The 254767-nt window shown below is 47.0% G+C and overlaps 3 protein-coding genes across 4 annotated transcripts; 1 reads left to right on the top strand and 2 right to left on the bottom strand.

Moving 5' to 3' along the window:
• Window positions 1-621: 621 nt before the first annotated feature.
• RpS23 (ribosomal protein S23) lies at window positions 622-13161 on the bottom strand. Its single transcript, XM_037425039.2, has 4 exons — window positions 13062-13161; window positions 12316-12475; window positions 9539-9659; window positions 622-798 (listed from the first exon to the last, which is right to left on the bottom strand). Exons 1-4 carry the CDS (start codon window positions 13063-13065, stop codon window positions 652-654), a joined length of 432 nt encoding a protein of 143 aa, XP_037280936.1. The 5' UTR covers window positions 13066-13161; the 3' UTR covers window positions 622-651.
• A 106-nt stretch (window positions 13162-13267) lies between these two features.
• mRpL17 (mitochondrial ribosomal protein L17) lies at window positions 13268-28558 on the top strand. Its single transcript, XM_037425038.2, has 4 exons — window positions 13268-13489; window positions 15957-16028; window positions 22538-22706; window positions 28301-28558. The coding sequence occupies exons 1-4, from the start codon at window positions 13298-13300 to the stop codon at window positions 28513-28515; spliced, it is 648 nt and encodes a 215-aa protein (XP_037280935.2). The 5' UTR covers window positions 13268-13297; the 3' UTR covers window positions 28516-28558.
• Window positions 28559-49942: 21384 nt separating this feature from the next.
• Window positions 49943-200589, bottom strand: shn (zinc finger protein schnurri). Of its 2 annotated transcripts, none has more exons than XM_075895991.1 (10): window positions 199643-200589; window positions 84813-85126; window positions 80216-82151; window positions 71521-71673; window positions 69585-69632; window positions 68938-69441; window positions 68200-68384; window positions 66541-67699; window positions 63766-64134; window positions 49943-58743 (listed from the first exon to the last, which is right to left on the bottom strand). In XM_075895991.1, exons 2-10 carry the CDS (start codon window positions 85049-85051, stop codon window positions 58567-58569), a joined length of 4770 nt encoding a protein of 1589 aa, XP_075752106.1. In that variant the 5' UTR covers window positions 85052-85126; window positions 199643-200589; the 3' UTR covers window positions 49943-58566. The 2 variants fall into 2 exon arrangements, with proteins under 2 accessions (XP_075752106.1, XP_037280934.2); XM_037425037.2 differs by lacking the exon at window positions 199643-200589 and adding an exon at window positions 98735-99380.
• Between the last annotated feature and the right edge of the window lie 54178 nt (window positions 200590-254767).

The raw sequence follows: 254767 nt of genomic DNA on the forward strand, positions 1-254767 counted from the left end.
AGTCTTTACTAGTCTGTTCGGGAACCGGTCCCCACCCCCTTTCTTCTGAGCCCCCTTACCATCCAATATTTTCTGAATGCTACCATTAAGTAATTAACAATTCATAGTTTCAATGCAAGACAAGCAACATATGCGATAGCAACAAAATAATTGTTATATGAAGTAAGACTAGCAGCTAACTTTTTTAGATCTGACATCACTCAACTCTACAAAACCCTGCAGCAACAGCATATGGCCACACAAAGAAGAGATGCTCTTTTCTCAAAGCAACTATGTTTTACAAGCGCAGCGCGTATAAGGGTTCATGAACCATCGGCACAAATGCCTCCCGAGATAGCCCATGAGCCAGCGATCGCGCCCACAGGAAAGTTCACAGCTGCTGCTCGTGCGATCACAGCCTTTAGGAAACTAAAACTATAAGTAAGACTGTTTCGATGAAACTTGAAATATGGAGATTCAGCAACGTTTACGGGCACGGGGCTTGATAGCTGTCACACCTGCAGCCAGTTCAGATGCTGCGGCGCAGTATGGCGACGCTGATAAACCAGTTTGTTGCAACGGGGTGGTTCGGCGCAAGATGGCACAGCTGTTTCACTCCTGAAAGTATAGAAAGAACTGGCCTTGCGAGCTGTATGAAATGTTTATTGTGCCCTATGAGCGTGGTCGCTCTTTCTTCTCCTTGTACAGGGCGAGCAGGGACACGTTGGCGACTTTGACCACCTTGAAACGGACACCGGGGATGTCACCCACGGCATGACCCTTACGACCGAAACCTGCCACCAAGACCTCGTCGTTCTCCTGCACACAATATGAAAAACAAAACATTCAGAAATGCAATGTCATGAAACTTGCGCTTGTCTACTGCAGATTACCTATAATGGGCTATGTAAAGCCCTGACTATGGTGGGTACCAATCACAGTGGCATTTGGAGATGTTTTACCAACAACAATACCTCTGCAAAAGCTAATGGGCGCCAGTATTATTGTACAAACAAAACAATACAAGCGTTGCAATTTAAAGAAGCCTTGCACGACCGAAAAATACAGCCAATCGGTAGTTGATGTTTCCAAGAACACTGGAGCCAAACATTATAGGACAGCACACAGCCTGGACTTTACCATTACTTATCAATCTCGCCTAGAAATCTCTTCCTCGTCTTTTAAGGGGAGACATGGGTCTTACGTTTTTTATGTCTGTTTTTTTAAGTCTGTCCAAATTGAATGAAACTTAATAGACTGATTACGTTTCTTCTGAAGATTCCAAATTGCTAAGTAGATTTTCAATAGCTGTATCAGAACAGAAGATATTACATTTTTATAATACGCAAAAAACACATTTCTCACACGGCTTTTTGGCGATTTCACTGTCAAACACAAAAACAAAATATATAACCGGATTGCCAGAAAGCTGGTCTAGCCGATGATGCTAATTTTACTGTAAGCAACTAAGTTTAAATGTGATATAAATGGCTACAATCATCATAAATTACAATTTGGTTAACAACATATAGAAGAAAGTTAATAGCATCATCCGTCAGGTCTATTCAATATGAACACATTGGTATGAAACTTGTTATTGTGAGTCAATAAAAACTTAGCACTGAGAAAAAAAGCATTTGAAGTTGTAGCTTTCCATAAATTGATATGGCGTTGCAACATAGCTGTATAAATGGCATCATTATGCAGCTTTGCCGTTAATGAACAAGATAATGTCATATGTTACAACAATGTCACAGAAACTATGAAAAATTTGTTGTATAAGTATGCATAGTCCTTGTAAATAGTGCGAGAAAGCAGCTACCAAACACTTACTTCACTGTTATATTTCAGCTTGTATGGGTACACTGTGCATAAAAATGGCATGCTATGTGGTCTGTGCCGTCGCTATTTGTACCTAGGTCCGGGTCACAAAAATAAACAAGGGGAAAAATAACATTATTTGGATTCTTGCAATGACAAGGGCTTGAATATACACTTTACAGCTCACCAGGGCTGTAGGCAGTGTCCACTCTGGGTTTGTGCCTATCCACGAGCTTGTTTTTTGCGGCCTTTTCGGCTGCATCGTCTTTGTTGCATATATAAATGACATTACTGATGAATCTCCAGTCGCTCTGGAGAAAGGATGCAACGCAAAGGATTTTCTCTTCGGCGGCGCACATCCATCTGTCAAAAGTTGCCGGAGGAGTTCGAAGACAAGCTCATAATCTTTCAGCGCTTCGTGAACCGGCTTCGGGAGCAGAACGAGTACATGATGGGGCACCAGATTGGCAATGCCCATGAGACCCCCGTGTGGTTTCACATGCCTTCGTCCACCACGATCACCCAGCGCGGCGCCAAGGATGTGAAGCTGTTGTCCACTGGCAATGAGCACTCGCGCTTCACCGTCATGCTGGCATGCACGACAGATGGTAGAAAGCTATCGCTTTTCGTCATTTTCAAACGCAAGACAATGCCGAAGGAAGTGTTCCCGCCCGGTGTTGTCGTTCGCGTCAACAAAAAGGGATACATGAACGAATGGACATGATGCTCGAATGGATACGAGTTGTGTGGAACCGTCAGCCAGGTGAACTGCTGCATATTCTCAGCATGCTGGTGTTGGATGTGTTTCGTGGCCACTTAACCGACGCAGTGAAACGCGCTCTCGGCGACGGGAAAACGGACCTCGCCGTGATACCAGGTGGTATGACGTCCGCCCTCCAGCCGCTCGAAGTTGTGCTAAACAAGCGGTTCAAGGACCAAGTGCGGCTGGAATACCAAGAGTGGATGTCCGGCGACAACCCCCAGACACCAACGGGCCGCCAAAAGAGGCCTCCGCATGCGACTGTTTGTGGCTGGGTGCTTCCCACCAGGCGCTCCTTGCCGGATTCCATGGTGAAAAATGCTTTCAAGAAATGTTGCGTCAGCAACTCGCTGGATGGAACTGAAGACGACACACTGTGGGAGGCGGCCAGCGACAAACTCTCGTCTTTAGAAGACAGTGGTGCTTCGTCGGACGAAAGGAGCAGTTGCGATGGTGGTTGAGGGGAGCTCCGACGATTGGGGTGTGGTGCGCCCAATTCGCAAATAAATGTGGTTCAGCAGTTTTAGGTTGTTTTCCTTTTTTTTTTTTTCGTAACCTGAACTTGGGGGGTCGACCTATATTCCCTTTTACACGATAGGTTCCCTGCACGCGCATGGTGTGCCCCCTCCCCACCCCCTCCCGAGGACATTCAGCTTACCGTATTTACTCGATTCTACCGCTCCCTTAATTGCAACGCGCTCCCGGTTTCAACGACGGAAAAAAAAAAACGACATCGATTGCAACCATTTTTTTTCGTTGGCCCGCACGATCACACCCCTCGAAAAAACGACTCCTTTCGGGAGCATCTTCCATTTAAATACGAGGTACGGGGGAAGCTTGTGCCCATCTGACGCGTAACAGAGCATTGCCGTCACTGCAGCTTTACCGTGGACCGATGTCGGCACGCGAACTTGCTTCGCCCCCTTCTCGACGGTTGTGATGCTAGGCATGTCCAAGAGGCGTCTGATCGGCATTCCCGATTTGTCCAAGCAGATAGCCGTTGTTGTGCCACAAGTTTAGGACAAACCTCTGAAAACTGTGAAGCTTTTCATCGTACTCCTCTCAAAACTTTTCGCATATGCCCGTTCGCCTTCGGAGGGAAAAGCTTTTCCTCTTCATAAAATTAGTTAGCCAGCACCTGCTCGCTTTAAACTGGCTCCGCATTAGCCCTTTTTCTATTCTAGAGCTAACTGCATAGCCCGCACTTGGAGCAGTTCTGTCGTCACCGGCAGCTCACTGCTCAAGCACATACTCGCCGAGCAGCTCTTCAATTTGCGGAAACCGACCCTGCTGTGGTCCACTGAAGCCTTTGCGTGAAGCTTTGCTGTCGACAATCTTCTGCTTTTGTTTTCGCCAGTCCCGCATGCACGTTTAGGGAACTCCGAACAACCGCGATGCGGCCCTTTTCCGTCCGTTTCTACACAAGCGATGACTTCTTTTAAAAGCGGCATCGTGGTGCACTCGAGTTTTTGGAGTCGGTCTTTCCATACCGTCGACGCTAATGCACTACAAGATGACGAACTCCTCAGCACACGTACGAAGTGCCGCACATGGGAAACCTATTGGCAGAAATGGCCGACGCGCCATGCCGACGCACGTAGGGGGCAGCCATTTTGAATATGCCGATGGCAATAGATTGACCGTATTCAGTTTTTTTTTTTTCGTACTCGATTCTAACGCACATGCAATTTATGAACTCGCTTAACCGGAAAAAAGGAGCGTGTTAGATTCGAGTAATTACGGTAGTTTTTTTTTTTATTGCAATACAGTGAAACCTCAATAAACCGCAGTTGGCCGGAGCTCGGAAAAAGTATGTACAAAACAGTAGTACTGCTTAACCGAAATAGCATCAGGTCGCTCACTTACCTGTCAAAAAAAAGAAACCTTCGGGAGTGTGATGAAAGAACCGAAAACGTGCAGTAATTTATTAACTTCGCGTAACAAAGTCTGTAATCTTCATTTGACGACGCGGCGGCCTAGCAGCAGCGGCTTCAAAACCACTTATATTGTGAGCCAGCTTTTCCGCCAGCCCCCTCTTCTCAACAAATACCCGCATGACGCTGCCGCAATGCGCAGCTTCGGCCACTGTCGGACCTGGATCACCCGTGTTGTCACTTTTCATGTCGTAGCTATCACTATCATTTGGCGACACTTCGACAACCGAGGCAACAATGGTTTCATCGGACATGTGCGAAGATGTCTGCACATCGCTGTCTGTATCTCTAAAGTCGGGGAACGAAATGCCTTCCGTAACGCCCTACCGCACCAGCACTTCAGCTAGCAGAGTTTTGCAAGCTTCGTCTACGACGTCCTGAGTCTGGTCGATGGTGTCACTGGCGTCATCTGTGTCACCCGCACACACACTGTATATGTATGAGTATCTATATATATGAAAACTAAAAAAAAAAAAACGTCGCCCACGCTCGGTGCCCAGCTTGTCACGATGCGTGGGCGCGCGCTTATCACCCACGCGAACTTTGCCTGTACTTTGCCCGGCGGGGGGGGGGGGGGGGGGTTGATGTTTGTGTTCAGCGGCGCGCCTTCGACCTTGGCCGGAACGATTGCGTTTAGTTGCAAGGCACAAAAAGCTCATTTTATTCGATAGAGAGGGGCCGTTTGGGAAAAGAGTGTGCGTTTCAAGCACAGCGAAGTAACAACTGGGGTATTCGTTAGTTCGCACTTTTATCTGTACCTGTGATTATGTTTCGTGCATCATTTTTTTTGTTTCTCCTTGAGCAGCGCATTCCATGCTTCGATCTGCTTGCCGTTCTCAGGTTACATTCCAAGTTGTCATTGCTTCGCCCTTGCGACGAAACTGTGACTTTACTTAATTTCAGAAAACCGTGTCGTTACCACCGAGGGGTTGCCAGATTAGGCACTGACGGAAACTCGCCGAGACCACGGTGATGACGGATCTTCAGAGGTCGACTCGTCACGCGCTTCTGTCTTTCACCGCGAGTTTCACAGGCTGGTAGCTTTCGCGATTAGATCTGGCAACACGGTGGCGCTTTGAATGCAATGAACGTGATAGCAAAAAAATATATATATTGTTATAAGAAGTAATACTGGCAGCCAACTCTTTTGGATTTGATATCGCGGAACTCCTACTAAACACTGGCGTGAGCAAATACCGCCGCTCCATCGTGAAGTGCTCTTTTCACACCAACCTTTCCCACAGAAACCGCACTGATACTCGCCGAGATAGCAAGCGCACCAGGGATCGCGACCACCCTTAAAATCCAAGTTCATTATTGCTACTCGAACGAGCCCCCCCCCCCCCCCATTTCACGCTTGTTCAAGTTCGGTGGTTTACTTTGAGCATTCGAGGGCAGTTTTAACACACGGGAGATGTTATCTTATGCACTTTCCAGGCAATAGGGATAGGCCGACTCATTTGTTCTCTGCAAGCGCACTTGCGCTTTTACCCTTTCGTGAAAGTTGCGATGCGCGGGGCGATGTTATCAATCTGGACTTCTTAAGGAACATGGCGGTGACGGCAAAAACCCGCCGAGAGTATCCATATAATTGCTATCACAATATTAACACAATTCCTTTTAGTGCAAAGTAAATGTTTTGGGTTAGCTTTGCCTTCAGTCCCCCTTTTGTTTCATTTGCACGTATACGTTTCGAATTTTCGTACCGAACCTACATATAACAAAATCCTTTTTATAATGAATTTTTCTGGGAGTTTACCAATTTCATTATATCCAGGTTTAGCTGTACGACATTTACTTGCCCAATTCTTGCACTTTTTTTTTTTTGCAGAAAAACTGATAAAAAGCTTGGGGGCACTACAATTAAGTGGGGAAAATTTTCCGAGAAAACGTACAGAGCTAAACAACAAAGTGGCCACAAATCGGGGCTCTCACGCCACCAACTAACTACAGTAAAAGCTCATTAATTCGGATCTCACGGGACCGGAAAAACTGTCCGAATTAACGAATGAACAGGGAAAACAACATTTCAAATCAAGCTGCAGAAGCATACCTTTATTTGTTGAAGTATTTTGTAAGTGTCGTCTCCGTTTTCGCGCAGATTCCGGCTGACATCACAATTCCAACTGTTCCAAATGGCCAACAGCACGCAAGCTGTCGGGAGTGTTCAGGCAAGCAACCTCTAATATTAACAGCGCTTCCGAGACTTCCCGTCAGGTGCGATGAGGTCGCGGCTGTATCTCCTCGCATGATTCTTCGTCGGAATCGTGGTCTTCATGGGCGCCCGTGACATCATTAATAATCTCTTGATCGGTCAGGAGACCACTCGTGGCGACACCATGATCAATCGCGATGTAGACCTGAAAGGTCACATCTGTGGGAAGGACAGCATCGAAAGTAGGGCAGTCATCGTCGGTGGACTCTGCTGACACCTCCTCGATGCCATCGTCAGCTACTGCTGCATGCTCGGGCCTCACAAAACCGCTGTGCCGAAAACAGTTGGCGATGACTTGCGGCGGAGTGTTTTTCCACACGTGGGCGATGATGTGCACTGCGCCGAGTAAGTCCACTTGATACAACTTTCAAGCTTCTGAGCATAGGATCATTCGCTCTAGCAGGTGCTTGCGGTACTTCGACTTCACGTAGTGAATGATACCCTGGTCCATCGGCTGAAGAGCAGACGTAGTGTTGGGCGGCAAAAAAACTACTTTGATAGTTTGATGCTCTTCAGTTCGACTGTATAGTTATGGGCACTGCAGTTGTCAACAACCATAAGTATCTTGCAGTCCTTCGACGTGAAGTGCCGGTCGAACTGCTGCAGCCAGCCGCGAAAAATGTTTGATGTCATCCATGCCTTCCTGTTCGCTGTGTACTCGACAGGAAGGCTTTTGACGTTCTTAAAACAATGTGGCTTAAGCGCCTTCCCAACGACAAGTAGTGGCAAGCGCTCCGTGCCAGTCATATTGGCGGCAAGAAGCACAGTCATCTTTTGCTTGCACTTCTTGCCACCAATGCACGCGTCCCCTTTGAAAGTCACCGTCTTGTCGGGCAGAGCTCTGAAAAATAGAGCAGTTTTATCTGCATTGAACACGTCACGTAATTCACATGCGGTGATGTGCTCCAGCAGCTTCACATTTCTCCACTTGGTGGTCACGCTTTCGTCAAAACTGGCCTTTTCGCCGCACACACTCTTGAAGACAAGTTCGTGTCTCTCTCGAAACCTTGCAAACCACCCTTCTGACGCTTTGAACGATTTAATGTTCATCATTGCAGCATACTTCTCACCTTGCGCCATGATGAGAGGTCCGCTCAAAGGCAGATGCGCGTTGCGACAGTCAGTAATCCACCGGAGCAAAGCTTCTTCGAGCTGAGGATGAGCTGCGGTTCGCAACCGCTTTCTAGAGGCATGAAACTTCTCGCTTTCGAAGGCTTGTCGTATCTGTTGTTCATTTTTCACGTACGTTCCCAACGTGCTCCGCTTCACGTTGCACTAGGTCATAACCTGCTGTCGCGATTCATCGTTCTTCAGTGCTTCCAAAATTTCCACTTTAGTCGCCAAGTTCTTCGCGTCGTAGTTTTGCCGCTTTTTCGGCGTTGCCATCACTGTAGCGCACGATGGTGGTGGCATGCAAATACGGTCACAATGGAAGAAAAAGAGAACTCCGCAAGAAGAGATGGTTCCGACACGACTACACAAGGGAAAATGGCGTCGGAGGGGCTGAGTCGAGAAGAAAGAAGCCGCCGACGTTCGGTGATGCTGCGATCGCCCCCACTAGTTGATGATGGCGATGCCACTCAGGTTTCGGTTTCACTCCAGTGGTGCCAGCGCTGCTTTGTCACACTTTTGTGTAGCAGCAGCCATCAGCATTTGTCCTAATTAAGCGGTGCGGAGCCGAATTCCGACGAAATAACGAAGGTTTTGTCCCATAGATTAACATGCGCTTTGGCCGGGACCAATAGAGCCGTCCGAATTATCCGAATTAACGAGCTTTCACTGTATCAGCTTTGAGAAGTATTGATAGACTTACCTTAACAATAAAACTACAGGTTTATCACAAGGCAACATTTATTTGAGACACAAAAGCCGCAAGCAAACAGTAGAGAAATACTCCACGCAAGGCTTGCGAGCGTAGCGTTAGTGTTCGCCACTGACGGGAGCTTCTCAAAGTTCAGCGTACGACATCAACCTTGAGCTGACAGCCATCCGGCACAAAAACGTCTGCAATTGCCTTCTGATGAAATAAAGTTCTACGATCCCTCCAAGTTTTAGGCACACGAAAGGCCCAACACAGTTAGGTGGCTTTGAGCTGCTTGTGCTGCGTGCGGTCTCCAGTAATGAACATATATAACTCGTCGACTGCAAAGAGGTACCGGCAGCCCTGTTGCTGTAGTTTAGTGCATGATCAATCACTTCCGTCTTGAAAACAGCTGTATAACTACCATATTGCCTCATAGTGTAACGACAGAACAGACAACATACACTAGCACGCCACAATGCGCACTTGCCACTTTCGATTGGCTTAGGGTTCGTCAGTTGATACTATGCATGATAATTATGAAAGTGCCAGGCTGTCGTGCACTATCATCATCACTGGCTAAAAGGAGCAGACAGCATTTCTGCTGCAATATTAGGGGATGTAATAATTACTCGCAAAAAAAAAAAGCATTTTTGCTGTGCAATACAGGAAGCGCCACAATTATGCTGGTGCGAGAATCACGCGAGTAAGTACGGTATGCGGTATATCGCAAGGCCCACATGGAAACATATTCTTCACTTGTCCAGTAGCTTGAGCCGAACTGGCGCCCGCTGGATTATGCACAGAAACTAACCTTTCCTATCACTGGTTTTGAAGAAGCATTGCTGACGTGCTGGAAACAAGAAGTATCCTCGATTCTCTCCATCATGGATGCCAAATTCGCACACCATGTACTGTCATTCTCACTACAACTGAAGGCAAATTGAGCACTTTCGAGATTATTGCTCCACAAGCACACTGCAATCCTTGGTCCTGTGAATGATGTCGATCGGACCGGCAGCCCTCACCTCAATGTAGTTCAGGCAACCGTCCCGGGGCACGAATGCGGTGATCTTCTTGCCGTTTTTAATGAGCTGCACTCGGACACACTTCCGGATGGCAGAGTTGGGCTGCTTGGCTTCAACACCACTGCGAGGATGAGAACACAATAATTAACATTAAACACACGTGCTTCGACTATGCCATATAGCTGGGGCAGATTCAAGAATTGTGAGCAAACCCAGGCAAGATAAATATGGAAGAGAGTTCCTGTGAGCCCCAAGTGCAAAGTATACTTCGGGAGTCAGCCTAAGTGAGCTCCACCTTTCATTGCTAACTTGTAGTATTAACTGCTTGCTTGAGCATACCTATCAGCATTATAATGCAAGTTTGTACTCAAGTCTTCATTCGATTAACATGTGGGGTTTAACGTCCCAAAACCACCATATTATGAGAGATGCTGAAGTGGACAGCTTCAGGAATTTCGAGCACCTGGGGTTCTTATACGTGCACTCAATTGTGGGCACATGGGCCTAAAGCATTTCCACCTTCATCGAAAATGCAGCCGCCACAGCCGGGATTCAATCCCACGGCCTGCAGGTGGGTGGTCAGCAGCCGAGTACCTTAGCCACTAGACCCCCGCGGCAGGGCTATTCTTTTCACAGCTATCTAAACGATGCACTACCTCATATTAGTTGATCCAAGGCATGAGTTGGTGGGAGGGCCTTAACCTACCCCGGCGAAATCCTTTAAGGGACATTTTTGATTAAAATATCTCGTGAGAGCTGCATATTGCATAAGAATGTCTGTACTAGACAAACCACTGATAACTGCTATTTGCAGGTACAAGATATAAAGGCACATTACGGAGCACCGATTACATGAGGTACTTGTGTTAAAGAGCATCGACACAAAGATTACAAAAGCTGACAGACTCGTGAGTCGACTGACTTGGGCACAAGCTGCGAGTCTGAGTGTGTCCCGCTGAGTAAGAGTCCAAGTGAGTTAGGTTGAGAAAAAGCGAATGTGAGAAAGTTCACTTGAAGAAAACTTTGATGAGCCTGATGCAAGGGTCAAAACAGAATATAAATAGAATATATTTATATTCTGTTTCAACCTTCAACCTCACATAAATCGTGCCGAGTGACAATGAACACAGCTATTTCAATAATAGTAGTATTTTGAACCAACCCCACTGAGCAAAGACGATGCCACATTACATTTGCCCCACCTGATAAATTCTTTGGGAGACCCTGCCAAGTCTCTACTAAGCTGGCAAACTTTAAATTCGGGAGAACTGTAAAATCGAGAAGTAGAGACGGCAAAAAAAGAAAAACTAGTGCAGAATTCTTTCTTTCCCTTACAGCAGCAGAAATGTCATTTACTGTTTCAAATGATTGCAAATAACTTTTTTTAAAAACTCAGTGATCATACTAGTGCTTTCAATTAAGCGGTGCAGACATGCACAGAGGTGTGGCAAGTGGACTTCAGTGCTTTGGAGCAGCTCAGGGAGCGGTTTTGGTGCCATAAAAGGAGAGTTTGTGAGCAGGTTCAGAGCACCAAGAGGCGCGTTTTGGAGCAACGAGAGTTAGTTTTGGAGGAACTTTATGGGGATCACCATCATCACTCAAAATTATTTCTGGTAAAAAATTGCAATGGTTTTCACTAAACTGTCAGTACTTGTGAACTCACCATACTTACCACCTACAAATTTATATGTGCATGCGTGCTACAAGACATGCCCCTTTCACACTCAGCCCAAAACAAATAAAAAAAAAAAACATTCTGGGTGATAAAAATATGGAAGTATTTCTTTACAGGAACCTATCTACTGCAAGGAGGCGCGTTAGCTAGCCTCCACAGTGTTGCACCTGATGTGTGAGTACAGACACTCGCAACGTACTTTGCCTGGTGGAAACTTGTTATGAACACGCTAATTAAACGCACTACTTTGCTCATCTGTGCTCGGTCTGGAGTGAAGTGGCGTCGAACAAGTCACGTGTGCCTTGTGACCTTGAGCACTCTTCCGTGTTTTTTTTTTTTTTTCCTTTGAATATGCAACTTTTTTCGGTGTGATTGCGTGCGTGGACAAGTCGCGACGATCCCTGTAACGACCGAGCGTGCCATGTTCACAACAGCCAATCGCTGATAAATGGCCTTTTACACCAGACTTTTTAACATGTCATTTCTCAAGAGAAGAGAAACCAATCTTTTTGACTTTGATAATTTATTGTGAATTCCGGGCCACATACTGCGCTATACTTGGCTCACGTTTTCTCGGGAGCCACTACTACTGGTTGTCAGTGTTTTCTGTCCATGCCCAAGAAAGCGTTGCGGGGCCCCTAAGAGCCTCCTATTTCTTTTTCTCCACTTTGTGTCCACACTCTTCCTACACAAATACCTGAAGACCTTCCCAGCCCATCTACACTCCATTTTCCTCTGAGCTTCCCTTAATTCAAAGCCGGTCCATCCCATATCCCCCCTTACAGCCTCATTCGCCTTACCGTGAGCCCGCAACGCAAGGCGTCCCACAGTCCAAACAACCCTACCACACCACCTACCAAGGGCCCCTCTGGTTTCCCGTGAAGATAGCGTTTGCTAATAGAGCACATTCGGTAGCTTGGCCGGCGAGTGTGCTACCTCACTCATGTACGTCTGGTTCCTTTCAATAGTAATAGTTTGGGTTTAACGCCCTAGACGATAGACGCCGTATTGCAAGGGCTCCGCAAATTTCAACCCTCTCTCTAGGGGAGATTCTTTAACATGGTATGGTTGCTCTTTCCGGCTTGAAGATATGTGCACTTACACTTTTTCGAGCACAATGCCCTTTGCGTGTGAGGCGCCTCCGAAGGGGTTAGCCTTCCAACGGGTACCCAGATGGGCCTTCTTGTAGTCCTTGTCATGCCACCGCTGGTCACGGCGATGGCTGCGGTGCTTGCGCGCCGTCCGCAATCCACGAGGCTTGCCTGCACATGCAACGGTGAACTCACAACTGCACGCAAATCATCTCGACGCCGTAATCAAGACGGCCCGAGCCCGCGACACGTTCGAAACAACGCAATGCGTCGCTTCAGTTTCTTAGACACCGCAACGAGTACGATCTTTTAGCATAACGCAAACAACAAAAATTAACATTTAACAGCGCTCCCAAAAACGAAGCACGAATCGATTGCCGCCGGCCTCATAGGACTAAACAGAACCAATACTTCAGCCGCGGTGGCTTGTTGATAGCCCAACGACGCGCTATATTTCATTCGTAACAACCAGGTAGCTTGACTTAATTGCGCGAATCAAAAAAGAATGCGAACATCGCTGACAGGATATGAATCGCAGCAGCTTTCAAAACGCTGCACGTGTAAACGTGTTCCGCCATGTCCGCTGGCCACATGACGGCATACAGTTAGCCATCTCTACCGGCTATAGTACGCAAAAGTCGATCCCGCTTGTCGTGAAATAAGGAACATCGAGCTTCATTTTTTCTCCCCAAATGCAGTGCGCCAGACTTCGGTAACTATTAAAGCACGAAAGACTAAAAATACCGCGAGCGCTTACCCATGTCTGTGCGAGGCTTACGGGACGAATAACGAAAGGATGCACCGCGGTAAAAAATGCACGAACGTCACATAAAAACAGAAACAAACAGTTTAATAAAACTGTTTCATCATTTTGTCAAAATAAAATATTTTAAAGTTTATAGTGCTAAATTTTATTTATTTTTTGTGAAAAAAGTGCTTTTAAGTTTTTCTGCGGAGCCTCAATGGCAGCCGCCTGCGCGTTGAAGGGCGAGCATGGCGGACGCTACCCGGCTGATTCCGGCGCTAAGGCACGTCGTTAAGCACAGACATCGCAAGCTTACCACACCTAAAGGTTCACTCGGCCGCGTAGAGAAGATAAGGGCAACGCTTACGGCCCTTTTCAAGCACGAACGGATCGAACTCAATCACCCACGGGCGGACGAAGTGCGGGGATATGCCGAGCGGGTGAGGATGCTCCAAGTTCATTTGAGAGGCCAGTTTTGGAAAAAGAAACCACTACACCGATAAGCGTGTGCCGCCTGTTCACATTTGCCGGCGAGAGGGTGTTCTTACAATATGAATCTTCCTGCTGTGTCAACGGCAAGCGCCGTGATCATGATCGCTGACTGAAAGACTATTCGTTTTCTCTGAAAACGAGCCTGATACTTGAATGTTCGCGCAAGTAAACACTTGTCTGGTTGTATATAGCCAGCATTCATGTCGAAGCAGAGCATCGTCAGTGCCTGACTGTGGAAATCTGACGTTGGAATGGATGTTGCTTGCTGGCTCGCTTGCTCTTTATCCAAGGTATTAGCCGCTACGAGGGATTGGCCAAATAAATTGAATTTTCATATACTTCATGTGGGGGAATCACCAATCTGGTGGATAAGGAAGAATGAACCCAGAAGTTTGGTTTGACATGCACATTAGAGAGCTGCAGTGTATGGATCAGTGCGACACAATTGAAGGTTACTACCAAGGTTTGGCTAGTGAATTGCATTAACTCGATAATGCATCCCAGGAAAGTGGCGCAAACATATCTCTATGGTTGTGCCCTCGATTCGAAGTGAAAGTGTACGAGGAACTGTAAGGCCAAAGCCAATTCTACGATAAATGCTTCCCAAGATTGTTCTAAAAAAGTAGCACATTGTCATGACAGACAGAAGTGTTTGGTGTTTACCGAAGGTGCAGAAAAGGGTAATGCCTAAGTAAGCGTTTGGACAAATAATCTGATTGTGGTATACTCTAGGGATATGTCAATCCTGCTTGTGTTACAGCATGGGTGTAATCGCCATCTGTACACACCCAAAGTGTTAGCATGTTAGACTTCTTAATGCAACGACAGTGCATTAGTAGGCTAAGGTGCTGTAGTAATGGCAGTACTGTTAGGAGATGCATTTGCTAGACTGTCAAGTGCATCTGTTTCGGATGGGCAGGAACTTAACAATGTAATAGCTACTGCAGAATGCAAGAATAAATGGCCACAGGCTTTTTGAGGCAATTTACCGGAGGTGAAAATTACTGTTGTAATGCTGCAGCTAAGTTTTTTTTTTCCTAGAATATTATCTATAATTGCATTCAAGTGAAAAGACGTAATGTGTGTTTATTGCTCTCAATTTTTTCTTGTACAAAGTTTGTACAATGTTTCATAGAGCCAGCACAACACAGCCTTCACTGTTCACTTCAGGTATGCCTTCAGCTTTTTGTTTTCCAGGTTTCACTTGTCATGCATGGCTTTTCATGCTTATAACACCGGTATGTGATAAGCAAAACAAACTGCCTCAGGCATTAGTACTTCTGTGACCTGAATACAGTGAAAACATCAAGAGAGATTTATTATGGCAGAAAAGCCCAAGTCAGTGTTGTGACCTACATCTCCAACGACAAAAAGCTTGATCAGAAAGCTAGCAGGCTTGACACCTTCCACTTTATGTAATCGCAACTGAAAACAAAGAAGTTTCTTGTACATGTATCAAATTTTCACTCTGCTGTGAACATTTTTTACACAGGTGTAGATTCGAGACTTACCAAGTGATTAATCTGGTGTGCAAGAATTGAAAAAGTTACGGAAGTTCATCTTTTCTGACCTCTGTGTGGCGAGGTGTACGGCAAAAAAAATTGGTGATCATTTACTTGGACCTCACACTGACTTTTAGACAGACCACTGGGCACCCTTCCTGTCTGTGTCATGGAAGCACTTGCTAAACACTTTTGTGTTCAACTGATAGTAAAGAAGCAGAGCACAACACCCTATGCTTCACAACATGCAAGGAAGTAATAGTTAAGAAATACTAGCATTTGTACGTACTTGCTGAAAATTTTGGTCTTGCCCTCTCTGCTCTTCAAATATGAACTTTATTCTTAACATTTAGCAAGCACGCCAGGTGCATGCAGAAACATTATGCGAGAGAAAAAGTTGTGGACAAGTACTGACTTGCGCTACAAGTTTCTTTTTCTCGAGCAATACAGAATATTTATATATACGTGAAAGACTCGTTACATGTGTCGCATTGCAATTGCATCAAGGGGCGTAAATTTAACAAGAACGACTATATCGTCGAAGGAAAACTATTAAAGTGGAAACATAGATTCTGCTTATGGCTTTGTGTGTATAAGTTGCATCATATCATAAATAATCCTTTATTTAGTAGGAATTTAGCACCCGTCCGTTGTATCAATTTTTTCTGCTATTTCCTCTCTGTGCTATGATGTAACGTCATAACTAACATTGAAACAATTGGCTCAATCTCGAGCATTTTTATGCCACGTACATTCTGGTTTAAAACTCATTGCCCCTGTCACAATCCAACTTTAGGGTGCTGTTAACACAGTATCATGTTATACTACGCAGTAAAGCAACCCGTGATGTTAGAACCTGTGATATAGAATATTCGTTGCACTTCTACCACGATTGGTGCTGCCCTTTATCCAGCTGATTTCAGAAGCGATTCGATATGGCGACTGCCACGTCCGGACCATGGAGCTCGCGGACTACTGGATAAACGTATGTGGCATTGCTTTTTCTTTTCACACCTATCTTAGCAACAGGTGCCATTAGGGAATGATTTAGTGAGCAACTTGTTTCAGTAAAAGTGGCTTCATTAAAAGAACCGTAACCAGCTTTAGAAATTAACTAGAAAGATGCATAAGTATTTGGTACGGTGTGTATTGTCATCCCTAGTGTCTGCTTAGAGATTCTTTTTTGTGTGCACGAGATAGGTACACCCAGAAACGGTGCATTGAATGGAATAACTTCAGATACAGCTGTCTATACCAGCCGGGTGACATCTAGACCGCACTGAACGAAATAACTTAAGATATAGTGAACCAATGTGCAGAGATCTAGCAAGAATCTTAAGAACACATTAAGTAGAATAATTTAGGTCATTGTTGACTGTACCTAAAGCTTTGAGATCCACAATAAACGTGCGGAGACTTCTGTGGGTTCCCTGATAGTCTTGAGTTATGTGCTGTATCGAGATTGCCGAGGCTGGCGAAACATGCGTAGGTAACGTTGCAAAGGCGATAAGATAAAGCAAGAGAGCTCATTAACAAGTTTTGACTGAAACATTACGAGTGACATGCTGCCTTGCTTAGAGGAATGGCTCCTCAAATGAATGCATGTGCATCCCATGATCAGCTGCCGTGAGAAATCCTATTCGTGTTGCAAATAGCAGGATAAATTTATTACATATGCTTCACTAATGTTGAAATTTTAAATGAAAATTTTATATGTTGGTCATAAAAAGGAAACTTGAATGATCGCAGAATGTGCGCAAAATTTTATCTGCGACTCGAAGTTTATCTGTGGCCCCAGTATAGTCCCTTTGAATGCTTAAGGGTCCTGCTGCCCTTTTCCAAGTAACCATCGAAAGGCTTCATGCTGTTGCAAGAAATTTTTAGAATATCTTAAGTACAAGCAGCGTTGAAAATTTTAGTTTTGCGCTGTAATTGCTTTCTCTCTTCGCGATGAGTGCACTGGAAGCTAAGCAGGGAGCGATGGCATGGGTGAAGGAAGTTGCGCCAGGAAAGCGTCATGACCTTGAGTATGCTTCTTTTTTTTTTCTATGCATGAACACACAAGTACATGGTGGCTATTTGCGGCAGTTGTGGTAACTTTGCAGCTCATGATGCTTAAATCAGCCAGTGGCTGTGAATTTGGATATATGGCATCATTTGTAGAAAGGAGATGTAACAATTTCTAGCTGACTTTGAGAATTAACGGTTAATTCCAAGCTGCATGCTGCACATTGTTTGGCTCGTGTGTTCTCAGGGGCTTTTACTACCAACAGCAGTATTTTCTGACCATGCTAAAAAAGTGTTGCAGACTCCCTTTAAACACGTGTTACACATAAAGACCCATGGGTAAAACCAAACTTACGAATTACACAAATGGTTCAAGTGCTGTGCAATGTTGTTTGTACTTTCCGAAGTCCTTTGCTTTCATGTGGGACTCACCAGTAAACTTTGACAGTTAAGTTTTACTTGTGTCCTCATTGATGGCATGTTCATACGGTAAATGTCATTATTCACCTCCAAGGAGACACTTACGACCTATGCAGGTGTTGTCTGGTATGTCTCTCATAATCATAATGGTGGGTTTGGGACGTTAAACCCCACAAATCAATCAAGTGATGTCTCGTAACAACCAAACAGCCAGCTACTCTTCAAGGCAGTGATGGGGAAGGAATCAAAATCCAAGCTTATGTTCTGGGTAATAGACTCACCACTGTTTTCAAGGACTGTTGACACAGCCGCAAATTGATTGAGCATCCTCTGCTGTCATGGCAACTATGGGAAGAGGCAGGGTCACATAGTGAGAAAGCGATCTTATTTATTAGATGCTTCAAGAGTATGCTAGTAGTGCCCTTTGATCTCTGTTCGAACTACTGGAAAGGACTGTCAGAGTGTAGCGATAGTGCCCCCATGCCATCGACCACTTGAAAGTGTAACAAACACAAGGAGTTTCACAAAACGTCTATTGCGATAAAGTCATTGTATTAGCGCACAAAAGCACTCATGCCAACTTGCACATGCACACTAACTTGAGCATGTACAAGCACATACTCATGAAAAGTACTCGTGGATTTATCAGGACAATTTAGGGTTGAGTTGCCTTCATCAAACTTTTTATTTAAAACTAGATGAATGACCCCTTGCTATTCCGATGTTTTGTTCCTCTTGGGGTGATCTCATCGGTGATTGTTATTCGGAAAATATTTCACATTAGAGCTATGCACTACTCTCACACCTGAATGAAATGAAAATGGATATACTGAAATATTGGTCATAGTATTGCATCCAACAAAGAAAATGAGCCTCTAAACTTCCACTTCTTTCCTGGTTATAACAAAGTAATTGTAAAACAGTCTTGCAATAAAAACAGTGTTATAAATTCATGTTTACAACAAACTTATTTTTGTTTAAGATGTAACTTTGTTATAGTGAGGTCTGAGTGCATTTAATCCGAGTATCCATTGAATACACAGAATGCTTCATGATTCCTTGTTTTTATTTTTAAAATATTTGCACGTCCTTAGAACCTTATCTAGTGAGGCAAGTCTAGCTGTACTATTCGAGGAGCTAGAGGACATCAAATGGTATGTAATAGGGCTCAGTGATGTTAGGAGCATATATGAGGCCTATACAGAGCGGGCACGTCTTTGCTGTCGGGGTTTGGCGGACAGAAAAGAACTGGAGTAGAGTTCTTTATCCACTGAAACATAGAGGAATACTATAGCATTAATGAGAGGGTGGTAGGTATCGTAATTAAACTCAATAAGAGATACAAGATGAAGGTGGTACAGGCTTATGCGTTTACGTCCAGCCATGATGACGCGTTAGTTCAAAGCTGCTATGAATACGTGGAATCGGCAATGAGTAAGGTAAAAACACAGTATATTGTACTGATGGAAGACTTCAATGCAAAAGTAGGGAAGAAACAGGCTGAAAACCAGGCAGTAGGAGATTATGGTGTCGGTACTAGAAATGCCAGAGGGGTGCTACAAGTAGAATTCCCAGAACGCAATAATTTACGGATCTTGAATACCTTCTACCGAAAGCGAGAGAACCGTAAGTGGACATGGAGGAGCCCTATTGGCGAAAATAAGAACGAAATAGACTTTATAATGAGTGCACATCTAGGCATCGTGCAGGATGTGTAAGTGCTTGGCAAGGCATGGCAGTGACCATAGAATGGTACGGTCCCAAATTCACCTAGACTTGAAGAAGGAACAACAGAAACTGATACGCAAGAAGCCAATCAATGAGCTAGCACTGAGAGGAAAAGTACAGGAATTCAGTCTCGCTTCAAAACAGGTACTCAGCTCTTATCGAGAAAAACAGCCTTAACGTAGACGCAATGAATGATCATCTGACGAGCATCATTACGGAGTGTGCAGTGGAAGCTCGAGGTATGGTAGTTAGGCAGGACACTGGCAAGCTGTCTCAGGAAATTGAATCTCATTAAGAAGCGTCGAAGTATGAAAGCCTCAAGTACAACAGACAAAATAGACTTGTTAGAGCTTTCCAAGTTGATTAAAAAACATAAGGTGTGCGATGTAAGAAGGTATAACATGGGGAAAGGTTAACACGCTCTGAAGAATGGAGGAAGCGTCAAAGCAGTGAAGAGGAAACTTGGGATAGGCAAAAACCAGATTTATGCACTAAGGGACAAGGAAGGCAAAGTAACTACCAATATAGATAGGATAGTAAAATTAGGGGAGGAGTTTTACAGAGATCTGCACAGTAGCCAACACAACCACGACCTTAATATAAGAACTAGCAGTAACCAAGATGACACCCCACCAGTAATGATAGAAGAAGTCGGAAAAGCCTTGGAGAGCATGCAAAGAGGCAAAGCTGTTGGTGAGGATCAGGTAACATCAGATATGCTGAAAGATGGAGGACAGATTGTGTTAAAGAAACTAGGGACCCTGTTTAGGAGCTGTCTCCTGACAGGAAGAGTACCAGAATCTTGGAAGAATGCTAACATCATCCCAATACATAAGAAAGGAGATGACAAGGACTTGAAGAATTACAGGCCGATCAGCTTGCTCTCCGTAGTATACAAGCTATTTACAAAGGTAATTGCTAGCAGAATTAAGATATTAGAATTCTACCAACCAAAGGAACAAGCAGGATTTCGAACAGGCTGCTCAGCAATCGACTACATTCATACTATCAATCGGGTAATAGAGAAATGCTCAGAATATAGCCAATCACTATACATAGCCTTCATAGATTATGAGAAGGCGTTTGATTCAGTAGAAATATCAGCCGTCATGCAGACACTGCAGTATCAGGGTGTCGATGAAGTATATATAAACATCCTGGAAGAAATCTACAGGGGATCAACTGCTACCATAGTGCTTCATAAAGAGAGCAACAGAATACCAATCAAGAAGGTTGTAAGGCAGGGGGACACAATCTCCCCTATGCTATTTACCGCTTTCTTACAGGACGTTTTCAGAAGCCTAGAATGGGAACAGTGAGGGATAAGAGTTAATGAAGAGTACCTTAGTAACCTGCACTTCCCCAATGACATTGCATTGCTGAGTAACTCAGGGGACGAATTGCAACTCATAATTACGGAGTTAGATAAGGAGAGCAGAAAAGTAGGTCTTAAAGTTAATCTGCAGAAAACGAAAGTAATGTACAGTAACCTGGAAAGGGAGCAGCGCTTTGATATAGGTAATAGTCTACTTGAAGTTGTAAAAGACTATGTCTACTTAGGGCAGGTAAGAACCGCGGAGCCGAACCACAAGATTGAAGTAACTAGAAGAATAAGAATGGGGTGGAGCACATTTGGCAAGCACTCTAAAATTATGACAAGTAGATTGCCACTATCCCTCAGGAGGAAGGTATATAACAGCTGTATCCTGCCGGTACTTAGCTGCAGAGCAGAAGCATGGAGACTTTTGAAGAGGGTTCAGCTTAAATTGAGGACGGCGCAGCGAGCAACGGAAAGAAATATGGTAGGTGTAACCTTAAGAGACAAGAAGAGAGTAGAGTGTATTAGGGAACAAACGGGGGTTAAGGATATCATAGTTGAAATCAAGAAGAAGAAATGGAGATGGGTTGGGCATGTAGTGCACAGACATGACAATCGCTGGTCATTAAGAATAACTAACTGGATTCCCAGAGAAGGCAAGAGGCTTAGGGGGAGACAGAAGGTTAGGTGGGCCGATGAGATTAAGAAGTTTGCTGGTATAGATTGGCAGTAAGAAGCATAGGACCGAGTTGACTGGCGGAACATGGGAGAGGCCTTTGACCTGCAGTAGACGTAGTCAGGCTGATGATGAGAAAGAACCATGCTATAGCGGCATTTGCTTCGGGGTGTCGTGGCATATCTGGAAAGCTGTGCTTTTGCGGGTTGCACGCATTGCAATTTGTCACAGAGCTGGCAATGTGGCCGCCATATTTTAGGCACCATTTATGGACTATCGTGGAGTGACCCGGCAAGTTTTTTTCGCCAGGCACTGCGTTTCATCTCTTGCTCTCATGAGCGAAGCGTAGCGCTCTTTGAATGGGCTACGGAGACATGTAGTTCAATATAGCCGCAAGTCCACTTATTTTGGTAGTACAGTAAAAGCTTATTAATTCGAATGTGAAGGGGACTATGAAATTTTTCGAGTTAGTTGGCAGGCACTAGAATGAGCAGACATCGCACCACACTGCGTGGGCAGAACCCACAAAAGCCACCTCTGGACTCGTCGCAAAGTAGGTGCTATGGCACGCTTGTGGCAGGTGATTTCATAAATTAAGTTCATGGAGCTCTGAACGGCAAACAGAATTAAGTTATCAATTGGTGATATACCACGAACAAGCACCGACACACGAGGAGTGAGTGCTAATGTCAAAGTATGCAACGCTATTTCTGTCCCACTACTCCTATATTTACATGGTATTTAACACAATGATAATTTAAAATAATCAGTAAAATGAATTTACTTGTCTTTTATTTGTTGCAGCTGAGCATCATTTGCAGCTTATCAAAAAGCTCCAGCGAAGCGTCCAAGTTCACATCTGCTGAGAAATGCTGCTGTTTCCTTGTATTGCATCTCTAGTTAATTAGGTTTGGTTTAGTTTTGTAATGCATTGCGATCAGTCTGGGCCAATTCTGGGATGAGTTATGAAAAGCAGGGGCTCTCAGTTCATAGCGATAGTTATAGGGCGAGAACAGAAGGATGACAAAGAGAGCAGAACAACGACAAAGTTCTCGCGCTATATTTATCATCATGTCATTCCAATTAGCCCAAACAATCACACCTTTCAATTCACTTTGATTGTTGCGGAGATGAACACGTTCGAATTATCTGTAGTTTTCTCCCATAGAAATATGTGGGGCTGTGGCAGGACCAGCGCGTCAGTTCGAATTAACAGGCTTTTACTGTACATGAAGCAGGTATTCCTGCGAGCTAGACTCGTAGTCTGTCTGGAAGCATTTTTAAATAGAAAAACGTCCAGCACATCATTTCATTCGTTCACATTCTTCGCATTTTTTGTGCACAGGAGAAGCAGTTGGTGCACAAGCTGTTCAAGGTGTTGGCACCACGCTTTGCTACCTACGAGGGCTCGTACACGCGCGTCCACATACTGCCCACGCCTTTCAACTACAACTTCAACTGCCCTGGGCCAGGACCCCACTATAAATACAACTGGGTTGCCCTGGAGCTCAAAGGTAAAGGGAACAGTTGTGTGGGCCACGTCCACAGGGAATCGGGAAGGGGGGGAGGGGGCAGCGTTTGAAAGCAACGCATCATTTCATGAGCCAGTAGGCACGTTCACTGTATCTGTCGGTCTCACTTCCTATGCCGATATCTCAATGTAGCAAGGGCGTGCGAATAGGGAATTTCGGAAGCGAATGGAATGTGAATGAACTTATGATGAGACTGGATCAAATACGAATAGTAGTCGAATGATGTTTCAATAGTAAGTAGACAACTTTCAAAACAGTCTTAGAACAGCACAACATTTTATTTTAAAGTAACATTCACTGACTTTCTCCTAAGATAGTTTTAATTGACTCGAAGTTCCAGTTATGAAAATTAAAAAGAGCTCATACACAGCAGGAGCTAGAGCCTTCGTAACGTTTTGTAACTGTAGGTTCAAATACAGCATTCACCAACGTTATTTATGTGAGACTTTGTTGTCTGATTTTAAATAAAATTAGGACTCAGAAACTAAACGATTTTCAATCAAACACCGCGGATACAGCTAAAGATATAACGAAGCAGATCGATCTGTCGTCACAACACCACCTACGTACCGAAAGCATGTAACAATCGGCGTTTAAATCTACATCTGCAAGAACAATTTATGTAAAGCAACACTTGCGACTGTAATGAAGCGGAAAGCAGTTCTAGTCCTCATCTTCAGTCATTACAAGATAAAGGGTACAACTTCAGCATAGTAAAAAGTGAGTAGGAGTGAATGTTTTAGAAGAAAGATGTTCGTTGATCTCGCTATCAATATAGTGTCAGTAGTCTTGTAAAAGCTTGGGCTACATGCAGATCACATTAGGGGTTAAGAGAAAAAAATGACATTTAGCCGTTCCAAACTTTTGTTGTTTTAAAATTCTCTTGTTATTCGAAAACTATTTGAAAAATATTCAGTATTTTGAATATTTTTGAATATGTGTAACAGGATTCATCATTCAAAATTGTCCAATGTTCGCACACTTGTACAATATATGTATTGGACTCGCAGATTGGAGCAGGACAATTTAGGGCTAAGTAATGGTCGTACTACTTTCACTTCCGCCGTCTTCGGTTTGAGACATATCGGCACGATTTCAACTGATCGGAGCCAGCATTATCTGTAGCGACCACGCCACAATGTTATCTTGAGCTATTGTGCATACCAGTTGTTACATTAAAAGAAATGTAATGTAATGTGTTTGAATCCGTGAGCACTGTACAATATGCTCTACAACATTTCTTGTCAGTACAGTGGGAGCTATAGCAATGAAACAACCACTTGCATGCTGCTGTGGCAAAAAGTAGTATACTTCAGTTTACTGATAATTTTCTCATATCCCTAGCTGAAATAAATGCTGCCATATTGATTAGGTGACTCAAACAGTTGTAGGAAAAATAGTTATTGTTCGCTTTTGGGAATTCTTTTCTTTTCTGTCGATTTCTTAGACAGCACCACCTTTTCATCTTGCCCATTTTACAAGGTAAAAGGGCATCTGTGACGTGATTAGGTCCGTGTGTAACAACAAATACGCTGGGCAAGTTCGTACGATACCACTAAAGGCAGCGCAAAAACATGGACACCATAAAAGGAGCACGCATACACAGGGCTAACTATCAATACAGATTAGTTGAAGAAAACACAGGCATATATATTTGTGAAAATAAACACATGATCCTAAACAACAATTTAATTTAGAGTCCTATCAAGTTATTTCCTCATTGCCAATCTGTATATTTCTTCTTGTTGTTTTTGATCATGCGTTTATTTTTATGAATGTATATGCATGTGTGTTCTTCAGTAAATCAGTCACGAGGTGTTCTGTTCATGTGTTATATACATTACCTGTTTTTCAATAAAAATTCATTTGAAAGTCAGTGGTGCACTGTGTACACTTCTAGTCTGTGTTTGTGTATTTAGCACTGTTAGCCACGATGTATCTGCTCCAACTCGCCCGGTTTTCCATCTTACCTAATAAATCCGAGTTGATAGTTAGCGCTGTGTACATGTGCACTTTTTTTGTATCCGTGTTTTTCGTGTGGCCCTATAACCCATTGAGGGTCGATTTTTTTTTTTTTTTGAAAATGCACTTTCAAATTGTGCATTTTTTCATTGCTGGAAATAAAATTGTTCAAGCGATTCTATTAAAGAAAAAAATGTCTAAAATACTTATAAGTCACCGTAAAGGGACAAAAGAATATTGCTACATACACAGGGTTTCTTCTTGAGTAAAATCAAGTGACACCCTTAAAAAAACGCTGATACTATTTTTCGTGTATAAAAATTGTGCACTGTGAAAGCACTGGTGGGGAATAGCCTAGCCACCTGTGACCCAGTCCGCATGCTTGCATGCATGCTTTCATGTCGCTCAATCATCATCGTCATCATCAAAGTCTGAACACGTAAGTGAATCAAATTCTGATTCGGCATCTGGAGAACAGTCCACATCGGAAGAATTGCCGCTCAACTCTCTAACAGCAATGTGACCAGTGTGCACTTCCATAGTGTAAGCGAACTGCATGAGTAAGTGCAGGGAAAAAAACTCTGTGGTTGTGTACCCGTTTAGTAAGCAAAGTGAGTGAAAAAACTATAATAATCCTTTGTCTTATCACCAGCAGGACGGAGTTAGCTCCCCATAATGGGAAACGCAACTACGGCAGCATCTATTGTTATGTTATGTCTTTAGTGCAATAGCGTTAGAGAGATCGTTTCACAGAAGTGTGGGTGTCTGCGACGTTGCCTGTGAGCGAAAAATCGAAAAAGATGGAAATACATTCAAACCTCATTATAACAGGGTCACATCTGCCAGGAAAATGCTTTATTACATCTGAAAATTCATTATAAGTGATTATAAGTAATACTATATCTATGGCAAAGCTATTGGTCACTTACTTCATTATTGACTTCTTTATAACCAATGATTCGTTATATCCCAATTTGTTATATAGAGGTCTGAGTGTAAAATAAATAATGAAAAGATCGAACGCAGGTCATTAACGTGGCAAGCAGGTGTTCTACCGCATAGCCATGCATCTGCTTTAAAATACAGACAAGATAACTTCCTCTGCATGGAAGTGCAGTGAAATTAACTTTGATGCTTTACAAACACCCGTTTCGTGTATACAGGCTTTACGATACATCTAATATTGCAGTAATAATGTGTGGTACAAGTGTAAGTAACCATCGGGCGTCGGAACATGGGATATAACGACTTCTTGGTTAAAAGCCAGCCACCCACTTAAAAGGCACACACGTTACTGTGCGTGTCCCCTCAAGAACACGTAGTGTGCGCTTACCAAGTTTGAAAATATCTCAGGCGCATAATTGGCCACGGTTGAGAGCATGGTACCCATTACACAGAATGCAGCCATTTGTAAAAGCTTCACTGACACAAGCCAATTTCAAGTATTTGAAGTAGGCACCAAAGACACGGTATCGCTATCACGCTCGTCTCTTAAAGATGAAGTTTAAGGGTCCCTCAACTTTTTTGCATACCGATTAAAAGACGAAGAGTTAGGAGAGGAAGAACTGCACAGACACACAACAACGTAACAATGAACGGTTACCAACTTGCCCAAGCAAGTACCCTTGGAAGTTATATTTCCGGTACAGTGTGCTCTCCACGGCAGCATCATCTGTGTAACTTAGCTCCGCATGGAAACATCTGTAATCACGCCCTTTAGGAGCAATAACTGAGAGAGTAACAAGCGGTCAACCAGATAGGCATCAGCATTGTGGACCCAAAAAGTGATGACCACCTGAAAGAGAATACTGAAACCAGCCGCGCGTGTGCGCTTGAATGCCAAGCAAAAGTCGGCCTGCTGCTCTGGAAAAATAACAAAAAAAAGACAATGGAGAAATATTTGCGCATGAAAAAAGTTTCTTGTATTCCTGAAGTGTGGCAGCATATGCCAATTAAGAGACATGATCGAAAAAGGTGCACATTTCAAACATGCAAGCAATGATGTACATGTATGACATAAACCCTTTAATGCCTGTTAGGTGATGTAAACTCTCAAAGTGTTAATGATGACACTGACTTGTGATTCCTCCGCAATGCTGGCGATCGTCCATACACTGCATGCTTCAGGAACCGCACACTGCAAGCAATGGATTCACACAAGTGAAATTCCAGATGTGCAGAAGCCTATTTTATTATTACTTTTGTTTAGAATATGGAAAGAAGGCATGTCATTCGCACGACAAAATGGCCTTCAACCAACACACTGCTTGAAAGGCTGAGCTTAGCAGTTCGTGTAGCCCACAGCCGTCAAGAAGCAATTTTTGCTGCGCACATCAAAGCACCTGCTGCGTGTTTATTTACAAAACTGAGTTAACAGTGTCAAATCGGTATGAAAATTGTGTCCCATGAATGCCGATGTTCATGGATCACAAATAAAGTGCCAAAGTAACCATTCATTTCGTTGGACCTGGTTTGTAGAAGTTACAAATCGATTTCAGTGCACTTATTACGAACTGCACCATTGAGCATGAATTCGCAGGGCTCCTCGCGCTCTTTTTGCAAATTCTGCATGCTTCGAGGCGTACACTGGATGACTGGTCTTTAATGCTGCTACCACGCGATTCTTTTGTTACCTGCAGACTCTTAATGTGTGATTATGGCATGACATGGCTTTATGAAATGCAAAGTAAACAATTTAGGTGCTAATTGTAATAAAACATGAGAAGGTTGCATCGTTCTGAATAAGGCATGAAATTCCTGGGTTCCAAGGAACCTTGTTTGATAAGCTATGTTCTATACCCTTTGATGCCTTAGAGAGGGTTTCACCGCTTTGCCGATCAAACGAGTGCCCCTCCCCCTGCGTCCCCTCTGCTTCGGCATAATTTTTCGCCTTAGCCGAGAAAACGTAGTTACAGTTCAAGCAGATACTAGCTGGCGCAACTGAGTTGCACAGGGGAAGTGCAAGTGCAGGGTTGTTTTGGGAGCAGAGCCTATGTTTTTGCCCGGATTGCGACCCTCGTGCTCTCCTCTTCTAGCGGCTCCCAAGTGGCAGAAGAGAGAACTATGTAGGGCACAAGGCACTCTGAGAATGTTAACTCTTTTGTTACTTTTGCCGAGTATAGTCGGGATATTTTGGAGCAAAGTAGCTGATGATGACTTTACTCGTCATCAACAAAAATTGGTTCCACACGGCACCAGTGGCAACTATACCAGTCAGACTTGTGTGTCTTGACACCAGATGCCTATACTTGCTTGCTTATGTTGCTGCATTACCTTTCATTGCATTGCCATTTTTCATTCTGTTGCCATGCGCTGAAGCCACCTACAAGTTCTCTTTTTTTTTAAACAATTAGTGAAACAAAGTGGCCTCATCATATTAAAGCAATAGTACGATTTCATTCATTCCGAACAAAAACTCTACAGGTTGAGGGAAAGAAATTTTCGGTTAGTTTTGGCACATTTTGCTTTTTTTCTCTCTCTAGCGAAAAGGTTAAAAGAGAACTTCATTCCTTGTTCCGGGTACCTTTCAAAATATCACTCAAGTACTTAAGACGTTCACGTGTGCAGAAATGTTGCATGGCAACCACTCCCCAATGTGCCCTCGACTCTTGCAGGCAACCCGTATCCTCCGATGCCTGGAGCAGTGCCTCGCAACCCGAACTTCCTCCCAAACGTGTTGTTGTCCGAAGCACGCAAGGACGTACACCGGATGCAGTTCCCGGAGAAGGTTGCTCCCGCCCCACCACCTGAACCGGGGACTTCTCTCGTGACCAAAAGGTCGTCTGTTAGAGCGATGATTCCACCTGGAGGCACTCCTTCGGCCAATTAGATGGCATAATGATGTAAATAAACTTTGATAGTGCTTATTACAATAGCTTTGTCTTTCTTTTTGACCAAGTGCAATGAGGCAAGTATCTGATGCCATGTGCACCATGACGTCTTGGATTTTGACAGTGTCTGAGGCCTTCTTAGCTCTTAATTGGTAAATATTAATTAGATTCACCTTTTAATGGGTCATACTGTTAACATATCCAAGTTTCAGGAAATTTCGTTAAGCCAATGTCGCCTAAATACGAGGAATACATCTTGAACTTTGTGACATCGCGGGCCAAGATTTCGGCTCGAAATTGAAAAGTGATGCTCGGACCTTGATTTTCTTATATAATAATTAACTTATGGTGGTGAAATTAATGGCATTAGGGTTCTCAGAGAACACTTTATCAATCTAAACTGATTTATTGTTGAGTCACTGTACTTTAGTGTCCCTTTAAGTTGACTATATCTCTGTAAAGTATAGAAAAAAATCGCCAGGCTTGTGCGGAAGGTGCAGCGCAGTCACAGCGAAAGCTAGAAGAGCGTCCTTTCAAAGCCTTTTCTAAGCACTCATTGGGTAACTCATGCAAGCACACTTGCTGGGTACCCACTACGGCCTTAAAGGGCCACTCGCCAGGCTCCATACCGAATTTTAGTTAGACAGTGGAAGTTGTTGGGTGTTTGATGAGGAACGTTTTGCCACAAAATTTTTTTGAATCGGTTCATTACGAGCAGAGAAAACAGGTTTTTTGAAGCGGCGCGAAACGAGGGTGAGAGGAGACGAGTTCGAAACCCTTGCCGCTCCTCCGCGTAGCCTTCGCAAGCCAAACCTTTTCCCCACCCTCTCCGGCATCCAACCAAGAGGTGATGTTCGCATGACGTGCCCGAACAAGCCCAGCCCCCGTGCACGCGAGCGGTGTTGCTTTGTTGACCAGCGTTATTTTGTGGTCTTCTGCCTGTTTCTGTGGGATTGTTTGGAAACGCTGGCTTAGACGCGATAGAGTAGATGAGCACAATGAGTGCGCGAACGCGTAGGAGCGTTCCACGACAATCGTCTGCTCAATGCGCTGACTGCGGGAACCTGAACGCATGTGAAACGCTGGCACATTAGCCCCGCATCTCGTAGCATTTCACGGGAAAAAAATGTAAGAAAACCGTGCACAATTTTTTATTGCGTCTCATTATTTATTTCAAGTTTTACTCATCTCTTAAAGCAACAAATACATAAACTACGCATGTTGTGGTAAATAATTTTTGCCATGTCACGTGGTATACTGTTGACGTCAGAGCAGAGTCGTCTACGTAGAGGACCAACATGACCGCAGTGCTGTGTACGTAGGGCCATTCCTACGCCCACGTCATGCCCTCATTCTCTATGCGTGCGCAGGTAGAGAAGAGGGGGAGCAGCTTTCATCTTGAAATTTTACCCGTTTGCGCGGCGTGTAGCGTTGCAAATTTTGGCAGACGTGATCATGAACGCCTCGTCTACACATTGCGCTTGTCAGCCAAAAATTGTCAAACTTGGTGAGTGGCCTTTTAAGTAATTTTTCGGTACAAGGCTGGCGTTGGCTGTGCTATCCTTAGTCAGTCTTCTGAGAAACGTGGTTTCGATAGACACTTGCAAGGAATTTTGTGCCAGTCGTTCATGCAGTGGCTGACTATGGGGAATCATGCCTGAAGTGGTTATGCACCACAGTTAATAGGTGAACAAGAAAAGGCTTTTGTAATTGGTTGGAGCATTGGATGACCAACTCGTCACGCTATTTGCATTGTGCGACAACTGCTTGTTCTTTTGCTGTTTTCGAACTCTTTATAAGCCGTATTAACGCGATTGCTTTCCAGACGTCAAGCCTGCCTAAGGCAAGTTTGCGAATAAGCCCCAGGCAAAAAGATTTACCTCTTACTCCATATGAAATTCGTTTTTTGCCTTGTGATGGTTCTGTGCAAAATTTGGATGTTATATATTTACTTGGTCTTCATTCGGTTTGGCGTAGTATGCCATCGTACAGACACTGTGATGTAAGAGTTTTATCCGTTAATGAGTGTTTCGTGGAAGCTGTTATAAAAGTGCGAGATGTGTATAAAACTACCGATTGTGTTGAAGCTGTAATATCTTTGTTTGATGCGTTATCACACATGAAACACGTGTGATGGTGTTTGTCACATTAGCTTGACCTGTAGTCAATAAAACAGTAAAGAGAAAAAGAAAACAGCGTGGCTCAGTGGTAGAATACTGAGGTGGCATGTAGCATGTAGGTGACCCGTGTTCTGATCCCATAACAGCTTTCACTGTAACAAATACAGCGACCTTCGGTGCCTCCATGGACATGTGTGCATGCTATAACACAATATCTTGGTAATTTTTTGTTATCATTCAAAAATACAGAAAACGTTTGCATTATAAAAAACGTAAAGTGTGCCTCTGTGTGGAGCGTGCCTTCCACTTTCAATCTCAAGCCAAATTCAGCTTTCAGAGAGAGTCTATATTGACTGTTATCATCAATAAAACAGCAAGTCCTGTAATTATAAGTTTAACTGTGTGCACCATGGTGGTCCAGTAGTTAAAATTCTTAACTGCTGACCCGAAGGTCACAGGATACTATCCTGGCCTTGGCATCTGCATATTGGTGTACGCCAAGTGATAGATATTTTGGTGCTCACTATAAAAACGCTGGTGGTCAAAATTTGATTGCAGTGGCGAGTTGGGGTTTTTGTTACTACATACTTGTGGCATACCACAGCGCAAAAATACATTCTAAACATTCGTATACATACGTATACGTGCAATATTCCAATAAATGTTGTTGAAATTATGGTTCTCGCCTTTGTCGTTTGTGTTCCTTTTGTCCGTTGTGTATTTTTGCAAAAGTATTCCTTAAGTACAGTCAACTCTCGCTAATTCAAACTCAAAGGGGCTTCTGAATTTTGTTTAATTATCAAGGAGTTTCAATTGTCAGAAATTGTAATATATATGACTGTGGGTGACACCACACATTAGTATTAAGGATTGATCTTATTACATTTAAAAATTATTTAAGCACTTTAAAACCCAAACTGCACACAATGAACAGAAAGCAGAGGTGTAAGGCCCACAGGTTTATTGGCCATTTACTGCTCATTAGACCTCTTAAAATAATCATGAATTCGCCAACTGCTTCTTTGCTATGGGTATGTGCCTTCAGCACAAAGCTCTCTACACCAGTTGAAAAGCACCATGATTTGCCATGCGTGCGCTTCATTTCAGACATTTGTGTACTTGTAAAGCCTTTTAGGGGCGAAGCTCTTTATGGCGTGGCTTGTGTGTCTCTCGTAGTATGTAACCACCAGTGGCACATACCCGAAATAGCGGTTCTTACAATGTCTGCTGGATGGGGGCACTTGTATATGATGAATATATGATGAAAAGATGTGAGATAGCTGTGCTTGGAGTTTTCTCTATAGACATATGGACAGACTGACACACGCACGGACAGACAGACAGAGGGGCGCACGGATGGATGGACAGACAGAGGGATGGCCGCAAAAAGAGATGGACGGACAGACAGACGAATGAACAAACGGACGGATGCACCAAGGATCACACAGATAGACGACGCAAGAACGAATGGACAGACAGACTGACGAACGCTGCGCCCCACCAATAATCATTCACTTCGTGGGTATGCTGTGATTTTTTCTTGAAGGCCTGATAAACTTACTTTTCATTTTTAGGATGCTAAAATTATATAAGCACACAAATTTTAAATAGTAGTGGGAAAGCAGCAGATATTTTCTGGTATGAAACCACAAAAAGTACAAATTAACCAAATGATGGAGTTTGAATTAAAAGGCTTTTAAATACATTAAAAAAAAGGAGGGACTACCAAAAAATTGAATTTTGTTTGAATTAAGCAAACGTGTGAATTATCATGAGTCTACTGTATGGTCGAAATTTCCGGAGCCCTCTACTGTGGCATCTTTAACAATAATATTGTGGTTTTGGAAGGTACAGTAATGTATCAAATAATTGTGTGTGTGATTGGGAAGCTTTATATTTAGTAAGAAAAACTTTGCACAGTGTTAAGGAATAGCTGCATATCTGAAATCAGCACATAAAAATGCATACATGAAGTTCGCATGCATAAATTGTGAGCTCCATGAAAATCCACTCAAAATAAAAAAAAACATGTTTCTTGAGAAGAATCTATCCGGAAAGTAACAAGCTTCGTTAAGCCCAATGCTGTGAAGCCATGCTTGCCTTACCTATTGAAACCTTGCTGTCATGAAGAATTCATACTATATTTATAGCTCTAAAGCAAGCTTTTTATGGAAAATGCAAACAGTGTCTTTAGAAAGCAGTCAAGCTACATTATGTGAAACAAGGCGGATTTCGCAAAGAAATTCGTATCTGACTACTGAAGCAAAAAAAAAAACATTTGCTTTGTACAGATTTTACGGTTTCAATAAATCATTTAATCAATATAAGTATTGTTGACAAATCCAAAACATGATTACCAGCTACCATGAGTCTGCATTCGCTGGTGCTCAGTTTATATCGGAGTAAGTTAAATTGGTTAGCAGAGAATTCATACTTACGCACGGATATACGTACATATATGTGTCTGTGGCCTATCACTGTAAAATTAACTCGTAGTGCTGGTCAAGTTTGCTATTTGCTAGCATGCTGATAGTGCTGTACTGGTCCACAGAAAGGCAAATTTATCTCTCCGAAAAAGTGCCGAACATTTCGTTTTTTGAGCAACTGCCTCTGGTTAGAATTAGTATTTGGGGTATTTTTTCACTATTCTGGATGAGGCAGTGATGTTGTAATTATTTCTGGCAAGTCTTAAAAAGGTTGCTTTCAAATTAATAAAAAAGTGTCGAATAGCAGCAGTATACTATAACGCTCAAGTAGATGGTAGGAGTTTCCTTGTGTGTCCTAATTTCTCTGCAAGCAGGTAATTTGGTATGTTGGAAAATGCATTCAGGATATGAACGGGTCAATAACAATTTTGCAAACCGATTTGCTTTGCGTAGGTTTCAAAACGTAAATTTTAGCGTTCGGGCACATTTAACTATAGTGCTGGAATAGAAAGAACCAGAGCAAGACGCACGTGGGCTGAAACAGAGGTAGAGCGTTGGACTTTCTGAGTGAAATCTAATGCTTCATGGGGGATAGTTAGGTGGAAGAGCTCTCTTTTTATTTATTTTATTTATTTATTTGTTTCACAATACATGATTGCCGTGTTGCAGGAGAGGATAGGCGACATTATGAGTAGCCTGACTAGGCCTCTAGCACCACACCGTACATTCTTCACACAGAGCGACTGTGTTGGCAAAAAAAAAAAAGAAGCATAAAAACACAATCACATTGCAAAGAACTAGGAGAGAGCTTATACAAAATAAAAATTACAATAAGGCTTCGAAAAATTGGTTAGATTACATTAACATATCATTGTAAAGCGAATAAACAGAAGAGATGAAGAGAAAAATAGTGGTGTGGACAGTGTTTCATATGGGAGCATAAGTACATGAATAATTAGAAAAGTGGGTACATATATAACACTTCATGCATACAAATACAAGAAAACGGCGTGACTAAGTGCACACACACTATATGTAATCTAAGAAGTACATCTCCGACTTCTTTTATGAAAGAGAACATGGAAGAAGCGCGTAATATAAGAATTATTATTTGGGGATGACTGTTTAGTAAATTAGGGATTCGCAATTTTAAAAGTTGCTGACCATAGGTTGTTCTAGTTCTTGGTTTAAAAAAAGTGGGATGTCTAAAGTTGTAGTTTCGAGCATTGGTACTATGTATCGAAAAATCGCTCAGAGTAATTTCTGGGCTCTAAAAATATGAGCTCGGAGAGACGCTGGTTATATATCTCATGAATCAAAGAATGTGTTCTAATGAAAAATACGAAGATATGTGTTCGTCGTATAATAAGATCCGACTGAATCAAAGATATTTTTTGCATAAAGTACCAGCTGTTCAGATTAGACCGCGATGTGACTCCCCAAATAAGAACACAATAGTGCAAGCGAGAATGAACTTTGATTGATTGATTTGTGGGGTTTAACGTCCCAAAACCACCATTTGATTATGAGAGACGCTCTAGTGGAGGGCTCCGGAAATAGCGAGAATGAATTTTAAAAAAAAAAAGCATTATTGGCGTTTTAAAGATTTTAGTAACAAGGTACAGTATCTGTTTAGAACACCTACTGATTTGGCTATGTTGCTTAAGAGAAATTCTACCTGTGGTGCCCAACGTAAGTTTTCGTGGAATTGTACACCAGGAAATTTGTATTGAGAAACTCGTTCTAGTACCTGCATCTTAAATAATAGCAGTGAGGATAAAGGAACTGGTTCATTATTGTCACGGGCTGCCATTTTTGCGACCCGGCGTCACGGCAGTTAACGGGCGCTGTACTACCCCGCTGACCGGCGAGAACTGCGGGCGCATGAAAGAAGCCGAGAAGTGCAGAAGGGGGTGTTCTTCTTCGAACGTCGCCGCCGACGTTTGATCCTTTGTACCTACGGCGGTGTCTGCAGGGTCGTGGAAGGCCGCGATGTATCCCGAACAAGGTTTAGACTACGGGACGCACCGGCTGAGAGCCAAACAGTCTGACCGTTCTCACGGGAAAACTTCTGGTGGCCAAGCCGTATGACAACACCCCAACAGGTTGTCACTCTCGCTAGTTGAGGGCCCTCTCCTAATTAAAAAGGGGTGGGGTCAATATATTTTTTGAGGCGTAGTTTCCAACAATGAAACGCACATGATTGGACCCGTGTAGAGGTGTCTTGTCCCCAAGGAAGAGGGCGAGGGGACACGAGGGGGATTTAAGGGCAGGATTTTGCCTGCTAGGCAGTCTAGTCGCTGACCAACATGGTTTAGAAACAGATCAACGAGTATCTCTTCTAGAGGTTTTTAGTGTGGTTCTGTATCGGCTGTCCACCTAAACTTAGCCGTTCGTCTAGTTGTGACGCGATATTAACGTCTGCAACGTAGACCTCGGGACTTCGCCTCGAGTTAGCTAACCTGTCCGAGGTCACCTGTAAGCACTAGCCTCCCGGAGCCACCAGCATGGCAACACCGCCGACATCGCAGTCGTGCCAGAACTCTCTTCGACTTCTCGCATCCGATCGTCGGAAACGCAACGTTGCCGGTCATCACACGTATGCCTTCACCTGTTTATATCTTCGAACTTTCTCCTCCGTAGTTCTATTGTTGTTAGTTTGTGTAGTTTGTAATAGTTCTCTCTCATAAGCTGATTTATTGTTTTTATATGTATTTTTGTTGTATCAAGTGTTGATGTATTTTGTTAGTTGTATTGAAGTGTTGTACTAGATCCCGTGTGCTGCAATATCACTAAAGTAAAGTTTGTTTTGTTTTCTCACGTCTCTGATCTCTTCACTGTCTCTGCTTGCGTACGGAACGAACTAACCTGCTGTCATTCCCGTCGCCGACTTCGCGCTGGCGACGCTAGAGTGGCAGCTTTTAACAAAACTGGCGTCCGCGACGAGGATGTTCCGTACAAAAGTAAGACAGTGGTGAACGAGAACCGTGCGGACAGCGTGGTGATAGAGCCACACAGTTGAAGCGGTTGCATCCTGCATATGATTTCGCTGTTTTTATAGTGGCATTATAGTGACAGTTTGCAGTATGGAGCGTATGGATTTTGATAAGTGGATCGCGCATGGTAAACAGTTAGGCCTCGAGGGCGCCGTACTGAGACAATGGGTTAAGGAGCAGCAGGAACAGGCGCAGGCGTTAGCCAGAGAAGAGCGGGCACTTGCCCGGGAGGAAAAGCAAAAAGAAAGGGAGATAGAGCGCGAAGAAAAGGAGAGAGAACACGAAGAAAGGAAGAAAGAACGAGAAGCGGCAAGGGAAGCCGGAGAACGGGAAGTGCAGTTACTGCAATTAAAGATTCGCCTCAGTGAGAGTAGCAGTGTGAGCCGATCCAGCAGTGAGCACGGCGATGCCGGGGAGGAGCCGAGTTTGAGAATACACACAGGTAGACTGCTCGTCACCTTTGACAAAGGAAGAAAAGACTTAGACGCGTTAATACGCCGGTTTGAGAGCATCGCCAGAGGGCAAAAGTGGCCTGAAAGCCAATGGGCGACGGCGCTTTCGAGATGTCTTACAGGAGAGGCGCTAAGTGTTTATGGCTGTTTATGGCAGGCTACCACCTACAGATGCAGCGGACTACACCAAGGTTAAAACCGCCCTCCTGAAGCGCTTTCGCTTCACGGCGGATGGGTTCCCAGACAAGTTTAATAAGGAGAGGCCAGTAGGGGGTGAAACAGCAACACAGTACGCGGCTCGCTTAAGACATTAATTCGATAGATGGGTTGAGCTGTCCAATACTGAGACAGAATTCGAATCCCTCCGCGCATTGTTGATAAGAGAGAGGTTTTTGCATGGATGTGGTTCGAACCTGGCATTATATTTGAAAGAAAGGAGGGCGGAATCCCTGGGAGACATGCTTGAGCTGGCAGACCAGTTTATGGAAGCTCAGGGTGGAGCAAGCCTAGTGAAAACAAACAAAGATGGTCCCATAACGAACGAGAAGGGGAAATACGAGAAAGGAAGCAACAGCCACGCACCACTACCACGGTGCTATAATTGCAATTGTGGGAATTACCCGCCGCACCTGTGTCGCAACAGACCTGCCACTAATGTAGCCATCGTCTGCTTCAAGTGTGGGAAAAAAGGACATAAGGCAAACGACTGCCGGTCAGGAGCAAATAACTCACTCCAGGCGTCCTGCCTCTACGCACCAAGGGAAACGCGTGAGGATCCCATATGCGACGGGTATATCGAGCTTAGGAACGGCGAAAAAGTCCCCGTCGTCAACGCCGTAAGGGTGACACCGCCGAAAAATCTGGCCGAGAACATACCAGTGGCCACAGGGACCCTCCGAGGCACAGACATATCAGTGTTGAGGGATATGGGGTGCAACACAGTAATCGTGCGGAGGAAGTTGGTGAAGGAAGACGAGCTGACAGGTACAATCAGACTCGTCTACTTGGTTGACGGAACAGCGAGGATGCTGCCCGAAGCACGGATTGAGGTTGACACCCCCTACTTTACTGGCAATCTGACAGCACTATGCCTGCAAGATCCACTGTATGACCTCATTCTGGGCAATATCGATGGCATAAGACTTCCTAATGATCCCAAAAAGGAGACTGAAATACCTGTCTCGACAAAGGAATAAAGGGAAGAGCCTGTAGCAGCAGCTATCACCCGTTCCCAAGCACATCCACAGCCGGAAAAATTTGCCAAGCTTCGTACGCCTGGGACCACGGCGGGATTGCCGGGAGATAACTATGGCTGCGAGCAGAGCGGAGATGCGACACTCAAACAGTGTTTTGAGAAGATCGGCAGGAAGCAAACATGCCGAAATGAGAAGGGAAGCGTCGAGTATAAACAAGAACAGGGACTGGTGTACCGACAGTACACAGAGGCCAACGGACGGCTTGTACGCCAATTAGTCGTTCCGCACTGCCACCGAGAAGCTGTGCTTAAAACAGCACACGATGGTATAATGGCAGGACACTTGGGCACGCCGAAAACCAAGTACCGGATCTCGGAGGAGTTCTTTTGGCCAGGCATCACAGCTGACGTAAAAAGGTTCGTCGCCTCATGTGACATTTGTCAGCGCACCGTTCCAAAGGGCCGTGTACCACATGTTCTACTGGGGAGGGCACCCGTAATCTACACTCCGCTCAAGCGAGTGGCGATCGATATAGTAGGACCGATTCACCCACCCTCAAAGCATGGGAACCGATACATATTGACTTTGATGAATTATGCCACCCGGTATCCAGACGCAGTGGTGCTCCCGAGTATCGAAACTGAGCGAGTGGCCGAAGCCCTGGTCGAGATGTTCTCCCGATTTGGGGTCCCCCGCGATGTACTGAGCGACCGTGGCACGAACTTCACATCGGACCTGATGAAGGAAGTAGCGCGGCTCCTTTCCGTGCGCCAGCTCCACACCGCCCCGTATCAACCCTTGGCGAATGGCTTGGTGGAAAAATTCAACGGCACCTTAAAATTAATGTTGAAGCGCATGTGCGCCGAAAAACCGAGAGATTGGGACCGCTACCTGGCACCTCTCCTCTTTGCCTATAGAGAGGTTCCGCAGGCCAGTATGGGGTTTTCACCCTTCGAGCTTCTCTACGGCCACCATGTGAGGGGACCCTTGGCGATACTGAAGGAGCTGTGGACGAACGTCGACTTGACTGAAGAAGCTAAGACGACGTACCAGCATGTATTCGACCTTCGGAACCGTTTGGAGGAAACGTGCCGCCTGGCAAATGAGGAGTTGGAAAAAGCCGGAGCACGGTACACGAAGCTGTACAATCGAAAGGCGAAGGAGCGGAGTTTCAACCCCGGAGACAAGGTACTGATTTTACTTCCCACCGACACGAACAAGCTGCTTCTGCAATGGAAGGGCCCTTTTGAAGTCCGGGAAAAGAAAGGTGAAGCTGACTACGTCGTAGACACGGCTGGCGGCAGAAAAATCTTCCACGCCAACTTATTGAAAAGGTACGAGGTGAGGGACAGCCCCTCCACCAAGGTGTGCAACGTGACATTTGGTGTTGTGGAATCGAGCTAGGACGAGAATTAATATTCCAACCCCTGACTGGCTGAAAGTGGAAAGGGAAGAAGACGTGAAGCTCTCCGACAAACTGGACGCTCAGCAGATCGGACAGCTGCAAAGAATTGTCAGGGAACACGCTTGCATTTTCTCGGATGTCCCGGGCAAAACTGACTGGGTCCACTGCAACCTCGAACTCACCACGAGTAACCCCGTCCACGTGAAACAATACCCTCTTCCCTTCGCAATGCGGGAAGGTGTAGAGAAAGAGGTGCGGGAGATGGAGAAGCTCGGCATCATTGAGAAATCAGAGTCACCTTATAATTGGCCAGTCATTTTGGTAAAGAAACCCGACAGTACAAATCGACTGTGTATCGATTTTCGACGCCTGAACAACGTTCTGGTGGCCGACTCCGAACCTATGACAAGAACTGACGCGGTGTTTGCTATAGTGGGAAAGAAGAAGTATTTCTCGAAGCTCGACTTCGTGAAGGGCTATTGGCAGGACGATAGTTATAGCGCGAGAACAAAACGACGATACAGAGACAAGAAGGACTTGGTTCTCGCGCTATAACTATCGTCATGCCATACCAACTAGCCCAAGCTGCCACACTTCTGAGCTATTGGCAGATCCAGCTGACCGAAGAGTCCAAAGCGAAGACGGCCTTCTCGACGACATCGGGGTTATATCAGTTCCGCTTCATGTCATTCGGCATCAAGACAGCGCCTGCTGTATTTGCTAAGTTGATGCGGAAGGTATACCCGGTGTGGAACATTACTACGATGATGTACTGGCAGCCACCGAGACATGGGAAGAGCACCTGAGGTCTCTGGGACTGCTTTTTGAGCGTATACAGAGGGCCAGGCTTACAGTGCGCTCCAGTAAATGCGAACTTGGTGTGGAAGAAATCAACTTCTTGGGACACCGAGTTGGCAGAGGCAGATTGCAACCACTGGGGAAAATACTCGACAAGATCGAAGCTGCACCACGTCCTTCAACCAAGCGACAAGTGCGCGCCTTCCTCGGTTTGACCGGGTACTATCGGGAATTTATCCCGAATTACGCAGAAGTCAGCGCTCCCCTTACAGATTTAACCCGGAAGGGCGAAGCTAACTCGGTGAAATGGACAGCAGCCCACGAGGAGGCTTTTCGAAGTCTCAAACAACATGTCTCTACGGAGCCGATACTACGGCTACCAAATTTGCACCAACCATTCAAACTTCGAACGGACGCATCGGACACAAGTCTCAGAGCCGTGCTCATGCAGGCCCACGAAGGCAAGCTCCACCCCACAGCTTATACCAGCCGAAAGCTGCTTCCACGGGAGGCTTCCTATAGTACCATCGAACGCGAATGTCTCGCGTTAATATGGGGAATTCAGAAATTCTCCATGTACTTATATGGAGTACATTTTTGTGTACAGACAGACCACCAGCCTCTGGGTTATATCCAACAGGCAAAACAGCTGAACGCTCGAGTACTTTGATGGAGTTTACTACTCCAAGAGTACCAGTTCACCATTACGCATATTAAGGGTAGCGAAAACGTGGGAGCCGATTACTTGAGCGGGATATAGTTCTTGAGGTCTGGGGAGCATGTTATTTTTTTTATTCCTTTCGTCCTTTGTTTTCTGTTTGTATGTGTGTATTTCATTGTATAAGAAGTTTATTTTGAGTTATTTTCTTTTTGCTTGGTGCATTGGTTGTTTTTACATGTTGTAATGCACATTGAAGGATTTCACTACAGTGGAGGAGTGCACCTGTTCCGTTTTGTTTCGTAGTATACATTCGTGCAGTGTATTCTGTATTGATGGCTGCCGTGCATGGCTATTTCTTTTTCTTGTTTGTATGGGGCATTGATATTGTTGCGTGTAACTGAAGCTGGTACTCTAACAATTGTTTTTTTCCCTTTTGTTGTTACTTTGATGCACTCTGCCTATTTATGTTGTGTATGAGAAGGACAGTCCTCATGTCTCCCTTGTTGGTGGTGTTTTGTTCCTTGTTGTCGAAAAATTCCCCTCCGTGTGAGCAAATGTTATGAATAACATTCTGAAAGTGGGGGGCAATGTCACGGACTGCCATTTTTGCGACCCGGCGTCACGGTAGTTAACGGGCGCCGTACTACCCCGCTGACCGGTGGGAACTGCGGGCGCATGAAAGAGAGCCGGGAAGTGCAGAATGGGGTGTTCTTATTCGAACGTCGCCGCCGAAGTTTGATCCTTTGTACCTACGACGGCGTCTGCAAGGTCGTGGAAGGCCGCGATGTACCCCGAACAAGGTTTAGACTATGGGATGCACCGGCTGAGAGCCAAACAGTCTGACCGTTCCCACGGGAAAACTTCTGGTGGCCAAGCCGTATGACAACACCCCAACAGTTTGTCACTCTCGCTAGTTGAGGGCCCTCTCCTAATTAAAAAGGGGTGGGGTCAATATATTTTTGATGCGCAGTTTCCAACAATGAAACGCACATGATTGGACCCATGTAGAGGTCTCTTGTCCCCAAGGAAGAGAGCGAGGGGACACGAGGGGGATTTAAGCGCAGGATTTTGCCCTGCTAGGCAGTCTAGTCGCTGACCAACATGGTTTAGAAACAGATCAACGAGTATCTCTTCTAGAAGTTTTTAGTGTGGCTCTGTATCGGCTGTCCACCTAAACTTAGCCGTTCGTCTAGTTGTGACGCGATATTAACGTCTGCAACGTAGACATCGGGACTTCGCCTCGAGTTAGCTAACCTGTCCGAGGTCACCTGTAAGCACTAGCCTCCCGGAGCCACCAGCATGGCAACACCGCCGACATCGCAGTCGTGCCAGAACTCTCTTCGACTTCTCGCATCCGATCGTCGGAAACGCAACGTTGCCGGTCATCACACGTATGCCTTCACCTGTTTATATCTTCGAACTTTCTCCTCCGTAGTTCTATTGTTGTTAGTTTGTGTAGTTTGTAATAGTTCTCTCTCGTAAGCTGATTAATTGTTTTTTATAAGTATTTTTTAGTTGTATCAAGTGTTGATGTATTTTGTTAGTTGTATTGAAGTGTTGTACTAGAGCCCGTGTGGTGCAATATCACTAGAGTAAAGTTTGTTTTGTTTTCTCACGTCTCTGAACTATTCACTGTCTCTGCTTGCGTACGGAACGAACTAACCTGCTGTCATTCCCATCGCCGACTTCGCGCTGGCGACGCTAGAGTGACGGCTTGTAACAATTATTGGCATGGAATACAATGAATTTTGTTTTGCTGACATTTAAGTTTAGCTGATTAGCACTTATCCAGTCTGTTAAATATTAGAGCCATATATTCAGTCCACAAGGCGAGGTGAACTAGAAGAAGAAAAGAAAACACTCGTATCATCTGCATAGAGAACTATTTCACGGGTGTGAGGAACAAAAACAATGTCATTATTGTATATAAGGAAAATAAAAGCCAGAAATAAATTATTTAACAAGTTCATAACTTCATGTGAATAATCCCTACTAAAAGAATACAAATTACTCTGGAAGATACTTTAGTGAAATAAAACAATCTCGTATTCGATACTACTCGACCAAATTCTCCTACATATCTTACGGTGCGAGTAAGACATGGCGCACCGTAAAGGATTTATTACGCAAAACAACCACTACCTTGCCAATAGAAATAAAAATTGGGGATCACACGTTCAAAGGTAAAGGTCTTGCAAATGAATTTAATTGTCATTTATTAACCTTCAGGGCTTACAACGAAAATGCCAACAACGAAGTCGAAAGGTACATGCCTCCGAGTCTGCAGCAAACAATGTTTCTTTGCCCTACAACTCCTATGGAAATCAGCGATTTGTTACATGAACTTAATAATAATTGTGCTTGTGGTTTGGATGGTATCAAAGCAGCAACTATTAAGGCAATCTCTAATTTAATTTTTTATGTGCTCTCTCATTTATGTAACTTAATCTTGGAAACTGGTACGTTTCCAGACAAAATGAAATTGCCAAAGTTAGTGCCTCATACAAGGCGCAGTTAGCAATATTTCTAATTACAGGCCAATATCTATCCCGCTGCTTTTTTCAAAGATCGCTGAAAAAGTAATGAACACCTGAATAACTATTTACCTAAAAAATATCAACTGTTATCTCCAAAACAATATGGGTTTCAAAAGGGGAAATCGACTGAATCGGCTTTAGTTACCATTAAAAAAATTGTTTCCAACATAGAAAACCACCTCTATACAATTGGTATTTCTGTTGATTTTAAAAAGCTTTTGATTCAATCAAGCATCATATTCTTTTGAGAAAGCTCCCATATTTAGGAATACATGGCACGGTGTACAAGCTACTGCAGAGTTATCTCTCAAATAGGGTACAGTTTGTTGTATATAATAACGTATTATCAGATGCTGGATACCTCGCTTTTGGTGTCCCACAAGAGTCTATATTAGGACCAGTACTATTTCTTTTTTATATAAATGATATTGTCAACATTCCTGAGACTCCTGAAATTGTGTTATACACTGATGACACAAATGTGTTTTTCTCTTCAAAAGATCTAACAGTCATAGTACGTCATGCTAATATTTACCTCCAAAATATATTGCTGTGGTTAAGTGCAAATCAGCTACTTTTAAATACACAAAAACTAAGTATATTATTTTTCCTGCTATAAATAAACCGGTACAACATCAAAATGCCATATCCTTCGAATCAGAAGTGTTACAACAAGTTTCAGAATGTAAGTTTTTTGGTGTCTATTTCCACGAATCTTTTTGATGGACGTATCATGTAAATTATGTAAAATGTATTGTAGCCCAAACACTTGGCGCCCTAAACAAACTTCGTATGTTGTTACCCGAGAACATAAAATGACAACTTTACCATTGTGCTGTTCACACAAGGCAACATTATTGTATACTAGTTTGGGGCGCTACGTCGAAAACAAACAATCATGTTTTTTATCTAATGCAAAAACGTGGTTTACGATTCATTCACAACTTATGAAGTCGACAACGTATTTCTTCCTATTTTAAATATAGCTACATATTGACTATTGAGCAAATATATAATCAACGCTTAGCCCAAACAGCCTTCCTGAACTTGAAATCAGACCCAGAAATATTTTTATCATTATACACTTATGCTGACCCGCATTACAGTCTCAGACACACTGCATTTAAAGAAGTTCAGACTTTGACAGGATACGACATACAACTGCTCCAATGGCAGATACCAACTCTTTTAAATATGTTCCTTTCTCTACTTGATGTGATGCACAGCTGCTCTCCTTTGCTAGCCTTTTGGAAAAAAGTTAAGCAGCTTATACTCGAGCAATAATGTCATGTTCTTCTGTTTCCTCTTTTGTAGCTCTATTATCGTGTGCGAGTGCATTTTTGTGTTTTTTGTAAAAATGGTTTTGTGTTGAATCGCTCTAAAATAAGCTTTTTTTTTTGGTGTGTAACAAGAGTTATTTTATTACACATATTTATGCTTACAAATTTTGACTACAGGTTCCACAAAATGAGTACAAACTGTGTATGGTTTGCCTGATATTGTTGTACAGTTGAACATATAATTGTATAAGGTTTTGAATTACAGTTTCTAAGCTATCTGCATTTTGTATTAAACTTCTGCTTGTGTGATTTTGCTGCCTGGGGATAGGGGCCTAGTCAGGCGACTTTAAATGTTGCCTTTTGCCATAGCCCCAGGACAACCTCTTTTGCTGCCGAAAAAATAAATTAAAAAAACAAGCCCTAATATTGAATCTTGTGGCACGCCATGCATAATGGTTTGCAAGTTGGACTTGATATTAATAAATAAAACAAACTGGCTTTGGTCACATAAATAGCTTTGTATAATATTTAATGTCACACCTTTGATTCCATAACCTGGTAACTTAGCAAAGAGAATTTCATGCTTAATCGAATCAAATGCATTCTTAAAGTCCAAAAAGTTACCAACAGTGTACAATTGGTTTTCTACATTAGCTACTACTTTTTCTCTAATATTGAGTAAGGCACTCTCTGTAGATTTGCCTTTCTGGCAACCATATTGATGTTCAGATAACAAGTTGTACCTATTCAAGTATTTCACTAGTCTATTGTTAATCGCTTTTTCCACAATCTTCAAAAAACATGGAAGGATCAATATTGGTCTATAATTGTTGATATTATTAATGGAGCTCCCCTTATGTGAAACAGTAATTCCAGCAATTTTCATTTTGTCAGGAAATATTCCTGTAGACAATATAGAATTAGTTACGTCACAGAATACTTCAGAAATCAGATCGGCAACTTGTTTGGTTGGTAAGGCCTTAATATTGTTACGGGAAGGAGACTGACTCAGAGGGGTAGTCACCGATGTATTTACAGCCGGTTAGGCGAGCAGCGCCAGCCACACAGATTAGCTCGTGCCAGTCTATCTGCTTTCTCTTCTTCAGCTCCATGCACTGGCACGTAGCAATATTATCAAAACCTGCAGAGCAGTTATATTAAAGCTCAAGAATGATGGTGACGATCTCTAAAGGAGAGGTTGGATCGAGGAACAGAGTGTTGGTCATATTAAAATCCATGAAATGATTGATAATACTGGAATCAACAGGGCAATCGAACTGTTCCGCAGTCACGAAATATCGGTTGAATTCATTAGCTAGATCTTCTCCTGTTACAGTCTTCTCACCTGAACTAATTTGAGTAAGTGTGTTACAACTTTTTCACTGACGCAGATCCTTGGCGGTACACCATGTTTTTCATGGGTCAAAATAAATTGGGGCAAATTTGTTTAAATAGAACTGCTTTCTGGCGTTTTTAATGTCCGCAGTTAAACAGTCTCTGAATTTTTTGTATTCTTTCTAAACTTCGGGATCTCTGCTATGTAAAAACTCATTGAAAAGTTCATTGCGCTCAGAAACACGTCTTAAGAGAGAACGGGTCATCAAAGGCTTCTTGGCTTTTATGCACTTCCGTTGTACTGTTACTGGAAGTGCACAATCATAAAGTTCAATTATTTTGCTTAAAAAGACGTCATATTGCGAATTAGGTTCAAACAGTGCCTCTTGTACCAGAACAGCTTTGTAGTTATTCGATAACCTGTAACGAGATGCTCCAATAGCCTTTGCACGTATGAAAAAGACAGGTATTTTACCTCGGTCCTGTGTTTAGCATTATTTCTTCAATGTAAAACAGCATGTCAACTTCTTTAATCCAACATGTGTGTTGAATGTGCATAAACTCTCCGTTCGTGAGAGTTTGTGAAAATGCCGTGACTGAGGCTATTTTATGCCTTGGGCCGGGTTTTAAGAAAAACGCAGAAATGACCAAACTAATAAATTTCTTCGGAGCTAATTTTTTCAGCCTTAATGTGGATCATGTTTCAATATTTTGTAGAAGGCTGCACAGTTGCTCAAACTGGCAATTTATAGTGTAAGGAGCTTTTGACGCGGATTAAGCAAAGACAAGCAAGCTCGCACTATTCCTTCATGCATTCACCTTGAACGGCTTGAAGGTGGAAACCACCTATTTCTTGCCATTTCATTGCAATCTTTCTCCTCCCCTAACGTTTGCTGCATCTGCATTGACTCCGATTTTGTCTCCCCCTTGTTTAAACGCCAATGTCATGAGATGACTTCATCATGAAGTCACAAATTTTGGTGATCTTTGACACCGTCTGCGAGTCCACTTAACCTTCTGTACCGTTTATATTGTCCCCAACAGCCACTTTCCTGATTCCTGAGGCATCTAGGGCATTTGCTTCAGTATGGCACATGGAGCACCGACTACTACAAACATTCTATTTTCATATGAACATGAACCCACTAAATTTGGCAGGCAGATGAGAATACGCAATGGTGGCTAGTATTTCGATTTCAGACGCCTAATGACATGTTAGAAATTTGAAACTCGCCGGAGCCACTCTTCTTAGGCACGTGTGAATTTTTTCTAGTGCTGTCTTGCCAAATGAGGGTTCAATACTCTGCGTTCACATCATATTAACAGCTGTTTAACTGGAATAATACAATGACTGATAGTAACAATGTACTTCTAATTGACAGGCATTATTCTCTTCTGAATAAGACTGTTTTTTGTAAGGCAACAATAGTGAATAAGGCTGGTTTCTTCTTCTTTTTCAACCTTGACCTTTAGCATAGGCGACTTGCATGTGGCAATTTATTTGACTTTCAGGCAGGGCTATTCTGCAAGTGTCCATTATGTGAAGTGTCAGTACAAGCTTGTGTCGATTGTACAAAAGCCAGTCAAACTGACAGCAGTCTTCACTTCGGCTTTTGGGTTCTGTCGAATCGTTGTGCCTTCATCAGGAGCAGCAAGCTATTTTACATCCTCTGCGGAACAAGAGCCCCTCCTAACAATCTCCTGTTTATTCTCTCCTGCACGAGCAGATTCTTTTTATGACTACAAATTTTTTTTTTATTCCCTTCCTCACCTAAGTCGCTGCTGTCGTTGTATGCATTTCCCATCCCATGGACTCCATTATGTCATTCTCAATGACTATTGCTTATCTAGACTACACGTTGTGTGACCCATTCAGGCACACTTTTCGTTCCATTAAGATAATGGATATTTCCATTTGTTCAGTGATCTGCTCAGAGTTCTTCCCATTACTTCTGTTACGTCACATGTCACGTGGTCCTTAAAACAACTCCATGACACCTAATTTTCAATCACAATCTGCATTACGTGGGTTCACGTTACCGTTAAAAGCCTTTATATGAGATATGCACAGGGGAACAACTCTCATCTTTCATGGAAGATGTCTCTTATAAGCAGTACACTATGCATGCATTTTCTTATCATCCCCCATTTCAGTGTAGGCAGACAGGTGTCCCTTATACTCAACTGTCCGGTACATCAGTGTCTCTGGTGAAGAGGTTCGATCGTACGTGCATTCACAAACAAGCTGGCAAAATCTTAGCGTATTTGTCCAAGCACTTAACTTGTAAATAAATTTTTTTTGAAACACATGAGCAGCCCGAGAGGCAGGCAGCACTGACGCACTCCCAAGCTGCGACGTAACAAGCTGCATGCATTATGAGCATCTAGATTCCAGTAAATAATTTTGTTTTGTGCTCAAAAGCACATGCAATCAAGCTATTTCAGCTTTGTTTGGCATGGTGTTGAAATTGAACAGTTAGCAGTGACTGAAACATAGGCAGAAGGCGACGACTCCACTGTGTGCAGCATATGTCACACATGCTAATGCAAAATGGCAGTCACTGGCAGTGGGTGAGGCCATTATAGCTGGAGACTTGTACGGCTCATTTCGCACTTAAATGTTCATTTGCAGCCTATTTTTCACACATGTAAGCCGGCAATAGAGCCTCCAATTCTGTTCTTCCCTGAAAACCACAAATTGTTGGATGGCCATGTCATAGCCCCTTCAATTCTGGTCATTTTTCGAGTTTCTGCCCAATGTGACCGTGCTTGCAGAAAGAAGTATATACAATTTTCTCTCTCAGGGGCTTTGGTAAAATATCTGCCGCATGCTGTCCAACCTATTCTTCATTCTTTGGTGAATTTCCCCTACAGAAGATGAGTCCCCTGTTAGTAAATGACCATTGTACACATTGTTATGACCGGCGCCAGAGCTGACTGGGGAGTGGCACTCTATTAATCCTCAAACAAGTAGCTGATCGGCCGGCTGCCTGTGCCCGCCAGGTATTGTCCCTGCTAGCCGGAGGGTGAGACGTCGTGTCGCCACGACGCCGTAAGCCATTCGAGAGAGGACTCTATTAATCCTCAAACAAGTAGCTGATCGGCCGGCTGCCTGTGCCCGCCAGGTATTGTCCCTGCTAGCCGGAGGGTGAGACGTCGTGTCGCCACGACGCCGTAAGCCATTCGAGAGAGGACAGCAAATACAGCAACTTGCTCAGAAGAGACCGCGGCGGCCGCCGCAAATCGCCCCGCAAATCGCCCCGCTAATCGAGCGAACAGATCGGCGGACCCTTTGATGTATGCAGTCAGGAGCTTGGGACCCCTTGACCAGCGGCACACACACGACGAGGAAGAACCCCGCTGGCGCCACCTTGCAGTGGAGTGATCACGACTCAATATTGGACGTTCACGTGGGCTGTGCATGCTCGTACCTCTCGCCTCTTGTGTGTGTGTGATTGGTGTTCCACTCAAGGAGGAGGAGCCCGACAGGGCTTAAACCGACGCCGCAGAGTGCTGGACGTAGCTCTGAACCATGTAACGGTTCAACCGCCACGCTTGTAGTCTGTGAACTCCTAACCTCATGCTGTAAATATTTGTAAATAGTGCCATAAACCTGTTTGTTTTTCGTATCCTCATCTTGTCGGCGTTCGTTTCCTCCACCCGAAGTTACACCACGCTACCACAAAAGACCGGGTAGACCCCGGTCCGCAACAAATGGTGATCAGCGCTGGGATTTGGAGCAACTACTGGTGAACAGCGCTGAGAGCCGCAACAACATACACACTTTCGTACCGGTTCTAGGGTCTGGCTCCCAATCATGACCTTTTGTTGTCCCGCTGGGCCATCAAACAGCATATTTTTATTTTCTCGGTCGAGGTCTTCAATCGGTTGTTTTGTAGATCATCGCTATCATTGCCAAAAATAGGTATTCATTATTCATTCGTATTTCTTCCTAATGTAGTCATTGGAGTACTTCTTTTAATTATCCTGTGGATGGTGTTGCTGAGATTGTATTCCTCCATCGCTGGTTTTCGAGCCACCAGGGCTTATATGTCAGAAAGGGTTCGGCAGCAGCCAGGCTTTCGCATGGTGACTAGCACACGCATGTTAACGTGTGTATACCCCCTTTCACACACACACACTGGTGTGCACACAGATAATACGCGTTTTGCATGATCTGAGAAAGAATGAACTGAGAAAGAACGGGACAAGAACACAGATTTCCAAAGGCAGAAACAGGTCTTTATTGGTGGTCCTAGTACTCTAACAGCCTATATAACATTACAGCGAAAAATAAAATAAAAAATAAAAGTACCCAGTTCCCCACAAACAAGCACACACCCCGGACCGACACGTATGAATCCCTGCTGAATGCATTTTGGGCCGAGTAACAGAGCTGATAGAAAAACGCCAGAAGGGAAAGGATCAACGATGTGTGGTGGCCCTTTATGTACAAGACTTTCAGCATGGAACATGGCGGGCCAAGGAAAAAAAAAATACATGGCTTCGGGGTGAGTGAGTAGAAGGTGGTGCTGGAACCCTTTACAATAGTAATTTTTTTTATTTCTGTACAATGAAACGCGACATCTCTGTCCGTGACGGCGCTTTCCCGAAAGCATACGTTTTGAGCTCGTGGGAGGGGTAGCCAAACAGACATGGTATACACAACACCAAACAGCTTCATTCCCGACTCGAGAACCTTTTCGCGGAAGCAGTCCCGCCTTGGCTACATATGCCAAAACACGAGCAGCCACGATTCACTTTTTTTTTTAACACAACAAATAAAAATGCAGCATCAAAGCGATCTCGACAACACTTTCACCGGTTTCAGTGGGGCACCTAGCCAAGTGCACACGCAAACCCACTTTCAAGAAATAATAAAATAAAATATTGTGGCACTCGGTTCAGTCGGCGTAGACGCGACAAATTCAATGTGTAGAAACATTCTCAGTGCAATCTGTGCTTTAAAAGCATCCCTCCTCGTGGCAGCAAAGGTAAACGTGCTCGAGCATGTCAAAAAGTAACTAACAATAACCAACAAATAACAAATTAAAATAGTCATAACAGCTCGTGACAATGAGGGGAGAAAAAAAAGCTGTGCTCTCTTACCAACCTGCTCGAGAAAAAGGGGTGGGGTATTGAGGGATGACGTGTTATAACCAGGTAAAAACGTGTTACATTTGATTGAAATGGCATAAAAGAGCTGGCACGATGAATGTATGACATTGTGCAAGCAAGATGCGACGAAGTCGAAACATCACAAGAATGTTTCACCGAAAATGTTTGCATTCTGGTTCGGTTACCATTGCAGGTTCAGCTTTCACGAATAACACTTAACCTGATATCTGGAATAGTGCACGCATTACACCTGTGGGGCTCCAATGTGCACGGCATTTTTTACTTGCTCACGAAAAAAAACGTCAGCGTCACTTCTTTGGGGGGGAACTGTATGAGACGGCGTTCCGCCATGATGGGCTGAAAACAGCCACAGTCTTGCAGTTGTCAGTGGATGTGGCCGAATGTGTGAGCAACATTTTCTTTAACACCATTCAACAAACACCGCAACGATTAATTCCACAATATCTGGCCAATCTTCCTAATCCCATTTCTCAGTAGTATAGCACAAATTAAATCAACTACAATCTCTAGGAGCTTTCATTCTTCTATGGCGAGACGTCGAAAACAACTAAATTCGTGTTCAGATATGCACAGTTGCACGCACGCAGCCGCTTAGTCATTACCATCAATTACCCAATTCTAATTTTAGTCACAGTATGTGTAATGTGGCAGGAAATTCCGACATCTTTTGCAACGGACTCTTCACGCTAGGTCTGCTGTGAGTTCTTGTGTTCGACACTTCTCAGAGACAATTAATGTGTGAACTATATGTGCATACAACTATATGTGCGTAAATGCGGCCGATGAAAAAGCACCAAGCGCAAAACAATGACCAAATTAAATGCGCAAGAAAACTTAAGTTTGACAACAGGTAGCGTCATATGGCGAAGCTACATTTCATGCTGAAAATGCCTGTCGCCTTTCAGGGAAGGGAGCCCCAGGGGTAGCCTGTTTAACTGCCTGATTGTTCCCCACACCACTTACGCCGTAGCCATCAGTAGCATTAACAGTGAATTCAGCCTATTTAGGCTTTCAGCAGGTGTACCACACACACTCAAACAAGGTTGTCAGTGGCAGGTAACAGACAGGCTATTGCAACGTGCCCGTTTCGTGGTTCACCACACCCACATTTGGCTTCTTCAAAAAAGCAATCGCACCACAACCAACTATACATCAAGGATTTAGGGAATTCCCATTCTATACCCTGTCTGAACAACAGCCAAAACTGTCGCCGCATTCACTCCTAGCGTAATAAGCCAAACCACAAATCTTCACGCAACACACACGTACACACAGACTGAAAGATGCAACAGCAACACAACCACAATTAGCTGGTGACGAACCCACCAGGCTGAATTTCCTTTTTGGTGAGGCCAACCACAACAGCCAACCAACCCATGGTGCTTACACAAACTGCAGCTGGTATTGTCTGGTGAAAACTCGGCCTGACATGGAAAGTTAATGGTTGCAGGATAAAAAGAAAACTGCGTACAGACCACAGTTGCCTCTGACGAGGGTGTCAGAAAGGTCAACATCTTCTTCTGGAATTTTCAAGGGGGGCTATCTCCTCCCCCCCCCTTCTTTAAAGAGTTGGGTCCGAACTGGGCAACAACCCCTTGGCAGACTGAAAACTTGGTGCCTGTAGGGCAGAGTGGGCTTAGAAACTGACAAGGGATCAACCCTGTGTGTTCAGAACCCCTGACTTTAGTGCCATGACAACAGTGCACACACTCTTGCAGTCGACAGCTAGAATCTCAACAATCGCAGCGAGCGTAAGCTCTATAACTAAACTGTCTGCGGGCCGCAAACACTTTGAAAACTTCTATGAAATATGACAGCTAGACAGTTGTCTTAGTTAAAACTAACATGCGTGAACTGCAGCTGCGTAGTGCTCAGGACACAGACCTGCAAACTGTCCGCGAGCCGCAAACACTTTGGAAACTTCTATGAAATATGACAGCTAGACAGTAGTCTCAGTTAAAACTAACATGCGTGAACTGCAGCTGCGTAGTGCTCAGGCCACAGACCTGCAAACTGTCCGCGAGCCGCAAACACTTTGGAAACTTCTATGAAATATGACAGCTAGACAGTTGTCTTAGTTAAAACTAACATGCGTGAACTGCAGCTGCGTAGTGCTCAGGCCACAGACCTGCAGAGCAAACCACGGCTATATTTTTCTCAGACTCATCAAGCACGCTTTTAATCATGGCTAAAAATTCCCCATCAGTAACTAGCCCAAATCGACTATTAAACAGGATTTAATTTCAAGGGGTCACTGCCAGAGGGAAGCAAACTAGTTCAGTAATCTTCGCATTGCTAGCACTACAGCCACACTTTGACTAAGCTATGTGAGATGCAACACATCTGCATGCAATAATGAAGATCGATAATTTCTGCAACGTACCATTCCAAGTGCTCACGGAAGGAACTCTGACTTCTTATTACTATGAGCTCTGAAAACGATGCTGCACAGCTCAAAATGATATAGAGTAGCTTCTCATATAATAACTCGCAAGTTCCTGACAGGCATTGATTATATAATCCCTGATTATTGTACTTATTTTATGGCACATGTTTCAAACAAGCACTGAGGTATCTCTGTACTCTATTCTAAAAAAAAAAAAAATTAAACCTACATTCAGACCTGGTAATACAGAAAACACTGCCTTACCAGTAAAGAAATTGTGCACAATTAGACATAACTGCATACATGTTGTGCTGATTGACTGCGCCATCTCAGTAGAAGATTGCTGAAGTGAAAACCAGAATGGCGACATACAAAAAAGAATGTGAATGGTGGTGTCCTTCTTCAAGGATTTGTAACTTTATCCAAAAAAGATAATGTTTGTGGTTTAAAAGAGCTAATAAAATCTTGAAAAGAAAAGAAACTGTGTAACAGTGTTTCAACATGTAAAACGGTGGCATGACCCAAGCCCATCTCAAAAAGTTGAAATGTACGACCAGCAATGACCATGTGGCATTTGTAACAGAAAACAAGCCTGCCTCGAATGTTGTGCACAATCTGTTTTGGCAACTCTAAATGCATTGAACGCGCCTGGATCCTTCACAGGAAGCAAACTGGCAGCACAATAATTGTGCAGTCTCTCTCTTCACGCATCAGCCTATGCACATGCCTCGCATCAAGACAATACCAAGGTTCGTAGGAGACCACAGAAACGCATAGCACATCTCCACATCTGTACCAGCATCACAAGCTCCAACACATGACGAATCGGTCTGTCAAAAGCCCCACTTCACACAACATTGGTTCACGCTCAACACGTGTTCACGGCTTTCACGCTACGCACTCACAAAACGTTGGCAGCAGGCAACACACGCATCTTTATCCACGACGAGAGTTGAGCGACTCTCATGCGAGACTCATCAGATGTACTAGAGTTGATCTAACTTACAGGAGTTCTTATCACCAGAAATCGCTATTTTCAATTCAACCGATTTTCATGGACAAACTGCGAGCAAATAGCTTTCCTAGAATGATAAACTGTGCGAAATATCAGGGAAATGTTTTGGAGAGGTTCATGGAGTGCTTGCTGCATAAAACATGTTAACTGACTTGTAAGCCTTGCTGACATATATGTTCACCCCACTTCGCAGTCAAGTGCACTAGGTGTTACATCAACCACTTTTCTTGTCACACGCACACTTGAGCACATACCAATGTGTACAGCAACATAAATCGAACGTCCTCACAGATGTCATTCAAGTACTAACCATACCACAGCAAACCTAAGAACTTTCCAAACACAACACTGGCCTACACATGACACGCACGAGCGAAACATGCGAGTTACAGCAAGTACGGCAGTGACCTTGGGTCTTTAGTGGCAGCAAACCTTCGAGATGCTTAAATTTGCCACACGACCCACAAAAGACGCGTTTGAACACATCTGGTCGGGTATCGCAAACAAGTGATACACATTTTGATTGCAGTTAGGATAGGACTACCACTAAGCTCCAAAAGCAACGAACAATGGGGTGTAGAGAAAGGCCACTGAGAAATGGAGGAGGAGATGAGCCCACCAATGAACGCGTTTCTTTTTGTTGCCTGTGGCAGCACCATTTCTACTTTCTCGACGGTCACCAACTAAAAAAATTCTTTCTCTAACTTCACTGGGCAAACAAAGCGCACGCATGCAAAGCAACATCAAAAAGGGCAATGGGTCATTCGTTAAACACGTGCTTCAGTTAGCAGTGTCTGTAAACATAATTATAAATTAATAACAATCTTCACTATGACGAGGTGTAGTGCTGCACGTGGTGTCGTAGCAGTCACCTCAGACGTAATTTGACCCATGGCAACTGAGACTCGGTGAATTCCTTCTATGTGTAATGACAAAACTAGCACCAAATGATTGGAACAGTGTTGTGTGTTTGGAGTACCGTAATAGCCCCAGCAGCTGCCCATATTCATGCAAGTGGCCCCCTCCCTTTTTCAGTAGAATTTAAACATGCTCCAATGACCAAGCAAGTACCCCTCCCACCAATTTCACTGTTTCATTCTATATTTTATGTTCCCGAAGATGGTACATAAAAACAGCAAATGCCTGCGAATTTAGCAAATCATTTATTTACGTGCACGAGCGTGCATTCTTTCTTCCTAGTCCAAGTTCTTCCGCCACGGTGGTCTAGTGGCTAAGGCACTCAACTGCTTACCCGCAGGTAGCGGGATGGCATCCCGGCCGCAGTGGCTTCATTTTCAATTGAGCCGTGTGCTAAGATTTAGGGGTACGTTAAAGAACCCCTGGTGGTCGAAATTTCCGGAGCCCTCCACTATGGGGTCTCTCATAATCGTATGGTGGTTTTGGAACGTTAAACCCCAACAATTATTATTACGATTTTTTATGGACAACCGAGCACAAGCCCCGCCCCCCCCCCCCCCCTTTCGAAATCTCTTGATTTTCTTTCGCCGTGACTCGAGATTTTACGGTAAGTGCACCTGCTCTATGCGGAAGTGCAGTTGCACTCTAGTAGAATAGAATACTTTCTAGCAAGATTCTGAGGCAAAGCCACACACCACAATCACACGAGTCTGGCTCGACACAACTGAACCATCGCTCTCGACCTGCGCTTCTACTTTAACAGTTGAGGTACACTTAACTATACAAGCTTGCAGTGCCAACGGGGGCAGTTGCTCGATCTCTTCCAAACCAATGGAAAATATAATTGCTTGTTCCAAGGCATAACGTAGCGTTACCCATTCTGCAGTTTGTTGACGCTACTTACCTAATGGCCGACTGACAACCCTGAACCAAATAGCTGACTGACAACCCTGAACCAATTTAAAATATGGAACGAAAAGGTGTCTAACATGCACTTTTTTCGAGATGCGGAAAAGAAAAACAAAAGATACTTTCTGAGAGCAGCTATTTGAACATTGGGTTCGAAATAAGCGCCGAGCTGGAAAGACAAGGGAGCGCTCAACTCCCTAATCTCTCCAGCTTGGCGCTTCCTTCCATTTTTGTTCATCCGTGCTTTAGCGGCAGTGTCTTTTGCTTTATTGCTTTTTACAACCCCGTGATCACGTGTGACAAATGGCGCTACTAGCAACAAGTAAAAAATGGTTCCGCAGCTCTGCTTTCTCAAAGGAAGCCACACGTGGCCACTCTAAACACTTGCAAGCGAAGGCTGCTCTCCAATCAGTGAGCCAGACAATCTTTCGCCTGATTGCACGGAGCACGGATAGTAACAGCAAATGCACAAAGTGCGAGCGATAAAGTAGGTGCTTAGATCAATCACAAACGCAGCGTTGGTGCAAAAACAATAAGTGCTGCGACTCGTCGTCTCATTGCACAACATCTGGATCCTTCCTTGAGCCCATGAATCGCAACAATGCGCAATGTATTACATGAGGACAACACACAATAGCAAATACTCGTACTCGGTCACCATAGCAACAATGTCCCAAGAAGGCCTAAGCAAGATAATGAATGAAGCCAGTGTGGTCGCACACAGAAAAGGCCAGAAAGATCAGTAACGTTTTCAAGTACAGCACGTAACCATAAAGAATGCCAACACATGGCCATAAAGATGCAAAAAATTGGAAAACAGGTTGATTTACGAAAAATAGAAGAAAGGCATTTGTGGTCCACTAAACGTAGGACGCATGGGGACGAAAATTGCAGGAGGTGCACCAACACAGACTCCATTGTCGAAATGTAAAGCACACTTTTCCACGAGAAACGAGCAAAACAACACTGTAACACTCTGTACACAGCAATGGGGCATGCCATTGGACCCCAAGACGGCCTTAAAAACTTAAAACAAGGCTCTGGGGGGCAGATGCGTGCCACATTTGGGGACTAGTGTAAAACTGTAAGTCCAAATGCAAGGCATCTGCATGTTGCACTGACAGAAAAAAAAAAAGACAACAAACACTGTACAGGGGTGGCAACACTGAAAAAAAATAAAAAGTGGTGTGCCTGGACCTCCAAATGGCACGCCAGGAAACACAGTCTGTCATGAACCGCAGCAGTCCTGTGTTGATGCAACACATTTAGGCACCGGGCAAATCTCCCACATGAGAAACAAAGCATACAGACACAGTGGGCAGTATTTTTTTTTACATAACACATCGTCCACACTTCAGATGGCGACTACCTGCTGCTTGGCAAACACAACCCCAGTTCCGTGCCAAGGGCACCAAAGGCTCGTTCTTCCCTGCCCTCAGAAATGGTGTGCACGGAAACGTGAGAAAGACGCTACACGCAATTTGCGGTGCAAAAAAATGCATGGACAATCTTGTGATTCGTTCAGCCTTAAATCGAAAGTGGACATGCCACAATACGCTTCGAGTACAGGGAACTCGAACCCTGCAAATATCACAGTGGCACTCGTCTGCCACTGTCACACCGGGATACTCTCTGCACTTCAGAGAAGTGCAGGCACTTTCTCTCTTGAAGTGCCCATCAATAATGGCCCGGTTGAACACCAAACAAACCACCGTGTCTGCGAGCCTCCCCTAAGTAGCGCTGGCAGCGCGATGGTCCTTCACTTACTAAGTGTTACATTTGGCCTATTGCTGGTTGATTAAGCAGGGCAATGCACAGCATCATGGTGCAAGATGTTTTGACGACGAAAAGTGATGGTGCACAAGACCCCCCCGATGAGCCAGCCAATATGTGCCAAGGAATAACGACAGGTATGCGAGACATGCATAGGCGCATGACCATTTGTTGAAATGGTGCACTGCCAAGAAAATTGACGCTCGCAAATGAAAAAGCAGGCCATGTAAACACCAGTGATAGATATACTGTCGATGTGCCTGCGTCACTGAGCACGCTGTCCATCGTAGCATGACGTGACACACTGAAGAAGCGCCGAAATACAAGTTGGGATCTTCGGGGGGACACATACACAATCGTCCAATCGTGGGGTGAACATGGCTAAGCGTAGCTGCTTTCCACTTATCGCTAGTGCATTTGGCATGGCCACACTTCGCTTCAATGTGCTGTAGCACCGAGCCACGTTCGCCCTACGAGTGAACAATTCTGTTTGCGCAATCAACACACAGAGGAAAATGGTGATGTTGCTTTACATCCACCACTGCACAGTCTGTATTTCGAGTTGGACCAGGCAACACAACAGACGGCGCTGGGAAACGAAACCAGTTGCAGATGAATCGCCCACTTTGATCTTGAGCTTGTGTCGTCGTCTCTTTATTTTGCGCCTCGAGGTGGTAAATGTCTGTGCTAACACGAGGCGGTGCTCATACGGTGGACAAGACGGGGCTCTGGACGAGGGGCACTCGAGGTGGAAGGACGTTGCTGTCAGCTGCCATGGGGTGGCTGTTTGCAACGTGATTGGTCAGCAGCAGAGCTGAAGTGAAGCCTGTGTCACACTGGTCACACACATATGGCCTTGGTTGTGTGTGCGACACAAAGTGCTGCAAGAAAGAATAGAAAAAAAGCACATATGACCATTCAATTGGTAATTTTCTTTTTGAAGTGACTATCATACTACCTTGTGTTTTTAAATATGCATTAGGTTGACTTCAATGAAATATTTTACTGCATAAAACTTAGTAACAGGTGGTGTAGTTGAGCCAGAAAATTGTTTAGTTCTAAGGTTGTTGAGCTAGACAGTTTACCCTAGTTTACCCAGTATGCTGCCTCTGAGACACAAAAACCTGCACAAAGAAAGGCCCCCATGCTATGTCTGAGGTTCCAAACTTAAATGGAAATGAGAGCTCACAAAGATAGTTGTTTTCATTACTCAAACTGAAAAAGGGTGCTGCAGTCAGTGCCCGCAACAAATGACACATGACACTACTGTAGTGAACAGTATGAGATGACAAAGAAGCAGCCAAACAAGCAAGCCACAGAATTGGTGGTAGCCACAATCCAAGCTTGCGCTTGCTCACATTTCAGACTCTTTATGTCCCTATATCTTTGTTCCAGTACAATTATATTTGATTAAATCACATGAAAGTCTCAAAGTACAACATACAGAATAGAACTGGCAGAGCTTTTGAAGTTGATTAATAGGCATAAATTATGCGATGCAAGAAGGTATAACTTGGAGAGAATTGAACACGCTCTGAAAAACGAAGGATGCGTCAAAGCAGTGAAGAGGAAACTTGAGATAGGCGAAAATCGGATGTATGCACTCAGGGACAAAGAAGGCAAAATAGCTACCAATATGGATAGGATAGTTCAAATAGCAGAGGAGTTTTACAGAGATCTGTACAGTAGCCGAGACAACCACGACCTTAATACTATAAGAACTAGCAGTAACCCACATGACACCCCACCAGTAATGATAGAAGAAGTCAGAAAAGCTTTGGAGAGCATGCAAAGAGGCAAAGCTGCTGGTTAGGATCAGGTAACATCCTATGTGCTGAAAGATGGAGGACAGATTGTGTTAGAAAAACTAGCCACCCTGTTTACGAGGTGTCTCCTGACGGGAAGAGTACCAGAGTCTTGGAAGAATGCTAACATCATCTTAATACATAAGAAAGGAGATGACAAGGACTTGAAGAACTACAGGCCGATTAGCTTGCTCTCTGTAGTATACAAGCTATTTACAAAGGTAATTGCTAACAGAGCAAAGAAAACATTAGAATTCAATCAACCAAATGAACAAGCAGGATTTCGAACAAGCTACACAACAATCGACCACATTCATACTATCAATCAGGTAATAGAGAAATGCTCAGAATATAACCAACCATTATACATAGCCTTCATAGATTACGAGAAGGCGTTTGATTCAGTAGAAATATCAGCCGTCATGCAGACACTGCGGTATCAGGGCGTCGATGAAGTATATATAAACATCCTGGAAGAAATCTACAGGGGATCAACTGCTACCATAGTGCTTCATAAAGAGAGCAACAGAATACCAATCAAGAAGGGTGTAAGGCAGGGGGACAAAATCTCCCCAATGCTATTTACCACGAGCTTACAGGAGGTTTTCAGAAGCCTAGAATGGGAACAGTTAGGGATAAGAGTTAATGGAGAGTACCTTAGTAACCTGCGCTTCGCCGATGACATTACATTGCTGACTAACTCGGGGGACGAATTGCAACTCATGATTACCAAGTTAGACAAGGACAGCAGAAAGGTGGGTCTTAAAATTAATCTGCAGAAAACGAAAGTAATATACAACAACCCCGGAAGAGAGCAGCGCTTCGAGATTGGTAATAGTGCACTTCAAATTGTAAAAGGCTATGCCTACTTAGGGCAGATAATAACCGCGGAGCCGAACCACGAGATTGAAGTAACTAGAAGAATAAGAATGGGGTGGAGCACATTTGGCAAGCACTCTCAAATTATGACAGGTAGATTGCCACTATCCCTCAGGAAGAAGGTATATAACAGTTGTATCCTGCCGGTACTTAGCTATGGAGCAGAAACCTGGAGACTTACAAAGAGGGTTCAGCTTAAATTGAGGACGACACAGCGAGCAACGGAAAGAAATATGGTAGGTGTAACCTTAAGAGACAAGAAGAGAGCAGAGTGGATTAAGGAACAAACGGGGGTTAAGGATATCATAGTTGAAATCAAGAAGAAATAGAGATGGGCCGGGCATGTAGCACGTACACTACAGGAGAACCGCTGCTCATTAAGGGTAACTAAGTGGATTCCCAGAGAAGACAAGCGGGTTAGGGGGAGACAGAAGGTTAGGTGGGCAGATGAGATTAAGATGTTTGCGCGTATAAATTGGCAGCAGCAATCACAGGACCGGGTTAACTGGCGGAACATGGGAGAGGCCTTTGTCCTGCAGTGGACGTAGTCAGGCTGATGATGATGATGATGATGATGATGGTAAAATCACATGACATTTGGTAGACGTTTGCAGGTTCCCCATAGAAAACCGGAACTTTGCTCTCATAAGCTCCCCTTTGTTCGTGACACCAACATGGCCAACGAGGCTCCCTTAAAAGTAGGACCTTTGGCCGTCCACGTCACTTGTGTCGTCCTCAATGACATGTTTTCTTTTTTGTTTTTCTGGCTCAGGTGAATTGAATGTGGAGGATGGTTGTCGCGATACAAAAGAGTCGATGCCAGTAACAAATTGGATGATCAAATTAAGCTTGGCTGCGTGATGTTTTATCCTGCGGACATCATGCAACTGTGGTCTCATAATCACAAGGTGAGATTCCTTCATGGTCTGTTTTCAAGGCTCCTATTGCGGACCTCTTTGGGCAACCTGCAGTTCGCAAGCTTCAGGCCGAGTAGCGTTTGCGTCAATGTGAGCAGCAAGCAGGTGAGAATTACATAGGTTACATCGAGGATGTGCTGAATCTCAGCAACAATGTAAACTCTGACATGCCTAAGGAGGAGAAAATCAAGCGCATTTTGAAAAGCACCGAGACAGCACCTTTCAGATGCTGCTCGCGAGACATCCTACCATGATCGCTGCACTCCTCTCACTCTGCCAGGGCTTCGACAACTTGCGTAGGCAGTGCGTGATTGCCCGTTAAACCCTCATGATGCCCAAACACTCTCAAGCTTGTAGATAGGTGCCCGTCCTGCTGATCAGTTACTTTCCACGATAAAGGACTTCATCCACAAAGAGGTAGCACGCTAGCCGTCACTACTTTCACTCACACATGAGCCTGTGCATGCTTTCGCTACGGACCTTCAACACGCCATTCGAACACAGCTTGCCAAGGCACCGGTGCCTCAACCACCTGTGTAGCTTTACTCAAGTACGCTGCCGTCCTTGCTCGGCCCACGCAGCAGTCGATGCCTTATGCTCCACCTATCATGTCACCCTAGACTCTGCCCAAGACCGCGAGGCTACATAGCGTCCTTTTGCAAGATCTTCGACTCCATTTCACCGTCGCCCAGACACGTGGAGGACCCCAGACCAAGGGCCCATCTGTATTTCCTGTGGTATCATTGGACACGTTGCCAACCATTGCTGCATAGGTCCTTCTCCATTTGACACCGTGGGCAAGCCTGTTGCGTTGTTGTCAAGGGTGCTACCAATGTACACTACTGACGATCAACGACTCTACACCAACCGCCGGCCACCATCTCCCCGAGGACGCTCCCTGTCACCCATGCATGCATCCCAAACTGACTGCGGAAGAGGCAAACTGATTACTGAAGTCCAAGGGGCAAGAGCTGCATCCTAGTAAAGCTGCCCAATACCTCCATTTTTTCCACCGCTTTCTCACTATTCAAGTCTCGCTCGTTCTGTGCAGCATTGTTCATTGCATGAAAGCCGCATATAATCCACAGACTGATGGCCTCACTGAACAATTTAATCACACTCTTGGTGCTTTGTTGACAATATATACCACATCCTCATAAACCAATTAGGACACCGTCCTACATGTACAACCCCGCTACGCACGCAACCACAGGTTTTGCACCTTTCTTTCTTTGTACAGACACGAAATGTCATGCACGCTAAACACTATGCTACCCAAGAGACCACACTCATCTGAATACACTGCAATTTATGATGTAGCCAGGTACTCCAAAGACTACAGCCAGCCTGTTCGCTGACAACCAAGGAACAAGGCCACCAGAAGCTAATGCACGACACAGATTGCCCTCTCCCTACTTTAATGACCAATGCCCTCTTTTGCCTTCCATGAAGTACTCATGGCCTTTCGTTGTAATGACTGGCCCGATATCAAGGGCCCGTAGGTCACCAATCAATTATGAGATTCACCCTTTGATACCATCCAAAAACTTACGCCATCGTGGTAGGTAAATCGTCCATGTGACTCACTTCAAGCCCTATCATGACCCCGCTATACTGACTATACACTTTTAAGTCGCCAGCATGGCTTCGGTATTCACTATGGCAACAGTACGAAACGACGACAAAGCATCCACAGTGTTAGTGGTAGCCACGTGACCGAAGATTGCACGTGTTTGCTTAGGTTTTGGCCTCTTGACGTCCCTCGTCGTTCTAGTATGTTTAGATGTGAATGAGTCATGTGATACTACTTATACACTTCAAATAATGTTCTCCAAGATCTCCACTCCATGAAAACATCTAAGGATCCAGGGCATATGTCATAGCAACAAACACAAGGTCAATGCAGCACGGTGCATGCTTATGTACTGCAGCTGCCAAAATAAAGCCTACTGCCCCAAATTACCATACCTGTGGCATTGCCAAAGTTGCTTCAGTGGTATGCAATGCAAGAAACTTGGACAAACTGAATATCTACAGCAGTGAGCTTTGAAAATAAGGTCTGAAATCAAAATACATCAGAAAATAAAGATCACCCACATTGAGATCATGTACACGGGGGGCTGGAGAAAAAGAAAATTGCAATCATGTCTATCTAAAAATTCTGGCACATTGCATGCATAGTGGGAATTAATTTTATGGAAAGCAGTCAGCGAATAGCTTATGTTGCACTTTGAGCAAAGTCTTACGAGGTATTGACGGGTGGCCTACTTGTTACTTTTCGACGTGCGGCAAAATTACCAACCTGTTGAAGCAGTGCTTGCGATGGGAATGCCTTCTGGCAGATGGAGCAGAGCCAGGGAGTGGCCAGGGGAGGAGAGTGGACCTGGGTGATGGTGGAGGCCACCTCGTCGTCCTGCTCTTGGAGCTCCGCACCCGACGGGTGGTCGCAGTGCAGGTGCACCTGAAGCGACTTGGCGCTTTTGAGGAGGCGGCCGCACAGGTGGCAGGGCCGCAGCGCCCCACTCTCCCAGGAGGAGGGAGGGGGCGGGGCCTCGATGACGGGCAGTGGGCTGCTGGCCCCGCCCACCCTCATCGGGCTGATAGGGTCCGCAACGCCCACTGGCGACGCCAAGGAAGGTTCGCCATGCTGGTACAGCTTTTGTGCCATCACCTGCATCCACAGATGCACAAGTTGTGCCAACAAGGTGAGCATGGCATCCTCCCTTCGGCCTTTCTTTCTTTCTTCTCACATCTCTATTCTCAGAAAGGACATTCAAAATTAAAAAACTATGGGATAAACCTGCACTGCACATCAAAGAGCTTGACCAGAAGTCAATGTTTAGAATATTGCGACCAGGGGCGTGCAAATATTTGAAGTTTTGAATATCTTTCAAATAGTGTTTCCTATTCCATTTGATTCACACTAGAACATTTAATATTCAAACTTCCCAACAAATGCAGTCAACGTTCAATTTAATGTGACCGCTTTGGACTTTTATTATGCTTCACCTTATCACAATCTAGTACTGCGGCAAAGCTGCGTTTCAAGCTCTGCTACGGTCAAACTTTTCAAAAACACAGTCGTTCACTTAAAAGTGACCTTTTCAGATTTTGATTATGCTTCACTTCATGACATGTTCTTATTGCAGCAAAGCTGTTTTTCAGTCACAAATGTGTTGACTTGAGAAAACACTGGTTTCGACATGGATATGATAGATGTGGCACATGTGAGGACTGAATTAATGCTGCTTTAGACCTGAAATTTAGGCAGTAAGTCTGAAAAATCGGACACGAATGTTTTTTAGCGTCCAAAACTTCAGATGTTCTATTGGCGTTTACAAGGCAGATTTGAAAGTGCAGCCTCGATGGAAGCACAGCCTCATCCATCACATCAGTTGGGCTTCCTCAGAAGTTGGAAGAGAAGGAGATGCTGAGGTAATAGCACCTTTGCCATTCACACGTATAGTGTTGTTGGCAACTCCTTGGTTGCACCAAATTATGTACTAATATGATTCGACCTCTACGTTGCCTCATTCTTGATAAGACAACTATGACACATCAGCTTGCGAGAGTTTAATCAACCTAGCGAAAAAAAACTTTCATGGTGCTACATCTCGTACAAATATGCTTAGGAATCTTCTCCAACTTTTTTTCCTGCAATCGAGCTTCAAACTGTTTGAAGAAGATTCCAGAAATATTTTAGAAATATTTGATTCAATCTGCACTCACACTTCAATATTCAAATTCACTTCGCATCAAGATTTTGCATTTTGCACAGCTCTAATTGCAACACTTCATTCAGGCACAGGTTTGGTCCCTGCTGGCAGCAAGCTCTTTTCGTCTACTTTACGTTCTTCCCATCCAAGCTACTATTAATACAATACACCTAAAACAGTACAAATAATATTCCCTGCATGTTCCTTGCCTACATTATCTGCCGAGTTTCATTACGGTAGTATTACACAAGAAAAATGAGCCCTCGAAGTTTTTTTTCCTTTCTCATTAATTTAAAGCGAGATTCCCCTCCTGGCCATGTAGATGCCTTCAAGTAGTATGCAAGGGCATACTAGCTCTGCACTCAGTCAAAGGTGATGCTGTTAGGTGATGCCATCTGGCAAAGAAAAGTTTCTTCCGCACTCCTTGCTATGGCTACAAACGGCGCTGACTAACGCTCTCAGGTTTGCATGCACATAAGGGTGTCCAATAAGTAGACAACCACTGCCATAGCTCAATAGGAAAGACCGCTGAGTGTGTAATCTAAAGGTTAAAGGCTCGGCCTTTTCGTCTACATTACATTCTTCACATCTACACCACTGTACTAAAATTAACGTCCCCTGTACAATCCTCAGCTTTATTATTTGTGGGTTTTTCTTAAAAGGGCCCTGAAACACATCTTCAAGTTACCATAGAATGCATTCACTAAAAGAGCCTGTGGTCTTACGAATTCACCGCCGCAAACATTTTAAGAATCCGTCTAGTACGAGTGGAGTTACAAAGATTTGTCGCATGCTGCAGTCGCATTCTCTCTTGAAATCGTACGAGCTGAAATCGCATGATTTGTACCAGTGCTATAGCCATCACACATAGCACTAACTTCTGTAACCACAAATGAATTTCCTTTTAGGTAAGGCATACTTCCAATGAAAAGCTAAGTGGTCTTTTATGACCCACCCAAAGTAGAGCTCTGGCTGTGAGGTGTGGCACATTAAGAGGTTGTGCATTATAATTTTGGCAAGCTGTGGTTCTCCGATGTGCACACAAATCCAGGCATGCTAAGATATTTTTGTCTGTGTTTAACTTTAACTGCAATGCCATTCCTATTACGGGTAGATTCAACTTCTGCTTATCATGTAATAAAGCTTACAACTAGTCATTGAAAGAAGTGCCGCAAATAGTGAAGGCGAGGCGACCTTAGTTTGGTGGTCCTTATAGAGACAAGCTGAGGCCAAAACACATGAGAATGGTAAAAAGAAAATACAGAGTCTGAAGCTGCTGTCCACATGTCTTCGCTATCATGCTTGCATCTGTGTTCCGGGACCTACCACTTTCAAATTACGAGCCAGGCCAATATTCTCACCTGCAGGCTCTCGAGTGAGTTGTCACAATCAGAGGTGTCGATCTCGTTAAGGTTGACGCCCGAGCGCTCCATCTCGGCGTACATGCCAAAAGGCAGTTTGCCCAGGCACTCCAGTTTGAGGATGTGCATCTTGGAGCGCAGGTGCTTGGCCAAGTGGCCATGAATGCGGAATGCAATTTGGCAGTCCGCACACTTGAACGGCCGCGGGTTGTCCGCCGACGGGGCACCAAATGCTAGGTTCATGTTGAGCCGGTTGTAGTGGCCCACCGATCGTCGGTGCTTCTGCAAGTGCCCCCGAGTCCGGAACGACACGGCACAAGCCTCGCACCGGAATGGCCGCTCGAAGTAGTGGATGTTGACGTGCATCCGCAGTTGACTGGCCTTGGTGAAGCTCTTGTGGCAGATCCCACAGCGGCCTTCCTCGCCGCCGCTTGTGGCAGACACGAGGGCTTCGCTGCTCGGTGCCACCATTGGCACCCCCTGAGGATGGGGTGGGACGCCGGCTGATCCGGGGCCTCCAAGTTCCAGGCACGCTCCCAGAAGGCCACCTTCGCGGGCATACGAGCGCACGTTGTGGCCCGAGACGTAGCCACCCGGAAGGATCTCCAGGCGCCGCTGCCTGGCCGTGCTCAGGTCCATGGGACCCTCGTCAGGGTGCCGGCCAAGCGACGACATGGAGTAGCGCCGGGTCGGTTCCGCCTCGGCAATGCCGGCGGCTCTCTCGTGCATCTCCATGGAGAAAGAGCGAGGCCTGTGCCCCGCGGGAGGGCTGCCTAACCACGGAAGGCCGCCCTGCGGCCACGAGCCAGCTTCCGGCACGGTGAGCTCGGCGGAGGCTCCCACGTTGCCGGAGGACACGGCTCTGCCGACAAACGTGGATGGTCCGACCATTGGACCACTGCTGGCCCCAATAGAGATCGGAGAAGATCTCGAAGCAGGAGGCATCGCCGGTCCCCCATCGCCTGGCCACGTGGCACCACCATCAGGAACGTGAGAGGATAGGTGCAGGAGGCTACGTGCGGCTTCTTGCTCTTCGGAGACTTGGCAGGTGGTCGTGATGACTGCGATCGGTTGAGGCGCCAGTGACGAGCCGCTGTCCGGTGGTCCAGTCAGCGTGATCACTGGGATGTTGCAGGCAATGTTTGTTGGAGGAGGGCCACTGAAAAATGTTATCAATATTAGAAAGCAGGGCAGGTGGAAACTACGTCAAAATCGCATGCAAGAGAGAGGGAAACTGGCAAGTAACTGAAATTGTTAATGTACTCGTGAAGCGATTTTTTTAACATCATATAAAGAGACATGATGAGAATTAGCAGTTTCCTTGGATGCAGTTTCTTACCACTTTTTTTTTCACTCTTACTGGGCACGTGCTTTCTTTCCTGCTACTGTGAACATTTTGCACAATATACAAACCACAACCATATGAACCACTTAGTTTGTAAAAAAAGCGTACTTTCTGGCAAATTATGTTCTTGGAATATACTTGGGACTTCTGCATGCAGCATAACTTAGGGATCACAAATCATCTCTCTTTGTGTGAGCAATAAATGCACATCACTGAAAGTGTTAGTGGCAATACTATATCCCCAGATGTTATCAAAAGAGGGCATTGACAACACGAGGCCAAGAGATCTTTGAATGCAGGGCAATCAATCTCACCTGGGTAGAGGCTGTGGCAGTGCCGACGGTGCTGCCATGGCCAACAGGCCAACGGGCGTTCCTTCGTCATCCTCTTCCTCCTCTTCGTCTTCCTCCTCTTCCTCATCATCTTCTTCCTCTTCTTCCTCCTCCTCTTCCTCCTCTTCGTCGTCCTCTGAAGTGGGCCGTTCCCGCTGCTGCTGCTCCTGTAATGCAGCACCCACGTGTTGTGTGTCAGCACAAATGTGGACAGGGAAAGATTCAAGGTGCGCTCAATGTACAGCCGCAACATCTGAGCTATACTAAATACCGACCTTGAATGGGAATGTACACACAAAGGTACAATCTGAAGTGTAGCTATTAATGTGACTTTTCTCTAGAAAACAGGACTTATTTGGAAACGATCAGTATACATTATTTGCACAATATCTGACTTAGTGGCGACGTTACCTACCTTGGTAGGTCAGCGGCTAAAGCATTGCTCTGGTGAACTCGGTCACACGTGCTCAACCTTTCTTCTCCGCACTCAAGGAATCTGCTTATTTGATCCCAATGCTTCACTTGTGCTTTTGATGCTAAATAGCGCTAAGACATGAATATACTGTCACTTATTATTAGTATAAGGCTGCTCAACATTTACAAACTAGTCAAGAACTATGCTATATATGTACATACAATTCAATTTGTTTCTTTCACGATTTGGTGTGGTTGCAAAAACCACTGTTCATGCACCCTACGAATAAGAATTCTTGTGCATACTTGTCGCGCGAGGGTGTCTGGGTCCACTTGGGTTGAGTCGTCCACCGTGGTGGGCACCGGGAGAATGCCCAGCTCGGTGCACTTCTTGTGGTGAGCTTTGGACTTCATGTGCTTAGTCAGGTTGCCCTTGGTCTTGAAGGCAAAGCAGCAGTGGTGGCAGGAGAAAGGTCGCAAGTCCGTGTGCGTCCTGATGTGCTTCTTGAGCATCGACGGCTTCTTGCAGCGAATGCCACACTCTTCGCAGACGTACTTGCCACGCCCACGACCGCGCACGTATGTGTACGCCTCGTTGGACTTGAAGCCCCCTTCAAAGATACGGACTCGTTTTGGGCTACCACTGGTTCCGTTTCCATCGGGCGCAGCAGCCACAACATCTTCCTTCGACACCGCCAGCTGATCCGTTTGCATCGGACTGTCCGGACCCTCGGATGGTGCTGCCATTGGCACTGTTGCAGCAGGAGGCACTGGTAGAGGGGGTAGTGTGGGTGGCAGCAGTGGCGCCACCTAGTGGACGTCAAAAGGAAAGGTGCACATTGTAATATGGCGCATGTCACAAATCACAGGCATCCAAGTACCACTGACCTCCAGGGAAGCTTTCTGTCAGTGTAATAATACAAGAGCACTATAGCTGGTGCAATGGCCATTACCTGAGGCATGGCTGGTGCTGGTACTGAAGGCACAACTGGTTGCACCACCTGCAAGCAGACAATTATGATGGTTAGCATGAGGTGAATACACACAGCAGACAACAAAGGGCAATGAAATTCCATCACAACAATTCTTACTAGCGAGATTACACCGGCTTTGTGAACCTTACACGTCACAATCTCACGCTTTTTCACCCGTTGGGCGCCATTGCCTTTCTTTCAAAGCAACACCATCAGGATGCACATGAATGCATACATCCAGCTTTATAAAGTCACGAACTGCAGATTGCTGCTGCAGCAGATGAAGGACAAACACATCATCATTGCATTTAACAAGTACTGACTTATGGGGCAAACACTTGGAGGTTAGAGAGACGACTTGAGGACACTCTTGACAATGGCACAATGAATGACAGAATGCAAAATTCAAGGAGAGTCAACACGTTTCTGTGAGCTGTAATTTCAAAAGCGTCAATGCCCAGTTGAACACCCAAGCCTGCAAGCCGCCACAAAGCCTGGCCAGTGTGGAGAGCGGCTAAGCCACGTGGCGATGAGCAAGAGAGATGTGGACTATGAACAGTTATCTCTTGGACAGCAACGCTGTGCACTCTGCATTAGCATGCTACACTGCTTAAACTTTAAGCTTAAAATTTCATTGCCATGCCTCATGTAACGAAAGTGACCACATCAGATTTTAAGTTCAAGTTGCACAGTGTTGAGCGCAAAGATTTTATTTCCTACGTAAACAGTGTTCGTTCAGCCCATAAGGTAAGACATGCTGCTTCCAAAAGCTCGTCCACACCCACGAGTAGAACTGGCCAACCAAGTTAGTTGCTAAGTGAATGGTCACCAATGGCTGCTTCGCTCACAGAACAATTACCTTGGCTTGATAGTCCACTGCTTGATTCACAGTCGCAAGTCTCGGAAATCGCTGAGACGTCCAGCAACAGGATGCCAGTTTATTTTGCGGGACAACGATAATGAGTGATGCTAACAGGTGTAAATTCGATGCGGTGACCAGTATGGGTTGCGTGCAAATGCAAACATTGGTTGCCTTGAGTAACTTTTCGGTCACCAGTAGCAACAGGTTCTGTGACCAGTGCTTGTCACAGGTGCGACTGAGCATTCAGCATGGTGCCGCAGCTTCGAAACTACCATCTCAAACTTTATCAGTCAAATCTCTTCCATTTTCTATGCATTCATTTTCCTAATAGCAACTGAAGCGGCTACTATCATATACCAGGTGCTAGGGCCAACACAGTTATCATCTAATTAATGAGCAGTCTAACTCACTGAACTGAGCAATCGATCTGTTAAAGATAAAAGAAACATGGCGACCAAACAAGAACTGTAATATGAAAGATGTTTCGGCTCCTGTATATGGGCTATGTTCGTGATCGTGCAATGGAAGAAGGGGGTAATTTTCCACTGCATCATCGACAAGTCGCATAAATACCAGAAATGCTGTAAAAAGCCCCCAAATGGTCAAGCGACATTGGTCTGAACCACAACTGTGCATGAAAACAAATGAAAAAAAAAAAAAAACACTCATGAACTGCGGCACTTGTGTGAGTGAAAATAAGTATGAACGTGAGATGTTTAAATTTGATATGAACACCTTGTATAATAAAGGCAGTATCCATGTCCGGCCAAATGCCTGGTACTGCTTATTTCCAATCGTGCATGTTGGCTGCTTCCTGAACATGTGTACAGATGGTGCTGCAGTGTATTCTTTCTTTGCAACTTGTCAATTGTGAATAAGGCCCTTGTATGGGAGCCGAAATGTCCTTCGTGTTAAAGGCATTTTCATAATTGGTTGAATTATTCCTTTTATCTTTGACCCAACCAAATGACTTTTCGTCAAATCTTTGCCTTCATTAAAGAATCCATTATTCACTACAGATTCTCCATACATGGTTTTGACAAGTACACTCACCTGAGGAGGCTCTACAGCCGCCACACAGGCATCTAGATTGGCCTGCATCATCGGCTCTTCTGCCACCGGTGCCTCCGATGACATGGGTTCGTCGTCCAAGGCAGCGCCCGCTTGTGGAGATGCAGCACTTGTCTCAGACTCCATAGCCGTAGCCTGCGCAAAATTTGAGCTACAGTGCTTACAATCTAAGCAACAGGTCCCACTTCAAGGCTACGCCTTCGTTGGCTTCCGCTACTACGCGTTCTGTCACAATTGTGTAACATTGACAGAAGATATGGGTTAATATTCAAAACTTTGCTTCGGCCAAACAGAGCATCTCACTGAGCCGGGTAATTTCAACTTCTATGTTTACTTGCATCTTAGCGGAAAGCCAAGAGACAAAGTTAGCTGGGTAACAAACAGGATTTCGAACAGGCTACTCAACAATCGACCACATTCATACTAACAATCAGGTAATAGAGAAATGCTCAGAGTATAACCAACCACTTGACATAGCCTTCATAGATTACGAGAAGGCGTTTGATACAGTAGAAATATCAGCCGTCATGCGGACACTGCGTAATCAGGACGTCAATGAAGCATATTTAAACATCCTGGAAGAAGTCTACAGGGGATCAACTGCTACCATAGTGCTTCATAAAGAGAGCAACAGAATACCAATAAAGAAGGGTATAAGGCAGGGGGATACAATCTCCCTAATGCCATTCAACGCGTGCTTACAGGAGGTTTTCAGAGGCCTAGAATGGGAACAGTTAGGCATAGGAGTTAATAGAGAGTACCTTAGTAACCTGCGCTTCGCCGATGACATTGAATTGCTGAGTAACTCAGGGGACGAATTGCAACTCATGATTACGGAGTTAGACAAGGGGAGCAGAAAGGTGGGTCTTAAAGTTAATCTGCAGAAAACGAAAGTAATGTACAACAACCTCGGAAGAAAGCAGCGCTTCGAGATAGGTAATAGTGCACTTCAAATTGTAAAAAACCATGTCTACTTAGGGAAGTAATAACCACGGAGCCGAACCACGAGATTGAAGTAACTAGAAAAATAAGAATGGGGTGGAGCACATTTGGCAAGCACTCTCAAATTATGACAGGTAGATTGCCACTATCTCTCAAGAGGAAGGTATATAACAGCTGTATCTTGCCGGTACTTAGCTACGAAGCAGAAACCTGGAGACTTACAAAGAGGGTTCAGCTTAAATTAAGGATGGCGTAGCGAGCAATGGAAAGAAAAATGGTAGACAAGAAGAGAGCAGAGTGGATTAGGGAAAAAACGGGGGTTAAGGATATCATAGTTGAAATCAAGAAGAGGAAATGGACATGGGCCAGGCATACAGCGCGTAGACAGGATAACCTCTGGTCATTAAGGGTAACTAACTGAATTCCCAGGGAAGGCAAGCGGGTTAGGGGGAGACAGAAGGTTAGGTGGGCAGATGAGATTAAGAAGTTTGCGGGTGTAAATTGGCAGCAGAAAGTGCAGGACCTGGTAAATTGGCAAAACATGGGAGAGGGCCTTTCCCTGCAGTGGGTGTAGTCAGGCTCGTGATGATGATTTACTTGCGTACTATGAGCAGTTGTCAGCAGTGGTTAGGATTACCGAGCGCTGCCCGAAAGATGATTATGTCAGCCAGTCACAGTGGCTACCTGATGATGTAACACCAGTGCTGTCGTCATTCAATCTCGATCCACTGACTGAGCTGTTTTTGAAGCCAGCAAAAATGTCACAGCATGGCTGAAGTAGAGCCTGACCACCACTACCAACAGTTGTGTTTCCCTCATATAATTTTTTTTTTTTTCAAATAACTCGCCTTTGCTGCCCACCGCTATGAATCTGTAACTACCACCTTACTCTTCCACTTCGCTGACCATTTCTATACCTCTTTTTTTTTTTTCTAAGACAGTTTGATATGATAACAATTCATGGCACCAGCACATGTTTCTAATATTTTCGAAAAAATAGTTGTGAAATTCTACATTGTGTGTTGTTTATTTTTATTTTTCTGCTCTTCATAAATGTACGGTGGAAACATGTGCGACAGACAATGAGCCATGCGTTGCAAGTGCACTGTTGGATGTTCATTGTTCTTTTTCTCCCTTCAATATTCTTTTTTCTCCTCACAAATCTTTTTCCTACACGCTCCCTTTTCTAATTAAGCATTCTGCCATTTTTTTTTTCTGCCAGCAAAAGACTACAGTCTGTTTCTTTTTTCCTCATGTTCTCAAATAGCATACAATATGGTTCAGTGCGTTTTCCTGCCATGACAGCTCTACTATAGACCTTCGAAAATACCACCTATTTTCATCTTCCCTTTGCTCAATGAATGACAGGAATGAGAAGGTGGAAGCTTGCGATGAAAAAATCTGTAGACAGGGGTTGTGCGCTCAAGTCCATGTTTAGACAAGTAGGCCCGTCTTCTTCAAGGCCAGCACATTTCTAGCCTTTAAAAGACAAATCCAGTGCGCTTGAGCACACAAAGCCTGTTTACAGACTTGGCTCAATGAGCCATTCAGTAATGCCATAACAAGACGTTGGAAGAAGTAAAAAAAAAAGCACGATTTTCAATCTGGCTGTCTCACAAACCAGAGCATGTTTATCTAGCATACTGTCAGACATAGTGCATTGGACACGGCACAAGCAGTGACTCAAAAGGGAAGGTCACACAAGACAGGGCAAATATCTCAAGGCAATTTTACATTCCAACGTGACAAGTTTTGTATATGTTTTGACTGCTTTGTAAAAATAACATCCACAGCCATGTAGTCAAAGATATGCCAGCTCATTACTTACACCCTTTTATTTTTTAAGATTTTACATTACATTGCCTCTTTATTCTTTTCTAACCTTACACTACGAAATAAGGCAGTTACGATATCTTCATTTTGTTTTTTCATTACATTTTGAACACAAGTACCACAACTTCTAAAGTGGGCACACGCAAGGCAAGTGAAAGTACTTTCGAAACTGAGCATGTAAAAGTTAGCATTTTCCTTCGAAATTGACTTTTAGAACAGCAGAACAGATCAAGACAAACACCAATGACCTAAACACTGACAGAGAACGATAGTGACTATGAATAACTGCTTCCTCTCTATGTTTAGAGCCCCTCAGTACCCCGGTCTAGAAAGATCAAGAATACGACTACGCCAGCAAAGGGAGTGGACGAAGTTGGGGACTTGTCGGACAGGGATGCCACTGCCTCTACAATAGCAGTCACTCGCCTGACATGCTAGACTGGAGCCTGACTGATAAACTAAACACAGGTAGTAGGAAATGTGACTGCTCCTGCCCCCCCCCCCCCTTCCTCCACGTTGAAAACATCTGGCATAAATGACTCGAGATGTCTCTCGAAACCTTGAGTGACTGAACAACTGAGCAATGATAGCCGGCCTTGAGGTCATTGCAGTCCTCTTCAAACTTGGCATGTGAGGCAAGGATTGCCTATCGCTTGGTTATCATTTCTTCTTAGGCAACTTGCTCCCCTGATATATGTCGTCGGGCCACTCCTATCCTGTATGAAGGTTCACCACTGTATAAATTTATAGATTTATGTGTAGGCTACAAGCCAAGCACCCAAACAAAGCATTCTCATTGGAGAAATACCTTGATGATGCAAATACTTTTCCTTTTCGAAAAAAGGTCTCCCACCTCTTTTGATGCCACACAGCATCTCATCACTAGCTCGTTTTGCATATACCAATTGCATATCACCAATGCACCGTTCTTTTCTGAACGGTATGAAGATATTAAAACATACACTCGGAAATTCAGCAAACTTGCAAAGGTCGAACACCAGTGAAGCTGTTTAATACACAACACAGAAGTGACACACTCTGCAAATAAATTCAAAATACCCGCTCGAGGAATAGCTTTTCAATTTAATTTACCATATTTACTCAATCGTAATTGCGAGCACAACTGTAACGCGAGGTGTGACTTTCCTTGTAGGCGGGGAGAAAAAAAAACAGGCAACAAAAATAAAAGAATAATTGTGCGCATAACAGCACTTTTCGACAACCTAAACTTTGGGATTCAACAGTAACAAGAGGTTTGACTTCAGGTAACAAAAATCTGGTAAAAAACTCATTCTACATCTAAGTGAACACGCCATGCTCCTCTGAAGGTGTCCATCTGACCAGCGTGTGTTTTTATGCCTCATTCTTCGTTTCATGGCATGCGTGGTCTTGTATGGCTTGTTATGTGCTCTGGGCATTTCAAGCACGATCTTAATTGGCATTTTTCGCTCAAGTCTTACCTTTATTTTAAGCAGGGCAGTTGTGAGTGAGTGCTGTGGTTTGCCGAATTTCCGTGTTGCATGTGTTTTTGGTGACAGATAGGAAACATACTACACAAAACCCCCGCAGTGTACAGCTCCGCTATATTTGTAATAAGGTAAAGCAAATTCGGCAGTCATATCCAGAACTAACCTCTTCCCGACACATGTGGATGTCATAAAGTTCCGCACAAGAAGACTCAGAAGCACCTAGCTACGAGCTTGCAAGCTGAGTCACCTTTTGAACTGATAACAGCTGAGATAAGCTCAGCTGGGGCAGGTCCTAATCTCCACAAGAGCACTCAGATAGCAGCGGAGTGCCTTGCCAACTCATAGACCCACTTTGCCCTTAGAGCTGATTATTAAGCTAGAATCTGTCACCGTTTCCCAAGTGAAGTCAGCTCATTTTGCTGCAACGGTGGTGTACACTACACCTAAAATGAAACATTTCTTTTTCTGAATTCCATTAGTACACTATAAACATCTCCCTCGAGCAAGATACTGTTCGTTATATGCGCAGATACGTAAATTATTAACCACAACTGCACTTATACTTTAGTCATGCGGCTACACGAAAGCCCCTTTAAGTAAGCAGTCTTTTACAATGTTGAAGCAGGCACTGCCTCGCAGGCACATGGTGCCAAAAATCTGTTTTGGCCCTTTTCTTTTAAACGTTCTGCTGAAAGCATGGAGCAAGTTTTCAAAATGAACCAGCCAAAATAAGATTATGCATCTCGAAATACAAAGCGTAAGTGTCCTTCTCCAACCATTAACAACGTTGCTTATAGCTTGCATACAGGGCTCTTCAGCCACCAATGTTGACGCATTTCTTGTGTTCCTGTGTGCTGCACTCTAACACCCCTGTGATGCACCTGGCACGACGCCTGTCCAAACCCTCCAACCTGCTTATGAGAGTACACAAGGAAGATTTAATGGCTTTACCATACCTTGTACAAGATATAAATTTCTTTAATTATGAGTCAAGCTGACTGCAAAAAAACATCTGCTCATATTGCGAAAATCAGTTTAGGCAGCAGAATCTTGTTAATCCAGTTCTGCATAACGGTACATTTTTCAGTTCATTCACGGTCAACATACCTTGCAAATAATTCATTTATTACGATCAAATTTTTGCCAAAAATTACATAGTATGATTGCAAAAGCGGACCTTGACTGATATATCTAAGCATCTACATTTATTGTTCACTAAAATAGTTTGAACCGCACTCTGACAAGCCATAGTTGGGATATTGCAGAGCTGTTGAGGCCACCGCAGCATAGATTTTGCAGCAAAGCGATCACTACCTGGCGCCGCTGCTCTATCCAATCATTAAAACGACACAGCAAGAAAGTGCAGCACAAATGGTCCTGCTGTTTTAATATTGCTCAATAAAAGTGAGTTGCTGATGAAGCATACAAATGTTCTGTTTCTTTTTTTCAACACGAAAGTGTTTTATGCCGGGGTCCATCACAGCTCCGCTAGTATACTTCCATCGGGACGTTGAAAAATATATGTTTATAGTAAAAGATTGCAAAGGAAAAAAAATAATGCAAGCATTCATTGTGTGGAATCGAACCAGTGACCTCTCGATTTTGAGTGCGCGGCACTAACCACTACGCCACAAAGCGCACGAGTGCTAACGGCAGGCCATTTATATACACCATGCATTGTTTGGCAGTCCTCAGAGCTTCGAAACTTAAGTGCGTTTTCAGTATCAGTGACGAGATGGCGCAACAGGCTCGCATTCAGCGCACTCTAAAGGTCGTTGCCTCTACAAAGTGCTGCCTCCAAGAAGCGTCGTCTAATTGGTATAACATTTTCATGTTATACTGATTCCTATATAGGGAAATCAGCCGCGCTTATTTTTAACCTCTTTGGTTAATACAATTTTGGCATAATACACATTATTTACCAGTTACCATGAAAAGCCAATCAACAAGATTACACTATATCTGCTGGCACCCGCTAATTTTGTGGCTACTCGCTAACGGCAGTAAAAGACATATACGAACTCTGTTTCCAGAAAAAGCCACTCCTAAATAGGAGATTGCTCTCTTTGATGCATCTGAAAGCGATACTTCTTTTTTTTCTCACGATTTCTTCTACCTCAAAAGCCTTTCAAGTGCCCATGTAACAAAGGTAGTAGATCAACGTAGGCACTGTGCTAATGCAGGGGGTACCAATATGATTGATCTGGATTAAATGTTTTTGCAAGTTCCATTTCCATATCAGCTTTCAGTAATTATATGTACCAAAAGTTTTATAGAAATAACAGAATGAGAAGAAAGCTGGGTAAGAATCACTGATTCCGTACTTCCCTCCATGTATCGAGAAATTACTTGGGTCTACTATTCTAACTCTGAATATACCTTAAAATGCCGAGCAAGCGCCCCTGCACAAGAAAGGAGGAGAAAGGGCGGTGTCGGGATTTCAATGTGTTCCTCAAAGTAATACACATTCGATCGGCACGAATGTTCCACGGGGTGATTTTATGGGCACTTGTTTTATGCTGTGCCTTGTCTGGCGATATGAAAACATGGAAGTATGAGAGGTCTCACAAAAAAAGAACTGAAGCAGTGAAGACACCAAAATCTCCAATGATGGTCTCAAAAACTCCCGCCAAGACCTTCGCCTGACGACATAAATTAGCTTCATCTTGAAACATTACCACGTTTAGCACCAGGGTGCTCACATATAGCACACCAACATGCTGCCCGCTAGATTTCACTCGTGCGACCTCCACTTCACTGCGCTAGTTCTACCAAAACGTGCAGCTGCGTCTCCTGACAGCGAGACCCTGTTGTCATGGCTACAGGCACCGGGGGAAGCGGACCACAAGCATCCGCCTGGACGTGAGCGAGTGAAGGTGTAAAGCCATTCCGTTTTCAATCTCTCCTCAATAGACAATGAAATTTCCTTCACACTGCACGTGATTACAGTCATCTTATTCGCTGTACAAATCTCTAATGTCAGGCACTTTGCAGGTTTCTTTTGACATTTTCACTAGTTACTGCAAGAAGTGTGGAAGCCCCTATAGGCTTCAAAATTTTAATTAATTAGTTTTACGTCATCTCTTCTCTGTCGAAATTGGTCACAACATTCTTTGCGAATTTCAATTTGTAAGCCTCTACAGGCTTCAAAACTGATAACCATCTGATTTTCGGCATCTACATGCTTCAACATCCACTTTAGCAATCAGTACTTGACTATGCCTGTGGCACTATACCTAATGGTCAGCTTTTATATTTAAACAAACAAAACAGGCTTACAAAAGAGACAGCAACAGCCGTAAGCATGAATCTAAAAAAAGTGCATGGGTTACCAGCGTATACACAATTTCAACAATAGTAGATACACCATCAGTGACAAACCACAGTCCATTCAGACACCATGCCCACTGATTAGCCACAATATTGCCATAGGTAAAAATGATTGAAAAATTGTTTGCAGCTCCATCGTATCGTACAGCTTTAACCTCTGCAAGATATCCAGGTGTTCTTGACAACATAATGACAAACACAGCAGGCTATTCAGGTGCCATGTCCACTAAACTAAAACCACAATATTGCAACGGTTAAAGATGATTTAAATGTTGCTTTCTACTCTCCCATATCATATAGGTCTAACTGATGGGCCTCTACAAGCTTTGCAGGTGTTCCCGACAATAGCCTGCCCAGCCATGCACATGCTAGCCAATGCACGTGCGTGACTTGCGACCTTTTCACGAAATACTTGTCCCGCTTGACAGCTCGTCACATGTTGGATCTTCTATGGACATATTGTAAAAGCTGTCGCTCTGCACGACAGAAAAAATGTTGTCGTAATCGTGACCCATGTGTGGCTGTTCATTGCTTTTATCGAATAAATTACAGAACTATACTTAACTGTTATAACAGCAAAACAACCCCAGTCTTAGTTTGGCCGGCAACTTGACTGTCTTGCGGGACTTCAAACACGTAGCTGAGTGCTGCAGAGCTAGTATGTACTAGACCACAGCATGGGTCGAATTTTATGGTCCAGGCCTGCTCTAAGAAGCTCGAGCCAAGCCCGGGTCAATAATACTAAGCCCAGGCGCAACTGAGGCCCAGTAAAGCGATGAACAAGTTCGGTAACACTTGGGGCTTAGTCTTTAAGAATCTAGTGCTAGTACAGTTGCAAACTTGTGAGTACAGTATCAAACTACCCCATTAAACCATGTTTCATCATTTTGAGAATTAGTGAACTACTGGCAAGCATCTGTAAAGCGTAATATGTGCACCTAAAAAGCAGCTCACATTGCTCTCTGGCTAATGATAAATTATGCCCGAGAATTTCTTTAACGGATGGGCCCTCAAACTACCTTTAGAACAAGTTGGAAGGCCTTTAAACTACAATACATTAATGATTAAGTCACACCCCATATGGCAAACTCTGGACCACTCACCTCGCTCGGTGATTCCTTAGACGGTGCGCGGCTGCGGTAGAGCCAGTAACTGGAGTGGGTCACCAAGGGTGCTGTCGCCCCACAGGGACTCATAGTGGCGCGACTGGCACCCGTGTGAAGCCACTGGCGCGAGTCGTAGCGCGTCAGCAGATGCACGTGCGTCACGCCAGGCACAGGGTCGGGGACGGGCACCACGCGCCAATCAGAGTACATGGAGAGCCCCGGGGGCGCCGCCTCCTGCGCCACATACATGGGCTGCGGCCGGTAGATGCAGCAGTAGGTGGAGCGCGTGGAACACTTGAGTCCCAGGTAGGTGTACGCGTGGCCATTAATGTACAACTGCTGACACGTCTTCTTGGGCCGAGGTGTCTCGGGGCTGACGAGAGTGGAGCCGACCAGGGTAGACGCCCCACCACCTAGGGCGAGCGACGTGGGCCTGTTGGCTCGGAGGGGCGGTGCCAGAAGGCTGCTGGTCACCTGAATAGCCGCCGAGCTTGTCACCACGGGCACAGACGTCTGGACCGGAGGCGACAACGCAGGCGGAGAGGATGCCACTAGGGGCGGGAGAGGTGGAAACGCCTGTGCCGAGAGTGGCACCGACGTGACGGTTTGCGGTGGTCCCGGCAGCGATGGCGGTGCCTTGTTGTCGAAGCTCGACGGACCAGGCAGAAATGAGGCGACACTGTTGCTCCTGCAGCTTCCGCCAGCGACAGCGGAACTGCCAGCGACCCGCCCGGTTATCATGTCGTCGGCGGCCCGCGTCGACACAGAGGGAAACGTGAAGCGCGACGCCGCAGCCGAGTAGTGTGACGAAAGCACGGGTTCCGATATCTTGCGCTTCTTGGGCGGCGGGTTGGGCGCCTTGCAGTAGTGCTCGAGGTGCACCTCCAGGGTGGCCGCGCTACGGAACCAAATTCCGCACTTTGGGCACGCGGCACCCTCGGCGGCACCGCCGCCTTCACCCCGGTGGCGCAGCAGCAAGTCGCGGATGATGCTGCCATCGGGGGTGTCCGGGGGCGACGACACCGATGCAGTGACAACAGATGCCACCGAAGTGACGGCCGGAGACGCAGGAGACGCTGCGAGTACCGCCGACGAAGATGAAGACGTCGTCGCACGCACCAGGGCGCTCTCGGAGACCCTGCGGGGATTCGAGCGACCGCGCATCCCTATCGAGGAAGGGTCAAGGCTCCACTTTCGCGAACTACTGCCTGTGCTGCTGCCGATGCTTCCGCTTCGTGACGAGTCGCTACTGCCGAAGCCGCTGCTCGTGGAAGAACCGTTACTGCTCGTAGTGCTGTTGTGGCGCATGTAGCGCTTGGTCCACAGCGGATCTAGTGTCTCCACGATGGCAGCATTCTCGGAGATGATCTTGCTGATGTGCTGCTCGAGGATCTGCGGACTGGTCACCTGCGGCCTTGTCGTCGCGGACGGCAGTCCCGGACCGCGAACCAGCACGCTCTCGCGCGGCGGCGCCAGCCTCAGGCCAGCCAGCGTGTCCTCCAGCTTGCGGCCTGGACTGGAGCCGTACACCGTGCTAGGCATGCTCACGTCGCCGATGCAACCGGTAACCGCCACGGGCGGGGTCACTGGAGTAACGACGGGAGTCACTGTGGATGACAAGGAGCAGGCACTCATGATGCCGCTATTGCCATTACCGGACAACGACGTCGAGCCCTTGGGACGGACCGAGTCGCCGCCGCTACGGGAGAGCCTCGACGAGGGAGAAGAGTTCACGACGTCTCTGGTGAGGTCCCTCGTAGGAAAAGAGAATTCACTGGGGGACGATGCAAGATTACAGTCTCTGGAGGTTGCGCCCACATCTATCTTGAGCGGGAGGTCTTGGGAATCCCTCGATGATCGGTGCTCCCTGGAAGGCCGGTGAAACTCGTGCGGCGACGTAACTCGGCACGCTCCACCGGGAAGTAAAAGGTCTCTGGAAGTAATGAAGTCAATCTGGGTCAACGACGTAAGTTTAGTGACACAAGATCAATTTTGTTGCGAGTCTTAAGCGATATGATTATACCTCTATACTCATGTCCGTGGACGCTTCTTCGTCGAGCAATTATAAAATGGTTAGAAGAAATCAAACTTTACTAATTGAGAGATTTGCAATCAAACTTGCCTTGATTCGATTAAGAGTCTCTCTACAGCAGAACAGATATCCCGGTGACAATTACCTAATGAGGAGGCTCCCAAGAAGAGAATATTCAAAATAATGAAATCCAATCGAATTCCATTAAAAGTTATTTTAAAGTGACTTGAAGCAACTACAAAATAAAAATAATGCTCAATCGTGTCATCCTTGTTACAGAATGAGCAAAAAGGGGAAGGAGCCAGACCATCTCTATGCATGTAGTAATTTAGTTATGGAACTCTACAGCATAATTTCGTAAAAATAACTTCTTCGCGTGTTGATCAGAACTTCCTACGCCAAGGGAACGAGAGGTGTCGATATTCGTTTTGGTGAAGGATTAATGTTTTACTAGAGTCTTCAAGTCGAAATACGTCACGTATTATGAGTGCTGCTGTGGGAATAATTGAAAGTACCGGATCACTGAGAGCAGCTTTCAATAGCGTCCACCATTTGATTCCTTTTTATTCCCTTGTATCCCGGAACCCAGATAAATCTGATTAAATTTATATGAGTTGGGAACAGAAAATAAAACGTGCGTGATAAATACAAATCACTATTGGAGGCGAGCGCCGAACACAAAGATATTGAATCGGTAACTAAGGCCACACTTGAGGCTGGTGGGATGAGCTTTCTTAGTGCCTTATTTCGTAAATGAATTCTTTTTCCTCTATTCCAAATATCCAGTCATTTTTAAAAACGATAGTGTTTTTGGAGACCTTCGACGCAAAAATTGTGGCCTTCCTGTCTGTATGTCTGCACATTTGTCTGTTTGTTTGCCCTTAACGGTACCCTGAACGGCACCAAAGTGCACAAACGATAATCTAAACGGCAGACCCCATTCGCAGCGCCCACCAATATTGCTCAAGATTCAGCATTCAATCTTGTGCAATTGTCACTTAAAAAGCAATTATTGTGCATATCTGAGGTGCCATAACAACACGTCAATATTATGTGTGTGTGTGTCTCTTACTAGAAAAGGCATACATAATTAATTCTAAGGACCGTAGCGTTTATCACGTTGCGCTGACCATGCAACGCTTGCACGAAAAGGCAAGCGTTTTCCAGCGCTTTGCTAAGACAACACGGCGGTGGCACCTACCCGTCGCCTTGCATTCTACACCTTATCACCTCCGAGATGGGCGCGCAGGGTGCGCGCGCTTCGTTTTCCAAGATAACTGCCAGGCAGCGCTCATGTTTCACGTGTGACGTGACTTGATGCACTTGTTCGCCTCCGCTGCACGCTCGAGGCACTTTAACGCAGCTCCGCCAAAGTACCATTCACCGGTTTTCTTGAGCAGAACATCAAATAAACATTTTATTCACTCTCTCCAGATGCAAGACTCGTCTTTCGGCGACATTAGCAGATACAGGGCCAATTTTTTTCTACAAATGGCCAACAAATGCAGTAAGTGTAGCTGCGAGAAAACGATCACCTCTCTATAGGTGGGTGCACCATTTTAGAGCACCCTAGGAAAAACTTTCAGTTGGGTTGGCAGACAATCGGCCTTGATGAGATGAGGAAGGAACCCTCGGAGTGTGGCCGAGACCGTCCTGAGCACAGAAGGGTTACAAAAGCATTAAAATTCTTACGGAAAAACTGGTCTTAAGAGACATGTCGTGTCTTATTTCGTTTTTGTCTTTCCTTTTCTACAATTTGCTAAATCTCACTTCCCATTCTCTAATCCTCTTACCTTTTTTGCTCATGACAAGGGTAGCCAGGCGGTAAATGAGAACTGGCTAACTTCCCCGTCTTCCATATCTACTTTCGATCCCCCTTCCCTTATCCCTTTTACTACCTGTGCTCCTTTCAGTAGCGCAGGGTGGCCTGACAGCACTGCCAATTAACAGCCCCGTTTCCCCCCTTCATTTCCCTTTTTTAGCGTGCCCTATTCTCCGACAACTTCTTTTGGCCAGATGAATTGATCTATATAGCGTTATCGTACATGTATATACGCAGCAAAAAGGAATGCTACAGTGGGGCGCCCTCTACAGTGGCATCTAGTAGGTCTGTCTCTACCGTGCATTGCTTGTAGACGCGCTCGCGCTCGACGACCGAGAATCAGGCCGCTGGTCGAGCTACCCGTCGACTATTATGTTAGCGTTCGATAAACACCTCGTAACGATATTCATTTGATGGCACTCGGCGACAATGCACAATGTTAACAGTCAGGGCCGAGCACGGACTCCCAGTACAAGCAGCGCGTGCTCTCATAAAGGAGCCGAAAAGGACGACCCACTGGAAGGCACTGGAGAGGACGGTCGTGACAGAATTCCGTATGACAGTTGTATCACAGTAACTGTCCGACAACGTTAAAAAACAACATGGACAAGAAACCATTGCCTTTTTGGCGTTCTCGCGCTGTTACTACGATACAATTACGATGAACCAACCCGCTCAAATTAAGGTCTCGCTGCAGAGCTCTGTGTTTTGTTACAGCCTCTACACCACTAAAGACTCACCTTGACGTCACCGCTGGGTCCCTGGCGGGCGAGGCCAGGTCTCCAGCGACCAGCAGTCCGCCCTGGAGCATCTCGGCGCATGGCCTGAGCTCCTGTCCGGGCGACGCGTTTCGCGGCACCAGGGGGCCGTGCACGACGGCCATCTTGCGCTTGGGCACGCTGTGTCGCGGGGGCGCCCAGGGCAGCTGGCCCCCCGAGGCGACGGGGGCGGCAGGGCCGCCCCCTTCGGGGCCGTTCATGACGCGGCCGCCTGCCAGCCCCTCTTCACGGGTCAGGAGGGCAGCAATCACCTCCGGCGATCGACGATTCACCGCCTGCATGTGGTGAACGGAAGGAGGAGGTGATCGTACTGCCTAATGAAACGACAATAGCGCATTGTTGAGATTCGCTGTAGGCGCATATCACCAAGTCAGAAAAGCCTAGAGATAGGCAGAAGGTTATGTTATTGATATCATCAGATTTGTAAGTCTGGATTAGGCAAGCCCATAGCCAGGATTTTTTTTTTTTTCTGAGAGGCGGAGGGAACAGGGGGGGGGGGGGGGGGGGCATGGCTATGGGCCTGATTCCATGTATGGTGGCCAGAGAGGGACGTGTCAGCAACGGCGCGCCGGCGAGGCAATGTTTTTTGTTTGTTTGACCGTTTGTTTGTTTTATTCATGGCCATCGGGCGGCGCGAATGGCATATCGGAGCCGACAGCAGCGCCACTGCATTGCCGCTAATATGTGGACCCTTTAAGTATACAACGCTGCAGTCTCTTCAATGGGTAGCGAAACAGCTATTTTAGATGTTGCTGATCTATGGGGCGATGCTCATATTTACTTCAAGTCTGCCAGACTCTTCTGTGGACCCACGAGGTGCAAGGTCCACGCGCATGCACGAGACTAGAGAGAACGAACGCTTCTTTTGTGATGGATGCCTGTTGGCTCTTTGCAACACGGCGGTCACCACAGGTAACCAAATTTTCTTCGTTTGTTTTTTCCCCTTTTCACACACATGAGTCCCGCGTGTCGAATTTTAATAGACGCATATTTTAAATCATCTGGCAATCTGACAGACATGTTCAATGTGACATGTTACGCTTGCTGTCTTTTGGCTGTCGTCGTCCTCAAAGCGCGCTAAAGGAGAGACCCAAGATATTTTTCACAGATATATAAGTATGCGCTGTTCTTACTATGTTGACAGTGCGTGAAAGCATGTTGTATGAGTAGCTAATGCTACGGACTATAAGAATGAATACCTGTACTATCACCGGAAGTGACCAGTAGGTCTTTACTGCAGGATTGTCACCTCAGGTGACCACCTCATATCTTCTGAACTGAAATTGCCGATTTTTTTTTTTCTTGCGAAGAAATCTTTTTTCTGCTAAATATTTCACCTTTTTTTTTTAATGAAATTCCGTTTCCCACCAGAAATGAAGTTCTGTGCATGAAAGAGATAAATACTTCTCTGTCAACGTCTTGTTGTTTATGCCGTATTTCGGTGTAGCCTAAACCCGGAAACAGTATTCAACTTTCAGAGATTCAACGACGTTATACGAAGTGATACATAAACAGCTTTATGTAGTGTTGTTACGCATCTGGATGGGTTATTTGGACGCGACGCAACGGTTGACTCGAAGGTTGTGAACGACCCCTTCTCCAATCCAACATCTGTGCGCCCCGATACGCAAATGCACATAGCCAACTAGCATATATATATATATATATATATATATATATATATATATATATATATATATATATATATATATATATATATATATATATATATATATATATATATATATATATATATATATATAACGTACTAGCACCCACACAAATGAACCAACCAATGTCAAGGCGCAAAAGCACGTCAGGACGTACCATTATAAACAAGATAAATCATCTCAAACAGGGGAAGAACACAAAGCCTTTTCAAGTTGAAGAGGAGTGTGAAAGTCACGGCATCCGTTAGCAGGATACGGATGATTGGATTGGATAAACTTTTATTTTTTTTGATAAACTTTTATTTTTTTTTTGATAAACTTTTATTTTTTTGGATAAACTTTTATTTATGCTTCGGGACAATCACCCACGACGGCTGTAAACTGAAACGAACGCTCGCAGCAAAAGAAGGGTTCACAATGGAAGAACCTTGTTTTTCGCGCGTGCCACCATCGTCTATGTATAACGGGTCACCCGCATATGAGATCGAATGCTGTAGTTGTGCACAATGTCCCTAGCGGCCCAAACGTAACAGTTGTTTTGGTGCTGCAGCCGCGACACGAGAGAGAGGTGGGGGACAGGACCTTCAGGGCGACAAGCATGTGTGCGCCGTGCACACGTGTCGCGCAGCCACATTTCGGCGCGGCAGCTGCGCGCGCTCGTCGGAGAGACGCCCCGCCGACGACAACAGGCCGGCCACGGAGAAGCGCACAAACACGCGAGCCAGGCGCCCAAGTGTTGGTCGGAGGATGTCAGGTGGCGGCGACGGTGCGAGTTCGCGAAAAACAACTCGATTAAAAATAGCGCTATAAAGATACCAAATAACGAGGCACTATGGACAGCGGAGACAAACGTAGAAGCTGTTTCTCTCGGCTTTGACCTAGTTCAACGTGTGACGGCTATGGATGCGTAGGCTTGCGCACACCGGGGGGGTGATGCAGGCTTCAATGTTGCGACGGGTGATATATTGCTATTCTGCTATCCTCTGTAGAAAGCGCACTGAACGCACTGTCTTCCGGTTCCTCTACCGCCACCTTTCGTTACGGTCTAAGCGACGTCGATCTGTAGTCGTACTGGTAGCAGCCGGGCAAGTACTGTAGTCGAGTGCTCTGAGAGCACTCGACTACAGTACTTGCCCGGCTGCTACCAGTTCTGGCTAACATTTCCTAGCTGTTGGCTAATGTAAGCTATAATGAATTTCCAATACGACAGAGGTGCTATTTTGAGCATGCACAGTCAGATTCCGCCATTTCGTCGCGTTCCATAACGGCGGCAGGATTTCGAACTGGACAACACGGTGGCATACGGCAGTGTTCCAGAAGAGGAGGTACGAATCGCAGCTCGGCTGTCTAGCCGCTTCTTAGCAGCTAGAGGTCACGTGACTTGACGGAAACGTGAAGTTCTACGTCATACAACTACCACCGAATTTGAATTAAAGGCAAGCTTCGGCGTTATGTTGCACGAATATTGCCATTTTGCCGCTGTAAGTGCTTCACCTGAGTTCCGTATTCCTAGGAAGGGGGGGGGGGGGTAATCTACGCTTTGCCACTTCGTGGTTCTCGCCAGGATAACCCACTCCGAGGCGCTTCGCGATACTCGTCAGGGTATACAGCGACGCGATGTCACAAGTGATCACGTTATTAAGAGGTACAACTAAACTGTCCCTTCCAGAATTGCACCCCACCACCTACGGAAAATGCTAGCTAGCATCAGCAAATGTTGGTTATTTCTGTAATAAGCCAATATTGCCGTCATTCAATCTCACTTCAAGAGTTTAGTCGTATACCGCTTTTTTTCTTTCCTGCTGAATATTCGCTCTGTTTGGCAGCCAGTTGAGAGCCGACGTAGTGCGCGGAGCTTTTCCCACAACAATGAATGCAATTATTCACGTGAGCTACAATGCCAGGCGGTATTTTTCCTTTAAAACAAAAAAAACCTTTAAAAGCACGTGTATTAGAAGTTGACCTTCGTGTTATCTCGGGAAACAGATCTTTGTGCAGGTGCGTCTTTTGTGCCTCGTTTGTCATTGAGAAAGCGCAGTGTCGTTTTTATTTAATTTTAAACCGTCCCTCTCGTTATATATTCCTGAAACTTTATCACTTCGTAAATATGTGCAGTACTATCAACTTTTTGTTGGAGATATAAATTAGGCAAATTCATTTTACCGGTAACGAATGCTACACGTAAAACAGCGTTATCATAGGCGGCGTCACCTGTCACAAAAAAAAAACAGAGAAAAGTGGTGATAAATCATAATAAAAAAGGCTGCTCCTTTTAGACAAGGTTGGTGAAAAGCCGCGGATAAACTGCCGGCACAGTCGATATTCATGAGTATGCATATTCAGTCGAGTCATATTCACACTGGTCGCAGTCACGGCTCGTACAAGCAAGTCAGCGAAAAAGAACGAGTGACTAAGGAAGTGTGAACACAACACGGGCGCTCATGTTGTGGCCACCATTTCTTAAGGCCTGACCACACGTACCCGTCGCAGCGCGTCGACGCGTGTCTTTTTGACGCGGCGTCTAGCTCTCTCTCAGAGAAAGAGAGAGAGCGGCTTCATATAGCTACAGGGAGAAGGCGCGGTGTCAGAAGGCCTCGCGCTGCGACGGATACGTGGGGTCAGACCCTTAGTCCCTCGTTCTCTTTGCACTACGCTCGGAGGCAGTTTCGCAGCTGCTGCGCCAGTTGTCACGTGATCACTTAAGGCGGTGGCGAGCTTTGTGCTGGGCGGAGCCTACACGCCGCGACGGCGCTTACCACTGTTCACAAACACGAAATAGGTCTACTCCCGGCTACGAATGCTTACCGTAAAACTTGCTCATTTCTCAATCCCATTCCAGCCACGGTGGTCTAGTGGTTATAGTGATAGACTGCTGATCCACCGGTTGCGGGATGGAATTCCGGCCACCGCACTTGCCATGGAGGCTAAGTGGATTGAGCCCCGTGTACTTAGATTAAGGAGCACATTAATAAGGAACTTTACGTGGTCGAAATTTCTGGAACCCTCCACTACGGCGTCTCTTATAATTATATCGTGGTTTTGGGACGTTAAACCCCAACAAGTAATTAATCTATTCTGCTCAGTCGCATCAAAAGTGTACGCTACAAAAGAGGGAGCTTGAACTGCAGTAAGTACCACGGCTGCTCAGGATAGCAAAGCACAACGAATGCATGTCGCCTTCGTCACTGTAAATATTGGTACAATGTTTAAATGGTGCCAGCGTTGTGAGCGCCTCAGCGAAACCAATGCGATGGTCTACACGTCGAATACGATTAAAACAGAGGGGAACCACGAAGCACAAAGAAATAAAACGACAGGACAGGCTGGCACTTGCAAATGATCAAAAGCATGTTTGAAAGACTAACTTACAACCTTAAGCAAGCACCGTGCGCCTTGGCGACCACCTTGTGCCTCAGCGAATGCAGGTGCGATCTTTCGCCTCCTACAGTAAACTACATAGTATATATATGCTCCGTTTCGTCAACCATTTTCTTCTATGGACATGGGGATATTTTCCGTAACAAGCTGCGTATTTGGATATTCCAGTCATTATGTCACGCTAACAGTGTTGTGTACGTTATTAGGCAGTCTACTTTAATCTTGGGTAGCTATTAGTTTACGATAGGCTAACGAAATCATTGCCTTAGCGTTTGTCGACAGTGCGAATACGTCATGTATATGCTTAGCTAACCTTTTGGGTGCGCGCTTGTGTGTTCCGAAAATAGCGAAAGTATTGTAAGCAACGCCCACCCTACAAACTCCTCTCTAAATCTGTCTATTGTCCTATGGTATTCTACTGCCACTGCGCTCTCGATGTTCGTGGCGTCTTAAGTCGGAATAGCCTTTTTTTTTCTAAACATTTTATTTTTTTCTTCTCCGAGATATGTTATATTAACCCATATATGCCCAGTGTATGTAGGACGCTGAAACTTTTCCGTGTAAGTAGGATGTTTTCTTTATTATGTAAAAAACCTAGCGCTACCTAAGGTGTGTCTGTGATGCCCTGTCCTCATCACATGCAAGTCTAGGTGATCGCTGTGCTACAAATAGCCACGTGCTTGCAGTCGCAAAATAGGTATTTCGCGGGCGTGTAGCTGAGGGCCATATACCGGGAAAAAAATTAATATAGAGTCAAATTGTTATCGATGCTCAAGATATTTTTGTCAATTGTTTGTCAGTTATAATGCGTGCAGTAACTTTCGTATGACAGTGATAGGCGCTGATGTTTCCTTCGCGGTGAGTCAAACATCGGTGTCCCACATATAGGACGGCTCCAAAACCAATGTTCGAAAGAGTTCTTTTTTTTTTTTTAAAAAGCCTTATTCTGTGTTATGAGTTCGTAGAAGCAATGATTTCAGGGAAATAAATGAGTTTTGTCAATGTGGGTTAACGCAAGTGAACGTCTGCTGCGGTGGCGCAGTGGCTGCGGTGCTCCGCTTCTGCATATAGCCTCAGAAATTAGCCGGCGGCGCGCTTTCAGCTAATCTCGGAGGCTTTGGTGTGTGGCTCTTACGCATGCTCCACATTGCCGGGAATGCTGAGTGACGTCACAAGGAGGTCGAAGAGCACGTGCGCACAAAACGTTTAGGGACAGCCTGATGACATAGCCACTGCACTCTGGAGACTCTTATACAGCATTGAAATGAAGACCATCCCTTGTGAGCTATGTTGAGGTGTCGCTCCCTGAAGCAGACAGTTACGGGGCTCACTTTTCTCTTCCTTTCTCTCTTACAACCACTTAGAAGACGCAGTTCCGGAGACCGAAACTACGTTGAACGTGGTGCGTGTGCTGTACAATTAGTTACCGTGTCGCCACAGCGCTTTGAGACAATATGGAAATGCTCGCAGGCGCTACGCAATGCGCAATTTCGCTCACAGTATAAATGGAACCGCTGAAACGTACATAATCGGGCGCCGTGTTGCTGTTCAAAAGAGGTTGCGAAACTCGCGCACAGCTGCCGCGTCGACTTCGAACAGGTGCACCCGCTGGCAGCGGAGTAAAAAAAAATGTGGACAATAAGGAAAAAGAAAGAGAGAAGGAAAAAGTCGTGATGAGGTGAGGAGATTGTGCCGGCTAGAAGACATTGCGAATTTTCCGATAATTCACCGCAAGTTGCTTTGCTAAGAAGAAACGCACCACACGTGGTGCCCTCTCGTCTGCTTTGACGCTCAAGTGCACGGTGGCCGAGAAATGTTGACGTCACCAGTAACTGCCTAGTCTGCCCTCAGTTGGGAATATAGTATATATATATATAGAGAGAGTGACCTTCGAATTTACCTTAGGCATCTGTCCCCGCGATACCTGACGCAGCTTTGATATACAGGGCTAGCACAATGCACTATTCATTCTTATTGAAAAGGCTGTACTTTCACAAGTATCACACGTACATACATACGTTCATTAAAGAGAACTCTCATTAATGTTGCTTCTAACAAAAAAAAAACGAGCCTTTAACATTCCCACTCGTTTCCTTTTACAGGAAAGACAGAGGAAAATAATTCCAATTTGACCAATTGTATACATTGCCTACAAAGTTCCATGTGCCCCTTTGGAGATGCCAGACCATAATCGAGCTCATTCCACAAATTCCGTAACATAGTCCTGTGAATCGTCTGCACAAAAGCACTGGTGCGTTCTTTGGGCTCTGCTAGCCATTGCAGTCGCGGGGGTACGCAAACAAGCTTCTCAACGTAACCACACAGGAAGTATAGTCGCAGCGCGTTAGATCAGGTGATCTGTAAGGCCAGGGTTACGAAGGTATACAGGGCACCGATGCGCCTAACCGAACAATAAGTAAGTTCGTCATTTATGTACTGACGAAGCAGGATGCGGGTGTGCGATAAGGTATGTGCGAGCTTGGCGAGTTAGTGCTCCTTTTTGACAGTTTTGAAATACACAGCATATTCAAAACGAACGAATCATTTATGCTAGTCCGCATAAGTGAATCCAACTAGCGTTTACATGATCACAGTCAGTCAGATTGGCCACCCATCGCTGCAGATACACCAGCGCCTGCGATGCAGCGCTTTTAGACTTGAAATTGATCGCCGGTTCCGAAGCATGACAAACATGTGTTTACATTGAAAGAGGCTGGCGATTCGGAGCAGATGCAGCAGTTTCTACGAGGTATTGTTTACGTTGCAGCTCGTCGGGGCCGAACATCAATCAAGGTTACGACTATCTATGGCGCAACAGCATTGTCTCCAGGACTCGTATTACAGAATCGTCAAACTATCGCGACATTTATTCGTTGTCACATTTTACGAATCACGTAACACAGTGGCGAATGATTAGTATTTCTGTAAGCGAATGTATGCAGGAATATTCGGCCTTCCTGCGCGGCTCTTTGAGCCATGTCCGGGGCTGACATATTCAGACTGATCTGTCCCATTATCAACTGGAGGCTCTCCTCTGCCTTCTTCGTGCGTGTAACAGGCCGTCGTTCGAGATCCATTATAGTGTCTGTGACATCAATCACTTTTCGAAGGCGAAAATCAATTCAGAGAAGGTAATTAGACAAGCACACTACTAGTATATATCTCTGTCATAGGCAAATATGAGCACATTTTCGAAAGGCAGTAAGTATACACTGTAATGCCGCTTTGAGTGATTTCACTGCGATTACTCACCGTACACGTATGTTCTAGTAGTGCGGTTAAATTGTATATAGACAATTTACATGTCCTAGAGCAGAATCATTTTTTTTTCCTCCCTGCATCTCTCCCTCGGGAGGGAGTGACGGCACCATGTTGATAGTTGGGGCCAGACAGGAAGTGATATTCGAGTGTCATTTTGTGCTTTGTAGGCCGAGTCAAAGAATAATTATATAAAATTAAATAACAACATATCCACAAAGTGAATGATGACGAGCGGGGTGAAGCGTTTGTCCATCTGTCTGTTTGTCTGTTCATCCGTCCGTCCGCTCCTATAAAACTAGAGCGCGAATCAAACGGGCGGACGGACGGGTGGACGCTGCGCCCACTCTTCATCATTCACCCCGTGGATATGCTGTGAATTTCTTATTATACGAAAACCCCTACCGCCATCTAGTGATATTATTTCCAAGGACATTTACACGCAACGCCATCTAGCGACGAATTCTTAAAACTATCTAGAAGTGGCTACTACTACTACTACTACAAGTAGAAGTGGCCACTACGAGGGAACGAGCCACACCTATAAGGCTTCAAACCACACCTATAACGGCCCACAGGTATAAGTCTATAAAGCCCCCTCTAGGGGGGGGGGGGGAAGGGGCACGGGACGGCGTGCCATCCCCGGGCTACGCCACTGCACCATGTCATTGTTTAACGTGTACGCTCACCTCGCCCCTATCGAAATTACCACGTGTTAAAAACCAGCGGGAAAGGGGGGAGGGTGGCTTATATACAAGAGCTTTGTAATCTACAGTGTCAGGGGGTTATCGTCCGACGACAGGCCGTGTGGCGTCTCTCCACCTTTTTTATTCCCCGAACAATCCAACCGGATTGCGTCAGCGCAGAGATTCGCGCGCCGCGGTTCTTACGAAGTGAAGCGCCGCTGTCGACGCTGCGGCCGGATCTTGCGACATATGCACGGTCAAGCGAGATGGACAGGCGACGGAAGCCGCAGCGCTCTGCGCGTACTGCCGTGGCGACGACGGCCTATCGCACGCTGCGACAAGAAACAAAAAGTTAACGAGGGAGACGCGTACACAAACGGAACGACGCCACGGGGAGAGACGTGCGGATGACTCGACCTCTTCTGGGACGGCGACAATGCCGCGGCATGGAGATGCATCTAAGATGTAGCGGTGCCCACGCGCCTTGCGACCTACAGCGGTCGTGACGCGCGCGGAAATTAACGGGCACCCGACGCCGGGAAGAGAAGAGAAAGCGTAGGCTCGCACAGTGAAAACAATACGCGAACTTTGGAATGAGAAACGAAAAATTTCCGAAAGGCGAAACAGTGACGCACTGTGCATCCTTTAAAAATTAATAGTTTAGCCTCATTGGCTTGCCTTGTTTCTGAACGCCATTATATTGCAAGCACCCGTGCTGTGGTGTATATGTATACTTAGGTGTCCCGATTATATCACACTGCACGATTTAAAGAAAATAGTAACGACGTTACGCGAATGAAACCTATATGTAGTTCATATTGTTCCCGGTATAGTGTAGTATCCACTACAATTTTTTTTTCGTTAAGGAGAATTATTTAGTCATCATTATAATTCAAACTAAAAATATTTGCCTTTTTATCCAAATGCCAATGAGGCAGGTCTGCGCATATTAAAACAGCATCTGTTCGTGCATTTTTCAGCAACGTAATAATTGCGTGGCCCGGTAGCAATGTGAAGAGAAAAAAAAACAACTACGAACCCCCTCCCTTCCCCCACCCTTCCCGAAATTTGTATGGAGATGTGTGTGCTACCGAGGACATGAATAAAGAAAAACGTTTTTCGAGGCCTTTGACAGGTGACCCCCCTCCCCCCGTAAAACATTCATGGCTAAGGGCTTGGTACAGACGGCCTTTGTCGTTTTTGGACGTAAGACAGAAAAAAAAGGGAGGGGGGGGTGCATACGTTGTAGTGTTATTAAGGCGAAAGCCTTATTGATACCTCATCAATACGGCAAATCTGACCCTCGGCGTCGTCGAGGACAAATGATGCAAAAAAAAAAAAAGTCATAGCGTGACGACGTCACAGATCCCGCAATTTGTGACGTGATCATGACGTCGAAAGGTTTCGTCAGCCGGGCAGGTGAGCCGCCCGTTCCGGGGAGGTCCGCGAGAAATGGGCTGGTGTCCTTTCACGACATAACGAATCATTATAAACTAGAGCGGAGGTTTTAACGACCCCCGCATAAGCGGTTGACTAAGAAGCAGGAACCAGTGCGTCTGGAGAAAACTGCAGACGCGACGTTTTCCCAACCCTTACGTGTTGAACGAAATGTACCCGCAGGAGATAAAGCCGCAAGGCAAATGGTGCCAGGCTGTGGCAACATATGATCACATACTTTTGGAATGTAGCATAGTGCCGCCGCCGGTGGATATTATGCGTGATCCCTTTCTTGAGCACAGGAAGGCCGTGTTGACCAGATCTGACCCAGTCGTCCAGTTAAGGCTCGTGGAGTGGGCAACACAACACGGAATCACCCGCAGCTGGTTTATGACGAAATAAAGTTTTACTATCCATCCACCATGACGTCGCAGATTCTGGTGTGACGTACCACTCCACGATGCCGTTGTAGCGCCCTCCTTTGGGCGACGAGCAAAACAGGAGAGAGTGCGACCTCGTGAGAAGGAAATGAAGACGGCGCTTGGCAGTGCGGCACGTGTTACCAGCTTCCTTATACATCTACTCATAGGAAATAAGAAATGGCTTTCACATTTGGAGTCATCTTATGTGAATACACAAGGAACCCAGTGAGTTTTTTTTCCCCTTTTCACTCCAGCTGCGGCGATCAAGAGCACAAAAGAGAGTGAGAAAACGTTTATAACCTTCGAATTTGACCAAAAACCAAACTACATTTTGGTGTTCCCTGGCGTCATATAAAACCGAAAAATGTGGAGAAAGCTTACAGCAAGATCGTATATACGAGCTCCTGGCGCAGCCTTCCCCCACCTGGCGGAGACCAAAGAATAGCGCGAAAGACGGAGCTCGAGCAAAAAAAAAAAAAAAAAAAAACGCAAATAGCAGCTCTATTTGTTCCCTTCCTTTCTCTCCCGGCATCAGTATTCCGAGAAGGACGACATTTTATTCAGAAACGACAAACTTTTATTTGCAAATGTACGGACTGTATTTACACGAGGAGAAAAGAAAGCACTTGCGCCACGGAAATATGATGACCAGCTGCTACGACTTAAGTGGCGAAGAACAGGCTACACTCGCGGTCAAGCGGGTGGTGCTTGTATTTTATTGAGTTGTCACCGAGTAGAGACGACATACAATCAATTTTCTGCCATAGGTCTCGAATAACACTGATACGGACAGCGAAAGGCGCAGCTGTAACCCAACCAACTTTAAAGGCGCTCCTGGACTGCGTAATTGTACGTAATGAAAAAAAAAAGGATAAAGCAACCAGCCTACCCCTTCTGCTTAACGTTAGCCTTTCCGTGTATGTGCTAAGGCAAACAAAAGGCGCTTTCTATTGAACTAACTGGACGGATGGCTCTATTGTTCACACGCGCTGCTACGGGCAAACATTATACGAGCACGCATGAAGGAGCCCTTAAAAATAAATCCTGATGTTGAAACTCTCGCAACTTCTCGGCTGCAAATGCGTAGCCAGCATTTGCGTCCGCTAATATATAAAGTGCTTTGGTTCTCCTATAACGTAAATGACAGAATAATAATAAAAATAGAACATTGGTGTTTACTACGAAGGTAATGGATCCGGATGGACATTGGCAACATGCTCTCTAATAAAATCTACCATTATTTAAACGCTTCTTTAAAGAAAAAACACAGTAACACAAACACACAACGCCACTGTGGATCAGTACGGCTCTCGGCTGCTGGACCGAAGGTCGTGGGTTCGATATCGGCCGCGGCGGGAGCGTTTCGGCGGAGGCGAAATGGTAGAAGCCCGTGTACCTTGTGATGTTGCTGCACGTTGAAGGACACCAGATGATCGAAATTTTCGGAGCCTCCCCCCCCCCCCCATTCCTCACGATGGCACCTGTTATAGTCATATCGTGATATTGGTCCGTGAAACCACACCTATTATTATTATTAACACAAAGAGACACGTTGAGTCATACCTGTCCGAAACAATCAGCTGTCTTAAATTCATACAGAGTCTAAGGAAATCACTACCTTTTCTTCATTTTTTTTTATTGTGTCCATGGTAAGGTGGCCGAGGACTAGTTTAATTTTCGTAGCATAATTACAGCTCAGCATTTTTTTAATTCTTGTGTACACATGCGTCATGTCATGAGAAGCAAACAGCTGCTTACTTCAGCGTTTCTTCACTGCATACTTTGTGTACACAAGTGTCACAATAAAAAGTGAATAGCTGTTCAGGTTCGAGTTATTACCGCATGTAACGATAACAGCACCAATTCCGACAGTTACAACTTTAACGAAGTACGTTAACAGCTATTAGTAACAGTACTTACTGCGGTTCTACGAGCCGTTACCACAATATGATGGGGCACCTCATAGCGGAAGATGCCAGATTGATTTCGACCCCCTTAAAGCTTACTAAAGGGCACCAAAACAAGTCAACACGGGCACTCTTTGCGTCTCACGCATACCGAAATGCCGCGGCGGGACGCGGATCTGGCTTACATGGCGCAACAACTTACGCGCTAAGCTGTATCACGGCCCGTTTTTTTTTTTTTTTTGTTTGAAAGCGATTGTGTCAGAAGACATATTTCGGGTATAAGCAGTGAAATCTGTCCCAATCGAACGGCCACATTCCAACTGACGTTTCTTTCCACCGGCTCATCTTGTTGACTGCAATGAGGCGTCGTGTATGAGGAAAAAAAAAAGTGCTGCTCGTTATGCCCAACCGGATGCGATGTAGCATGCATTTCGCGAGTGCTCGGCGGAGCAGAGGTAGAAAGAGCCATTCGTAATGAACGTTACCAACACGAGACGGCATTCAATACCAAGCATAGCAACACTGAACCGTAACCTGCACCTTGTTGACACGTCGCTAATCGTGAGTAACCTCGGCAAGTGAACTACTGTATACTGAGGCAGATGTTCAAACACGAGGAAAAGATGGCGCTTCAAGCGTTCGAAACAAACGGCTCAGATTTCAGCGTTCGACATATATGCGAGAGAGTTCTGCGCCACAATTAAGGTGTCACTCCGAAGCTTCAACTCCCTCGTACCTTCTCCAAGGAACGTATGCATGCGCGCGCTACCTACTGATCCCTTCGAACGCTCCTAATCCTCAACAAATCGGCGTTCGACGGCAAACGCACACGTTATTTTGTTTATCACGTGAACTCCACGCACTGCCACCACCGTAAGCACCACATAAACGCACACGCCACCGGACCTTCGCTGTTGCAATCGCACAGGCTCAACGTACGCAGTATTCAGGCGTTCAATACATCGCAATCTTACTCAAGCTGCAAACAGAAATAGCGTTCATTGAGCTTCAGGAACGTCGCAAACGTCCTGCCACTAGATTCCATATGTCCACGCGTTTCCGTCAAGTGTTACCCAAGGCGTAGCATATGGACGTTCGTATCGGGGTAAGCGTTAGCATACTCACTCCCATCTGGCATTGCCTGCAGTGGTAGTATCCACCGCAGCCTCCATTAGTCATCCAAACGGAGGAGGCCGCCGCTGGCCCAATCACGTGATCGACGTTATCCACCAGCTGAACGGGTTTGGCGCGAGACGACCCCCAAGGTCGGCTCGCCACCACCTCGCCCTCGCGAAAGGGCATGGCTTGGTCGGTGGCGCGAGAGGCGAGGAAGTAAGCCGCGGCCTCGGCCCGCATTTTCTGCGTTCACCACGGCAGCGTCCTCCTCGAACGTCGGCGTTGCGTCGCAGACGCGGGCACAGCTTTCACCACAGAGAAGGAAACGAGAATATATCGGCGCCCGCACTCGCGGAGTCCGCCCGCACGACTGACCGATCGCAGCATTTGCGAACAGCTGTTTGTGTTCGCGGAGCGAGCGGTACGGGGGAGAAGGGAAGGAAATAAATAAAGCGAGCATCACGCATTTCTCGCAGGTTTTCTCGTCCGCCCGAAAGAAAGACGCCAAAGACTGCGCGCGCACACGGACGTACGACGTAGGCGCTACGTCGTTGGCGAGCTCTCGACACGCTCTTCCGCCTGCGCCTATGGCTACAGCAGCAGGGCGATACCGTCCGGCTCGTGTGCTCCCCGGGCGCAACCGACCGATCCAGCTCTCGCGTCAGAGGACTGCCATGTCGCAACCCTCTCGCTACGTCCTTTTCTTTCTTTTTCTCGCAGCACCCTCTTGGGGCGTCCCCGCGCGCTCTTCCCTTTCCCGCCTCCAACGGAACGCAAGCATCAGCCGCACGTGGAAAGGTCGTCGCGTGTTGCGCAACACACCTCGCGGTGATCAAGAGAAAAGAGAGAGGGAAAAAAGCGAAAAAAGAAAACTGCACGCGCTCCCTGGAGATATTTCCACTCCTGACCACGCACGCGGTCGCCTTCGTCGATGACCGAGAGGACAACACGCGCCTGTTTCTGCACCCCTCCTCTCCCGTCCCTTTCCCATTGTTAATAAAGGGCCAACGGCTGGCAACAGAAGGTGACATAACTATGGCAAAAGAGCGTCATAGCGACAGAATAGAGCACGCAAGGCCTTTAGAATTCGCGTTTGGTGCCGACACACATGCGTCATACGCTGACCTCGTAGGTACACGCGCGTTTCGAAAACATATCGGACGTACACAAGCCACGCAAACATTGCGAGCCCCATTCTAATGCTCTCTTTCGTACATTTTCAATGGTGGATCAAATGAAACGATTGATTAGATATGTGGGGATTAACGCCCCAAAGCCATCATATGATTATGAGAGACGGCGTAGTGAAGGACTCCGGAAATTTCGACGACCTGGGGTTCTTTAACGTGCACCCAAATCTGAGCAAACGGACCTACAGCATTTCCGCCTCCATCGGAAAAGCAGCCGCCACAACCAGGATTCGATCCCCCGACCTGCGGGTGAGCAGCCGAGTACCTTAGCCACTAGACCACCACGGCGGGGCAAAGTGAAACGACTACAGGCTTAGGTCGAAAACTCAAAAAAGCAATAAATCCTTCACAAAGTACGACCATTAAATGCGCTGTAGATCCATCTGCTCAGATTAGGGTGCACGTGAAAGAACTCCAAGTGGTCGAAGTTTCCGGAGCCCTCCACTACGGCGTCTCTCATAATCACATGGTGGTTTTGGGACGTTAAAGCACACATGTCGATCGAATCAAATACGTTATAGATACTGCATTGATGTGTGTTGAGAATAAGAGATATGTTAGATGTGATAATTTAAGGGGACAATGGGTATTGGATAGCGAAAGGGTAGTCCAACACCTTAACCTGGTAAGGGCCCGTGGTTATTGCTATCTGTATCGTTCATTACTGTTCAGACATGTTTATTCATGCAGAAGAGGAACATTACTGATATCGATCTCGCATCCGAGGTTTTAGGAATTGATATCGAGGCGTCGACGTCCTAATGCTTCCTATTGCGGTGTCCCTTTAAAGTTCGGTCATGCTGCTTCTGAAAGAGCGAACCCCGCGCAGTCTTTAATCGTCACCCTATAACACTGCCCACCGACGTAATTTCTTGAATAACACTCTAAGTACTGCGCATAACATTCAAGACAATGAAACTACGTACTAAAAGACAGTTTTAGTTTAACACGCGCTACACCTAACGAACTCAACGCGCGGCGCGTTGGGTACGCTAACGGCTGAGGCTGTCGCACACAGCGTTAGTTTGCCGTACGCAACAGACGAAACGTGCGCTTCGGCGTACAAAGACTTGAATTTGAGGGCTGCTCTGCGCCATCTATAGGCGAATAAACGAACTGCAGTAGCCGATGGACGCGTCATTTTTTTTTTTTTTTTTTTTTTGCAGCAGCCATGCCTTCGACGCTCGCAGACCTCGAGATCTCGCGACACAGTCGCCAGTAAGGTACGCAACAGCCGTAGGTGGCGCATAGTCGGCGCCGATATCTAGCATGCGCATCTCTTGCGCGCGTAAACGCATGCGTCTCTCTTAGGTTCAGCGCATGCGCAGTCTTGCTCTCTCTCGCCCTTTGTGGGTGCAAGGCCGTTGCGCGCGCTTAACTAATGGCTCCAGGCGTGTTAAGTCGCTCGAAGGAAACTTTTTGTTGTCTATTGAACGAACATACGGCGTCATGGGTCCCTAACTTACAAGCGAAACGGTTTTGCCTGGCTTGGGCTAGTTGCGTTGGGTGACGAATCGCACGTTTTGTTCTAAATACTAGCAGTAGCACTTCGTCCTGAAATGAGACACCGGGACCGTCAAGTCTTCATTTTTTCTTTCTCCTTGGGCCACCTCCTGCAGCTGTTTTCATCGAACATGCACGCAGTCAATGACAACTGGTAATTGTATACTTAATCTTGCTTTATCTATTCCATGCTTGTACTGCTGTGTTACACTTGTCTTTCATTTATTTGTTTTTCAATTTCAATTTATTTCCATAAGAAAAAGAGGTAGGCTTGAACAGAAAGAGGCGATTCCCACTTGACAAAGATTCAGGCTCCTTTTACAAGGCATACATGAAAGAGATACAATACACAGATATACGTATATACCATATTCCATATCACAGGAAGTGCAGACAATTGGCAAAACAATGCTGCCACAATCGCTACATACATCAAGAAAAAAAAGTAAATACAAATGTAGCTTCGAAACATGACAATACAATTCGTGAGATTTCGCCCCACATCGTTTAAAGTCGTCCCTCTCTGTTACACCAGTAACACAAACAGATAAAAACAGCGACATGGAATGAAGCATTTGACGCTATTATTTCGCTGCAGACCAATTGCGTAGATTCTTTTTTGTTATATTACTAATATCGATTCCTTGTTCAAAGAACATATTTAACTACACCATATTTGTTTTTTGAAAATGGTGCTTGCCAGAGCTCTTTGTTACGCGCAGCATGCTTAACAGGGGTGTTCTGATTTTTAACTATGCTAGGGCTAGCAATACTTGTTTACTATTCGTTGAACACTGTATCTCATAGACCGGGTGCACGAGTAAACATTCGGCATGGAGATAAAATTGAACTTTATGAACAATTCCTTCGTATGTGCATAGTATAGTACCCCGGTTATTTGTCGAGTAGCCTTTTCTGAAGTGTATACTGGTGTTTCAAATTGGATGATGTGGTTGCTGCCCAGACTAGGAAGCAGTAGTTTAAGTTAGGCATAAATAATCCATTTTAATTTTTAATTTTTAAGTATGACGGTGGAAGCGTACAGACTTTGGCCATGATGCCAACGCACTTCGACAGTGATTTGGTTACATAATTAACTTGCGTGTCCCACAGAATATATTTAAAGAGGATACACGCAATGTTTTTATGCAGTCTACAGTGTTAATAGCTGACTGGCCAAGAATGATTTCGTGTGTCATTTCACGTCGAGATTGTTTTGGTGAAAAAAGCACTGCTTTTGTTTTAGCGACATTAATATGTTAACAATTACGACCACACCATGTGCTTAAACTTTCAGGACATTTATTAGCACCTGACTGAAGAGTTTCGAGCTCTGTTAGTAAACAAAATGGTTACATCATCTGCATATATGACGTACTTTGGTTGAGTACTAATTTTAACAATGTCGCTTACGTATAGAATAAACAGCAGTGGTCCTAGAATACAGCCCTGAGGTACTCATGTGCTCGTAGTTTTTAGAGACGATATGCTGTCACCAGAGTACTTCAGTACTTTTCCATCACCTGTCCGCAACCCACTATCGGTGGTGTTGCAGGTGGGAAGTCAATAGCGAGAGTGGTGTATTCAACAACGATGAAGTTTTTCTAGTAGTGCGTCATGGTTTAGCCGATCCAATGCTTTCGAAAAATCTGTGTATACACCAATGAGAAACTGCTTCTTTTCAAACGTCTGTAGAATTATCCCGCGTGCTCAGATTTGGGTGCACGTTAAAGTATCCCAGGTGGTCAAACTTTCCGCAGCGTTCGATAGCTGTGCACGCTGTTGGACATAAGGTATTGGGACTTATAATATACAGGAGCCGCAAAGCTCAGCACCACCCTCCCTACTTTTCCTCTTACCTATGGAACGACATCACACCATCTGAGCTATACTTTGATCACGAAACGAGGTTTTATCAAGTTATGAGAGAGTTAAATCGACATTTCGAACATTTACCGAGAGAGACAAACTTCACAATGCGGTGCAGACATAAGATGAAGCATATCGAAACACGCGGAAAGTAAGGTTTTGTTTTTAGTAAAGCGCATTGTTCAGGCATACACCTCACACGGGGCTAGCGCTGCAGATGAAGAATGCTCTCTGCTGTGGGGGTGCTGACACCCCCCCCCCCCCCTGTAAAGTTGTCTGCGCCGCGTGGCGCACGTGTCTCGCCCCAAGGCTTTATTGCGGTGGTGACCACCGCCGGGCGATAGATGGCGTTGTGTTTGCTTTCAGTACCACTGTTGGTAGAGTGGTAGCGCCGGCGGTGGCCCCTGGCGGAAGGCGGGCCTTGGCGGTGGGCGAGCGTTGAGCGGGGCTCTTCTGCGCGTGGCGGCTGCCGCGAACGGTTGTCTGTAGCGCGGGTCCCCGGTGCTCGGCACCGCGGGCTTCGCGCCGGGGTCCCACGTGGAAAGTCAGGCGTTGGCGACGCCGTTTTGGGTATGTGCTAGTGTTTTGAGTGTGTTAGTGTGTGTTTATTATGTTATTGTGTGTTTAGTGCGTCCCTGCGTTATGTTGTTTGTATGGTAGCGTGTTAGTTGAAATTGGGGTATCATTAGGCGGACGATATCGTCGTCTAAATTAGTTAAGAAATGTATGTATGTGGGTTCGTTGTACCGATCGTGTCAACTGTGTCCGTTCACTCCGAGAGCGTGGCGTGGCGATGCGCTCGTTCTTCTTCGCCGAGACCCCACACTGCAAACGCCTCAACCACGTGAGCGCCATGTGGTCCGTTTCAATCACAAACGCAACTCCGTCTATGTAAAAGTCAAACTTACGGAGAGCAAAAACTATCGCCAGACACTCTTTCTCGGTTACTGAGTAGTTCCTCTCCGCCGGTGTCAACGTACGGCTCGCGAACGCAATCGGTCGGAGGGAACCTCCATGCTCCTGAAGCAAAATTGCTCCTAAGCCCAGGTCGCTTGCATCGGTGTGAATAACAAACTCCCTGTTCAAATCGGGTAGCTGCAGCTGAGCCGTGTTGGCCAGCAACTTCGTGAGGCGACGCAGTGCGGCCTCTTGCTCTTGGCTCCAAGCCCAACGCTCACCATTCCTCAAGAGCTTCGTTAAAGGCGCCTGCACTGCCGCGCAATCTGGAATGAATTGGCGATAAAAATTCACCATCCCCAAAAAGCGCCTCAGCTCACCGACATTGTTCGGCGATGGATAGCTCACTATCGCTTCAAGCTTACCCTTATCCGGCAAAATGCGACCCTCGTCAAGCGTAAATCCCAATAATGTTATTCGGGTCGCCGCTATCTGAGCTTTGTTTGGGTTCAAAGTGATGCCCGCAGACCTCAGCCGTTCTAGAACGTCTCTCAAGTGGCGCACGTGCTCTTCGAACGTTTTCGAGTAAACCACTATGTCGTCTAGATATGCGAGTGCGTGCTGCCACTTTGCATCTCCCAAAACACGGTCCATTAGCCTCTGATACGTAGCGGGAGCGCCCCAGGTAGAGGGGGAACGAGCGCAGCTGTCGTCGCTGTTGTACGAATATGACGCGATGTTTACTGACTGTCCCGGCCGCACTACGCTGGTTAAGCATAGAATTGACACGGGTGATGCACGCCCTTGGAAATGCAATCCCCGACCAATCAGCTTAGCTAAGCGGAAAGCACTAGACGCCGCCTTGGACGAACTCATCGAAACAGGCGTAGTTGAGAGGTCAAACAGCCCATGGGGTTTCCCGGTAGTTCTAGTTCCAAAGAAAGATGATACGTATCGCCTTTGTGTAGACTACCGCAGGCTGAATGAAATTACGAAGAAGGACGCGTATCCTCTTCCCTCCATTTCATCGTTAGTATCCAATCTAGGCGGGGCGAAGTACTTCACAACGCTCGATGCTAGCCGCGGATATTTTCAGGTTGAGATGGACGAGCGGGATAAAGAGAAGTCAGCTTTCACGTGCCACAGAGGACTTTTCCAATTCAGGAGAATGTCGTTTGGCTTGGTGGGCGCTCCCGCTACGTATCAGAGGCTAATGGACCGTGTTTTGGGAGATGCAAAGTGGCAGCACGCACTCGCATATCTAGACGACATAGTGGTTTACTCGAAAACGTTCGAAGAGCACGTGCGCCACTTGAGAGACGTTCTAGAACGGCTGAGGTCTGCGGGCATCACTTTGAACCCAAACAAAGCTCAGATAGCGGCGACCCGAATAACATTATTGGGATTTACGCTTGACGAGGGTCGCATTTTGCCGGATAAGGGTAAGCTTGAAGCGATAGTGAGCTATCCATCGCCGAACAATGTCGGTGAGCTGAGGCGCTTTTTGGGGATGGTGAATTTTTATCGCCAATTCATTCCAGATTGCGCGGCAGTGCAGGCGCCTTTAACGAAGCTCTTGAGGAATGGTGAGCGTTGGGCTTGGAGCCAAGAGCAAGAGGCCGCACTGCGTCGCCTCACGAAGTTGCTGGCCAACACGGCTCAGCTGCAGCTACCCGATTTGAACAGGGAGTTTGTTATTCACACCGATGCAAGCGACCTGGGCTTAGGAGCAATTTTGCTTCAGGAGCATGGAGGTTCCCTCCGACCGATTGCGTTCGCGAGCCGTACGTTGACACCGGCGGAGAGGAACTACTCAGTAACCGAGAAAGAGTGTCTGGCGATAGTTTTTGCTCTCCGTAAGTTTGACTTTTACATAGACGGAGTTGCGTTTGTGATTGAAACGGACCACATGGCGCTCACGTGGTTGAGGCGTTTGCAGTGTGGGGTCTCGGCGAAGAAGAACGAGCGCATCGCCACGCCACGCTCTCGGAGTGAACGGACACAGTTGACACGATCGGTACAACGAACCCACATACATACATTTCTTAACTAATTTAGACGACGATATCGTCCGCCTAATGATACCCCAATTTCAACTAACACGCTACCATACAAACAACATAACGCAGGGACGCACTAAACACACAATAACATAATAAACACACACTAACACACTCAAAACACTAGCACATACCCAAAACGGCGTCGCCAACGCCTGACTTTCCACGTGGGACCCCGGCGCGAAGCCCGCGGTGCCGAGCACCGGGGACCCGCGCTACAGACAACCGTTCGCGGCAGCCGCCACGCGCAGAAGAGCCCCGCTCAACGCTCGCCCACCGCCAAGGCCCGCCTTCCGCCAGGGGCCACCGCCGGCGCTACCACTCTACCAACAGTGGTACTGAAAGCAAACACAACGCCATCTATCGCCCGGCGGTGGTCACCACCGCAATAAAGCCTTGGGGCGAGACACGTGCGCCACGCGGCGCAGACAACTTTACAGGGGGGGGGGGGTGTCAGCACCCCCACATTCCCCCAACCTTAAATCAAACCATATCCCAAAATCGAAAATTAGCTACACAAGCTTTAACAAAAAAATGATATCGCACGACCATAATGTCCTTGCACCACGACACCGCCACTGGTCGACACTGCTGCACTGTCCGGCTAGGCTTCACCTCAGTACCGGCCCCGCAACAGCAACGTTGCCGTCGGCGCGACGATCCTTCGCTAGCGCCGACACGTCTTCCAGTTGCGACCAGCACTCCCGAGGGCGCCGGACTGCAGGCAGTTGCGCAGGTCCCAGGCATCTCCATCGCCCGACCTCACGACCGCATTCCTGGCCAACGACGCTACCGATGTACAGGACAGCCGGCCGTGGATGACATCCCTTCCGCTGAATACATCAATAAAAAACAAAACTCGAAAGAAACAAAGGAGCGCGGCCCAGGGGAGGGAGCTTCAGGCTTTTCGGCCACGTGGTACGGTGGTCAGTACTGCTAGCTAATCGGTGGCAGCCGAGACGACCATCAAAATAAAACAGAAATCACTTTTCCTGACTCGTGCCCACAAGAAAAAAAAAAGTGAGGGAAGCGGAGCGCAACACCTCAACGCCACGATCCACCTAGCTGTGCCACGTGCGACAGGCGGCTGCGTAGAGCCTTAGGCCTAATGAGTCGCACGGCAACAACCGGCATCCACCCAGCACCCAGCCTAGGCGCAGAAGAGGCAGCCGCGAGGAGACGTCCACTCGGTGAGGTGGCCCTATCGCTCGCCGCACACAGCAGCTTACCGAGCGATCGGCGTCCACCGCCCCGGGCGGTGTCACGACGCCTCGGCGTCGAGCCGCAATACAAGTCAGCAACGACGCCCGGCTCCCTGAGCCAAAAGAGATAGAAGAAGCTATTCACAGAAAATCGGACCACCCACGAGGCTTCCGTACTCACTCGCTTCGGGCCTGGCCTACAAACCACGTGCTCTAGGCCTTGCTCACCCCAGGATGCGGACCGCATGGCTCTCGTCCTAATTCAACAACGTTTTTGAAAACTAACAACAAAAAATAACAACACTTGCGAGCAAAAAAAAATAAATAGAAAGTCAACCTGCCGACAAATTGAAACACGTTACAAAACCAATCTCCTCGCTTCTCAACAAAGCACACCACCGACGCTAGCAAAGAAGTCCCCCCTAGGCCTACTCTACTCAGGCTCTAACAAAATCCCTGTACTGAACCGCAAAAACTGTCGTCCGATTCTCCAAGAGCTCCACGTTGGGCAGCCAGTGTGGGGTCTCGGCGAAGAAGAACGAGCGCATCGCCACGCCACGCTCTCGGAGTGAACGGACACAGTTGACACGATCGGTACAACGAACCCACATACATACATTTCTTAACTAATTTAGACGACGATATCGTCCGCCTAATGATACCCCAATTTCAACTAACACGCTACCATACAAACAACATAACGCAGGGACGCACTAAACACACAATAACATAATAAACACACACTAACACACTCAAAACACTAGCACATACCCAAAACGGCGTCGCCAACGCCTGACTTTCCACGTGGGACCCCGGCGCGAAGCCCGCGGTGCCGAGCACCGGGGACCCGCGCTACAGACAACCGTTCGCGGCAGCCGCCACGCCAGTGGTGGTAACTTTTGGGGGGCCTAAGTCGCCAGAACGCTTCCTAAAAGTCGTCAATTTCAGCCAAAAGTCGCTAAGTGATGATGATGATGACGTTTTTCCTGAGTTTTTAGTTTTCGACTGGATAAAGCACGTTAAGGGATTATTTTTAAACAATGATTTAAATAAATTTCTGCTGTGGTGAATAAAGTGAACAGTCAAAATAAAATAATCATTTCTAGTGTCGGACTGCGCTGTTCAGTTTTGGTCTGGACAAGCAACTCTGGGTCTGCCGGGAGACGTGGATTGCGCGGAATAAACTTCTAGGTCTGAACCACAGATCGGAACATGGAGGAAGGAAAGACAGGAGGGAGCGTTGCGCAACTCGATTGAAGCCCACCAAGTCGGCCCAACAAGTGACCAAAACGTCAGCGCTCGCGGTAGGTTTTAGTTCTCTCGGCGCTGTTCCGTCTTTGAAACACCTCCGTGAGCCGGCCAGTCTGCGCCGAACCAGTTCATTTCGATTAAAAGCTACCGGGCGCCGTATTTCGAGGTATCGGCAAGTCTCGTTTATTGCGTGATCTCACGGCAAAAGGGCCGACTTTGTTGGCTTCAAAACGGGTTGGCTTGCCAAGGCTGGGTGCGTGACGTCATGCTCCCTCCTGTTATTTCCTTCCCCCATGATCTAGCCACCATACCCATGGGTCGGAACCCAGCGCAGCACTCTGCCGGAAATTAAGTTTTCTCTCTCTCTCTCTCCGCGAAGCAGGGGAACGCGTGGTGTGCATAAATTTTGTGCATGCACGCCACGCACGCTTTTTCTGCCTCATGAAGGTACTGCAATTCCACCAAAGAGCCCATACTTCGTCAATTAGCTTTCAACAATAACCTACTGCGTGCACAGCTGCTATCTAACGTTTGATGTAATATGTTACTACAATGCTAGGAACGAGTGAAACCTAAAATTATTTTATTGGACACATTGCACTCAAGAAGATCGTTTGACCAAGTATCGTCTCGTAGGGAAGAAGCATGAAGAACAAGCAAATTGAAACAGTGCCGGCCAAGATGACAAGATTTAAAACATCTGAAATGTTTTAAATATTTTCATTTTGGCCGGCGCTCTTTCATTTCGATCGTTCTTCACATTTCACTCAAGTCACTAAAGTCTATATGTCAAGCAATAGTTCCACCTCACCAGTCCACACCTCCTCGTCTGCAGACTCTCCACTGCTTTGCGCACGTGCACTACTTCTTGGCGCGAACGCTGAGGAGTACGCTTGCATGGTTCCAACTTTTCTTGTCACTGTGTCAGGCAGGTCATAGGTGTGGCAGCACTTTCCAAGACGGCGAAGTCCGCTACGAACACTTAAGACCGCATTTGTGCTGGCAGTGCTGAGAGAATTTCTGAGTTTTGTCTTAACCACGCTTAGTTGGCTAAAAACTCTTTCCACTTCTGCGTTTGAGTGCGGCAAGGAGAGCACATCAACTGCGAGCTGCGCGACCTCGTGAAACGGGTTCGAGCCAGCTGCATCACGGTACGCAGTGGCCTCGGACCAAAATGCAATGGTGTCGGTGGTGTTGGCCCAGCCCACCAGGGTCAGCTTCTTCCACTGCGCGTTCACGAGATCTATCTCGTTTGGTTGAACACCGAAATGTTCCGCCAGCTCCGTGATAGGCTCCTTGAGTACTCGCAAGCATGCTCCCACAGACAGCCGTGCCATGCCCTGCAATATCTTGAAGTTCGATGGCAGACGTTGCCGGAGCTCATTTGACAGCTTTACTGTGAAATTAACGCATCGCTGGCGCACAAAGTCAACTTCAGGACCAGCTGGTAGCGTGCTCGCCAGTTTCTCGAACTCGTATCCCAGGTATGGCTTGGGGTCCAGGTGACCATCGATAGGCTGGCGCAGCGGATCTATCTTCGCCGTTGGAATGAGCACTTTGCTGCAAACCATCTTAATTAGGAGCGTGAGGTCTTCAAGAAGCTTTGCGGGATCCGCGTCGTTCCTCTCGTAGGCCTTGTTTGTACGCTGAACTTCTCGTAGCATTGGTCGAAGGTAGAGTAGATAAAGCTTATTCAGCGGATCAGAGTACATCTGATACAGGAGCTCTGCGGTGTAGCATCCTTCCGTTGATCTGGCTTGTTCGAAATGTTTCAGCAACATGTCCCATTGATCGAGGACTCTGACGACCGCTGGCTCCAACGATATCCATCTGGTATCGCACACCCTTGGAATTGATAGTGGTTCTTCCCCATCGCAGAGGCTACGGTAAAGTTGACTGTACGCGGCTTTACGCTTTGAAGAATGGGAAAACCACATGTGGGTTTCGCGCACCAAGAAGTCCACATTCCTGGGAAGCGTTCCCTGAACAGCGTGGGAAAGTGCGAGTTGCAAAGAATGGCAAATACACCTTACCATTATCAAGTTCGGGAGTTGCCACTCACGCTTAATTGTCTCGAAAATACCGTTGTTGACACCCGTATTCACCGAGGCGTTGTCAACTCCAATGCCGAGGAGACGCTTCTTGTCAAGTCCCATACGCGTGAGGAGGTTTTCCAATGCCCTGACGATTGTCACAGCTGTGCCATCGTCCAATTCGATAAGCGCAAGAAACGTCGTCACAATGCTCTTCCGAGCAGCACTGAAGTATCGCACCACCACACCCAGTAACTTAGTGATCGAAATATCTGTACCCTCGTCGATTATCAGGCTGTATTTTGAGTCACCGATGTCAGCCACCAAGAGATCCACGAAATGCGGAGATAACACATTCACTATGATCTTCGTGCATTTGCGCCGGTGCATGCGCATGCCTGCTGCACTTTTGCTGTCCATGAACTGTTTCTTGCAGAGTTCTGTCAGGTGGTCAGCGGTGAGGAATGCAGTGTGCTCGCATATAAACAGACAAAGAGCTGCTTCACTTCTGCCGCAGGAAGACTCAGTTGCGGCTGAATACTGCAGTTTCTTCTGCCGAGAAGAACTGGAGTATGGTTCAGATGACTTCTTGTGCTTGGTGGTGGCGGCATGCTTCTTGATATCGCACAGCTTCGCGTAGAATTCGCTCATGCAGTAGGCGCATGATGCTTTTGTTCTTTCGCTCTCCACAGGACGTAGCCAGCCTTTAAACTCGGGCAGTGATTCCCAACTTTTTCGATAATGCTGCTCATACTTTGGAGGCATGATTAAGCTAGAGCGAGCGAGTCGGCACGCTACACCTAGTCCTTGAGTGTACTGGAAATAGAGATGTGTCGCTCAGGAGTGAACGAAATCTTTTGAGCGGCTGTTTTTTCTACAGAACGAGTGATCTGCGGCTCAGTGAGCCATGGTGAAGCAACGCTACCACGTGTTGTAGGTTGAACCGGTTGAACCACTTCGTTTGAGTTCGTGTTCTCTGAAGGGGTACGCTGGGTAGACCCCCGCAGAATCGGCCATGAACATGCCCGGATTTCAGAACCCGAGGAGCGAGAGGGATGGTGTGAGAGATAGGCTTGCCGATGCTCGCGGAAGCACGTGGCGCACAAGTGCGCATTCAGAACTTTTAGCATGGGTATGGTGGCTAGCCACCATAGCATGGGTGTGCATTAGCGAGGGGGGGGGGGGGAGACATCCAGGCTCCAGCAGTGACGAGCGCAGGCATCGTTTCTTTCGAGCTGCCTGCATAGACAAGGTATTCGAAATTCCAGGAGGAAGGGGCAAAGGCCAGCTTTCCTGTAGCTTCCTCTCCATCCTTGTATTTTCAACGAAGCGAAAAAAAGCGCTTGGTCCGTCTCTTTCACTGTCCGGTGTTCCGCGCAGTTTTTTTTTTTCGCTTCGTCGATCATGTACCAACCAGCCCAAAACAGCCAGGTGGCCACATTGCACGCACGCTAAAGATCGCAGCGGCTCAAGAAGCTCGATCCTGTGTGCCCTGGCCTCATTTTTGAAGCTCGTTCCGAGCATTCCCCAGTTCTCATTAGTTTCCTAATATTCTATGTCTGTTTTAAAGGACCCCTGACACAAAATTTGGAAGCTTGGTGTGCTTGCGACGTTTGAGACTCTTGCATGCACTTCTTAACGATTATTAGGGGTGAGTGCTGCCTGTAAAATATTTCAACTTGGTTTTAAAGCGAAGGTGTGTGCTCATCCGAGTATTCCGGTAAAATCGACATTTTTTGTGGTTTTACGTAGACAAAGGCTCCCCTTGCGTGGTTGCAGAGGTCAAGCAAGTATTGTGGGCATCGGAGATTCCGAGAACGTTTTCGGGGTGAGTACAATTCGCCGACTGGCTCCCGGCGAGGACTATTGTTCGTCACCCCTCTCGCTCTGTTGTCGGGCTGCTCTAAGGTGGTTTTCGCTGCTTACGCCAGGAATGCTCTTCTTTTTCCTGAGGGGAACACGCTCAACGCACCCACATCGTTCTATTCTTCCCCACTCTCGGGTCACCCTATTTGGAAACCGCACGTTCAGCGTCACCGAAGCTTGAGCGCATGTAGTCTCAGGCACTGCCCCGCTGTGCGGCGCTAGTTTCTTATGGTATCTAGGCGGGCGTTTTGAACTGAAACAAAATCGTCCTCAATTAACGATGCTAGCATCAATTATACGATGCGTTAGAACATTTACGATTGAATTTTGGCATTACTAGACGCAAAGCTACGGATTACTGTAAAAAAATGTCGAAAACAAAACTTTTCCTGTCAGTAGTCCTTTAAACATTCAATTTCAACTTTTCAAAGTCTCCAAAAAAGTCGCTAAGACTCCAAAGTGATAAAATTGTCGCTAGCACGACTGAAAAGGCGCTAAATTTAGCGACTTTCTCGCTAAGTTACCACCACTGCGCCACGCGCAGAAGAGCCCCGCTCAACGCTCGCCCACCGCCAAGGCCCGCCTTCCGCCAGGGGCCACCGCCGGCGCTACCACTCTACCAACAGTGGTACTGAAAGCAAACACAACGCCATCTATCGCCCGGCGGTGGTCACCACCGCAATAAAGCCTTGGGGCGAGACACGTGCGCCACGCGGCGCAGACAACTTTACAGGGGGGGGGGGGTGTCAGCACCCCCACACTGCTCGTCCTATATATAGCTATTTTAGAGCCACCGTTATGTTTTTGTTCGTCCTCAAGGTATTATGTGCGTTGGCTCGAAGAATAATAATAATATACTTCTTCCTATGGTTACCGGGACGAGCAGTCTTAACGAGCGTAGAAAGATGGGCAATGCGCAGAGACCAACAAAAGGCCTTCTTATATATCATTCGTAAGTATAGGCTGTCGGTTACCTACAACACGAAAAAAAGATTTCATCCTCACTTTTCATGTTAAAGTTATTATGCCGGAACATACCTGACTATTATTGTTATCGCGGCCAGATGTGACCATTTAAAGCGCCGCAAGCGCTTTAAAGTAAAGAAAGTTCCGGCATTCAAATATGAGCAAATGAAAACCACGGTATTATTTATTGTCTTGCCGATTTTCTTCGTGACAGTTCAGTTAGGGCTACCGGTTGATAGTTACAAACTTCTGTTCAAACTATTTCAATTCAATAATGTCAATACATAAATAAATGCATGAAACACTCACTAAGGTGCTCGGGAAAACTTAGATCTTACGCCCTGACACAAGTAAAACAATGCACAATGTACAAAAATATCGGTAAATCAATATGATCTACGGAACCAAACATTGCGAAAGAAAGCGCTGACGCTGTGGTATAAGCGCACAAATAATAATAATAATAATAATAATAATAATAATAATAATAATAATAATAATAATAATAATAATAATAATAATACCCGCCGTGGTGGTCTAGTGGTTATGACTGCTGACCCACAGGTCACGGGATCGAATCCCGGTCGCGGCGGCTTCATTCTCGATGGAGGCGAAATTGAATGCTCGAGGCCTGGGTACTTACAGATTTGGGTGCACGTTAAAGAACCCCAGGTGGTCGAAATTTCCGGAGCACTCCACTATACGGCGTCTCTCAGAATAATATGGTGGTTTTGGGATTATCCACTGAATAATAATAATAATAATAATAATAATAATAATCATAATAATAATAGCCAGCTTTCAGGCTAGTAAACAGTGGCATACGCTGACGCAGTTCAAAGTTATTAACGTACGGTAAACAACGAACGCTCCACGCAGCGCCGCTAGCGAGGCGCACAAGACGATCGTCTGCATCGACAGCAACAAAAGGAAATAGCAAAAAATAAAAATAAACACCAGCAGCAGCAGCAGCAACCGTCTAGACAGCGAGCAATTCCAATTTTTTTCTAAAGCGTGGATTCCCAATCAGCGCTATACGGCAATGACGACATTGAGAACGCAGTCAATACGTCACAAGCGTCATGCGTACACGTCACCAAGACTTACGCATGTTCGAATAGCAGCAAAGTTCGAATAGCAGCAGTGTTCGAATAGCAGAAAAAAAAGCAACTATAATACTATTGAAGGCGATCCAGCGCCGTTATTTAATCGCGTAAACAACATGCGCGCACGCGTTCAGAAAGAAACGTCATTCGTTTTCGATTGCCTCGCGTGTTTGGGCAGCTGCTCTTTTTGTTTGTTTTTCCAACAGCAGTTCTTGCGAGCGCGCGAATTTAGTTTGTTTGTTTTTGTCTAGTCTGTCAAACTTAGTAAAACGTGTCTTCCACAAAATCAGAGAGTAGCAGTACAGCGCCATCTAGAATATCATCACTCATCTGAATTCTGTATGTACTTTTATAAAACACCGCCGTCTATTATGTTGTTCGAGAAATCCTGTCTTCTTTGTTTTTTTTTTGCTTTTCTTCTTCTGCCGGTTACGCGACGCAGACAAGGTTTAAACTAAAAGGATCTTCGCCCATAAAAAAAAAGTGTAGACAAGCGCGATTAATGTGTTTTGAAAATGGTTAGTCCAAGGCTTGCGCGTATCAACGAGCATACGAAGAGTGGCGTCAACGGAGACGCAATAGTGCTACCATTGAAGGACCATGGTGCTACCGTAGCCAGAGCTTGCGTCGTGCGAAAGAAAATCAAATCATTTCATTACCATCATCACTATCATCGTATCTATAGGTACCGGAGTGTAGCAATTACCAACGTATATTCATCAAGAGACTGAAATGGCCGATATCGCAGAGTGCGACGTCTGCACTGCCGAGACGACAGTTCAAGTACTATACAATACCTGTCTTTTGCGAATGAAAGCTTTCATGCGCCTCCGTGTATACAACTGAACGTCACTCATGAATGGAAATGCCTCCCCCCGGCGATAACATCTTCGGAATCATCCATGGGACCGCGCGTAACAGTCGCGAAAAGCAACAATAGCGCTGCCGAAATTTCTGAAGGCGCTCGATGCAGGCGAAATGGTAGACGCACGTGTACTATGCGATGCCAGTGCACGTTAAAGAACACCCGATAGTCGACATTTCCGGATCTCTCCACTAAGGCGTAGACTCTTTAGAATGTATCGCAAGTCCACACCTTGCGAAACAACTCCGGGCGGTCCAGGGAGCCTGTGAAGCAATAGGGAACCTCTGGTCCCCGTCGCGGGTGCAGCCCTCCGTGGCTTCTTAGGAACCTTCTTCCCAGGACGCTAATAAAGTTTATCTATCTATCTATCTATCTATCTATCTATCTATCTATCTATCTATCTATCTATCTATCTATCTATCTATCTATCCGTCTGTCCGTTCATCTGTCCGTCCGTCTGTCTGTCTGTCCGTCCACTACGGCATCTCGCATGCACTCTTCCCTTTATAGTATTTTGCTTTTCAGACAGCGATACTCAATAGGGACACGCGCCACCACCATGATATGACGTCACTACTAACCCCTTGAAAACTAACACGCCAAGGATGACACGGCGTCTTTGAAAAGGATAGGGCCTCCTATCGAAACGTCGGCCAGCCAGTCTGAGGCACTTCACCTGATCATCTTATGATTATCCCACTACGTTGTTTCCATCTGTCGGCTCCCATCAAGATTTTGGATTTCTTGTACAATGTACTTCCCCTGTGTATTTCTGGACCCACTCCCTGAAATGGTCCGTGAAAGGCTGACAATATTTGACAAATAAATAGGATAAAATAAATGACGCTCCTTCCTGCAATCCTAATGCGGGAGTACGGGTGAGGCGCTGGAAGCAGCAGCCTTCGCGGCAACACACGCACTTCGAAGAAAAAAGAAAGAGTTGGTCCCAATCACGTGCAAGCCGTGTTTGCTGCGGGCGATAACCCCTATTTAGTTGCGCCAACTCGCCCAGATAAAGAGGGACGCCACAGCGCGTGAGATTAACACTGCGTCACGCACACAAGAGATGCACGCACCACGCAGGTGGCAGAAAAGGGGACGGGCGAGTGCACTGGCCAACGCGCGTCGTTTCTCGAAGAACGCGACGTCAACAGCGCAGGAGCGGATGTGCACGCGACGCCGATGGGAGTTGGGTGCTACCGTTACTGCTACTAAGCTTTCGTCACGGCCGCGAAAAGTTGCGGCGACGCTTCAGCATAAGACTCCATCTCACCCCCACCACTCCCTCTCTCCCTCTTTCTCTCGAGTCCACGCGCCCAGTGTCGCACAGCCTAACAAAGCACTTTCGACACTTGCTGATGAATGAAAATTGAGTTGTTATGAAGTCTGCCGAGACATATGCCCCCTCCGGCGCGACAAAAATAAATTGCAACGCAAGACCTTACGCGGCAGATGGCGTCAAGGGACCCCGCGCGCTTGAAATCAATCCAAAGCCCGTCCACTAGGGCATGCCTCACAATCAGATCGCGATTCTCGCTCGAAGTGGCCCCGACAATCGCTAGTCAATAAACAGATGTGAACATCGACATGCGCGAACCGCCGAAAACGGCTAGTAAAAACGTTCGGTGTTAGATTAGCATCGGTATCACGATACACACATCCATTCTTTATACAAGGCAATTCGACGGGGTGAAAAAGCTGCCGTCTGTTCACGGATCCCATAAACCGGATTTTTGAAAACGACAGCTAGCCACATGCAATACTGAAAACAACAAACCCACTCGCCTGAAAGTGTCCTTGTGGCGCCAACTAACGTGGCTATCTATAACCACACCGAAAACACCACCGCCGCGCTATATTGAGACTCGCGGGCGGCGTACAGCGCTCACCAAGTGACACTGAACTAGTTTGCAGCGAGCAAGCGGAGCCGTCACACACGCAGGAACGCTTCGCCGCCATAGTCGATCCTCGTCGGGTGCGTAAAAGAAATGCTGCACCGTCGACGCCCGTCTCACGCCATTTCCTTTGGTGCGGCATGCACGCATGCTGAGTAGCTGGCGGAACCGGCACCTCGTTATGTAACACGCCACAGTTGCTGGCAAGCGGCACTGCACGGCAGCGAAACGCGCACACGACGTGACGAGCATGCTTGTCCTGCAAAAGCCGCCGCGGACTCTATATCGACTGGCACAGAAAGGTGCCGCAGTTATCGCATGCGGATATTACGTATATACCGAATAATGCTACGCAGAAACAAACTGTTACGTATTGTTACGGGGTGAAGTGAAGGACACGGGCCGAGAACGGTAGCAGGAGAGAGAACGAGGAAAACGAAGCGCTTGGAACGGCAAGGTTGGCGGCAACGGCCGTTAGCAGTGCTACGTGCATATTTCTTGTGGGTCTTTATTGGCCACTATATTGATTCGCGGCCACATTTTAAGCGTCCACATGTTGAGCCAAGCCACCTTCGACAGGAGGGTCGAATGCTATACGGACGACCACAATACAACGTCGGGCCTGCTGCCAGTGCTTGATATAGTGGCCTCCGCGATCGGCAACAGCAGCACGCCGCGACGTCGCCAGAGCTAATCACGGAGGCCATGGTTGGTTCGCCATCAGCGTCACCGGCAGGGGCGCTGCCTGTATCCACGCTCACTGCGCGTTCGTGCCGACAGCGCCCGCACCAGCGTCTGCTTGTTTATTGTCTGGCAAGCAACGCATTAGCTCCCTTGTCGCGGAGTTATGTAGACGAAGCGAGCAGATCATCGTATTTGTCTAAACCAAGACACGCGATGAAGTTAAATCTCTGCAAACGAATGCCCTCGTCCTTTCACGAAGCAAGCAAAGCCAACATATCGCGCAGCCGACAAACGCGGTTTAACGGAGCTCGATCATAGCAAACATTTAGTTTAGCGTACCGACCATAAAGCGACAGCGAAAGTGGGACGCATGATGTTTGCTCTCGGATGCTACTTCACCTCTGATGCAGTCGAAACATTACCTTGCATTTCCCATATTTCTTTATTTCCCTTCCACTTCCGTGCTAAGACGTATACTGGATGCAAACAGACGGACAAGCATGTTTAATCGAAATTCCAAAGCAGGCAACAAGGGTTATAAATGCGCTGAATACACGCACGCCTTCCCATTACATTGTGTATTAATAGAGGAAATGCGACATACAGCACATAGTAGTCGCTTTTAGGCCTAGTTCACGATTCACTAAAAAAAAAAAAAAAAGGCAAGCGTAACTGATCCGTCATAGTGCCAGGCACCAGTAATTATCTATTTTTTCGGTTGCTTTCCTCGCATTATCGCTGCACGCCCGGTACTTCCCGGTCACGAACGGCGCGCGGACATCATCGTGACAAGACCCTCTCCACAGGAAAGGGGCGAGGGCAGTTTATCGAGGGGAAAAAATGCGAGTAATTCATAGACGATTAACCTTGTGCGGCCGAAAAACGCCCCAAGTACCCCCGTTTGCCTTAGACTGTATAGAGTGATAAGAAGTGATAAAATCGCAAATTCTTCACCCCGCGTCCCCGATGCCTTACGTCGATCCTCGTAAGCTCGCTATGCCGGCATGACGCAACGCAGGACGCGGGCGGGTATCAAGTGCGCTGCTTTTGTGTTTATGTATGACGTGCGGCACGATGCGCGTGGCGCGCAAGGACGTTCGAGGCACGCTCCTCCAATTGGCCCGTCAACACACGCGCACACGACCTCGTAGGAATACGCGACCCCAGGAAGGGACCTACAGAGGGCGCAGGCGCGCGTATGTGTGCACAACTGGCGCCAATACATGCGCATATGCCGGTTGCCCTGCAGGGGCGAGTGTGAAAGCACTGAAGAAAAAAAACAGCTAATAACAAATCGGATTTGATTGCGAGGCTGCTAAGTGGAGCAGGTCGATGCACCCCCATGAGTGGCGCAGAAGTTAGGTGCTCGACTGCTGCACCTGAAGGTCGCGGTAATAAAGTGGAAAGTTAGGCGGGTTGGTTGCGAGTTGTTTGTCTCCTAGCCTTCCGTTCTCTCGTCCACGCCGAATGTTACCAAGAATGAAGGTCACGGGTTCGATCCCGGCGGTGTCGCTTTGATGGAGATGCAATGCTAGACGCCCATGTACTGGGCCATATAAGTGCGCGTTAAAGCACGCCAGGTGGACGACATTCCTCTCATGATCATATCACGGTTTTGGCACGTCGTGCGTGTGATACTATCAGTACGTACACTTTGAATGGGAAGCGCGAAAGCGTGTCTTCAGTCTTGTTTCGCATTTGCGGAAGGTCACTCCATTAGTATCGCGCAAGAAAGCCGCTGGACGATCTTAGGCAAGGTTATGAAAGATCGGAAAGCGATGACAGCTGAGGCCTCCTGGAACCGGAAAAAAACCACGGCACGCATCACAATCACTGATGCATACGAATCGATAACGATTTCCCTTATCTCGGCGCAGGAATTCGCACAAAGTGCATTTTTACGGCCAAGATTATTCGAAGTACTCGTGAAAGCATTATCGCTTCCGTAAGGAGGGCAACGCGCCAAGCGTATAAAGATATAGAGCAGCGAATACCACAGACAGCAAGCGTTCTATACACCATATTAACTGCTCGGTTACAGGTCGTCACCAGCGAAGAGATGCCATTCTGGATCGACTGGCATTGCTTGACTATACGAGATTTTGCGCAATACATATGGATGTCGCCATCCTGGGCAATTGAACGAATGTTTTTTTTTTTTTTAATTTTGTATCTCCAAGCCAAAAACATCATTTGAACTGGGCAGAAGCGCTCAAGTTCACGACGGCAAGACGACTCAAAAAGAAAATGGCATAACATTCCCAGCCCTGGCTTGGTCCTTTTCTTCCTTGGCTTCTCTAAGCAGTATTCTTCACTCACACATTTATTATATATGTTTCAAAGTATTCAAGCGCGTTATTGACGAAGTCAGCCTGCTGTGATCACTAAAGGAAACGAGAGCAATATACGACAAATCGAAACGACTTTCACAAGCGATAACCAAAGAACACCATATCGCTTCGATCGGTAAGTAAGCATGTTGTTGCGAAACATTGTTCAGCACCTATTTCGTGAGAGTGCACAGCCGAATCACGTCAAGCTTACCGGCAAACAACGAAACGAAAGAACGTAGCCTGAACAACCCTAGAGCTCGTTCGCACTTCAACCGCCGACGACTGCTTATAAAAGTGGAGGGCGAAGGACCCATGCGTGAGATGTCATTCTGGCGATTACCAAAGCTGTCAACGCACACACAACACATCAACGACAAGTTATACAGCATGTGTATACAGCGGTGATCGCAAGGACATGTCATCGACCTACATATGGCGAGCGGAAGGCAACACTGCTCCACGACAAAAAAAGACCTCGACAGCTAACGGCGCGTCATAAAAAAACAAGTTCGGTAAAGCGGCGCCACAAGTGCGCGGGTTCTCGCTCATGCATGCACTAATCTATTCACTTCCTGTTCCTCCATCGATACAGATACCAACAATTGAGCCGCTAGAAACCAGTTTTTACTAGTGCACGCAGATGCTCCACCACTCTCATTTACCATTCGTATCATTTATTTATTGCCTAGTTCATTTTTTTTTCGAGATATGAATGGCTCAGTGTTCTCGTCTTATTTTCTACATGATCGGTTTCTCTTCCCTCGGCATGTACGGTGCTGCATTTCAGCTCCTCGAAGACTCCGTCAGCTCTTGCTTTTATCATATCTAGTAGACCGCCGGCGAGAAGTGGGATGTTGCTCAGTTTTCGTGGCGCATAAACCTGTCTTCATGGTGGACCGCCAGTATGCATGACACACCGTAACGGCAGGAGACGACAACAAACCGAGACTCTATATAGATGCATCGCACCTAAACGTAACGTTTTCAGAGGGAGGCGGCGGGACAGGAAGGATACACAAACATAAAAAAAAACGTCCACCATGCCCATCAAAGTGAACCCTGCAGTGCGGGGATGCGAAGCGGCACTGGTGTTCAGGTGTGTTTACATCTGTTGTTTCCGTTTGTATGTTTGCATGTATGTTTCACTTGTGTATGGAGTTTTACAAACGCCGTCTCTGACTCACCCTCACATACAGCGTGCCTGATAACAAGATTGTGCAGTTCTGGCATGCAAAAAAAAAAAAGCAATTGAGTTAATTTCTGGTAAGTGCATCGCGATTCAAATCTTTAAAGGTGAAACTGTAGAATAACACAATGAAAGCAATACATATATTGGCCATTTTCTCAATTAACTGTCACGTGACTCGATTTACAGCCAAAAGTTTTCGGTCTCGTACTGACGGATAATATTCTCATAGACCTCAACTGCGGTTTCGATCCGCCTTGCACACAAGGTGTTACAGCGTGCGTAACGTACTGAACTCCCGTTTTCGCCTTCGGTTTAACAGGTGATCCACTCACCAAACTGCGTCGTTTTGTGCCCAGCAATAGGTGTATAGACATGTTTTCAGCGGTAAAGATAGATCCGACTGTATTTTAAATCAGCCAACGAGTGAACGAACCATGTTTCAAAGCTTACGATAAGTCCAAAATGGCCCGAAGGCCTTAAACTATTTTTTTTTAAGTGAACTTTATGTAAGTGACTTCACACTGACGTCACAACGCTAGGCCTTCAGCGGGAAACTGCTTGAAATTTAACTAAAGCGATATTTTATCCTAACGACGAATACCCCGTTATCGCAACTGCAACGAAAATGAACGCAGATAACTGTAGTAACTGATTTCCTTAAACGAATTTACAGCTCGTTGATAGCATTGTCGAAGTACGGTGACCTCTCAGTTCCAGTAACGGCACATGCAGTGCGGCTCAGTGTTTATAAATCTCCCACTAGCAGGATTTGGGGACATTTGAGATACTGTATATGCAACCTATAGGGTCCCGTAGTGGAGCACATACAGTAACTCTAGGTTGCTCGTCGCGACATTTCTCGCCGGTGGCAGCCGGCCGTAACTCAAGGGGCAATAGGCGAAAAACAAAACAATGTCTCACGAAAACAGCTAGCTGCCGAAAAGTACTGCAGGTTCTATACAACGAAAGACCCGTACTGAAACACTTTGGTAAAATAGCAGTGTCACGCTAAGACTCCGCGGCATCCCACTAGATTGCCCGATATTTCACAATGATACCCATCTGTTTCCAATGGGCTGTGTTCAAATGTTCTGTGAAGACACACAGTTCGTAGTGCGATACCGCAATTTCGCCCTAAACACCAAAACATTCTAGGGTGTCTCTTCATTGTAGAACTTGGAGAAAATTTGGGTAACCGGCTTTTTTTGTTCCGCATAATTTTTTTTCTCACCTATTTTTCCATTCAGTTACGAGAGGAAGTCATTGCTGTCGCCAGGAGATGGCGTCACATACAGATGTTCCTAAAACCTGGGAATGTTAAGGTTTGACCACACGCGCGCGCTATAGCGCGTCAACGCGTGGCCTTCAGACGTGGCGCCGCGGCATGGCCCTACGGAGAGGGAAGGCGCACGTCTATAGGAATCTATACGCGCCCTCTTTCTCCATAGGGTGCAGCGCCGCGTCGTAAAACCACGCGCTGACGCGCTACAGCGCGCACGTGTGGTCGGGTGTTTATACAGTTGGGCGCGCCACGTTATAGCGGGTTTGCGAGCCCATGGCGTCAACGCGGCGAACCGCCTTACCATGCACGCAGCCACAAGGACGTTCGAGACGACCACGTACGCGACACAGCACAAAGTGTAACTGTTAGTTGCCGGGTTGCAAAAGCAGGTCCCCACATGACTACAGTGGGCAACAAGTCGCTCCGTTTCCACCTGCTGCCGCACGTGTAACCCCGCTGCAGAGTGACGCCTGCACGAGAAATTTTCTAACACTTTACTCGGCCACCCTCCTGGCGTTACGCACACCACATCGACCATGCACCTCCTCAGCCTTGGAATTCACAATACAATAGATGAACTTATCGAGGCTCACCGAACTGCACAAATTGAACGATTGCGTGGTAGTAAAACCGGAAGATGGATACTTCAACGAATCGGAATTCCCTCGTCACCAAGCGGACAAGACTTGATCTCGCTACCGCCTCTCCTCAGACAGCGCTTCATTGTGCAGCCGCTGCCGAAAAACATGCTGGCCGGCATTCATGACGGTAGACGATCAGCCCGCGCCAGAAACCTTCACAATACCTATGGTACGAACACAAAAGTGGCTCACGTCGACGCGGCAAGCTACCCAACCCCCAAACAAGCCTTTGCAATCAACGTCTCGTCGAAACGTACCCCAGTCGATATAGAGCCTACCACGAGGTGCGCCGGCTCCATACGCACACAAGACCCAACCGAGGCCGAAGAAGCTGCCATAGCACTCGCCGCAATGGCCGGTTTTGAAATAATTATCAGTGACTCCAAATCTGCTATCATCCGATTTGCCCGGGGCACTGTTTCCCCAACCACGGCGCGCATCCTCCGTCCTCTGCCCCGAGCGGCACGCAACGCCTCAGGCGACACTACTGCCAGCAGCACCGACGATGACGATCCTCGTTTAATCCAACTCATCTGGGTCCCAGCGCACGCAGGAAACCCGGGCAACGAAGCCGCCCACAGACAAGCTCGAGGACTCGTATGCCGAGCGGTGGGCCAGACTTCGGACCACGATATCGAAGCAACTGAAGCACTCATCACCTTTCACGACATCACACAGTACTACAAGCTATCAAGGCAAACCAGACCACCCCCGCACCCGGAACTAAACAAAGCTCAACAAATCACTTGGCGGCGGCTTCAAACGAACTCATTCCCTTCCCCGTACATATACAGGCACATATACCCTGCCTTATTCACATCTACGTGCACCCTTTGCAAGACCCAGACCGCAACCTTGGATCACATCATCTGGGGATGCAGCAAGGACCCTCCCCCACCAAACCTCCTAGGACAGTCACCTTCAAGTGAGGCCTGGGAGAGAATCCTCACGACCACAAGCCTGGACACCCAGCTCCGGGCCATCAAACGCGCTGACGAGGTGGCGACCAGGCATGGCCTGACAGCCCTCGCCACTTAGGAAACCATCAGCTGCCTTAATAAAGTTGTTTACTACTACTACTACTGGCGTTACGCACCACCCAGCAGCAACGTGCCGTGTTTTCGGGGTGACGCCACCCCGAAATCAAGACACCTCAAATGTAGCAAGATTGACACGAGGGTAACGTTATTGCACGATCGAAGCTGCGCGAGCCCATCAGCAGTCATGCACCCGGTGGACTTAAAGAACGAGTTTATTCGGCATTAGTCGTAGCCCTGGCCCGTCTACCCCCCAAAATGTTTTTGCCTGCACATAGTGAAAAATGACCATTTCGCTCTTTAGATTAAGGTGCCCCCCCCCCCCAACCCTCCGAAAAGAATATACTGCATACAACCCAGGTAGCTATATACTTCCCCACGATCTCATAGCGATGTGCGAATTAGTCCGAATCACGGTATGCACAAGCGAGGTGGAGGGGGTCATCTTTTCTCTTCTGTGATTCTTAAAGAAAAAAGACAAAAGTGAGCCCCGTAACTGTCTGCAAGAGAGTGCGACACCTCAACAGTAGCTCACAAGGGATGGGGGTAAGGAGGGATTAAAAGGATAGGATTAATGGTAGAGAGAGAGAGAGAGATGCGCAGGGACAGCGAGTGAAGACATAAGAGACAGAGAGAGGGAAGATGAAACACGGTCATCTTTTCTCGCTTGTACGCATGCGTGTCTCTGTCGGTATATGGCGAACGTGCGTGCACGTTTCGAGCAATGCACAGGCAAATATGAGTGGTTTAGAACGCAGATAGTCGGTGTGTCCTACCTACTCCATTCGGCTCGAACACGAGGCATGTCATGACGTCCATTCCACCGAGTCGCTCAGCACTAACTCACGGGTTCAACTCCCAGCCGCAGAGCCAGCGCACTCCGACAGAAATGCGTGAACGCAGGCGACATATGCAATGACGCTCGTGCGTCGAGAAAGGCATCAATAAATGTCCGGGGTCCTCCACTTAGTCCTGGTGTACCTATAGTATAAGCCAGCGCGCAAAATTTAAACGCGGTGTACGTACTACAATGCGTGTAGTGAACACGCGAGCACGGACAGAACTCATCCAACGCCTGTCGCAGCATTTGTTTCTTTGAACATTTTTTTTTCTTCTTTTTTACCCGCCAAGTTGTCAAATGCGAGCAAACGACACCTTCGCTGAAGATTTTCCCCTATGTCGAAACTTTGCGATGTAAGCGTCGTCTCGTGACCATTGAAGAAAATATTTCACCGAGAGAAATGAGGAAGGACCGATAGAGGTCATGGCTTCGGCCAGCTGCTTTTCGGTGCGAAATCGAGAGAGAGAGAGAGAACGAAGCAGGGGACCATGTTACTGCGTAATTAATCGTCGCGTACAAGTTATTCTATGAGCGGACGTGCAGTAACCGCAGAACCTTTGGCATGAGTAGCGAGAACATGTACACATCCGTCTCAATATAACCTGTTCAACAAGAAGATTAATCTGGATTGGTTAAATCGCCCCCATACGCCAGAAGTGTATTGTTAGATGCAAAACGACGATGATTCGGGAGACGGGAGGGAAAAGAATGGCAATGAAACGACGTTTATTTTAACAAAACGACATTTATTGAGGGTAAAGAAAACTGCTGGAGAGACAAGAATACGACGTCTCTCCAGTTGCACGGCTATTCCTCTTCTGTCTACTCTCGGCACCAACGCACAGTCGCGCACCAGCGACCACCACAGGGGGTCCACTTCGGCCACTGTACTTCGGTGTCACGTTACAGCTCCGGCCGGCTCGACCCACGCGGTGGTCGTGGCCTGGCGCCATCCTTCGAGTTCCGTCTCGCACAAGAAGAGCGCGTGAGTCCGATCAATTTACCAGGCATTAAAGGGGCCCTGAAACACTTTTTCAAGTAACCATGGAATGAATTCGCTGAAAGAGCTTATTGCCTCACGAATTCAACGCCACGAAAATTTTAAGAATCCGTCCAGTGGGAGTGGAGTTACAAAGGTTTGTCGCATGCTGCAATTGCATTCTCTCTTCTCTCGTCCCAACGAATGCGCTGGAAGCTAAACAGGGAGGGATGGCAGGGCCACAGAAAAACGACACGCGGGTTTCATGTCCTTGATCACCTTTTCTTGCTTTTTTTTTTTTGAATGAGCGGCTGTTTCACTGTGATCACGCGTGGACAAGTAGCGGCCTCCCACGGCGATATCTGTAACGAGCGAGCACGCCATGTTCAAATCAGCCAATGACTGAATACTGATAGATGGGTTCGCTACGTGTGAATTTTGGGTATATGTCGTAATTTGTCGAGAGAAGAGAAAGCAATTTTCAGCTGACTTTAATAATTTATTGTGAATTCCACGTTGTGTGCTGTGCTATATTATTTGGCTCGCGTGTTCTCTGGAGCCTCTACTACCGATCGGCACCGTTTTCTGACCATGCTCAAAAGTGTTGCAGGGCCCCATTAAGGTGTATATTTCTCAGGCACTTTTTGGAGGGCATGCCCGGATGATTTCATATACGGTGTGTGGAAACGTGTGCCATTTCTTCGAAGTTCTCGAAATGCTAACGAATCCCGCACATTATATAATGAGACGTAGCTGCTTGGGAATGCACATGGCCAAGCTCTTCGATACCTCGGCCTTAGGTAGTAGAAAAACTTCGGCGAGTTGGCACTAAATCATGTACCGACAAGCTGAACCACTGAACAGATAAGGCTATTAGGAAAGTGAGGATCACAAAGCTGTCCTGTCGCGATCCACTCTTGCCCTTGTTTCTCTGTTTGCGTTTGAGTTTATCGATTATGAAGAAGCGTTCGACGCAGCTGTTTAGGGCTACTCGACGCTCAAACGCCGAGCGCCGCCGGTAGCTACGACGTGGCATGCAACGGATACAAAAGAGCCAAAGGTATACACATGACTTCATCCATATACCTCGCTGGAAGACGACGTTTCGACAAAGGGGCTCGGCCTCGCTAAAGCCTTCGCGAAGATTCTTGTCGAAACGTCGGCCACAGACGATAGTTAGAGCGCGAGAACAAAACGACGACACAGAGACAAGAAGGGCACGAAGGATACGAGCGCGAAAATATATAGAGCAGACAGTAACCATGTGACAAAAACCATATGGCACAAAGAGCAAAACATGAGTAAGAGAAAAACAAAAAGAGAAAAACAACAGGTGTCTTGCATTAGCAAGCCCTCCGTGTCTCTGTCTGAGAAGGAACTAAGGTTCCTCGAAGGTTTCGGTGCGCGCAAGTAGTTATATTATCTTTACTTTTCTGTTTCGTTTCCTTATAGGCTTTTCTGTGTTTTTCTGTGCTTTTGTTTTTTTGTTTTTCTCTTACTCGTGTTTTGCTCTTTGTGCCATATGCTTTTTGTCACATGGTTACTGTCTCCTCTATATATTTTCGCGCTCTGAGCAATAAACTCAGTTGGAAGTTAGCGCTCGTGTCCTTCGTGTCTCTGTGTCGTCGTTTTGTTCGCGCGCTATAACTATCGTAATGACATACCAACTAGCCCAAGCTGCTACTTTCTATGTCGGCCACAGCTTGCGATATCCATTTCTCACTCGCTCGAGCGGTAACCCTCCACGGCGGATGCCCCGGTCAAACACGGCAAAAGCCGAAAGCAGGGGTGCTACCGAAAGCGAAGAATGCACTGCAGATCTCACGTCGTGTCCCTAAGATACTACTGATACGGATCCTCACTGCACGGCAATCGACTCCGGATCTTAGATGCCCGCAACACTGCAGCCGCGCGAAGCGGTGAGATTAAGACCCCACCAGCGACTTGACAAGCTGCTTGGCACTGTTCGTCGAGTACGCACGACGCTCCGCCGTCCCACCTCGCAACATCACGGGGAGCTGGAGGGATTCGGAGGGGGAGGGGGGGGGTTGCGAAGAAAAATTGTGCACGTTCCAAGTCCCGCACACCGTTACGGTACTGACGCACGACTCTTCCAACGAGCTGTGGCAGAACTGAGAACAACCCCCCACCTCTTACCACCCTCTCACACCCCCATCTCCACACCTCTCACACCCCCACTCCGTTCATTTTTTGTTTCTTTTTTTACTTACACGAACCTTCAACAAAAAGAAAAGCATAACGGTGCGGCCGAAGAACAGCAGCACACGCATCGCAGAACTGGAAAAGAGAGAGAGGAAGGGGCGATTGCAGCAGCAATATTCCGAGCGAGAGCCGCAGACTCGAGGAGGCAAGGCGCGTGACGCTTACTCATAGGCCGTGCGGGAAAGCACCCATCGTACAGTGCTTACGACGACGGTGCGCTGTCGCTCTCTTACCTCGCCGTCAGGAAGAGAGAAATAAAAACATAGAAAAGAAAGCTGCGGGAGCCACGCGCACAGCCTCTTCTTTTACGTGTGTGCGTTTTCTTTTTCAACACGGCGGCGCCCAACTGTTTCCCGAGTGCCGACTCTCAGCGGCGTGTGCGTCACACGCGGGTCCCGTGAGCGGAGAATTCCTCGTTCATCGCCGCGCGGCCTGCTGCTGCTGCGGCAGGTTCTCCCTCGCTCTCTCTCTCTCTCTCTCTCGCCGGCTCTACGCGACCGACGATCCCCGTTGTTGCGTGCACCGCGTGCCCAAGCCCAGAGTGCGACAGGCGGGCTGTACTGGTCGTTGCGCTAAGATACACTCGAGATCTAAGTGCCCCAAACAACTCGAGCGCCAGATCGGGTTACCTCTCTGCCATTTGAAAAAAAAAAAAAAAAAGTCTGCAAGTTTCTGGTAGCACTGCGCATTGGCGCCCCAGTACATCCCGTACCGGAGGCGGACGCTCTATCACATGTCTGCGGTGAAACATCCCTCCTTTCTCTGAAACACGTTTCTCCAATCGCACGTTACATTTAACGCTTCGCACGTTACATTTTATACTGAGAAACGAAGTCTGCGGCACAATATGTAAGAACACCACGCACACAATGAAGCCATGCAGCTCGGTAATTACAGCAACGATGAAAAGCGACTTCCTTCGCAGGTACTATATAAAAAATAAAGGACGCTGCTAGTGCTATATTGTATTGAGGAGATGTCTGAGTCGAAGCAGCGGATAGCGATCATTAGGAACGACTAAGTCAACAATGGCACGCATTAACCGGAGCAAGTGATGTCGCCAGTTGAAGTTATGCGAGGTTCGCTGTTAGAGAGCTTAGCCTCAAAGATCGGCGAACATTCTTAGTCAGAAATCGGATACCGCACCTCGTCAGAGAATGCGGTTGGAAGAGGCCAACGAGGACTGTCTTCAATGAAAGAGGGAGAGCGACTGAAGCAGTGTGGCAGTGTTCCAAAAAGGAGCCGAGCGCGTCTAAACAAACAACGCCCTGGCAAGCAGCGATTGACGAGCTACCCCGCACATCGGTTTCAAGCCGCGCTATGTTTTTTTTTTTACTTTCTTTTTTTTTTCGTGCGGCCTCACGGGCAACCGAACTTGGCGACCACGGCCACCCGACTGGTCAGCAGCCAGCCCAAGGTCACAAAGTTTTGAATCCAGCCACATTCCAAATTCCAACTGCAGGCTGGAGCACACGACAGCAAGAAACGCTATCGTGCTCACAGCGTCAGGAAAGAAAAAATATATATATCCCCTATGTCAGTCAGTCAGTCAGTCAGTCAGTCAAGAACTTTATTAAAACGTCCTGAGGAGTTTAAACCACGAGGGTGTCCACGAGGGATATCCCTAGTCGGGGCGGCCATGTGGTTGCATTCCGCCAGTTCTTGAGCCCTCTGGTCTGCCTTTAGTTGGTGTATACGAGCTTGAGGCTCCCGAGTGCCACGTACCAGTCGGACTCACTGGTGAGAGGTCATGTAACGCAGGACATGGTTCACGCATGTGAGTGAGTGTATAGTACCCTTCCGTGCAGTCTGGACATTGTAGATTAATGATCGAGTTGCAACGGCTGAATCGGCCCCTTGATCTCGTTCGTAGCATGCGATAGGCTACCTCTTGCCCGCGTTCGAGCTTTGCACGTGATAAAAGGCATCTGTCGTTTCGGTAGTGAGAGCCCATTTCATGGAAGGTGAGTAAAGGGTCATTAAACTGTATTTCTGGGCCCAGCTCTTCGGTGGCTGATTGATCGTCGCGGCGGGTCAGTTCTTGCGCTTGATCATGAGCCATTTCGTTGAGGTTGGGTTGCTGTGAGTGGACATCTTATGAAAGCGTTAGATTTTTTTAAGGAGTACTGACACAAAGTGTTGAAGGCAAGACAACTTGTGAGATAGATTCTTCACCTATAAACGGCTAACGTATAGCTAAGAACATATTTGAAATTAACGATTCTAAATGTCCCCAAGAAGGTCAAAAGCCTTATTCCCGACAAGCGTGTATTAGAGGCTATCAGACAAATCTTATGAATTAAACTGCGCTAGGGACACGACGCCAGAATAGAAGCAGACAGGACGAGTTCGCCCTGTCTACAGTTCACATAACATGCAGGTTATTCCATACCACCAAACAGAAGGAAGCGGGATTACTGGTGAAGTGATGCATCTTCAGTCGAGACTCACCCAGGTATCTGTTCTTCAAAAGTACAGCGGTTCGCTGCAATAATCGGGATAGTTAACTACAACAGACAGGTGACAAACGAGTGCTATAGAAAAGCGCGCAAAGCGGGGCGATGGGTCGGACACATCACATTTTAATGCGAAAAAAATAAAAATCCCTGGACATAAAATGTCGCTTCTCTCCACCAGGGGAGCAATTACTTCTCTAAGTAACATGTATGCATTGCTCACTCTCCTAACCACAAGAGTGTGGAAAAAGACACCAACCTGAAGAATTGCGTAGCGCAAGCCCCCAGCGATTCCCGCTCCTATAGAGTTCACACTGCTCCTTTTACCAAGGCGTCGATGACGCCAATGTTTGTGGCCCGTATACGTAAGGTTTCCCCGACACGAGTAGAATCTCGTTAGACAGATTCACAAACTTTATTCGCGATCATGGGCGCTACTTTTTGAGGCACGTTATTCACTTCCTGCTTGTTATGGCAGTTGACGTACGTGTCGCCTGCAGCCAGTTCTGTGAGCTTGTTTCCCCGTGACCATGCGCCCGAAACGCCAGCGCTAAAGAGCAATCGTGCCCTTGGCGAGGCAGCGGTGGCGCCATCTCTTGCGAGGCACTGGAGTCAAACGCAGGTTTCCGCAGTGCTTTCACAGATTTCAGTCCAAACTATTTCGACTGTTCCTTGGTTGTTTTTGTCAATTATATTACTTCAGACCTTGTCCGGGTTCATTTTAACCCGGTTCTCAGCATTACTGGTCTTGCAATGGCCTGTATTGAGCGATTTACTGTGAGCGTGGGTACGTCCCATGAGGTGCATAGATGAACAATAAACCACGAGCCTGAAGTGCTTGGTAGGAAGTTTCTACGGAGATAGACAAATTAGCACGCTCTTAATTTTTGACGCCCCGTCCCCATGCTTTCGCTCGTTTAGTGCGCGTTTTTTCTCTTCCCCTCTCCACTTTTCAGCTAGGAGGCGAAGCACACACAAACCACGTTGCTCGGGATGTCAGAGGGATTTCGCTCGCAGGATTTCAAGCTGGACGGTTGTGCCCTCGCGATCTCCGACTTCAGCGTAGCTCCCGCCGACTGGTTCGCCCTCCGCGGTCTCCTGAAGCCGTGCAGCTCTCGCATTGTGGCACCCCGCCCTTGGACTGCTTCGACCGGATCCCCACTTTCCTATCTCCTTCTTTTTCTCTCTCGTTGGCTGGCTGGCTTCTTCTCCGTCTATTTTCCTTCTATTCTTTTTATCCCTCCTTCCTTCTCCCTATATCTTTTATTCCCCATATCCCATTCCTCTGCTGACCTGTTGAGGTGTCCTCGTAAGGAGAGACAGTTACGGGTCGGCACCTTTCTTTTCATTTCTTCTGATATAACCACTTCTCTCTCAGAGGCTGCTCTGACGAGGGCAAGTCAACTCGTCGACACGTTGCGACTCCATGGCGACACTTTCTCTTCAACGACCTTAGCACAAAGCTTGAAGCCTCCGTCTTTTCCTTGGAGCGCTGCCTAGTTCGGACATTTACCGAGTGCACGTCCAAGCTGTTGTGCCCGTTTTGTCTCTTCCCCGCACTGCTGACTCGGCAAACACAACCGCAATGCACGCAATCGCGCTCAGCATCACTTCAAACATGGGCGCCCGTGGAGCCAGAGCAGACCGCCCATGGCTTCCTCAAGACCTTAATTTCACAACTAAACACTCTTCGTTCATTCGGAGACGATCGCAGATACGAAAAAAAATGTACTTGTAGAAATAGGGCTCACTTAAAACAACACTTAATCTTCGAGCTCGTGAAGCCGCACGTCCCCGTGTTTCGAGTCATACGTCAGCGCCACTTCTAACGAACTGATTGATTGATTGATTGATTGATTGATATGTGGAGTTTAGCGTTCTAAAACCACTATATGATTATGAGAGACGCCGTAGTGGAGGGCTCTGGAAATTTCGACCACCTGGTGTTCTTTAACGTGCACCCAAATCTGAGCACATGGGCCTACAACATTTCCACCTCCATCGGAAATGCAGCCGCCGCAGCCGGGATTCGATACCACGACGCGCGGGTCAGCAGCCGAATACCTTAGCCACTAAACCACCGCGGCGGGGAATTCTAACGAACTGCGCTCGGAGCACAAGGATTCGAGAGGAGACGAGACTTCGAAATGATTTATTGAAATAAATTATCAGACTTACATAGAGATTCAGCAAGAATGACGTGGCACTGTCAAATAAAAATGTAGCAAAAAATTTATACTTGCTGAGGCTACGTAAGGTTGATAATTTTTTTTTTCAGCAGACAAATTTAATTCAGTGCACGCAAGGCTGTACGTCCACAACGTGCTACGCGCAGAGTACGGTAGTTTAAGGCTACCTCCTACAGCATCCTAGTTTACACTGCCCAGCATGCGTAATGTGCACTGCACCCGACCCCCAACAGGCCTGCCTTCGAGTGCTGCTTCGCGTCATCGACGCTGGCAAAGCAGTAGTAGTCTCTAATGACCCGTATTGGTCGATGCAACCCACAAGCCAAGGCATGACACGAGCCAAGCTTTCATGACGACTAGTAGTGGCTTTGCTTGTTTGTGCTATAGTTGACTTTCGATAGACGGCGTACAGAGAGGCCGCACGAAAGACGCAGAGACGATGAAGACGAGCGGTTACTGTCAAGTGAAAGTTTATTGTTTTCTCGACGTTTTGTAAGCAGAAAAGAGAGAAAAATAGAAGGATCGGAACAAGGATTGCTAAACGCTAAACAAATACAAAAAGAACTGCCACCGTTGGCGCCGACGTTTCCCAGGAGTGCCAGCTCTCTTACGCATGGCCATGCTCAACGTGCCATGGAAGCTGCTCCCACAATTGTGTCGGTAAAAGTTGTCCGTGTCCGAGAAAAACTCCCCTAATAAATCAGTTACGCAAGTCTGCGCTAATCGGTTCCTTCCTCTTTGTCTCCTGTCCGGCTGCTCAGTTTGTTACTGGATGACCACGTACCAACTCGGCCAATTCCCAACGCAAACTGGGCGCGACCGCAGAGTCATAGCCTAGGCCCGCGTCTCCGATTGCGTACACACCCGCCGCCAGCCAGCAAGGGAAGGCCCTCTCTGCCTGGCTTCTCCTTGTTCGCTTCGTGGGCACGCATCGGGGAGTAACGAAGGGAACCCCCCCTGTGAGCTCCGCGCAAGTCCTTGCCTTCCCGGCTTACGCAAGCGACCGCAGCGCACGCCAAGGCCGCGCCGCAGGACGGGTGGAATGGGCGTACGGTGGAAAGGAGGACGGGCAGTCGGGGAGGGCGACGCGCGAAAGTTCCTCAGCACGGAGCTGCGTGTCTGCGGAGAATATAACTCAGTTGAGCAGGAGGACTTGAGCGGAAAGGAGGTGACATACGCGGCGCATCGCAGGATGATCTCCTTCCTACGTGTATATTGTACAGTACCCCCCCCCCCCCCCTAGATCCGGCGAAGACTGCACAGCGGTGAGGCAACGATCACTGCCATCAGGTTACGCAACTTCCCACGACTGGCGAAAGCGCTTAGAGGGAGCGGGCTCGCACTTCCTCCCAACACATGTTCAGCCGAAGTATGCAGTCCCCGATTCTGCGCATCAGTCACGAAGCTTAGCTAGGAGTTCCATAGGTTCTTGGCAATAAGGCAGAACTTCATGTTTTAACGGCGCAAAACAGCCAGTATCAAATTTTTCTTTAACCTATCCGACAAAGTCAATATATTTTCTTCACTTATTGTGACTTGTTTCTAGGAATAAGTCTTGTGTTGACAACCAGCACCCGCTTGCGAAATCTTGTGCTTTTTAGCATTCTCATTCGGTTCTATCTTTTCTCTTTTTTGGGGCGGAGGGGGAGGGGGGGAGAGGTGTTGGGAGTTAGGGCTGTTATGCCATGAACAATTACCAACTGGCCCAGCCTGCCACATTTCCGCATTTTATTCTTTGTACCGATCGGGCTCTTTAGCTTCTCTTCACTTTTGTACTGCTAACCCGGCTGTTACAGACATCACTTCCTTCATAATGGTAGCTTGTTCGGCGAGTTAACTACACGGTACTTGGTAACGGTATGGCCAGCAATGGAGAGAAATTATATAAAAAGTCTTGAGCCATATTCAACATAGAATGAAATACCAACGGGTCCGAATCCGAATGTTCACTAGCGCACATTGGGCGGGCAGCACGCCAGCAACATCCACAACCTTCACTCCAAACTGCACACGACTGCTTCTTCGTAGGCGGTTGTGCCCCCTCCCCACCATTTATTCCAAAGCGTCCACGCACGCGGTCTCACAGAAGCAACCGCAGCGGCGCCGTTTGACCGTGCGCTGAGTACAGAAACACCGTATCGTCGGGGTTCAACACACACACACAGACATACACTATATATATATATATATATATATATATATATATATATATATATATATATATATATATATATATATATATACATATATATATATATATACATATATATATATATATTTATATATATATATAGCAGGATGATGATGATGATGTAAGACATTTGCTATGTTAAATTTCTGCCCAAGCCTTAAGGACAACTCCTAAACAGGGGCCTTTGAAGTAATATAAATAAGTAAATGAAATGAAACAGTCGGATTAAGCGCGTGTGAACGCGAACACGGAACTCCGCCGGGTGCCGCAATGCGAGCTGTAGTGCAGTATGGTTATTTTTTTAAGGTTACCGATGAATTTTTAAGTGTTTTTTTTTATTGCCGAGGCTGAATTTCAATTTAAAAGCTGTCTTGTATTGTAACTGCCCAATTTCGCTTTGTGGGAAAGCCTTCCCGGTGACTCTACGACACCAAAGTGTCCTGGACGAATTTCGGCAATCGCTGACGTCACACAATGACGCCGCTGCTTGATACCACAGGTGACGCCACCATATGACGTATCGAGTCGATCGGTCCAAGGCGGGCCGATTCCGGAGCCACTGCGACAACACGTGAGATTTCGGAAGCTTAGGGCGAAGGAACATTATTGTATATTGAGGTGAGAACGGCGATCAGAGCAGAGACGACGACGCTCGCTCGGAGGCCGCGCGAGTTTCTGGGTCGTGGACGGACCCCACAAGGTCCAGGGGGTGTAGCAAAAAGTGTCTTCGAGTAGAACCTCCCGTTATGTTGTGCGTCAATGTCTTCGTTTCAGGTCAAAGGCCTCGCATAATACGATCAAATAAAGCCTCAGAGACGCACATATCGTCACTATACAACAACGACATATCCCTTAGAGAAAAACTGGCGCAGACTGTGCCCCCTCTATGTAACGCTGTTACTAAACAGTTTACTCGCTGGGCATAACCTCCATAATTTTAGAAAGGTTTAGCGAGCGTTGGGCCGCAGTGCCATGAATACAGTGAACTAGTATATACTATGAACTCGAGGTGGTTAAAGGTGGGAAGTAGACCCGAGGCGCAAGCCGTAAGAAAGTGTGCGTGTGCCACCTCTCGTTAAGTCCTTGGAATGTCCGCTGCATGGCGGTGCTTCTAGATGGGGAATATATGATGAAAATATGCGAGATGGTGGTACTGTCACGAGAGCAAGGTTTCGCGGAGAATCTTGTTCTTTTACGGCTTACAAACGGAGCAGTCAAGGTCGCCCCCGTTCGGGATTAGAAGGGGAAAGCTTATTCGGAAAGTCGTCTAGCAAGAGGCAGGTCCGGCGCCACCGTCTGAGTCTAAGCCATTGTTAACAGGCACGCGTGTCATTGAGAATGACATGGGGACGCGACCACTTAGCCTGACCGAGACATAGTGGCGGCCAATAAACGACCATATTCTCCCGCGCTGTTGTTAGGATGTCGGGGCGCCTCACTGTCGCATGTACACCTGGTAAGCAATGGTGTACCCATCGCTCTTAAGGACGCTTCTAGGAAGCAACAGTTAATGAAAGATCTGACGGGGCCCGAGCGTGGGAACGGCCGCCGACGGTAGTCGGCCGAAGGAGGCAGCACGAGTAATGCTGGGCAGCACGGCCTGGCATGGGAGAGAGTGTCACGTGCAGAGGACCTTTCCCTTTGCGTGCTTCATTTTGGGGACGAGGTTTTTACAAATGTAGTGCCTTTTATGAAAGTGTTTCTGTGATTGGTTGTGATGCTGCGAGTCCCAACATGTGATTGGTTTTCGTGAAGACTCTTTGTTCGACCAAGGGTTAAAAAGAGGATGTTTGAATTTGAAAAAGTGAGCGGAGTCGGGGTCAACGGCGGATCTCACCACGGGAGACCAGGCCATGCAGGCCGAGGGGTATGTCACCATTTTCTATGTTTTGTCTTTATGACCCAGTGCATTGTGTTAATTGAAGTTGTGTTAGCTAAATAAACCCCCAATGAGTGCTCCCCGAAATCATCGTGTTGACGTCTCATCGATTGTCTCCGCGGAGTTTCACCCACACTTATTCGTCTCCCTGGTCGTCCGATGCGCCTAACTTTGAACAACCCCGACGTTTCGCTACAGTACTTTGAGTGTTGAATAGATGGACGAACGGACACGCAGACATGTGCATGGATGGACGCATGAAGGGACGCAGGGGCGGATGCATGGACGAACGCAGGGACGGACGCACGAACATACGCACGGACGGGCGGGTGGACGCACGGGCGGCCACACAGACGCACGCATGGGCGGACGGAAGGAAGAACGAATGGACGGACGAAACGCCCCACTCTCCATCATTCACTCCGCGGATATGCTGCCAATTTTTTATATTAGCGGGCAAGCAACGTAGTACGTTGACACGTTGACTTTTCACGTTTGCTTACGTGAAGTCCATACGTACGCCAAACTATAGCTGCCTACTGTATGTAGTGTTTGCCAACAGATAAAGAGGGTAAGGTACACACACGATATGGGAACTGCCGTTTGCACGAACATCGGGTTGTAAAACGCTCAGCCGCGTTGCACGTGACCAGAGACTGCGTAAGAGTTACACCATGCAGGAAGCTTTATCCTGTGCAATCGGCCGCTGCGCTCACGTGAAATCGGCAGGCACAGATAAAACAAAGCGATAACGATCACGGTGCCAAAACCAATGCATTGACGCAAAGGTACACGTACTACAGGTCGTGCGGCTACGCTTTGTGTATAGTAAAGTGCATAACAACACTATAGACAGCGCTGCAAACGAATACAAAAGGACTATCGAGAAGAAGAGTGCATGTCCTTTCTCTCTCTCTCTCTCTCTCTCTCTCTCTCTCTCTCTCTCTCTCTCTCTCCTGGGGCTTACCGGACCAAAACCACGGTATATGATTACGAGAGACGCCGTAGTTGGGAGGGCTCCGGAAATTTCGGCCATCTGGTGTTAATCTTTAAAGGGTCCCCGAAACAGTTTTTTCACATTCCGTTTTCATTAGACCACTACTGGAGCAAATCATTGGCACGAGAGTTCAATCGAAACACTCATTATTAACCAAGCTACGAGTACTAAAAAGGTAGCCTCCTCCTCTCCGCCTTTCACCCTCAACTGCCCCCAACTCTTCCTTCGAAGGCTCGGTGCTAAGCTCCGCCTTCACGGCACCTGCGTCACGATGTGACGTGAGGCCGCATACGCGTAAATCCCGCCATCGATCCGATAACAGCAGTCTGTGCTGCGCGTTCCACAGCCAATGAGATCAGCGGGAAACGATAAAGTCAGTGGGGCAGAGCGTGTCGCTTAGTGTATGGGCGGTCGAAAACGCGTTTGGCCGAGTCGCAGCGATGCGCAGCGATCTGGAGTGATTCGCAGCTTAAACGCGTTGTAATAAATTACACAGTTTACGCAGAGAACTCAAATCGATCTCTAAATTACCCTAGGGACTTGGTCATGGTAGGTGTTCTGTGACTTGGTCTAGCGGCCCAATGTGTTTGTAAAAAAATCGTCGAAACCGCTTCAGGGTCCCTTCAACGTGCACTGACATCACACAGTACACGGGCCTATATACCATTCGCCTTCATCGAAATGCGAGTCCTTCATATTCGTCCCAGCACTGCTTTATTGCCATTCACGTCATTTTTATGAACGAAAGTCAACTTGCTTACACACAGACACACACAAATATATATATATATATATATATATATATATATATATATATATATATATATATATATATATATATATAGAGAGAGAGAGAGAGAGAGAGAGAGAGAGAGAGAGAGAGAGTCAAGCGCTCGAAGCACAAGTCCATCGTGACGTGACGGATAAAGAATGCGCGCGGTGTTTTGGCATAAACAGCTGAACATGTAAATAACCCGGAAGCCGCCGAGGGACACGACAACTCCGCAAATCGGGACTCATTGCCGAATGGAAAGGTTCTATAGCGTCGTAAGGTGGTATGTTTGCGTCCCCAATTTCATTCTTGCGTGCCTATGCGACCTCGACGCACTATCCGTTATGCAATCAGTCCTTCAAAAGCGTCGTTGCCCGAACCTGGCGCGTTGGACGCCACCGGTAAAATACTACTACTACTACTACTACTACTACTACTACTACTACAACTACTACTACTACTACTACTACTACTAATATTAATAATAATAATAATAATAAAATAATAATAATAATATATTCTTGAAGTTTAGGAATACTTTACTAGAATGCTCTGACAATTTCGACCATCTGGCTTTCTTCGGCGTGAGCGCATAGACATTGCTACGCGCGTTTGGTTCAAGTTGTTGTATTCGGTTTACACCAACAAAGACTATACCACAAATGCTCGGCGCAGACTACGTGTCAGTGTTTGGGGAACCTTGCAAACGTAGTAAATCATTTCTTTAGAATTGTGCGCAGGATGCGAACATTCAAGTTCATTCCAGAGCGGCCGGCATCGATAACGCGCCTTCGATGGTACACGTATACAAGCAGAGGCGCTTCACGACTTGCCAGTTTTCTCGAAGCTACGTTCGCCGCTATACTGGTAGTACAGTGTGTACCGCTGTAGACCTAGTTTTCATTTGCCCGGTCACAACCTCGGCCAAACAAGAGTTTCGTCTCTGGACACGCCCACTGCTGTTTTCGTCACGCACCACCCGCACGGATCTCGAGCATTGAGTCTCCATCGAAATGCAACCGCCGCGGTCGACCGGGATTCGATTCCACGAGGTTCGCGTCAAGTGCAGCAGCGCAACTATACACTCGGTTACAGCGGCGGTTGCGAACGGTGTGGTCGCTTCATCGTACGCTCGGACTCAAGAAGCTTTCGAGATTGTTTCACAATGCGCGACAATTCATATATCCCCAGCGAAATGTAAAGCTGACTGCTTCGCAATCTCCAGAACTCGCGGCAGTCCGCAGTAACTGTTAATGCTGCAATCGGCAGAGAGAACAACTTGAAAAGAGAATCCGCGAGCGTACTCAACACTGCATGCATCAACTGCGCCGTTACTGAACAATACGACGCACGCGAAAATGGAGCGTGGTATAATACGTGCGTCGAGTGCGACGTTCCCAGCGCGGCTGCTGAGAAACAACAAAATATAAAAAAGAAAAGTACATTAAACGAGGGAGAAACTACAGCCCCCCCCCCTTTTTTTTTTTACTTACGCCTATTGTGGGCCCAATAAAGTTGTTTCACTCACTCACCCTCTCGGGAAAGAAGGCAGCTATACGTTTTTTTCAGAGGACACTAACCGCAAGCACCCTGTGGGACAAGTCAGCTATGTGGTATGCCTATAGCTGCGTCACATGACGTCGGCTGCGACAGCACGCAGGTGCAGAAGCGTCAAAACACGACCCGACGTGGCGAACCGCGGGCGTCGAATGCGTCACAAAAGTTCTCCCCCTTTTCGCCACCCTCTGTGTATCTGCGTAGCAACGGCAGTAATGACGTCGAGATATTGCTACAGCTCCGTATCAACTGTCCAATAAAAGTCTGCAACGCTGGACCTCCGGAATTCACCCACGTCTAGAAGCACGCCTCTGTATAAACACCTTTTAACCCCCGTATTCTAGAACCTCCCTGCACTCAACGCTTCGCCTTCACTTGAGAAAGCCGATGGGAGGGCCATCTCTAGGTACGGCAAGTGACTGCATATCAGCGATAGTCTGCTGCGATTCTTCAGCGCCGCAGCGTCGTTTTCAGTAGAGTGGTGGCGCAGTGCTCAATTCTGTCAAGTGAAGGGTGAAAGTCGAGTCGAGGAGCGTTTGTGAATACGGGGGTAACATGCGACTACACGAAACACGTTCAGCCAATCACGACACCACTTGTACTTTGAGCGGCCTCTTCGAAAGCTTATCAAAGGGAATGCCTTGGACGTCTCGTCAAACGGGAAATTTGACCGTCGTCACCATGTCACGTCATCATGGCATCACAGATGTTGTGACGTCACAAATTCTCACGTGGCATCGTGTGACGTAACACCACGCGACACTATTGTACCACCCTCCTTATTGGCCGCGAGATTTAACCGACTCGTGTACAAAATGTGGCGGTTTAGCCACCTTACACCACATGCTCTGGCACTGCCCTTCGGTACGCGGCACCGATACAGCATCGTCCAGAAAGTGGAACTCCGGAGTCCGGACATGACACCTCAACTTTGGGCTGTCCAGAGGGCCCACGATGCGGCGCTAGGTCTCGGCCTTACTGTCCCATCGTGGTAGCGGCCTGTAGCCGTGTGCTAGGGCGCAGGCCTTCGGACTTTCACAATAAAGTTTTCTCAAACCAAATCAAGCAAAGTCGCCGCCTGGCGGCAACTGGCCGAAGTGTGGATTGCTCCGTGCGTCGTCTGCTAGCCACGTCGTGTTTCTATGTGCACGTACGTCATGCACGTTCTCAAAGTGTCGTTTGTCCGGCCATGTCAGCGCGGGTATAGCTGTTTCTACATGATTGAAACGACGTAAGAATGCATTTGGTCTTGCTCGGCTGCTTATGCACTGTAATAAGATCGGCGAGTGCAGCATTCTGGAGTGATGTTTATTGTCGTCGTACCCCCCATTTACCAGAATAATTTCACAGTGGGTGCCGCTTTCTGCTTCAATCACACCACAGAATGCTCTTAGCATTTTCCCACACATGAGGACTATTCAGTGTTGTGCGAATGCACCGTTTTACAGGAACTCGGGTGGAAGGCGAGGGGAGGGCTTCGGAAATTTCGAACATCTGGCGTTCTTTAGGGAGCACGGACCTCGAACATTTTGCCCTCCCCCAAGTGACGCTGCTGCGGCCGGCACCGAACCCGCGACCTTCCAGATCAGCAGCCGAGCATGGTAAGCAATGGTCAGCCGCGGCAAACTTCACCGGACACCTGGCGTTTTACCGATTCACGTTAGCGAGAAGCGATTAACGTTCGGAAACTGAAAGAAGACCGGACGTGTAGAAAATTCCGCCCTGCATGGATTTAGAGCGCGCTTTTCGTGAGAATTGATGGCATGTCATCTGCCAACGCCGTCCACAACAGATAGACGTGCATATCATATCTATCACCCAAACAATGTATATGCGATATACTTAATCTATACTGAACCTGAAAACACGCACTGGAATCTTGTCAACACGAAAGAGAAATGTAGCAACCTGATTGGATGACACGGCCAACTACTGCGTATGAGCATGCATGTCGCAAGTTCATAGTACACAACATTTATAGTACGCCCAAGGCGTAGTAGCCTCCAGACACAGCAACTCATGCTCCTTTTAGTGACGACCCTCACACGACACACCCCGCTCTCTCCTGAACGAAGCGAGATGCGCAGTACGCAGAGATAGAACGCCAGGGCAATCAACGCCCCGCGTAGCGAGTGCGCAACATCTCCCAGTCGACCGTTTCTTATCGTATATCCGCCGCTTGCGTGGTGACTGCAACTGCGTACTAATCGGGGTAGGCGATAAGGGCATGCCGAAGGGAAGCTAGACCAACGACTATACGGTACACCTGCCAACGTGAGTGTAAAGATTACAAGTGCGCATGAGTGAATGGAGGCTAAACGAATGCATCTCAAAGCCACAAAATATAATCATGGCCTCCGAAATGGCGGGCGCCCGGAGAAACCCACCGTGCGCCCGTTATCTCGGAGGCCATGATGTGATGCGTTTCACATTCACCGTGATGGCAACAGGTGGCGCTCACTGACGCCCCCACGTTTAAGGTGCACACATATCTACCCTATAAAGTGCACAGGGAGATGACTGTCACCGCATGCATACATCAGTGGGAGAGCGTCAGACGCATTACTCGAAGGTCGTAGGTTCGCTTCCTCCTCAAGGCAAGTTATCTTTTCGTCCACTTTTCTTCACATTTAGATAAGAATCACCCGCGCGGCGCGGGATCGAATCCCGGCTGCATTTTCGATGGAGGCGAAAAACGATGTAGGCCCGTGTGCTCCGATTTGGGTGCACGTTAAAGAACCCCAGCTGGTCAAAATTTTCAGAGCCCCCACCATACAGCGTTTCTCATAATCATGTGGTGTATTTGGGAGGTTGAACCCCACATATCAATCAATTATTCATTACAATTACTTCTAATGATACCATCTATATTATGTGGCATTATTGTTTGTTAGTTATTCTCCATAATATTGTTTGTAACACAGTAAACGAGCCCTTAAAATTTACACTTTCCTTAAATAATGATTACGAGAGACAGCGTAGTGAAGGGCTCCAGAAATTTAGACCACCTGGGGTTCTTGACCGTGCACTGACGCAGTACGCGGGCCTGTACCATTCCGCCACAACCGAAATGCGACAGCCGCGGCCAAGGTCGAACCGGCGACCTTCGGGGAGCAAAGAGGAGAGGCGAGCTAGCAGCTAAATAGTGAGTCATACTTATATCAGTCACAAGCGCTAAGACGACAAGGACAGGAAAGGGCACAACACAAGCGCTCACAATTAAAGGCAGAAACATACTAACATAAAGAGCGGACACTCCCGTAAGACGACAAGGACAGGAAAGGGCACAACACAAGCGCTCACAATTGAAGGCAGAAACATACTAACATAAAGAGCGGACACTCCCGTGGGGCCCTGCGGCCGAGCTACTGCGCTGCATTCAGCGCCACGAGTGGTTAGTCAGACCCGATAATGTTTTCAGCATAAATGACAATTCTTTTTTTTCTTCGGACGCTGGGATTTGAACCCATACCCTCATGCTCCGAAAGCGAGGGCCTTTACCAATAGACTACACACCCATGCTTGCACGAAGGGAATACATGTACAGCGCATCCAAACCACATGAATGTGCCTCTTTGTGCAAAACAAATGCAGAAAAACAACACTTTCTGGTCATACTTTACTGTTTTTTCTTGTGAGGCAATAAATGTTCTCAGCGGGACATGCTGTAGGCGGATATGGAAAATTGCACGAATTAATAAATTTTTTTGCGAAAAATTGATGCCAAACTTGGGTATTCATTGTCCTCCTGAGGAGGCTATTACATGTCTCTAAAGAGGAGTAAAAGCGAGGATTGGTACGCTGTCTAACGATTCGTCAGACCGTTCCTTGCCGGACCGCGAAAGGCTCGCCACTCTTTATATAGTATATTTCTCTGTGGCTTTATTGCTTAGGACGGAAAAGTATACAAAAAGGGGACACGTTCCTCGTTTCGTGCGGTCTACCTGAGCTTATTAGCCAAGCCTCTCAACTGCAGCTTTTAGATCGGGAAGAAATGCATCACCGCGCTGTTCTCAATTTCGGTTTAGTCTGTAGTCGTCGTGAAGAGCGCGGGTACGCCAGCATTTCCGCCCTAAACACTTATTACACAAAAAGGTCTGTACAAGTTGATAAGCTGTTTGCGTTCACGCGCATATACGATTCGTACCGACGATAAGTACGTTGCTGACGTTGTCTGAACACCGCTCAAAAAGCGGCTCTATACGAAACGTTATGTCTTCGTCAGCGAATGGTACGTCAGTGGCCTTGCGTAGAACGGAGCCACAATTTCTTAAGAAAATTGCGAAATTGTGTGTGCACTGAGTATTTTCAAGTTCGAAATTAGCACTTAGAATCATAATTAACTAACTAGCGTTCCAAGGAATGAAGCAATGCGAAAAGCGTCGGGAAAATTCACGTTATACACGGCCAATCACCTCCATTGGGTACGAGCTATATTCAGAGAAAAACAACAACGCGGGGTCATGTCTGATTTTTAAAAGCAAACGCGAATGCGCACCCGAATGAACCTTCTTCGAATAAATCTGGTTGCAAGTTTCGCTGTCCTGCTTTGCGTTGTCACCATTTTCCACAGTGCGAACGAGCTAACCCCACCACAAGTTTTTCGTTTGCAAACAATCCCACGAAGTCGGAAGTAATCCATAGTCTGAGCCCACGAAGACGTGCTTCGTAACCGAATCGCAGCTTCCTAGGCTCGGCACGATTTAATTTTGCACCTAACTATAAAGAATCGGAGTTGCGTGCATTACAGCGTCCCTAGCCCTGCAGTCCAAACAGAAACTACAAAAAGGGAGCGCGGTCGCGAAAGGTGTGGCGCTTATGTGGATAACAACAGGCTCTTGCTGCAGCTGCTGCACTGAACTGTTGACAACGCGCGCCGACCGACCACCGGTGGCGCCGACGCCAACGCTCTCGTGCGTGCGAGGCGAGAGCGGCGGGAAGCCTGTTTACAATCGTGGGATGATGCGGCGCCCTCGCTCCCATTCCCGATGACGTCACGCTCTCCTTTTTCCCCTCCTCCGGCTGCGCGAAACGGCGAGCGAAGAAGGGCGGCGCAGAATATCGGCCGCGGAAGTGCGTCTTCCGCAAACCCTCTCGCCAATAAACCTGTAGCTACGGTGCGTACACACAGCGACGCGTCACGACTATCATCGCCCTAGTGGCTGGAGGAAGAAGGCGAAAGCGGTGCGTGCCGCACGTTGGGTTTGCCCCCGGACGCGCACGCCTCATTATTGGAGAGAGAGAGGCTAGCGATATGTGGTTTGCCGCATTGACACACGTTACAGAATACAACTTTTGATATTTTTTGGCGTATATTTTCTGAAATGTGATACGGCGTATTCTCTCTTCCAATAAAAAAAAGATCATGTTGTTACGCTTGAAGAGAGTGCCAAATGCAGCTAGCTGCACAAATGTGAACACTGCACCATGGGGTGTCAACCGGGCACAAGGGGAACAGTGAGCAGCTCTATGCAACGTGACGCAAGATTTCCTCCTTTGGTAAACTACGTCACGCCGGATGCGTTAAACGAAGGTTACATACTGCGCCCGACTTCAATCTAAGTAGGAACTCGAGCAGAACAATGACGAATCGAGGCAGCGGGGTGCGATTATCGGTACCGAGCAACGAAAAATGAAAAAAAAAACGAACGCACGTGAGCTCGGGTGGCCGAAATCAATCCGGAGCGCCCCAGCAAGTAACGCCTCGATTTGACAGAGAAAATAGATAGCGATTATTGATCAGCGATTATTGATTAGCGATTATTGACTACACAAAAGTGAGTGAATTATAGTTTCAGCCAAGAACGCACGCGACCTTCACTTGTCTGGTACGGCAGAAAGTGAGTCGGCGCATTATGAAACCGTTTCTCTATAGTACGTGCACGCGGCTCGTCATGGGAGTGAATTGCAGAAAAAACGGCGGCTACTAGTTGAACGCTAGCGTATGCAGGCGCCGTGTCATCGTGGAAAAGGGGGATTGGCCTCACGGCCACGTGCTGCCGGTGTTTTCTTGCTGACCTTTATATATATGCGAAGCCTCTTAAAGCGGGGTTAAGGCGTGCTTTGCGCCTCCCCACGTTTCTCTCCGGAGCAACGCCGCGATGAGTACCAGCGTCAACGTCGCCGCCAGTGTAAGCGTTAGCGGCAGCTGGTTCGCATCTCCGCATGGTTCCCTTAAGCGAGTATAGCAGGAGATGATGTGATTTTTGTTTTTTAATGTCCTTTAGAGCCGGAGATGATGTGATTTTTTTGTTTTTTAATGCCCTTTGCTAAGTTTTTGAACGTTTCTTTTTATTCCAATTAGCAGCTGGATACGACGTTAATGATACATTAATGGCAGTCCGTTAGAATACGCAGTTGGTATCGTAGCTCCAATCATGGTCTCTGTAACAAACAGAATATTCACAGCTGGCGTTGTACCACTAGCGTTTTTGCATATTCTGAGGACTCTTTGGGTGGGTCACATTCGGCAAGCATTCTCAAATCATAAATGGTAGTCTGCCACTAACCCTCAAGAGGAAGGTATACACCAGCTGCGTCTTGCAAGTATTTACCTACGGAGCAGAAACCTGGAGGCTTATAAAGAGGGTTCAGCTTAAATTACGAGCGATGGAAAGGCAAATGATAGGTGTAAGCTTAAGAGAAAAAGATAGCAGAGTGGATCAGGAAACAACCGGGGTTAAGAATATCATAGTTGAATTCATGAAGAAGAAAAGGACATGGACCGAGCTCGTAGTACGCAGGCAAAATAACCAGTGGTCATTAAGGATAACTGACTGTATTCCCAGAGAAGGCAAACGCACGAAGCGGAGACAGAAAGTTTGGTGGGCCGATGAGTTCGCAGATATAACGTGGCAGCAGAAAGCACAAGACCGAGTTGATTGGCGGATCATGGGAGAGGACTTTGCCTTGCAGTGGGCGTAGTCAGGCTGATGATGATGATGGTGGTGGTGGTTGTGTCATGCAGGGTCTACAGCCATTAGCCCCTCGTGGCGATCCTGTAAGATTTGAGGTCAAATAAACTGCAATTAAAAAGTTCCAACATATCCACGGAGTTAATGATGATGAGTGGGGCGAAGCATCTATCCATCCGTCCGTATGTCTATTTGTGTATATGCCGCGCTGGCTACGCCTTGGAGATGGACTGCCCTAAACTATAAGAAGCTTCGCCCCTAAAAAATAATGTAAGCTCGGCTGGTTATGGCCACAGTCGCTCGACTAACACTTTTGTTCCCTGTCGCGCCACCGGGCAAAACTGGCTCAATCGAAGTCGCTCCGGCGAGTGTGTAATAGAGTGTGAACGATGTGATTTAGGTGGGATAAAGCCGTCGATTGCGCGCGTACCACTTGGTGAAAAAAATAAAGGGGGGAATGTGTTGGCGGCGGCGCAACCAACTGCAGGCCGAGTCGACCGGCGACCGCATTCCAGCGAGCCGCGACGGTTTAGAGAGCAAGAGAAAGTCAGAGAGAGAGAGAGAGAGAGGTGAGCTACGGTAAGCAGGCTGACCTCTTTTAGGAACAGCACACACACGCCTTCACACAACAGCGTAAACAGCGTATACCCAGCCGGGGGTGGCGGAATGAGCTACGTTACATGCACTGTGCGAAGGGGAGAGAGCGCCCAATTTCTACACCGGCGCGACACACGTTGCGTAATACCCGTCTCTTTTTCATCCCCCCCTCCCCCCCCACGGCAGCGTTGCCTGATGAAGAGACAATAGCCCCCCTCTCTACGCCCTGCCTCCCCGTCTGACGAAATCGCACCTTAGTTTACAAACAATGTCCATGCAGAGGCCACAGGTGGATTCCCTGGGTAACGCGAAGTAAAGATATCTGTACTATGTGTACACGGATATGTACAACCGTTACAGAATATATATATATATATATATATATATATATATATATATATATATATATATATATATATATATATATATAACAGACAATCAACCCTAACAGACAATTATGCCAAGGAGTGCGTAGGGGAAGTTGTTAAGTTATTGGGCAGCTGACCAATAGTCCCTCGTATACAATCTAAAGGCTCCAAGTCTGCCAGTACGAGACCCTCGTAATGAATAAGGGAAAGACGTGTATACTTAGGGGTTCTTGAGTATACACTTCTTTCCCTTATATATATATATATATATATATATATATAGCATCATGCTGTGACTTCTTTTTTTTTTTCTTCCAGGAAAGCACCTTAAAACTACCAAACTACCCAATAATAGGCCTTCAAATGAGCCAACCAGAGTCGCGAAGTGGTGCTGCTGATAAGATCACTGTTGCCCTGTTCGTGCGTTTGTTGCTCTGTACTTTTGTCGAATTGACGCTGCAAAAAAAAATCGTCATTATTCTGACATATACAACTATAAATCGGAATAATGCAAGAGTACACGACGGCCATCGATACTTGCTACATGCGCGCATTTCCAATCGCTTACAGCTTTGCCCTTTAGTTTCAGGTTGGTTTCTAAGTCGCAATCCAAGTGCGAAGAGCAGCATATTGGAAGCACTACAAACGTCGCATCTCTGACGCTTGACTAATAAAGGCGCTTTAATGTTTGTAATAAGCATTTTATACGAAGTATTAAGTATAACCAATATCTGCTTTCTAGGCAATCTTCTATAAGGTCTCGGCGCCGAGCCCGCCAGTATACGCTTGAAATAAACAAAGTGATTTCTGTGTTTACGGTCGGTTTAAGGTTGCCGTGGGGATGCGTCTACGCGACAATGGGTGCGGCCTTTGGTTTGTTTGACTTCTTTGTTTCGTTGTGCTTCGCGAACAGCACCCCGAGTATTGACAATGCGACGGGAGCAAGTGTACACATATTCCCGCGATAGCGTCAAAGCTGGAGCGGCGCGACGTCGCTCGATCTTTATATATCCCCTCTTTCATTGCTCACTTTTACTCGTGCACCGGACATGCAATGCAAACAACGTAAAAGGCGCACGGGCACATAAACACTCTGTGACGCATTTATATGTTGACAAACACGGTCGCGGCGTTCGACAGCTGGAAAGTTTACACGTCTCTTTCCTTCTCTCTCCCTTTAACTTATAGCCTCGAAATAAAACGTCCGCGACTCATGCGGATACTTTTTTGACGACAATAATTACCCAACCAAGACGTCTGCCGACGTCACTGTGTCTTCTGCGCACGCGCAGCGTGCAATGGCCGCGGATGGTTCGACTTTCGGTATCGATCAAAGAATAAAACCTCAATTCTTTCATTAAGGTGTGACACTGAAGATGCAACGTGCGGTGCAGACATCACAGTTGCGCTCAGTCAGCGATACCGGAGGGCGCGCAGATTTCGTAAAGTTAGCAAGTTGCGCCATCGTGACGTCATCATCATCATCAGCCTGACTACGCCCACTGCAGGACAAAGGCGCCCCTCCCATATGATCTGCCAGTCAACTCGGTCCTGTGCTTGCTGCTGCCACTTTACACCCGCAAACTTCTTAATCTCCTCTGCCCACCTAACATTGTGTCCCCTCATCCGCTTGCCTCCTCTTGGAATACAGTCTGTGTGATCCTTAATGGCCAGCGGTTATATCCTGCTTTCGCGCTACGTGCTCTGCCCTTTAACACCTGATTGTTCCCGCAATACATTCTGCTTTCTTCTCTCTTAGGGTTACACCTATCATTTTCCTTTTCATTGCTCACTGCGTCGTCCTCAACTTAAATTGAACCTTCCTTGTTTGTAATCCTCCAGGTTTTCCTGATATATATATATATATATATATATATATAGGTAACTGCCGGTAACATACAACAGTTATGTACCCTTCTTTTCAAGAATTGTGGCAATCTACCATTCATAATTTGAGAATGCTTGCCAAATGTGCTCCACGCCATTCTTAATCTTCTAGTTACTTCGATCTCGTGGCTCCGCTCCACCGTTACTACCTGTCCTAAGCGGACGTACATCATGAAGTCACAGGTCCACAAGATCTCAACCATTACAGGACATACGACGACCTCTTGACGTGGCAACGATCACTGTTTCAATCGAATAGTGGGAGGCCGAGCGGAGAAGTCAAGCCTCGAAGACCATGGCACGCCTGGTGTTTCATTATTGCAGGCTGTCGGTTCATGTGCGCAGCATCCTGGCCTAGGGACGCCGCCTACCTTAGGGCGGGAGTCAACCACTTAATTGGGTTACATGCGAGTAAATATAGCTTAGCTTAAGTAAACTGCACGTGACGCTTCGAACCTCGAAGACGCGGGTTCGGCTCTCAGCCACAGCGGCCGCATATCGAAGGAACAGCCATGCGATGCACATCGAAAAACCCCCAAGTGGTAAAAATGAATTAGGAGATCCACCCCAATTTGAGTGCCTAACAATTTTAGGGTGACACTCGAAAGCACGCAATTACATTGTTATGAGCCTAATGAAGAAATTACAGCTTCTTCATACAGTGGTGCCAAGCCTAAACAGCTAGGCAGCCTCCTTTGATTCTCTTCGGCTTTCTTTTTTTTTTCCTCGTCTCTTTACTTTTATCAATTTCCGTTTTTTATTGCCCTATTTTCTTTTTATTTATTTGTTCCTCTCTCTTTCCACATCGCGGTTGCGTCGACTGATGATGTTTCCGTTATTATACGTGCTTTTGCGTCCGTTTCAGCGAGCGACGACGACAACATACGACAGAACCCGTCAGCGAGGTCCTCCTGAAGGGCTCCGCACTTAAAAAGATTATGAGGGATATGACGGGATGACCTTAGATAAAGCGAGAGCACGGAATCACAACAAGCGTCACTGTGCTAAACGAAACGCGTTTCGTGATTTTTAAAACGGGTCATGACGTGTCAGTGACTTCAAGAAAAAACAGCCGAAAGGGAAACCCGGGAACCTTTCGAGACGTTGAAAGACGTCAACGCCACGTTCACTGCGCTAACCACCGCTCCGTTTTACGATCACTATAATGCCAGGTGACAGAGGCGCCAGAAGATTCGCTTTAACAACAACGACCACAACCACAAAAAGAGTATACCGTAGAGGCGTCTTTTAGTTCTTCTTTTAGTAACTGAAAAAAAAAAAAGATTTTGTAGCATGAATGCGTAAGCAAGCAACATAATTCCCTCCGTTGTTGAGTCATTGCTCCGCACGAGTTCATTTAAGCTTACTTTTTTTTTTCTTTTTGCACTTGAGGAAATCGGCGCCTGCGTCAAACCCGCCAAATTCAAACATCGTCGTCACGTGAAGCGACGCTAACGAATATCGGTGGAAGGTCAAATTCTGCCGCGAACTAAACGACCAATATACGCAATGCGTAGTAGAAAACAAACGAAATAAACAACCTTGTCAATTTATTCCCAACGGACCATCATACATAATGCTATCGTCAAACAACCACAACTTTTTTTATTCTTCCTTCTGTCTTCAATGGAAAAGGGGGGGGCAGAAAAATATGATTGACAAGTACGTGATTTTTTCTGCCACCCGAATAGCAAGTAGAAAAACAAAAGAACAAAGGAAAGGGAGGAAAAAAAAAACAACCTAAGACGATATATGCTGCAGAGCGGACAAAATCCAGGCGCACATGACGTGGGCCCCCATAGGAAACGAGGTAAATATAGATTACCACGCATACAGAGAACGTTATAAACAGGACACTAAATGAATGCAGGAATATTTAATGCAACGTAAAGAAGGAGCAGAGCAACCGCGGAGGACGCCTTGAGAATGACACAATGGACAAGAAGAAGACCAATAAAAGAATCAGGCGTGACGTGTTCTTGCGTGAGCGAAAGCAGAAAGAGAGAGAGAGAGAGAAAGAAAGGTACACGAGCGCTTCGCGAAGCATAAGCAATCGAAGAACAGGCCTGGCTAAGGCACGAAAGGAAGAAGCAAGAAGTGAGTACGAAAAAGTTCGCGGAAGCCAATGCGGTGTGGCCAGCGCGCGACATCTATACTCTGTTCCAGAAGTTCCGTGCAGCAGAGCCAAGCCTACACGACCCTCAAACGCAGATTGTTGTGAAGCGAGATGTAATGCCCCATATACGTAGTCCGTTGTTTGACCTCGTGACTTTTGCAAGCGGTCTTGTTGGAGGATTTTTGCTTTAAGGCTTCTCTGCGTGATGTAGCTGTGATTTGTATGACGATTTTGTCGGATTTTCTGTAGAAAACAATTTTTCTCGCTCTATGACACAGAAGAAACAGTTCTTGCTTGTACGTGTTATAACATGCAAATGACGAAAGAAGTAACGCTGTTGTGGCTTGTGTGTGTTATGATTTTACTTACGAAGGAATGGTACCACACTGTCTAAAATTTTATGAGTAGTCCGCACAGCCCGAACATCCACAGCGCCGCGGAGGACGCAGTCTTGGGTTTTGATTAATGCTCGGTGGCCGATTTGGTCACTCCTGCCAAAATGGTGACGCCTGGTCCACATGTGCGATATCGTTCCCAGCAGTTGGCTCTAAATGTGTTCGGGACACTGCGTAAGGAGGGCGGACGAAATGCAAGCATGATCTCTCTCAATAAGAGAACGGCTGCATTCACTAACGCCAGCGAGCGTGCGCTGTACAAGTGGGTAGCGGAGCACGATAAGCACGCCGAGGCACGATAATCATGGCGAGGCAACGGGAAGTGTCATCATTTTGTATCGAACGCGAGCGGCACTTCGCATGCCCATAGGCATACATATACAAAATCTGATGAAGCGTGGTGCTTTAATATACAATTTGGCTAGTGCGGCGCTTTCCACCGAAACATGAGCCACTGAACCCTATCCCTCAAATGTCTACATGCAAGTATTTCGAAGACGCGCGCCTTTACTGAGCCGAGGAGAATATTTAACTGCTCTCACAATTACAGCTTATCTCACTGCGCAGTTGCACCGTGTCCCGAGACGCTCTTGCCGCTTTCGCTGCAGCGCACGCCGCTGGCAGACGACAGGGCGCGGAAGGATACACTTTGGGGTGCTCGCCCTCCTGATTGGTTGAGAAGGCCTGTAGCGTCATCATCATCGCCTGTAGGTTCCAGAGTGCTGCACGGAACGTTTGGGACAAAGTATAAGATATAGGCGCGGAGACACCGGTCAGTGTACCGAGTTTCCCGAGAAGGTGGGCGGCCGAGCGAGAGCGTTGACGCTGAAATAAGCGCCTTCATCTGTGGCCATACTAGGGGAAGTGCTGTCGCGTATAGCCCCGAAGGAGCTTAGGAAGGTTCAAAGGCCCCCCCCCCCCCTCTGCAACCCCACAGAAATCTACACACACACGCACGAGGGTCTACTACCCCCTCCCCTTCCACGCAAACGTGAGGTCTCATGATGACGTCATCACGTGATGTCTCTCGGTCAAAAATGAGCCCACCCAGAGGCCAAAATAATAAAAAAAGGTCGTAAGGTGCAGAAAGTTTCCAATCCCGGAGACAATTCAGAAACCCCGTTGGCAGCCGAAGTCTCTCGGCGCGTAAATGCCGTCGTTAAGGGGAAAAAAAAGTTAAAAGGAGGAGAATGGATTTCGCCTCAAAGTCGCCTTATAGGCAATTAATTGCATGTAAGAACATGCAACTTTTCTCTTTTTTTATTTGCTGGATAGAAAAAAAAATCAGCGCGTGTCATACATGCCTTGCTAGCCATAATAGATCGGCAGGTTAAGCTAGGCGGTTAGTTAGTTAATTAGCTAGTTTGTTAAGAAAAATAGGTAAGATAATCAGACAGACAGACGTGAATGAATAGATAGATAAATAGATAGATAGATAGATAGATAGATAGATAGATAGATAGATAGATAGATAGATAGATAGATAGATAGATAGATAGATAGATAGATAGATAGATAGATAGATAGATAGATAGATAGAAAATAGTGCGCCAATCATTATTTAATGCCGGTTCCTTCGTACCAGTGTCAAGTTAACCTTCTACAATCACCGCGGCGGGACTGCTCGATGAGATAACGCGTCGCACTCTCGAATTTCTCGCGCGGGCCTCTCGCCCTGCCGCGCGGTGTGACCCACATATCGTTCCGCTGGCTGTTTGTACACACACTCGCTCGACGACGATTCGGAACGCCTCGCTGACCAGGGAGGAAAACAAGCCCGCGGCGGCGGCGGCCGCATTTCGCAACGACCCGTTTCGTTTTCGACTCTTTTTCGCGCCCTCACCGGAACGACAACATTCGCCATCAACGCGAGATCAGCCGCCCCGATCGAAAACGATATTACGACAGCATGGATCGCAACCGAAAGCTGCATCTCAACTGCCCCTTACAGTATTTAGCACATTCATCGGGCAGGACGAGAAAAAAAAAAAGAGAATATATCGATAAGCAATACCGGTAGCACGCTTTCGCATTTTCGTGCGGCCTATTAGAACTGTGCTAAGCTTGCCCAGTTGTTGGAGTGCATCGAGAGAGGCAGCGCCGTAACTCGAAGCTCCTACGTATGCTCACCTGCCTGATTCGTTCGCCTCAATTTTCACGCTATACTTACAATGGAGTGTCGACCGTGTCCACATGAAACAAGAAATTTATATCAATTAACCAATCTAATACACGTCACCAACAGGGGGAGGGGGGGGGGAATCGCGCCACTTCTATTACCACCGCGTAAACCGCTAAGAGCGGAGCAAAATTGGTCTGCCTCTGTTTACGCTTAGAGGCTTGCGTTTGTCCGACTCGAGCGAAGCTACGGCTACGCCAGTCTTTGTAGAGCCTCGGCTTGCGTCTGTGTGTTCCGATGCCGTGGGTTAGGCGTGTAAGGCGTTCCAAACATGTAGCCCGCTAGGCGTTTATGACTACAAAAAGAAAAAAAATCATTTCCGATGCAGTCCCGCCCTCTCTTGACCTATTTTGCTACTGACTTCATCTGTAGCGCCCTCGTTTGACTTATTTTATCCTACTGAGCGTGACGCCAAGCGACGACATCAGACAACAACCCGGTCTCCTAAGCGCTCCACCACAGAAAGACAAAGCAGAGTCTCCAGCTCACGTCATATATATCGGATGCCTTCTACACATCAACGCGGTTTCTCATAGGTACAGCGCGATGCGGTTAGCACTGACCGCAGCAAAGGTTGCGGACAAATTGACCACGTGCACTGCAAATCTTGTTAGTCGAACTTTGCTAGATACTGCACAGAAAGCTGCGCTGAATTTCGGGAAGCCAATAACCGCTCCTTTCGGGTTCTACACAGCGTCGAAACCGTCTCGTAAGCTGCGTACGCTTCAAGCTTTACAGAAGTGAGAGATCCAGATTCGTCGGTTGACCCGAGCATACAAATGATGCCCAGCAAGGCGACTGTGACTTTTGAGTTCGCCTGTACTGTAAATGTCAAGCGACACGGCCTAGCCTGCTTGTTGCGGACGAATAAGATCTTTATACGTCACGGAAAACCGGATGATCATGGCTTCACAGGACCGGCATAATATTAAAGGCATTAAAATTGTTCTTTTTCCCCTATTCGTGCACGTCTTTTCACGCGTTGGCAAAGAAGTATATATATATATATATATATATATATATATATATATATATATATATATATATATATATATATGCGCACCAAATGAGACCTACGGTATATATAACTTCAATCGTCCAATTAGGGTGTACATACGTGACATATCTATTAATAACACATGAACTACTAAACACTAATAGCATGTATTATCTGGCAACACTTGCGGAAGATATTAATATCCGCACTACCGTCAATCTCCAGCAGAAAAAGAAAAACAATTCTCGCCACGAACTTTTCGTCGTTATTATGCAAACATAGCAGTTTTACCAAACTATAAATAAATAGTGTGTCTCTTAAAGACACTGTGACAGTTCCCTTAGTTAGTTATGGCAGTATTTACTAACTTGACCGACTTCTATCTACAGTAAATAGATGACGACAAGGTTATAAAGTAGCTTCTTGAATCTATAGTAAATGCCTGTATTTACAACCTGCCTACTATCTTACTAAAGAGTTTGCCTAGTCGCACTTACGTACATCCAACAGTGACAATCGTTTAACTAACACTACTTAACATAATTTAGGTAATTAACATCTTACATTAGTTAACTGATATTTAACATTAACTAACATAATCATTTGCCTACACTGGCAATCACTCAATAATCATTTAACAAACATTAACGAACCATGCAGGCTGACACAACACAAGTTAGTGTAGTAGTAGGTCAGGACAACCCTGCCCAACGTTTGCGAACCGTGCAAGGTTACAGGATCTACGCTTTCACGCGTAAAAAAAAAGTACAAAGAAAGGTATTCGAACGCGGCCGCTGGCTCGCGCACTGCACCGAAGGGCGTTGGTCGTGCACGGCGTTTCATATTTCGATAGCGGCGCCGCCTATACATTCCGTCTTGGCCGCCAGAGTGACGACGGTTGCGACCACTTTCGGGCAAATTCTTCCATTCCAGAGAGAGAGAGCGAAGGTCGAAACAACGCCCAAATGCAATTTGCCCGTACTTTTTCGCAATCTCCCCTGTTTGTTTTTTATTTTTCTTTTCCACAAGCGGAGAATGGACTCGCGGGTCAGCTCGTTAAAACTTCTTGCTGGCCTCGTGGTTGACTCGCCATATTGTAAGTGAATTTAGCGCATCTTGGAAATCTCTCGAAACACTCACACACGCTTTCACTCAAGAAAGTATGCAATCCACACACAGCGGATTGTGTTTCTCGACTGAGCGAAAGCTTGTTTAATTTTGTGAGTATTTCGAGGGATTTCCGAGTCGTCTTACAAACAATATCAAAGGTTAGCTTCAGTTGACATTGCTTGACATTCGCATCGGTTCACATGCTTGACACGGAAAGAGCAAATAGTTTCGTTACTTACGCATGTTACAGGCAGTGACGTGAATCCAGACCAATCACGAGAGAGACGCACGTCTTGCCATGGCGGCCATTTTCGTTTCATGAATGTTGTGCGATTCGTTCTTATTTACATGAAACTAACGCTACACCTTGAAACCGAACTGAAAAGTTCTGAGCTCGCGTAATTGCATTGTTCCGCTGAGTGAAACCGATCAAGCGACACTTGCAATTCCAATGGTCACACACAGCTTAAGGGTAGGTACACACGAAAAGATAAATAAATAAATAAATAAATAAATAAATAGAGCAGGAAAGACGGGGTCGTGGCATTCAACGCACTGTACCTCGTTGTCTAGCCACGCAGTTATATGATGTTTGACACACAGTACTCGGGTCTGCAGCATTTCTGCTCTACCGGTAGTTACGAACCATGAGCGGTGGGGATCGAACCCGCGTCATCTGGGTCAGAAGCCGAGCACCGTAAATGAATACTGCACCGTCGCGGCGGCGGATATGCGCTTGAAAAAGGTGGAATCGGGGTGGAACGAAGTAGATTTCGGAGGTTTTTCTATCTAAACGTGACTTGGTGTTTCTAACGCACTCCTCACTAGCGTGCCCCTTAGAACTTTTCATAGGTTTGATTTGACATATATTACTCTAATTACTCTGATGTCATTATATTAAATTGCATGCATCGTATATTTCATAATATAGAAAATGAAGGTCAAAGTCTAATTTTTAAATTTAGGCCTGAAATGTTCACGGATCTTGCCCCGCCGTGGTGGTCTAGTGGCTGAGGTACTCGGCTGCTCACCCGCAGGTCGCGGGATCGAATCCCGGCTGTGGCGGCTGCATTTCCGATGGAGGCGGAAATGTTGTAGGCCCGTGTACTCAGATTTGGGTGCACGTTAAAGAAACCCAGGTGGTCGAAATTTCCGGAGCCCTCCACTACGGCGTCTCTCATAATCATATCGTGGTTTAGGGATGTTAAATCCCACAAATAAATCAAATATCCGCGGATGACGTCACGTATTTCAAGGCGTAAATACCGTATTTTGGGGACCATGGCTCAATGAAGCTTTCCAAAACTTAGGTACGTTAACTATCTGGCACCGTCAGAGGACACAGTGCTTCATTTTCACCGATTAGGAATGACGTAGGTCCTAGTAGACACCATCGAAAGCAATGAACTCGCGGCGTTTGGTGCGGAAATTTTAACGGGGTGTCGGCATTCGAGTTTTCTCGCTTATCTTCTTGCGGTAAGCATGATGACTGCGCTATTTCGAAACAGTAATTTAGTAATAAATATTACCTGGCATTTTAGCTTCAACGTCCCAAAACCACGATATGATCATGAGAGACGACGTAGTAGAGGACTCCAGAAACTTCAACTATCTGATGTTCTTCAACGTGCGCCGTCATCGCTCAGCACACGGGCTTCTACCATTTCACCTGCATCGACGTGCGACAGCCGCGGTCGGGACCGGAGCGGCGACCTTCGAGAGAACCCAAGCCACTGTCCCACCGAGGCGGACAAGTAGCAATTTACAATAGGATGGAAAGGTGGGCTACTTGGTAATTCATGATGGTTCAGCGAACTGGCAGCGCGGGGCTAAACACAGACACAAAGCAAAGAGGAGGCACACAGCACGAGCGCTCAACTAACAACTAGTTTATTCTCACGTTCGAAGGACTTGGAAGTACACAAGGTTGCGCATGTCAACAGGAAAACAGGATGACAGCGTGAGCAGCAAGCGTGGCGTTCATTCGAAGCACTTGTCTACGAATTATCAATATAGTTAAACTCACAGTCAAGTGGTGATAATGACGGATGGCTGATACATGGATTCTTATTTCTAGAAATGCGATATGCTTCGGAAATCATTTCACAAGCAGTAATTTATAAGTAGTAATTTACTCATACCATAAAATTGAATTTGTCTGGATCACTTTTTTGAAAGGTGTGTATATAACCTATCGGTGTAGCCAGATCTTTTTATTTTTTTTGTGTGTGTGTGGTAGGAAAGGGGGGGGGGGGCGTGCGTTTGCATGTGTTCCTATATAAAAGCAAGGTAAGGGAAATTGAAAATTCTCGGAAGGGGAAAGTGTAGCCCCCTCGACCCCCCTCCTCGGCTACGCTCCTGAATTACAACCCCCCTTCCCGGTGCACAGGGCAACCGCGCTGCCCGCACTTCCACTTCTGCTCAAAGATGTTCGCAGATTGGAGCGGAACAAGCGCAGTCGCCATAGCTGGGGCTGCAGAGACAGCGTCGTCGCCGTTTCGATCTACTGCTGCGGCGCTGAGATAAGCATCGAGGCGCGACCCTGGGCGTTGTTTTGCGGCGGCCGTGAGGAGGAGAGGGGGGGAGGACACGAAGCCTTTGGCAGGAAAAACAAGTCGCCCTTCGCGCCGCCGCTGCCTTCGGCCGTCTGGCTGGGCCGATCTATAGACGGCTCGAGCGCATACCGTAGCCAGGCTCCGAGCCCCCCGATTCGTTGGCTGCCGCCTGCCCGAAGCCCTGCCCGAAGGACACGGGGTGCGCGGTTTCAGTTAGACGCACTCAGAGAGGGCGCTTGCCACACATTGACTTTAGAGTTACTCTTTAACACGGAGAAAGAAGTATTCACTACCTTGAGGACATATATTGCTCCTGAGCCTTATATTCCTTACTCTACTGTATATTACCTACAGTACAGACTGGTTCACGGTTGAAGAAAATGTGTATTTACTGTATCCACTACCTAAATTTGAAACTACTCTATACACTACCTTTAGGTTATATATGGCTCCTAATGGAGCCATATATTGTCTACTGTACCGTGCATTACCTACTGCACAAACAGATCCTTTTTCCACTTTCAGTAGAAACATTTGCGGGCACGGAATGTTTGTATGTTTCTCTCTTGCAAAAACATAGTGTCTTAGATTTGTGTAAGATCACCACTGATTGAGAGTTTTTTTTTTTTAGTTGCTTTAACAGACGTACTCCCTTGCTTAAACGCTGTTTCCTTATCGACTTGCTGTTAGAGGGCCGGTAATATCAACGGTGCTTATTTTAGTGCTCCCTTTAACAGTAGACGGTACTGTACATATTACAGTTACCGTATAAGGCTCATCAAGGAGCCATATGCAGTAAACTAGCTAAATTAAAGAAGCGCTGGCACAAAAATTATCCTTTTGTTTCCTGTTGCAATGGGTAGCTGACGACCCACTAAAGCTCGTTTGCTCGAGAGCGTGTCAGTTAATTATTTTGCAACAGTTTTATGCCGCGCAGTCGCAGTTTCGGTTTTAGAGAGCGCTGACAAAGACAGGACCCTCAATGGTTTCCCTAACAGCCCTGGCGACGCGAGCACAAGAAAAAATATGCACACCATATCCACGGCGTGAATGATGATGAGTGGGGCGAAGCGTCAGTACATGTGTCCATCCGTCCATCTGTCTGTGGATCCGTCTATCTGTCGGTGCGTCTTTCTATATGTCTGACGCAGGTGGTGGTTGCTTGTTTACACGGAAACCCAAGGCTCGTTCTTTGTGTGGTGTCGCGAAATGCACTTTAAAATTGATTTTATATATGTTCCAGGTTATATTATCCGTCAATACTTAGAAGAAGAAGAAGAAGAAGAAGAAAAAGAAGAAGAAGAAGAAGAAGAAGAAGAAGAAGAAGAAGAAGAAGAAGAAGAAGAAGAAGAAGAAGAAGAAGAAGAAGAAGAAGATGATGATGATGATGGTGGTGATGTGTGTGTTCACACAAATTTATCGCGCAAGTTATCTCGCCTTAAAACATTTGGTGTTCATGTTTATTTCCAACATGTTTTTTTTTTTTCAACAAGTTGAGGTTCGCTAAGGAAAAAAGTGGTGAAGAAAAAAAAGACCACTTGAGAATGACTGAGGCCCCACATACATGGGAACAGTTACTCTTCTAATGTCACTCCTTTAAGAGTCAGTGTATATAGACTAGTTATATAGCAACTATAGACTCCCAAAGTATAAGGGCCAAGATATAAAGTAACTGTACGCTATAGTTGCCGTATAACTAGACTCCATAAAAGAAGCTTATACAGTAACACTTAGTAGACAAGTTAGAATTTATTTAAAAACAGAGTTACGACCAATCTAGTTACTTTGGACTTGGACGTACTAAGCGTAAGCAACCAGTTGGCGTCTAAGAGAACCATTTAGATTACGACCAATTTAGTGTGCGTTACTGTGCATGCTCTACCCGAATGAATGGACAGATAACGTGAGCGAGATATGTGTAATTTGAGGGAAAAAGCCGTGTAGGTAACGGGGCATCACTGAAAAATAATTGATTTGATTGATATGTGGGGTTTAACGTCCCAAAACCACCATTTGATTATGAGAGACGCCGTAGTGAAGGGCTGCGGAACTTCAACCCCCTGGGGTTTTTTAACGTGCACCCAAATGTGAGCACACATGCCCACAGCATTTTTCGCTCCCATTGAAAATTCAGCCGCCGCAGCCGGGATTCGATCCCGCAACTTGCGGGTCAGTAGCCGAGTACCTTAGCCACTTGACCACCGCGACGGGGCTCACCGAAAGATAGGCTTCATTTTACAAATAATATAATGTCATGGTCAAGATGTACGCTAATGTGCTACACACGTGTTAAGAAATACAGAAATTAAGTATCCGCTATAATCTTTCGAATTGCCATATATTACATTTCTCATAATAGATGTGCACTTTACCAATGTATCGAACATGTATCAGTTTCGTGAGCGCCGTCAACTGGCAGATTATTTCCTCCTGAGATCCTCCAGTTATCAGAGCACTTGAAAAAGCCTCCTTTCGTGCGAGATTTGTTTTCCTTTTCTTTTTTTTTTCAGTCATCGCGCAGCGTTATGCCCTCGTCTTCGGTGCGCTCCGACTGCCGGCAGTTGCGCAAGCAGTGACGTCACCGCAGTTGATTCCATAAACGTGGCCAAGGTCGCGGCGCACACAGGAGTACGCCGGGCGCTCGCCTTTGTTGTGCCTCGCCCAAGTTCCACGTGGTCTTCGCGGCCTGCTGGCACCTGGCAGCTGTTGATGAGTCAACCCTGCACCGGGACGGCGACGGACGCGGACAATCTGGAAAAACCACGTCGCCGGCTCCTCTTGACACAAAAGTCGTTGGCCAAGCTTTTGTCAGCCGCCGAGAGCAACACTCCGAAGCAGCGTCGACCCAGCAGCTGTACGGGGTATTCTGCCTTGCTTGAGTCAACCTGGCTGCATCAGGGAGCGACTTTACGCATGGGATTCCACGTCATCTCACTGTGGTGCCACGCTGGCGCGTGGGGTCTCCCTCACCAAACAGCGAACTGGGCATGTCTTGCCCCTTTCCTAGGTTCAGAGGGAGGCGGTGTTTGGCTTTCCCTCTTCGGGGACGGAGAGGAAGACGACGATCTCATTGGAGTATCCTGCGCATAAATTTTCTTTGCAAGGGATCTTGGGAAGGCGGACGATGTATAAAAACGCTAGCGCAGAGGCGCTCGTGGGTGATTCTCTTTTCATGTTGTACCACGCTACCATGTAAATACTGTATATAAACATTTTTTTCTCCTTCTCCGGCTTCTCTACTCGTCCTCTCCGGGGACTCGGATGGCCCGAGTCCGCACCACGCTACCCAAAGGCGCAACAGTGGCTGGCAGCTTATGGGATTCGCCTGCGTCGGCTGCATCGAAGTGGTGAGTGCCGCGTGTTTGCTCTTCTTTTCGCCAGACTCGTTAGCGCAGATGGTCGGTAACGTGGTAGGGTGATTTTGGTAAATTTTGATTCGCAGACCAAGAATTGGGTGGCTCGTGGGCAAAATTACCTTAGAAGAGAAACGGTGTGCATATCTAAGATGGAGAAGTTTAAGGTCCAAGAACTCCTCGAAATTTGTCAGGAGCTGAATATTTCGGTCGGCTCGGTTAAAAGAAAACAACAAATTTTGGAGCACTTGGGAAAAGAGGAAGTGAGTTTAGAAGAGGCCATTGAGGCCAGAGAAACCATTTTGGCAAAGAAAGAGGAGCGTGAGCGCTTAGCCCGTGAACAAAGAGAGGAGGAAATAAGGAGGGATCGCGAGGATAAAGAACATGAAATCCGTCTGAAAGAACTGGAGCTTCGTATGTCCGTGGGAAATCAAAATTCAGGGGGTGGAGAATCAAAGATAAAGGATCTAATCCACACCTTCAAGGCGGGTGACGACATTGCATTATACCTCGTGCATTTTGAGCGAGCATGCGAAAATGCAGGGTTTAGTAGGGAGACTTGGCCACAAAAACTGATATGCGTACTACCAGGCGAAGTGTCCGATGTTATCGCAAGAATGAATAAAGAGGACTCCGAGGTGTATGACAGGGTAAAGGCTGCATTGCTACGAAAATGTCGCCTATCGACAGAGGCTTTCCGCCTGCGGTTCAGGCACTCTAAGAGGGGCAACGAATCTCATTCAGACTATGCCTACCAAATTAGAGCCAACTTTGAAGAGTGGCTCAAAAGCGCGCAAGTCTATGGCAACCATGACAAGGTCATTGAGTTGATGGTACTTGAGCAGTTTTACCGGGGAATTCCCGAGGAGGTAAGGCTTTGGGTGCAGGATAGGATGAAAGACGTAGACATGAACAGGGCAGCAGAACTCGCCGAAGATTACTGCTCACGCCGTAGTCTCCGCAATACACCACGAACTTCGGAAAAAAATGAAAAGGTAGAAAGCTGGTCGGGAAACCAGGGACGCAAGAGGTTTGCAAGAAATAACTGGAAACCCGAAAATTCCAAGTTATTAGACAATCAGCAGGGAAAGGACAGTGAGGGGACTAAGGCGGCACCTTCATCAGGTTCAAAGGCGCCTGGTGACATAGCGCATGCGTTAGAAGCGCGGAAGCCAGTTGTTTGCTACAGCTGCGGAGAAAAGGGCCACATGGCCAGGAGCTGTAAGAGGCACATGGCATTTGCCACAATTCAGGAGTCAGAGGATAGCTTAAAGCTGTTGAAGCCTTACATGAGGACACTCTCAGTGAACGGCCGAATGTGTAGGGTATTGAGGGACTCGGCGGCCACAATGGATGTAGCGCATCCAAGTTGCGTATCTTCCGAAGACTATATAGGAGAGTGTGCCTGGATTCGGCAAGTGGCAGAAAAGCAAAGCGTCTGCCTACCGATAGCGAGGGTTGTAATCGAGGGCCCTTTCGGCCAATTGTGTACGGAAGCAGCAATTTCAGCCAACCTTCCGGAGCACTTCCCTTACCTATTTTCAAATAAGTCTGAGGAAATGTTAAAAACACGTGGAGAATCATTTGCCACCGAAATAGCTTGCATGGCCCTTACCCGTTCGAAGGCGCGCGAGCTGACGCAACAGCTGAGCAGCTCACCCTCTGGGGAACAGACGTCCGAGGGCAGTGTAGGAAAACCTGAGGTAGTTGCGACGGAAAATGAGTCTGCCATGCGAGTTGTCGAGACGGAAACTGGGGCTATGGTCGACAACAGCGAGGAAATATCTCTAACGCCCGAAAACGAGGACTTGGTGACAGGCTCGGTGTTAACACCCGCGTCCACCAGTTGGTGTCAGCTAGCCAGAACCGACCGTGCAACGCTAGTGGTCGATCAAAAGGCGGATCTCGCACTCTCTATGCTGCTAGATGCCATACATAAGGAAGGTAACTCTAGGAAGAACGTTTCGTTCTACACCCAAAACGAGGTGTTGCATCGCAGGTATGAGAACGCTAAAGGGCGGGTCTGCAACCAAGTGGTAGTTCCACTAAAATACCGGCGGAACATTCTCGACCTGGCCCACAGCAACGCCTGGGCGGGCCACTTAGGTATAAAGAAAACGAAAGCTAAGCTGGCTCAGGAGTTCTACTGGCCCGGGTGCTGGAAGGATGTAGAGATGTTTGTCCGTGGATGCGACACTTGTCAGCGGATAGGAAAATCAACAGACAAATGGAAGGCACCAATGAAACTAGTGCCAATAGTCACAGAACCCTTCCGTCGGCTCGTGATTGACATCGTGGGGCCTCTGCCTCCATCTAAATCAGGATATCGGTATACGTCCTGACCGCGCTGTGCGTTGCCACCAAGTTCCCGGAGGCAATCGCACTGAAAGAGTTGAGTTCAGTATGCGTGGTGGACGCATTGTTGTCTATTTTTTCTCGGGTGGGTTTTCCCTCGGAGATACAGTGTGACAACGGAAGTGTGTTCACAAGCTGCCTTACGACTACATTCCTAGAACGCTGCGGGATAAAAATCGCGCATAGCTCTATTCACCATCCACAGTCGAACCCTGTGGAACGTATGCACTCGGTCATGAAACGCGTTTTGCGAGCTTTGTGCTTTGAGCATAAAAGTGACTGGGAGGGGTGTATACCAGCTGCGATGTTTTCTCTGAGGTCGGCCCCACACGAGAGTACGGGTTTTAGTCCGGCTGAACTTGTCTACGGCAGGAACTTGAGAGGTCCGCTGCACTTAATACGAGAGTCATGGACTGGATATGGGGAGGACCCTAATGTGGTTTCCTATGTACTGGATTTATTGGGGCGACTGGGGACTACACGCGAAGTGGTGGAGAGCAACATGCGCGCAGCACAGGCGCTTTCCAAGGCCCGTTACGATAAGTCAGCTCGAAAGCGAGTCTTTAGAGTGGGCAATGAGGTGATGCTGTTGTGCCCTTCAAGAAAAAACAAGCTGGACGTACAATGGGAGGGACCAGCGACAGTGTTGTCAGTGCTTTCAGACACCAACTACGAGGTAAAGTGGGGCCGGAAATGCCCCAAAGTGTATCACAGTAACCTAATGAAACCCTACATGCGACGAAAAGCAGTAGTAAACCTTGCACTCAATGTTCCTGAGGATGAGGGCGCGGAAATCCTTTGTCTTTCCGATGGCACGGTCAGCAGCACATTGTCCGATAGGGTAGACACAGGGAACACCCTATAAGTAAGGCTCAAGAGGAAGATTTAGAGCTTTTAGTACAGGAATTCGCTACCGTTTTCTCCGAGAAGCCAGGCAAAACGGATGTGATTAAGCACGACATTGAGCTGACGGTTAACAAGCCGATCAGCTGTAAGCCGTATCGGGTGTCACCTAGACAGAGAGAGATACTAGAGGCCGAAATTCGCCGCATGATCGACCTAGGTGTTATCATCGAAGCAGACAGTGATTTCACCTCGCCTTTGATTTTGGTTGAGATTCCGGGCCGTGATCCAAGGCCATGCGTGGACTATCGCCGCCTGAACTCTGTAACAGTCGACCAGACTTACCCTATTCCTAACATTGAAGAGAGGGTAGAGACAGTGTCTAAGGCGAAATACATTTCTACGTTAGACCTTGTTAGGGGGTATTGGCAGGTCCCTTTGACAGAGCGCGCGAGTCGATACGCTGCTTTTATCTCACCCCTGGGCACTTTTCGTCCTTTGATGATGAGCTTTGGGCTCAAGAACGCGCCGTATTGTTTCAGCCGCCTGATGGATAAGGTTCTCCACGGGCTCGAGAAATTTGCGCTGCCTTACCTAGACGATGTGGCGATATTTTCGGACAAATGGGAAGACCATGTTGAACACCTTCGGATGGTTTTGGAACGGGTCAAAAATGCAGGTCTTACGGTAAAGAGAGAGAAATGTCATTTGGGCTGTGCTGAAGTAAGCTATTTAGGGCACATTGTAGGAAATGGGCGTCGTCGACCGTCCGAACTCAAGGTAGCCGCGGTGGTCGGTTATCGTCGTCCCAGCACTAAGACCGAGATGAGAGCATTCCTCGGCCTCACAGGTTACTATCAGCATTACGTCCCGAATTACTCCGAGATTGCCAGCCCTTTGACAGATAGTTTACGCAAGACCGAACCTGTGAACATTCAATGGGACTCTAAAAAGGAAGACGCTTTTCAGAAGCTGAAGCACGCATTGAGTGAGAAACCCGTCTTGAGGGCACCGGATTTTGCAAAACCTTTCACTATTCAGTGTGATGCAAGCGAACGCGGTTTAGGAGCAGTGCTATGTCAGACGGACCAGAGTGGAGAGGAGCGGCCGGTTTTGTATTTGAGTCGCAAATTGAGCAGCAGGGAAGAGGCTTATAGCACTTCGGAAAAAGAATGTGCTTGCATTGTTTGGGCCGTACGAAAACTAGGCTGCTATGTTGCTGGCTCTAAGTTTATTATAGAAACTGATCACTCTCCACTAACCTGGTTACACCAAATGTCACCTAAGAATGGTCGTTTGCTCAGATGGAGCATAGCACTGCAGCAGCACAATTTCGAGGTGCGCTACAAGAGAGGTGGCCTTCATACAAATGCAGACGCCCTAAGTCGAGCGTTTTGACTCGTCAAAAGACGCGGAAGGTTTGTTTGATTTTTTTGTTTACCTTTACCTAGTTTATGTGTACTTTTTTTTCAATGTGTTACAGTGAGGGCGTAGAGAAATTTTTCACTGACTCCCTCGTTGTCCCGAGCTCTACAGTTTGCTTGTTTAGCTTGATTATAATGTTATCTCGATTCCAAATGGAGTTACGTATGAAAGAGTTACTGGACACTTGTCCCGATTGGTATGCACATTGTTTCCTTGAGCTTAAGTTATTAAGATAAGATGTTTGCTTTGTAAAATCGGAGGCCTGGCGATGAGAGTGGCGTGCACGCGGTGCTTGTCGCATTGTGTGTGGCTGACAAAGGTCGTTTCTTGGAGCTTGTCACCCACTTTTCACCGAAGCGGGGCGCAGAGGCCAGCTCTTGGAGCATTCCAGTTTGACCAGGCCCTTCGAGAAAGCAAGAGCCTTGCCGGAACGTCGCCGACATCGACCCGGCCGAGCTGCATGGAACAACTCGACCTCCCGATGTATCTATCATCTGGCGGCGGGGGTGCTGTTGTGCCTCGCCCAAGTTCCACGTGGTCTTCGCGGCCTGCTGGCACCTGGCAGCTGTTGATGAGTCAACCCTGCACCGGGACGGCGACGGACGCGGACAATCTGGAAAAACCACGTCGCCGGCTCCTCTTGACACAAAAGTCGTTGGCCAAGCTTTTGTCAGCCGCCGAGAGCAACACTCCGAAGCAGCGTCGACCCAGCAGCTGTACGGGGTATTCTGCCTTGCTTGAGTCAACCTGGCTGCATCAGGGAGCGACTTTACGCATGGGATTCCACGTCATCTCACTGTGGTGCCACGCTGGCGCGTGGGGTCTCCCTCACCAAACAGCGAACTGGGCATGTCTTGCCCCTTTCCTAGGTTCAGAGGGAGGCGGTGTTTGGCTTTCCCTCTTCGGGGACGGAGAGGAAGACGACGATCTCATTGGAGTATCCTGCGCATAAATTTTCTTTGCAAGGGATCTTGGGAAGGCGGACGATGTATAAAAACGCTAGCGCAGAGGCGCTCGTGGGTGATTCTCTTTTCATGTTGTACCACGCTACCATGTAAATACTGTATATAAACATTTTTTTCTCCTTCTCCGGCTTCTCTACTCGTCCTCTCCGGGGACTCGGATGGCCCGAGTCCGCACCACGCTACCCAAAGGCGCAACACCTTCGAATGTACTCGATGGTTCCGCGAGCGCACTCCTTTTTCCCGCATCGCATAACCTCCGCGGTGGCACCGGCGCCCTCGCAAGCTAAGGCCTCGCTTGTTCACCCCACATACATTCTTCCAAAGAACCCTCGTGTAAGCTTAAAGTCAGTTCGCTCTCTGTGTTTTCCACTTAGAAAGTCGATTCTCGCTGCTAGAAGGGTGTTTTGGGGATCGTGGAAAAATAATTTAGGAATAACAAACAAAAAACAACACATTTAGGGGCGAAGCTCCTTAAAGGAGAACTCCGGTGCATTGTCGACCATATTGAGATAATGCTGTTTTCAATTGGTATCGACAGTCCTGCAAAAGCTATAGGGTGGTTCATTTCGCCCAGCCACTCGTAAAAACTTCAACTAGGCAATAAACGACGCGTCAAAACAGAAACCGAAAAAAAAAGGGAGCTGCTCCGTCATCCCTGGTGGGTATCGGATGACGTCAGGAGATCCTCTACACCCTGCCACGGCTGGCCGGGGTGCAAACATAGCGCCAAATGCAGGTTGGCTATGTCATCCGACACAGAGTCGAGCTGTGCTGGCTCCTCTGAGCTTACATGACAAGTTCAACGATGATTGCAGATATCTGAGCGGAAGCATCGCTTCTTGATTTCGCCCCACCGGCGCGTGAAACATCTGACATGCCCCGTATCGATTTCCCCGTTGCTCAATATTGTAAGACCCGACGTCAACGACGAATAACACGTTGTATACAGATGACTAAACTGAGCTATTCTCGCCTCACAGAAGAAAGCGCGCGCCCTATCCGTCTGGTGGGAAAGGTTGGGTTTCTGAAAAAGGAATAGTATCTTACTAAAGTGTACACAAGTTCTACTACCCTTACTCCACATATACATAGGGTACGTGGCCCGCGTTTACAAGTGAATCGGCTACCAGTTTTAAAATTTGTTTTCTAAATGACTCAATGGCTTACGGTTGTATAACTTGGCACATATCACCATGGTACCGACGACAACACATGTTCAAGGTTTTATTCAAAACGGAGAATATCGAAAAAGCGCCGGAGTTCCCCTTTAAGGGAACCGAACATTGCCCGGAACAAGAAATGAGATGACTGCACGGATGGAAAGATTGGCCCTCATAGTGACTCAAACCAACCCTGTTCTTCTCAAGAGAAGTTGAGTTATATCTTTATTTCTTCTTTGAAAATCGCGAAAATAGCTTGTGGCGTCGCCTGGTAGCAGAAACTTAATTATGCAAGCTGCTCTGTCACGTGACCATAAACTAGTGTACGTGGTCTACAGTTTTTCTGTTAGTCTTGAAAGAATATTGGTTGCTTCTTTATAGTAAAAGATATTACTCCATAAAACTGCACATATAAGCCTGCGTTCGGAGTACGCAACAAAGTGGCGCTGCCTTCGCAATGACGTAATCATCCCATGCTCGTCAACGCGTCTTAAGCAACTTTCCTGCGTGCCCATAAAACCGTGCACGCAGTTTCCGTGACGCTAAGATGTTGGAGACACATAGTTTTTTACCTACACTTTGCCTCAGAAATGACGCGCAGTGACGTTTTCAGTGACTTGGCTTGGCTCGCGTGTCGAAAGAGTAATGACGACGGGACAAGCCATCCACGACATAGGCACATCAACCTTGGGCGCAGGCGCACGCAACGCGGTACAAATACAGGGAAGCTGTTTAATGTCACATCGTCCCATTGTAACGGCTCGTTATTTTCGAAGATAGCTGCAAAGATCAGGATAACCGTGGTTAAGCATAGCTACAGGAACTCCTGCGCAACTAGAACAATGCCAGCATGCACAAGTCGCTAGAAGGGATACCGGCATCGCTATAAATTCTCAGCGTTGCTCGACAAAAGGCACGTCGATGTTCAGAGCCTGTCAAATAAAAAACACTGCTTATAAAATAACTACGTGTTTTGGGGAGTAACTACTGCAGCTGCGAACACTGAGAAGGGTAATCTTTCAGTAGCGCCGGAAAAAAACTGGGTCGAAAAAAATCTGTTGTCGGTCCCTTTTAAGGTGAAGGCGTGTACGTTGGCGTTGCGCGCCTTAGCCGCCAATGACGATGTTGATGACGATGAAAAATAAACGCGTTCCAAACCACACATTCTCCTTTCTGCCATCACAGAACAGCACATTCAGGGTAAGCACTATACGTAATGACGCTGATAACGATGAATGTCCTAATGTTTCGCCCACTTATCATCATTCACTTCATTGGTATGGCGTGGTTTTCTTAATTTCTTTTTCTTTAGAGTCCGTTTTTTTTTCTTTTTCTAATAAAATTTCCGGAGACGTTAGCATTGTTTATCGCAGGGCTTGCTACTCCACGTGTCGGATGACGACTACGATACGTACAATGACCACGCACGCTCACAAATAAGCCCACTCACAGTCAAACAAGAGATTGATTCTGCACACACAACGTGCACCCTGTGTGTGCGTGTGTGTGTGCGTGTGTGTGTGTGTGTGTGTCGCCCTTTTCGTCCGTCATCCTCTTTGCGACTTCTATTTCTAATCACTGCAATACAAACACACCCCTTTGTTCCCTCTCAGGTCATTCGTAAAAGTTTCCTCAGGTCCAGTGGTCAAGTAGAGTCCCGAACGTGTGTGTGGGCAGTCCATCGTGTATACGCCTTGTGGCTCCTGCGAAACACCAGAGCGTCTTAGAGCGTACGCTCCTGATTCGATACGCAGAGCGAATTGCTGGTTAAGGAATGCGGATTCCTTGGACTCGAGTACGCAACCTTCGAAGATAACCTCTTTCCGAGAGGTTGAGTCTGCTCGACGCGACTCGGCCCACAGAGCTGTACTGTCTTTTCTGGGCCAAACAGTTCTCACCACCCGTTCATAGACGTCCTTTTTTCGTATTTTGTGTTATTTTTGTCCAAGTGTACGTCTTTCTTTTTATTATAACTCTTCTATATCGTCTCCTCTCTCACTTCTCTGATCTTCATTTTTTCTGTATCTTCCCTCCTGCTGAAAGAGAAGCCAGGAGTTGTGCCCCTCGAGGTGGCAGTTGCCAGCCTGTTATTGGCCCCCTCCTCTTTCCTTTGTGTTAATGTGTAAACAACAACAACAACAAATAATAATAATAATAATAATAATAATAATAATAATAATAATAATAATAATAATAATAATAATAATAATAATAATAATAATACCATCACAAATAGCCGTGCTTCAGCTTTCGGGCGAAGGTATAACATTCTTGTTTCGTATTTGTAAGGTCCATAACTTTTTCAGGATGAGTCAACTACAGTTGGCAACTTCTGCATTTCACTTGCCGTGAGGCGACACTTAAACTATATAACAAAAAATTACACCATGTCCCGACCATGAGGCGAGGCGAAGCGGCACAGGAGGTGCACACTGCATTTGAATCGGTTTTGCCATGTGTTCTAATTAATGCTGCGTATTTATTGTTATATCGTTCACGTTGTGTTTATGGTATTGTGTTGTGGTTAACGTAGATACCTAGTCAAAGCGACCCACACGCGGCGTGCACCCCATGTGCTGCTTCGACTCGCCTCATGGTCCCCTGTAGCGGGAGATAGATGCATGCGACACATTATAGCAAGTCCTGATGAGCGCGACTCAAAGCGTAGCGGACCGCTCCCACCGTCGAAGCCCAGGCGTTGAGGTTGTCTAGCGAGGCGTTCTGCACGGGCGTTGGACTCGAGTCATCAGTCCACAGACGACGCGTTGTCTGGACGCTGACGCTTAGCTTCAACGTCGGCGTTGAGTATGGCGGAGTTCGCTTCGCTCACGCCACCCTCTCCGCCCCAGCTGCTCGTACCACTAACGCGAGCAGAGGGTCCCCTCCCACCTCCTCGCGCTCACGCGAGATGGGGGAGAGTTGGCGCATGCGCAGAAACGATGGTCACGCCGCACGCACACCGGATTGAGCTCCGCCTTAGCCTGATTCGCGTCTAATATCTCTGCACGTCCCAAAAACCACGATAAGATTATGAGGGACGATACGATTATGATGGTTCCGGAAATTTCAACCATCTGGTGTACAAGTGGACCGACATCGCACCGCAAGGTCGCATTTCGCCTCCATCGAAATGCGACCGTCGGAGCCGGGGACGCACCCACGACCTTCGGCGGAGCAGCCGAGTACCGCACAGCGGCACACAACAACTAAAAGATGAGTGCTAAGGCAGACGCGCATATATGCGTCTATCGTCGCACTGTGAATCGCGATCTCTTGCTTCTACGTTATGTCAGCCTACATTATTTCAGCGCACATGTAAAGCCGGCATTAAAGTGGTCCGCAAGCATTTCAATTACATTGTGAGAGCCTTTACACAGCTACAAAAATTGCTTCCATTCGAAAGGGCTCTTTAAATGATTTCACTGGTCTACAATAAACTTGTGAAACCGATAGACAAATAACGTAAGATAACACCGGGGATATCATCTGTGGTTTCTTAATTGAATGGCGTAATGATTTTCACTTGAATTGAAAGCAATTAATGTGGGCAAAAAATCACCCTTTCCGTCAGTGGATTCCGAAACCACACGGCTGTGGGTTCGTTCGGACAGATGGACGGACGGACGGACCGAGTAGGGTCTTTTTTTAACCATATGCCTGCCATGAACGCTCTATGTACGCTATAGACGGACGGCCGAGAACGATCTACGAAGACGGCGACAACGGACATCGTGCGAGCCTATCTTGGCTCCTAAAAAGCGCAGCCACGCACGCGCACTATACCACTCGGCAGTCGCAAGAAAGTTGTCCGAACGCTCGGAGTCAGCTGCTGCCTCGCAAGGTCAAATAGGGGTCAACGATTCACACTCAACAGAGGGCAACGGATATGATAAATGTCATTGTTAGGCATTAAGGAAATGTCGCGATCACTTCGCACTGCCAGGAAAACAAGAGTGACAAGCACAAATAGTTTTAACATTTCTCTTTCTTTATTTCAGCTCTTCCCTCTCTCTCACTTTGTCCATCTGCTTCGAGTACCGATACCTTCACGTTTCAACGAAAACAAGCTAAAGGACACGCACCGGTTGGGTTCAAGCGAATTGGAGAAACTGTCACCGCGAAGGACAGAGCAGGAACAAAGTAAACACACATCCTGCAAAAAGAAATCTCGGCAAAGTGAAATAGGAAAGAACAGGAAAAGAGATGAGCCTTGCAAAGCGCAAGAAAGAGCCGGTCTATTGCGCGTGCGCGTTCCCAATTGCGTCGAAACACACGGAGGTGGTTGTGGAGCAGCCAGCGTTGCTGCTGCTCATTTCACCGCCCACCTGTGGCGGTCGCAGTCGCGCGAAAAGAAAGAAAGAAAGAAAGAAAGAAAGAAAGAAAGAAAGAAAGAAAGAAAGAAAGAAAGAAAGAAAGAAAGAAAGAAAGAAAGAGTAGTGAACAATGAAAAATTGCACGGGCGCCCTCAGGCGTAGCTTAACCGCATGACGTCTTCACCGGGACGTGCGTGCGAGCAAGCGTTCGTTACCCATGCGCGCTCAGCGTACAACTACGACGATGCACTTGCGTCCTTCTTTCGTACACGGCAGAGGCGTACACGCCTTCCGTACACATCGGTCGCCCTTTCCCACCCGTAAACAACAATGCACCGCCCTCGTTTTCTTTCTCCTTCTTTATTTCCACATGGTCGACAACAACAACTTGGAATGCGCATATATAAAAATCCGCAAGCATTCCTTTGTGTACAGCACGACATAGTGGTACGGTACGTTAAATACATAAACTGGCGATGATTGATACGAAGCTGCCAATGAACGTATTGTACCGCATACAACCCATCCCTGTGCGAAACCCTAACTTTAAAGAGACACTGAAGAGCAAAACTTTTTTTTTGGGGGGGGTATTAGTGAAATACAATTTCTCAAACCCGAAAGCACCACCGCGACACGACACTTGGTAGGCAAGAAAACGCGTGTAAAGAAACTGCGGCCGCCACCTTGAGATTTCTACACTGTGACGTCATCAACTTATAAAGGCGTCTCCTGGGTCCAACGTAGTTTCCAATCGAGCAAACTGAAGCACGTTCACTGTAATCAGTGGGTGCCATAATAGTGGCAGACGGAGTCTCAGAAAATGGCATCGAGCCAATGTCGTGAGAATACCAAAGAGACATTGTAAAATTTATTACGTCACGCGCGAGAAATGGCGCTAAACTTAAAAATTAGGCTTCAGCTTTATTTTCTCCGCTAATAACGAACTTATTAAAGAGTGAAACTTTTGACATTAGAGTTCTCAGAGTGCCGTTTATCAATCTAAAACAACTCATTGTTTCTGATTCTGCTCGGTGTTCTCTTAAGCCTACTCTATATATATATATATATATATATATATATATATATATATATATATATATATATATATATTTGGCTCAAAAGAACACCGAGGAGACAAGAATGCCAAGGAAAGTATAGGGGAAGTTATTAAATCTACTTGTTAAGTAAATGTAGGATTGATATGTGGGGTTTGACGTCCCAAAACCACCATTTGATTATGAGAGACGCCGTAGTGGAGGGCTCCGGAAATTTCGACCACCTGGGGTTCTTTAACGTGCACCCAAATCTGAGTACACGGGCCTACAACATTTCCGCCTCCATCGGAAATGCAGCCACCACAGCCGGTATTCGAAAAGTAAATGTAGGAAAAGGAACCGAAATTTCGATGCAAAGTTATCTGTTCATTCACTTTTCTTTCTACACATATTCATTACAATGAGGTCGAATAACTTCCCCTATATTTTCATTGGCATTGTTCTGTGTTAGATGTCACCAATATTGCGTCATCAAAAACGAGCTTTTAAATATACATTCTTTTCTTTATATACATATTTGTATAACATATGGTGGTCGGCAGCTGCCAGTCGGAGGTCGCGGTTTCAATCGGAAGATCGCCGTTTCGGTGGAGGCGAAACGCTAGTTGTTCGCGCAATGCGTACCAGACGAAATTTCCGGAGCCCGCCTTCACAATGGCTTTTCTAATACTCAGTACAGAGGTTTTCGGAGGTAAGACCCCAACAATTATTCTTACTAAAAGGAGAAATAAAACACTGATATTGCCACGCGCGTTTTTCCTTTGCACTTTTCTTTCATTACGCTTTCGCCCACACATAGCCTGTCAGGAATGCTCAACGCAAACCGCGACTACCGTGGTCGAGAAGCTTCAGCACTGTAGTAGGTCCTTTCGTTACGATAATGCGCCCAACGCGAACATTACAGACCATTCTGGAACCTATACGTGGCCTCTATATAGCTACAACGCGAGAATATTCGGCGGCACGTGTATAATAAATAATGTTCTGCTCGCCGCTATCAGTGTCAGTGCGCATCGATGTAATCAGACATTTCATTCACTGGCCACAAGTTCGACCTAATAAACAGTTTCATTTTAGCAACGCCGTCTCTTCCTTCGTAAGCGTCACGACCACGCGTGACAGTCGTATATAACCCACACTCCCCGTTTCTAAAGCCATTTTCCAGCTTTTTTTTTTTTTGTCGCGCAGGGGTCATACGCGAGAAGATACGGTATTCATAACGACAATAAAGCGCCCGCATATTTCCATATTTCCGGGATTCAGCCTTGCTTGACGAGGTATACGTGTACACGACGTCGTCTCCGTCCTCTTCAAGGTTGAACGCGCCATCTGTGTATACGCGCGCCCAAACAGACTCGCGCAACTCGCGTTCTCTTTTAATTACGTTATTATATTCGGCCACTCTATCGCTTGTACTTTACGTAATTGTCCTTCACCCGCAGAAAAAATAAAAATCTGCTAGCGCCGCACGGCGCCTCGCAATGTTTGGAAAACTTCGTGATTGTTTCGGCGTGATGTCGAGTTTACACCCCGGAGCTATGCGCGAGCAACATCGATAACGCCGGAAGATTCGATAATTTGTGTTACCAAAGACGCACGCGTTACACGGACGACCAGACTACAGACGACCGACGATTGCGCTCGCCGTTCTCAGTGCTTAGCGAGTACAGAGACCTATTCGTGCTTGTGAGCACCGGTAGGCGCCGTCGACACACCGAGGCGCGTATAGGCTGACGCAGGAGGCTCCCCCGACGCGCTGTGCACGGAGGCAGCTTTGCACCTGCAGTGCCAGTTGTCACGTGATCACTGAGGGTGGTGGCGAGCTCTGGGCTGGGCAGAGCCTATACAAGCCGCGACGTCGCTACAAGTGTCTCGGTATAAGTCGACGGCACCTGCCGCTGTTTGCAAACATGGAGTAACCGAAACAACGCACGTTAGAGCACCAACACGATGGGAAGCGAACTTCGTGCTGTCACGTTGCTTTTATCTGTACATCGCGTGCTGGTTCCTTCGTTATTCACGCAGATCACAAATAACGTTCCAGCGACGTCGCTAGCACGGCGATGGAGATAAGCCACCACGTGATCATACTGCCCTGACGCCATCTCAGCGTGCATCATGTTGGAGTCATGTTGAGCGTTCACGATGTCACGAACAAGCTATATGTTGGTTCTACTCTGAGTGTACACATCACTTTTTTCTGGAACATATTCGCCCAATGAAAAGTTGTGTTTTTAGCAGCCTAAGTTTTTTTCTCTCTCACTCTCACATCCACGTGATTACATAGAGTTTCCTACAAATACATTAGAGGGAACTCTCGCGCTAGTGTCTGTGAGAGCTGTAACGCACGGCACTTCAGTTAGCATGGGAATGATGGGTAGTAGGCGGATTTGTCTAATCTTTGTACTTCTGGCTGCGTTAGGTTTCGCGTGACATGGAGCTGCTTTGTCACGAAACAAAATCAGCGAATGTTCAGCGTTTGCACTTCACCACTTTACTCCTTTACGCCTATCATTTTAAATCTGGTCAGTAAGTTCAAAAAAGGTTCGTTCTTTCCTCCGAAACAGAACCGAAACACACAAATAAACGAAGCCACAAGTGCGAGTGGAACCCCATAAGTACGAAGACTAGGCAAATCCGTGTACTACCCATCATTCCCATGGTTAGAGTGACCTCAAATATTCTAGGTCACTCTACCTATGGTCACTGAAAGGTCGCAGCACCAGAGACCCCTATAGTTAATCTTAGGAAATCGCATATGCACATCGGGACATGGCATGCCATTAATAAAATAATGAAATGAAGAAATCAGTAGTGCTAAGATAAATATACAAATAGGACAAACAAAACGAGAAAATTTCAAATAAAATTGTGAGGATGAGGGGAGCACTTTTCATAGAAAAGTTCAACCCCCCTATCGTTCCAAGTTCCTTCCAAATATAAGTACTTGGAAAGAACATCAAGCGCCTTATCCAGTACCTAACTGTACATGAGTGCTGATAATAAACGCTCGCCCAATATCGTGGGGTTTCATGTGCCAAAAAACGACGATCTTATGAAGAGCGCCTTACATTGCGAGAGACAACGGTTGTTTTTACCACCTTCGTGGTCAATACTAAACCATAATTCTTAAATGTGTATACAGGTGTTAGTGTTCGGGTATTTTCACACTTATCTCCCTCATTCTCCGCAGACCTTCAGAATATACAGTCTTGTAAAGAAATTTTAACGGTGGACGGGAACTACCCACGCTTGGTCTCGCGTCATTCAGCATTCAACTTCTTTTCCCAACTACGAAAGTGACACCTACAAAGCGAATAGCGGAATGAAACGACTACATTGTGTTTTAGCAGCTTTTTTTTTGTTGTTGTTGTTGTCTGGTTCGTACCATGTTCCAAGTTTTTGTTTTATTTCCCCCCTTTTCAGCATTGCAAATATGTTAAACCATCCAGTATGAACCGAACTTTCCGCCATGTCATGTCCTTTCAATGCAAGATTTTAGACACACGCACAGACAAAAACAGACACACAAACACACAGACAGACAACCAAACAAAAGCTTCAACATGCCGATGACATTCGCACAAGCAACGTTGGTATCGTATTATTGTACAAGTAATTAACTCTGCTGAGATCCTGAAAAGCCTTCATTTCTTTTTTTTTTGTTTTTTTATTGACGTGATGTAAGCAGACGTTCACACACAAAAAGGGGCGCCGGCTTCTCCTTATCACTTGCAAGGGCCTGGCATATAGCATGTAAGGGCCAAGTCTCTAAAGGTAACATGTACACATCACATAAAATATACGACTTAGCGTAACAGTGAAGACAACACTTCAAAATAACGTATTCAACGATAACATATATGTGCACATACGGTAACGTACACAAATTAGAAGCCTTTGTTGATGCCCTGAGAAGCAGAGGGGACAACAAGGTTGTTCCCTAGGCAGTCGTGTTTTTTTTTTTTTGTCGCAAAAAATATACACGCATTGAGGTAGTATATACAGTTGGCTATAGTCTCAAGTCGTAGCATTCCACCTTCGTTCAAGTTTAGTGATTTGACTGAAAAAAAATGGCAGTAAAATTATGACTGGACGGTTCCTGGCAGGAAAATTAGGGGAGCATACGCCGAGCGGCGTCCTCTATGCACATATCCAGTTGGCTTCTCGCCAAAAACTCGTCAAGTTCTGGGGACATGCACGCCAAACCGAAAATATCGTTATGAAATTGCACGTCGCTGTGCGGCGACATCGGTTTGTGTATACGATCACGTGGTATGCTGTTAAGCCTAAGGGCACGGCTCTTTCCGCATCAATCCGCCGTAAACGACAAGCTCGGAATAGGGAAATAGGCGTGCGATTAACAGAAAAGACCTTGTATACGTTTGCAAACAGCGGTAGGCGCCGTCGATCTACTGAGGCGCTTGTAGCAACGTCACAGCGCGTAAGCTCCGCCCAGCCCAAAGCTTGCTCGCCACGGCCTTCCATGAAGACGTGACTACCAGCACAGCTGCGGCAGAGCTGCCGCCGAGCATGGCACATCGGTGTGACGTGGGACACGTCTTCATACAAGGCGCTGGCGAGCAAGCCTTGGGCTGGGCGGAGCTTACGCGCTGTGACGTTGCTACAAGCGCCTCAGTAGATCGACGGCGCCTACCGCTGTTTGCAGATTTACGTTCTCGCGACACCAAGATGCACCGGGTCGTTTCAGGCCAATTGGCAATAGCATTCACGCTCATCGACCTTTTCAACAGTTTATCACAGTGCACACCACGCCGAATGTTTCGAAGCACCTACACGCCCATCTGTTTCTGCACGCATGTGTTCGCAGAACTCAGATTGTCACCCACGAGGAAGCTCGCTGATTTTTTTCAATATGCTTTTGTTTGTTTTATTCACGAATTCCGCACATAACGCTGCACGTGGTAAAACATCGTGCGTAAAAGTATAGAACGATCGTCAACAAATTTTAGCCGACCCTTCTTCCACGCCAGGGCCCGAATGTCGCAAGTTCGATCCTGGCCGAGGCAATCAAATTTCGATGGAGGCGAAATAGTATAGAGATCCGTGTACTGTGCCATGTCAGCATACGTTAGAGAACAAGAGACTGGCAAAATTTAAGGAGCCCTTGAATACAACGTCACTCAAAATCATATCGTAGTTTTGAGATGTAAAACCCCAGATATTATTATTATTATTATTATTATTATTATTATTATTATTATTATTATTAGTAGTAGTAGTAGTAGTAGTAGTAGTAGTAGTAGTAGTGCACGTCCGTTCTGACGGGATGAACCTTCGCGAGTATACCTTCGAATACCGCATTCACACGACACATATACACTTGTATACAGCACTGTCGAATGTCAACCATCGCACGAAGAGGACACGCGCGAAATGGTGACATCGGCGAAGTGCGACATTCGTCGCTGATACACAAGGCGATCCGCGGTAAGTGAAACTACGGCCACACCTCCGACAGGCGTTCGCGCACGCGCCTTGCGATTCGGATATTTCGGAGCAGCGATGAGTCAGCGCGAAATCGGCGCGGCACATGCACGCACTGCAGCGCCGTCGAACATCTCGCGAAGCTGCGCAGGAAAACAATCATTAGCGTCATACAAGCAGCTGCTGAGTTTATAACATGTGTGTGTGAGAGAGAGTTCCTGCAGGAAACGCGACCAGCTGACTGGATGCAGTTCTCGGGTACACGCCCGGGAGACGAGCTTGAACTTTTCGAACAAGGACGAAGTGCGACGGCTTCGACTACAGAAAAAAAACGCCAGGCCTGCGCGGAAGGCGCAGCACAGTCACAGCGAAAGCTAGAACAGCGGCCTTCCAGAGCACTCTCTAAACACTCATTGAGTAACTACCGCAAGCACATTTGCTTGATACCCACAAGGGCATTAATAATAAAGCTTCTCGGGTAGTATGACCGCATTCGCTATACTATTATTCGTCATTCTTCTGAGAAGTGTGGTATCCGCAGAACACTTGCAAAGAATTTTATGCCAATTGTTCATGTGCTGACGACGATGAAAAATTAAGCAATACTGGATTTCTTGCGATATACCGACGTTTCTGTACGAATCTATCAAGAACGTTGCCCCCCTCTCTCTCTCTCTTTGTGATTTCTTTTATAGCAGCGCTCTTATGGTCGAGACCCGCCGTGTGTCGCATAGAAAAAAAATTATCACCATGAACGCACTCAGTGATCCCGAAAGCATTCCCTACACACATCCTTAACAATGGAAGCCGAGTAGAATGCAGAGTTCGGCAAGTTGGATATGCTTGCATAATTGACGCAGCATCGCATTTTTTTTTTCTATAGATAAATCGTTGTGTTGCGAGACAGCTTTGTGCACTCCGTGTTCTCTCGTGTTCGTCTCTTGCGCGGCGTCAATCGTGCAATAAAAGCTGAAACGCGCCCACCATATAGGAAACATTTCGGCGACACAAAACCCAAAGCTACGCGGCGCTCGGGTTTATTAAGGATACGCTCCGGAGCGTTCGAGTTAAACTTGTTGACGACTGTAGACTGAATACGCGGGCGTTATCCGAGTTTCGCCCCTATACCGCAGCCTGTAATGAAAGTAGCGTCCTCGATCGAACATGCTCCACGGGAGGTCAACTTAGATATTGAAAAAGCAGCCCTGTGTTGCGCCTTTTCAAACGACAATTAAATAACGCCATTTCAAAGGCTAACGCGTAAAAATATGTCACGCAGAACTGTGATCGACACGAAATACGAACTATACGAAATCAATTAATTTCGAAAGAATCGCATCCCGTAGTAGGGAAGCAGTTGCAGAGTGAGCGTCGCAAGGCTTTGAAACAAGCGCCGACTAATCTTGACTATAGCACTCGCTAACTGTTCACTACATGTGTTGCTCTTCAGACAATGCTATCGTCATCATCAGCCCGACTACGCACCCACCGCAAAGCAAAAGCGTCTGCCATGTTCCGCCAATCAACTCAGCCCTGTGCTATAGCTGCGGCCACGTTACACCTGCAAACTCAATCTCAGCATCCCACCAGACTTTCTGTCTCCCGCTCGCGCATGTAAATCGATGCAATACTCGGTAGTTGGGTATCGCAAGCACCTCGGCCACTGATACATTTTCTGAGTGAAATCCCAGGCTCTGAAAATGTTCTTACAAAGAGCAATTTCGTTACAATCTTAAGGTCTCTGTGTTCTCTCTCGGCCGATCGTGTGAACGTGTCCGGAGGACGGAGTTTCTCACTGACAAAGAGAAAGAGAGAAAACAAACAAACAAAACAAGCCGATGACGCGCGCACGACCGAGATTGGGGTCGCTGTGCAAGTGTTACTCAAATTTAGGCGAAAAAAATATATCTATATCGCTTAGAACTCGGACTGGTACTTCTTGAAAAACAATGTGCTCCACGGATGCCCAAGGAAAAGCAAAAGCCACCGCCTATAAAGGCGTTTTCAGAAGCATGACGTCACCGACAGTCTGCCTCCTTTGTGCGGAGATCTCGTAGCGCCCATATGTATACGTACCTTCGTATGAAGACTCATGTGAAGCTAAAAATACTGTTCTGTAATGTAATAAGGACTACCAGGTGGTGCACTACTGTCACAAAACGAGCGCTAAAAACGGCGCGTCGCCAAATTCTTGCGATAACGGGCGGGAGAAACGCCGAGGTCAAAAGAAAAAAAAAAGCAAACGTCCAAGGCTCCCCGGGCGCGCGCTCTCCCCGCAGAAGCGTGGCTTCACGACGAACCTCCTCACCCCACAACGGCGGCCGAGCAAGCACTCGATTTTTCCAGAACGAAAGAGGCGTGGTCATACCGAGTTGACTCATCGGCCGGAGAGGGCATTCCAACCGTCTCGCCCTCTTCCCAGCTTTCGCTGCGTATCGCGCCGACGAAAGGACGAGAACCGTCTGGAATGCCGCGCGCAAGGTATTTAACCGAGCAGCCGGGATGAGAGATCAGGAGGAGACGGAAGTTAGCGCCAGAGCGCGTAGGGTATACCGCCGTGTAGTCGGCGAAGGTTTCGTCCGTAGAGACAAAGCAGGAGATGAAGAGGATTTCCACCTGAGGGGTGACGACTCGAGCTACAGGCAAGAGTGTGTGTTTACCGCTATCGAGCGAGGACGCCTGGCGACAGCTGCGCGAGTGAAGCCGACGTGTTCGGGCGAAGAAGTTTGGAGCTTGGAGAGTGGCCAATTGAAGACGCGAGGTTTCCTGGAAGAGAAACTTCGAGGGCGCGGAACGACAACAACGCGGGACTTTGAGTGAGTGATTCTTGGAAGAGTATCATTCAGACTTTTGTGCCAAGGACTTTGGACTGAATAGGTTTTATATCTCTTTAGTCTTTAAGTGTCTTGGTTGTTCAATGCATGCGACTGCATTGTAGTGCGTATTGTTGCCTGTGTCCGTTGTTTCAAGTGTGGCTGATTGTACTGTGTAGGACGTTGTTTGTTTGGTGACGTATTGTATGTAACTATTATGGAGTGTGCATTCTTGTGTATTGTTTTCAATCTGCCATTGTTGAGAATATAATTTTGTTTGTTTATCAACTCTCGGCTCTGACTTGTTCTTTGGGCCACAGCCGGCGTCCGCTGGCGCGCCAAAAAGGACCACTTCTAAATTGTCCACGCTTTCGTGGTGCGGTTCGGGGGGCCGATACTTCGGCCCTTGGAATCAGCCCGGCGATCGCCTCCCTAATTAACGGGACCGGTGTGACAATTAATCTGGCGTCCGCGAAACAGGACCTTTTGGTGCACAGTGTGTCCAAAGTAGTAAGTAACAGCCTCGAGTTGTTGATAGTGCTATCGGAACGATTTTGTGTGTTGTGCAGTGTTCTCGTTAACGAGTGCAGGGGAGTGTTCCGATAGACTGATTTAGGCAGATACTTTTTGCACGCGGCAAGGTTTTATTTGCGAGTTGTGAGACACAATGGATCTCGAAAAGTTAGTTACGCTTGGTGAGAAGATGGGACTTTCTGGCGGCGAACTACGGAAGTGGGTAAGCCAGAAGGAGAAAGAGGCAGTGGAAAGAGAGAGGTTGGCAGCTGAGAGAGCCAAAGAAGAAAAGGCAGCTGAGCTAGAAAAAGAAAGGCTGGCGGTCGAAAGAGCCAAAGCGGAAAAAGAAGCTGAGTTGGAGAGAGAGAGGTTGGCAGCTGAAAGGGCGAAAGAAGAAAGAGAGGCAAAGGAGCGACAGCTGAAAGAAGAAAGAGAGGAAAGGGAACGGCAGCGGCAGCACGAGATGGAACTCGAGCGGCTCCGTTTGCAACAGCGAAGTGAAACTCCCGTCCAAGCTAGAGTGGAAAGCAGCGAACGGGAAGATCATGGCTTCCGCTTGAACCCGAGCAAGCTGCTCGTAGCGTTTGATGAAAGGAAGGACGACCTTGACGCGTACCTTCACCGATTTGAGACGATTGCGAAGAGCCAGAATTGGCCGGAACATCAATGGGCAACTGTTTTAAGTACCTGCTTGAGTGGTGAAGCGCTCAGTGTGTACGGTAGGCTGACGCCGACCGATGCAGCCAACTACGCAAAGGTGAAGGCTGCTTTGTTGAAGCGATTTAGATTCACTGTGGAAGGATTCCGGGACAGATTTAGGACAGGAAAGCCAGCTGATGGGGAGACGGCTACGCAGTATGCCGCCCGACTTTGCCATTATTTCGACAGATGGATTGAACTTTCAGGGACAGCGCAGGAGTACGATTAGCTTAGAGAGCTGCTAATTAGAGAACAATTTCTTACTAGTTGCCACCCAAGCCTGTCACTGTACTTAAAAGAGAGGAAGGCTGACTCACTTGAAGACATGCTGGAATTGGCTGATCAATTCTTGGAAGCGCAAGGTGGCACTAATTTGGCCAAGGTCAAGAAGGATTGTCCCGATGATTCGAAGAAATTGGCTCCCGAAGAAAAGAAGCGTGCACCAGAGAGCATTCCGCGATGTTTTCTGTGCAACCGAGTGGGTCATCGCGCGAAAACTGTCGAACGATCTTTACGAGCCCTACGGTTGTAAAATGTTTCAAGTGTGGTCAGACTGGGCACAAAGCAGATGCATGTCGGAACGGAGTGAGTCAAACTCACCAGGTATCCTGTGTGCAAGCAGCACCGAAATCTGATAATAATGCCGTCACTGATGGATTCGTAGAGTTGAACAATGGGGAGAAAATTCCTATTGTTGGTGCTGTAATGTCAAAACAGTCGACCGGTGTTACGAAGCGAATGCCAACACTGCTTGGAAAGGTTGCGGGCAAGAAGATTACGGTTCTAAGAGACACCGGTAGCTCCACGGTTATCGTGCGGAGAAATTTGGTACGGGAAAGTGAGTTGACAGGCAGAACGAAGCCGGTTTGCCTAATTGACCGTACGGTTCGGATGCTTCCCGAAGCAGAAATTGAGGTTGAAACCCCGTACTTCAGCGGGAAGGTTACTGCTTTATGCATGACGACCCCCCTGTATGACCTTGTCATCGGAAACATCGACGGGGCGCGAGAGCCAAGTGATCCGGAATGTTTGGGAGAAGACCCGAAGATAGAGCCCTCACCAACACAGCGGCCGCGAGATACAGTGGAGGAGCATCCCGTGACGGATCTCACTAGAGCCCAAGGTGAAGCTGCGGCGCAAGAGACAGCGAAGGAGAAGACGATCGTGTCGAATCAGTTCACGGGCCGAGCAACCGGACTTACGTCGGCACGACCTCAACCGACCGACAGTGTAAAGGAGACGGAGTTGGCCAGCCGGGCAAAATGTAGAGGCATGATCAAGCGGGTAAATAAACAGACAGGACCCGTCGAATGTAATGACGCATTAACGGTGTCGGAAGAGACAACGATGGCTGAGACGACGCCTCAGATATCGTCGTTGGAAAGGGCTCGCCGAAAAAGAACGTGGAAGCACAAGAAGAGATCGAGCGAGCACCGCAAAAAGGGGCGCAAGCGCTGCTCGAAGTACTCAGGATAAGTGCTGAGGTCAAAGCAGAATGTGTTTGGCAGTGTTGAGTGCCATATGTTGTGTTAATGTTGTGGTATCCTGTGTCACAAGTGTCGAAGTGTTGTGCTGTGATGTGATGTATAGTATTGTACCATTGTTGTAGTGAGAGAACTTTGTACATTTGTATTATTGGGAATGTGTGGTGCAGTGTTGTACTCATGTGCTGGTGGTTGTGTTTTCACGTGTTGTGTAATTGAATTACAATGTACAATTGTATTAAGTGATCTATTGTGAATGTGACGTGTCATGAGCGACGGACTATGTTACAGTCTGTGTGAGTGTGTGGTGACTGTTCGCGCTCGTTTGTGTGGTTTTGAATATTATGAGATAATATTCTTAAAGTGGGGGGCAGTGTCACAAAACGAGCGCTAAAAACGGGCGCGTCGCCAAATTCTTGCGATAACGGGCGGGGGAAACGCCGCGAGGTCAAAAGAAAAAAAAAGCAAACGTCCAAGGCTCCCCGGGCGCGCGCTCTCCCCGCAGAAGCGTGGCTTCACGACGAACCTCCTCACCCCACAACGGCGGCCGAGCAAGCACTCGATTTTTCCAGAACGAAAGAGGCGTGGTCATACCGAGTTGACTCATCGGCCGGAGAGGGCATTCCAACCATCTCGCCCTCTTCCCAGCTTTCTCTGCGTATCGCGCCGACGAAAGGACGAGAACCGTCTGGAATGCCGCGCGCAAGGTATTTAACCGAGCAGCCGGGATGAGAGATCAGGAGGAGACGGAAGTTAGCGCCAGAGCGCGTAGGGTATACCGCCGTGTAGTCGGCGAAGGTTTCGTCCGTAGAGACAAAGCAGGAGATGAAGAGGATTTCCACCTGAGGGGTGACGACTCGAGCTACAGGCAAGAGTGTGTGTTTACCACTATCGAGCGAGGACGCCTGGCGACAGCTGCGCGAGTGAAGCCGACGTGTTCGGGCGAAGAAGTTTGGAGCTTGGAGAGTGGCCAATTGAAGACGCGAGGTTTCCTGGAAGAGAAACTTCGAGGGCGCGGAACGACAACAACGCGGGACTTTGAGTGAGTGATTCTCGGAAGAGTATCATTCAGACTTTTGTTCCAAGGACTTTGGACTGAATAGGTTTTATATCTCTTTAGTCTTTAAGTGTCTTGGTTGTTCAATGCATGCGACTGCATTGTAGTGCGTATTGTTGTCTGTGTCCGTTGTTTCAAGTGTGGCTGATTGTACTGTGTAGGACGTTGTTTGTTTGGTGACGTATTGTATGTAACTATTGTGGAGTGTGCATTCTTGTGTATTGTTTTCAATCTGCCATTGTTGAGAATATAATTTTGTTTGTTTATCAACTCTCGGCTCTGACTTGTTCTTTGGGCCACAGCCGGCGTCCGCTGGCGCGCCAAAAAGGACCACTTCTAAATTGTCCACGCTTTCGTGGTGCGGTTCGGGGGGCCGATACTTCGGCCCTTGGAATCAGCCCGGCGATCGCCTCCCTAATTAACGGGACCGGTGTGACAACTACAAAGAGCGAGTTTTAAGTATTTACAAAAAGTGCGAAACAATGATTATATATATATATATATATATATATATATATATATATATATATATATATATATATATATATATATATATATATATATATATATATATATATATATATATATAATGTGTGTGTGTGCGAGCGTGTTGCTTTGACTCACCGTCTACAAAACATCTCTCATCGCACGCTGCGGATTTTATGCGACATGTGAAAATTAACGTAAATCGTAGCTTTCGTATTAAAGACGCCTGTACAAACTGTCCCCAGCTCACAACGCGTAAATATCCGCGCGAAGTTACGCAAGAGGAAAATAATACCGTATTTATTCGATTGTGACGCGCGGGGTGACTTGAAATTGCGTTCAGAAAGAAAAAAAAAGTAAAGCTGAAGTATTCGAGTGCAGCGCGGGGGTCATGTTTAAGTGGAAAATACCTGAAAAAGGAAATCTTGTTATATTCGAGTGAAAATATGGTATTTTGTGCAAGCGACCAAAATGAGTAAGAGTATAATGTACCCAGATTTTTCCCAGAAGGGAAAAAAACAAGTCTAGCGACTGACTTTTAAGTGAGAGAGAGAGAACGGCAATATGTGCGCGAGATATAGTCAGTTCGTTTGCGCTGTACTGGAAGACGCGTACTTGACCTTAACAAATACTTGCGATATAATACAAGCAAATCTCACTGCGGTTCACCTAACACTTAAAGGGCGTAATTTGGGGTAATCGCAAAAGGGACATTTTTCGTTAGGTTTGTATCTAGCGCCGACGTTCTCCACACAGCGGAATCCAACATTCCGTAAGAAATTTTTTGAGTTTTTAAGTTCCATTCTCTGAGAATCTGCGAGCCAGCCACACTGCAATGGACATCATCCCAACAAGTCAACACTGTTCTCCAGAGTATGCGAATCCAGCGTGCTGCGTGCAGCCTAAACGGCAGCAATCGCTGCCAGGGTCACCGGACGACAATTCCCATTGCGTGCATCGCGAGCAGATAGATGACAGGTTTGCCACTGGTACGTCGCGAATAGCAGTCTCCCCGCGATGTCACACTACGTTGACACGTCACTGCGAAGCAGATCCTTCCATATAGAAACCAAGAGCTTCTTTTAGTTTTTCTTTTTAAGGCAGCCGTAATAAATATATATTTGACGTCTTCTGAAGCACCATAATTACTCTCTTTAGGTTCCTCGACACCAGCATTTCTATTTGGGACTAGCAAAAAAAAAAATTGTGTCAGTGCTTCTCTAAGACCAGAGCCCTAGTTGTGCATTGGGAACCTCACGTCTCGTACAAGTCACGTGATCACCCGCGTGTCTCGCGAGCTGCGCCTGCCTTTCGGCTTCCCAACATTCGCGCGAGTAAAAAAAAAAAGATAGAGAGTGACGTTCGCGGGAATGTTAGAGGCCTGACCACACGCAGCCGTTGCAGCGCGTCGACGCGTGATTTCTTGAGAGCGTGCGGGATCGCATAGCCCTCTCTCTCCAAGGGGAGAGGGCGCGGCACCCCGTCCAAAACCAATGGGTACTTCTGGTCAGGCCTTCGTGCTAGGTGATACAGCCACACTGGACGGCTTTCACCTCGTGAAATCGTCTTGGGCGGATTGGTTCGGAGTAGCGTTTTTTTATCATTTCCCTGTAAGACGGCTTTAAAAGTAAGAAGAAAAAAAACGTTAAAAGCGAGTATTCATTGGAACTTTCGACGAGTTTGTTGGAGATGACGCAATAGCTTCACAGCACCTAAGTCAGCGCTCGTAGTGTCTGCTCCGTTCCCGCGTCCGCGTTTTCCGACTCATTAACTCTCGGCGATTCTCAGCAAGAAAATATCCGCGTAGTTGGCCTGCTTTTTTAAAAACTTCGCTCGAAAATTTCAAATCACAGGTCAAATCAAATGCTCAATGGTTTCGGCTATATCAGAAACGCTCTCTTGGATGAGCGCTGAATGAACTACAATTATGGCATCGTTCTTGGACCCATGCGTGGCATCAACCAAAGCACACGAGCGGTTCTCGTGCACGACGAGCTGTTCATACAAGGGGCGCAAATTTAATTTAAAATTTCAAGTTCGCTTTACTTCGACATCACGGGAGACATTACAGAAGTCGCAAACTGCGGGGCGAAAGCAAAAGAGCTATTCAGGCTCGAAGAGGGCTCTTTGACAAAATAGCAACAGCAGCATGAGATCATTACTCATTAGGCAAAATTTAAAAAAAATCACGTACTTCAGCGTAAGGTCAGTTCGCTTTTTAAAACACGTAGAAAAATTTTGAAACAAAAGAAACAGTAGAGACTGTTTATCGTAGGTAGACTGTTTAATGTTAGGGCAGTTAAGTAAGTCATTACTTGGTGACAATGAATAAAGAATTTCTCAGTCATGAATGGCTCGTGTTTTATAAAGACAGGCGCAGGGTGTTAAACGCGCTAGATCATTAAGGAATTATTCATGTTTCTTTCGTGAAGTACGGTTTCACTTCAATAAAATTGAATTGTACATGTCTGGCATTGGCTGTGAGGGCTTCGAAAATGGGCATGAACTGTTCATCGCGTGCTACACCTATATTTATTAGCAGAGATTTTTTTTTTCTGGCCCATATTCGTAAAAGAACACAAAATAACGTAACGTCCTGACCTTTTGATGAAGCAGGCACAACGTAGGCGATGCGCTAGCAAAACCGTGAGTAAGCACAGTAGCTGCACTGTATGCGCTGTTGACGTGATTAGCGGAATAAAAAATTTACATCAATTTTCATTATTGTCATTATTCTTGTTCTTGCATTCCGAGCGGTGCATCGAGCGGCGACATTTATCCGCCGCCCCTCGAAAAACCGAACCGTAACAAAGAAAAAAATGACATTTTCATCTCAGTCACTGGGAATGTACTTAGACATTATATATCGAAGCACCCAAGCCAACGCGCGCTAAACAAAACCGGTTCTTCCAGTATTCCTGCAAAATATTTTTTTTTTGAGGTTGACGCGACGCAGGGTTTGTATGTAGGGTTACCAAGGTGTACCGCTAAAGAAGACAGTAACGGCTGGCTCCTCGCTAGATTTAATTGTTTACTTACTCGCATTTAGCGTGCTTGAGAGAAAGCACATGCGAACACTGGAATAATCACCGAGACCAAATGCTCCAGCATCTGTTCTCTAAGCAAGCACAGCTTGTTCTTTCGCGAACCCAGCCAGATCTGCTGGCAACGCCTCGGTCGATCTTAATGCGAGTACTTCTTCCGTTCACACAAATTACATACATACATACATACATACATACATACATACATACATACATACATACATACATACATACATACATACATACATACATACATACATACATACATACATACATACATTTACAAACACATCAGCCAATGCGGTGGTACACTGCTTACGGTACTCGACTACCCGCAAGTCGCGGGTTCGAAGCCAGGCCACGGCAGTCGCAGACACCCGTGTACTACATACAATTAATTGCATGCACGTTAAGGAATCCCGGGTGGTCGACTTTTACAGAGCATTCTGCGGCGGCGTATAACCTCATGACGGTGTCCGCGATTTATGTCTCGCATAAAATATTGTATTCAAAAGCGGCACGTGTGAATTTTCTCGGGCGACGCATTGTTTATTTGTTTGATTTGCACACACGGACGCAGAGAAAAGAGGGACGGAGAGCAAGCTAACAACTGCCACCTGGACTCTATCGGGAGGAGAGAAGAAACACAGGAGGAGATAAATAGGAAAGAAGAAAGCGAAGTTAAAAAAACAAAACAATCGACGAAGTGTGTGACCCGGAGAGAAGCGCGGCGCACTCTCCTTCCCCACTTTCGATTCCTCACACACCTCAGCCATCCATCCTGCACGCCGCGTCACTCGCTATATACGGTGACGTCAACGCGCGCTCCTTCGCTCGGTATACACAGCGCACGACACTAATCACATTTACGTCACGGTCGCCGTCAGGTGTCTTCCGAGAGAATAAAGCCTTTTGTTAGTGTTTTCGTTTCGAATGATAAGGCGCGTAAGGTATCCAAATGTCGCTTCAGAACGCGGCACACCTCAGGAGGCTGCCTTCTCACCCTCGGCACCAGTAATTATCCAGACGGGCATCTGCTTAACCATTCCTATACTGTCAAGCTCACTCGAGCGATCGTTCATGCACGTGTCTGCATTCGCGAACAGGCTTCCGCTTAGTCAACGGAATACAACGAAGCCACGCGTCACCGCAATTCAGAGAAGAGAAAAAATTATATTCATCCGGGTTTGGTCATGACTTCCGGACTTAAACGCACTCTGTTACCCGTAATTTATCACTTGCAATAGATTACGTTTTGTTCGGTAGGCTTATAAGTGATCGATTACCACTTTCTTTTTTACGCGGTAAAGCTTTCTTACAAGATGGTTCAGCGAACTGCATTAAAGCTTTCTTACAAGCTCAACTACACATGAGCGTTACATCATTCTCAAGGCAATCTTTTTAAGGGAGATGCCGCTTCTGTAGCGCGAACAGTTAGTGGAACTCGGCAGACTAAAATTTCCTCCCCCGTGCTTCGCAAATACATATCTATAGTGGGTCATGGGAACATGTTAACTGCAAACGCAAGAATGAGTGAATGAATGCACTCCATGACTCCATTATCATAGCTCTACGCAGCTGCGCCCCGCCACGGTGGTCTAGTGGTACTCAGCTGCTGATTCGCAGGTCGCGGGATCAAATCCCTGCTGTGGCGGCTACATTTCCGATAGAGGCGGAAATGTTGTAGGCCCGTGTGCTCAGATTTGGGTGCACGTTAAAGAACCCCAGGAGGTCAAAATTTCCGGAGCCCTCCACTAAGGCGTCTCTCATAATCATATGGTGGTTTTCGGGCGTTAAACCCCACATATCAATCAATCAAGTTTCGCGTTTAGGAGTTGAACACGATAGCGATATCCTGTTCCGAGTGCGTACTTCAAGTTGTTATGCAGCCACTACGTGGACTTAATAGGCGCAGAAACGCGGGCGCCTCGTGTAGTGGGTGATCGGCTTCAAACCATGAAGTCATTGTGCTAATGACATTCTATGACGCCCGATGACAGTGCACGCTTGCACCACGCATTATTGCTGCAATATTTGATATTCTATTGTCAAGCATGCATACAGGACGCGTGTGTTTGGAAAGCACGAAAGTTGCTTTCACTGCATCTCCAAGCCGAGGAAGTTATTTTCACTGTACTCGGAAGTAGACGCGCGGCTGGGGTCTTTGACTTTTGAACCAATTAGATGGGACAACCTTTTCAGGCCAGTAAGGGACGGAGGGCTGGCATTACTTCATTTATATCTATGGCAAATAGTTTGGCCGTTCTGCTACCATCTCGTAATTCCATCATTCTTGCAGATTGCTTTTGTTAATGCTCTTACCTGACTTGACTGTTTCTTCAGATCTCTCTGTATGCCTGTGTTTGTGGGGATTTAAGCGGGAAGTTTTTATCGCTGTCCGGTCTCTCGAAGCCCGTTTTTCCTTCAAATACTTATACACAGTATGACGCAGGAAACTCTTTAAATATTTGTTATCCATTCTTTTTCGACCTCCACTTAACAGACATTATAATCCGACCTTCCCGGTCAGTATGTATTAAAACAAGTCCAGGAAAGGTATATTTCTCATTATACGAAAACCTTCTTTTATAAACTTTGTACAGGTATACGCTGCCGGTAAAACCATACTTGCAAAAGAAGGGTATTTTTGTTTTTTTCAGTCAACTGTCATCTCTGCGACATTGTACCCGAGACAATGGAACACTGCTTTATTAGCCGCATAGATGCCATTCTGTTTTGGAACAGCGTTCAACGAACTGTTAAAAACGATTTTAACATTGATTCACATACCACACGTTACCTTCAATGAACACGTCTTGATGAAGTGTCCTTTGGTATGTCTTTTGTATAGGACTGCACATTCTGTGGAAAACGCACATGCAAGAGCGCAAAGCAGAACCAACGACTGCTTGAAGTATACATTTCAAGTGTACGGTTCTTCATCTTAAGAAGTTCACACGAGACTGGCACCCCATATTGATGAGATGCTCATCCTTAACAACCTTTTGAACAACTTTGGCTCTTTTTTCTAAACTTGCTAAGTATATATGTATGTATAAGCCTTTGAATAGTTGTGCACTAGTTACGCGATTGTTGTCGCTCAGTGAATGCATCACTACGTCGAAGCAAATGTTATAATTTAAAGTGCACATTATAAGAAATAACATAAAAGGAAAAAAAAGACGCGAGGTTATGTCTGAACATCCACTTGGCACGCAAACGACCCGGGTTCGATACCCACTCTGATCCAGGGTTTTCTCTTGATTATTTTCAATTCGCATCGTTTTCGACTTTTCTGTCAAGCAAGATTATTTTTCGCTCATGACAAACGACCCCTACGCCGATATTTCTACGAAACGAGCTCTCTAACGTTTTCGCTTTAATAAATGCGTAGCAGTGGGGACTTCCTGGATGAGGACAGAAAGAGACACACCACTCCCCAAAATAGTTGGCTGGTGCCTTCTCGGGAAGACAGGAACTGGCGACGTAAAACAACGATGATTGAATGGTCGTCCCATGACCGAACCGCATGCAGGATGCAGAACTTCCTTGAATAGTCAGGATAATGTCCGTTGAAGCGAAGCCGGCTCGCAGATGCTAAGCAACGGGGAAAAAAAAAAGAGTCGACGACAAAGCTAGGTCTCAAGGTCCATATTGAATACATCCAAGTCGCCAACTAGTATAAAGGGTTGGTGCTTGTCATGTCGACCCGTCACAATTATGATTGATATTAGTCCACTCTTTTGCCGCCTCGGTCTCTCAGATTTGTTTCGATTTTACAGTACGTTACCCGAGCGCTGCCCTATATAAGGTAGCCGTGACAAGCCTCGCTCATAAGGTACGAATAGCATGGCCCCTAGAGATTAGCCGGAGCCCTCCCCATCAGTCACAGTCTGAGAAAAAAAAAGTAATCTAAAACAGCTTCCTTTTCACTTCACTACACACACACACATATCCCAATTATGTTGCGGCTGCGAAATTATGTTTAGGCCACAGTTGGAGGACAATCAGGCATCCTCACGATGACGTCACGCAAGTAAACGACACGTCAGGTCCAGTTCCGAGCTGCACACCACTTCTAACACCATGAAATGTCAGTGATCGACTTTAAGCGCTGGGCACTATAGTTCCGAAATGCACATCACTCATTTCTGCCGCTTTTATTTCGTTCTTTTCTGCGCGAGCGTCAATAATTCGCACCAGCGCCGCCAGGAGACGGCGTCATTTCGATGCGAGGGGATCAGTTGACTTACACACGACGTGCACTTTTGTTTCGTAACTAGAGTATCGGTTCCTATATGGTTTATAACATGCCAGATCACATAGACATACATTAAATGTTCGTTCATTTAGATTTGACACAACTTAGGAAAAAATGTTGGCACTAAACAAGCAGTGCAACGCTTATGGAACGCTATCCCAACAATACAATACGACAGCCGGTGCAGGCATAACTCGCCCCTACGGCGGCACGCAACGGTCGTGATTGGTCGGCCCTGTAGCACACACTGCGACGCTGGAGAGAGCGGTGGACGCGATAAAACAATAAATTATGACAGAGAGAAAGAAGCGTGTCAAGTGCCCCGTCCTTCAGCGCCGCCCGTCGGGTACTCGGGCGGCCGCCATCTCTGAGATGGTGCACAGGCCATCGAGTTGCAAACAGCAAAACAACCTCATCCATTAAAAGGCCTGATGTTATGTGTTGTAGGGAAGCTCGAGGAGACTAGAAATCTTTAAACAAAAAGAAAGGAGGGAGGGTGGGAGGACCGACTTCCATCCCCACCACCGTAGATTTAAGCACACTCTGCAGGTACAAAAGGACAGAGAAGCGCTTAATAAGCGCGCAGCAAAGCCCTGTAGCTCATTTTGAGGCGCTGCGACGCGATCCTTACCGGGCTGCAGAAATTAGGCGCCTTAGTCTTCTTCTAACCACTACCACCTCTGAAGCACCATTTTGTACTTGACGGTTCCTGAAAATTTTTGCCGCAGCGAATCCGTGAGGCGATAAACTTCTCTAAATGAAGCCATCCGATTATTACTTGTAATAGTGCTGCAAGGCCTCTTTATAAAACACCTATGCTACACACCTATACGCTTTTGAAAGGTGTGAATCCATAGGCCGGCGACAGTTGTGGAGCCCACTCAGACTCACTCGTTAAACATAATTTTTACGCTAAGGGTTCACTCGGACCCCCCAGAACATTACTCACCCGGACTCGCGGCTTGATCCGAGCCTGAGTTTGTCGACTCATGAGTCCGTTAGTCTAAACTAGATTTTCGGCCATGGTGTCAATGCTCTTCAACGCAATCACGTAATCGGTGCTCCTTTCGGCGCCTTTAGATATGGTACCTTAGCATACTAGGTATGAGTGGTTGCAAACCAGTTAGGACATATTTCCTGACAGAGGTTACCGCGAATGATATAGCTATGAAGAACTTCTTTGGAGGAGTTGGCGGAAGGAAGTTCAAGGTACTTCCCATGTAATTCACGCTTTTGCTAAATAAATATTGAAATTGTGTATGAAGGATACTGCTTTCAAATACGTGTGAGCAGACATGAGTATAAACGCAAATCCAGGTAAGGCTGATAAACACGCTGAAGATGAGTAGATAGGGTTCTATATCTGAACCGCACAAAAGCATGCCTTGCATTTCCTACTAACCAGCATGGTGAGGACTCTAGTGAAACAAGCTTATAGGTCTCTCCTCCTCCTCCCCTCCACCTTCTCCAATGATTTGAAACTCACGACTCTCAATGGCAAACTCCACGTCGTTGGTAGATTACGGCGCGCAGTAAGGGTTTCTTTTTCTCTTTAGTTTGTCTACTTCACCTCGGCACTGACGGCTCCTGCAGGCGTCGTCGCGGTCCTTTCAGCGAAGTGGCGTCAGATAACGCAAAACGCGACGGACAGTCTTCTCCGCGCGTCTATAATTAGAGCACGCGACAAGACGCACGAGACCTTGTCCGAAGACAGCCAGGCGGCGGAGGAGGGGAGGTCCCGCCCTGCTCGAGGAGCGTGTTCTTCGCAAAACTGCGCTCGGGGCGACGACGTCTCAGCTGCGCGGCTCCCCTCTCCCTTTCTTTTTAATCGAGAGAGGCCAAATTTCTGCAGGAGCTGGAACCGACGACGTGTTTTCGAGTAAAAACGCATTCGCGACCAGTCTCGTTTGGTCGCCCGTAGATTTCAGATCGAATATTGTTCGTGACATCGAAGCACCCGCGTTGAATTTAGATTCGCAACAACTTTAAGCTTCAGTAACGCAGTCAGATCCTTTTTATTTTTTCGACAGGGTGGGGGTTCCACCACACTTTATGCACATATTCCTGCTTGCGTTTGTGTGCGGGAATATATGCACATGAAAATTTTCGGGAAGCGGGTCTGAACCTCCTCCTTTCACGAACACCTCAGTGGCTACGCCAGTGCTAGCTTGGCACAGATGCCCGCAAGCAAGGTGATAGAATTTGGGGGCTGTTAAAGTATGCGGTACGAATGGTGACCCCAGTTCCCATACTCATGTCTCTGGCTGGTTTGAAGCGTCGTGCAAGTGTACATACACTTGAAAATTTAATTCCAGCGTGAGATATTCTTATAAGTTTTTATTTTTGTGGGTGTGCGTCGAAACCGCCCTTCAACCCCGTTCGTAAGCACTTTAACAGTGGGCGGCAACGCTGAAGTTCAGTAAACACAGAGAGAAAACATTTATTGAGTAAAGCTTAAGAGTGAAGGTGGGAGGCTGGTTTCTTTTTTTTTTTTTTCTAATGAATACGGAGGCGAGAATGGCCCCTATCATTTATTTATTCATTGCCCCCAGGGCTCACAAGAAGCGTTACATAGGAGTGGGGCTACATAAATAGTGGATTATAAGGCACGTAAAAAACGGGGAACTCAAAGAAATAAACCAAGAGCAAAAAGGCATGAGCCAAGACACGCACGTTACGGTACAATAACCAGTACCATTATACCGACATAATAACCATTGGTAATATAGGTAATAACCATGATAGCGACAAAAGGCCATGCAGTTCGTCATGCCAGCGAATTGTAAGAGCATGCCGCACTTCGATAACTAAAGGGCGCCGTAGTTAGTGGGCGTCGCAGACCACATGCGCTATACACAATGATGTCGTGGGTGCGATGGCGTAGCTGATTTTCGATTCGGGAAGTATGCGAAAACGCTCGTGCGAGAACGTTTAGACGCGCGTTAATGAAATCCTGATGGTGACCGATCCAAAAACCCCCAACGGCAGTGCATTTTACAAGTATACAGTGATTGAAGCTCATCGCACCAAAACGATTTCTTTGGTAAGCTTTTCAAATGTGGGGTTTTACCACACTCGGCAAATGCACGCTGGGCAATCCAGTGGGTCAAGCTACGGCGCAATGTTCGAGCGCCCGTTGTGCGTTCGGACATTGCGCCATAAACCGACGAAAGGTTTGGTCATTACGCTGCACGAAAGCAGTGACAAAACCTATGGTTACAGCAACATTCCTGCGTTACTTATAGTTTCTTTAATACATAATAGGAAATTCATCAACCTCATTTTTCTTAGAGGTGTGGGCAGCTTGAGCTAGTTGGTATGACATGACGATAGTTATGGCGCGAGAACAGAACGAAGACGCAGAAACAAGAAGGACACGAATTACACGAGCGCTCGTGTCCTTCTTGTCTCTGTGTCGTTCTGTTCTCGCGCTGTAACTATCGTCATCTCATTTTTCTGCCACAACTGCGTCCGATCACAAGAACTATTTTATAATAGAGCCACACACGACTGATACACGTAAAAAAATAAGGCCTTCATTCCAGACAAGCTCGGGCCTAGGCGGGGCGAGTTAGCCACCTCAACTCCAATCCCCGGAGGAAGGGGCGACGCCAATCCTGCAGAAACGGCTAGCGACGTAACAGCTGCAATAGGAATCCGGCGGACAGCCGCGGTGATCAGATTTGTTTTACGGCCTCCACTTGAAACGAGCCCCTTCGCCTCACGCGCTCATTCCAGCCGATCTCGGCCGGAGGCACACTGACCCTAGGTCGAACGAAGGCTGCCTCGCCGTCGCCTCGGGCAACGACCACTGACGTCGGAGAGAGCGACGCCGCTGGCTGGCTGGCGCGCCGGAGTTTCCCCGAGTCTGCCGCCGGCCGGACACGCTAACCATCGAACGCCGCCGCCGCCCTCCTCGCCACCTCCGCGCGTACGCAGGCAGGACGGACGAGGTGACACAGAGCACGCAGGAACGCGCGATCGTGGCAAGCAACAACAACAAAAAAAAAAAAATTGCTCGGCGGCTGACGGCGACGATGTCGGGACGTTTTGTGCGCGATAGGCGAAGCGATACGGTTGAGCCGCCGACTGGTTAGTAGGTGCTCGAAGGCTGCCCTGCCAAAGCGAGGGAGAACCGAGAGCGAAAGGCTACGCTCGCCGGTGCCAGGCGCATGAGACTAGCTCCGGGGCACGCCGAGGCCGTGCAGGCGGGCTTGGCCAGCTGCCCCCTCGGCAGACGAGAAGACGGCGGCGTCCCCGGCACACACTCTCTCTCTTTCCCACACCACTCGCTCTTTCGAGCACAAGCACACCCTCGCCCACCTCTCCGATGGCATGCATGGTAAATAAGGTATTTCCCAACGGCGGGCGCCCCGTGACTCACGCCTTCGCCCGGCCCACCTCGCTCCGTGCGCACGAAACTGGGCGAGAAATGAAAATACCAGCCCTTTCTCTCGGGTGAGTTTTTGGTCGCAACGGTCGAGCGGGTTCGGATCGCGGGTGACCTGCGGGGCCGCCGGGATAGCGCACTTTCGCGGGGCGCGTGTTGGTTGCAGAGAGAACGCGACTTGCCTGCTGCGAGTCGTGGGAAGAAGGCTTGTTCCTCGACGTGGCACGGGGCTCGCGGCGCAGCCCAGGCTCGTCGACGCGCTGCTGCTGCAGAGGCTGTGGTCGACCAGGACGCGGTGTCGTATCCGGGCTTCGGCGGCGGCCTCGCCGCGATCGCACTCATCGTCACCTCACGCACGGCCACCGACACCATTCACGAACTCGCGCCCAGGGATATCACCTCGTCGTAGCGCACATACACACCACGCACGCACCACCGCGTCGTTTCGTCGTCGCCGCAGAGCAGAATGCCACAGATTTACAAACAACCTTGAGCGCTGACGTCATAGGAAAGCCCGTCAGCGACGGCATACGAGGGAAGGGGGACCGCTGGAAATAATACGACGACGCCTGCCCGGCGCCATGTCCATGTTTACAGTCGCGAGCGGTTCGCCAGGAACTCGTCTGCGCCGCCGTCCGGCGAGGCCGTCGAGCAGAGAATGATGCGCGGCGGTGGCGCCATCTGTTCTCACGTTGCGCAGACGCACCGGCGCCTGCGGCCAATGGGCGCGCGTTCACCTTGAAACGGCCTCCCAGGTGCGCCGCCAGGCAGGTCTGGCGTCGGCCGAATCGGGTGAGGCAATCCCACCGGTGGAGAAGCGCCCCTTCAATGTGCCAGTTACGGACCTTTCGAGTGCGACGCTTACGACATCTGCCCCTAATGCTAAAACGATTTTGAAGACGTTTATTGCGCAAATACTCTCATATTAGTATTAGATGTCGCCGCACAGGAATGTCTAAATACTGGTCGTAAGGCAGCGCGTGTTCACCTGACGTACACGGCTTGGAGGTCGCGCTGAACCGGCTGAACCAAGTTGAAGCTCGTAAAGTGAGGTTACCCCGTTCTCCCTCACCAACCGTACTGTTGACGTCAGGTGACCCGCCTCGCCGATTCTTTCCCCTCGCGTTCGTTGAGCGCTTGTCCTTGTCTGCAAGGAGCAGCCAGCAGGAGTGACTTGCCGCTGGGCAGCTTTGCGCGGCTGGCACGAGGCAAAATAATGAGGGGGAAAAAAAGGGGGGGGGGCGCAAAAAGAGTGAGGGCGGCGCTCGCCGTGGGTGCGCGCAGCGTAGCGGCTCCCGGAAGGATTGCGGCGCAGCGCTACTGGCCCACGACGTGCAAGGGTCAGGGGACGACGTTCCGGCATTGCTGGTCGTAGCCGAGCTGCGCCGGCGCGCCAGTTGGTTGGCGGCCGATCGAATGCGCCTGCAAACAACGCCACTACGCAAGTACCTATCGTACGCAAGTTTGCGATGTGCGTTGCACCAGGTTACTTTTTTTTTCCCTTTTGATCGCGTGTGAGCGAAGAAGGGAAGTCGCTCCCTCGCTCAAGATGAAAAAGAAAAAAGTGGGCTCCGCTGAGCTCTCGGGTTACCTGCGCCAGCCTTGCCCGAGATTCGAGAACTGACGTAACAGCGAGCGTCATGACATGCGTAAGCACGTCATGCGCCTTTTTAATGGTCAACGGAAGCGAACAAAACAAGGATGGCTTGTGAGTGTGCCTATTGCAACATATACACACGCCCTTGCATTAACCTGCGCTCGCGCACAGCGTTACAAAAGAGCAGTCGTTCGGGCTTACGAGGGAAGCCGCGCTTTACTCGGAAGAGCCGCGCCCCGCTTACACGCGCGTTATTTTGATTACGCCTTCGTTTCCCTTTCCCAATCCTCCTTCTTGCTTAACCGATCGCGTAGATACTCCCCTTCCTGGTACACGTCCTGACGAACAGCTGTGTTCGCTTTTTCTCGCAGCAGCGATTCCGTCTTTCGTTCGGAGAATCATCGGTACAGCTCTTGACGTCAAGGGTAATTGTGCTCCGCTCGAAACAGGGCCACCGGCTGGAGATGCCGCGCGTCACTGTGCTCGCTTACAAGGTAAACAAAATGACAGCCCCGCCCACAGTCACTGATATCCCTCCCACAGAGAATTCCCACGGATGCCACCATGCAATAGCGTTAACTCGTATCCATGACGTCGAGGTGCTCCCCGAATCTTTTCTATGTGATTCTTAAAAGAGAAAAGTGAGCCGCGTAACTGTCTGTGTCACAGTGCGACACCTCAACAGTAGCTCACGAGGGATGGGGGTAAGGAGGAATTAAAAGAATAGGATTAAAGGTATAGAGATAGAGAAAGGAGGAAGGAGAGAGCGTGGCGCAGGGACAGTGATATACGGAAGGAGAAGATAGGAACGATGGACACGGTCGCAGGAGTCCGAGGAAGGGGCACCACTCGGCGAGAGCTCTTCTCGGCGTCAGGAGAGGGCGTAGGTTGAGCCAACGCCGACTAAATTTCACCGTTGTTAATAGCTGCGCTGTCGTCGGAGATCGCGGGGGCACAACCGGTCGGTACGAAATCCAGCGAGCGAGTCCCCGAATCTCTCGGACAGTTCACTTCACCATACAGCCAGCCATTCGGGCCACTGAGTTTAGGACAGAAATTTGAATGCCCTGGTAAATTTAGCATTGCGCACTTGGGAGTCACAACGAACCTTGAACTCTTAATATACCTATTACAGTAGCCGATAAATAGTGCTCATCGTAAGAGCGGAAACCAGCAAGCACAAAGGTTATCACAAGTAAAACGCGGGCGCGCCACGCTTCTGTGTGGGGAGGTGACGTCTTTTTCGGTTGTAACTTGTAACCAAGTGCAATCGGTCGATGTTGTGAGCGTGTATTGAGCCTAATAAATCCAACGCCGAAGCACGCTCGTTGCGAGAGCACGACCTTGTGATCGGCTAGCGGAACGCGCCTACAGCGAGCGTTCGAATGAAACGGGTTTGTGGAAGGGCGTCTGGAGGCCGCGTTCCTCGACCACGGTGGACAGTGAGGCCGCTCTCACGTACAGCACGAGGAACGGTCACGGAACAACGCGCTCTGACGTAATCGCGAGGGGGTTTCCTTTCTTCAGTGGGGTTGACGCTCTGTTACAAACACGCGACACGGCGCCGGTTCAAGTAAATGTTCGAAGGTGAAAAACGCCGGAATGATTACAAAACTAACTCGTTCGTTAGGTGTAAAGAGGTGGGCCGGGTTTGTAGTTTTTCAAGTTTCGTTAAGACCATTTATTTCTAAATCAGGAGGGATCTCAAATACACGGCCCGCGAAACTCTCACTTGCGGCCCGCTCAAGGCTGTCTTCGTACCGTGTACTTTTTTTCTTAATATGTTCGTGTGCTACACAGGCTTCACTGGTCTGAAGCACTGTTCTTGTGGGGCACACGATGGGGTTATTATGTGTCAAGACATTACAATGAAGCGAAAATTACACAACAGAGAGCAGAGCCATACACGCAGGAAGACTCCCCGGGGGGGGGGGGGGGGGGGTTCTGTAGAATTGCCAACTTTGGCGACTGGCGGTCGGCGTGAAGGCATGTAAACACTTTAGTATAATCTGAATGGCTAAGGCATGAAAAAATTCCTGGGAGTGTCAGAACCCCTTCAACTCCACCAAAAGTTACAGCCTTGCCATGGCTCACTCTCACACAGGGCGTGTAAACAAACGCCGTTGCGCGGCTCTTCACCTAACAATCGGCGTTTGTGGTGTCTTGGCTTCATTCTTGAGACCGTGGTTGCGTGCCCTGATAATGCAAAAGCAATATTTCAGACTTGGCATCCACATTTCAGTCATTTTGGAGGTAGGTATCCACATGCTATTGGAATGCTGGGACCGAATTTTCAGAAACGACCCTGTAGCGCCTCAGCATACGGCGCTTGTCAAGGAAGAGGTTGGCATCCGGCCGCGTGATTGGTGCAGTGCGAGAACAAAAATCAGTTTGAAACTCAACGATTACATAGCTGCGGATCTATCTCCTGTCAGCTCCGACAGTTGGTGATGACCCGATAAAGAACACGCAAGTGCCAACTATCCACATGGATCCCACCGGCCATTCCACCCTTTCTGCCGGTCCCGACGCTCAAAAAGACACCAGGTTTACTGCACATGGATTCTGCAGATAGAGGCACGCTTCCGTCTACGGCAAATAACCAGCCATGCAGACGAAGTACTGGCATCTGGCATCCTCTTTACCTCCGGACGTAGTCAAAAGCTTTGATAATATTTTAGCGTCGCCACACCTGAGTCATCGATCTTTACGGCACGTTGAAGGTGCCTATCTTTTCCCGCAAGTCTGAGTCCGAACACAGCTGACTCCAGCAGCTCATCCCGGCTACACAGCTCAGTGACCATCGCCCGTCACAGCTCCTGTGACACATTCGCAAGCTGATTGGCGAACCATCCTGCCCGCAAGAGGAGAAGCTGTTGCCTGAGTCCTTCCTCCAGCTCTTACCGCAGAGCATGGACCCGGCCCTCGCGACTACAGGAGCTCGCGCCACTATAGGCTCAAAGCCGTTACCACACCGCCACCGGCCGCCACCCCGCGCTTGCGTGCATTGAGAACCGATCGGACGCCCTCGTCAGACGTCTCGATGACTTTGTAGCTTCGCATGGCTGACCGTCATCCAGGTTCTAGTTACTCAGTCGCTCATTGGCACCCCCACGCTCTCCAGGACTAACGCACCGCGAAATGGTTCACCCTCGATTATGTGCTGGTGCCACCACCTATGAGTGCCTTTGCTCGTAAGTGGACTCCCCCGTGCTCCCGGTCAGAAAATGTGACGACCGGCCACCGATGGCGGCAAATGGTAATGGTCGAAAGTCGTGCCACTCCCTCTTCCCAGTCTCCACAGTAGCCGAGCTTAGCGTCATGATGGTCTCGTGTGCAGATCACCGTCGCAATGAACAGACCTGCCCAGTCCAAGAGATCAACAATGCTGCCATCCATACATACGGCCAATCCTCACTATGTCGTATGTTTCACTGGATTTTTATCCTCGCTGATGTCTCGCCAACTGTTCTTCGTGCTGACTTCCTCAGTTTTTTTTTCAACCTTGCTGTAGGCATGCGTGCTCATCGCCTTATCGATCGCAACATGCGCCTCTCCAGCAGCGCGGTATGTCTGCACTTACTCGTCAGCGGGATTTCGAACTCTGACACCCGTTTCGCCGTAGGCGAAAATATTCGATATCTTTCCCAGCATTGCCCCGCCGCGGTAGTCTAGTGGCTAAGGTACTCGGCTGCTGACCCGCATGTCGTGGGATCAAATCCCGGCTGCGGTGGCTGCATTTTAGATGGAGGCGAGAATGCTGTAGGCCCGTGTGCTCAGATTTGGGTGCACGTTAAAGAACCGCAGGTAATCGAGATTTCTAGAGCCCACCACTACGGCCTCTCATAATCATGTGGTGGCTTTGAGCCGTTCAACCCCACATATCAATCACTTTCCCAACATTATGAAGCCGCAGACTAGAGTCACCAGTGAGGAATTCCATCGCTAACCACATTGTGACCACAGGACCCCACATGTTTGAACGACCCCGTCGACTAACTGGAGAACGCTTCACCATCGCATGTCGTGAGTTTGAGCCCATGTTTGAGTTTGGAATTGAAGGGCCTCACTCAAGCAACTGGGCATCGCATCTCCACATGGTGTCAAATAAAGATCCTGGCGAAAGGAGACCATGTGGGAATTACCGAACTCTGCTTACACCTCACCCGACCACTATCCACTTCCCACATACAGAATTTGACATCAAATTTGGCTGGGTGCACGATCGGTTGGTGTATTCGGGTAGGCGTATACGAGCGCTTTGGAGTGCTCTGAAAAGTGACTGCACGTTCAGTTGGTGAAATGTCAGCGCTCGTTAACCATCTTCGGATGGTTCTTTCGGAGCGTCAGCCTCCTAGTCACAGCGCTCCCCACCGCGCTGACTTCGAAGTGAGAATGTGATGTGGTCTTACCGGTAGGACAGATCACGTGACACAAGTCAGCAAATAAAGTGGCTTCTGGCAGGTGACCAGGTGAACAACACAACAATAGCGCGAGCGCGCATTTCTGAAGGAGACATTGCCGGGCGCGTATACCACTTCGTGCACGCGCGTTGTTAGTGGCGTTTCTGAGCGTGTCTGGGGGCGAGTTCACATCTACGAAGCCACAAATGTACCATGTCTATAAAGAGGTGGCTAGCGAAGACTCACAGACAGCCTCGTGATTTGCCTTGAAGATAGCAGCTCAAATGATCACGATCGCCAGATTTATGTGCTGAGCTCAGAAGGCTGTTGCTGCGTCCAGACATGTCGGAGATGTCCACTGAACTGATCGGTGAGATTTAATTGGCTATGCAGCGCAAGAATGTTCACTGGGCAGCTTCCCGCGCTGGCTGCACGGTGGCTCTATGCGCGTTGCTCCGATATCGCTGATATACTCGGTTGGTACGCTGCCTCTCGCGCTCTGATTGAGAGCTGCCCCGCGGCATCTGGAAACTCCGAGTCAGAGGACCGGAGAGGCCGAGTGATTATGCCATAAGATTGACTTAGTGAAAGCTTACCATCAGATATTCCGATGACATTCCGAAGACGGCCATCATGGAGACAGCCATTCGGTCTGTCTGCAGGCATGAATACGTAAGGATGCCTTTTGGGTTGTGCAGCACTGCACAGACTTTTCTGCGCACTATCAACAAGGTCACGCGAAGTCTCCATTACGTATTTGCTAACCTTGAAGACCTTGTCGCGAGCTCAACCGGCCCTGAGCATAAAGCCCACCTGCGCACTCTATTCCACCGCGCGAATGATCATGGCCTCGTAAATAATCCCAGTAAGTGCGTCTTCGGCGTCGCTACAATAAGCCCTTGACCGAAGTATTGGCTATAAAAAAGACCCGGCTGCACCACGAGAGCGAACCGAGGACGTTGCACCTGCATTCTCAACTGCCCTCTGACAGACGCCACCATGCTAACGCCTTCCGTTCCTGATGCCTCCACGTACATTTGAGATATGTGCACTACGTTCCGGGAACTCGCTTCTGTAATTCCTGTCGACCGGCACCCCCAGTCCGCCTTCGTCAGCTAAGACCTGCATAACTTCAGCAATGCCTTCGTTCGGCGTGACCGAATACGGCCACCACTTACACAGGCCTATATGATGGCCCATTTAGCGTACTCCTTTGTACACCTAAGACGTTCACGCTGCAAAGCATCAACGGTCGCGAATACATCGAGGCTGCCGGTTGGCTGAAACATGCATATATCACGACTCTCGCGTCCGTGGGGATGCTATCACCAGTCTGAATGCCAACCTGCAAGCACTTTCACTTCAGCGACTCCTATGGCTCAGGTTCTAAAGAGAAAGAGAGGGGAGGGCTCTAGCGCTTCAGCATGCAGCGCTCATAAAGGGAGATGTAGGCATTCGGCTGTGCAGCGGGTTCATTGCTAGAATAAAAGATCATGACATATCTACGAGGTGAATGATGATGAGTGGCCAAAGCAGTGGGATCGTTCGGTATTACTAGGGAATCACCCTTGATATTGACCACTGATGCATGTAAATGATTGATTGATATGGGGTGTTTAAGAGAGAGAGATAATTTATTTACAGAAAGGTAGAGAGGTTGTCCTGAGCTATAGTTTGCTCTGGCCTGCTACTCTACACTGGGGAAGGGAAACTGGGGAGTGAAAGAGTGATTTATGACGATGGTAAGATAGAGAGATGATATGTTCTTATTAGACTGGGTAACTCTACAGACGTGCGTCCAGTCCAGTGGCTTCTAAGAAAGCGATGACGGCTCGTATAACCACATATGTGCTGCTGGCGTCAGGCCAAGGACCTAACACAACCTCATCGGTCAATGGTCGACTGATATATCGGCCAATCCAAGATATCAGCTGCTGAGTTCTCTTGCATAGGCTGGACAGTCGCAAAATATATGTTCGAGCGTTTCCGGCAACCAACAGTGACCACAATTGGCTGTGTCATCACAGCCAATCAAGTGGGTGTAGCGTCTCGTGTAAGCCACAACGAGGCGAATCCGGTGGATAATGCATGAGATGCTTCGCTTTAACTTGTGAGGCATACGGAACTTCATTTCCAGGTCCCATTTGTACAGCCGCTTGTGCTGGTGTTCTGGTTTCTGCCAGTGCTCTAAGATGGAGTTGCGCATTATGCGTCGAAGTAGGATGTTAGTATCTTGTCGAGAAAATGCGATGCCCACTTCCGGGGCACTATTTAAAGTTCTCTTATAGCTTCAGCGTCCGCCTCTTCATTGCCAATTATGCCACAATGAGCAGGTATCCATTGACATGTTACATGATGTCTATTTTTTGTAGCAATGCCAAGAAGCTCTGCTGTTTCAATCGTTAAAGTATGATATATACCTTGTCTCATGAAGCCATCGATGGTTTGAAGAGCAGCTTTGGCATCGCACAGTATCGTCCATTTACGAGCGGGTTCTGTCGACATGAAACGTATTGCCTCCCGAATAGCAACAAGTTCCGCGGCTGTTGATGTGGTCTTGTGATCTCTCTTGACACGTCGAGCTATCTTCATCTGCGGGATTACAAAGGCTGCGGCGGAGGTAGCGACGTGGTAGTTCCATCAGTATATACGTGCGCCACACCGTCGTACAAAGTATAATTGTGCAGCAGTGTAAGTTGCTTTAGGCCGATCGATGTTACAAGGGACTTCTTCATAATCCCAGGAATCTGAAGTATGACAAGTGGTCTAGGCAGGAGCCATGAAGGTGTCTCAGGAACACATGGGGGAGAGAATCTTGGCGGTATGATGTTCTCAAGCCGCGATATAGCTCTTGAATAACTGCAGTCTCGGTGGCTGGCAGGGAGCGCTGATAGGGAATGTTGCCTGTGTCGAATCAACAGGCGAAGGTGGACTCGAAGAGGCTCGCAGAGTAAATATACTTTGATCGAACAAGCCCGAGCTTCAGCGAGAGTTACATTGGTTGATGTGCATTGAGGTAAGCCCAAACATGTGCGCAACCCTTGAGCTTGGATGCTTTCTAGCGTGCTCGCACAACTGGGCTTCATGCTTGAAAGCACGGGCATGCTGTATCGTAAGTACCCTACGAATAAAGATTGGTACAATTGCTGGAGAGCGGCCTCCAAAGGGCCCCATCTTGCTCCGGCTATGACCCGAAGAACGTGGACAAAACTCTTGAGCTTTGACTTCAAGGCTGTGACGTGTTTTGACCACGATAGATTCCGGTCGAGGATATAACACCCAGGAATTTGTGTTGCGTAACAGCACGAATTTCTGTTCTATTCACAGTTAGTGGGTATCTTGTAATTTGTTTTTGTGTAAATGCAAGCACTGCGCATTTTTCAGTTGACAGTGCGAGACTCTGACAACGTAGGTACCTTGCTGTGCGCGACTGCACGTTGCAGCCGAGCACGCAGTTGGGGGCGCGTAGCTCCAGAATCCCAGATGGAGATGTCGTCCGCATATGTGCTCACCTTCCCCGTGTCAGGAAGTTCAGTAGCAGGTCCAATCAAGGTGATATTAAAAAGTGTCGGACTGAGAACACTCCCTTGGGGAACACCACGGTGAATGGTCTGTATCTCCATCGCTTGTTGACATATACACGGTACGGCCGCTAAGGTAGCTCACGATCCATGCATACAGTCGTCCGCCGATTTCTAGATCCTCAAGCGCATCAAGGATGGCATAATGTAATACATTGTCGTAGGCACCTTTAATGTCATCCCAAAAGCACCATATGGTTATGAGAGACACCATAGTGAAAGGCTCTGGAAATTTCTGCCACCTGTGGTCCTTTGACGTGCACCCATATCTAAGCACATGGGCCTACAGCCTTTCCGCCTCCATCGGAAATGCAGCCGCCGCAGCCGGGATTCGATGTCGCGACCTGAGGGTCAGCAGTCGAGTACCTTAGCCACTAGACCACCGCGGCAGCGCAGAAGCGCATGTCGGCTCATTACGCTTTTTGACTCCGTCCTTCAATCAAGAAAATTTATAAAATAGCTAGCGTCCTGTTTTTCATTATTTTTTTCTGATGGTTGCTCGTGATGAAAAACTTTCTTAAGCTGAGTGAGAAGACAAAGACGCAAGTGGAAAAACATACAGAACATTCAGCAATGAACCAACTAGCCGGCCGGGACGTAATCGTGATGAAGTTCATATATTGGCCCGTAGGACTTCACCCACTATTAAAGCTCTATATCGAAACGCCCACTGTAATCTTTGAAGAGCAGACTTCGGTAAAATCATGAAGGTAAGCGTCGCGTGTTCAAAACCGAAAGAAAGATTTATAATTTGTGCAAGCAACATTTAGGAGACTTGCGCGATTCCAAGCGCTGCTTAGAGACGTGCACATGTGGTTTCAAGGTGTAACCCTCTTCCCCACCCCTGATAACTTTAGTACACAACACCTCTTGAAGGCGCCCTGTGTGCTTCCGTAATCAGCTGTCAGTTGTGAATACGCACTGCCCACCAAAAACGCACTGCAGCACACTAAACCAAAATAACCTGAATTAACCTCAAAAACAGGGTGAACCACATCTCCTCAAGCACACTACCTTTTTGGGTTTTCTTTCTTTTTTTACCGTCTACCAGTCGAACCAAAATTTACTCTAGTGGCGACTTTTGATTGTAGAGAGCTGAGCTTTTGAACGCATGTTAGAAATCACTTGATAGGAAACTCCTAGCGATGGGAAACTGGATTTTGACATTCTTTTTCTACGTGCCTCAGAGGTGGTGCATGGTAAAACTATGTCATGTACCACCTTTTACTCTAACACGAGGTAGTGATTTTAAACGTGAGAGAGTTTTCAGAGGTCATGAGCCGCAAAAACCCCAAACTCGGATATTTTTTGCTTACAGTGTGCCGAAGCAGCCCCGTCACTCTACACTCTTAGAAAAAAAGGTCGGTATATTCACTAAGTACTAGCCCGTTGTAACAGAATCCACTAACCAGCCAGTAAAGGCAGTTAGTAAAAGTAAGCCTCCTGAAAGGCACTACCTCGTTGGGCTCGTAATCAATACTAGCCCAAATACTAACAGGCTGGGTAAAAGCACTACGTCGTTGGGTAGTTAAAATGACTACCTAGTTAGTAAGTGAATAGTGCTTACATGAGTGGTTAGTTCATTACTAAATTGTTAGTAACCCCCTCAAATAAAGGTCTACGCCTATTTTGTTAAAAGTTCGTGTGCGTGGCCATATCAATATGATTCTATTACAAAAGTGTAAGATAAAAACAAACTGGCATGGTCCTCGTAAATTATTATCGGCCCTTAATTACGCCACGTAACTATACTGGGGTAAGTTACGCAGTACAGCAACATACTTACAGAGAATTGACGACATGATTGTATGATCAAATTTATATGATATGATTTATATTTATAATATATTTATTTATTTATATTTATAATATTTATAATTTTTATTTATTTAATTTATATGATTTATATGATACGAGTTGAAGGCATGTGCAATCTTTTAACTTGTGAGGCCACACGATCCCGTACCGCAAGTCATATTGAGCACGTCTGTGCGTCACTCTTTGTACTCCGCTGCCACAGACCAGAAGGTAGTTAGTAATAGTAAAAATTTATTAAAAAAAACAGAGATTGCCACGGAGACCAGCCTCTGGTGAGTCAGTCTCCCTGCAGTAATAGGTGGAGTCCCTAGTCAGGGACCCCATTGGTCGTGGCCACTGGCCTGGCAAGCTTGGCCATGGCTCGTTGGGCCGCAAGGTCCTGGCAACCGAGCAGGGCCACCTCCGAGTCCTCTCTTGTTGGATTTGGGTTCGGGGGTAAAGAAGGATTGAGCTAGCATGCCCATACTATGTGGTAAGTGTCAGCCACTTCCGCACAGTACTGGCAGAGGCCGGAAAAGGAAGAGTCAAAGTGTTTAAGCACTGCCGGGCACAGCAAAGTTTTGGTAAATAGACGGAGAAGAATTCTCTCGTCCACCTTCCTAAGTCCTTTGCAGGGCGGAGGAAAACGGCAGTTGCTACCCATCTCCGATGAAAAGGCCTATATACGGGCACACATAAAAAAAACAGAGAAAAACGTATGACAGCTTCAGTACTGTGAAATCCCAGGAAGCGCTTAGCACGGACAATTAGTAATTTCTGTTCGCAAAGAATGTAAGCTTATTAGAATAAATAAGCGCCACTGCTCCATTTGCTGTATAACCGATGAATATACGAGTTAATGTTTGTGGTAGGCATGTAGAGTTCACACGGAACGAACAGAATCATGTTGGACAAATTCACAATCTCGCGGCGTTTGGCATGTGCGCCCCTTTTTGCCGCGCTTTTTGGCTTACTGTCGGCCGTTGAGATGCGCGTCGTCTGCAGCGAGTTCAGTCAAGCCGTTGCCCCCCCCCCCCCTCCAGATATGGTCAGGTTGCGACGCAGATCCGACACAGGAGGCGGGGCATTCGCTCGCTCTGTTAGGTGGAGTGCTCATTTAGGGGCGAAACAGGGAAATTGATTGCAAACTGGTAACAATATTTCAGGTGAGTACAATTGTCTGGTGTAACAAAATCACTTCAGTGGCATGTACAAGCAAGAGAACATAGACAGGATGTAACACACAGCACTTCCAATATTCTCACAGATCACGAATCACTCAAGAAAACAAAGAGAAAAGAAACGCAAACTTGAAAACAGTAAATTAGGACAGATTCGCATATTACGGGCGACGAAGAGCAATTTTTCCCCTAAGTTAAAACGGCAGTAAAGGAACTTCAATATTCCCGTTCCGAACTCCAAAAAAAAAAAAAAACGTGTATGCCACCTTCTCATAAATGCATCTTCACCCTGAGTTTCAATCTGTTCGGCAAGTTACCGAACCGTGATCATTCTAATCTTCTGTAACGCTGGGTATGCAGCTCGTTTGGGTCGTCGCCATGCTTCGGCCACACAGCGGCGACGCCACAAGACGACCATTGTGACGTACAGTACGAGTTATTCAAGTAAGCCCCTTCTGCGCTGTTGGCTCGAAGGAATTGACACTCCGAATTGACGACGCACGACGTGCCACACGCCTTTGGCCGCTACGCATTCAAACATCGTGTGGCGGATCATTTCTCTTTTCCCGCAGTTGGGGCAGTGGTCATAGGGAACGACGCCCCACTTTGACAGTCTCTGACGAGTGGGCAACGCGTCCCATCGCCGCAGCCAATCAAATTCTCTATTTCCGGTACGCTGTTGTTCCGCCATTTTTTCCACTTGCTGGGCCTCCATCTCTGTTTTTCCTCGTCAGTAATCAAGCGACTGATTAACATTTCGCTAGTGCGTGCGGGGGGTGTGCTTTGCGAAGTATTCTTCGGTGGCGTCACCATCAACCGAACGCTTGAGGCCCTCTGCTGCCTTATAAAAGGCATGTGGGTGTTCTGCTTGAGGTCCCCGGTACCTTTCCGACGTGAATGTGGCTCCAAGAGTTCCGGTCCAATATAGCAATAAGCTACGGCCAGGATAGTCATTGTCCTGAAACAATTTGTGAACTGTTTTAGCTGCAAGTGCCTTCGTAAATGTCCCAACATCTGGCAGACTGAGTCCTCCACAACTTTTTGGGAGCTTCAGGAACTTTTGTTGAACTTTTGGTGTCTTCCCGTCCCATAGGAAGGCTCCAACCAATGACGCAAGGTGGCTCGCAAAAAGTTTGGGTATGAGTGCAATGTTCCCGATATAAAAAGCATATGCGTATGCTTTGGTTTTCACCACCGTCACTTTGGCGTCAAGTGACAAATTGAAGTCAGTGGCATACGCGAAGACCTGCGTGGCTCGATTTACGGCGTCCTCCCAATTTCTTTTGGCCACCTCCGCGTCTTGAAAGTATACCCCGAAGACTTTTACGGCATCCACGTATTGAATACCACCCGGCAAAGAGCCGTGGAAGCCACCGAAACGAAGGGCTTTGCTTTTCTCCGCATTCAGGAAAGCACCCGATAAACTGGCATACTCTTCGAACAGCTCCAGGAAAGCACGGTAACTGGTTTGGTTTCGCACGAACACAGAGATGTCATACGCATAAGCGGTGATGCTAACTGACTCTAGACCTGTCATTGAAAAGTCCTGAATATTAGGGCACTTTGCCACTTTCCAAAGGAGAGGATCTATAGAAAGAACAAAGAGCACCGGTGCGATTGGGCATTCCTGGCGAACACCTCTTGTTACTGAAAAGCTTGCTGTCTCCACGCCGTTGATGAGAAGTCGGCTTGTCATGTTGGTGTATAGAAGTTTGATGCAGCGAACGTACTGCTCAGGCAAACCAAACATTCTAAGTACGTAGTATAGGTAGTCATATTCGACCCTGTCAGAGGCCTTAGCTTGATCCAATGACACGAAAGCAACGGTAACGTTTTTGGCGTTGGCATAGTAGAACAAATCTCTTATCAGAGTAAGTGTTTGAAAATTCACGTACCCGGCACTGCACACGTTCGCGTGGGTGACACTATATCGGGCAGAAAAGGTTTTAGCCTCAAGCCAAGGATCTTAGCTACAAGTTTGTAGTCCGCGTTAAGGAGGGTAATCGGCCTCCATGACCGTGGATCGTCAGGATCCATGCCCTCCTTTGGTAGCAAGACTAAACGGCCCTCACTGAAAGACCTCGGCTTTGCCCATCAACAATGAACCCGTTAACCATGTCAGTAAGGGCGTCACCTTGGACGTCGAAGAAAGTTATATAAAACCCGTCAGTATTCCGTCTCGGCCTGGAGGCGTGGTAGTGTTCATTTTCTTCAAGGCTTGCCAAACTTCATCTTTCGTCGCCTCAGCGCAGAGCATATCAGACGCCTCAGGACACAGCGTGGGCAAGCCTTCGCAAAAGTCTGCGATTCTTTGATGCTGGTTTCTGTCTTTGGAGCGATGATCTGCAGAGTGGAGCCTTTCAAAATGCGCCCTAAAGACTTCCTCGATTGATTTGATATCTGTGACGATGCTCCCACACTCTGTCCGTGCTGCATCGATAATACTGGGCTGGTGTTTCCTTACCCCTACTCGCTGTGCGTATGCCAAGTTACCTAGTTCATCCGTAGGTAGGTGCAGTTCCTCTGCGCATTTAAAACGCGCAGAGGAACTGCACCCCGGACCTTGCCCTCAACAAGAGGTCGTATTAAGCCTTTTTGGCCCCAATGTACTCTTGAATTGCGCCGGTCAGATTACTTGCGCACTCAACGATTTGAATATTCCTCAATGTTTCATTCTTTTGGAATGTTAGACATGCATGGCGCATTTTCCCGGCCTCCTGCGCAATCACACGCCATCTGGCCTTCAAGAGATTCTATGCTGTCGGCGTAATTTGTGGCGTGTCTTGCAAAGACGCATAGATATTCATGCGCATTTCAGATACTTAAACTTCATCATTTAAAATTGATGAATCTATTCGTCATAACTTGGTGCAATGCCTTCCCAGTTGGGCTTTCAAGGTGAACAGCACTGGCATGTGGTCGCTGAGCTTGCGTTGCCCAGGCGCAAAAGAAATGACATCGCATGTCTCTAAACTTGCAACGAGCTCGTTAGGGATATAGACTCTGTCAATCCTGCTCTGAGATGTACCCTGAACGCGCGTGGCTCCAAAGGTGTTCCCGTGAAGCGTTGTCCATGCATCGACCAGCTTCAACTCTCTACATATTTTCTGCAACTCTTTCAAATGGTATGTACTTTGTCCTTGACTAGGGCCTCGGACATCTCGAATCGAATAAAAAACACCGTTGAAATCGCCTAACAACACGCACGGTGCTGAATTTAGCAGGAATGACCTAAAAATCATTGGCAAGAGACCTATCCACGGGCGCGTAAGAGTTGGTGAATCGGATTTTCCGATCGTTTGCTCACATGTTCACTGCAATAACACGGCCTCCTGCATCGAAGAGGCAATGCGCACCCCGCCTGAACCTCGGGCTGAAAAACACGACATCGGTGCCACGCGACTGCGTCTGCGATAGGAGAAGAAGGCTTCAACCAAAAATCTAGTACGGAAGGTCATAATGTCGTGCCGCGTTCGAAAGTTGGTCTCTTGCAGAAAAAGCACGTCGACCCCGAGTGAGAGCACAAGATTCATTATCTCCTGTTGTTTTACAAGATCTTTGAAACCACGAACATTGAAAGTCATGAAATATAGCCTATATATTTAAAATAAATTTAGGGGGAAACAAAACAATCGTTTTTTTCCTCTTTTTTTAACAGCGATGCGTAAGGGGACGGCACGGCCTCTCCTGTGTCAAGCGGCAGTGGATGAAGTCAACGTGATGATACTCGAAGGACTGGCGCTGAAATTTACTCACGCGCACAGATAGAACGTACCCAGTAAGCCACACCAATAATAACATAAATAGTACACGCAGCATGCAACGTAAATCACATGATGCAATTACTATAAGAGGGCATAACCACCACAACATAGAACTCACAAATTGGCACATGAAGGTTCCATCGTGAATGTCAGTAACATATGGAATACTAAACACTTTGCATGCATTAGAGACAACAAATGCATAGTGGTTGTACGGCTGGGAAGCAAGCATTGCAACGGTACAGGCAACGGGAATCGGAAAGAATGGATGTGGGCAGTACAAATTGAAGAAACATGGAATCCTCACCCACATCAGGGGATGGATATCGGTTTGGCGAATCCACTCGAGGCTTTTTGGATGTTCCGGAGGTGGTGACATCACTTCCACTGCTTGAACTACCAGGCTTGGTGAGACGCTGAGAGTCTGTGGCTCTAGACAACTTGTCGGGAGAACACGTATTTTCAGGAGACAAAGATACCGATCGTGAGGCTTGCGAAAATCTGTCACTCCTTAATTTTCGTGATGGTGACCGGCTCCTACGATGTCTCGATGTCTTGTCGGACGCTTCTTCTTGGACCTGTACTGTGTGTGTGCGAGGTGAGTTAGGTTTCCTTGAAGACGTGGTCTTTACTTATTTCGTGGGCGTCGCCCTCACGCTACCTTCCAGGTCCACAGGTGGCCGTTCATGGAGCTTGTCACTTGCACTTGTTGCCTCGGAAGGTCGGAGCAATTTTCCCGGTTGGCCAGCGCTCCGAGATGCTTGAGACGCTTCCTCCAGCGGTGATGCGTTCGAGGATTGTTCGTTTTCTGCGGCCTTGAGTTCCTCTGATAAAGACGTAGCAGACGCACTCGGCGTCTCCACAGTGTTGCTGGGCTCCTCTGACGACGTTGTGGGACATGACAACGCTGCAGTGTCCACAGTCAGCGCAGAAACGTCGTTGTCACTCGTTGTGCATGGCGACGCGGCATCAACGCCACAGGCGTCTTCTGTCTTGGCGTCATAAAATTCTGTGTCGGTTGCGCTGTCTTCATCCCAATAATCTGGAGTTTTCTGTGGCCGTGGCTTGGTTTTGCGTTGCAAAACTTTTATGTGCCTGGATATTCCAATTTGGGTTGTTCTCTTCGAAGCACTCTCTCCAAGTTCTGGGAATTCTTTCAGTGACTGTGAGGTGCTCTGCGCTGCGTCTGCGTATGACTTGGGACGGAAGCAATCTTTCGTCGCGTGGTCACCATTACAGCGCTTACACTTGGACACACAATCCTCAGATGTATGGCCGAAGGTGCCACATCGTTGACAGAAGGGTGTTGTGCAAGTAGCCGCAACATGACCTTCTCTTCTGCAGCGTGCGCATACTCTGCGCATACCACGATACTCGAGCATCACGCGGTGACCTTGAATTGATAGGAAGTTAGGGGCGAGCTTGGCCATCTCGATTTGGACGATGCGGGCACCAGTGTACGTTGATTGATGCCTTTGCAAGGTAACCAATTTCTGCACTTCGCTAACGCCCGAGTCAAGATTATGGAATGTTCTACGCTCTTTAAGTGGGACAGGAACACATCAACAATCATTTAGAGCCTTAGCTTTAGTGAAGAATGTACCGGAAACAACTGTTGCAGACGAATTTTGTCAGCATATTACACGACCTAGTGCAGCCGGGCACACGCCTGAATACATCAAGTCTGTTGGGGATATTAAAGCATTGATTACTTTTTCTCTCAATACACACCATGATGACCTAGAGCATTCGTTTTCACTGCAAGAATCAAATAATGCTCTTGCAGTGTGCCGACAGATAACAGCAGCTGGTCCTAATGAGATAACATATGCAGCATTAAAAAACCTGGGTCCTGTGGCCACATATGCTTTGTTGAAGATATGTAATAATGCATGGACAACAGAGTACCTTCCACCCTCCTGGAAAGTTGCAAGAGTGGTCCCAATTCTCAAACCCGGAAAAACGCCTTTATCCATAGATTTTTTCCGTCCTGTCAGCCTGACTAGCTGTCTTTGTAAACTTATGAAAAAGATGATAGACGCTAGACTTCAGTGGTGGGTGGAATGTACGAACGTGCTTCCAGAAAATATGGCAGGCTTTCGTAAACGCCACTGCATCACGGATGCCATTCTAGACATTGTAACTTATGTAGACCATGAGAGGAGCTGTGGAAGATTCGTCGTTGCAGTATTTTTAGATATAAAGCGAGCATTTGACACAACCAGCCACGCTCATGTACTACACGGTTTAATTCAGTGGGCAATAGTAGGCAGGACACTAAGATGGATTGCAGAATTTCTAAAAGACAGGAAAATCTTCATTGACACGGCTGACGGTAAAAGTAAAGAGCATGAAGTTAGTCAAGGAGTCCCACAGGGTAGCGTACTAAGCCCATTTTTATTTATTTGCGTTATGGCTGAAAAATCCCATATCTTACCTACTAGTTTGAATTATTCCATATATGCAGACGATTTGTGCATTTGAGCATCAGACACGAGCATTCAAGCAGTTCAGCAAAAACTTCAGGATGGGCTGACAATAATCAATGGCTTTTTTAAGAGCAGAGGCATGATTTTTTCCCATGAGAAAACATCTGTACTTCCGTTCACAAGGAAATGCCTTAAGAAATTCAAACTTCGAATAGACTCTATGCGCTTACAACTTGTGCGGCAGCACAAATTTTTAGGGGTTATTTTAGACAGACGTCTGTCTTGGGCACCACAGATAAAATCATTAGAGGACAAAGTCAACTTTCTAATCAATATATTACGGTGACTGATCGGAGTGAGATGGGGTAGTTCATGTTCTTCTTCATTGCGTGTACATTCAGCAATAATTCGACAAAGAATAGCTTACTCTGCCCCGGTTTTGCATGGGATATCACGTAACTTAGAGGAGAGGATTCAAAGATTGTTGGCCAGAAGCCTTCGTATATGTCTTGGTGTACCGCGAGCGTCTGCCAGTGCTTTAGTAATTGCGGAGTCTCGTCATCCGACTTTCCATGCTATGAGATTTACGGAAACCTGCCGGCATTATCTTCGGTTGGCAACTCAACACGCTGATCATCCCCTATACCGAGCTATTCAGGAGAGATCAGCTGCAAGAATGCATAAAAATATACTAGAATTCAAGAGTTTACTGCCTACGCACGAATACTGGCCTCCATGTGCATCTCACACACCATGGCGACTCTCTATCCCAGATATTACAACTTCGATTCCAGGAATAAATTGTAAGAACGATCTGCCCATAATCGTAATAAAGCAAGTAACTTTAACACACCTTTATACTAACTATGAAGACTACATTCACGTGTACACCGACGGACCATGTCTGAATCAAAGCCCTACGTCGGCGTTCTTTTTACCTGCATACCAAGCGAGAAAAGCTTTTAAACTCAGCCATTTCACAACATCCACAACGGCAGGACTCTATGCAATACTCTGTGCTTTACGCTTCATATGTTTACAGCCAGGTCCACTTCGATGGGTAGTTATCAGTGACTCACAGTCCTCATTAGTTTCTTTAAAAGGAATCAGTTTGGGAAACAAAGCTAGTAAGCTCGCATATGAAATACAGAGGACGTACGCTATAGCAAAAGATTTAAACCAGTACGCTATAATGTTCCAGTGGGTGCCAAGCCACTGTGGAATCACAGGAAACGACATAGCTGATCACATTGAACGTGCAGCACATGAAGAAAACATTGCCCGCAGCTTCCCTCGGGGGAACACTGAGGAGGATGCGGACCATATAATTGGTTAACGGGGTGTTAAAGTGCGACTTACTTGGGTCGATGGCTAAATTGGTTAACGTGGTTGTGAAATGGGGTGTTAAATTGCGACTTACTTGGGTCGATGGCTAAATTGGTTAACGTGGTTGTAGGAGGGGGTGTTAAATGAGTGAACACGTACACACGTATGCGAAAGGGCGGCACTGGTCGAAGGGACGTCGATCATTGTGTTTGTGGATTTGTTGGAATTCATTTCACCGCGACCTTGGACGTCGACGCGCCGTACAAACCAACCGACGAGCGGCAACTGAGCGAGCGAGCGCCGACCTTGAGTATATATACAGCACGACGGCGCATGCACTGTCAGCTGTTGAATGTTCTCGAAGCGCGACGCCACATGCGCGTCCACTGGAGAATCAGGAGAATTGTAGATGTCGAACGCGGTGTGTAGAGGAGGAAGGGTGCACAGATGGTGGAGGAGTGAAGCGCGCGCGGTGTGTAGAGGAGGAAGGGATGCACAGATGGTGGAAGAGTGGGCGACGGCGCGACGGCGCATGCGCGCGCGTCAGCTGTCGAATGTTCGAGAAGCGGTGCGGACGGCGCGGACGGCGCACTACAAGGCGCGAGTATAAGATGCTCCGCATCTAATAATATATCACTGCTACCTCTATCGATGAGCGATGCACGTTGTCTTATAAATAAGATGAGCTGTCAACTGTCTAAGGAAACCTGGTTCGAAAATGGTGCACAAAACTCTCTGTTGTATAGCACTGATCCCGGTATAGAATTGAATATTCCGTTAAAGGTTAGCCGATCGGTAGAAACAGTCATCCATAGGCTTCGACTTGGTATAGCCTACACGAAGGTTTTCCTGTATAGAATAAGGAGAGCTGGCAGTCCCACCTGCTCATGTGGAGAAGCTCAAGAAGACATGGAGCATATTCTTCTGCATTGTAAAAATCATGGCGTATTTCGAAAGAACCTTTTTCAAAAACTCAATTCTTTGGATAAGCGACCTCCATCAATCGCGAAAATCTTGGGCCCATGGCCGAAAGAAAGCTACAAGCCACCGCAGCACGTGCAGTCGTTCACTTTCTGGATGGATGGATGGATGAAAAACTTTTATTGGGGTCCTGAAGGATTCCACCCCCGTTTTATAGGGGTGGGATCGCGGGCAGCTCCCACGTTGGGACGGGGAGGCCCAGCCTCACCGCTGCATCGTGGGCCTTCTGGACGGCCTTGAGTTGTTGTATGAGAACCGGACTCGTGAGCAATAAATGAAAGGAGTTCTCAGAAAATTCTTCATTTTTTCTTTGTAAAGAGGGGCACCTTCAGAGCATGTGGTTAAAATCATTGAGATTCTGGCAGTCCGGAGAAAGTTCTGAAATATCGGAGTAATGGCTATAGGTTACGAGGCTAGGGCATGTTCCCGTCTGAAGCATGCGAAGAGAGATTGCCTGTGGCCTAGACAACTTTTCGTGTGGCAATGGTAAGGACCTACGGCCTAATTGATAATGCTTCGTGATCTCGTTGAAGGTAGTCAAAACGTCCCCAAAATAAAGGCTGGGGGCTGACTCCTCTGTCTGAGAAACACACGTCCCGGCGCGGTAAGTGAAGCCTCGCGCCTTGGAGTGGGCTAGCTCGTTGACATTGGGAAGGCCTCCAACCCTCAAGCCAAGGTGAGCAGGGAACCAAATAATTGTGTGGTGGGTGAGTTCCTTGTGAGCTTTTGAGCTATTTCTGATTCCTCCAGAAAGTGAAGTTTTGAGAATTAACTTTCTGGAGGAATCAGAAATAGGTCAAAAGTACTAAACAAAAAAATGGCAGCATATCCACGGAGTGAATGATGGAGAGTGGGGCGAAGAATTTGTCCGTCCATTCGTTCTTGCTTCCGTCCGTCCATGCATCCGTCAGTGTGACCGTCCATGCGTCCATCAACCCGTCCGTGCGTGTGTCTGTTCGTGCGTCCGTCCCTGCGTTCGTCCATGCAGCCGCCCCTGCGTCCGTTCATGCGTCCATCCATGCATCAGTGTCCGTTCGTCCGTCTATTCAGCACTCCAAGTACCACCATCTCGCATCTTTTCATCATATATTCTCCATATAGAAGCACCGCCATCCAGTGGACATTCCAAGGACTAAACGAGAGGTGGCACACGCACACTTTCTTACGGCTTGCGCTTCGGGTCCACTTCCCCCCTTTAACCACCTCGAGTTCATGGTATATACTAGTTCACTGTATTCATGGCACTGCGGCCGAACGCTCGCTATACCTTTCGAAAACCAAGGAGGTTACGCCCAGCGAGTATGACGTAGCAAACTTTTTCAGTCAGATAGTGCTCAATGTACATGCCAATGGCTGCTAATGGGAAATGAGAGGTGGAGAATTCGGCTTTTACTTTCTTACGGCTTGCGCTTCGTATCTACTTCCCAATTTTAACCACCTCGAGTTCATTCATGGTATATACAAGTTCATTGCATTCATGGCACTGCGGCTCAACGCTCGCTAAACCTTTCTAAAGCTAAAGAGGTTACACCCAGCGAGTATAACGTTGCAACCCTTTCTTGTCAGATAGTGCTCAATGTACATGCTGCTAATGGTGATCGCAGCCTGCGCGTTAACTCAAAGCCGAATGCTCCTGTCTCTCATTCCCCATTAGCAGCCATTGACATGTACATTGAGCATTATTTTTTATTGTTGAACAACGCACAGAAGAAGTCTATCACCGGCACCACCTTGGAGGTCAAAATGTTATACTTGTTACATACTACGGGGGACGAACGGGTGCCGCTATAAGGGGCTTCGCCCCTAAAAAACAAATGTTAACCGCGGTATGTTTTAAAACAGCACTTTCCTGCTTCACTACGATATTTTTGGGAAAACCTTTCTGAAAACATGTCAGTATTTAAGCGACAAGATCACCTTACACGTTTTATTGAACTTTCACGCTTTTGTGTGAACACTTAAATTGGCGTGATTACTTGTGTGGATTTCTTTTGTTTTGTTTTTACAAACTAATGTGGTGCGGACACAGTTCTACGCAGTGTGGACTAATTTCTGTGTGGTGTGGACACTCAGTGTGGAAAAACGTGAACTCATTGTGTAAGTGTTGTGCTACGTACATATGTACGTAGCACATATGTACATATGTTTGCTGCTGAATGTGCGATGTTGACTTTTGTGCAAGAGAAAAGGAGTAGCCGGCGCCATGCATTGGCACCAACCTCTCCTTACATACATTTAATAAAAAAAACAAATATGATACCCTTCACTTTTCCGTATGACTGAAGAGCTGAAATAACTGCGTCATCTGACACGTACGGCGGGAGGCGGAACACACTGACTTGCACACTTGGTGCCCCGACTGCTTCAACTTGTACCTTGTGACCTTGTAACTTAAATTCTTGGTTTACCATCAACTTAGTTGCTTGTGCAGCCGACCAAGCCGCAACTAGGAACTTTGAAGCTCCGAGGTGTTGCAGCAACAGCACCCCTTCACTCCCCATGACGTCTTCGAGGCCATCGATGATCTCGTCGACGGACGCCGTCCCATCCGGGACGGTGAAGTTGATGCAGTGTTCCTTGAGCGGGAGCGCCACAGGCCTTGACGCCATCCTCGCTGGTCCCGGCAGGGGCCGAGGACGATGGGATCAGACCTCAAAGAAAAAAAACTGGCTGGCAAAGTTGCGAGTGGACACCCGGCAGCAACGCCGCCGGAACGCTGACTGCGTTGAAGACTGGAACGCCGAAGCTGCTTATGACGGCACCCTTTTGTCCCTCGTAGTAGTAGTAGTGGTAGTCATAGTGTGTAACCAGTCTTACATTTTGACCTCCAAGCTGGTGCCGGTGAAAGATTTCTTCTGCGCGTTGTTGAACAATAAGAAATAGTGCTCAATGTACATGCCAATGGCTGCTAAGCGGGAATGAGACAGAGGAAAATTCGGCTTTTAGTTAACGCGCACGCTGCGAATTTTTTATTGTTCAACAACGCACAGAAGACAAGAAAGGGTTGCTACGTTATACTCGCTGGGCGTAACCTTCTAAGTTTTCAGAAAGGTTTAGCGAGTGTTGGGCCACAGTGCCAGGAACACAGTAAACTAGTATATACCATGAACTCGAGGTGGTTAAAGGTGGGAAGTAGACACGAAGCGCAAGCCGTAAGAAAGTGTGCGTGTGCCTCCTCTTGTTCAGTCCTTGGAATGTCCGCTGGATGGCGGTGCTTCTCTATGAGGAATATATGATGAAAAGACGCGAGATGGTGGTACTTGGAGTGCTGAATAGACGGACGAACGGACACACAGACAGATGCACGGATGGACGCATGAACGGACGCAGGGGTGGCTGCATGGACGAACGCAGGGACGGACGCACGAACAGACGCACGCACGGACGGGCGGATGGACGCATGGGCGGCCAGACAGACGCACGCATGGATAGACGGAAGCAAGAACGAATGGACGGACGGATGCTTCGCCCCACTATCCATCATTCACTCCGTGAATATGCTGCCATTTTTTTGCGCCCCACGTTTCCGAAATGTTTTAGCTATATAAAGTTTATTGGTGTGACTATAGTTACTTGCTATTTCTGTTAAATTATTATTCTAGACCTTGGCCGTTCTTATTAACGCAGACTTGAGCATTTCTTGCATTGGAATGGGCTTGAACTTGAGCCATAGCTCGACGTACTCTCGAGGTTTCCTAGAAAACAGGCATGGTTCCCCGTAATGGTTGGATTTCACCGTCAAGCTTCATGATGACTGGTAGCGGTGGAAGTCCTGAGAGTATGCGGCTTCGGCGAATCTCCAGGGATCTGTATTCCACCATACTTTTTCGGTGCTCCAAAGCGTTACCAAGCAATCCCCACCAATTATGTTATGGTCAGAGATGTTTATTGTACAGGCGGCATGATGAATGGTCGTAGAAGTAAGGCCTGGCACAGAATGCAGTCACTTCTTTTTCCTCTTTCTCACTTCGACTTCGACGAAAGTCTCGTATCAATATAACAAAATTGCGTCAGTAGCTTTTACAGCATACCCACGGAGCAAATGATGATCAGCGGGGCAAGCGCCCATCCGTCCGTCCGTGAGTCCAACTGTCCTTGGGTCTGCCGTTCGCCCGTCCGTCCATCCACCCTTCGTGCTTGCGTCCGTCCGTTCGTGCTTCTGTACATCCATCCGTCCATCCGTTCATCCATCAGTCTGTCCGTCCATGCTTCCGTCCGTCTGTCTGTCAGTCCGTGCTTCTGTCCATCCGTTCGTGCGTCCGTCGGTCTGTTGTGTCTGTCCATCTGTATGTCCATCCTTCCATGCTTCCGTCCGTCTGTGCGCCCATGCTTCCGTCCATCCAACCGTGTATCCATCCAACCATCTGTAAGCCCGTCCATGCTTCTGTCCATCCATACGTCCGTCCTTCCGGACGCAAGGACGGATGGACACGTGGACGGACAGACGGATTGACGCTTCGCCCCACCCATCATCCTTCACTCCGTGGATATGCTTCGACTTTTTTGTTGACGCTCCTCTTTGAACAATTACGTCCACTTTCGCTCCTATTTTTTGTACTGCAATATTTATGTTTCGGTGCCACTTCCCAGACTATGGTAACGTACAGCACTCAATCTCCCCTCATCATTAAAAAAAAGATGCCTGCCTATGTAAATAATCATGAAATCACATGTCCAGGAACGTAGAGCACCAGGAAATGAATGGGAAATAATGAATACCATCGTGCCAAACTCGACGGCACGGATTAGTTACCTTGCCGATGTGGCAATGCTTATAGGAGCGAAAGGCAAACAATAAGATGAAAGAAACCCGTATACTTAAATTAAGCTACAAGTCAATGAAATCTGGGAAAAGGACCAGCAGCAGTCACATCGCGTACTGCAAAACGAACACAGGACCCACATGTCTGAAGAAACGTATGCCGTGAAACGCATGCTATCACCGTCAGCTCTAACTGAATATACATGGCCTCTTAGACCACCATGCCAACTAAGTCAAACCAACGATCATGACCTATCACTTTCTGAAACGCTGATCAGCTGAGCAGAAGTGGCAAGGCTGCTGTGCGCCAATTGCTGCTTCCGCTATGGAACACGCAATCATATCGCCCGATAGTGGAGGAAATTTATCGACCTTAACTGTGGCAGCTGGCAGGGGCGCCACTTGACGATTCTCTGCGAATCGTTCAGGCCAGCCGAAGATCCGCAGCCAGAGTGGTGTCCCCCGCGTCTCATGAGATACCGCCACCTATCATGCAAACCGTCACGACTGCCCAGAATTGTCACGTTGGATTCACTTCTGTCTTATTGCATGCTGGGCAGGACGTACGTGGGCAGCGTACGTGTGGAGACCGATGACTCCCCGTGCGGATACTGTTGGACAGCGGCAGTCAGCGCATGCACATAAATTCCTACAGAGGTGGCAAAAACTTTTCAGTACTCCGTCGTGAGAAAAAAAACCTCTCCCTCGTCACATTCGGTCGGTCCAAGTGACGAAGATGAATCTGCAGAGAGCGTGTCATTGTGCGAATCCGCAGCGAGTTCGATGGCTTAGTAATAACCTCAGAAGCGTTAATGATACCTGAAAGCTGCGCTGTAATAAATCCACCGCTCAACCCCACCACTTTGCATTAGCTTGTATAGAAAGTGTACAATGTAGCTGAATGTTTTCAACCGAATACATGACATCCTGATACGATAATTGTCGGATCTGACGCCCATTGGCAAGTCGCCAAAGCGAAAATTGATCGCATCAGCTGAAGCATAACAGTGAACGAAAGTACTTTTGGATGAATTGATTGATTGATTTGTGGGGTTTAACATCCCAAAACCACCTTATGATTATGAGAGACGCCGTAGTGGAGGGCTCCGGAAATTTCGACCACCTGCGGTTCTTTAACGTGCACCCAAATCTGAGTACACGGGCCTACAACATTTCCGCCTCCATCGGAAATGCAGCCGCCACAGCCGGGATTTGATCCCGCGATTTGCGGGTCAGCAGCCGAGTACCGTAGCCACTAGACCACCGTGGCGGGACTTTTGGATGGATAGTGCAAGGTTCTATTAAGCCCGACATCTGGTGTCTGACACCGACGTATCATAAATGTCGCTTTTCGACGCCATTTGGATTGGCGGGACACATTCAGGAACCTTTAAAAAACACCTATTTGCAATGGAGCAAGGCTCCACAGAAAAACAAACCATTATCGATTTGACGACACTGTCACCGGCAGCAAGAACTTGGAAGAGAGGCCTGGCAACTTAGTGAGTTTACGCTCGAGGTGGCCGCGCGCGTCGTCGTCATCAGCTGCAGCACGGCGGACTTGTAGAACTTAGAGAACTTGGGGAGTTGCAGAACTTCTCCAGGACGGCCGCTTTTTGCGTGACTGACACGATTAGGATCGCGCCTTTAGGATTCACGCCGAGCACGTCACCCTCTTGTACACCAAGAACAATGTGCGCTCGATACGCGTTAGTGTAAAGGAGGGGAAGGGCACGAAGGCTGCAAATCAATAAGTGCAGTGCGCAGGCGCTGTCGGAAGGAAAGAAAGCAGCTTGTCGGATATCGCACACTGTCCGACGAAGGCTCGCTCAAGAGCGTTCCATTCTCACAGCACAGAAGGAATGCAATGGACGTGGACGTGACCATTCCATTGATTACAACGTCTATGCAAACGAGGATAAATGGGCTGTCAATGATGTGGGCTAGCTATGTGCCTCACTCTGAGCTTCTACCAATCATTGAAGAGGACACGTTTGCGGTTCCGGTGAAGGAATCAATGATTCTTCTAAGCATGTTCACGCACTTACACTGGAAGAAAGCTGCTTGGAAACTTTGCCGCAGTCATTCTCAAAAAGGACTAGATTACGAAGACGTCTCAAGAGTACGTACGACGAACTCCATAATTCGGTCCATCCGATTTCTTACTGGAAAATCGAGACATCTCGCAAGCACATCGTGCCTCCGACTTGGACCTCTCATAACACTTGTATCGCAACGCTAGGCTCGTTGTCGTTGTCCAGCTGAACACCGGCAAAGACGCCAGCGAGCACACCCATTACTGTTACGATCATATTACTACCACTCAAGCTTCGCCTTCGATGCGTGCTACTCATCTTGGCCTCTTTGGGAGGAATTTGCAAAATAATTATGCGGTTACTTGGAGCGGGTTACACTTTGTCTAAAGAGAAGAGTCTGACGTGGCATCCAGGGCAAGAGGGTGGTGCGGCTGTCTGCTGCCAAGAAACGGACGTCTTCCCTTCACGTCTAGACAAACAGTCGTTAAGCTATAATGGTTGCGCTACACATGCAATGCACAAAAAAAAAAACCCGGGCTTTTATTTTTACCTCGCTAAAGAAGATATATAATACATCAAGTGCAATGAAAGTGACTTACAATTGTAAAAAATCATTACGCCCGACGGGGTGTGCAGTCCAACTCGCTCCTTGTGAGCTAGCAGCTAATCATTCACCATCGCTAATACTCTCGGTGCTTTCACAGCCTTCTACGTCCAGCGAAAAATCCTCGTGGTCAAGATGGTTCCTTTCAGCATCAATGCTTCAAGCAATCTGATGAATTCCTTCCACCAAACGACTTGACAACACCAACGCCTGCGCGTCACCCCATTTATCTGGGCGTGGGGGCCATTTCGCCATCCAGTCAACAAGCAAATCGTTTGTAGTGTGCTGCCATCTATCAACAAATGTACGAAAACAAGCATAACCGCGCTGGCCAATTTGAGCGAATCGTGAGCTGGCGCCACATTCCGCGTACATTGTTATGGGATTCATGCTCTACAAAAGCACCGACGAATGCACCGCCAATGCAAAGCAGGTGAGATGAAACCTAAAGTACGCTTACTGAGTTCACATATTTTCGCGGTCAGATATCATTTTGTGGGAGACTTCGGAGTAGCGAGACACAGACAACGATCTTCAATATCGGAGTATAGCGAGAGCCATATTATTAAATATTAGTCATTCTTTCTTCGTCAAGATGGTTAGAGAGACTGGGAGAAAAAGCCGAGGACCAGCTTGACCTCTAAAAAGTCCAGCCTTTTCGCCCCCTTCCCCCCCCCCCTAAATGCACTTAATGCGCATGAACCGTCTTACTAACAGGGTAAAAAAGCAGCAAGTGAGAAAAAAAAAATCAAAGACTGGTGAAGCAGCATCATCAGCTACAACACAAAGCAGTTTCGTTGGAAATAATTATTAGTAAGACCCAATGCAACAACCTAAAATGCAAAATGAACACCGGGCTCAGGAGGTGTTTTTTTTTGCTTTTTTTGGCAAGTGCTTTATTTTCGTTTTTTTCTTAATTTGGACAGGTGGCCTGGGAAGGCTAGTGTCCGGTCCAGTGTTGATAATAAACACGCAGCTTAGTGCATTATTTTACATATACGTATACAATTACATATCTTAACAGACAACCAAACGAACAATGGTTTTCAGGAAGTGCACCCGAATCGTTATAGCAGATACGTTAAAGGTCCTGATTCGCAAGAAAAACAAAAAGAATTTGCTACAATGCTTAAAGTAACGCATGGTTTTAACATCCAAAGGTGGAATATTCCAGACTTTAGTTCCATTGAATTCAATCACTCTTTCACCATATACATTGTTACATTTTGGCAAATTCAGATTGCATTTTGGCAAATTCAGAACGCGTGTCTTGTACCGCGCGTCGGAAAAAAAAACGTTACGGGGAATAGGAAAGTTAGTGCACATAATGCTATTACGTGAAATTGAAATCTTATGATTACGTAGAGCTGTAAGCAATAACACTTGCTGGAAAATGTCGTTAAATCTGCCATTGCTGGTTGTAGGTATGTCTAGTAAGATACACCCTGTGATTCTAATCAATAACTTATATGACTATGAAAAACGCATAATATATATGTTTGAGTATTTCACGTGAAAAATACTGCCTTGCTTTAATGAGGTGGTAACATGCGTACGCGACTGGAATTCCCGCACACGTTCTGAATATACGCTTCATAATGTATGTGTTGGTCAAAAATGGCGCCTAGATGTGTATTAGGATTGGGAATTCGCGAGAAATAAACTTCGATAAATGCCAGATGTATCTCCAAAAAAAGAAACTTCGAAAACACGAAGCCCTACGTATGACTCACTGCAACTGGCGTTTGACGGAACTGGCAAGCTCTGTTGATTTAGTGAGCCTTTACGCGGAAGAGCAGCGTACGCAGTGCAGCTCGGGCAGCGTTTTTTGTTCTTGGGGAGCCAGTGTCTCGGGTTTGAATCCCCACTTCTCAACCGAAGCACACTTTCTAAAATACACCCTTCCGAATATCAAGATGAGTGCCCCTGGTGCGGAGGAGGACCCACACTTACACACATTACATACAACTGTCCCTCGCGTCCAGTTGCGCCAAACTCGGCGCCCATACTAACACACACGTTACCACACTGGCCATGGGAGGCGCGACTCTCGGATCAGGCCTTGGGTCGGCAACCCTGGACCACGCCAGTGGAGCTCTGGACGAAGGGCCCCACCCACTTTGGTTACTGACAGTACTAATAAACGTGTATTCTCTCTCTCTTCTCTCTCTCTCTCAACCTCCCGATTGAAACGATGTTATGGATGGGCTTCGTTCGACCGTACCTGCCCTAGCATGGGGCGGAGTTTGTAGGAGGCAATGCAGCATCACCACTCCGCGCATTTTCTATATATTGGAGTCATTTGCCTAAAGGATATGAAGGAAACACGATCTACCTTCCCTGAAGCACTTTATTTGGTATTTTATATATAAATATAGTCGCACAGGCAGCTGAACAGTTAATCTCCACCAGATTTACCACAGAGACTTTCCAGGGTGACTCAACGTAGGTCTCCATCTTTTCATTGCATTTTTGGTTCCAGATACACGTTGCTATTAGGTCATCGGCATTGGTCGTGTCCTTTCGTCAAGGTGGAACACGAAAGGATGCAACTCATTTTTCGACCGACTTGGTGCTAAGCAGCGCCCGTTGAGTTGTTATATACGATTTCTTTTGTTACAAATTGTGTTTCATTTGGATCTATTGTATCGTTATACCCTTGTATCGTGATATCACATTGAATTTTTGTGTACATGTATGCCAACATAATCATGTATATTAGAGCAAAAGTCTTCACTGTAACGTAGTGATGTTAGTCGTGAAATATAGATGTGCTGAAGTGTATGTGCCCTGTTACTGGAATGGTATGAAGCCTTTGTGTTCTGTACATGCTGTAAATAAACTTTTTCTAAACAAGGTCATCGTAAATGACGTCTGTTTTGTCATCATCGTTAGAGTATGTCTAAGAAGGAAATGTTCTGTTGAGTGTTATTTACGTTTGTGGAAATAAATTTTTTCTAAACAAAACAGGTCATCGGTCTGGCCCGTATCTGCGGGACGGCCTATAGTGCTCTCCCATAGTAGAGTACTAAGTACTCTAAATCGTTTACCAGTTTCTTCTAAACAGAAAGTTTTGAGATGATGACGGAATTTATCTGTCATCATCAAGTGTGAGGCCCGTGGGACGCCTTTATGCCCTCCCATGCATAGTAGAGTACCTAGTACTCTGATTCGTTAATTATTTTTCCTAAACAGCATTCTGTTGAGCTCGGACGGCTTACTGCTCTCCCATCGCAGATTATCGACTCGTTAAACTTTTTTTTTTACTGAACACATAGGCAGAAGTTGATACTGTATAACATCTCTTCGCACAACTGGGGCAGCTCGTTGCTCTGCCGTACATGATACTTTAAATCACCGAACATTCATTCTAAGCACCACCTTAAATGACGTGCTGTGAACGCCACATCAAGTGACACAATCACCAAACGACAGTATAGTGCCACGGCAACTGTACTGCGGACCGTACGGAATACGAGACAAAGTGCTGACGCATTGTTCTAACTGCAAGTGGCAGGACGGCAGTAGTGCACGCCGACCACCACAGCATGCAGCGTTCGCGGCTTGCTTAGAATTCATCAAAATGTATTTGTACACTTGGTTGACTGGCTCGAGGCTGTTGCTGTGGAAGCCTTTTTAAATGTGAAGCATTTCTTAGCGAACTGTGAAGCATTTCTAAGCGAACTTCGGCAACTTCGAGCGTATCTATCTATCTATCTATCTATCTATCTATCTATCTATCTATCTATCTATCTATCTATCTATCTATCTATCTATCTATCTATCTATCTATCTATCTATCTATCTATCTATCTATCTATCTATCTATCTATCTATCTATCTATCTATCTATCTATCTATCTAGCCGCCTACGATTTTCAGATCTTCTGGCAGTTTCGCTAAAGCTATCGATACCAAATTTGATATGGAATAACATGAGGGTATGTGGAGCGTAAGTGACAAGTCATAACAAGAAAATCTTGACATGTATGTCATGAATATCAAGATGTACATTTCATCGTCTTGCTGCTCTTGCAATGGTTCCGTTCACATGACATATTGCAAAGCTTGAGATATGTTTGGGGTACGCGAAGGATGACCAGTTGGTGTACGACACCCGACGAAAAGGAAAGTTAATGAAAAGAGGCCGCCCAGACGCGGACTAAGGCGTTGTCCTCGGAGCGCGTGTTTGTCGACAAATCCCGTGAGCCTTTGTTCACCGCACCTTGTGCTGGGGAGTCACCCGCACGGCGGTAGCGCTCTCACGGTGAGCCAGACTGAGAAATAAGTGGTCGCTGTCGCGACACGGCTCCCGACCAGATAATGTGGCGCCATGCTGTAACAATACGGGTGGATGTACGGCAGAATCGTGTCTACTAACGCCAGACAGCCGACCAGCCGTCTAGACAGGCTTGTGGTTGCACGAAAGTATAATTTAAGCTGTACATCTATGAAATGACGGAGTTCTTCTTAGCCGATGCTCGGAGGATAGCAAAGTGTGGGAACGCAGAGGCGGAGTTCCATCTCTGAGGAAAGGGCTGTTGTTTGCTCCATTCGTGGAGCATCAAGTAGGGGTTCGTCCCACGAGGCTGTCTCAGCTGAGAAGGGAGGTATTTAATCAAGAGAAAAGGAGAGAAGGGGAGCTTGGTGCTCGAGAACGAGATCGAGAAGCGGGGACAGCGGTCGGGCTTAGCGCCGACTCTGATCCAAGGTTGATACTACATCGAGAAGATTGTGTCGATGTGTGGAGTATACGAAGGGGTCGGCAAGTAACGCCGACGTTAATATTAATACATCCCAGGGCTTACTGTGCGGTTGGTTTAGTGGCCAACCCGGCCTTTGTTTGTAAATAAGTGTCGGTGTGTAAACAAACTGAAATTTGCCAGAAACTGAGCAAGCAGTCCCGTCCTTCAACATGTCGTCGTGATCATCTGAACCATGGGGATAACATCCATCATCCCAATCTTAACTACTTGTATTGTGTGATATCACTGTATGGGTAACATAAGTGACAGACCCTAACGTGGAAATCATAACATGCATATCATGTAAGACATGGCTACATGCTACGTTCATGTTGTGCTCACGGCCGTTTCGCTAGCTTTACAAACACCAATTTAGGTTTTACGTGACTTCAATGGATAATGAAGGTATATGACTGATGCCAAACATGATAATCATGACATGCATTTCATGTAAGAACATGACAACATACCACACTCATGATGCGCTTGCAGCCATTTAGTTATTTCCACATGTATCAAATTTAATATTACGTGACGTAAATGGACGACGAAGATAAATGCCACTTCCGAACATGATAATCATGGCATGCGTGTCATGTGAAACATGACTGCATGCTACGCTCATAGCACGCTCGCGGCCGTTTCGCTAGCTCCACATATATTAAATTTGGTATCCCGTGACATGAATAGACGACGAAGGTAAACGGTAAATGAAGGCGTCCAAACATGATAATCATAACATGCGTGTCATGTAAGAAGATGACAAAATACCACGCTCATGATGCGCTCGCGGCCGTTTTGCTAGCTTCACGTATACCAAAAAAGGTATTATGTGACGTGAATGGACGACGTCCAAACATAATAATTATAACATGCGCGTCATGTAAATCATGACTACATGCTATGCTCATAGCGTGCCCGGGGCCGTTTCATCTCCGACGACAGCGTAGCTCTGGCCGACTGGGTTGGTCCTACGCCACCTCCTGCCGCCGGTCCCCTACGACGACGACAGCGTAGCTCTGGCCATCTGGATTGGCCCTGCGCCATCTCCTGTCGCCGACAAGAGCTCTCACCAGTGGTGCCCCGTCCTCGGACTGCTGCAACCGTGTCCTTCTTTTCTGCCTACTCCTTACTTCCGGCGCTCCCTGTCCCACTGCCTCACTCTCTCCTTACTCCCTCTTTATCTCTTTACCTTTTAATCCCTTCTATACCCCCCTCCCTCGTGAGCTACTGTTGAGGTGTCCTCTCTTTGAGAGACAGTTACGGGGCTCATTTTTCTCTTCTTTTCTTTTAAAAATCATCACTGCCCCCCCCCCCCCGCTAGCTCCGCATATACAAAATTCTGTATCACGTGACGTGAATAGACGACGATTGTAAATGACATGTACAAACATGATAATAATGACATGGAAGTCATGTATGGTATAATTTAGGTTAGCCTCGTAACGTTTTGCTGATTTTAAAGTGACATATCGACCTCAGTTACCTCAGTTATGCTTCGCATATCATCGATCCCAACTGCACGTGGGATCCGCCAATTTTTTTTGAGTCGTTGACAAAATGGGGTTTTCGTAATGCGTTCGGGCAGACTGGGCCTTCCGAAGGCACCATAAGGAAGGACGAGAGAAAAAAATCCCCCCCCCCCTCTTCCCAACTATCCTTTCTCCCCCTTTTTCAGAGTAATGCTGCTTTAGATTTTTATAGATACTTCCCACAATAGAGTAGGTTGATGGAGTCTGCGCAATATGACGTTTAGCTTCTGTATACCTCACACCTGAATGCTTTGTTTCAATTGAAATATGTTTGCTACAAAAACTTTTTGGCAGAATCCAGGCTCTATCAGCTAGCTCATCTTATAAGCTGCGGGTCTAGTTCAGTAAAACTAATTTAATGCTGAAATAAACAAATCCAAAATATGTCCTAATCCGAGGTCTCGGCGCACCCCTTCAGTCTCTAGGCCCGTATACAGTAGAAGAAAGCAAATCAATTTGGTCACATTGCGTAATGTTAAGGAGCATATAACGTGATGTGAGCATACAGATAACCTCAGTTCAAACCTGAGACGCAAGTTTGGTGCTTTTATTCGTTGTCGACTTCCCTTGCCTGATACTGTTAAGGGACTTAAATCTCAAACTGTTTTAGGAACTTGTCTTGCAAGCTTCTCACTCGAGTTTGGTCAACAGCACCCAGACTTTTTTTCGAAAAAAATCTAGGTGGTGTTGGTTTGGTCCGGTGGCTGCGGCGGTGGCATGTACACTTATCCAGTGATTTCAGGAATGCTCACTAGATGGCGTGGAACTACTCACGGCGTTGACTCTCCGGCGATTCCAACAATGCTCAATAGGTGGTACGCCACCGCTCAAAGCAACAACAAAAGGCAGCAGAAAGGGGGTTGGTATTGGGGCATTCCTTCATAAAAGTACAGACTGGCAAAGGGTCAAGCAGGAGTGCAAGGAACATTTATGGTTAAAAGGGAAAGGGGCAAAGCAAATGACACTCCTTGATTTGGGGTACTTGTGGAAGGGAGAAAAGGTCAGAGAGGAAAATCAATAAATGGTGTAGCGCATAGAAAATGACATTGACCAACTAGGAGAAGAGCTCGAAGTAATTATATTAGGAGATATGAATGCGTACATATAGAAAATATGGATCGATATACTGACCCAACAAGCAGAATGCTAATATATATGTGTGAAAGGCATGATTTAATCATTTGCAACAGTACTGAGAAGTGTGAAAGGCAGATAACGTGGGAGGTGGGAAGACTGCAGTCGACAATAGATCACGCAATAATGTCACATAGGATGCATGATCAGCTAAGGGTGATGAACATAGATTAATAAGGGTCCAGAAGCTTAGGTATTGATCACAAACATATCAAGCTGAGTTTTGGAAGAGAAATGAAATTGGAAAGGCGGCATTACGAGCAACCACACGGTAATATTTATTCAGAAAGGCAAATGGAAATAGCAACTAAAGAGATTGAGAAAATAATCACCAAGGATATTAAAACAGAGTGGACATACACAAATCTAACTCGATTGTTTGAGTTAGAGCTTGCTAAGGTACGAGTCAAATCAACCAGGGAAAGCAGACACAAACCCAATATCTGGTGGCATGAGGAAGTTAAGAGAGCCATATATTAAAGGCTGGTGCCCACCGGCGACTAGCAGCGGTTGCGTGACCATTTGCGATTGGTCGCAAACACTATCTGACAAGAAATGGTTGCTACGTTATACTCGCTGGGTGTAACCTCTTTAGTTTTAGAAAGGTTTAGCGAGCGTTGAGCCACAGTGCCATGAATACAATGAACTAGTATATACGATGAATGAACTGGTGGTGTTTCAAGGTGGGAAGTAGATACGAAGCGCAAGCCGTAAGAAAGGAAAAGCCGAATTCTCCTGTCTCTCATTTCCCATTAGGATGTACATTGAGCACTATCTGACAGGAAAAGGTTGCTACATTATACTCGCTGGGCGTAACCTCCTTAGTTTTAGAAATGTTAAGCGAGCATTGGGCCGCAGTGCCATGAATACAGTGAACTAGTATATACCATGAACTCGAGGTGGTTTAAGGTGGAAAGCAGACCCGAAGCGCAAACCGCAAGAGAGTGTGCTTGTGCCCCCTCTCGTTTAGTCCTTGAATGTCCGCTGGATGGTGGTGCTTCTATATGGGGAATATATCATGAAAAGATGCGAGATGGTGGTACTTGGAGTGTTACGAACGGACACACAGACAGATGCATGGATGGACGCATGGACAGACGCACGGGTGGATGCATGGACGAACACAGGGACGGGCGCACGACAAACGCACGTACGGACGGTCGGATGGACGCATGAACGGTCACACAGACGGACGCATGGACGGACGGAAGCAAGAACGAATGGACGGACGAATGCTTCGCCCCACTCTCCATCATTCACTCCGCGGATATGCTGCCAATTTTTTTCAGTCGCGCGACTGCAGTCGCAAAGCTGTTGGAACCAATCAGCGATGCTTAGTTTTTTTTTTTTTTTTCATCACGCTGGCTTCCTGACGCCAGATACAAACGAGTGCGTTCCTCTGGGTCTGTGGCATCATGACCACCACGGAGTACTTAGCTTGGAGATGGCGGGGCGCAGCAGCTCGAGCAAAGTGTCGAATTTACGTGGCAGTATTCGCAAGGAGGTAAACACCGTCAAAGTAAAGAGAAAAAAAATTGTGCACTATCTTTTCCCCGTATTCAGAACCGTTTTATTGTCTTGAACTTGATTTCTCACCGCCTTCAATGCAGCGCGCTTGTAACGCGTTTGTGCTTCATGCCTTGGTAACGACTTAAGACACCGCGTTCGAGACGCGATTGTGCTGTATTGTAGGCTGTGGCAAGTCAATTTAAATTCAAGGACCGTTTTTCAATACGTACGACTCTCGGAAATACTCCTCGTCGTCTCAGCGTAGCTCGGGAGGCAGGCGGCTTGCACGGCCGGCCAACTATACCGCAATCGAAAGGACGGTCACATTCACTACCAGCTTTTTTTCTTTGGAGGCATCTATGACGCCAGCGCTGACACCATGGCACAGCGCATCAGCACCATGACAGTGTTTTGTTCTTCGCTTGAATCGAACTTGACGCTGTTGGGAACGCTGTGCGAGAACGGACGAAAACAATAAATGCGACGCGACCGGTTTGCTCCGCTCACTCAGCTGGCGGTGAACAGCTGATCGGGCACCGGCCTCTAGAGTTCTCGCTGATAACGAGATTCAGACGTGACTCTCCGCTTTTGCGACTTCCGGTCGCTCGCATGCAGCCCCTGCCGGTGTGAACATCAGTTGCTTTTTGGTCGCCAGTCGCAAATGGGTGGGAACGTAAGTACTCTAAACAGAGGGGTGAACTGGAAGATGATGTCAAAAGAAAATGGGATAACTTTTTGAGCTGCAGAAGAAGAGCGTTCAATTTTATCAGTGAAAAGATTAGAATAAAGGGGGCCCAATGAATGGTGGAAGTAAACAAGAAGGATCTAAAGGCAGCTGCAAAGTTCTGAAACCATCTCAATTCTCTGAGTAATAAGACAAATATGAAACAGAGGTTTATAATTACAGTTCAAGGGGTCAGACTATAGAAGGGGATGAAGCAATGGAATATATAAAAACTACGATGACAGAAAAATCTAAACACCAAAAAAGCGCTGCGTGCACCGTACCAGATAAGGATGGACCAATTAGCTCAGTGGCTCTACTGGGACAACAAGAGTGGGAAAGGTCAGAGAAAAATGTTCATAATAGCACAACGACAGGCCCTGACGGCATCCCTATCATGTTAATGAGGAAACCGGCACCAAACTCTAAGTACACATTAAGAGAGGCAGCGAGCAAAGCAATAATGAATGGTGACGCTCCCAATGGGTGAAAACTAAGCAGAATGGGCACGACCTATAAATAAAAGGGGGACAATGCCGATATGAACAACTGCCGTCCTATAACTGTGACATCAGTAGTTCACTGGCTTGTGATGCAGATAATAAAGGAAAGACTACAGACATGGATGTAGAATGAGGGAGTGCTGGGAGGACTACAAAATGCTTGGAGGACAATCTATTTTTGTTGATGCAGTGTATTGAAATAGCGGAAAAAGAACAGAGGCCCCTGTGGCTGGCATTTCTAGATATCAAGGGAGCTTACGATAGCGTGATTAGAGAAGATTTGTGGGGAATACTTGACACACTAGATGTGGAGTAACTAATATTCTAAAGAATATCTATAAAAGTGACAAGGTAGATATCAAATGGGGAAGAACAGGTATCCGAAACTATAGAGATACAACGCGGGCTTCGACTGGAATGTCTCTTGTCACCTTTGTTATTTATGCTCTATCTACAGGGACTAGAAGGCAAATTACAGGGGAGTCGACTCGGATTCAGCTTCTCTTTTGCCAAGCAAGGGAAACTCATTGACCAGTCATTACCAGCATTGGTGTATGACAATCATATTGTATTAACAGCCGACAACAAGGAAGATCTGCAGGGATTGATAGACATCTGTGGCAATGAGGGTGTTACGAGCTGCCACTCTAGCGTCGCCAGCGCGAAGTCGGCGACGGGAATGACAGCAGGTTGGTTCGTTCCGTACGCAAGCAGAGACAGTGAAGAGATCAGAGACGTGAGAAAACAAAACAAACTTTACTCTAGTGATATTGCAGCACACGGGATCTTGTACAACACTTCAATACAATTAACAAAATACATCAACGCTTGATACAACTAAAAATACATATAAAACAAGAAATCAGCTTACGAGAGAGAACAATTACAAACTACACAAACTAACAACAATAGACTACGGGGAAGAAAGTTCGAAGATATAAACAGGTGAAGGCATGCGTGTGATGACCGGCCGCGTTGCGTCCCCGACGATCGGATGCGAGAAGTCGAAGAGAGTTCTGGCACGACTGCGATGTCGGCGGTGTTGCAACGCTGGTGGCTCCGGGAGGCTAGTGCTTGCAGGTGACTTCGAGCAGGTTGAGCTAACTCGAGGCAAAGTCCCGATGTCTACGTTGCAGACGTTAATATCGCGTCACAACTAGACGAACGGCTAAGTTTAGGTGGCCAGCCGATACAGAGCCACACTAAATACTTCTAGAAGAGATGCTTGTTGATCTGTTTCTACACCATGTTGGTAAGCGAATAGTCTGCCTAGCAAGGCAAAATCCTGCGCTTAAATCCCCCTCGTGTCTCCTCGCTCTCTTCCGTGGGGACAAGAGACGTCTACATGGGTCCAATCATGCGCGTTTCATTGATAGAAACTCCGCCCCAAAAATATATTGACCCCACCCCTTTTTAATTGGGAGGGGGCCTTCAACTAGACAGAGTGACAACCTGTTGGGTTATTGTTATACGGCTTGGCCACCAGAGGTTTTCCCACGGTTTTCCCCGCGGGAACGGTCAAACCGTTTGGCTCTCAGCCGGTGCGTCTCGTAGTCTAATCCTTGTTCGGGGTACATCGCGGCCTTCTACGACCTTGCAGACGCCGCCGCAGTTACAAAAGGATCAACCGTCAGCGGCGACGTTCTAAGAAGAGCACCCCATTCTGCACTTCTCGGCTTCCTTTCATGCGCCCGCCGTTCCCACGGTCAGTGGGGAAGTACGGCGCCCGTTAATTGCCGTGACGCCGGGTCGCCAAAATTGGCCGTCTGTGACATTGCCCCCCACTTTCAGAATGTTATTCATAACATTTGTTCACACGGAGGGGAATTTTTCGACAACAAGGAACAAAACACCACCAACAAGGGAGACATGAGGATTGTCCCTCTCATACACAACATAAATAGGCAGAGTGCATCAAAGTAACAACAAAAGGGAATCAACAATTGCTAGAGTACCAGCTTCAGTTACACGCAACAATATGAATGCGCCATACAAACAAGAAAAAGAAATAGCCATGTACAGCAGCCATCAATACAGAATACACTGCACAAATGTATACTACGAAACAAAACGGAACAGGTGCGCTCCTCTACTGTAGTGAAATCCTTCAATGTGCATTACAACATGTAAAAAGAACCAATGCACCAAGCAAAAAGAAAATACTCAAACTACACCTTCTCCAGCTTAAAGCTGTCCCTCACTTCAATCGCACACGCGGCGGTCGCGGTCTTGCCGGAATTTGAGGACTTCCGAGGCAACGACGCGTATTTGCTACCAGTTAAACGGCACAGTCACGCATCATTCGCGATTTCAGGCGACTTCGGTCAATCTGGCGGAGGGGACCCGGGCGATGCGTGGGACAGAGTGGCCATGCTTTCTTTGGGCTAGCTCCCGTGTGGTGTTTAGCTATTGTGGTCTTTCTTCTAGGACCCCTTCGACAATCCTGTCCCCGCAAAGCTTTAAATCTCCAGCGTACATTCCGTCGCGAGGATGCGCGCTGTGGCCTACCCTTTCGCCGATGGTGCCTTACTTCCCACCACAAACGCCTCTTCGCTGAACTGGCCGATGAGCTACCCTCTTTTCGTTCTCCCCGATGCTTGCTTCCTCCTTCTTGCCTTCGCTTTGTCACGTGCGTATTCGTCACTCCTTTACGGCGACGTCTGCGACCGACTTTTCCTGCACCGTTAGGAAATTGGCCTCGGGTTGCGTCATCGGTAGTTTTACAGCTCAAGGGCGCACCATCAATCATGATGTTAATAGAACGGGAAGTCTGGCACTTTCCAGGTGATTTTATTTGCGAACCAGCGTTCTTTCTACTTTTGGTCCGGCTCCTCGCACGCATGCAAACCGGCTTTGAAGCCGATGCAGCACTCCTGGTCCTACTTGCACCGCTAAAAGAATTTGTGCCTTTTTCCCGCGTAGTACCCTTTTTCTCGCGCGCGGCTTTCCGACGTCTCTTGCATCTGCGTCGCTTCTTGCGACTCTTTTCCGAGCTTCCCGATCGCAACTCCAGCTCGTCAACCCTCACACACCTTGCGTAAGCTGTTGAATCAACGCAGTCTAAATGATTTTCTAAAAAAAATCATCTTTTTCGCACTCTAGACTGGTGGAAAGCTCAACACACTCAAGAACAGTGCCGCAGTTTTCCTTCACACAATCTACCTCGAATGGGTGGGAGCTGTCGGCAACTGTACTGTTATTCTCACCCTCTGCTTTGGCTGCTGCTCCTGAGCTTTCTCCGGTTTCCTTGCCTACTACCACATTGTTTGCAAGTTCCACCGGCGCGACAACCTCAGTTGAGGCCTGTACCAGCCTGTCTACAGATATTTTATCTGCTTTGCTAGCATCTAACTGGCACTGCACCTCGTCGCACATGCTCTGGCCTTTGTCGGCCTCTATACTCAGAGCAGCACCTTTCGCAGCTCTCAAATTTGGTTCATCTTGGAACCTGCTGCGCTCTTCACACGTGCTAGCCTTCTCTATAGCTCTGGACTGCACCTCACTCGTTTGAATATCGTACTTCTCTTGAGCTACACTTGCGGATGGCTGAATTTTCCGTCTCATTGCCTCGTTTTTGTGTTCCAACTGTTCGATCACCAAGTCGCGTGTTCGATCACGCTCTTTTCTATCCCTTACTTCCTTTTCTTCTCTTTCTTTTCTCTTTTTTTCTGACATCTCTACCGCGTTTTCAATCTCCTCCTCACTGGCTTTTTGCGAGATCAGCCTCACACTGTTACTCTCATTGAGGCGAATCTTTAATTGCAGTAACTGCACTTCCGGTTCTCCGGCTTCCCTTGCCGCTTCCCTTGCCGCTTCTCGTTCTTTCACCCTTTCTTCGCGTTCTCTCTCCCTTTCTTCGCATTCTCTCTCCCTTTCTTCGCGTTCTCTCTCCTTTTCTTCGCGCTCTCTCTCCCTTCCTTTTCTCTTTCCTCCCGGGCCCGTGCCCACTCTACTCTGGCTAACGCCTGCGCCTGTTCCTGCTGCTCCTTAACCCATTATCTCAGTTCGGTGCCCTCGAGGCCTAACTGTTTACCGTGCGCGATCCACTTATCCAAATCCATACACTCCATACTGCAAACTGTCATTATAATGCCACTATAAAAACAGCGCAATCATATGCAGGATGCAACCGCTTCAATTGTGTGGCTCTATCACCACGCTGTCCGCACGGTTCTCGTTCACCCCTCACTGTCTTACTCTTGTACGGACCGTCCCTGTTGCGGACGCCAGTTTTGTTACAAGCTGCCACGCTAGCGTCGCCAGCGCGAAGTCGGCGACGGGAATGACAGCTGGTTAGTTCGTTCCGTACGCAAGCAGAGACAGTGAAGAGATCCGAGACGTGAGAAAACAAAACAAACTTTACTCTAGTGATATTGCAGCACACGGGATCTAGTACAATACTTCAATACAACTAACAAAATACATCAACACTTGATACAACTAAAAATACATATCAAAACAATAAATCAGCTTACGAGAGAGAACAATTACAAACTACACAAACTAACAACAATAGACTACGGGGGAGAAAGTTCGAAGATATAAACAGGTGAAGGCATACGTGTGATGACCGGCCGCGTTGCGTCCTCGACGATCGGATGCGAGAAGTCGAAGAGAGTTCTGGCACGACTGCGATGTCGGCGGTTTTGCAACGCTGGTGGCTCCGGGAGGCTAGTGCTTGCAGGTGACCTCGGACAGGTTGAGCTAACTCGAGGCAAAGTCCCGATGTCTACGTTGCAGACGTTAATATCGCGTCACAACTAGACGAACGGCTAAGTTTACGTGGCCAGCCGATACAGAGCCACACTAAAAACTTCTAGAAGAGATGCTTGTTGATCTGTGTCTACACCATGTTGGTAAGCGAATAGTCTGCCTAGCAAGGCAAAATCCTGCACCTAAATCCCCCTCGTGTCTCCTCGCTCTCTTCCGTGGGGAGAAGAGACCTGTACATGGGTCCAATCATGCGCGTTTCATTGATATAAACTCCTCCCCAAAAATATACTGACCCCACCCCTTTTTATTTCGGAGAGGGCCCTCAACTAGCGAGAGTGACAACCTGTTGGGTTGTTGTCATACGGCTTGGCCACCAGAGGTTTTCCCACGCTTTTCCCCGCGGGAACGGTCAAACCGTTTGGCTCTCAGCCGGTGCGTCTCATAGTCTAATCCTTGTTCGGGGTACATCGCGGCCTTCTACGACCTTGCAGACGCCGCCGCAGTTACAAAAGGATCAATCGTCGGCGGCGATGTTCTAAAAAGAGCACCCCATTCTGCACTTCTCGGCTCCCTTTCATGCGCCCGCCATTCCCATGGTCAGTGGGGAAGTACGGCGCCCGTTAATTGCCGTGACGCCGGGTCGCCAAAATTGGCCGTCCGTGACAGAGGGAGATAGGTTAAATTTGAAGTTCAGCAGGGAAAAATCGGCAATCACGATTTTTAATGATAACAAAGGCAGTGAGCATAAGATACAGGAAGTCACACTAGAAATAGTGGATAAATACAAATATTTTGGCGCATGGATAAATAACTGGGCTGAGTGTCTAAGGGAGCGAGAAAGATACGTAATGACTAAGGGCATCAGGAATGCAGCTGTAATGAAAAATAGGGCACTGTGGAACTACAATAGGTATGACGTTGTAAGAGGGATTTGTAAAGGTGTCATGGTCGCGGGTATAACGTTCGCAAAGTGGTCTTGTGCATGAAATGAGAGGTTCGAACAAAACTGGAAATTAAACAACGTCGCATAGGTAGTCTTGCTTTGGGAGCACACGAGAATACCCCAAATCAGGGGGTACGGGGTGACATGTAATGGACATCGTTTGAGTGCGGGGAAGCTAGCAGCAAGATAGAATTTGAGGAGCGTTTGAGAAAAATTGGAGAGGAGCGTTAGGCTATTAAAGTTTTCAGTTACTTGTACATGAAGAATGTCGATAATAAATTGAAGAAACGAACTCGAAAATTGTCAAGCAAGTGTTTAGAAAACAGCAGAATACCAAGCCGAAAGGAAACATCGGTTAAGAAGAAGGTGAAGGAAACAGAGAGACACACGTGCAAGATGGCATGCTTACGAAACCATCACCGGAGACCTACTAAACATTTAAGGAGAAAATTGCAACTGAAAAGATCTACGATTATTCTCGGGGTAGTTCTCTGCTCTTCGAAGCTAGAACGGAAGTATTGTGGACCAAGACGTACCGAGCAAAATAGGAGGGCACAGACACGTTATGTAGTGCGTGTGGAGAGGAGGAGGAGACGGCTGAACATTTGATAATGTTCTGTAAAGGGCTCTGCCTTTTAGTCGAAAATAATGGCACCGAATTTTTCAAAGCATTGCGTGTTAGGGACAGTGAAGGCAAAATTAACTTTAAACGGTAGAAATAACCAGGAAGAGGCTAACTGATGGGTGGTTACGATAGAGGCGCGAGTGAAATTCAATCCTTAAACACACAGTGATAGTACTTAACTTTATGGCTAGGTGGCCTGAGCCATCACCCGATCTAAAGGGCATAGCTGGTTCTATCTATCTATCTATCTATCTATCTATCTATCTATCTATCTATCTATCTATCTATCTATCTATCTATCTATCTATCTATCTATCTATCTATCTATCTATCTATCTATCTATCTATCTATCTATCTATCTATCTATCAATCTATCTATCTATCTATCTATCTATTCAAAGATTCTAACAGTGCTCGCTAGATGGCGCGCTGCCGTTGAAGGCGCCAGCTTTCCGACGATTTCAAGAATGCTCACTGGATGGCGCGACACCTCTCAAGGCGGTGCACACAAATGTTGGCACGTACGCTTCGTTTCTCTTCGGCGGAAGCTCACTCAGTGAACACTGTTTGTTAACGCTCGGCCCCACGAATACCTCAGAAGCCAAGGCATGCAGCAGAGTTGCGGGCTTGCTGCCGTGATCCCGCAGTGACAGCCCGGGATATATAACAATGCTGTAACGTCTATATATGGTGGTAGCAGATGTGTACGGAGGATTCGCGGTTACTCGGTCGGGTCCGAGCAAGCTCTTCCCAGTGAAAACAATGACATATTAAGGACGTTCACAGGACACCCCTGTCTGGATATGGGATATTTACGGCATTTTCGAAACAACACCAGTGAACTTCCCTTGCAGGCCAATTTGGCCGCACTTTCGATAGCCCAGGGTTATAGCTTGCAAGTCCCAAACAAGTCCCGAAGGACACACTGCGTACATGACAGGGAGATTAATGGATGCGTTTCATTCAGGGTGTTTTCTGAAAGTAGTCTTCTATAGTCTTTTTTTTTACTCTTTGAAGCTGCAATTTCAGAAGTTGTAAGCAGGAATAAGTTTTCCTGTGCTTTCAGCTGCTAATTTAATTAGCTTTGACCACGTACTGAAATTACTAAAATTAGGCTAAAGCACACGTTTTTTACTAAAGTGCATTTTTTAAAAGAGCACATCAAATTAGCACCTGAAAGCATAAAAATAACTCATGCATGATTTGAACTTTTGAAATTGCAACTCTTTGAATAAACGAGATTGGACAAATGGCAACAGATAATGCCAAACGTCCGCTTGCTCTAAAAAAAAACACCGAGCCAAGTGTATTGCATACACTTTTTTTCTTTAATAACAAAGCCCGAAACACGTACATTGCGCACTGGGGCTAGATGCTGCATACATACATGGGCATTTCTAAGTTTACTTGTAAATTGAAATTCAATATTAAAAAAATATATATGTATCGATAAGTAAGACAGACACTACAAACGAGAGAAAAAGAAGCTGTGATATAGCAAAACAGTACATGACATGCCAATAGGGAGTGACATATTCAGTATGGTCGTGCCCATCCATGCATTCAACTGATACCCTGACGTCTTCGTTTTGCTTTGGAGGTTACCTGTTAAATTATGAAGTCTTCTTTTATCATATGCAAAGGAAAAAATTGCCACTATAAAATGCTATTTTTCAGCTACATGCATGCCATTAACAGGAAAGGTGTCAGAGAAAGCAAAAATTATTTGAATTATCTTAGGAAAACAAAACGCATGCTGTTACGTCTGGGATTCCACACCGGACGTCAATGCGTCTGCAAAGGCAATCTGTGTCAAGGCTAGTGGTCGAGCCCGTCTGACGCGATCAACTCAACGACGTCATCGAGCAGCGGCGCTGGTCTGTCACGCAACGCACAGCAAGCTCCCTCAGTCCATGAGCCTGTTGAAGCAATGATGATTGATTTGTGGGGTTTAACGTCCCAAAACCACCATTTGATTATGAGAGACGCCGTAGTGGAGGGCTCCGGAAATTTTGACCACCTGGGGTTCTTTAACGTGCACCCAAATCTGAGTACACGGGCCTACAACATTTCCGCCTCCATCGGAAATGCAGCCGCCGCAGCCGGGAATCGAACCCGCGACCTGCTGTTGAAGCAATCGGCGCCTTCCAGTCTGGCGAGTCTTATGCACAATGCGTGGCGGCGTCACTCGTCCTTGGGTGCCAACACGCGCAGCGGGTCCGGATTTGATGAGCATGACGTGGCCCAGCGGCGGGCCCCATTGGAGGATTCTGACATCGCGGCCAGTGGCGCTTCTGGTTGGACGTTTGGTGACTCAAAGGATCCACCCGGTGCCTATAAAAAAGCCCTGCCTAGGAGCAGTAGACCTATGTGTCGCCAGCAGTAGACCTATGTGTCAGAGAAGCCTCTCTTCGCTTCGAGTCCCTTTCGCAGTCGGCGCGCCCGGTGTCCTTGTAAGCGGCGAGTTTCGTGGCGTTCTTCGTAACCTCGTCGGTGGTGCGCTTCGTAACAGCTGTCGACCTCAGTGCCATACATGTAACGCCTCCATTTCTATACTGTACATAAACCTTGTCTTAACTCACCGTCATCTCGTCCGCTCGTCTATCAGCTCTGCGCAGAAGCAGTCGTGAGCTGAGTAAGACACGCTACCAAACGGCTGGTGACCTTGTCGGCGAAGTTCGGAGCAGTGGCGCCTTCGGGGCCGTGTTGGCGTCTCGCCTTTGTAACAATGCTTATTGTCATTGTTACACATTCAGAAAGAATAGTTCTCTACACAACAACATATTCCCTTATGGCGCATTGGCTCATATAGCTCTGACACTCAGCATGAGATGGCAGGATTAATTAAGGCTCATAGAGCCACAATTTGATGGAGGAATAACATCAATAATAATAATAATAATAATAATAATAATAATAATAATAATAATAATAATAATAATAATAATAATAATAATAATAATAATAATAATAATAATAATAATAATAATAATAATAATAATAATAATAATAATAATAATAATAATAATAATAAGCCATGATATAATTATGAAGTGTGCCATAGTGGAAGGCTCTGGCAATTTTTACCACTTGGTGGTGTCTGACGTGCACACCCATCGCACAAGGACCTTTAGCATTTTACCTCTATCCGCATGGGAGTGCAGCTGCGAGCATCACACCCAAGACCTTCAGGTTAGCAGCCTAGTGCTGTAACCGCTACACCATCGCAGCGAACAGTGGACAGTGGACAGCTCTGGACAGTGGAGGCTGGCAGCAGTAGTTTCTGCTCAAAATTTAAGAAGCTTAATAAGAATGACACAAAATCACGATATTATTAACCATTAACCAAAAAGACACACACAAGGATGACCCCCCTTTGTTAGTGGTAGTACACGAAGTTGGCCATATGAGCACGTTTTGCTCCCTAAAAGGTGGTCCCCAAAGAAACACATTACCAATATTATAAATCTCTAAAGCAACAGATCTTGTTTTGTACAATTGTAAGAGCAAACCAATGGAAACACGCCAAGCATATAACAATGGCATAGACAATTGCAAAGGCGAGATATAGTATAATTTGCACTACTCATCTTTCTGTGCATGCAAAGGTCAAGTTCACCATAGCAACTATATATATTTATTTATACATGACCCAGTGGACAATACCACGAGGTAGACAATTTACTTTTCCAACTTTTCAGCCAGAGGCTGGCTTTCATCAAAAAAAAACAACGACTTTTCCCTGATGATAAAGCATTTCTCTGACGACAAAAAGGCTTTCTTACTGAGAAAGACCGATCCCGGTATAAAAGTTGAAAAAAAAAACGTTTTCGTTTTGCGCATGCCCTAGGCGCAGCTGTTCTCTTTGACACGCGCTCTCGTGGTCCGCAAAATTTAGACCACCACCGTACATGCATGTACAGTGGTGGTGTGAGTTTTGCATGTACAGTGCCGGCTTAATTTTTGCATACCACGGGAGCGCGTGTCAAAGAGCCCCGCTGCGCCTTCTGACGGCTGTCTGCGAAGCTCAAAAGCGCGGCGCACTTCACACGCGAGCCCTTTTTGACCTACCAGCCTGCTCGTTCACTCCCTTCAATAGCGTGCGCACCGGAACGCTAGAAGAAGCGCAAGGTGTCACTCCGGCTGTCACAAAGGTTGCAATTTTCGAAAAACTGGCGCCATATGAACGTTTTCGAGAGAGTGGAACGTTCGAGACTGATGCGCAAAAGGCGGCGCGCACCGAGCACTGCCAGTAAAAATTACGTGTTTTCGTCACGATATCATCGCTCTGTGTTTCCGTGGTGGCCGTAGGAGTGACACCTTGCGCTTCTTTGGCGTTCCGGGGCGTGCGCGACTTACAATGAGATCCCAACATTCAGGTGCTGAGCAGATGAATATGCTGTCCAAATATGCCAGAAACAATGTAAGTGACATGTCAAAGCCACTGAGTTGAAAACCACTCTTGTTCGTATGCTTAATTACAGCGCACATAAGCCTCTACAATCAGATCTCAACATACTTGTGCTGAGCAGATGAATATGCTGTCCAAATATGCCAGAAACAATGTAAGTGACATGTCAAAGCCACTGACTTGAAAACCACTCTTGTTCGTATGCTTAATTACAGCGCACATAAGCCTCTACAATCAGATCTCAACATACTGGTGCTGAGCAGATGAATATGTTGTCCAAATATGCCAGAAACAATGTAAGTGACATGTCAAAGCCACTGAGTTGAAAACCACTCTTGTTCGTATGCTTAATTACAGCGCACATAAGCCCCTACAATCAGATCTCAACATACTGGTGCTGAGCAGATGAATATGCTGTCCAAATACGCCAAAAACAATTCGATAGGTAATTGAGAGATTTGCTTAAAGAAATAAAGTAAGGCTGAAAATATCTTACCAAGTTGAATTTGGCAGCTTGCTGTCTTCTGACGTGCAACTTCCCTTTGGCACCTAGCCAAGTTTAGTTTGTAGCCACATTATGCAAAAGCATGTATATTTTCATTTTCTTGGCCGTGTCTGGCAAGCTAAAGCACAAAATGTTTTTCCAGTGTATTTTCTACAACACTTGCAGGGAAAGGTGACATGCTATTACATAAATTGATTCAGCCAAAAAATTACAAAAAATGCAATTCAGAGTTAAATATTCTGAATGACATAGATTTGCACGTCTGTTTGTTACTTTGGAATTGTGTCCTGAAATCCTCAGCAGTTTGAGACATGTGCAACTTTATTCACTATTTGACAGAAACAGTCCACTCCCCCAACACCTCAAAAGCTGACAAGAAGTGATAATAAACTTTCTTTTTTTTTTACTTCCAAGTCTTCGGCGCACCTTTATTAGTGGCAGTCACGAAAAGCATTAAAGTAAACGCTTGTAAACTTCACTGTCACAGTACCAGCAAACTTTTTCCGAATTAAAAGGAATATTGAATTACAGAAAGTACCAGGAATACAATAAAGAACTCTATTAACGCATTCTGTTTTCATTTCCTCCATGAACACGTGAATCTAGTGCTTACTTTGCATAGGAGCAGTGTAAAAGCTGCCACTTCCGTCATTCGCAACATTCCTCACGTGAGTGCAGTTGTCTTCATCCGAAACGTGGTCTAACCACTACCACCATCAAGTGCATGACACATTTTTTCACCGCGAAAATGGCTGGACACTGATTATTCATCGAGATAAAATCCTTAAAACATCACATAACAACTACTACTCGACAGCAATCGAAGAGGCGCCTGTGGAGAGTGACGATATTGCGAGGCTGGCTGCGACACCTTCTCCAATCTGGGACTAAAACGAGTGGACCCACGAAACACCTGATGGTATCCCGTTTTGGCGCATTGTAAACACTGTACCACAAGTTCGAAGACTATATGAACTTACCTCTGTATCCGCTCTCATAACTTTCAGAGTTCTCGACGTCCATAGTGTCGCTGTACAAAAGCTGAACCACGGAGCTCTTGCCATGAAAGGGGTGAAATTGTGGGCGTCGCTAGTGCCATTACTCGCGCGCACACAGTTGCTTAGAATAAAAGGCGAAACAACACAACTATGGCAAATAATTCAGCTCAAATTGAATAAATGGGAAGTTCATATGTTATGTTGAGCAAAAAACATTGCATGATTTCATTGCTAAAATCAAGTATCATTTTTTGCATTGTTTCAGGTTTGCAAAGACTTATGAAATGGCGTGGTGTTCGAAAGAACAAAGTTTATCAGAATTTTTCATTCACTAATGCACACAGCTTTACCATCTCGAAGACATGTAATTTCAATTGAATACGTAGTCTGTATGCTGAAAATATACTTCGTCGTTATTGTTTAATTGTTACGACATGTACATTATTCTTTTTTTTACTTCCCTCTATGATTATTTATGAGTGAAGTGAAATGTACCTAGTTTCATTTCGTGTGCGATGGGCGCGAGGTCACACTGAAGATGAAGGCCGAAGGGCATCACCTTAAACTCGAAGAGGCCGTCCAGTGTTATAAACACCGTCTTCTCTTGGTCTCTTTCGTCGAATTCGATTTGCCAATAGCCAGTCTTGAGGTCCATTGACGAAAAGTACTTGGCGTTATGGAGCCGATCAAGTGCGTCGTCTATTCGTGGGAGAGGATACACGTCCTTTCTTGTGATTTTGTTCAGGCGGCGATAATCAATGCAGAAACGTAGGGTCCCGTCCTTTTTCTTCACTAACACCACGGGGGATGCCCATGGGCTCTTGGACGGCTGGATAATGCAATCCCGCAGCATTTCATCAACTTGTCTCTTCATGGCCTCACGTTCTCGCGTCGAAACCCTGTACGGACTCTGACGGAGTGGTCTGGCATTTTCTTCGGTTATGATGCGATGTTTCGTGATTGGGGTCTGCCGAATTTTCGATGACGACGAAAAGCAATCTTCCTATTGCAGGACCAGGGCCTTGAGCTGTTCTTGCTTATCGTTCGGAATTCTGGGATTGACGTCAAAAGCTATGGGAGGGGCTTGGTTCCTCTGAGCAGGTTCCGCAGAATCGGCGAGGGCGAAAGCACTGGTGGCTTCGACAATATCTTCGATGTATGCGACCGTTGTTCCTTTGTTCACATGTTTGTACTCATTGCTGAAATTCGTGAGCATAACCGTTGCTTTGCCTCCCCGCAGCTCTGCAATTCCTCTTGCCACGCAAATATTTCGGGTGACCAACAGATGCTGACTGCCTTCAACGACGCCTTCCAAGTCAGGTGATTTAGGAGCGCCGACTGAAATAATGACGCTTGAGCGAGGCGGAATGGTGACTTGTTCTTCCAGCACATTCAAGGCATGGTGTCCTGACGGCGTGCGCGGCGGTAGTGCTTCTTCTGTGGATAACGTTATCGACTGTGTTTTTAGGTTGATGACAGCACCATGGAGGCATAAGAAGTCCATGCCAAGGATGACATCTCTCGAGCAACGCTGTAGGACTACGATGTCTGTAGGATAAATACGGCCGTTAATGGTGACTCTCGCTGTGCAGATTCCTGCAGGCGTTACGAGATGACCTCCAGCTGTGCGGATTTCAGGGCCTTTCCAAGCTGTCCTAACTTTCTTTAACTTCGCGGCGAACGACCCACTGATGACAGAATAGTCAGCTCCAGTATCGACGAGAGCGGTCACACTGTGGCCGTCGATAAGAACGTCGAGGTCGCTAGTTCGCCGTCTCGCATTACAGTTAGGGCGTGGCGCCGGGCCACGGCTGCGTCGGCTTGTTCCGCTGCTTCCATGTTGCGTCTTCAGGCCACCTTCGGTAAGTGAGCTTTCGCCGTCAGGGCTTTGCCTGGTTGGCGTTGTGTTCGGAAAGCTTCGTCGCGGCGTCGTCGTCGTCGGAGGATCTTCGGTAGTTCGTCGCACAGCAACCGCATCTCCACCGGTTGCTGCCCTTAGTTCCCAGGTACGGGCTAAGAGACCGGCTCCGCGTTGGGCCAGAGCACTGCCGGGGGTGCGGTGACATGCGGCGGCTGGGCGACGGCGAACGGCAAGGACTTCGTGGCGTCCATTGAGTTCCTTCCTGTCAGGTAGTCGGTGATGTCACGTGGCCGTTCCCCTGGCTGCGGACGCGGTGCATCAACGGCGAAGCCACGCAGTCCCATCTGTCGGTACTGGCAACGACGGTAAGTGTGCCCGGCCTCGCCGCAGTGGTAGCACAGTGGGCGGTGGTCAGGGGTGCGCCAAACGTCGGTTTTCCTCGGCGCACTGCGCTGACCCGCTGGCGAACGGTAGGTCGTCGGTGGGGGTGGTGGCGGTGGTGGTGTCTGGCGACGGAAGTGCGACGGGGCGGCGTTTCGGCGTGGACGGGGAGGAGCGTTGTGGCGCACTGCAGCGGCGTAGCTCATAGTTTCTGGCTCGGGCAGCGGTGTTTGGGGAATTCGAAGCGATTGCCGAACTTCTTCTCGCACAATGTCGGCGATCGAATCCACTTGAGGTTGCGCCGAAGGCAACAGTTTGCGCAGCTGTTCCCGCACGATCGCTCGGATCGTTTCACACAGGTTGTCAGAGTCACTGGCTTGAGCAGCAGCGCATTCTGGAGTCAGGCAACGATTATGCTGTCTGGTGCGCATGTCCAGGGTTTTTTCGATGGTGGTCGCCTCGGATACAAATTCTTGGACGGCGTTCGGTGGATTCCTCATTAGTCCCTCGAAGAGCTCCTGTTTGACCCCTCGCATGAGGAAACGAACTTTCTTCTCCTCAGGCATGTCTGGGTCAGCGTGACGAATTAGGCGGGTCATCTCCTCTGTAAAAATTCCAACCTTTTCATTTGGTAGCTGAACCCGGGTCTCTAGTAGAGCAGCGGCCCTCTCTTTGCGAGCGACGCTCGTGAACATTTGCAGAAATGCGCCGCAGAAGACATCCCACGTTCGGAGCGTGGACTCCCGATTCTCTAGCCAGGTCCTTGCGGGTTCTTCCAGGTAGAAGTACACACGATGGAGCTTTTCTTCGTTGTCCCAGTGGTTGAGGGCGGCCACACGGTCGTATGTTTCTAGCCAGGGTTCCGGGTCTTCAAACGATGACCCATTGGTGGTTCCCTGGGTTGATGAATGACGATCGCGGGCAGGGACGCTCCGGTTGTCATAGTCGCTGCAGTAGAGGTCATGGCCTTGGCTTTCCGTGCCTTGTCTTGTAGAAGCCCGTACTCCAGTGGGAGACCTTGCTGTCGGCGGCTTGTTCGCTGCTCTTGGTTGGCGTCGGTGTCTTCTCCGTGATGTGGGCTGAATTCACGGCTTGACGGGGGCGTCCGGTACATGAACGAAGCAGCACCTCCACCAGATGTCACGGGGTCGGGACGTGGCCGAAGACAGGAGACTTCGTGTTGGGATTTAACTGTTTATTTGGGCGAACCTGTGCCCAGTAAACGGAAAGTCCAATTACAGCAGCAGTCTTGCACAGATAGCAGTCTTGGACTGATAGCGGCGAACGGAGCGTCGGCCTTCCTTCAACAACTAACAAGCGGCGAAGCGCGTCGGCATTTATACTCTTGCCGTCGAATGTTCTAGCGTTATCGCTGGTGGTGGCGTAGGTTCCAGAACAATCTGTACCGTTCGCACAGTGGGCGTGATCTTATTGAAATGATCTACTACAGTCCGGAACCTTCTCGAAAACTGCAGGCGCGATTTGCGCTGAGAATCGTGTGGTGTTTTGGGACGATAACGAAAACTTGGGAAATGGAACGTAGCAATATTCAAAGAAGGTCGAGAACACAAAATAAGTACGGAACTACGTTTTCGACGGACGTCCGAGGCAGGATATATCTTTAGTATATTCCTTGTAGGACATATTTAACTCAAATCGTAATAGATGTATGTCTATGCTATCCTTCACAGGACCATTGATTTCCGCGGATATGACATAATTGAACTTGTGGATATGACGGTGATTTTTTAATGCCTTCTTGAACTGCGGTACTTTGTTTTATTACGGGTAGACACCACATGGAAATATGCAAACTATACTTTAAAAAAGTCACTGCTGGTAACGGTGAGTGTGGAGCACTTTTTGATTTTTCGAAAAACAAAAGCAGAAGTATTCTGGAAAAATAAAAAAAATAGTGCTCCAACTCACCGTCACGGCTAAAAGCCACGCCGACTGACACTCTCAGTGTTTGCTTGAGGATATAGAGCCGGTAAGTAGACGAGGAGTGACGGCTGTTGTGGCGCAGTTGATAAGAGCATCGGGTGCGTAATCCGAATGTGCCAAGAGTTTTTTTTTTTTTACGGGGGTGGGGCAACCACCGCAAATGAGTTCTTTCAGACGAAATGGAGGCTAAGAATACATGAGTTTTGTTTTAACTATGCTTCTACTTGGGGGAGGCTAGCAAAGGGGGGCATGCGGAAATTTGGGGGGTAGGGCTCCATCTCTTCCCGCATATCCGCTACTAGCGCTGTCCTTAGTGC

This window comes from Rhipicephalus microplus, chromosome 5, assembly GCF_043290135.1.
Source record: "Rhipicephalus microplus isolate Deutch F79 chromosome 5, USDA_Rmic, whole genome shotgun sequence".
Lineage (NCBI taxonomy): Eukaryota > Metazoa > Arthropoda > Arachnida > Ixodida > Ixodidae > Rhipicephalus > Rhipicephalus microplus.

What these genes read in the sequence shown, in the direction of transcription:
- RpS23 (XM_037425039.2), bottom strand. An exon ending in GGCATTGTGCTCGAAAAAGT is followed by an intron (nt 9,660 to 12,315) that starts GTAAGTGCACAT and finishes TCATCCTCGCAG; the next exon opens with TGGTGTTGAAGCCAAGCAGC. An exon ending in GTTGCCTGAACTACATTGAG is followed by an intron (nt 799 to 9,538) that starts GTGAGGGCTGCC and finishes TATTGTGTGCAG; the next exon opens with GAGAACGACGAGGTCTTGGT.
- mRpL17 (XM_037425038.2), top strand. Translation starts at nt 13,298, where the DNA reads ATGGCGGACGCTACCCGGCTGATTCCGGCGCTAAGGCACGTCGTTAAG. An exon ending in TCGCGGACTACTGGATAAAC is followed by an intron (nt 16,029 to 22,537) that starts GTATGTGGCATT and finishes TTTTGTGCACAG; the next exon opens with GAGAAGCAGTTGGTGCACAA. An exon ending in GGTTGCCCTGGAGCTCAAAG is followed by an intron (nt 22,707 to 28,300) that starts GTAAAGGGAACA and finishes CGACTCTTGCAG; the next exon opens with GCAACCCGTATCCTCCGATG.
- shn (XM_037425037.2), bottom strand. Translation starts at nt 98,965, where the DNA reads ATGCGGGCCGAGGCCGCGGCTTACTTCCTCGCCTCTCGCGCCACCGAC. An exon ending in CGGCTGTAGAGCCTCCTCAG is followed by an intron (nt 69,633 to 71,520) that starts GTGAGTGTACTT and finishes GTCTGCTTGCAG; the next exon opens with GTGGTGCAACCAGTTGTGCC. An exon ending in CAGACACCCTCGCGCGACAA is followed by an intron (nt 68,385 to 68,937) that starts GTATGCACAAGA and finishes GCTGCATTACAG; the next exon opens with GAGCAGCAGCAGCGGGAACG.